General features: G+C 49.9%; 9 protein-coding genes and 1 long non-coding RNA gene across 19 annotated transcripts in view; 6 read left to right on the forward strand and 4 right to left on the reverse strand.

Moving 5' to 3' along the window:
- The first annotated feature begins 6,462 nt into the window (after window positions 1–6,462).
- On the forward strand, window positions 6,463–14,831 carry gpatch4 (G patch domain containing 4). The gene is made up of 8 exons (XM_069184852.1): window positions 6,463–6,574; window positions 7,110–7,209; window positions 8,333–8,406; window positions 8,660–8,752; window positions 10,400–10,507; window positions 11,330–11,442; window positions 11,781–11,831; window positions 13,431–14,831. The coding sequence occupies exons 2-8, from the start codon at window positions 7,131–7,133 to the stop codon at window positions 13,945–13,947; spliced, it is 1,035 nt and encodes a 344-aa protein (XP_069040953.1). The 5' UTR covers window positions 6,463–6,574; window positions 7,110–7,130; the 3' UTR covers window positions 13,948–14,831.
- A 139-nt stretch (window positions 14,832–14,970) lies between these two features.
- On the reverse strand, window positions 14,971–25,393 carry naxe (NAD(P)HX epimerase). 3 transcript variants are annotated; one of them, XM_069184854.1, is made up of 7 exons: window positions 25,310–25,393; window positions 23,140–23,354; window positions 20,843–20,951; window positions 19,116–19,226; window positions 17,208–17,321; window positions 16,351–16,498; window positions 14,971–15,742 (listed from the first exon to the last, which is right to left on the reverse strand). In XM_069184854.1, exons 2-7 carry the CDS (start codon window positions 23,325–23,327, stop codon window positions 15,540–15,542), a joined length of 873 nt encoding a protein of 290 aa, XP_069040955.1. In that variant the 5' UTR covers window positions 23,328–23,354; window positions 25,310–25,393; the 3' UTR covers window positions 14,971–15,539. The 3 variants fall into 3 exon arrangements, with proteins under 3 accessions (XP_069040955.1, XP_069040956.1, XP_069040954.1); XM_069184855.1 differs by having other exon boundaries at window positions 25,357–25,377; XM_069184853.1 differs by having other exon boundaries at window positions 25,231–25,349.
- A 2,080-nt stretch (window positions 25,394–27,473) lies between these two features.
- On the forward strand, window positions 27,474–82,242 carry dennd4b (DENN/MADD domain containing 4B). Its single transcript, XM_069185452.1, has 29 exons — window positions 27,474–27,829; window positions 43,878–44,195; window positions 45,263–45,515; window positions 47,060–47,129; window positions 48,406–48,575; window positions 50,170–50,411; window positions 53,710–53,776; window positions 54,787–54,845; window positions 57,380–57,524; window positions 58,430–58,605; window positions 59,732–59,832; window positions 60,165–60,380; window positions 61,346–61,491; window positions 62,339–62,472; window positions 63,302–63,416; window positions 64,266–64,472; window positions 65,356–65,484; window positions 66,503–66,650; window positions 67,059–67,214; window positions 68,092–68,320; window positions 69,012–69,303; window positions 70,509–70,613; window positions 71,821–71,996; window positions 72,655–72,823; window positions 73,362–73,601; window positions 74,755–74,854; window positions 75,795–75,960; window positions 77,165–77,223; window positions 78,364–82,242. The coding sequence occupies exons 2-29, from the start codon at window positions 43,900–43,902 to the stop codon at window positions 78,507–78,509; spliced, it is 4,512 nt and encodes a 1,503-aa protein (XP_069041553.1). The 5' UTR covers window positions 27,474–27,829; window positions 43,878–43,899; the 3' UTR covers window positions 78,510–82,242.
- A 755-nt stretch (window positions 82,243–82,997) lies between these two features.
- Window positions 82,998–89,572, forward strand: pmf1 (polyamine modulated factor 1). Its single transcript, XM_006641834.3, has 5 exons — window positions 82,998–83,355; window positions 85,591–85,696; window positions 86,718–86,818; window positions 87,927–88,122; window positions 89,094–89,572. Exons 1-5 carry the CDS (start codon window positions 83,075–83,077, stop codon window positions 89,133–89,135), a joined length of 726 nt encoding a protein of 241 aa, XP_006641897.2. The 5' UTR covers window positions 82,998–83,074; the 3' UTR covers window positions 89,136–89,572.
- Window positions 89,573–101,014: 11,442 nt separating this feature from the next.
- LOC102694388 (immunoglobulin superfamily DCC subclass member 3) lies at window positions 101,015–148,500 on the forward strand. 2 transcript variants are annotated; one of them, XM_069184680.1, is made up of 14 exons: window positions 101,015–101,455; window positions 117,619–117,924; window positions 121,445–121,589; window positions 121,867–121,997; window positions 122,955–123,092; window positions 123,841–123,999; window positions 130,175–130,340; window positions 133,008–133,258; window positions 133,837–134,001; window positions 135,219–135,407; window positions 136,761–136,877; window positions 137,813–137,942; window positions 139,620–139,758; window positions 140,839–148,500. In XM_069184680.1, the coding sequence occupies exons 1-14, from the start codon at window positions 101,410–101,412 to the stop codon at window positions 140,953–140,955; spliced, it is 2,199 nt and encodes a 732-aa protein (XP_069040781.1). In that variant the 5' UTR covers window positions 101,015–101,409; the 3' UTR covers window positions 140,956–148,500. The 2 variants fall into 2 exon arrangements, with proteins under 2 accessions (XP_069040781.1, XP_069040783.1); XM_069184682.1 differs by having other exon boundaries at window positions 140,842–148,500.
- A 29,054-nt stretch (window positions 148,501–177,554) lies between these two features.
- Window positions 177,555–199,797, reverse strand: LOC102694185 (gonadotropin-releasing hormone II receptor-like). 3 transcript variants are annotated; one of them, XM_015336724.2, is made up of 5 exons: window positions 199,401–199,797; window positions 198,638–198,847; window positions 184,549–185,071; window positions 181,355–181,556; window positions 177,555–180,131 (listed from the first exon to the last, which is right to left on the reverse strand). In XM_015336724.2, exons 3-5 carry the CDS (start codon window positions 185,068–185,070, stop codon window positions 179,722–179,724), a joined length of 1,134 nt encoding a protein of 377 aa, XP_015192210.1. In that variant the 5' UTR covers window position 185,071; window positions 198,638–198,847; window positions 199,401–199,797; the 3' UTR covers window positions 177,555–179,721. The 3 variants fall into 3 exon arrangements, with proteins under 3 accessions (XP_015192210.1, XP_015192209.1, XP_006641895.1); XM_015336723.2 differs by having other exon boundaries at window positions 198,951–199,797; XM_006641832.3 differs by having other exon boundaries at window positions 198,638–199,797.
- Window positions 199,798–202,091: 2,294 nt separating this feature from the next.
- Window positions 202,092–218,303, reverse strand: LOC102693981 (tetratricopeptide repeat protein 24-like). Its single transcript, XM_069184688.1, has 14 exons — window positions 217,935–218,303; window positions 216,311–216,603; window positions 215,102–215,398; window positions 213,911–214,112; window positions 212,606–212,812; window positions 211,981–212,109; window positions 210,472–210,593; window positions 209,538–209,657; window positions 209,272–209,354; window positions 208,235–208,377; window positions 206,760–206,931; window positions 204,410–204,489; window positions 203,946–203,994; window positions 202,092–203,572 (listed from the first exon to the last, which is right to left on the reverse strand). Exons 2-14 carry the CDS (start codon window positions 216,545–216,547, stop codon window positions 203,464–203,466), a joined length of 1,950 nt encoding a protein of 649 aa, XP_069040789.1. The 5' UTR covers window positions 216,548–216,603; window positions 217,935–218,303; the 3' UTR covers window positions 202,092–203,463.
- Window positions 218,304–218,335: 32 nt separating this feature from the next.
- iqgap3 (IQ motif containing GTPase activating protein 3) lies at window positions 218,336–256,961 on the forward strand. Of its 4 annotated transcripts, none has more exons than XM_069184683.1 (39): window positions 218,336–218,692; window positions 221,184–221,271; window positions 222,019–222,175; window positions 222,646–222,723; window positions 223,863–223,939; window positions 225,074–225,141; window positions 225,911–226,024; window positions 226,837–227,015; window positions 227,794–227,875; window positions 228,634–228,797; window positions 229,467–229,554; window positions 230,382–230,545; window positions 230,999–231,159; window positions 231,878–232,002; window positions 232,738–232,901; window positions 233,131–233,221; window positions 234,276–234,443; window positions 235,227–235,369; window positions 236,214–236,384; window positions 236,580–236,663; window positions 237,218–237,289; window positions 237,885–237,954; window positions 238,035–238,243; window positions 238,516–238,668; window positions 239,363–239,526; window positions 240,298–240,522; window positions 242,188–242,328; window positions 243,432–243,516; window positions 245,420–245,652; window positions 246,647–246,779; window positions 247,542–247,644; window positions 248,122–248,269; window positions 249,084–249,171; window positions 250,025–250,237; window positions 250,453–250,619; window positions 250,962–251,090; window positions 251,847–251,955; window positions 252,219–252,328; window positions 256,725–256,961. In XM_069184683.1, exons 1-39 carry the CDS (start codon window positions 218,659–218,661, stop codon window positions 256,924–256,926), a joined length of 5,154 nt encoding a protein of 1,717 aa, XP_069040784.1. In that variant the 5' UTR covers window positions 218,336–218,658; the 3' UTR covers window positions 256,927–256,961. The 4 variants fall into 4 exon arrangements, with proteins under 4 accessions (XP_069040784.1, XP_069040785.1, XP_069040786.1 ...); XM_069184684.1 differs by having other exon boundaries at window positions 250,965–251,090; XM_069184685.1 differs by lacking the exon at window positions 256,725–256,961 and having other exon boundaries at window positions 252,219–255,897.
- Window positions 255,878–261,059, reverse strand: LOC107075472 (uncharacterized). The gene is made up of 3 exons (XR_011183787.1): window positions 260,972–261,059; window positions 257,334–257,594; window positions 255,878–256,242 (listed from the first exon to the last, which is right to left on the reverse strand). It is a non-coding gene; the product is annotated as an uncharacterized lncRNA (long non-coding RNA).
- The window catches only part of gatad2b (GATA zinc finger domain containing 2B), a 48,673-nt gene continuing 27,940 nt past the window's right edge, over window positions 261,008–281,740 (forward strand). The window contains exon 1 of one of the 2 annotated variants that reach the window (XM_069184687.1): window positions 261,008–261,183. The gene's annotated coding sequence lies outside the window, so the exon portion shown is untranslated. The remainder of the gene's footprint in view (window positions 261,184–281,740) is intronic. The other variant, XM_015336695.2, reaches the window with a different exon arrangement.

A 281,740-nucleotide genomic window follows, 5' to 3' on the forward strand; every position in this document is an offset into this window, starting at 1 on the left:
ACCAACCAAAATTATGGTCTGGGTTTGGAATAGATGAGCCGTGACTTCAAAGAGCAAGACGCATTCATTTCTGGTGCTCGTTAGTTTGTAAACGATGCTATAAACGCTCTTCCATGACTTCTTTTTTTTACATTTTTAAGGAGATTTTTTAATGATTGTATGATTGTCTGTCCCACTTATCTCTTTCAAACAGCTGATGTAGTTACACGGTGTAACAATACGCCGTTTTTTAAGTAACGTCTATTTAATCACACCGTTAGGGAAGGCTTATACGGCGGGGAAAACGACTTTGTCGTGAAACAAACATGACATTTTCAAAATTCTTCTATGGGACCCAGTGTTAAACAACCCTGAGAAACATCTGGAAGACATCCGGACACACTCGGGTTTTAAAAGTTTACGGATATAAAGCCTGCACTCTGCTGTATCAATCAAGGTTTTTCGGTATTTTGTTAAACATTGAAAATACTGTATTGACTTATTTAAGAAGCGGAGCCAAACTAACGGATGACTGCTTTTCGTGAAAAAGGCAAACCGTTGAGTGGCGTCTCGCGGTCTCACAGCCCCGGAGGTCAGAGGTTTGAGCCCAACTTGGGGGTTTGTCTGTGCGGAGTCTGCATGTTCTCTTCTGCTTGGCTAGCTTGTTTTTTCCTGTCTGGGTGCTCCGGTTTCCTACCAGCAGGTCAGGATGATTTGACTACTCTAATCGTCTTCTTCAGTTCGTGTTCAAGGCGAATTCACATTACGGGCTCTGTTGTCCCAACTTCTTACACAAAATAATAATAATAATAATAATAATAATAATAATAATAATAATAATAATAATTTCTCACACTTCTGTAGCACTTTTCTGGACACTCCACTCGAAGCTGTTTACAGGTAATGGGGATCCCCTCCAGCACCACCAGTGTGCAGCCCCACCTGGATGATGCGCCAGTCCGCTCCCCACACACCAGCTCTCAGTGGGGAGGAGAGCAGAGTGATGAAGCCAGTTCAGAGACGGGGATTATTAGGAGGCCATGATTGGAAAATACAAATATTTCAATTTTCAAATATTGAAAATACAGTGCTGTTTTCGTAAAAGGAATGTGATATATTTGCTATTTATTCGGTTGGTTTTAGAGGTGCTGTGATTAATGCGTTTCTTACCGATTTGATGGGGGGAACAACTCAGACATCGAATTTGCGGTATTTAGGGTTTCAGCACAGAGCCCGTAGCAGAACCATACCTGATGTCACGGAAACGGAGGTTTCCATGCTTTTCACTGATTTAAGACACAGTTCTGCGATATGGGCTCACGGCTTTCCTCTGAACCGGTTTCCTCCCAGCTTTATAGTGTGTTTTGTTTATTTTCCAGCCTGTTTAGGATCCTTCCTTCCTACCGCGGCTGTGCTGTACAGTACCCTTCCGCCGGCCTGTGGCGCTGGTCTAGCAGAACCAGGCGGGGGAAGGTCACTCACCGTGGTGAGGGGAGGTGAAACACACAACGGACCTGATGCATATGGGCCATCTGATACTCGGGTTAAAGCCCCATTATCGCTGTTGATTTAGGGGTCTGCGCAAGACAATTAGATTCACACCCGTCGAGCCCAAGTACGGACAAACGAGATGGGTGTGCGCTAATTAGGCTCACACAGCTGGGAAGCTACTTTCAACGGCACAAGCCGGAACAAGCGGAGCACTAACGAATGGGACCGGTTCGGGTCTCCTCCGACGTTGTGGGAAGGGGCTGAGTGACGTCACACTCCCGAAAAAACAGGGCGGTACATCTCGGCAACGACAGCAGCACAAACGCTACTTTCAACGACACAAACGCAGCACTAACGAATGAGGTGGGTTTCATCGTTTGTGCTGTTTGTGTGTGTGTGGGGGGACTTCACGGAGCTGACTCGCACCCAGACCACACTAGAACACATCAACAAGATCAGCCTGCGCGCCTGGCGCTAGTAGATCGTGGATCAGCGATCTTGTTGCGAGATCTCTCAAGGCATTCCTGCCTTCAACAACAGGGCCCAGGCACCCACATCCCCTTCTGTAAAGCCAGCCTCCTGATGTCAGCCCTATATCACATGCCCCCCACCCATCACCCCTCCTAGGTACCCGTTTCTGTCCTCTAGGGTCGGCATGGTGGTGTGTACAGACCTGAGGATTGCCGCCTTACAGCGCTGGGGCCTGCAGTTAAATTCCAAGGGTTCTGTCTGTATGGAGTTTGCATGTTCTCCCCATCTTTGTATGGGGTACCTCCGATAGACATGCCAGTGGGTTACCTGGCTTCTATGACAGCTGTCCCTGAGTGTGTGTGTGTGTGTGTGTGTGTGTCTACTTGCCCTGTGATGGGCTGGTGTCCTGTCCAGGGTGTACCCCACCTTGCACCCATTGCTTACTGGGATAGACTCTGGCTCTCCCATGACCCTGAACTGGAAGAACCAGTTAGGACATGGATACATGGTTCTGAAGACAGACCTCTGGGATGATTCAATGAATTTTAGGATTTGAAGTACTTGTGTCAATCTCACAGGGCCTCTCGAATCCAGACTAAAGATATTCAGCACTGTAGCTGTAGCGGATCATGTCCTGGAGATGGAGCTTCATGTGACATGTCGTTTACAGTCAAAAAAATATCTCAATATCTTCATTTCTCTATCTGTCTACTCTAAGATAATCAAAATATGTTTCTTCCTCACCAGAACACACCCTGCCTTTAATTGTGAATTGTTAATTTGTGCCAGAAAAGTTGCCCTTTTTATTTTGAGGGATGCTTACCAAGTTAAAAGTAAAGTAAAAGCATTACTTTACCTGTACGCATTACCTGTATAGGTGTGTATAATATACAGAGTGCTGTCTAACAGTTAAAGACCTCACACTTACATAGTGCTTTTCAGTACTTTTCTGGACACTCCACTCAAAGTACTTTACAGGTAATGGGGATCCCCTCCCCCACCACCAGTCTATTAGTGAGGAGGAGAGCAAGTGATGAAGCCAGTTCAGACATGGGGATTATTAGGAGGCCATGACTGGTAAAGGCCAGGGGGAAATTTGGCCAGGACACCAAAGTAACACTCTTTTCGAGAAACACCCTGGGATTTTTAATGATCACACAGAGTCAGGGCTTCGGTTTTACGTCTCATCTGAAGGACGGCGCCTTTTTACAGTATAGTGTCCCCGTCACTATACTGGGGCATTAGGACCCACACAGCTCTCAGGGTGAGCGCCCCCTGGTGGCCCCACTAACACCTCTTCCAGCAGCAGCCTCAGCTTTCCCAGGAGTCTCCCCTCCAGGTACTGGCCAGGCTCACACCTGCTGAGCTCCAGTGGGGCTGCCAATCATGGGATGCACGGTTTGTAATAAACATTACTTGCTAGATGATATCTCTTTAAATTGAATGATCATTCCTAGCCTATGGAACAGTAAATTAATTAGGCCCACATTTGAAATAGAGGGAGCCAACAGACCATGTTCTGCATCTGTAAAATTAAGTTACAAAAATGTACAAAAACTATTTACTTCAAGCCTTTGGCAATAGATTTCAGTAGATGTTCATGTATCTGTTTGGATTCATGGGACAGTTACTGTTTTTAGAAAATAAGAACATCAGAAACATTGCAAACAGGAGGAGCCATTCTGCCCATCTAGCATGTGGAGTATTTAGGAGTTAATTGATTCCAGGATCTCACACAGACAAGCCAGGGTATCGGCTTCAACAGCACGGTTGGTTAGCTTGTTCCACACTCCCTCAGCCCTTTGTTTCCTGTGATCGATTTTAAACACACTTACTAACAGTTTCTGCCTGTATCTTCTCTGCGGCAAATCCTGAACAAGTCCACTGGAGTTACTTGAAGGATTTTGAATAACTGAACCAGGTTCTTTTGCAGTTTCCTCTAAACAAGACTCAGAAGTTTAGCTCTTTAGCCCGTCAGTGTAGGAGGACATTCCTTCTGGTTACTCTGGACTGATTCCAGGGCAGCTAAATCTTTCCTTTAACACGGCGACCAAAACTGTACACCCTACTGGTACACTGTACAATGTTAACGAAACATCTCTTCAATGAAAATCTCCGCTTTTAACCCTAAATCCTATTTTTTGGTCTTTTCCTTACTTCCCCACGTTATCTAGAAGATGTAAACGACGTGTCAACGTTACTTGTGTTGGGCGCTTTGAAAGTCACCTCAGTTATTTCCACCCCTCAGACTTTGACCAGTGCGGAGTTACAGTAATGTTTTGAGGGGAGTCGTGGAGACGTGGCTACTTGAATGGCCGCGGAGGTCAAGGGGGTCACTGAGCCTCTCCTGTTACAGGATGTGGAAGGTGTCCCGCCGAGGACCGGCGATTGCGGCCCGCAATACTAACTCCATGCTGGGATGATAATGGAGTGTTTTTTTCCGGCTGAGCAGCAGGCGGGCAGCGATTGCAGCTTTGAGCGCATTCCCCGTTTCCTGCCAGAAAGCTAGGGAGCGCAGATAAACAGCAGAGCTGTCGCTCCCGAGCTCCGCATCCTGACTCCCACTTGTAAATCAAAAGCGAGAGACAATTAAAAGCCGATGCCCATCTTTTACAGTTACAAGCTACGACTTTCCCAGGGCCCAGGATGAGTTACGGCCACCTAACCCAAGCTGTGGCATGTACTTACCCACAGTTTGTCTTTGGTTGAGATTTTGGAGAGCTGCACACCCTCACACCACAGCCCTGCACTTCAGCGTGTGCGCCTCTGTACGAGTCTCGTAATTTGAGTAACGCGCGACCCCTGCTGGCCGGATGTGGTCCCTCCACATCATCAGAAATGAGTGTTGTCTGTTCTTGGATAGTGCGTAAATACAGGATAAAAATAACAATTGTAATATTTAGTAACATAAGAGATCTGTGTAAATCCTGCTACCCCCCTTTATTTTCTTCTGGAATGCAATACTTGTAAATATTAACCGGTAATTAGTTTGGACACAGTGACTGACGTCCTTACAAACAAGGTCAAATAAATAACATTTAAATTGTTCATAGGTTTTATCCTTTAAATCATCACTTTCTAGATTCAAACATGAACAGGATGATTCATGTGTGTTCTGTGGGCTGAAAAATAACCTGACACATTTATTTATTACCTGTATACTGTATATACAAAGTTATTTTGGAAGACTTACAAAACTTTATCTTTAAACATTTAAATGTGAATGTTAGATTTAGGGAGTTTGATACAGTGTTATATTTCGCAAGATGTATTATGGAAAGAGAACATTTATTTATAATTAACCTGTTAGTAATACTGGGTTGATATCACATTCGTAAAACAAGACGGTCTAATGCTACTACCTGCTTTACTGCTTGTAAGTTGGAAATGCAATATTACGTGACCTCCTTTAAAAACGTCATAAAATAACAAGGTAAGAACATAATTGATGTGTGTTAAAACCTTAACCTACTATATTCTGATTTGCAATTACCTCTGGCAATGTATTGGTTTTTTTTTCACTTTGATTTATTTGGATACGTGTCTCCTTTGTATTATTGTATTATTCCACAAAAGTGTGGAAAACATGTGCGTTGTGTCCGCTTTCGTACCGTGGTATTCCGACAGGTCCCAGTCGCTGTTCCACTGGGACCAATAAATCATTGCATTGTTCTTTAGAATACGTCCAAATCCATTTCTTCAAACCCCATGTAAGAAATAGCAGCAATTAATATTGTAACGAATTCGGGTTCGGTGAGGACGGACACAGAGACTCAGATTTGCGGAGTTAAAAACGGCGCTTTATTTATTTTTTCGTCACCACCAGCCCGCAAGCACCCCCCCCGCCCAGTCGAGAGAGGGAGAGAAGGCAGCCCGCCAGAGCGAGCGAGCGAGAGAAAAGAGACAGAGTAACACACAGGGGTGCGGAACCAGGGAACTATTTACACGGAAAACGGGCGATCTCCCCAGACTGTACGCCCGTTTCACTGTGGGGCAGCTTCCTAAACCCCGCCCTGACCACTTCCACCCCTGTCCTGCCCCTCGCCGCGTACCCCAGCCGGGCGAATGCGCTTCAATATACAGTATATTCAAAACACTATGGTTCGTGTAACGGTTCTTGCATTGCATGAGTTTCCTCCAGGTGCCCCAGTTTCCTCCCACAGTCCAAAGACATGCTGGTAGGTTAATTGGCATCTGGGAAAACTGGCCCCTGGTGTGAGTGTGTGCATGTTTGTGTTTGCGCGTGCGATGAAACTGGCATATTCAAAACGTAGTTTTAACATATATTCTTCTTCAAAAGGAAGCATATTTCCGTATTTTATAATAATAATATCACCAACTTTGTAAGCCTTTAAACACGAAACTACATTCAAATTTGAATGTAATTCCAAAGAGCTACTGTACTTCCATGCCCTGAGAGATATTGTTGTTGTTGCTATTGGTGGTGGTGAAGGGAGCGGTTGCTAAGGACACAAACAAAGGAAGTAGTGTAATGGCTCTTAAAGGTCAAAGTTAATACTTCCGTTGTCATGGCTGCCTGTACTGCCGACGGCATGGTTATCGCAAGACCATAACTTTAATATCTTACTTATGGCTTAACTGCAATACTGAGTTCATCTGTATTCTACAACAGGTAAAAAGTATCAAGATAAATTTATAATGGTTTTACGGTACTAGTATATGTCTATGTATCATTTATTGCAGTTCTGAAAGCACAGTATCACATATTATTATAATAATAACAATTATAAGTGTTGGATTGTTTGTGTCCGTACTGAGTGTATTTCATGTCTTATACTGTTACAGCATGTAGACCTATACTGTGCTATGTTAACAACTCATAACCAGTGAGAGTGTACAGAGCTTTTTTAATTCTTATTGTGTATATAAATTATTAAGGACAAAAAGTACCCTTCAGCTTTAGCACAGATGTATAAAGGGTTTGCAATTGTTGCCGAGCTGAACGCAGTGCTCACCGTATAATATACATGTCGACATACGCGACTGGCTTTCTAATCATACTCGGGGGACTTGTTTAAGTGCAGATCTAATCATCACTCCTTTAAAAACGTACGGATGACGAATTCTGGGGGGGGGGGAGTTGATTGCAAAGCAAACGTCGTCCATAACGTCGGGGTGAGATGTTAACTCATTCGCCCGCTCTACAGCCGTGCAGGATTCTGGCCCCGATGGCGGACGCCGCGGAGGACAAGAGCCGAGGGCTGAAGTTCGCCGAGCGGCAGCTGCTCCGACACGGCTGGCAGCAGGGTGAGCGGCCGGGGAGGGGGGGAGTAGGGCGGCCCGCTTACTGGCGCCCCCACGGCGCCTTGCTACGATGCAGTGCAGCAAAACTGCGTGAGCACCAGCAGGAGACACAGCTGTTGGTCAGGATGGGAACGAAGGGGACAGGATTTATGTGGTGGACAAGATAAGATGAAGATCCACGGGCCTCTGAGTTATTGTACTCGTACATTGTCCCTATATGGGTGAGGGGGTCCTGATTACATTAATTGAATTAACTGGCTTCATCACTCTGCTCTCCTCCCCACTGAGAGCTGGTGTGTGTGGGGAGCAGACTGAAGCATCATCCAGGTGGGGGATACACACTGGGGGTGGTGGAGGGGATCCCCATTACCTGTGAAGCGCTTTGAGTGAAGTGTCCAGTAAAGCACTATAGAAGTGTAATGAATGATTATAATTATTATTAATGTGAATCACCTGGATTCAGAAGCCCCATTTATCGATCACTGACCTACAGCTTCCAATAGTCAGTGGATAACTAATCTATACCCCCTCCACCCATTGACTCACCATCCCACAGTGCACTGAGCAATGTTCCCTCTTAGCTGTGTGCATGATGAAAACAGCACACATAGGTAATTAAACTGCACACAATTTTTAAAAAATATATATAATGATAAAACAAACACAGTTGTCCATTGAAAAATGCTAAATTGACTACAGGAGACTGGCTGCAAGAGGCCCAACTTGGCTGTGTGCATTATTATCGCTACTCGATCATCGATATCTGTGCTCTCGTGGTCTCGTACCTCCCTGCTCCTGCTGACTCCACAGTCAGTCTCTCTGACTGGGCTCGTGGGATCGCTGTCCCAGTTTTTTGGATCTCTATGATTCTGTAAGAATGACTATATTAACAAAAAAAGAATAATTTCAGGTTTACAATTTTACATACACTTAGTTTAGTGCGCACAGGTTTTTGGCACTGGGGAAAAAATGTGCACAACTTGAAATTTCTGCGCACACTGGCCATTAAACATTAGAGGGAACATTGGCACTGGCACTGGGACACAATAAAGCAACAGTACGGACGGCACAACCAGATTTCCCTCAAATACTGTTCCTCACCTTTGTTTCCTTCCTGCTGTTTCAGGAAAAGGTCTGGGTAAGCGGGAGAACGGGATTTCGGAAGCCATCAAAGTGAAAGTGAAATGCGATAAGACTGGGGTAAGGTCCTTTTACCTCCTGTTGTTGAAACCATGTGGGTCTCTGACTCGTCTCGGGGTGTCGCCCAGGGGGGATCGGGTCTCTGACTCGTCTCGGGGTGTCGCCCAGGGGGGATCGGGTCTCTGTCTCGTCTCGGGGTGTCGCCCAGGGGGGATCGGGTCTCTGTCTCGTCTCGGGGTGTCGCCCAGGGTGGATCGGGTCTCTGACTCCTCTCGGGGTGTCGCTCAGGGGGGATCGTGTCTGTGTTTCTCAGGTGGGCCACAGTCCGGGAGAGGAGTTCACCTTCCACTGGTGGGACCACGTGTTCAACAAGGCTGCGGCCGGCCTGTCTGTGGAGTCCAGCAAGGTCAGTGCTCCTGCGCGTTCTGCCCTGTGGGCCGGACTCTGCCGTCACCCAGCTCGAGAGGGTTTCTCACAGCGCATCTCAAAATAATCATTTTAAAAATGACCATAGTGAAATATCCCCCCGTTTAATTTGGAATTGCAACTCCCAGACTACAGGAGGAGGAAGATTGTGGATGAAATGCAGGCCTGTGTGGAGGAGTCGGGGTTGTTGCAAGCCTGTTGGTACTGCGGGGGTCCCCACAGACCCTACCCCAGCAGCGCTCAGCCCCACGTTTTTTGTTCACCTGCCATGATAAGTAAAGCTCCTAATCTGCTGAGTTCAACACCTGTGAATTTGGAACAGGTGCTCAAAATGAAGTTTAAGGTTTTAGATTAGAGAGCCCTAGAGCCTGGCAGGTTTTATTGGTGCAGATGATTAAACCCTAAAAACACAGGTGGCCTGAGTTTTTCTCTATCGTTATGATCAGTGTTTAAGGTCTGAGCTGGACGGAGGCCCAGAGGCCTCTGTGCAGCCCCGGAGGACGACAGCTGCCCTTCCCTCGGGACAGGATGTATGGGCAAGCAAATATGTTAACTGAATACGAATCATATGGTAGCCAGTAGTAATACAGGGAGACATTTTAAGGGGTGTTTGAGGCCTGTAGCCTGTAGCCAGTTGCATAAACACCCTTGAACGGAACTTCCTTTTAAATGTGTGGTCAATACCCTCACTATGGGGAAAGGGATCTATATCGAATATTTAGTGTTTTATGCAAGCGAGCCTTGGGCTTACCGCCAGGGACTGTGGACTACAGTCATGGATGCAGACGCTGCCATTGTGTCTTCTGCTCACCCTGCAGCGTAATGAGTCACCATTCTGTCAAGGGGAAGTCTCGTGCTGACACTGGGGGCTGTGTAGAGAAGTAGGGCTCCAGGCTCCCTGCTGGAAGGATAGTTTGCACTGGAATGTCCTTTGACAAGGTTCCCTTCCCCTGTCACTCAGCACCGTAGGAGTGGGTGCAGGGATCATTTGGATAACCCCACGATGGGCTAGCGCCCATCTGCAGAAGCCAGGACTCGCTCCAATGTGGAGAGACTCGAGGCCTGAGCGGTACTGCTGCTGCATGAGCAAGGATGATTCGTCTTAGTTTGCACAGGGCTTTAATCACAGTGCAGCCCTCTGCAGTGTCCCCAGCCCTGTCCTCTGCAGTGTCCCCAGCCCTGCAGAACCACCAGCGCTCTTGTGGTGCTGACTGGGGAAACAGAAAGAGAAGCACTGTGCCAAATATTTTGGGATTAGACAAACATTCCTCCCCAGATTTACAAATCTAACCCCAGAATTCCCACACCTGCCAGAATCACAACAACTCCCACACTGGAGAGGCAGGAGGGAACTCAGTTGAACCGGCAGCCCAGTATGTGACCTCCTGTCGCAGCCTGAGGAACAGTGCGCCTGTCTTGTCAGTCATGCTCCATATGTTTATATGTAAATAGCTGATGATCTGTCTGTATTGTAAATGTCTGAAGATTGTTTTATGTTAATTGTGTTTGTTTTGCTTTGGCAACCCTGATTTCACTCAGTGGTCGTGCCAGTAAAGCATCTCGAATGGCATTGCATTGAACTGAGAGGCTGCCGGACACCCCTCTGGTGTGCTGGTCTGTGCTGCAGGACGGCGTGACGGTGCAGAAGCTGCTGGAGGAGGAGGGGCCCGTCTCGAACAAGAAGCCGCGGAAAGCGGAGCTCAGCAGGGCCAAGCTGTACGGCCGGTTCATCAAGGTCGGTCAGGCTGACAGACAGGGGGCGCCGGGGAGCAGGGGGGGCAGGCGGGAGAAGGGATCAGGCAGGAAGGATGGGGGGGGGGGCGAATGGGATTGATGTGGGGGAGAGATTCCAAGGGCAGCAGCGGAAAATACTTGGAAGCAGATTTAAACTGGAAAAGGGGGCACTTCTTCACAGAGCGGGCTGTGGGAGTAAGGGGTTTAAACCCAGTGCAGAACGAGCCACCCAGGAGATTGCAGAGATCCAAAGATTAATTAACTACCAAACGAGCCAGTTGGGCCAAACAGCCTCTGGGTTGTAACCTTCCTCGTGTGAGAGGCAGGGTGATGTAAAGTGGTCTCTCTGAGGTACAGAGGCCTGTACTGCCACGCCGGGAGTGGACTGTGTGTCACTCGCGCTGAGCCCCGCTGTGTCTGTGCGTGTCGTCCCATTGGGTCAGGTGGCCTCCTCTCATGTAGAGCCATTCTTGGGTTTCTTTCTCGTGTTGTTAGTGAGCGATGGGTTGAACCTTGATTACAACTGCGGTCAGTTCCAGGCCAGCGCCTGCAGTAATCGTGCCCTTGCGGTTGTGCAGGAAATTTGGGAGAATGTACATCATTCAATACTGACAGGAGAAGGACTTAAGCCAAAAAAGATCCAAACTGTGCAGGAGCACGGGACTGTTCCAATAGAATATTCAATACTGACCGGAGAGCAGGGTCATTCCAATGGAGTGTCCAGGCTGTGCATCGAGGCTGTGCAGGACAGTGGGATTATCCCAATGGAATGTCCAGTTTCAAGGAGGTGTGTGACCCGATTCCTCTTTCTCTCCCTCTGCAGTCGGCCACCCTGCTGTCGGGGGAAGAGCAGCCCGAGGAGAAGCCGGGGAGCTCGGCGGACAGCAGTGACTCCGAGGACGAAGACCGGAGATTGGACCTGTCCTCCACCACCAAGTGAGCACAAAACACAATTGTAACAGCCTGTGGAGTTAGGGGGAGTGTGAGCCCACCAAAGGCCAGCCAGTTCCAAATGAGCACAGAATTCACATCATATCAAATCTTTTTATTCGCAGTCCCTTACAGTAATAATGTTTGATCCAAGTCGTGGCCTGGGTGTCATGCGCTTGTCCTTGTAAATGCCTGTGGTTACGTTCTGAAGAAACTCTTAATTCCACGGCTTTGGCGGAGGACAGCAGTGTTGCCAGCCGTCAGTCTCTGTGTCATGTGAGAACAGGTGGAGCGCTGCTCGCGATCGCACTGACCCAGGGCCTCTCTTCTCTGTGTGTGGGCAGGTTGTCAGATGATGACCTCATCAAAGTCTGCGGGGGGCGCACGGCTCACAAGTAAGTTACACCCTACCCGCTGGGGACGGGGTGACGAATATCCTCATTGACCTGGGCTTTAGAATGTTTTCAGTCATGTAAGGAAGCCTTTCTGCATATTGGACGGTTTCAGAACATGTTCAACATGTCCCCCTCCATGCTTTCACACACCCTGCTTGAGGGACAGAGCTCAGTGCTCGGAGCCCGCTCCAGAAGAGTCCATCGCTGTGTGTGCTAGGAGCCTGCGGGTGGCCGTGCCTAAAATCCCAGCAGGAGCAGAGTAGAGACAGGCCTCACACCTGTGTGTTTGTATTACGCTGCACAATTAGAAGCGTAAGATATCGGCAAACCTCCTCAAAAGAGCCCCAGAATATGAATGAGCCTTTGCTGTTGGCCTCAGAATGGCAAACGTTTAACTAAAGTTTCTTTGCATGGTTGCAACAGAACTCCATCTTAATGCTCAATGTGTAGCGAACTTTTCCCCTCTCTGTGTGTCATTACCCTGGGTGAGGGCTGTTGAAGAGAGGATTTCCCATGTCCCCTTTTTTATCTTCGTGGAAGAAATTCCAGGCTGCAGAATTCATACGAAACAAAAGAATGGTCAGGTGAATTAAAAAAAAAAATCACCCCTGCATCAGATTATAAATTACAGGGGCACTTAAATTCCTGAAGCCTTCTACTGCTGCTGTTCCAGACGACGCATCATCTAGTGTTCAGTTAAGGTGTTTTTTTGGGTTGTTGGTTGCATTTTCTTGAAGGCGATGTTTTGCCAGTTATGTAAGATGACTTAAGCTAAATTTTCTCTCAAGGGGGTTGCACAAAGCAGTAGAATTGCATTCATGTCAAACTTAAGTGAGTATCCGTATTTAATACTTAGGATGTTTCATATGAACAGGTAAAGGTTTATTCCCTGCTGAAAAGAAAAGAGACAGCGTTTCGGCTGTGGAGTCTTCTTCAGGTGACAATAAGACAAAGAAGACTCCATAGCCGAAAAAGTTCTCTTTTCTTTTCCTTTCAGCGTGGAGTAAACTTGTTCCATTGCAGCCTGCAAGCTCCCTGTTTGAACTTCTGTTAGAGCGAGCTCTGTATGCACGAGAGAAAGCCTTTCTAAAAATGTCAATGCTCCACCTGCGTTTTTTTACTGTCAATGTCAAGAATCGCACACACAGAAAGTCTTGAGGAAACCTGGGTATGAAGCGTCCTTCATAGATTATATTGTGAAGGTTTTGTTAGTTATGGCTTCTTTCTCAAGTCAGGCTGGCATTGTCTGTCAGGGGAGTACGGGTACAAGTCCCGGAAACAACTCCAGCCCATGTGATCTTACTGCGGTGCGTGACGGACGACCTCATACTCGGGTTTTATCCCAGTAGAAGCTACTGGAAACGAGGAAAACCAGTTCCTTCCAGGCCTGACTCTTCCAAAAAAAAAAAAAGTCCAGAGAGAGTTAGTTTTGGAAAGAGGGAATTCGGTTCATTTTTTGAGCAGAGGGTGCCGTTTTTTAAATAAAATGCATAGTTAACAGTAATGCAAAATGAAATCCTTTACTGTTTCTGCATTGCCGCTACCTTTCCTTCCTCAATGAGAAGCGGTCTGCGACGGGCATGTGTGCTGTTGTTCCAGGGGAGCCCGGCACGGCTTCAAGATGAGCGCCAAGCTCGCCAGGCTGGAGCAGCAGGAGAGGGAGTTCCTGGAGAAATACGGCAAGAAATCCCAGCCAGGGGGCTCGGACGCCAGCCCCGCCAGCAGGGGGCAGCAGCACCAGCAGCAGCAGCAGCAGGAGGAGGAGGAGGAGGGCAGGACAGGCAAGAGGAAGAAGAAAAAGAAGAAGCAGCAGCAGCGCTTGGAGGAGAGGGAGGCCCTGATGGAAGAGGAAGGGCACTGCTCCGAGACGGGGGCAAGTGGGCAGCAGGATTTGCCCCGGAAGAAGAAGAAGAAAGGGAAGAGGGGTAGAAGCGAGGCCATCCTGGAGCAGGAGCAGGGAAATGGTGCCGGAGAGGAGGAGGAGGAGGAGGAGGAAGGCAGGAAGAAGAGGAAGAGCAATAAGAAGTGCAGACAAGAGCCCGAGGAGGAACAGGCAGAGGACTCGGAGAGGAGCAGGAAGAAAAAGAAAAAGAAGAAGAAAGCACAGGATGAGTGAGGGGAGTGAGCCAAACACTCCTCTGATTACGCTTCTATTGGTAGAACTGCTGTACTGGTCCTTGTGCCCAAACTGTGAACTGACACGTTGGAAAACACCAGGCCTTGCTCATGGGGAATGACTGCAGTCTGGGGGAGGTTTGCACACAGCCGATTGCACTGCCAGTATGGGCTCGGACTTGTCCCGTCTCTCTGGAGGGTGTGAGGGACTTGGAACAAAGAATTGCTTTTTTAACCAATAGAAATATGATCCCGTGACTCAAAGGACAGATTTGCTACAATTTTTTGCATCTGGCCTCTGTTTCAATAATCTCCCTGAAACACAATCTAAAGACCGCTGCTGTTGTCAGTACAGCTGTTCACAGAATTGGAAGCTTCGCCAGCACAGGTATAAGGCGTCTGCCAGACGCTGGTGCCTCAACTCTGAAAGACACTTTGTCAAAACCGCAGAGGATTGACAAAGCTGAAATCGCATGCCGAGGAATCGGAAAGCTGAGGGCCGTGCAGCTGAATCAGGACCTCCTCCCTTCCCCATCCGTGAAGGAGGTTTCTGGGTTTGCACCGGTGGCTGCTCTGTGTGAGACAGAATGTCTCGAGGCCGGGGCCTGGCTGTAGAGCTTTTCTCAGCTCTTCCCCTTGCCTCTGCAGAAACCAGTAAAACCTGCCTGCCCGCACTGGAGCTCCTCAAGCACTCTTTTTCCCTTAATGTGGCAGCTGGCCCCAGCGCTTCCAGCTGCAGTATGTGACAGCCTTGTACTGATGGAGCACTTAAGGGAAAAATTCAACTTTGTACAATTTTGTACAAGCGGCCAGGAGATTCTGATTTTTAACTGAAGTCTCAGTTGTCACGTGTCATATTTTAACAACAATAAAAATGTCCAGTTACCCCCGTTGTTAATCAATTTATACTATTAGGGAAATAAAATGTCTGTTGCAGTGAAAACTGGTGATCAGAAATTTTTCAGCCCTGGGGTTAAAAAAATAAACACTTTGTGGTCTTTCACAGATAAAGAAAAACATCAGGTGAGCTGGAGCCCCTTATTTTATTCAGGAAGAGTAACATTTCCAGGATGGAGAGAGGGTCTTGTTCTTGTGGGGTTCTCCATCTAGTGAGGAGATTTCCCCTTTGACTGCACTCTGTGTTACACGTGCCCTTGCTGAGTTTCAGCGAGGTCACCCATGAGCTTCTGTTGGTGTGGCGCTGTCCTCCCTCAGGCCTGAAGGTGCGTTAAGAAGATCCCCTTAAAAAAAACTGCAATAACATCCTGTAGTCAGGAAGGGACTGAGCTGCAATGGCTGTTGCATTTCACTGCATGATCTTGAACTATTGAAATTTCCTACAGCAGCCCATTGGCTGCCAAGGGATCAGAAAGATTAGTTCTATGTGGCTGAATAAGGACATCTTCCTTTTCTCATCCAAGAAGGTTTCTGGGTTTGCACTGGTGGCTGCTCTGTGTAAGACAGAATGGCCCTGTATTGTAGCCTGGTGCTTGAACTAAAGCACCAAGCTAACCCCCCTAGTCTACTGCATCACTGTACATGCTGTGGCACTGTGGTGTGCAGTACCCCCCCACACCCACACTGCCCTGGGCGCTACATCAGCCGGCGGACGCAGTCTGTGCTTGGGTACTCAGGCAGGTTGAGCTGGTATTTGCTCTCCAGCGCCTGGGGCACAAAGCGCCCCCCCAGGTAGTGGTATCGCCCTCGGAAGAGCTGGGCGGCCTTCTTGGGGGCGGTGAGAGAGATGAGCATGTCGGGCTGCAGGCCGTCGGGATTGCCCTTCTCCACATCCCAGCCTGGGGGGGAGGGAGAGAGAGGATGAGCTCGCTGCTCCTGTCTTCACACGGAGGAGGAGTTCCACAGCCCCGGAGTTCTTATCCCACCATGAGTGAAAAAAGGAGATGAAAACCGGTCACAGGTCCTGGACCCCTAAACATTCCTGTTTGCATTTCAACCCAGTTGTTGCAAAGCAGAACATACAACTCACTGAGGACTCCTATAAACCTCGCATGCCTGGGATAGAGTTCTGCGATGCTGCAATAACCAGGTTAAAAAGCTTCTATCAAACAATTAAGACCCTTAGTTTAAATTTCCCTTTAGTTCTTTAAGGTTTAAGGGTGTTGCATAAAGAATCTAAACACATGGTCAAGACAAATGATGTACTTGTGGAGACACTGATTGCATAGAAACATGAGCATTAGATATGTCTTCTTTTCCTTTCATGATTCGTAAATATCATCAGAGGTACTTTCAATGATCAGCTGATGGGGCTTTGTACAACATCCTTAAACCCAGTAAACACTTGAGAAGACAACTAAAGGAAAGGTTAACTTGAGGCGTTTTATATAGCTGGCAGACGGACTTTGAGCTGCTGTCTTGAGCTCAGGCCGTGCCCTGTACTGACCAGAGGGGATGTCGATGCTGGCGATGGGCACGGTGACTTTCTTCAGGGTGCTCAGGATGCCTCCGAACGGCTCCCTCACGGCTCCTTTGAAGCTGAAGCCGAAGATGGCATCGACCACCAGGTTATAGGCCTCGTCGATCAGGTCCGGCTGCCAGGCGGAGAGGGGAGACAGTCAGCCAGAACCACACAGATCAACATAGTCCTTCACTTTCAAGCCTGCAACAGACTCGGTAACAAAACGTGACACTACAGGGTTTGGTCTGTCTGCAGCAATTATGTCCATCAGCTGCTAAATCCATTAACTGAGTGTTAACGGGAAAAAATTACAGACACTAAAACTTTGTCAACTAGATTTGATCATTGGCATAAATAGATTAAGTCGATCAGTAATCAAGCAAAACTATTCAACTTTCATTCCAAAGCTGTCTTACCTGTTTTTTGTTTTCATTTCAAAGGCAAATTTAAAACCCCTTCCCTGGGCCGGACTGTTATTTCAAAAGCTGGTAACAAAAAAGTATCTTATCCAGGGAGCAAAATGCACCCCTTAGTGGTCAGTTTCAGTACAGCACTGATGGCTCATTACTGAACATACAGTAGTGCTCTAAGCTTCCTCCCACCTGTTCAACTCAGCAGAACATGTGCACTTACACCACACCACCTGCACAGCAGTTTATCAGAATTTTCACCGCCTGTGGTACATAAGTATTCCTTCTCCAAGACCATCTGCATCAGGCCCTGCGTCAGGCGTGAAGCCGAGCAGTACCCGTCACTGTGGTGTTTGAGTGCATCGTTTCTGTGCTCGGTGTTTTGCCTGCAGAGACGCCTGACGAAAGTGGTGGCGGGGGGGGTCTGCCCACCTCGGCTGGCACCTCGGGCAGGAAGCGGAGGCCCATCTTCTCACACTGGACGGTGAGGCTCTCGAACAGGGGCTTGCTGGGCCGCTTGGGGTACACGATGGCGGGCTCGTATCCCTGCAGCGACAAGCAGACAGCCCTTGGTATAGAACAGCATAGGCTGAATGTGCCGAGAAAAAGCGCGCCCGGCGCGTGCTGGAATTCAGGGCGCGGTGTTGTACAGTTCAACAGCTTGGGCTCTGGGAGCAAGACTGCTTCTCTAAAGGCATGAACCTTTATGTGTTCACACCTAGATGTGAGCAGTTAACTTGGTTAACAGGCTCGTTATTGATACCCCTGTACTTCAAAGGGCTAATCAAATCTGCCAGTAATTTCTTTATTAATTCTGCCTATGTGTTGCATGCTAACAAGGTGGTAAGCTCTGTGTGAATGAGGAATGAGTGTTCAGGTTTGTAACCAGAAACACTTTCATTAACTTGTGTTGTCTTGAACTGTGTCGATACTGAAAGAGTTTGCTATCGCCAGTTATGATCTGCATGATCTATGATCAAGTGTCTGAGTGATAAATGGACTAGATGGTTATGCAAACACCCACAGCACCACTGTGCTGCCCTCGCTTATTCTTCTACCAAATCACATATTTCACATACATTTCTATACGTCGGTATTTGTGTGCATCTTAATTGCTCAGTGGATCATTACACTGAATAAGCACATGGGGAATTATCAAACACATGCAGTAGCAATCTCTGTTGGAGTCAGTACTGCCTTTTATTACTAGTCTTTATGTCACTGTGGCTTATGTCCATAAAACCAGAATTTATCACCGTGCTAAATTCATACCACAAATCTCCAAACAATAAAGTACCCAAACCCTTCAAAGCTGTAAGTGCTGGCTCAAGGCTTGTGGTTTTTTAGATCTCAGCTCTGTCCTACAAGTATTTTATGATCTTCTTTATCTATCCTGGTTATTGTTAAAACTCGTTAAAGCATCATGCATTGGAGGCAGGAGAGGAAGCACTGCTTGTAGAAATCTCCGTCATCTAAGACGCACGGCAAGTGCAAACTGTGCTCTTGTTGTGCTGAGTGGTCCTCCCATCCGCCCCTCCCAGAGACCAGTGGTCCCGAGAGAGGCTGGGAGCGCCCTGGGGCGGCACAGGCTGGCACACAGCGTGCAGCTCGCACACGGGGCCCAGGACACAAAGGAAAGGACATCATTCGGCCCTTCCTGGCCATCCGGTTCAATTTCTCTACAGTTCCTGGTTGTACTGGGTGGAAACAACCCCGCCCCCCCAGTATTAAACTCACTGAACCCCCCCTGGAAAAGTGAGCTGCTGTTCAGCCCTAACCTGAATGGGATGGGGCACCCTGAGAAAAACCCACATGGACACAAGGGGAACATACAGACTCCATATAGACAGCCCCTCCAGGCTGGAATCAAACCCAGGGCCCTGGAGCTGGGAGGCAGTAGTACTAACCATAATGCCACTGTGCTTGAAACAACACAGCTCAGTGATGAAATTGGTTACATACATAAGTAGGGCTAAGGGGAACATGTTGACAGAGACTTCCAAAGGCCCTAAGAACAAGGTTGACCATCAGGGGACTCATGCCAATCATCATGGTGCAAGCTAGCGCCCTCCACTGCCCCCTGACATCTCTCCTGGTTCCTTACAGCTCCTTTTGAATGTGCACTCGGCAATCCTCTGAGCACTAAGGAGGAAAAGAACGCCCCTCTACACAAAGAGTGGTGGTTGCCTGGAACAAGTTACTCGGACATGCTGTTGAAGCCAACAACCTGGTTCCCTCGAGACATGACTGGACGAGACTGGACCAGCGATCAGACACGATGGCCTGGCCGAAGGGCCTCTTGTCTGTAAGCTGGCGCAGCGAGGAGCTGCGGACACTCACGAAGAGCTTGAGGTGGCGGGCACAGACCAGGCCGTCTCCCCCGTTGTTGCCTGGACCACAGATTACCAGCACTGCAGGGGGGCTCTTGGTCAGAGAGGACACAGGATACGCCTGGAACAGGACACAAGCGGCCTGTTAGTGCACAGAGCACCCTGATCCATGAAGGCTGGAGCATAACACTCTCTCTGAGAGACACACACCAACTCCTCACACACTCTCTCACTAAAAGCAACGTCATGTAAAGGGGGGTGGAGGTGGATATCCCTGATTCTGGAGAATCAGAAAGCAGCAGGACTCATGGACTGCCTTTAATTCAACATTTTGTGAAGACTAGGAACACGTGGGATTATGATCAGTTCATTAAAGGGGCGGAGCAGTGGCTCTGTGGCTAAGGATCTCATCTGACCGGTTTTGTTCTGAACTGTAATTTATGCAAAAGGCTTAGATTACAAATAACAGTTCCCATGGGCGGGGGGTTAGGGTTAGAGCAAGCTGGGGTCTGTGAAAAGACAAATTCCTAATGCAAGAAATTGTATAGTGCCAATAAAGTGATGTTATCTTAAACAGTTTGGTTAGGATTGGCCAGCTGTGGTCCGTACAGAATTAAGTGGCATTGGTATTTTCATTTAGAATGATTTCCACACCAGTCTTCTTAATCTTAAAGTGTCAAGATGAAACGGTTCAAAGTGGTTAGAAATGAGGCTGATCTGAGGGTGACACAGAAAACCTGCAGGGCTGAGACTCTTTAGGACCAGGGTTGGCCAGCACTATCAACACACCTTCAATTATCCTTTTCATTCTAATAATTGTATCATTACTATTCCTCCGATGTTCTTGCTGGCTGATGCAACGTACTCAATTTCATACACCACCATTACTTTTCTGTTTTCAGACTGGGATCCCATCCAGAGTGAAGTCCTGCCTTCACTGAGCCTTTTTTAATCATCCCAGTTTTATCCTGCAAAACCAGGACGTTGTCCAAAGCTTATTAGTCAGGTCTGCTGTTGCCTTCTGCAATGCATCAAGGACACGTGCCCCAATTATGATGCTTCTCATTAAGAGACTTAGAATTTGCCTTTGTTCCAGTGACACTACACACTGTGGAAAAGGCCAGGTGTGCAACTACTTTACAGTCCACAGGTCATACCACATCCTGGTCCATTCTTACCACTATGGAACACACCATTTTCGAATACTTTATTATGAGTATTAAAATGACTAATAAACACTTCCTGAGCATCACGTGAAACTATAAAAAAAATGTTTATTATAAAATATTTATTAGACTATTAAAAAACACGGCTACAACCAAGAAATAAAATCTAATGGTAACTAGCGCCGTTTCTTGAAAAACTTGCATTATCCGCTGAGAGTAAACAGTCAAGCAGATTAGAGGAGGAGTACAGCTGCAGGGGGCCGAGTCTTTACAGGTTTAGCTCCTTCACAGCAAGAAGTGCTTAAAACAAGGAGAAGCCCAATCCTATTAAAACGAGCTCATTAGCGCAAACTGCAGTCAGATCACTGCGGATGAGCTTTCAGCTAACCTCAGCTCCTCTGCACTGCAGGGCAGTGTGCCAGCTCCATTTACAAGCCACCTCCACAGGGCCTGCTGGCGGGCCTACGACCTGCCTTCACAGCTGCTCTTTCAGCACACGGCTCGGCGGACAGCCTGCGCGAGCCCTGCAAGAGCGCTGGACTCTTTCCACTTCTGGACCTCGTGTCCTGACCTTGGCGATAGCCGTGGCGCAGCTCAGTCCGGCGAGCTCCATCAGCTGGTCCACACTGAAGCGATACTCAGTGAAGAGCTCCTCGTCGATCCGCTGGGCCTCCTCCTGACTGGACACACACAGACACAGAGAGACGCGCACCCCCACAGAGACACAAGGACACACACAGAGACGCACACAGCGACACAAGGACAGACACAGAGAGAGACGCACACCCACAGAGACACGCACACCCACAGAGACACAAGGACAGACACAGAGAGACGCACACACACACAGAGACACAAGGACAGACACAGAGAGACGCGCACACCCACAGAGACACAAGGACAGACACAGAGAGACGCGCACACACACAGAGACACAAGGACAGACACAGAGAGACGCGCACACCCACAGAGACACAAGGACAGACACAGAGAGACGCACACACACACAGAGACACAAGGACAGACACAGAGAGACGCGCACCCCCACAGAGACACAAGGACAGACACAGAGAGACGCGCACCCCCACAGAGACACAAGGACAGACACAGAGAGACGCGCACCCCCACAGAGACACAAGGACAGACACAGAGAGACGCGCACCCCCACAGAGACACAAGGACAGACACAGAGAGACGCGCACCCCCACAGAGACACAAGGACAGACACAGAGAGACGCGCACCCCCACAGAGACACAAGGACAGACACAGAGAGACGCGCACCCCCACAGAGACACAAGGACAGACACAGAGAGACGCGCACCCCCACAGAGACACAAGGACAGACACAGAGAGACGCGCACCCCCACAGAGACACAAGGACAGACACAGAGAGACGCGCACCCCCACAGAGACACAAGGACAGACACAGAGAGACGCGCACACCCACAGAGACACAAGGACAGACACAGAGAGACGCGCACACCCACAGGGACACAAGGACAGACACAGAGAGACGCGCACATCCACAGGGACACAAGGACAGACACAGAGAGACGCACACATCCACAGAGACACAAGGACAGACACAGAGAGACGCGCACCCCCACAGAGACACAAGGACAGACACAGAGAGACGCGCACACCCACAGAGACACAAGGACAGACACAGAGAGACGCGCACACCCACAGAGACACAAGGACAGACACAGAGAGACGCGCACACCCACAGAGACACAAGGACAGACACAGAGAGACGCGCACATCCACAGAGACACAAGGACAGACACAGAGAGACGCGCACATCCACAGAGACACAAGGACAGACACAGAGAGACGCACACACACAGTGACGCAAGGACAGACACAGAGAGACGCACACACACAGTGACGCAAGGACAGACACAGAGAGACACATACACACAGTGATGCAAGGACAGACACAGAGACACATGGAGACGCACACACACAGCGACACAAGGACAGACACAGAGACACAGAGAGAAGCGCACACCCACAGAGACACAAGTACAGACACACAGATAGAGACACAGACACTATAGTCAGCATAAGTGACACTGAGTTCACTCCCGTATTCCAAAGGCCATTTTACATCTCAGCACTTGTTCACACAATACTGACGCTAACTCAGATATCACAGGCACATCAGGCAATAACCTGGAGCAAAGAAACTATTATAAAAATTAAAAATTATTATAAGAATACAAAATGGCATTTGTAAATACCCACACACCATTGAGGGGAAACTTTCTACTTACACCATTAAAGCAAGTACATCTACTGCCCACAACACAGGGTTACTACAGTTAGAAAACAGATCTGTACACTTGAGAGTCCCGTTTAGGTAATACTGATGGAAAGCACTGCACAGAATTTGACTTCTCTCCTCATCGGTCACACACAGTACACAATTAATACATAAAATACATTTAACACTTAAGAAGTGTTATTTACAAGTGTTATTACTAGAAATTCTTAGTGCTAAAAACAGTATTTCTTGGGACATCATTGGCACATAAATGTGACAACCCAGAATATCGGACAATCTCTTGTTCAAGTAAGTAGCTGCGTCAGCATGCACAGGCTGCAAATGAACAAGTAAAAGTTTATTCCATGCTGGAAAGAAAAGAGATGCTGTGTTTCGGCTGTTAAGCCTTCTTCAGGTGTCAATCTCTTGTCTGTTCATAAAAAGAAATTTTGTGGTAAGGGTGTACTCCAGGTGGATGCTGCACATTGGTGGTGGTGGAGGGGAGTCCCCATTACCTGTAAAGCACTTTGAGTGGAGTGTCCAGAAAAGCGCTATATAAGTGTAAGCTATTATTATTATTATTATTATTATTATTACTTACCTGAGGTATTTGATGGGGCGGGCTGGCTCCATGGAGGAGGAGGAGCTTAGTCTGGTACACACCCCGTTGAGTAGGCCACGCCCACCGATCACAGGACACTCCCCTTTGTGTGCAAGGACCCCGCCTCCCCGCACGCAGCGCGACGTCACCAGGACCCCGATCCCGAAAAGAGCTCGCAGCCCCAACATCCAGAGGAACCCAGGCCAGCAGCACACCTGGAGCACAAGCAGGGAAAGCCAGCGTGCTGATGCACAAACGCACAATTTGACAACTGATATTTCACCAAGGGCTGCATCTCCTTTAATCTCCTCCTCTTCCTTATCACAGCCTGCTCTTGCCATGCAGCTTAGTATGGGGTCCCCTAAACTCCTAGGGGGTGACTTTCTAATTTTACAGCACAGAGCATAGAGGCTAGAGCTGCCATCTCATAGCTCTTGGATCCCAGGTTTGAGTCACTTGAGGGGGGTCTTCTGTGTGGAGTCTGCATGTTCTGGCGTATCCATATGGGTTTTCCCTGCAGATAACGTTCACACGTGCGGGGTCTTTAAAGTAACTGAAACAGTAAATTCGCACTGAGAGAACCAGAAACCGAACAATTCAAACCCCATCACAGTTTAAAGACTAATCCGTCAATACCTTCAAAGTACAAGAGTTTCAATATGATATAAAAGGAATCGGAAAGGAACCTTATTAGCGCCACGGCTAAAAAAATATTTAAGTTTCTTGTTTAAACGCAATACTATCTCATTTATACGCAATACGTTTTTTGATTAAATGCAAAAAAAAATTTTTTTCTCCCTGTACGCTTCCGTACATATGATTTTTTTCATCACCACTTAAATATGTGATATTCCATGACAGGCGAGAAAAGAAACGAGAAAATAAATTACTTCTGCGTCTTTTTTTCCCCCAAAACAAAAGCGGGGTTAAATGATATCTCGAAGTCCTTTTCTCAATTCCAAATAAATGTCAGCCAGTCTTTTTAAATCAACAGGTGGGAAAGCATTCGGCTACTTTGATCGCTTTAGTCCGTTCAAGCTACAATTATTGTTCAGGACCCAAAAAGCTATAAATGACTTATTCTAATGAGGTTGATGAGATGGTCACATCCTTCGGCTCAAGAAGGGACGAGCCTCACGTTTCCTCCACGTTACAATGAACTCGTATCGAGAGGCTGGGCTGTGGACACAAGGCTCTGGGCCTGAAGATCTGCGCCTGGGGCTGGGAGGTTTCCGGTTCGTATCCCGCAGCCGGCAGAGGAATCCTACTGCGTTGGGCCCCTGAGCAAGGCACTTCACCCCAACTGCTCCAGGGGTGCTGTATAAATGTCTGACCCTGCGCTCTGACCTCCAGCTTTTCCCCCTGTCTGTGTGTCTCATGGGGAGCAAGTTGGGGTATGCGAAAAGACAAATTCCTAATGGCCAATAAAGTGATCTGGTCCGATGTTCTTAAGGTCATTACGACCCCCGGCGAGTCACGCTGAAGCCCGAGCGATCAGGACAGTCTTCACACACGCTTGCGCCAGACACGTCTCCATGATCTAGTGCCCTTTTTAGGTTTAGTTCAAACCTAAGCAGTCAAACATATCGACATCATATAAACATTTTAAACATGATGTCGATACTTTAACATTTTATTGTCCCTAGGGGACAATGAAGTTTGAATTGAATTAAACTCTTCTGTCTCAGATCCACACAGGACGTTTATTTTCTAGGTACAGCTCAAGTCAAGCTACGGTTCGGAGCTCGGTTAGAAACATTGGAATAATGCATTTCCAGTACTCAGTTAATTCAATAATCAGACCATCTTTGCAGCATCAAGTCCTGGGGACGCAAGAACCAGAAAATACTCGACTCGCTTCCACAGGAATTAAGTTGGAGACCCAGCGTTACGTTTTAGTAAACGGTGCAACCTCTGGGACATAGCGTGCATTTAAAAAGAGTTCAGCGATGTAGCTTGGTAAGAGCTTAGTAGACTTAGTAGCACTTTTTATATACGTAAACTCTAAATTGTGAAGTTGTTATATAATGAGTTGAAAGCAGCATTAGGCCCTGACATTAGCACTGCATGTTTCATCTCTTTGACACTCACCACTTTCGACCTTCCTTAGTTACGTTTTCTGTTATGTTAAACCCGGTTCAGGTCTTAGAAAAATATACTTAACCCTAACCTGCTTATGAGAAAAATGGTAGTATAAAATACCCTCCACCTACATACACGCAAAAACGCCCACAGCCTTCACACACACCAGCTTCCGCAAACATAAAAATAGAAAGTTTTTTAACCAATGAGAATACGGTGTTGAAAAGACCTCGGTTGAGGGACAAGTAGTTGAACCAATAAATAGCTGTAATGGGCGGGGCTAGTTGAGATAGATCAGCGAATCACGAAGAGGAATGGGGTGGTGCCTTTTTTTTAAGGGACCATGTCCTCTTGACAACACAAATGGTTAATTTGTTTTAAAATCGAGTTTTCTTGTAGCAAAAAAGAAAAAATGCACAGGTAACTGGTACCTCTCCAGACTGCAATTTGCAGTTCAAAATTCACCGAACTGTTCAAAAATCAGGTGATAAGACTTTTCATCCAAAATAATGCGTCCAGTTAAGTGTTTAAGATTAGAGACGGAGTGAAGCTCAGAGGTTCGCTGAAGCCCTCTAGGATGGAGCTGTCCGAGCAAGCGGTTCCCAGTCCTGCTGGGACACACCTGCGTTTTTTTCCAGCTGAGCTCTAAATCCTCGGTGCTAAGTGATGGCACTGCTCATCTGCTTCCTTACATTTTTATTCGGAAGTCTCTTCTCTCAGGCCTGAGCTGCAGAAATACCTGGAGGCCGGCAGACACACTGGACTTTGCGAGTGAACAAATTATTTGTTTAATCAATACACTTCACAAGTGATCGCACTCTTTGAGAACTGGGGACTGCAGTAACAGATTTAGAAATATATTTTCTCACCTCTTTTTCCAATTCAGGGTCATGGGGGAGCCGGAGTCTATCCCAGCAAGCAACAGGCGCCAGGCAGGGCACACCCTGGGGGGGACGCCAGTCCAACACAGGGCAGACAGACACACAGACACAGACACACACACACACATACACACACACACACTCACTCACACACTCACACCTGGGCCAATTTCCCCAGAAACCAATTGACCCACCAGCATGTCTTTGGACTGTGGGAGGAAACTGGAGCACCCTGAGGAAACCCACACGCATGTGGGAACATGCAAACTCCACACAGACAGAACACAGGGCCCAGGCAGTGCGAGGCTAACCACTGTGCCACCGTACTGCCCGGAGTCAGAAATGCCTGTTTGAAATCGGACACTTTCATGGGAAGGCACAGTTGGCAACCAGATATGACAACCAAACCGTCAGCACCAGTGTAGCCTCCTCAGAGTCTGCAACGGCACTGGACAGGAAGCAACGTACTAACCGTGAGACAGAGCGCTACCGGCTACTCCGCAACTCCTTCCTGAGCCAGCGAGTTCGTTACAGTTGACTCACAATGAATAATTTAAAGTAACATATCTCCTGCAAACGCCCACTTTTCACCGCATGAAGGAGTCGCTCTTTTCCTTTTGCATAATCACGTCTGAGCGTCTCTGGAAATAACCTTGAGGGGGTTTAGCGTGTGAGCTGTGGTTTAATATACGCTGCAACAGGTATCGCTGAAGTCACGAATAGTATTAATCTTACCCTGTAAGATCAGATCACTTTATTAGCCCTATACAATTTCTTGCATTAGGAATTCGTCTTTTCGCATACCCCAACTTGCTCTCCATGAGACACACAGACAGGGAGAGAAGCTGGGGGTCAGAGCGCAGGGTCTGCCATTTATACGGCGCCCCTGGAGCACCTGGGGTTAAGGGCCTCTGCCAGGGGGATTCCTCTGCCGGCAGCAGGATTTGAACCAGCAACCTTCCAGCCACAGGCACAGATCCTGAGCCACAGAGCCACCGATTAAAACTCTTTCATGAGGGATTCCTCACATGTACAGAATGCCCGAGGTTATCCGTACAATCCGCGACATGGCGTTTTTAAGACGGGAGAGGAGGGACCCTCCCCTGAAATCTGAGTATTAGGTGAATTAATACACAATCAACACACACACACACACGGGAACTGTTATTTGTAATCTAATCCTTTTACATAAATTACAGTTCAGAACAAAACCGGTCAGACGAGTTTATTTTCACTCCCCGGCAGCAAAAAAAAAAAAAACGAACAAGAAATGGAAAGAAAAGCTTAAAATCTGCGATCCTGTGAATCCCTCTAATTCAACGGCACCGCTGAACGCTGAGGTGAAACTTAATTTGCGGGCGCAAGATAAATAACTGTAGTTCATCCACGCCGCCAGTCGTCAGTGTTTGCTGTAAGGGCCACATGCTCATTGGCTCGGAGGGGTTTTTTCTGATAACGCGGCTGTATCAGCAAGAGGGCGACTGCAGAGACAGCTGCCTGCCTGCCTCCCTCCCCGTCGCTGTGGTCGCGGCAGAGACGTCTCTGTCGCCTCGGAAGCTACACCGGCTCTTGAGATCCCCCCCCCCAGCACAGAAAGCCCGGACTGCGGAGACACGGGTGGATAAGGGCGTCACAAACATGCAAGGAGCCCACGAAGAGCACGACCCAAGCCGCTGAGAGGATGTCCCCCGCAGAGAGCTATCGCAGCGGCCAGCACGGTTCAAACGGTAAGAGGAGATCGCTGCTCCCGGCTCGGTGCGCGGCGCCCGGCTGCGCTGAGGCTAAGCAGGTGTAGAAGGGCTACTGGGGCAGGTAAAGGGCTGACCCCTTCCCCCTCCCCCCATAAACCCAAACAAGCTGGGCTTTTTATTGATCTGCGCTGTGCAGTCGGTGAAAATGCCCCTGCTGTTGCGCCCCCTGCTTGCTCTGTAGCCGGGCAGCGCCGGGGGTCTGACCGTCTCCACACCGGGGGGGAGTGGGCGGCTGTGCGGCTCGTATTTTCGTCGGAGACGGAGTAGCCAAGGGAGAAAAAAAAAAAAACATCGCGAATAACGGTTTTCTCTAGGGAATCACGGTCCTGCGTTTTCCGCCGCCGACAGGTGATCGAGCACTGTGGAAAAGCAGGAGAAACGCGGAGTTGTGCTCGGCAAGGACAGGATATTGACTTCATTATGCGAACGGTGCTCTGTAACATTGTTTACAATCATCAAAACTGCCATTTTCACTTCCACGGCGATGTTGGACAACAATAATGTCTAGAAAGCTCGCAAGAAGGCAACACGACGCTGATAAGCGTGGAACAGCGAAAGATATATAGGTCATATTTTTATTTTACAGACGCAGAAGAACACGAGTGTTTCGTCAACGTCGCAATAACTGGCTTATTAAAAGTCCAGTTTAGGCGGGGGGGGAGTCCAGTTGTGGTCTCAAATCTGCAGGGCGGCGAAAGACGTACTGTCTAGCCTATTGGATGTGAGTGGAAATCTCACAGAATAAGATGTTGTTATAGGCATAGACGCGTTTCGCAGACCGGCGACAGCGCCGTCCATCACCGCTCCGCCCCTCACCTGCAGATGAGAGCGCACACGGCGTGAATTTCGGGCTTTCAGCGTTAGAAACAACAGCTGACAGGGCCCGGCCTCTCTCAGTCGTCTGCGTGAGATTTCTGGGGCTTTCTATGTAGTTGCCCCATTTACACTGCTGCCCTGCGTTAGCTTTCTAAAAAGGGGGGCGAGAGTCGAAATTCGGGGGGGTGGGGGGTCGCCCAGCGATTTCTTCAAACCGGTCGGCGGAGTCCCGCCGTCTCTCCGCCGCCCGCTTGGCCGCGTCTGTCTTTACCAGGGTAAACAACCGTTAAACCTTTGTAGCTGTTGGGTTGTTGTTGTTGTTTTTTTTTTTTTTGCCGCAGCGGCACCTGTTCTTGAATATTCGACCTCCAGAGCGGTTTACCGGCGCCGACATGCTGTGCGCTTGGCTTCCAGGTGTCCTTAGGAAAGGGGAAGCGTGAAAGACAGACGTCCCTCAGGGCGCCTTCAGGTGTCCGCACGTCCTAGCTAGACTGCAGCTGTACACAGGAACAAGTAATAGGTTTATTCCATAGCTAATAGCTGTACACAGTACCATTCCTCTTTTTCTGCAACTCAAGAAACCTGGATGTTCAGGGGTGTGGGGTAAAATAATAATAAAAAAGGCTCTGCCTTCCAGCAAAATCCTGGCTGTCCTTGGCTCCAGGTTCCTCAAAGATTTTTCCTTCCTCTGAGCTGGCCAGAGGCATTTTGAGGAACCAGTTTCGTTTTTCTTTCTGGGGTGGTTGTGGCTGTTGGGCAAGCGTGCCCCGACTGTGTGAAAGGGTTTGATAATAAGCTGACATTCAAAAAATAAAACTAGAAATAAAAGCAGGAAGTGGCACGCTCCACAGAAATGAGGGCAGGGCTGGAAGTCCCCAGTCCCTCACCTTTTCAGTGAGCTGAATGGAGCCTTTATGTCCATTCCAGGAACAGCGACAGACCGTCCAGCTTTCTCCATCGAGAGCTGGTCAGAAACTGGAAGTGTCGTTAGGGAGCAGACAGGGGAGGCCCTGTGTTGTGGGGCTGTGAGCGCCGTGTCCAGGGTAGAGTTGTACCCCCACAATATAGCGGGGATCCCCAGCCCTGGTCTTGGGGAGCCCCAGACCAGCAGATACCGGTGTTCTAGGCCACCAGTAAAATGCCAGTTACTAAAGATCTCGGACTGTTTCACTGGGATCAGTTAAGCAGGCGGTTTGCTAAGCTAAGCAGTTTGAAGGATTGTTAAGATGTCTTCAACCCTCAAATCTCTTAATTACGATGCTGCCGGTCATTAAAAACGGGCTCAGTGGATTAGGGCTCTCCAGGCCCAGGCTGGGAGACCCCCAGATCTGTATGTACCCAGCAGGAGCAGACTGGGATCTAGCGGCGTCTGGGGAGAGCGCGTGTTGTCCTGCTGTGTGTGGTAGGGTTGTTCCAGCAGGGGTCAGAGGTCAGAGTGCGAAGGGGATGGATCTCCGCAGCAGTGCAGGATGGAGACTTTGAACTGAAACCGAACAGAGTGGGCTTTGGAGAACCCAAAACAGGATTCAGACTCGGGAGAAGTGGAAGTGCATTTAACACTGGACTCGGGCGGGGGGGAGGACCTCTTTACAAAGAGAGTGGTGGGAGTGTGGAACGAGCTACCCAGCCATGCTGTTGAAGCCGATACCCTGGCTTCTCTCGAGACACAGCTGGATGAGGATCTTCTGTCACATTAGGAGCGGGTAACAGTTTATCCCAAGCTGAAAGGAAAAGAAAAGAGGCTCAACATTTCGGCCGTGGAGCCTTCTTCAGGTGTGAAAACAAGATGCCGGCACACGTAGAGAAGGCTTCATAGCCGAAATGTTGAGCCTCTTTTCTTTTCCTTTCAGCATTGAGCAAATCTTTGCCTGTTTCCTTGCAGCTCCCTGCTCAGACTTCGTCCGATAAATTAGCTATTAAACTACAGTTGGGCTGCATGGCCTCCTCTCTGAGTGAGGTAGAAGGGTCCTGAGACGGGTCAGGGACATGGTCCCACAAGTCCTGGTAGTAGAGTTGAAGAATTGAACAGGGAAGAGACAGCAATGGAGCTCAGCCTGCTGTAGGTGCCCCAATCCAGTATGGTTTACTGAAACACTGCGCTCACACACTCTGTGCTCCAGAGGAGCAGTGTGTGTCTCAGCCTCACTGAAACACTCCTGCGCTCAGACGGCCGTCCTGCAGGTGCGCTCTGTACTCCTGGTGTTTACAGCAGAGGTGTTGCAGGCGATGGGGTTATATTTATCCAGCAGATCCACGCGGGCTCCTGCTGGCTCAGCTGAACTTGGCTCGCGCTCAGAATAGCTGCATCCCTTTCTCTGTGCTGCTCCAGCCCCCCTCTCTCTCCTTCATCTCCAGTCTGTGGCACTCTCTTCCTGCCTCTCTCTTCCCTCTGCTCTCTCCAGTCCTCCCCCCCGGCCTCCTCTCCTCCGCTGTCCCCTGTCCTTTTCTGCCTCTTCTCTTCTCTCTTTCTTCGTACCCCTCTTTCCTCCCTCCTCCTCCTCTCTGCCTCAGATCCTGCCTGTGCGTTCTCTGCTCCTCTGCCTGTTTCTCCCTCTCTCCTCTGCCCTGCTCTTGTACTCAGAAACTAACCACAGGATCAGCCTGAATTCACCCCCCCCCCCGAATAGGAGAACCGATTTGTTCCAAACAAGCTCGGAATGGCTACAATATTGTGTTACACGATGACAAAGTGACAACTGACAAACCACATGGCAATAAATAGCTGGCGAATGATGTCCCAAGTGAATGATTGCTCAGAATGAGATTTTATTGACCTCTATTGAAGGTGGAATTATGGGCCGTCTAGCTAACGGTAAGCACTGAGGGTGAAGTTCTTCTTTGTGATTCAGAAGACAAAAGACAAAAAAAGAGGTGAAACGTGGGGTCCTGAGGTTCCTCGCTGAAGCTAAACGCCAGGGCAGGTGTTTCAGGAGGTGCTGAGTCACGATTTAGGTGGCAGTGTGAGAAAAGCCTCCTTTCTGAGAGAACACAGGAAGTGGGACAGGAAGTGGTTTGTAATGCGTCGCCACTGGTCTAAAATGGTCAATGATTGTAAATTCCGTCGAGCGCTCGAGCTCGCGTTCGCTTGCAGCGAAGTCGATGGTGTAGCTAAAGACGCTTGGCTGGTTTTTCACTGCGGCTGCACTGTTTGTGCTGTGTGGGGAAAAAAGAGAGAGAGAGAAAGGTCTTTTTACTCGTTTAGGCATGTTTTCTGCTCTGAATGTGTAGCGAGGTTGAAAAAGTATTGCTGGTTTCACGATAACGTACAGACGAATAAATCTCAGTGGTGCGCCTTTTCTTGAAGGAGATCTGCAGAAGATTAGAGAGGAGCAGCACGAGGTCACTGTTGATGTCGTTTGTTTTTTTTCCACAGCTTGGGGTATTTCTGGAAACCTTTAAATAGAGGCCTCACTCAAAATAGATGTTTCTTTGAGGCGCTGGCGGAGAGAGAAGGCAGGGCCACTCGCACTCTGAAAGCTAAAGGAATAGTCAGCATGTTTCATAGGAAAGGATATGAATGAGAGAAGGCTATTAAGCCTGTCTAGTTTATTAGGTTGCTACCAGCTAATTGATCTGGAGGTCTCATCCAGATGTTTCTGGAAAAAAGCCAGGTTATAGGCATTCTACAAGATGGTCAGGCAGCCTGTTCCACACTCCTGCTGCCCTTTGCGTAAATTGGTGCCTCCTGACCTGACTGGAGGACCTCATCCAGATGTTTCTTGAAAGAAGCTGGGGTATGAACTTCAGCATAGCTTGTTCCGCACTCCTGTTCCCAGGTAGTCATCTGTATTCAAGAGGAGAAAGATGTACTGTAGCTCATGTACCCTGTCAGAGTTAGTCAGAGTCCTGCTCACCCCAGGAATGTACCTGGCTGCTCTTTATTGGATCAATTCCAAAATGGCAACTTCCTCGTTATAAAGTTGCAGTTTCACCACAAGTTAGATAAAAGGAAACGCTACAAATGACAGGAGGGAATTCAGTCATCTTGCTTGCTAGCCAGTCCTTGAAGTATCACAGGAGATCGGCTACAGATGCACGGAGAGGGAAGTTGTTCCAGACACCTGCCACACTTTGCGTATAGAAGTGTATTGTTTTGAGTCCTGAATGTACTGGATCTTAATTTCCACAGTACTGATCTTTTGTGATGATCTCCAAACCACGTGGAGCTTGATATGCAGGTTGGAACCTTCATCTCCAACCAGTGTCCAAAAGCAAAGGAGATTGCTTGTGCATGCTGTTCAAATGGACTTTGATATTGCCAGCTACAGTGACTGACCCACCTCATCAGTGACGGTACAGGGGGCCACAGCAGAATAAGTTGGCTTTGCACGTGCGAGGGCTTCACAAACAGACCCCTGGTCCTGTGCTTGGCCTTGAAGCACAAGCGTGTGAATAATGCACGGGTTCAGGTCAGTAACTCACTGTTACAGTCTGAAACCAAGGTGCCTTTCACAGGCTGTTGACATCATAGAGTCTCTGTTTTTATAGGAGCGTCCCTTGTAACTCGCGTGTACACTATTGAAAGAAGCATGTATGGGAAATATTGTAAATTTAGTTAACAGCTGGATAGGAGCCTCACCAAGCTTCCAAACGTGTATAGAAACTGGTGGAGATCACAAAGATTGCTGATGGGTTTTAAGTTAGGCTGAATAGTGAAGTCATGTCACTGTGTCATCATGGGACAGTCCGATGCTGTGAGTCTGTCGGCCTCACAACGATAGTGACCGCAAATTAAATCAGAAAACATTCCCTGTGTGGCTGGTGTTCATCGTCAAGTTGAATCTCGGTCTCCAGACCTGGGTCGGGCAGGGAGTTCGTGGTAGGAGCTCAGAAACACCATTCACAAGTGCGCGCTGTGTTATCTGAAGGGGCTGGAGACGTCTCATCAGGAACAGTCAAAAGTCGGACTGCGAGCTGCCTGGATGTGTCATTACTGCTGCGTCCTCAAGCAGGAATCTCCAGCCCTGGAGAGCCTCACTCCAGCAGGTGTTGAATGTCACCATTAAAACACCACTTTCTAAAGCTGTGGAGAAAAACCATTGTGATCAGATCAAGCTGATTGATAAATGAAACTGTTCAGAGATCATCTGGGAGCCTTCAGCCATCTGATTGAACAGATTGCATGATTAACTCATCAATCAAAGCCTCACAGGATTGGTGCTCTCAAAGGTTACAGGAGGCTCCCTTTCATTTTGCAGAGATGTTTAAAACTTTAGTCCCAGTGTTTATTTTGGACCGATTGGTTTTTGAGATCGATTAGCCCTGCTGTTTTCCCTCAATTTCCACACCAAAAGTGGAATATCCCCTCAAGAGCCTGAATACCTCTGGAGGCTACTGTAGATACTGGATTGTATCCATCTTTAGATGGAGACCTTCAGACAAAATCCTTCCTTAAAAGACCCGAAATATTTAAAACCCAGCATTTTCCACCTTCAGCGTCTCTACCTTTGTCAGTCTTCTGTCTGTGGCTCTCTTGCCCAAGCTGCGCTGGTGTAATTTGCGGACGCGTTTTGTGAGCACACGCCCTGCCCATACGATATCTGATGGTCTTGTTCGCTGTTCCTTCAGGATGCCCCAGTTTTTGCTGGGCCTGTTCCTCATGCAGCTGCCCCATGATTCTCCCTGTGTTCTTCTCTGCACAACGTTGATGACACTGGTACCAGCTGGGCATTTCCCTGTGGTTCTGACTGTTTCCTGCGAGAGTGGCAGTTCTGTAGTGCTGAGCACCACTCGGTGCCAGGCCTGGGGGTTGGCATATATCCTTGGCAAGATGCCCCCCCACCCCCACTCTCCTGCCCATCTGTAATCAGTCTCAGTAGAATGCCCACATTCATAGCAGTGCCTATTAAAAAAATGCACACTGTTGCTTTTCATGCATTATAATAATGAACTATAAAGTGCCTTCTTCAAGGTTTTAAAGAGAACTTTTTCCAGAAATGACAAGGTGACTCAGAAACGTACAGTATATTAACAGGATTTATGAGCTGACACTCAACAACTTATTGCAAGATCACTCATACATTATTTCAAATGGAGTTTGTATACAAGCTCACATGAAATATTTTGGAGTTGTTTTGGTTTTTTATGAAGTTTTGTCCTTTCCCTGCAACAGATGTGGAAAATAAACAGATACATGTCCCAGGCATCATCCTGGAACTGCGTTTGTGACTCTAGGATAGAGCTGTCCAGTCCTGGTCTAGCAGGGCTGGGGTTTCTGCACGTTTTCTAGATATCCTCAAAGCACTGGCCCCTGAAGAAGCTGTCAAGGTGGACCAGTTAAACCAGTAAAGAGCTGGCTGAGCCTGTTCTGAGGTGCTGTGGGATGAAAACACTCTGTCCTGCCAGGAACAGGGTCAGGGCCAGGACTGGACAGCTGTGCTCTAGGGAGGAGCTCTGTTGTGAGATTCCTTCACTGCCACATGGAGTCTGATCGCTGCCCAGAGCCTGAATCTTCTCTCTGTTTTCAGCATGTATTACTCTGTGGTTGTGAAATGAGGGTGGCACAGTGGGACGGTGTTTAGCATTAGCGGTGCTGTCTGTGTGGAACAATGGATGTTCCCTCCGTGATGATATGAGTGTCCTCCAGTTGCCTCCCATAGTCTGAAGACATGCTGCTGGGTTAAGCAGCCATGTCACCCTGCAACTCCCAACTAACAACCCACTGGAGCTCAGCAGGTATGAGCCTGGCCAGTACCTGGATGGGAGACTCCTGGGAAAGCTAAGGCTGCTGCTGGAAGAGGTGTGAGTGGGGCCAGTAGGGGACGTTAAAAATCCAAGGATGTTTCTTGAAAAGAGTAGGGGTGTTACCCTGGCATCCTGGCCAAATTTCCTCCTGGCCTTTACCAATCATGGCCTCCTAATAATCTCTGAACTGGCTCCATCACTCTGCTCTCCTCCCCACTGAGAGCTGGTGTGTGGGGAGCGGACTGGTGCATCATCCAGGGGGGGCTGCACACTGGTGGTGGTGGAGGGGATCCCCATGACCTGTAAAGCGCTTTGAGTGGAGTGTCCAGAAAAGCGCTATATAAGTGTGAGGAATTATTATTCTTAATTGGCTTCTGTGAAGTTGGCCTTCGTGTGTGTGTCTGTCTGCCCCGTGATGGACTGGCGCCCTGTCCAGGGTGTACCCTGCCTTGAGCCATTGCTTGCTGGGATAGTCTTCTCCTGGCCTGCATGCCAGTATGGGGTGGAGCAGTTAGGGAATGGATAGAGGTTTGTAAAATGCAAAGCATTATTGAGGAACATCAGCAGTCCTCAAGCCTTGAAGCTTAGCTTTTTTGTAGTTTCCCATGTACCTAACGCAGCTGCAGCAGCGTGGATTCTGGTCAGCTCTTCCATATTTGCCTCAGTACCGTACAAACCGCTGCAGGGTTTTTTCACCGCTTAGAGCTTGAAATGAGTTACAGCTTTCCGGATCTTGTTGCTAGGCAACCACAGGCCTGCGCCATGACGGTCTGACAGCACTGCTGCTTGCAGAGCCCCGCTGCTCAGCTGCTTCCTCTCTCGAGAGCAGAGGAGAAGGTGAAACTCGCGGTGTGACCTTTCATAAGACAGTTACTTGTGTCCCTTTCCTGTTAAGTCACATCTTTGTTGCCGTGGTTTTGGCTATTGTGCTATGCTCAGTAGTTCTCCATCTGTGCATGTTAATATAGATAAGCAGTTGCCATGCCGACTGATTCCCTCCCCCCCCCCCCCGCCCAAAAAAAAAAACTTCTGATGAGGCATCACAGCAGATATTAAGATATTAAGAAGTTTCCCCAAACAGAACCGCTTTCTTGTGTAATTCAGCTCACTTACTCACTGCTGAATTCAAAATCCACCTGATGACTCCTTATTGTGCATTTTGCAGAACTGAGGGCTTCAGCCTCCTACTGAGTTTCTAACTAACGATAGGCAGGGACGTTGGTAATTTGATCGAATGTGGACAGCCCAGTGACTTGGACCTGTCTTGACCGTAACAGAAATTCAAGTCCAGCTCCAGCTACCACTTTTACATTTTGAAAAAACTCGTATTTCGGAAATTGGCCATGCTGATGAAGGCTTTAGGTGCGAGTTGGAAAATAATGTGTTAATTTGGTTTAGCAGTTACCCACCTTCTGCAGGTTTTGGGGTTTTAAGGTCCTACTGTGGCTTGAAAACGTTATGTTGAAGAAGCTTTAACTCTTAAGTGACCCAGTACTGTGATTAATTAATAACTGTCTAATTGTTTAAAAAGAGAGTTGTGCTTCATCGCCAGGACGGGGAAAACTAACAGGCAAGTGGCACAGCTTAGATTTGAACTAGCAGCCACCAAGCTGAAGGAGATGACCCTTAGGAGTGGAAGAGCTCCATGAAGGCTCCCTTTGTTTTGGTGTATCTGTGTGCTCGTCTTCAAACCGGTGTCTTTGACTCGCCTACCAGCTCTGACACCAGAAACTAGCATCAGTGCCAGTGCAGATTCAAGCCTTGGTCACTGGAGAATTGACAAAGGAGGAAAGCAGGTCATGATGTCATCGTTACAGGCTGATGACACGCTGTGAACCCTGTTCCGCTCTAAGGCAGAGCTTGTCAGGCCCCAACCTGCTTTGAGTCACACTACAGCACAATTCCTGGCATGTGAGGCTTACATCATGCTCTTCTGTAATTGTTGCCTGGCAATTACAGCAGCCTCAAATAGCAAACATGTTAAAAAAAAATGAATGGGGGAAGGGGAATGAAATTGCTGTTGCACAATGCCTGCAGAGCCCGATGTCAAAGGATTACACGGGCCAGAGTGTGCGCCACAGAAATACTTCCCCATTTCGTTTCCTTTCCCTCGGCTCATCTGTTGCAAAGCAGCAAGGCAGACGTGCTGCAGGGGAAGACGAAGTCCTCAACAGGATCTGAAACAAGTGCGATATTAATAACAAGAACTCGCAGCTGTTGGGAAAGTACCCTTTTCACGTTAACCAGCATGGAACTTTTCTTTGGCTCGATCTCAAGATGTATAAAAGGCTTGTGTGTGTGTTTAGGGAAGATCCAACCGAACAAAGCCCAGGCCTTGCAGTCCAGCACACTGCATCGTTGATGAGCTGATTATTCATCTGTTGCTCCTATTCAAAATGGGATCTAGTGTAGGCAGGGACACGCAACGCAAGAGGCAATCGGAAATTCAACCCGAATTAACAAAGCTCGTAACGTGCTCTCCCCGACTGGGAGATCCAACCGGAAAAGGTATTTTGCCACATTCTTCTGGTTTGGTCACTTACTACCTCATTGGTCTCCACAGTGTGGTTGGGTGGTTTGTTCCAAAAACCCATAGCTCCTTTTTTGAAAAGGGACGCCTGCTTCTCTTGCTGTTTTGGTAGAATTTTAAAAACAAAATCCATTTGAGAGCCCATGAGAAGTCAGAGGGGTTGCATGTAGGGAAATGGGTTTAATGTCGCAGTAGTAGTGGCTTAATGAATGTTAAAAACTCGACCTGGGGAAGGTAACAGGCTTTATTTCTGGGCGGGAGCTTGAATCTTGTTTTTTTTTCCCCACTCGTCTGTATGGTCAGAGCACCAGACTGTTCAGGTTAACATGCTGCCCTGGCTCAGGTGTGGCTCATAGTGTGGACTTGGGATCCTCCTGTGTGTAGGTTTGCGAATTTAGAGCTGATAATTCTGAAACGCTGCTGCCTCGGAGCGCTGGAGCCCTGGGTTCAATTCCGGACCTGGAGTGCTGTCTGTGTGGAGTTTGCATGTTCTTTCCTTGTTCTCGTGGGTTTTCTCCCTGCCCAGATACATGCTGGGAGGTTAACTGGCATCTGGGGAAACTGGCCCTGGTGGGAGTGTGCGTCTGTATTTGTGTATGGGCTGCGATGGACTGGCGTCCCATCCACGGTGTTCCCGCCCTGTGCCCGTTGCTTGCTGGGAAAGGCTCCGCTCCCCCATGACCCTATATGAAAAGAAGTGGTTAAAAATTGATAGATTTCTTCCACCAGTTTCTAGAGTGTACTGAGTCCATAATAAGGTTGCTGTAATCTTTTTGCTTTTACTTTAAAATGATCCCTAATTTCTGAGCCTGGTTAGAACCACGAGACAGATTATAAAAAAATAAGAAAAAAACTTTATTTTATATAGCGCCTTTAAAGGTGGCTTCTCAAAGCGCTTTACATAATGGCAACAGCAACAACAACAATTTAAAAAAACACAATACAAAATACACAATAAACAACACAAAATACACAAGATAAACTTGAGAATATGCAGTGGAGACAGTGGATGGTGGTACTGAATACAGTAGGAGCAGAGGGGTAAAGAACAGAACCAGTTCAGAAAAGGCTCTTCTAAGGAAGAAGCTTGTGAGTCTGGATTTGAAGGAGTTTAGAGAAGGTGAGTCTCTGATATCCTTGGGGAGAGAGTTCCAGAGCTTGGGGGCATAACGGGAGAAGGCCCATTACACCCACAGAGTGTAGACATGCTCGGGGGACAGTTAGGAGACCAGAATTAGAGGAGCAAAGGTTGCGAGTTGGGGAGTAGGGTGGAGTAGATTAGACAAATCAAATCTCAGACCTGTTGAAAACCTGTTTGTGCAAAATCTGGGTATCCGTGAGCTCCCATTAACCTGTTTCTTTCCTAGATCCCTCTGAAAATGGCATTCAGCACTGTCCTTCTGCTATTGGCAGTCTGGGATCATCATCCAGTTCCTCTCCTGTGACAGCTGTGCCAGTTTTTGCAACGAAACGTTGAGCATTGATGGTCCTCTGCTGTCCGAAATGTTGTGACAGGTATTTTTAGGATCTGAGTAACGCTTGGTTACTCTCGCGCTCTGTACTTTCTTTCACTGGAGGTCAGACCGCCTCGCAGGAAACAGGCAGGCAGAGAGAAAACAGGAAACTGAGCCCGTAGGCAGAGACGAGCAGAGAGCGAGCTCGGCTGTGCCGAACAGAAGAATGGAAATTCTCAGAGACGCTGAGACTCGCTCTCTGTGGTGAGCAGCAGTGTTGAGGTGGGGTCTTGTATTTTGCAAGAAAAACACTACAAAAGCGCCGTCCTTCGGATGAGACCTCAAACCGAGGTCCTGACTCTCTGCGGTCATGTAAAATCCCAGGGCGTTTCTCGAAAAGAGTAGGGGTGTGACCCCAGTCTCATCCTCTGCTTTCCGCACGAGCACGGAGCTGCTGTTCACGCAGCAACACGCGATCCTAACACCCTGGCTACGGACGCAGATCAGGACAGAATTCCCTAAGAGACTAACGCCCATGTCCTCAGATCCCTGTTTCTCCACGGATCCTCCAGTCTGGGTGCTCTGTTGGCTCTGAGTTACAGCACCACTGGGCTGTGTGACACAATGCTTTAAGACCCAGATCACTGGCTGCTGTTTTCTGGATGGACTCCTAGTAGAGATGTGAAGCAACACCTTAGTATCTCCCTGCACAACTGAATTCCTCCCCTGGCCTTTACCAGTCATGGCCTCCTAATAACCCCCCTCTCTGAACTGGCTCCATCACTCTGCTCTCCTCCCCACTGAGAGCTGGTGTGTGGGGAGTATACTGGCGCCTCATCCAGGTGGGGCTGCACACTGGTGGTGCTGGAGGGGATCCCCATGACCTGTAAGCGCTTTGAGTGAAGTGTCCAGAAAAGTGCTGTATAAGTGTAAGCAATTATTATTATTATAATTATTATTGCTTGTTCCGTCATTATTTTCTTAAGACAGAAGGGGAAAGACGAGAATGTAGGCATCCCATGACCCATCATAACCAGCTCCTGCGTGGCTCAGCCAATCATGGAGCTGGACGATATTGACGTTGGAGGTTCCAGCCCATGGCAGTAAATTTGGGACGGGCTTCACCCAGGAGGCCCCCCTTGACGGGGCCCGAGAGGGGCAGCTCCTAGTGGAAGCAGCAGCGCCTCCTTCTGCCTGTGCAGTGCAGAGGTCGCTGGGAGGCAACGCTGCCAAATAAGGTGGCTAATATGAAAAATCCTCAAATATCCGAAGTACAGCACCTTTCTACAGTACAGTGTCCCTGTCACTATACTGGGGCATGAGGACCCACACAGACTGCAGGGTGAGCGCCTCCTACTGGTCCACTAACACCTCTTCCAGCAGCAGCCTCATTTTTTCCCAGGAGTCTCCCCTCCAGGTACTGGCCAGGCTCACACCTGCTGAGCTGCAGGGGTGACGGAGCTGCTGACTGGTTTACTTCATGCATCAGATCTGGCATGATCAGGCCTTAAAATATTCATATAATATTAACTGCATTTCCCTGAAGAGTTTGAATAAGTTTAAGGTTGTCAGGGCCCCCAAATGGTTTAATCTGATTGACGTTCCAAAAAATCTGCCTTCTGCATTTTAAACAATTTATGTTTTGAATTGTGTGAGGATGCAACCACCCGTTCAGAAAGTAGACGATAGTCAAAGCAACCAAGTGCCAACTGCAGAGTGCTGGTCTGTACGCAGAACTAGTGGACGGTAATAGAGCTTTATTCTTGCGCGTATAACCTAGCTGGCTGAGGTAGCTTGCACTACCTCTGAGAACTACATCTCCCATAATCCCCCTGGGTGACTTCCTGTCGTGTTCCTACGCTGTGAGACGCTGAGCTGTCTATCAGTGGTGATGTCCTGCAGGTCTCGCCCAGCCCCTTTGGTTGCACACAGGACTAATGAGAAAAATCCAATGGGAGGATTCACAGACGGTTCCTTATGGTGGCACGGGACACGAGCACTGCAGCTTGTAGCCGGGAAGTATGAACCTGCCCCCACTGTGCCCCCTGGTCCTACCTGCGTGGGATACTCGAGATGCTGGACAGAGGGACGGACATGTGGTCACTCTAGGCGCATGCTGTGTGACGCAGTGGGTCCTCTCTGGAAGAGCTAGCATCTGTAGCTTTCCAAGTGGCAGTCTCAGCTTCCATTTATAAATCAGGGAAACAATCAAATCCTCTTAAATGTGACAAGAAAGTCCGGGTATTAATTATATCAAGAGGTGAATGTAAGCCCACCCCCCTTTCACTAGCAGACAGAATGTTTACATCATTGGCAGCTCTGTTCTGGAGATTTGTGGAAAAGACTACACAGTTTCCACTGTTTGACATGGCAGGGGTCTGTGTTCACTTCCTCCTCAGTCTATTGTTCGTTCCTGCAGGTTCTCCCCAGGGGAACCATTCTGCCTGCCCTATTGTTTCCTGGGAAGTTCTTGATGAGCACGCAGACAGGAAGCATGATGCTGGAGAGCGCTTCCTGCTTTGGCTTTAGCCCATGGTTATGGGCAGTAGAGTCAGTTCCTGTGCGCTCAATATATGAACGTTTTGTCAAAACAGAATGGCTGGGCTGTCTTCAGAGCTGTCTAGATTTTGTTTTCCTCTTGGAGTGGAGAGGTGAATATGTGGGAGGAGACAGTGGAGCTGTGAAAAAGTGGAACAGTCGTATGAAATGAGCTGGTTGAAACTGGGAGTTGGAGAAAGCAGAGTTGAATGTGAGGCTATGATAAATTATAAAGATGCTAGCTTACATCTAGTCTTGACAGTGACTCTTAACTGGGCTGGAACTTCAGTAGTGTTCCTCAGATCCTCTTGGAAATGAGTTTTCAGTCCTGCAGGGCTTGAGTGCCTGAAATGCTGTTAAATTGTTCTCGCTAAGCAAGTACTTAACGGATTTAGCTGAAGAATTGAGAGAAAACCTACCAACTTCCCAGTCTTCCAGAACTGGGACTGGAGATGTCACTGTGAAACAAAGAGGAGAAATGAACTCTTGAGGTTTTTGTGTGTGTGAGATAAATAGCCGAACCGAAGCTTAAGCACAGTTTCAGATCTGTGGTGCAGCATTCGAGGGATACGAGACGACTCCTGCCAGTGAGCGAGGCTTCACTGCCCTTTGCCCAAGTACACCCTCCCAGCGTCTGCATCTCAAACCGGGCTCGTTTCTGGACCCTGGCGCGCGTCTGGTTCTGTGATTTATCGCCCTTTTCGTTCCTGCGTGGCATGATAACCGCGGAGGCTGAGGAGAGATTCTTTCTGTAAATGTCAGCGGATTGCTGTCAGTTAGTGATGACTGCTGTTAGACCCTTTTCTCAGTAAACCACCCGGTGAATCAAGTCGGAGAGTTTTTGTATTGCAATGAAGAAACGAGGACAGATGAAGTTAAGAGGTTAACCTCGGCTCTCGCTCACTTTCCTGAGCTTCTATTCTTGAAGATGAGCGAAACGTTCATACAGAAACAAACAGTTAGGATTGGTCAGTAGCAGTTTCTTACCATATAAACAAGGTCAGAACGTTAGCTGTTAGGTCAGCCTTGGGCAATTAACCAAGACCCTAATCAGCTAAGACCTGTTCGTTTCATGTTGCTAATCACAGGTAGGACACAGGAGTTACACCTCCACTCGAGAGACCTTGAGGAATCCTGGCCTGCCAGGAGTGTACAGAACAGTGAGACAGCTCTGGAGGGCCTAACTGTTAACCCTTAACAGGGTTCACTGCTGTTTCCTTTAGTCAGTGTTATTTAAATGAACTTAAAGCCAGTGCATTAGTGATTTAATTATCACGTAAGGGACGGTTATTACATCTCATCCATGCAAGCTACTGTATATAACAGCACTTTATTAACCCTTTACAATTTCTTGCATTAGGAATTTGTCTTTTTGCATACCCCAGCTTGCTCTCCATGAGACACAGAGACAGGGAGAGAAGCTGGGGGTCAGAGCGCAGGGTCAGCCATTTTACAGCGCCCCTGGAGCAGTTGGGGTTCAGGGCCTTGCTCAGGGGCCCAACGGAGTAGGATTCCTCTGCCGGCTGCGGGATTTGAACCGGCAACCTTCCAGCCACAGGCGCAGATCCTGAGCCACAGAGCCACCACTCCGCCCTAAATTACAATACTGTAGTATATTCTACAGTATGTCAGTATAGGGATGGACTTGGTTGTGTGTGAATTTCGCATTTCACAGCCGTCCTCTGCACCGAACCCTCGTGCCAGTAATCTGGAGGGCTCAGGCCTGGCTTCCTCAGAGCGGTGTGGTTTTATGACCCAGGGAAGCTCCGTACTTGCTGTTTCCTCCTTCCAGAAAGGTGGGGGGTGGACCCGGGTTTTCTAGGTCCTGCGGAGGTGGAGGAAGTGGGAAGAGCTCTGGCTGATCCAGGAGGGAGCTGGAATACCAACCTGCTGGCAGCCAGGCCCTCCAGGACCAGGAGAGGGCAGAGATGCCGTTTGCCGGGAGCCCCACTGGCACGGTGCAGAGGGTGCCCGTTTTCAGTGCCCCTTTCCTGTGTTGCAGGAGCAGCGGGCACACAGGAGGCATGACAGAGGAGAAATGCCCGCAGTTGGTGGACTATTTCGTGGTGGCGGGGCTGACGGGCAGCTCGGCCCCCCTGGACGAGGAGGGGCAGCAGCGGGCGTCCCGCCCCGTGCTGCCCGTGACCGAGCTGGCGGTGATCGCCCGCGCGCTGGGCGAGGAAGTGCCCGAGGGCTTCACCTGCATCGAGAAGACCCAGGGCGGGCATCCGGCCGAGCTCAGCGCCGGCTTCATCAACAACCCCCACATGTTCCTCTGCTACAAGAGAGGGCACGACAAGGCGCCCATCCTGGAGCTGGGGTGAGTGGGGGGGCACAGCCGGGCACTGCAGGGGCAAAATCTGATCCAGACTCGCTTCGGAATTGCAGAGCGAACCAATCAGATGTTTGAGATTGATTCATTATACCGTTGCAGCAATAAGTCACAGGCCTGATGCATAGTCCTCTGCCCTGCTCTGCCTGTAAACTCCCAGAATCGATTTCCCTTCGGGATCAATAAAGTCTCATCTATCTATGCTGTGCCTTTTTTGTGCCAATCTGGTTAGCTGTCTTGAACACAGATGTGGAAAGTTCATTGTCGCACTTGACAGAGGCACTTTCTGCCATCTGTAGTCTCCAGTCTCTGAATGACTGGATGCCCAACACGTTTCTTAATTGAATGTGTTCTCAGCAGGCTCCTTAATGAAATGATTCAGTTACTCATTAATTGTAATTGGCGGTCAACTGGCTGCTGTGGGGCAGGAAAAGACGTCGTGCAACAGATGGCGATGTCTGGATTCAGGCTGCTCCTGCACTGCCCCCAGCGTGCTTTGTGTCAGTCGCTGGTTTTTAAAGTTCGGGGCTCAGTATTCCAGAAGCGGACACTATGGGAAAGACTTCTGGGAGTCTTCAGGCAGAGCGGGCCGGAGGACTGTGCTGTGATGGTGTAACCTCCTCGCTGTGGAGGCTGGGCACTGTGAAGCAGTGAAATTTGCTTCCCGGCAGCTCATAGAGATGGGGCCCTTGACCTCGCTGTGTCCGCAGTCCCTGCCCCCTATGGGGGGAGGCCATGCTACAGTGTCACCCAGCAGTACAAGGTCTTGGTGCCCTTTGGAATGTAAACTAGACTTCATTGCTCTAGGCTGCCTACTTTTCACAGGACAGTAGCTGACTAACATTATAAGCATTATGAGCAAAGTGTTGTTCTCCGTATTGTGGTGGTAAATGACCAGAGAGCTCTGTTGGCGCTGCAGAGCCGATGCCCTGTCTTTTAGGAAAGGGGTGCTTGCAGAGCCAGAGGGCAGCAGTGGGTCCTCTCTGCACTGTAGCGGGCACGGCTTGGCCTGCAGCGCCTGTGTCTCCTCACTGTCTGCCCGCTGGTTGGCGCAGGGTGCTGTACGAGGGGAAGGAGGCGGCGAAGACGGGGTGGCACGTCATCGAGACCACGCCCTACAGCCGCTCCGCCAACCTGAGCTCGGGGGGCCCGGGCACCCATCGCACCTTCCTCACCTACCGCCGGGCGCCTGACTCGCAGGCCCTCCACACGCTGGGCGTCACCGACATCTCCCTCATCATGCCCAGCAAGGGCGAGAGCGCGCCCCACACCTTCTGCAAGGTGGACAAGAACCTCAACACGGGCATGGTGAGACCAGCCAGCACGCCCTGGCACAGTACGAGCAGGAGCCAGCCCGTCACTATCTTGCACCCTGCACCCTCTACACTGCACACTGCATCTTGCACCCTGCATCCTCCACCCTCTACACTGCACCCTGCACCCTACACCCTGCACCCTCTACACTGCATCCTCCACCCTCTACACTGCACCCTGCACCCTACACCCTGCACCCTCTACACTGCATCCTCCACCCTCTACACTGCACACTGCACCCTACACCCTGCACCCTCTACACTGCATCCTACACCCTCTACACTGCACACTGCACCCTGCATCCTGCACCCCCTACACTGCACCCTGCACCCTGCACCCTCTACACTGCACACTGCATCTTGCACCCTGCACCCTGCACCCTCTACACTGCATCCTACACCCTCTACACTGCACACTGCACACTGCACCCTGCATCCTGCACCCTCTACACTGCACCCTGCACCCTCTACACTGCACACTGCATCTTGCACCCTGCACCCTGCACCCTCTACACTGCACCCTGCACCCTGCACCCTCTACACTGCATCCTACACCCTCTACACTGCACACTGCACACTGCACCCTGCATCCTGCACCCCCTACACTGCACCCTGCACCCTCTACACTGCACACTGCATCTTGCACCCTGCACCCTACACCCTCTACACTGCACACTGCACACTGCACACTGCACCCTGCATCCTGCACCCTGCACCCTGCACCCTGCACCCTGCACCCTGCACCCTGCACCCTGCACCCTCTACACTGTACACTGTACATTACACACTACACCTTGCACACTAAACACTATCCTCGGTACCCTATACACGGCACCCCACACCCCTGTGTTTCATTCATTTAATCTGTGCAGAGAAAACATTCTCATTTACAACCTGAAGACCCACCCGGTATAAATGAATAGAGCAGTTTGTGAGGCCACATGTCTTACTTATGACAGCAATATCAAACCTGAGATTCGAACCCTTAACCGAGTGGTCTTGTGTTCTGAGCTCCCCTCTGGGGTCCCACAGATGAGCTCACAGCACAGTTTAGAGTTCGTCTGGTGTACTGGTGCCTTAAGATATTACCCCAAGGGCAGCCAGGTAACTATAGTAACAAAGAACTATTTTTTTATATTGGTTAACTGAAGCATCTTTTAAATATATTCCATCGTATGAAAGATACGTATTAGGACTTCAGATTTTAAAAGCCCGTTTTAAATATCCGAGCGTAAAGTCATGCAAAACAAAGACACTGCTCTCAGATAAGCATGTGATATTTTCTGGAGAAGCTAATCGATGTGTAAGAGGGTGGGGGCAGCGGGGCATTCTGATAGCGAGTCCTATTACTGAGGATCATGTAAAGTTGTTAAAACAATGTGGCTTAGTTTGCCTATGGTTTCAGCATTCTGTTGGCTGATGGGGACAAGTCTAAGGCCCACTGTGTACAAATGCTCTGTTTTAACCTATGCCCTTGTCTGTGTGGGTTCGGTTGGCTTTCCTGCCACAGGCGCTGAAACGTCAGTGTTGTTTTTGCAGTTCGGCCCAGCGCTGCACCTGTGCTACAAGAGAGCCGTCGCTAAGGCCAACGCTCTGGTCTACGAAGCAGGTGAGTCGGCTGTGAACCGTGGGAGTCCAGTCCGCAGGTCGCGCCCCTGGACATGCAAGAGGACAGAAGATAGCGGGATTTTAATGTGACCAGCAAGCATCTGTCCATCTGTTTTCTAACTGCTTCATCCAATACAGGGTCACGGGGGAGCTGGAGTCTACCCCAGCAAGCAACAGGCGCAGGGCAGGGTACGCCCTGGATGGGACACCAGTCCATCACAGGGCACACTGATACATACACACTCACACCAGGGACAGTTTTCCCAGAAGCCAATGAATCCTCCAACGTGTGTTTGAACTGTGGGAGGAAACGAAAGCATCTGAACATGGGGGCAAACATACAAACTCCACACAGACAGCCCAGGGCCCCAGTGCTGTGAGCCAGCAGGGCTAACGCCTGCGCCACCAGACCGTAGCCGAGTTCTGATGCCCTGCCTGGAAACGCTACATCGTCTTGTTTTAAAATGCAAACTTCTGATTTTTTTAAGAAAGACCTGCCAATACCCGTTCTTTTCGTGTGGAATTTGGAATCAAGAGTTGTGTGTTTTTCATGGCTCCTCCCATGGCTACAAATCCTGCAGCCACACAAACAGGTGAAGAGGTGGTGTGTGAACATTAGAGAGGCGGGAGACAGGCGGTGATGCGATGGCCTGAGCAGGGGGAGGTCAGGGATGACGCCAGTAGAGGAGGAGGAGAAATCTTCTGCCCGCTGACTGACAAGGACAGCATCTGTCCACCCAGCTTTTCCTCCACGGCTTCGGATCACCAGGGCACGAGAAAAAGTTACAAACTAGAGGGCCCCACTAGGCACATCTTGCACGTTGCCATTTGACTCATCCGTCGTTCTCACCCAGGATCTCGGTGTATCAGCAACGATGGTGGGCAGCTTGTTCCAGCCTCCCGCCACCTTTTGTGTAAAGCCTTGTCTCTAGTTTTCTGCTCTGAATGCACTTCTCCTCGGCTCCTACTTCTGCCCTTTGCGGAAGTAATAATCCCGAGCTTCATTAGTAATGATGTAGTCCACTGGGTGAACGCTGCCCATATCTTTCGGGCTTTTACATGCGATCGGGTCTGTTCGGTCCTAATGCCCCTCCTTTGTCCAGCACTAAAGAGATTGAGTTCCTTTAACCTGCCCGTGTGTGCTGATCCTATTAGATCACTGCGCTCGGAGTGTGTTTCAGGCCGGGGGCGCCCTGTTCCTAGATGAGGATCAGAATGACTCTCCAGGATGCCCTTGAGTCCTCGCTCACCCGCTGCTGTGTCCCTCCCCCGCGCAGGCCTGATCAGCCGCTACCCCGAGGAGGACACAGAGGCCTTCCCGCTGCCCGACTCCGTGCCCGTCTTCTGCCTGCCCATGGGCGCCACCGTCGAGAGCTGGCCCCTCCACACCAAGTACCAGCTGCCCATCTTCTCCACCTTCGTCCTCACCAGCGCCACCGGAGACAAGGTGCGCCCTGGCGCGGCCGCCGTACGGCTCCCCCTGGTGGGGGGAGGGGGGCGGCGCGCCTCGTTTCTGTGAACAATGCGGTGAATGTGGTCCCACGCTTGTTCCACCATCGGTGTGACGAAACGCACATGGCAGCTGGGACGCAGGCAGCGATATTTACGTGTTTGGGTGGGGGGGGGCAGAAGTAGATCTATAAGACCACCCTACAGCTCCCAGCTGGCAGCTCAGCAGGTGTGAGCCTGGTCAGTACCTGGATGGGAGACTCCTGGGAAAGCTGAGGCTGCTGCTGGAAGAGGTGTTAGTGGGACCAGCAGGGGGCGCTCACCCTGCGGTCCATGTGGGTCCTAATGCCCCAGTATAGTGATGGGGACACTATACTGTAAACAGGCGCCGTCCTTTGGATGAGACGTCAAACCGAGGTCCTGACTCTCTGTGGGCATTAAAAATCCCAGGGCGTTTCTCGAAAAGAGTAGGGGTGTAACCCTGGTGTCCTGGCCAAATTTAAGTTAGGGTTAGGAGACCGTTTGCCACATCTTGCTTGTTTAAATGGTTGTGTTCATTCTAATATTCGGGGGGGGAAATCAAGAAAGAAAACACATTCTCCTCCGCTTGCTACGAAGACAGGGCCTTTGTGCTTTGTGATTGCACGTTTGTGCAGTCAGGGTTTTGTGTAGCTGGGTCAGGCGTGACTCTGTCGTGCAGATGCATGCGGTTATTATTGTGGTATGAGCTTGAGTGCGATGGCCTGGACGGGGCTGTCCGGTGACCGGGGCTGCTGGGACAGTGATCCAGCAGGACGCCACGTCCTCGTACTGCTCCTGCAGAGGCGGCAGGGGACAGATCTCGGAGGCCCTGTTAGAGAGCCCCACTGAGCCTGTGTGGGGTGATCTGGGACAGTGTTGGGCATCTAGGGGCTCGGAGACCAGCGAAGAGGCACCTGCTTGTGCAGGCTCTGTGTGGCTGAATGCGTCTGCAAGCTGGTGCCAGGCAGGAGGCCTGGATGTGCAGCTTGTGTTGCTCCAGACCCTGCCAACCTGCAGACAGACCCCTGTGGATCCACCCTGCTGAGCAGCATAAAGGATAACCGAGGTCATGTCAGTTCTGTGAAATGCCAGCTATGTGAATTTGTTGCAGTTTGCAGCAATAGTGTTTCTTTTGGTGCTCAAATTATTTCAAGTCCATGGTTTTTGCCCGCCCCCCCTGGGTTGCTGGGTTGCTGAGCTGAACCCCCCCGGAACGAGAGTGATGAAGGTGGTGTGGCGAGCGACCTCTGAAACACGCGCCCATGTTGTCAACTACTGGCAGCTCTTACTGGTAAAGTCAGGAGGCCGAGGCGTTGCCTCTGGCCTGCCAATCAGGAAGTGGGTGGGGCCTGCTGTTGCCCTGGGCAACATAACCCCTCCCCCTTTCTTGTGCAGCAGGAAGGTGTGCAGGGCCTTGTGGGAAATGTCAGTGCTAGTCAATAACACAGCTTGCAGTTCTACAGCCCAGCTGCCCCCAAGAGGCTGTTGTGGCAGAGCCCGCTGGGAGCTTGGCTAGCACTGAGCGTCACTTCAGCGGCTCGGCTCGTCACGCCCTCTTCCCCCTCCCCCAGGTGTACGGCGCCGCCATCCAGTTCTACGAGGCGTTCCCGCGGGAGCAGCTGTCCGAGAAGCAGCGCGCGCGCCTGGGCCTGGTCAGCGTGGTGGACCGGCGGCCCATCACCAACCGCGCGGTTCACGTCAAGAAGAGCATCTGCGTGCTCTCCCACTGGCCCTTCTTCGACGTCTTCCAGAAGTTTCTCACCTTCATCTACCGCTACTCCATCTCTGGCCCCCACATCCTGCCGCTGGAGAAGTGAGTAATAATAATAATAATAATAATAATAATAATAATTGCTTACACTTATATAGCGCTTTTCTGGACACTCCACTCAAAGCGCTTTACAGGTAATGGGGATCCCCTCCACCACCACCAGTGTGCAGCCCCACCTGGATGATGCGACGGCAGCCATAGTGCACCAGAACGCTCCCCACACACCAGCTATCAGTGGGGAGGAGAGCAGAGTAATGTAGCCAATTCATAGAGTACCCCTCCGGACCCCCACACCCCAGGAGACGGGGGCGTGTGAGTCCTTCGAAAGGTCTCGTCTCCGCGGAGACATTCTTTCAGTTGAATCTCCGAGACGGTTCTGGAGACTTCCTTTTGGAAAGCCGCAGTAATCTACTATAACTCTTCACTCGGGTCAGGTGTGGTCAAGTCCTTTAGTCGTGCGCATGGGGAGGATACAGTCCTGCGGATCTGTGAGTGACCTCTCCCAACGAGATGGTAAATTGCAATGGGTTTTATACAGCAGATTCACACATCTCATTCTAAATTTCCCTATTAGGGGTTGTCCTTCTCTCTGCAAACACTTCTTTGCGATTGACAACGTTCTTCTGAAGAAGCAATTTTACCTTGTATACAGGCAAAAGGAAATAAGTAAACAGAAGGTGTGAGATGAGCTGCGTTGTAGTATTAATATCAAAAAGTCAATTAATATGCTTGAATTATTCTTTTATACTGTTGCTAAGCAGAAAAGGCATGTGAGCAAAGCCAAATAGTCACTGTATTGTGTACTTATAGGTCAATGTTAAAATTCTTCCTCAGGCCCGATTCATTTTTGCAAAGAAAAATGACTTTAGTGGCCTTTTTCTCTCACAGTACTGTGAAATAAGATCGATTTGTCCATTCTCCACCAAAAAAGCAACCCGAACCCTCCGGAAATGTGGCAGTGGCCTACAATTTTTTTTATTTATCGGGACGACAAAGCCCACTTGGAAGCATCCGCAGGAAGTGGCGCGTGCTGGGAGGAGGTGTGACGGTCCGGGCGCTGTGGATTCCTGGGGTTTCCGCCCAGTCCTGGGAGCGATGAGGATGGGTCGCTGGCTGGGGATGTCGAGGGTTCACACCGGCCGCCGTGGAAAGCGAACTCTGTCGGTTCTGAGGGGCGCTGGGGAGCAGGGCGGGCGGCGTGTTGCTGGAAGCCTTGCGTGCCTGCGGTAGGGAAATCCTTGCGTCACGGCTCCTCCTGGAGCCTGACCTCGCCTACGTGGAGAGAAGGAAACTCCGGGACAGGGGAGGGGACCTCCGGCTCAGGACTTCTGCTTTCAGTTCCCATCTTTGTTTTGAAACGGTGACGTCAGACCACTTGTCTTGCACACAGACTAACCAGAAGGAAGGTTACTAGTGAGAGGAGAACAAGTTCAAGTTCAAGGTTATTGTTACGTATCCGAGTACGATGAAATGCCTACTTGTGTGTTGTCCTCACTTGACAAATGACATAACGCTGGTATGTCGCCAGCATATTGCCAGCAGCCATCTCACCCTGCAGCTCCCAGCTGGCAGCCCCACTGGAGCTCAGCAGGTGTGAGCCTGGCCAGTACCTGGATGGGAGACTCCTGGAAGAGGTGCTGCTGGAAGAGGTGTTAGTGGGGCCAGCAGGGGGCGCTCACCATGCGGTCCATGTGGGTCCTAATGCCCCAGTATAGTGATGGGGACACTATACTGTAAACAGGCGCCGTCCTTCGGATGAGACGTAAAACCGAGGTCCTGACTCTCTGTGGTCATTAAAAATCCCAGGGTGTTTCTCGAAAAGAGTAGGGGTGTAAGCCCGGTGTCCTGGACAAATTTCCTATTGGCCCTTACTAATCATGGCCTCCTTATAATCCCCATCTCTGAACTGGCTTCATCACTCTGCTCTCCTCCCCACTGATAGCTGGTGTGTGGGGAGCGTTCTGGCGCACTATGGCTGCCATCCCATCATCCAGTTGGGGCTGCACACTGGTGGTGGTGGAGGGGATCCCCATTACCTTTAAAGCGCTTTGAGTGGAGTGTCCAGAAAAGCACTATATAAGTGTAAGCAATTCTTCTTATTATTATAACATTGACATAGAAAATGCCTTGGCAAATGACATCTAAATTCTTGGAGACATGAACAGGGGAGCAGCTATCATTTTAACCAGCATTTAGATAGCAACTGTGTGTGAAATTCAAGTAATGGCAGTATTTTGAGTTCAGTGAAAAACAGGGGTGTCAGTGGGGGCAGGAGGATTTAAGAGGTGGAGTTTAGGAGTCGTAAGGCTGCGAGTTAGAAGCTTTCTTTGAACCTAGAGGACTGGGCTTCTGTACTTCTAAATATTATTCCAGTAGGAAGAAGAGAGAAAAGTGCATTCCCAGGAGGGTTTTGGTCTTCGATGATATTATTTGCTGTTCTGAGGCGGCGTGTGGTGAAAATGGTCTGCATGGAAGGGAGTTGTGTACCAGTGACGGCCTCAGCTGTCTCCACCACCTTCTGTACTTTTTTACATTCATGAGCTGAGCATTCGATATGTCTCGCACGTTTTGTTGCTCGTGATTTATTGAGCGGAGAATCCCGGAGTACTGTGCCACGAAATGGCTGCGTTGTGTGTTCCAGACTCCCGCCACTCTCTGTGTAAAGCGAAGTGCTTCCTTTGTCCTATGGCCTTCAGACCGTTACTCACTTTTGGTCCTGAGTTAAACTACCAGGAGAAGATATACTGCCTGTGCATCGTTGGCTCAGACAAAAGAATTAATGTTTTGTCCTTCTGCAGAAATTCCCACCATTTAAACTTCAGGCAGCACATTAGTGAGAGCAGTTCTGAAAGCAAGGGAGGGTTACACATCCAGGGCGCTCTGTGACCCCAGTGACCTCCCAGGCACCTGCAGTCAGGCAGTGACATCAGTGCAGGACGGGCCTCACCTCCAATGTGCTGACTCTCCTGTGTGACGCCGCGGAGCTCGACAGCCAGCTGTTCGTCCTCAGAGGGGTTCCACAGCCCAGACTCTTCCAGCAGCCTTCCTCGTTACACTTTCACTGTTCAACCTCAGCAGGCTAGAGTGGCAGGGTTTTGAAATGAAGAACCTGAGCCCATCTGTTTTTGTAACCCTGTTACTGGGTGTCTCCTTGAACAATACGGTATCGCGAGCCCGAGTCGTCCTCCGCACTGCTGAGGCTCGTCACGTTTGAAAGGCTCCCGAGTGATCACAGAGAAAGGTGCTGATCTAATTTACAAGATAAGAGAGACCCCCCCACCCTGCCTGTCACTGACTGGCTGTGTAATTGATCACGTTTCTCTACCTGTCTTCACTACAGACACATCTCCAGCTTCATGCACAACGTGCCCTTCCCCTCTCCACAGCGGCCTCGCATCCTGGTGCAGGTAAGAGTCTGGTGTGCCCACCTGCTGCGGGCGCCTCCCTGATCCCCCCATTGGTCACAAACCCAGTGGCCAGTTGCCTGAAATGCCTGTTTCATCCCAAGGCTCTGGGCTAAAGAGTTTTGCAGAGTGTTTTTTAATACCGAATGTCTGTGCGCTGTGTCAGTGATTGCCAGCCCCGGTCTTCGGACCAGCAGACACCTACACTGCCTTGCAAAAGTATTCACCCCCCTTGGTCACATTTTATTGCATTCCAGCATTGAACCATGATGTATTTAACTGAGACTTTTCGCACAACACAAAGTACTCTACAATGTCAAAATATCCTAAAATCATGTGAAACCCCTCAACTGCACACAGGTGGGCTCCAGTCAAGTAATTCTGAGACGTGGAGAAGAGAGTTGGTTATTTCAGAGCTAATTCAGGTGTGTCAAAGCAAGGGGGTGAATATTTATGCATTCAATTATTTTCTGTTTTTTATTTTTAATTAATTTTAGTAAAACGTCTGGGTTTTTTTTTTCAGTTCGACGTTATAGAGTACTTTGTGCTGATGATAAAATGTGAGGAAGTCCAAGGTGGGTGAATACTTCCGCAAGGCGCTGTAACTACATTAAACGGGCTCCGTTGTGTTAGAAGGTCAAAGGTCAGGTAAAATGAAAAAATGTACCTGCTAGAAAAATGAACGAGTCACAAGAGTTCAGAGAGTGGAATCGCGCAGGCTAAGGTGTTTTAGAACAGCAGTACTGTACTGAGCCTCTCAGCGAAGGTGATTAAAGAGGAGATGGATGCCCATGTGTTCTGACTGGCTCCACAGCAGCGCAGTGTCTCTGGGTTAAGAGAATTCCGGCAGCAGCAGAAGGGAGGTCAGGAAGCAGTGAGAGGTGGTTTAATTACCGCTGCCAGGCCTGCAGAATGGCTGCCAGTGTCCTGGTTTACTTCGGCCGCTCTGCACTGTGCCCCTGGGCATCCCTCCTGCCCTCCTGCCCCGCGGTGACGGTCTCTCTCCTTTGCAGCTCTCGCCCTACGACAACCTGTTGCTGTGCCAGCCGGTGTCCTCTCCGCTGCTCCTGAGGTAGGCCTTTGCTGTTGAGGTTCCTCGTCTTTCTTTCTCTCTCTGCTCCTGAGCACGGGCAACCGGCCGACTCCCCTGTTCGCAGGAGACGCTTTGAGTCAGGACAAGGTTACGCAGCTGGTCTTGCAAAGGCAGAAATGTCCCGGGCGGGTTTAAGCATCGTGTGGTGTGATGATTAGCGCTGTTGCCTTGTACGGTAGCTCTTGGGGCCCATAGTTTGAAACCTACTGGGGGTGGGACCATCTGCGTGGAATTTGCGTGTTCTCTTGTGTGGGTTTTCTCTGAGTGCTCCAGTTTCCTCCTCCATTCGAGTTTCTAAATTGCCCCCTTTAGGGGCAGGGAGAGCCGCTAGCCTCTCACATGGGTTGAGCTCACTGCTTTTGTGCACACCAAACTTTTGTCCGAGTTCAGTTTCAATGTTATTGTTCTCAGCTGAAATTAAATGGCTAGCAGAGGAAGCATTTTTTGCTGGAAAAAGAAATCCATTTGTCTGGAATTGTGAGCGATATACACCGACAGTGGTATACCAATCGAAGAACCTTGTGCAAGGTGCTGGATTCAAAATTAAATCAGTATAAAAGGAAACGTTCTTGCATGGCTGCTCATGTGCTTCATAGCTATTTAGTAAGTCAGAAAGTTTCATCCTCTCGAAGGATCTTGTTGGATGGAAACAGTGATCTGGCGTGAGGAATTTTTTGTATTGGTGATGGATACGTCAGTATTTTCCAGTGCTGCATTCTTATCACTTTTGGTTTCCCTGAATCCGATTAATTATCCGGTTTGGGTGCCAGAGTTTTAGATGTTGGAGCCCGTTCCCAGTGTGAGGCAGGAAGGGGGACACAGCCGAGCTGCTCCTATCCAAATTGAGCCAGATGATCCTTGCTGAGGGCTCTTGTGATGCCTCATGGTTAGAATTACCAGTGTATTTTGTAACTGGGACCTCTGGTTTCTGCATCTGTTCCAGCTGCCTCCTTGCCCTTAAACTTTAATTAACCCTCTTTGAAAGAGCTCGTCAGCTTCATTAAGATGGCAGCTACTACCTGCTGTCTGCTTGGGAACTGGATGCTTTCAGTGCAGCTTCAGACTTGCAACGGCCTCAAAAGTCATTCAGATACTCGGGGTCAGGCTGAGCCAGGTGCCAGATTTCCCATGAGGCACCGTGACTGAAACAACACGCTGGTGATCGGCTCGAGTTGCTCCAGATCAATAATCGGACGCTGCTCTAGACACCAGCAGTATGGAAGTGATGGTGGCTCGACTCGCTCCATCAATCAGGGGGGTTTAGCACTGGAATAGTTTCAAGTGCATCATAAGGAACAAGTAAAAGGTTTTGTTGAAAAGAGAAGAAAGGAAACGTTTCCGCTCTGGGGCCTTCTTTAGGTGTGTGGAGTTCACAACCCAAGCAGGCTGCACAGCCGAAACGTTGTTTCCTTTCTTCTCTTCTCAGCCTGGAATAAACCTTTACTTGTCCCTTCGCAGCCTCCACCTGCTAATGCAGCTCCCCTGCTTGAACGAAAGTGCATCAACGTCATTCAATTGGCATTCATCCCTCTTTTTGCACATTTCGGAGTGCAAGTGCCCAGGAACTACGAACCCCCAAATCCGGCCCTGGCTAGGCCCTGCTGCTGCAGTGCGATGGAGCAACAGCTGGTGAAAATGTGGCCATGAGGCTGTCGATGCCTTGTACCGATACGAGAGCAGGAGATCGAATCAGGTCTCGGAGTGAAGCCAATCAAGTAGTGGGCCAGTGACTGTAAACTTCACCTGGTAGCTTGACCTCGACAGCTTTTCCGTTTTAATTCTCAGCCTCCCTGGGCTGAAGTTTATTGGGGCGTCAGGCAATCAAAAAGCACTTAACACACAGATGGGGATCCACTTCACCCCCCCAGAGCAGCTGATCAGGGGGAGACAGGAGAGGTTGTTCCACCAGGTGAACTGGCAGACTGTTGCGGAGCAGAGACAGGCCACAGGATACAGAGAAAAGAGTCGCCCACAGTTGCGCCGTTTTTTAAGTGAAAGAAAGACCATGCAGACAGTGTTTTTTTTTTTTATTCTGCATAACATTATTAAACTGTTAAGATGGTCAAAGCGTCTTTGTTTAAAACCTCCAGTCTGATTTGGAAGGCCCTACCAAGCTCTTTGGCTTTGATATATATATATAAACTTCATATTTTACGAAGTTTACATTTTCAGCAATAAAACGCGAGTCTGTGAGGCCCAGAGGTGGCCGGGTCCCTGCCGGTTCGTTTGGGTGACTACGATGGGGCGGCAGGCGGGCGTCTGTATCGCACCCGTGCCGAGGACGGTGCGGCAGCTGCTGCCGGTTCTGTGCGCCTGGTTTCAGGCTCCTGCCCTGGTCGGGCTCGGACTCGGGCGCTGGAGGCGCGGCAGACGACGCAGCGGGCTGGAGAAGGTCGCCCCGTTGAATTAATTTACGCAGGAAAGACGCGGGCAGGACCGTGAATTTGGCAGAGCCTTTAACGGTCTCCTGCCCGGCGGTCAGCTTGCGTGCGTTTGTCCCTGTGCCCCCACAGCGGCGCCAGCTTCCTGAAGCTGCTCCAGAACCTGGGCCCGGAGAACGCGGCCACGCTCCTGCTGGCGGTGCTGACGGAGCACAAGCTGCTGCTGCACTCCCTGCGGCCCGACGTGCTCACCTCCGTGAGCGAGGCGCTGGTGTCCGTGAGTGCCGCGCCGTGCCCGCGCCCGCGCCGCCGCGACCCGCCCCCGGGGGGCGCGCAGAACGCTCGCTCGCTCCCACACACGCTCGCGCTGGCCCATGGGATGCCACATTTTTCTTAGATGGGGGTGACCCCTCTCTCTTATCGGGCACCCCCCCCCCCCCAGTTTAAAGGTGAAATCAAGTTTTTAAGCGATTTCATTATGATGTATAGATATCGATTGTAAAATTGGGCTCACTGCAGATCAGGAGCTCTCTCACACGGTCAGAGTTGAGCCAGAATGGATGAAAAAAACTCTGCAAGATCTGGGGTGGAGAGTTTACTGTTGATGCTTGAAACTGTAATAGAACAGGGATTAAGTGCCCCAGTCTTTTCAAGCGTATCTGAAGATGACAAGGACCGGTCTTTACCAAATCCATACGAGTGATCCCTCCCCACAGTAATCAATGATCCAGATTTTTTTTAATTTAAAAAAATCAAATTTTGTCTTAAATCTTTTTGCGATTTTAACCCAGTTGTCTGTGAGGAATGATTCTTTATCTACAAGGCAAACAGGTTGACAAAAAAAAATAACCTGTTTGGGGAGGGGTGGAAATTGTGACAGGCTCAACTATGGCCACTAACCCGAGATCAATTTGTTGTTGTTGCCAAGTTTAAAGACTTTTTGTTTTAACAACCCCACTGCAATCTCCTCTTCCGTAAAGGGGCACAGAGGACCAGCTTTCAAGGAGAGAGGTTTGGGAATAACACTTTGACAGGGCTGAGAAGGGGTGTGGACTGCGGGCCCTGGACGTATGCGTCTGGCCCTGCCCTGTCCACTCCCGGCGGGCAGTGGTGGCCGAGAGGGGGGCTGGGGCCTGCGGGCGCCTGCCCGCCTCTGACCCTCTCCTCTCCGTGCGCCTGCAGATGACCTTCCCCCTGCGCTGGCAGTGCCCCTACATCCCCCTGTGCCCGCTGCGGATGGCCGACGTGCTGTGCGCCCCCATGCCCTTCATCGTGGGCGTCCACTCCAGCTACTTTGATCTCTACGACCCCCCGGCCGACGTCATCTGTGTGGACCTGGACACCAACACCATCTTCCAGTGCGTGGGGGTGGGGGGTTTGAACGGTTTCCTGTTTCCTGTCGGTAGTTTCCCGGGCTCCTGGGAATCCGCTGGAATCACACCAGTAACACAGCGGGGGTACAGGGGCATCGGCCTGGTTTGAAGGGGAACTGCGACGGTGCTGTTATATTTTGGGGTTAGATGATGAGGGCGTTTCAGACCACACTAAGAGTAAAATGGACACAGTGACTTGTAAAAACCTCCAATGTACATCACAGAATAACTGGTATTTCCAGGTTTGCGCAGCACCACGTTCTGTCATTCAGAGTGAGGCAACAAGACATGACGTGTTGTGGCCTTCTTACACTGTAAACAAGCAGGCTTGTGAAAACACCTCTTTTAATCCAACAAAAATACTGCTCTCAATCTCCAGACTGTTTAGCTGACAAATACTCCTTACTTGTTAACTCTGGATGAAGATCCCGTTGGAACATTTCTGCGGTGAAATGTCTGCTGCACAACCTGCACGTATTCGCTAGTGACTAGTGACTAGTGAGCAGGAAGGGCTGCATCACGTCACGATTCTCAAACTCTCGACTCAACGGGAACTCTCGCTCTCTCCTGTGGAGAGACCGGGGGTTTGTGACACCAAGGCCACTTATAGTACCTTCACAGAGTGCATGATTTTGTGCTCAATCTGAAATATGTCCCAATTTTTCCATATCATCAATGAATTTATTTTGTTACTGGTTTGAGAAAGTGGGACTGCAGTTTCCCTCTGAAAGGACGTACATGTAAACTTGGTTACTTCCAACGGTAAAAAGTCATTTCTTCCAGAATCTCATCTAAGCCATTTCTGGATGGCTGGGTAGTTTGTTCCAACAACCTGCCTTTTTTCAAATAGGATTCAAATCCTTTTGTATTGGCTCTCCTGCTGGCTGGCCTCACCCAGGTGGCTCGTGATGTGACCAAGGTGAGACCGGTAAATTCCGATGTCTCCCTTCGGGAGGCTTTCCTTTACACTAAGAGTGGTGGGGGCATGGAACACACTGCCCAGCCACGTTGTCCTTGAAACGTCAGATAAAGAGTCCCAGCACGTTTAATGGGTTGAGTGCAGCTCCTCTCCTCCAGTTTCCCCAGTGTGATTGCTGTTCATCTGTTGTAGATCAGAGGATAAGAAGCCCCTGTCCTGGAGGTCTCTGCCCCGCAAGCACTGCAAGATCCTGCTGGCTTCTCTGAGCAGCCTGCATCAGCAGCTGGAGAAGAGTGAGTGCCTTCAGGACTCGGAGCTTTTCATGAGCACCTACATCAGGGCCTCTCCCTCTCTGGCTTAAGGGATAGCCCATCTCCTCTGCATGCTGTCCAATGTAAATGAAGGCTACAACCGAAAATCCTAGGAAAAGTCGTGCAGTGTGACACCAGCATTAGATTGTAAGGGTTTAATCTGTTAGAAAATGAATCGAGTAGCAGGTTGAAGAATGTAAACGAGGGGAAGTGATTTCTGCTGCCGGGCTCCAGGGTTCCTGAGTGTTTTTGGGAGGTGGGGAGGGCGTGACTTGTACGGCCAGCACTCATCGCAGACTCTCCCCCTCCCCCAGTCTGCAGCCCTGGCCAGGAGGAGGCCACGCTGGAGTTCCTGCTGACCGACTATGACGTGATCTACAGGCGGCAGAAGCAGCTGGAGCTGGAGATCCAGGAGGCCTTCCTGCGCTTCATGAGCTGCCTGCTGCGGGGCTACCGGGCCTTCCTGCTGCCCATCACCCAGGCCCCCTCCGAGAGGACCACGGACTGCAGCAGCCTCTTCAACCTGCACGGTGCGCCTGCCCACTGCCCACTGCTGCCCACTGCCCACTGCCCGCTGCCCTCTGCTGCCCCCTGCCCTCTGCTGCCCCCTGCTGCCCCCTGCCCTCTGCTGCCCCCTGCCCTCTGCTGCCCCCTGCCCCCTGCTGCCCCCTGCCCTCTGCTGCCCTCTGCTGCCCCCTCCCCGCTGCCCTCTGCTGCCCCCTGCCCTCTGCTGCCCTCTGCTGCCCCCTGCTGCCCCCTGCCCCCTGCTGCCCCCTGCCCTCTGCTACCCACTGCTGCCCCCTGCCCTCTGCTGCCCCCTGCCCTCTGCTACCCACTGCTGCCCCCTGCCTGCTGATACCCACTGCTGCCCACCGCTGCCCAATGCCTTCTGCCGCCCACCACTGCCCCCTGCCCGGCCTTGTCTGTGTCACTTACAGGAAGACCATTCCAACTGTCGCCATCAGTTAACCTAGCCTAATTATTATCTTTTTAATACCATGTCCATTTGCAGTTGCCACTCAAGTTTAGGCACCTTGTATCTGAAACAAATATGATCTAACCTACCATTTCCAGGACCTGGTCTAATAATGAGCTAGGTGACCAGAGACCAGTTCATTGTAAGGCAGACATGCACTCAAAGAGAATAGAGAGATCCCAGTTAACCTGGATAGAGTTTCTTTACACTGTGGGAGGAAACCGGAGCACCTGGAGTAGACCCACCCAGACCTGAGAACACGCAGACTCCACACAGAGCCTTCCAAGAGCTCTGAAGCAGCAACACTAACCACAGTGCTGCTGTACTGCAGGTGATTTATCTTTTGATCGTACTCCTGTTTCATCCAGGAGGGTGCGCTAAGTTATTCGTTCTAGATGCAGGGTGACTCTCCTCATACTCCCTTCCCCGTAAGTAAAGAGCTTGGCGGAGTGACGGAGATAATCTCCAGCTCTGATCCCGAGGCCTGGAGAAGAACGCTTACCCGGACTCTCCTTGCAGGGTTCCTGAAGTCCCGGGACCGGGCCCAGCAGAAGTTCTACATCCAGCTGACCCGCACTCAGATGTTCACCCAGTTCATCGAGGAGTGTTCCTTCGTCAGCGACCGCCACGCCTGCCTGGAGTTCTTCGACGAGTGTGTGCAGAAGGTGGCTGTTCCCCTCTCTCGCTCTCCCCCCTCCCCCTCTCACCCCGGCCCATTCTCTTCTTGTAAATCTCTGGAGTTCTGTTCCCGGTGGCTTTAGAGGGAAACTCTGAGCTCTTCCAGCCTCCTCTTTTCCTCCCTCTCTTTCCCGTCTTCAGCAGAAACGTTACAAAGGACAGGAGGTCATTCAGCCGGTCTGGCCCATGTGGTAGTTTGTAGGTAATCGATCTAGGGATCCATCCTTTCTTTTTAAAGGAGCCATGATTTGGGCTTTAACAGCATGACTGGGTAGCTCGTTCCACACTCCCACAACTCTCTGTGCAAAACAGCGCCCCCTGTTCTCAGATTCGTACACCAACACTTCCACCCTGTTTCCCCTTGTGACGTCTAGTTGCAAACCTGTTCAGAAGGCATGGGATTTATATCTCTAACTTATTAAATATTTGTTATTGCTTTGTTTCTCCTTTAGAGTCAGGTTTGTAAACATAAAGAACAAGAATTAATATGCTGAGCTCTTTTTTTAATAATATGCAAGGTGTATCAGCTTTGACAGTATAACTGGATATCTTGCTCCATGCTCCCACAGCTCTTTGGGTAAAAAAGTGCCTCTTTCCAGTGCACTTCCACATAGTTTGCACTTGAGCCCTGTGGTCTGTGTGGGAAAGGGGCCTGAGTGACGTACAGCAGTAAAGCCCTGGAGTAGCAGGAAGCTCTGTACAGGAAGGACTCTGGAGCCCATAACCCACTCCCAGTCTCTCTTCTCCCTCACTTTGATCGTGCTGCATTGGCGGGGGTGTACCAGTAGGGGGCGATGTTGGAGGGCATTAACACCCCACGTGTCCCTGACGCAGGTGGACGTGGAGCGGCCGGAGGAGGTCCGGCTGATCGACCTGGACGAGAGGCACAGCGGGGAGCACACGGTCTTCATCATGCCCCCCGAGGAGCCCCAGGGGCCTGAGGGCACCGAGTGTCCTGCCCCCTACAGGTAGGGTGGCATCCAGGCGGGGCCACGGCCATCTGACCCGGGCAACGCTCTCCTCTCCTTCTCTCTCATACGCCAGTGACCCGTGTATAAATAACAGCAAGATGACCGTTGCTGCAGTGTGGTCAACCCTCCTGAGCCCTGACTGGGGGCGAAGGGTTTTTATCCAGGTGCAGACACCGTACCCAGAATGCTCCAGCAAACGCACCTGTATAAATGCCCCCCCAACATGTGTGCATTTGTGTGTCACTAAATCGTAACCTATGGAAGTCACTTTGGAAGCATCAAGTCAGACGGATTGATATTGATGACACGTTTCTGCCTTTTCTCTTTGCATTTCACGTACGCCTCTGTCTTCATTCCAGACAGTGGGCAGTCCCTGTCCCCAGCGTAGGACAGGCTCAGTGTAGAATCAGGGGTTTTGGAAGAGGCTGCAGAGAATGTCGCTTGGCACTACCAGCAGATTCTGGGGAGCTTTGCAGTGGGATTAACTCAGAGGTCAATTGGGACCTGTGGATTTAATTTATTGGAATTGGATTTATGTCTTGAAGCAACTACAGTGCCTTCCAAAGGTGGTGTCCCATTTTGTTTAATTAGATTCTGGTCTCTACCCATTTTTAAAGGAATAAGGAAAGGTTAATTCCACACTGAAATGTAGAGCGGAGAAATGCAGGGGTTTGCTGTTCAGATGGGAGAGAGGGAGAAGAAGGTAGCAGGGATGCAACGCACAGGAGAACTGTAACAGGGTACAGACGAAGGGAATTCTGGGGCAGAGGTGTGAAATGCTGACATCTGTTTATTTTGCCCCTCCCATGTGGGCGTGTCTCTGCAGCTACGAGACGTTCCCCTCCCTGAAGGTGGAGCTCTTTGATAGGCCGCAGGATCTGCTGAGAGTCCAGGCTAAGGAGAGTGCCCCCAGCAGCCCCGCCCCTCGGCGCACTAAGCAGGTACCACTCGCTGCTGCTTGGACACGCCTCCCAGCTGACACCCCCCATGGAGGCACCTCCCAACTGACACACCCCCATGGAGGCACCCCAGAGACCTGAACTGGGAACCCCAGAAATATTAAAAGCCGGCAGTAGAAAATTACACTGGTTTACTAGGCCTGTACAACCCCTTCTAATTTCTTCACATTATGGTCAGCCAGGTGCAGCAGCAGCTGTGTGCTGATGACTTAATTGTTGTGGTCAGTGTGACAGGAGAGGTGTAGGGTTTATTCCAGTTATAACATCATCAGAACAGTGACACACACGAGGAGGCCATTTGGCCCATCAAAGCCTGTTTGAGCTAGATCTCACCCAGCTGCTTGAAAGAAACCAGCTTCATCGACTGGTTAGCTTGTTCCACACTCCCACTACCCTTTGTGTAAAGACGTGTTCTTGGTTTTAATTGCACTGGCCACTTGTGACCTCTGGCTCCTCATTCCCTGCTCTTCCTGAAGAGGGATGTTGAGTTTGTTGATGACTTTGAGGATTTTGAATACTTTTGATTCCTTTTGAATACCCTGTCGTCTCCCCTGTTCAGGACTGAGAACGTTCAGGTCCTTAAGTCTGTCTGTCCAGGAGGTTCCCTTAAGCCCTGGAATGTATCCGATTCATCCCTGAATTTCCTGGGAGCAGTAAGCACATTGCCTGGGGGTAGATATCGATATGGAATAGATACCCCATTTCCTGAGGGATCTGATCCCAGGCTGATCGGTAGACTGGTCAAGACGAGTTGCAGCCGCAGTCCCTATGGCTGTGAACTGTGACAGGAAGCAGCCTGAAGGGGGTTTCTCTCCACGCTCTGTTTTTCAGGAGATCAAGCTGGCACAGAAGCGGGCACAGAAGTACGCCTCTGTGCCCGAGATGTGGTCTAAGTGCCTGCTGGGCCACTGCTACGGCCTGTGGTTCATCTACCTGCCCACCTTCGTCCGGGCGGAGAGCGCCAAGGTGCGGGCGCTGCAGACGGCCTACGAGGTGCTGAAGCACATGGAGACCAGGAAGGTGGTGCTGCCAGACGAGGCGAGTTCTCCCTCTCAGTTGTGGAAGACTGCATTTCTGACCTTGACCAGCGGGCGGCGCCGGTGCACCAAGAATCGTACTTCTCCCTGACGCGAAAAAACAGTCCGTTTCCCGAGCTGTTTCGCCACTGAGGGATGGACAGACTGGATTAGGCCAGGAGAGGATGACGAGGCTGAGGAGCGAGATTGTGGGGTTTTCAACTTCAAAGCATGTCTGAGCTCTTCAGGTGCTAATGCTTTAAAGAGACCTGGAGACCCCGCAGACACACTGGATTAGGGTCAGGACCCCTGGCTTAGCGGGTCTGTGTCCTCATCTAATAATAGTAATAATAAGTCTCACGCTTCTGTAGCACTTTTCCAGACACTCCACTCAAAGCTCTTTACAGGTCATGGGGATCCCCTCCACCCCTACCAGTGTGTATCCCCCACCTGGATGATGCTCCAGTCCGCTCCCCACAGACCAGCTCTCAGTGGGGAGGAGAGCAGAGGGATGAAGCCAGTTCAGAGAGGGGGGTTATTAGGAGGCCATGACTGGTAAAGGCCAGGGGGGGAATTCAGTTGTGCAGGGAGATGCTAAGGTGTTGCCTCACATCTCCACTAGGAGTCCATCCAGAAAACAGCAGCCAGTGATCTGGGTCTTAAAGCATTGTGTCACACAGCCCAGTGGTGCTGTAACTCAGAGCCAACAGAGCACCCAGACTGGAGGATCCGTGGAGAAACAGGGATCTGAGGACATGGGCGTTAGTTAAGCACCTTTCTCTTTGGGAATTCTATCCTGATCTGCGTCCGTAGCCAGGGTGGTAGGATCGCGTGTTGCTGCGTGAACAGCAGCTCCGTGCTCGTGCGGAAAGCAGGGGTAACGGGACGCGCCTCTGTGTCGGCAGGTGTGCTACCGGATCCTGATGCAGCTGTGTGGGCAGTACGGCCAGCCCGTCCTGGCAGTGCGAGTGCTGCTGGAGATGAAGAAAGCGGGCATCACGCCCAACACCATCACTTACGGCTACTACAACAAGGTGGGTGGCACCCGGCGCGCCCTCTCGTCCCCGGACAGGGCCTCGGGCTGGGTGGCCCCGCGCTCTGGAAGAGACGTCCCCGCGGCTTGGAACAGACCCGCTGTGGGGCCTTGCTCAGAACCGGAACCAGCTGGCGGGGGGCGTGGGGTGTCCGGCGGTCTTCTTGTGAGCTGGCAGCACAGCCCCAGCAGCTGGACGTAAAATGGCGAGACAGAACTCCCGCTGTTCAAAAAAGATTGCAGTGATCTGCAGTGTTGCTAGATCGATGTTCGAGATCTGTTCGTGGGTGTCTCCTTCTGTTCCTTCGCTGTTGACTTTGTCCTGTGCGCCTTTGCAAAGCGTCTTGCGCAGAACAAGCCGTGACCAGTGCCTGCTGAATGAGAAAACGGACATCCCAGCAGCTTCACGATAAGGAAGTGCTGAGGCAGACATTGCAGAGATCAGTTGTCTTTACTGCAGAAGAAGGGAGGGTTATAGTGGGGTTGCTGGAGAGTCTTTTCAGTCTGGATTTTTACATTTCTCTCGTAAATCAGAGGACGGCATCATGCTCCACTTTTGTTTTCTGTCGGTACTGAGGTTTACTCTAGGAAGACGTTAGAGGAATAAGAAAAAAACAGTCCGTAATGTGGCCAGGCCTGGTCCTGGAGAGACCCATAGATCACACTGAAGTTGTCAATTTCTTAGATCGGTTTCATTTTGACTCCAGAAGCTGATGATTAATTCAGTTTAGTACTTCAGATCATCTGGCATTAAAATGCCAACATCCTGTGGCTCTTAAGGACCACTGGGGTGGAATGGAACCAATAGACATATTAAACTGATTAAAACTCTACTGCTTTGCACATTGATGATTTGGACCCAGGACTGGGGTTGGCCACTTCTGCCCTGTAGTATTGCCTCTGCTGTTAGTTAGCTTAAAATGGAGCCTGCTGGGAGTTTTTGAAGACCTCTTGCATCATGAGGTGACGCACTAACCCGGGTGGTTGCACTGACCTGCACTCCCGCCCCCGTCCTGCAGGCGGTGCTAGAGAGCAAGTGGCCCTCCACCAGCCACGGCGCCCGGCTGCGCTGGGCCAAGCTGCGCAACGTGGTGCTCGGCGTGGCGCAGTTCCGGCAGCCCATCAAACTGCGCCAGCAGGGGGAGTCGCCCTTGTGTTCCCGGGCAGGTAAGGGCTCTCGCGTCGGGTCTCGTCTCTGTCCTGTGGGGGTACAGAAAGAGTTACGGTTGCGGGGTGCACAGAGGCTGCTCGCTTTCGGGGTCACCTGATATCAGTGGGAACAAACTGATAATCTGGTAGAGAATCTCTGAAAGCCCCACTCCCACTCCACCCTGATCAGGACACTCGCTTTCACTCCTGCTCACATCCCCTGCACATGCATGTGGAGAGCCAGGAGCTGTGAGGTAGCAGCTCTAACTGCAGCATCACCCTGCTGCCCCCCCCACTAACTTCTGCAGAAACATGTTAAAGATTCGTTACAATTTACCTTTGATTGCAAAATCTGCTGCTTCCTGTACGGTGCACCAACCGGTGAGGTTACGTTCGTGTCCTGCGCTCTGATTGGCCTGCCTGCAGATAACCTGGTCGAGCGCCCCCCGAGGCCCCGCCCCCACTCCAGCCTGGTTCGACAGTCCAGCTGGAGCGGCCTGAGTGAAGGCTCCAGCCACGAATCGCTGAGCGGCCCTCTGGTGAAGAGCAACAGCCTGAGCAGCATGCGAGGCCCGGCAGACAGTGAGTAGCCCACGAGAAAGCCCCGAGATTTCAGCTTCTGCTGTCGCCTCTGGTTTACCGACTCATTTGGCCGACGGCTTTATCCAAAGCAACTTACATCTGCACTCAGTTATTCGAGTGACTTGCCCAGAGGTACAACAGCAGTGTCAAAGCTGGGACTGGAAACCACAATCTTCCAGTTACCAGTCAAGACTCCATGCAGCTGCCCATTCAATACACTGGAGGTTCAGTACAAACAGAGCTCTTTTTTCAATATTTATACAATGAAGTGATGTCCCTTTTTAAATCTGATACATGTGCAATATTTATATTTATATGTCCGTGTTTCTTTGGTTGACACTTTTATCCAAAGCGCCTTACATTTGCTCTGAGTTATACAAGTAAACATTGTACTGGAAAGAACTGCTGAAGCCTTTCTCAGGGGTACGGTACCATTGCTATTGCTATGCCTTGAGCTCCACAGTGCCAGGGATGTTCCTGATGTTGCTGCGAGCTTGCCCCAGTGGGCGCTGTTGTAAGGAAATGCTCCGTGCCCACTGTACCCCACGGCTGCTGGGGGATACCAGTCGGAGACCTGACGTGAGCCGGACTGGAACCACAGGATTGGCTGATCCGTTCTGGACCGCCAGAAATTGGTCACTTTTAGTCATAGTGAGGGAGGGGAGGTGATTTTGCGCTTCTGTCTCTTAATACACATTGGGCATTTTCCTGGAGGCCTCTGTGGGCTCTCCGTGTCTGTTTAACCATATAGTTGTTTTTGAGAAGCGGAACTTTGAGAAAATCAGAGGGAGTTTTCGGTAGAAGTTCAGCTTTGCGTGGATCGGCTCGCTTTTAATCCCCCATCAGGCTTTCTTTAACCTCTGGCCTCATCCGGCAGAGTCCAGGGCGCTCCGGAAGACTGCCCGGCACACCGTGGGCGCCGACGGCCTGGCAGCGGCTGGCAAGCCCCCCGCCCCGGGCCGGCAGCCCCGAGACCCCACGCCCCCGGCCACGCCCCGCGCCCGCTACACCGTGGAGCGCAGCCAGGTCTGCCTGTCCACCTTCTACGCGGAGTGCGCCGAGCCCGGCCAGGCCTGCAGCTGCCAGCCAGGAGAGAGGCCAGACAGGTAGGCCAGCCCACCGGACCCCACAGGCTGGGCCCACCGGTCGAGAGCAGGGCTGACCCTCCGGGCTTCTGCGATTCCGACACCACGGAGTGTAGCGTGCACTAGTGCATTCATTTCTTCTCTGTTGCAGTGTCCATTTTTCTTTAAAAAATCTGGAATGGCATGCCCTAGGCATGGTTAGCATAGCTCACCAACAGTATAGGGACCTCAGGGGTGCAGCAGTGCGCCCCCTTTAGGGCACGTGGGTGGTGCAGGGACACTCTCGCCCATCTTTAAGATAAGATCAGATCACTTTATTAGCCCTATACAATTTCTCATATTAGGAATTTGTCTTTTCGCAGACCCCAGCTTGCTCTCCATGAGACACACAGACAGGGAGAGAAGCTTGAGGTCAGAGCGCAGGGTCAGCCATTTATATGGCGCCCCTGGAGCAGCTGGGGTGAAGGGCCTTGCTCAGGGGCCCAACAGAGTAAAATTCCTCTGCCGGCTGCGGGATTTGAACCCGCAACCTTCCAGCCACAGGCGCAGATCCTGAGCCACAGAGCCACCGCTCCGCCCCGTAGGAACAGTCCTGAGCACCCAGAGGAGCAGGTTAGAACAGAATGAGATCCCGCACAGTGGGACGGCCTGGGGCTGAGCTGTGTGGCGCGCATGAGGACGATGTGGTGCCCCCCGATTCCTCCCCTTGCAGCCGGCCGGCCGGGCAGCGGGCCAGCCCGGGCAGGAAGGCGGTGGACGAGAACTGCAACAACGTGCGCAGCGCGCCCTCGCCCGGCCGCGGCCTGGCGGGCAAGCTGCAGCAGCTGCTGACCCCCACCAGGCACCGGGCGTCCATGCGGCGCACCGCCAGCGTGGACGAGCGCCCGGCGGCGGGCGGGGGCCTCCCCGGGCGCCGGGTCTCCGAGCAGCGGCAGTCGCGGAAGTCCCAGGTGGCGGAGAGCCTGCTGAAGGCCAAGGACCGGCTCCACCCCGCCGCCTCGGAGGTCAGTGCCCAGCTTGGTCACAGTAAACATCGTGCAATAAAAGAACAAGTAAAGGGTTATTCCCTGCGGAAAAGAAACGGCGTTTCGGCGGTGGAGCCTTCTTCAGGTGTTCGAACTCATCTTACGATAAGTGCACACTCGTGCAAAGTCGTGCAGTCTCTACTGTATACCAGCAGCCATCTCACTCTGCAGCTCCCAGCTGGCAGCCCCACTGGAGCTCAGCAGGTGTGAGCCTGGTCAGTACCTGGAGGGGAGAGTCCTGGGAAAGCTGAGGTTGCTGCTGGAAGAGGTGTTAGTGGGGCCAGCACGGGGCGCTCACCCTGCGGTCCATGTGGGTCCTAATGCCCCAGTATAGTGACGGGGACACTATACTGTAAACAGGCGCCGTCCTTCGGGTGAGACGTAAAACCGAGGTCCTGACTCTCTGTGGTCATTAAAAATCCCAGGGAGTTTCTCGAAAAGAGTAGGGGTGTACCCCAGTGTCCTGGCCAAATTACCCATTGGCCCTTACCAATCATGGCCTCCTAATAATCCCCCTCTATGAATTGGCTACATTACTCTGCTCTCCTCCCCACTGAGAGCTGGTGTGTGGGGAGCGTTCTGGCGCACTATGGCTGCTGTCGCATCATCCAGGTGAGGCTGCACACTGGTGGGGGTGGAGGGGATCCCCATTACCTGTAAAGCGCTTTGAGTGGAGTGTCCAGAAAAAGCACTATATACGTGTAAGCAATTATTATTATTATTACTATACCACACCAGTTTTTCCAGAGGGTGATGGTCCTTTATCAGCCAGAGCAAGTGGATGCTGGGGCTGGATTTGCACGATGACAGAGCCCTTCAAGGCCACTTGCTGTAGTGCATGTCTCTTTCCCCTGTCCCGGCTCTGAAACTGTCCAGTCCTCTGCAGGAGCGCGGGGATCAGGGATTTTCCTCTCCAGTCCCCGTACAGGGCCCACAGTCCCCTCCAGCGCTCGTCGGCCTCGGGCTTCATCCTCCCTCTTAAGGTCCGCAGAGGTCCCTCGCTCCCCACTCTGGGGTTGCGAAGACCCCAAGTTTAATACCCGGTCACCGGCACACCGCTCGCTCGCTCGCTCCTTGGCGCGGACGCTCGGCGGAGAAGCAGACCTCCTGCGACCCGCTGTCATGCTTTCCCGAACCGAAGGCTGGCCGAGGAGCACAAGCTGTCTCCCTCTCTCCCTCCGCAGAGCTCCCTGTCCGTCGGCAGCGACGCTGACCTCTCCGACGCCGCCTCCGTGACCCTTCACCTCCGGACCTCGTGGGACGCCGCCCAGGAGGCCAGCGGGCTGGAGGTGAGGCGATGTCCGTCGAGCAGGGAGGAGGCCCTGAAGTCAATCAGAAGGGCACGGCTTCTGTGCAGACTTTACCGAGCACCTTAAACCTGAACGTTAGCTAATCGTATGAATTCAGATTAAATTGGTTGGGTCAGGTCCCATTTAAAGTGTCCCCCCTAAAACCATAGACCCTGGCGTACCTCTGACCAGCAAGGAAAAAAAGACGGTACTTGAGTGAGACTAACACACACCATCGTTACTCTTTCATAAACAGGTCACGACAAACATGTATAGCAAGATAGAGCAGCGTAATACTTCGGTGATGTTCCAGCGTGCAGTTATTCAGAATGGGTTATAACGAGACATTGTTGCAGAGAATAGCTAAGAGCTGAGCCCTAGGGAGAGCGCACCCCAGTGGAAATGGTGGGTGACGTCGTTAGAGACTTGAGAGCTGACATTCTGTTTCTTATTCATATGCCAGCAGCCATCTCACCCTGCAGCTCCCAGCCGGCAGCCCCACTGGAGCTCAGCAGGTGTGAGCCAGGTCAGTACCTGGCTCCTGGGAAAGCTGAGGCTGCTGCTGGAAGAGGTGTTAGTGGGGCCAGTAGGGGGGCGCTCACCCTGCGGTCTGTGTGGGTCCTAATGCCCCAGTATAGTGACGGGGACACTATACTGTAAAAAGGCAACGCCCTTCAGATGAGATGTCAAACCGAGGTCCTGACTCTCTGTGGTCATTAAAAATCCCAGGGTGTTTCTCTAAAAGAGTAGGGGTGTAACCCCAGCGCCCTGGCCAAATTTCCCCCTGGTCTTTACCAGTCATGGCCTCCTAATAACCCCCATCTCTGAACTGGCTTCATCACTCTGCTCTCCTCCCCACTGAGAGCTGGTGTGTGGGGGGCGGACTGGAGCATTATCCAGGTGGGGCTGCACACTGGTGGTGGTGGAGGGGATCCCCATTACCTGTACAGTACTTTGAGTGGAGTGTCCAGGAAAGCGCTATATAAGTGCGAGGAATTATTATTATTATTATTATTATTATTATTATTATGATTATTATTCAGTGGATTTTTTCGAAAGTGTCTGCACTGTTGTTGAGCAAAGCGTCACTGACACAGTGCCTCGATGGGAAACGGTGGCGTTGTGCAGGAGCAGGGTCAGAGCGCCGGCGAGGGGGGCCGTGTCCGGCCGTGCCCGGCAGCCGCTGACCGTGTCGCTCCTGGCGCAGGTGCTGATGTCCAGCTGCAGCCTGTGCCGGAAGTGCAACTCCCTGGTGTACGACGAGGAGATCATGGCCGGCTGGACCTCCGACGACTCCAACCTCAACTCCACCTGCCCCTACTGCACCTGCACCTTCGTGCCCCTGCTCAACGTGGAGATCAGCGAGCCGGGCCCGCCCACCAGGTGGGCTGCCCTCGCCCCTGAGCCTCCGGAGGCTCAGGGGCGATCTGAAAGCCGGGGAACCTCTGGCCTCCTGTCCAGGCCTCTGGAGAACGAAGTGAAAGTACCAGACCTGATTTGGCCCCCCAATAGGATGTTCTGATACCCCATTTATACAGCTGGCTGACGAGACTAGAGCCCTTGTGGTAAAGCACCACACTCAGATGTGGGACTTGAACCCACAGCCCCCTTGCCATAGGACCTGAGACACAGTTCCTACTCCCCACTGCCCCCTGCTCACTTCTGCCCCCTGTAGGAGGGCAGATGGTTAGTTTTCTGAGCCCCTTATCATCTGGGCAGTAGCTCTTTTGCCTCCTTGCCTCCTGTAGCTGCTCTTACATGAACTTGGGCGTTTATTTGTGCGACACCTTGTCTTCAGTGTGCCGTCTTCTAGTGAGGTTGGAAACAAGTAAACTTCATCTGGGGTCAGTCTCATGCTAACATGCCCTAGCAGGGTCTCTCTGTGTTCTCTCTGGGCACCCAAGGGTGATATTTAGTAATGTTGCAGGCCTTCTAAGCAAAGAATGACGGCCTCGTCTTAGTGATGTTTGGACACCAGGGGAGGTGAATTCTGTCTGACTCATCCTGGGTCCCCTGTGGGCGTGTTTTTGTGTGTGTCCAGTTCGGAGCGAGACTCTGTCAGCGCGGAGGAAGGCTTTCCGCCCACAGATGGCGGCACGGCGCCCCCTGGTGCCCTGACCGCGTCTGTGCGCCACCTCTACAACGGGCTGGACAGCGAGGACTCGGGTTCTGAGACCAGCGGGCAGTCCGAGACTAGTTCTGCGGCACCGGTACGTAACCCGCTCGCTTCTGCCCTCTGTAGGAGGGCAGATGTCAGTTTTCTGAGCGCTGTTATTTAGGCTGTAGCTCTTTTGCCTCCTTGGGGAAATATGCAGAGTGTAATCCAGCAGATCACAGGGGAGCCGGAATCTATCCCAGCAAGCAGTGGGCACAGGGCAGGGCACACCCTGGTCGGGACGTCAGTCCATCATCAAAGGGCAGACAGACACAAAAACACTCAACCCAGGGCCAATTTTCTCAGAAGCCAATTACCAGCATGTCTTTGCCCTGTTGGAAGAAACCCACGCAAACATGGGGGAACATGCAAACTCCACACAGACAGCACTCCAGGAAATAAACCCAGCGTCCCAGGCTGCGAGGCAGCAATGCTAACCACTGCTCTCGGCTCATCTATTTTATGGCAAAGGAACAGGTAAAGGTGGAACAAAACCTTTAGCTGTTCCTTTGCAGTGTACGCCTGCTGACGCAGCTGTTGGGTGGTAAATCTCCTGGCTAACAGTGGTGTTTTGCCTCTGGGGCTGGCTGCAGGCCCCCGCAGCGGGCGGGCCCCCCCTGGTGACGGTGGCGTACCTCAGCCCCCTGGTCCTGCGGAAGGAGCTGGAGAGCCTGCTGGAGAACGAGGGCGAGGCCGTGCTGTCCCAGGGCCAGCTGGTCGACAGCCACTCCATCATCTTCTGGAACCTGGTGTGGTACTTCAGGCGCCTGGGCCTGCCCAGCAACCTGCTGCAGCTCATCCACTCCTCCCAGCTCGCCGCTCACCTGTCGCAGGTAGGCCACCCCCAGTCGCAATAATGGATCGGTCACTTGATTGATCAAGCAAGATGATGATCTCAAAGCGCTTGATGAAGTCAGTTTTTAGGAGGTCATAGTTCCAGCACAGGCTAGGAACTGCCCTCCCACATTTGTAGAGAATGACATTACATAAGAATTCCCCAACCTGGCCAAAGTGGTGGGAATGGCCTGTTCTGTGGTGCTTTCTATGGGCTGTAAAGTAATAGCAGACCAGGCCTTTGGTGTGTTACGGAGAGGAAGGCTGATGATGGCAGTGCCCTCACAAGGACATGACTGTCTCCAGTGCTGTCACTGAGGGCAGCAGCAGGCCTGGCTTCAGGTGTTTTTTTCAGATGGCTTGAAAGTTTTCAGGCAGTAAGTATCAGCTATAATAACACCCTGCAGCCTGAATTGGCCTTTTTTCAATCTCTGTTGAATCTGCCGAACCAAAGCTAGACGTGGCAGTGGGACTTGAAATGAATATTTCAGACTGTCCGACAGTTGGTGGTATTGTCTAAAATAATAGATAGATCAGACTTTATTGATCCTGTAGGGAAATTGATGTGTTACAGCAGTCCAGCCCAAGACCAGCAAAAACAGACATCAGAATAGACGAAAAGTTATACAAAATAAATAAATACATAGGTGTGTGCAAAATATGATGATCATAGTTACTGTAAAAACAATAAAATATGTGCAAAATGTGCATAGCTTTATACAGACTGATTGTCCAAAAAGTCCAGTGGAGCAGCATGCTGTCCATAGATGAGCAGATGAAGGGCTAACAGTCCCAGCCTAGGGCAGGGTTATACACCCTGACAGCCGCCGAGAGGAAAGACCTGCGGAAACGTTCCCTTGATCACCAAGCTGGAGCAGTCTGTTGCTAAAAGTGCTCCGCTGCCCAGTAACAGTCCCATGAAGCGGATGAGAGGCGTTGTTCATGATGGCTGATAATGAACAAATAATACACTCTGCACTTGCTAACCAAAGTGTGGTATCCGTGTTTGTGTAAATGTACACTGAACCCCTTGTCCAGAACTGTGTAGATGGCAACATTTCATTGTGCAGTTAAGTTTTTAATTTGACTGGGCTTTTCCTTTATTCTGTGGATGTGGCTGAAATTGGATTTTTTTTTCTTCCTGGGACACAGGCATCAGAAGGCTCCGCTTGGAGGGTGCGCTTGCTCTGGGACACCATCACCCCCGACACTGACCACTGGCCCCCCCTTTACGTCCTCTGGAGGATACACAGTAAGATCCGCAGTTTTTCCGAATGAACATGCTCCCCTTGAAAGTGTCGCCAAGGTGCATTCATCGTCACCCTGCACAAAACCAGTCAGGAATGATTTGCATACCTGTAATGGTATGTGAAATGGGTGGCATGGCGGCACAGGTGATAGGGCACCGTGACCCTGCTCTGGGACCCCGCTGGAGCACCTGCGACGCACTCAGAGAGGCAGACCGACAGACCTGAACTGCTCTCTCCTACAATCCTATCGGCTGAGATCGGGCACAGATCTTGCTCTTCGCACAGGGCTGGTTCCAGGCCGGGCAGCGCAGTGGTCAGCACTGCTGCCTCACAGCGCTGGGGCCCTGGGTTCAAATCTGGACCTGGCGTGCTGTCGGGGTGGAGTTTGCATGTTCTCTCTATGTTCACATAGGTTTTCCCGGGGGGGCTCCTTCCACAGTCCAAAAACATGCTCGTGGGGTAACTGGCCTCTGGGGAAACTGGCCCTGGTGTGCGTCTCTGTCTGCCCTGTGATGGACTGGTGTCCCTTCCAAGTGTAGCCACCCTCACGCCTGTTCCAGGCTGGGATAGCTCTGGCTTCCCCGCGACCTCGATTTGGAAGAAGCAGATAGAAAATAGATGGACAGATAGTGTGGGAAATCCCTGTAATTTGTATACCTGATGTTACTGGGCCTGGAAACAAGCTGGCCTGTGCGCATCTGGCTTCTACACTGAGAAAACGTTCCAGAGCCATTTTACTCTTGCCCAAGAGGATCTGACCGGAGACCGGAGGCCTGGCCGCGAGGGTGGCTAAGAGTTATAAGAAGCGAAATTCCATTTCTGTGCCAGGGAATAAGCCGTTCCTACACTGGCACCGGAAAGCATCTCTGCTTCCTGCTGGAATATCCCGTTTCCGGGGAAAGCAGTTCGGGCGTGCCTGATGCCCCTCTGTCTCCGCCCCAGGCGGTGTGCCAATGCGACACCACAGCTGGCGCCGACACAACCACCCCTTCACGCTGGGCTTCCTGGAGGAGGTGCTGCGCTGGGTGGGCATGAATGAGGTGCACAAGGCCGTGTCGCTCTTCCTGGAGACCGTGGGCAAGCAGCCGGGGACTCCCCTGATCCAGAGGTGAGACCCCACCGCGTCCTCGCGGACAGCCGCGCGACTCGGGTAAAAGCCAGCGGGACGTTTCTTGATTGTGATCCCCAAAAACAGCCCTCGCACTTCTATAGCACTTTCCTGGACACTCCCCTCAAAGCACTTTAGAGGTCATGGGGATCCCCTCCAGCACCACCAGTGTGTATCCCCCACCTGGATGATGCTCCAGTCCGCTCCCCACACACCAGCTCTCAGTGGGGAGGAGAGCAGAGTGAGGAAGCCAGTTCAGAGATGGATTAGGAGGTATTAGGATGGATTAGGTATTAGGGTTATTAGGAGGCAATGATGAGGGTAATTTGGCCAGGACACTGGGGTAACACCCCTACTCTTTACGAGAAACACCCTGGGATTTTAAATGAGAGAGTCAGGACCTCAGTTTTACGTCTCATCCGAAGGACAGCATCTTTTTACAGTCTAGTGTCCCCATCACTATACTGGGGCATTAGGACCCACACAGATCTCGGGGGTGAGCGCCCCCTTTTGGTCCCACTAACACCTCTTCGAGCAGCAGCCAGACTCACACCTGCTGAGCTCCAGTGGGCTGCCAGTCTTGAGGTGCAGGGTGATATGGCTGCTGGGAGTCATAATCAAGAAAGCAGTACAGATCTAGCTGGCAAAAGATTCATACAAAATATAAATGTATTATTGGTCAGTAGCAGTTTGTTACTATATAAAGTGTTATCAAGGTGAGAAAGTTATAAGAGATCACTTTATTACCCCCTTACAATTTCTTGCATTAGGAATTTGTCTTTTCACAGACCCCAACTTGCTCTCCATGAGACACAGACAGGGAGAGAAGCTGGGGGTCAGAGCGCAGGGTCAGCCATTTATACAGCACCCCTGGAGCAGTTGGGGTTCAGGGCCTTACTCAGGGGCCCAATGCAGTAGGATTCCTCTGCCGGCTGCGGGATACGAACCGGCAACCTTCCAGCCACAGGCGCAGATCCTTAGCACAGATCCCTAATTAACCAAGACCACTGTTCTCTTTCATGTGGCTAAATCAGGCAATAGGACACATGAGTCACACCTCTACTCGAGAGACCCTGGAGAAACCCAGGCCAGCTGGCAATTCACAAAACAGCAAAGCGGCTCTTGAAGGTTTAATTGTAAACTCCTAACAAGAAGCCGTGTTGGCACAGTGGTAACTGTGCAGGTGTGTCTGTTCTTCCCGCAGGGGTCTGTATCGGGAGTTCCTCTTCCTCACCCTGGCTGCTATGGGCAAGGATCATGTGGGTAAGATATCTGGACTCCTCTGCCTCACCCGCTGCTTTCCAGTTTATACATACACACCCAATTTAGAATGGCCAGTTAATTGAGAGCCCCTGTTACGATGGGGGGAGAATGGGGACCTGTCCTGTCAGAGCCATTTCTGTTTTTGAGGGCCGGGAGCTCCACAGCACCGTATGGGTGAGAGGACCCTGACATTGCTGCTGGCTTGCAGGCCCGTTTCAGGAACGGGGTCCCCTGCAGCAGCTTGGGTGCTAATGACAGCACCGAGCAAGCACCTCATGGGGTTAAGCACAGGCTCTGACATTGGTATCCTTGTATACAAACAGTAGCAGGGCTCCACAGGGGATTTGAACCCAGTGCCTCATAGTTTTGAGGCCAGAACCCTAAACACTGCCTCACTGCAGACACTCTTCATGGATTGATCACCTTAGTGGTGCAGTATAGAGCAGCTCTTGTCATGAAGGGGAGCCCTGATGCAGCTACAGGTAGTTCGTGGTCAGTGAGTCATCAAGGCCCGAAACAGGTGGTTTGACTTCAAGGATCTGACCAGCTGACCAAGTTTAATTAAGCAATTAAGACCAGCTCATGGGATAAGAACAAGAGGGGCCCTGCTGCTCTTCAGCCCGTCCCCAGATGTAGAGAAAGAGGTCAGTTAATAATAATAATTAATAATTCCTTACACTTATATAGCGCTTTTCTGGACACTCCACTCAAAGCGCTTTACAGGTAATGGGGACTCCCTTCCACCTCCACCTGGATGATGCGACGGCAGCCATAGTGCGCCAGAACGCTCACCACACATCAGCTATTAGTGGGGAGGAGAGCAGAGTAATGTAGCCAATTCATAGAGGGGGATTATTAGGAGGCCATGACTGGTAAGGGCCAATGGGAAATTTGGCCAGGACGCCAGGGTTACACCCCTTCTCTTTTCGAGAAACGCCCTGGGATTTTTAATGACCACAGAGAGTCAGGACCTCAGTTTTACGTCTCATCCGAAGGACGGCGCCTGTTTACAGTTTAGTGTCCCCGTCACTATACAGGGGCATTAGGACCCACATGGACCGCAGGGTGAGCGCCCCCTGCTGGCCCCATTAACAACTCTTCAGTTAATGAAGTGAATGTCTTCTCTCTCTCTCCCTCCAGCTGCTTTCGACAAGAAGTACAAGGCAGCCTACAGCCGGTTGAGCGGCTCGCTGGGCAGGGAGGAGCTGCGCAGGAAGAGGGCGCAGCCGCCCAGCCCCAAGGCCGTCGACTGCCGCAAGTCCTTCCTCATCCCCCTGGAGTGCTGATCCCTGCCAGGCCACCAGGGGGAGCCACAAAGGCACCGGGCAAGAAGGAGGCAGAATGTACTATCCTGGGCAGTCTTTACCCTGCTCCCTTACTTCTTAGACGCCAAAGCCCTGTTTCTTCCAAACTGTTTCAAGGGGGTGTTTTTCGATCTGTGGTGCACTTCCTTGCGAAGACCCAGTCTTTACACCCTACACACTAGACCCTGACCTGTCCGCTGTCCCCTAACCTCTAACAATCTAAACCTCTGTTCTGATGACAGGCCATCCTGCAGCAGTAGTCTCCGTGCCTGATCATGATGTGATTATAGGAGTCTTCAATTAGCAACTAATGACGCCCTTCACCATGACTAATTAAGACTAATTAGATCCATGAAAGCAGCTTCATTGGCATGAAAGACCAAGAATGAAAAAAAACAATACCTACCTAGTCCCTCCATCCTGTCCCTCTCCGCTGTACAGCCCAAATTCCCTACGGATTGCTTTCTCCGACTCCGATCCCAGTTGCCTGCTCAGCCCCTGCCCTCAGTCACGGCTTCCAGGAGATCGCCGCACGTGGGCCAGCGGACGCCCTTGTCCAGAGACTCCGACCAGGAGCCGCTGCCCGGTTTCCCCTCGCTCCGGCGAGGAGTAAGGTACCAGCTGAGGCGGCACAGCCTGCCGGGAGGCGGATGCCCTCTGAGAGGGAGGGAGGCCGTGTGCGTGTGGCGGTGGTTTGTGGGAAGGGGACTTGATCCCTGAAAGACGGTCAAACTGGACAGCTGTCCCTCCCTCCCCTGCCGCTCCTCCCATGTCCCCCGGCAGTCCCCGGAGAGAGACAGAATGACTTTGAGTTTGTTTTATTTTTCTTTCCTTGTGATGGATGAGGCTTACTTCACTGTTCTGGTTTTGTGGGGAGGGTGTTTGTAAACCAGATGGCAGCTCTGTACTATTCTGGAGGATTTCCAGGTGACTGACTATCCCGCGTGTCTTGCTGGTTGTTTGGAATCTGACTTGGGCCACAGGCAGTGCCCTGGTGCACACCTTCTCTTTTTTTTTTTTGCTACTCCCGTAAGGTAGAGATGAGCCATTTATCTCCATTTTCCCATTGATTCTGTGAGCGCTGGATTTGTTAAAACGTGTTAAGCCAAGCGGCTCATCAGCTCGGAGAGCAGGTTGAAGCCTGCGATTGAAAGGTCACGGCTTTGAGTCTGGATAGAGCTGCCAGCAGAACGTGACCAGGATTGCCCTGGCTGTGGCGCACAGTCGGCGAAAACACCAGCAGGGCCAGGGTTGAAGGTAGCTGGCTTGAGCCCCCCTGGCTTTCTGGCCGAGGATCACTCAGACTTCCAATGTGCACTAACTCCTCGCAGCTCCAGGAATCGCAGCTTGCTGGAGAACTGAGTCTTAAAACAGCTGCCAATTGCGGTGTTGCAGAAACTCATGTAAGATCTCCTGCCCTTCACCTGTTTGCCAGTCCCTGCAGGCCTGAAAAGTAGGCAGAGGGGGGAGAAAGGCGGGAAATTATTTTGCGAGCAAATTCTTTAATTGGATTTCTTCTGGTTTCCACCAACACCTCAGATCCCATTACGAGTTTGTGTGGACAAGATGAATAGACAGACTTGGCTTTCTGACTATGAGGGGCATCGTTATGTGCCTGTACTGCATCTAATGACTGTTAAATATTAAAGCCAGTACAGAGAACTCCATAGTCAGATTAACCCCTTTCACTCCTGAAAGACAGAGAACGTGAACTAATGGCATTAATGGTGAAGGAAATTCCTCCTGACCTTGTAGAATCCTCACCTTCCTTTAACCGCAAGAGTTCACATTGTATTCTGTTGCATTTTTAAATGAATGCTTTGTGTGCTGTAAAGAGTCAGCCACAATGCTGTGAGTATTACAGGCTCTTTACTCTCCATCATTAAAGATAATGGTGCACAACTGCTTTTGCAGCTGAGACAGAGGTGACCCGTTGATTCTGTGTACATTAGACATGTTAAAACTGGACACTGAACTGACCCTTCCAACAGCAAACAAAGGATGTTCTCCTTCCTCTAGCTGTCACGTCTGCCTATTCATCTCTCCTCCTAATAAACTCCTAATAGGATCTGAGCCCCGAGGAAGGGGGTGGCACTGATCTACGCCTTCCAACACGTTCAGGACTATGCAGTAGTCTACCAGTCTGCTCCATTACTCCATTTACTGTGCGACGAAGAGCTGCGTTATGTCTTTGGTCAGGGCGAGGACCAATACAGCAGTTAAACAGCCAGTTTCACGTTCCTGGCTCACTGGGTGGTGGAGAATTGAAGAGAGGGGTTGTACCAATACAAATGCAAAGGGATCAAGAGGAAGTGGGGATGGTATTTTGCTCCCTGCTGATCATCTCGAGAGCTGGGTGAGCCTTGCACGATTGACAGGTCTTGTGTAGCCCAGATTTAACATGTAGCCCTTCCAGTCCCCTCCTGTGCAAGGCCTCTGTATTGCCCACACCTGTATTGTTCCATTCATCCTCCAGATAAGCAGTTAAGACGCGAGGAGCTGATCAATGGACAGCTCTCTAATGGAAGGAGCCACAGGTCACGTCCTGCTGCCTTAACTTGCCTGACACCCTACGAAAGACGTGCATTTTGACCACATCATTTTGAAAATCAGTCTTTAAGATTGCCATGAAACCAATAAGTGCAGGCAGGCCTGGATCGGACAGCTGCGCTCCCTGTATCCCCAGTCAGCCAGCAACAGCAGTTGGAATGGGGTTGGGACCTGGACTGTGGTGGTGTTGGGGAGGGTGCTCACCTCACCTCACCTTGCCTGATCATAGGATTTGGGGTGAGCAGGAGACAGTGCTTTCTGAAACAGAGGGGTGTCTCCCTTCCCCCTTCATAGATCAGGGTGATCATCTAGGGCCGAGGCACCGGCTTTAAAGAACAAACAGGCTTTTCCAAACTGCAGTAGGAATCTGGCAAAACAGGGATTCTGATTGGATCACAGCGTCTGATATTTTTTGCATCCGATTTGCTGATTTGAGCTAGATCAATGCCAGCATCCATTTGCTCCCCACAGGCTCATAAGGATTCTGGTCCCCCTGGGGCTCAGAGTGCCTTGTGTGAATCGATTTCTGAAGCCGTTGAAGAGATCAGGTTCTTTAAAGCAGGCAGGGCTTCAGTCCCAAGCAATCAGTCCAGCTAAATATCTTCCTTTTTCGCCACTTTATTGCGGTCTGATGACCTGAATCTGGCAAAAGCCAGCTCTGAGGTCACGAGGACCTGCTTGGAACTCATTTTTAGAGTCTCGTGTTTCACTTCGTTCTGAAAAGGGACTGTAAAAGCAAAATACAGCCCTCGCCCAGCAGGGGGCGATCTTACCGCCCCGCCCCAGTGAGGTAGATGTAACAATGGTCACTCAGTTTGCCAATACTAATTTGCTCGTGCATTTTTAAAGGAAACAACGATACTTCCGCGCTTTCTTAGCTCTATTGTTTTAAATGTGAAACCACTTCGGACCCTGCTTTTAATGTGTATCGACTTTTTTTTTTTAGTTTTCGTTTTTTGGGGGGTCAGAAGATTTCAAAGCTAGCTTGAGAAACATAAGAAGGGGAAATTCTATACATTTTGTTTTTATTTTTGTATGGGAAAAAAGAGGAAAGCTTATTTAAATATTTTACTTTTCACGTTGTTTCGCTGTTGTAATTTATATGCCTTGTGGTTTCTGTTATAAATGTCTTGGTTTTTTAAAAAAGTGTTTTGGTATTTGCTCGTTTTTTAGCTCAAGTTTAGCTGTAGTTTTACACTTCACAGGGGATAGGCTCTGACAACATTTCTTTACGCTTTATTAACAAACGAATATCGGTTATTTTACAAGCATCCTACACAACGATAAAACTTTAATAGTTTTTTTTATTATTAAAGGATAAAACTTTAGTTCGTAGGGGGGCGTTCTTTTTTAAACATTCGTGGCAGGGGGGAGCTACAATATTATTTAGTTCAGGAGTTTAGTGTTTAACAGTCATTGACGATAGGTAACGCATGCGTTGATGAGCAGGTCTGCTTTCCATATGTGAGTATTTTATATCGAAATATTTTTTCTAGCTCTTAAGATGGCCGGGTCATTAACAAGAATGATAAACTGAAAAGACGAAAACAAAATATAGAACACCGTTTGCTCTCTACAAAACAGGATGCGCATTCTACGGTGAATCCGAGAACAACGACGTAACTGAGGACAGAGATCACAAATAAGAAAGGTTACAAATCGAGAGTTTAGGCAGTCTGCTTGTCAAACAGGAGTGAATTGATAAGATTCTGTAAGTTATCACAGCACCTGCATTAGAAACACAGGGGCGTGGTCAGTGAATGAGTGATGTCTGACAACATGGAACGAGCCAATCGCAGTGCTTTTAGTCATGAGGGTCACGCCCACCTTCGGCGGCATGCCAACGTGCGTGATTGGCTCTCTGTGGAAGGCGGGCCCCTCTTTATATTGACTGACTGCAATATCAGCCAATGGAGGGTCATTAAACCTACTTCCTTTTCGGTTAGGAGGCGGTGCTTGCGTGTTGGCGGGCTGCTGGAAAAACAACTGCAGAAGCGATGGAGGAAACTGCGCAGCACCTTTCGTCTGATCCGGAGCAAATGGACTGCGAAACCCAGGCGAGGGCGGAGGACGGTGTCGGAACCGGGGATTCGAGTAGCGGAGAGGCTCCGGGCTCGTCCCGCCCTGCAGCGGCCGGGCCTCAGGCGGGTCAGGGAGGAGATGTCTCGACCCAAATGACCGATTTAAGCAAAGACAGAACCGAGCCCAAGCCGGCCCGGTTAAAAACGTTCAACAGGGTGATGGAGAGAAGCTTGCAGAAGCTCATCAACGACATCAGGTGAAAAGTGAAAGCCGGAATTGCTGTCATTCGTGAACACCGAAAGCTCAAGACGGAAATTAAAAACAATTTTTGCGATCTCTTTCCACCCAGACCAAACCACCACCGATCGGTCGTAAAATCGGCTTTTGTTTTCTCAGTTTGGAAAGTAATATTAGTTTTCTTGATTGATTTGTCCAGCTGACGCTCTTATCCAAACCCGCTCATTCGTAAAAAGTGCCCCGTAAACCTGTTATCAGTGCAAAATTCACCCTGTCCGAGTGCTGTAGATTAAAAAGCCTTCCGATATCGCGATCAGTTATTTCATACAATGACCAAAGGGAGACGGGGCGTTATTAGGCTCTAAAACCGCTCTACAACAAGTGAAAGAAAAACGATGCGATACGAATGCAAAACGGTTTGTTCAGTGCGGTTTCACCTTGCCTATTCACGAGGAAAGCGATTTTTATTTTCTGTTTGTAAAGGAAAATCTTTGTCTGCTATAATGTCCTATAAAGTTTTCAAGCAATGTTTAATTACAGCTGAGCTGGGCGTCACTTGATTAGAGCCTTAATGGGGCGGGTTTGATTAGTCGCCCGTCCGTGAACAACCACATTTGGTACGAAATAGCGGGTTTTAGAGTTACTTGAAATCTGTGTATTAAAGAGATGAAAACTATCGTAGTTGCAAGTTAGATGTGTATATATTGCCATTAAGACAGTGGCAATTATGCTGACATTTGTAAACCTAGAACAGAAGGAACTGTTTTACACAAAGAGTTGTGGGAGCATGGAACAAGTGAGGGGGGTGTTGAATTCAGTGCCCTGGCTACTTTCAAGAAACATCCTGATTATGATCAGTGAGCTGCTCAGTACCAAACAGGTTGGTGGGGCTGAATGCCCTCTTTGTATCCTTTTAGCCTTTATGTTCTCATGAAAGTCCGCAGATCTGGGGGTCAGCAGGACCAGAGCTATAAAAACCTCTAGACTATTCCAAATTGTTTGGTCCTGCAGGTTTTGCATTCCAGCTTCCCTCTTAACGATCTAAACCGGCTCGTTATCTTCTTAATTGGACCAATTGCACAGCTTCTCCCAGCTGCTCCTTTTGGAGCTCCTGCAAGTCCCCTTTGTCCTGGCTCTGGGCCGACACGGCTGGGCAGCAGAATCGGTTCTGTAGGTCAGGATTCGTGAAGATCTGCGCAGGCGGTGTGTGTGAAGTCGCTGACAAGACGCTGTATTGAGCTCTGCCTGTCTGGTCTCCCTGAATTCACCTGGAGTGTCGGCTGCTGGCTGTCCAAGACCAGAGCGATTTATCACCCTTGGGTGCGACGTCACTGATCAGCTGTACGGTATTTGAGGTGGTGAAGTTTAACAAGGGGCACCTCGTTCTTGGTGGGGTGTCGCCCTGTTGCCTGACGAGGGGTTTGTCTACAGACTGAGCAGTTTTGAAAGCTCTGCTCAGCCAGGCTGATGTCCTCAGCTTGCAGGCCACAGTCCATGGTTTACTGCACGGTCTGTCTCGTTTGACTTGATTTTACGGCAGCTCACAGAGATGTAGGGGGATCCCCATTATAAGTCACCCTGCGATACAGTACCTTGTTTCGCATTTATGTCGTCGATGAGCTGGGGAAAACTTTTTCCTCGGTTCTTCTAGGCGCTGAGAGCGACATTGGTCTTACTGGATCATGTTGTCCAGGAAAATGGAAATAATATTGTTAAGAGCAAAATCTAACATGAAAAGTTCTTCTTGTAGACCCCGCTGTTGCATGTGACTGAGATATTGAATCATTATACCCCAGGATCAAGCTTGCGTAGCTACAATCGTAGTTATGGTCAGGAGCTCAACTCAACTGTTCCATTAATTCGTAAGGGAAAATCTTCCTGATCTGAGTTTCTGGGCAAAGTTCCTGCTCTACACTTCCTAACCTCCATATTTCTGCTGTCCATATGGGGAAAATAAGCCTTATACTGTATGTGCTGTTTTTCTATACATTACAACTTAATGGTCCCTAAACCCGACGTATGTTGGAGACCCCCTGTATAGCATCTCTGAGCCAGGAGGGGGTCCTGTTGAAGTCTTCCTGTTCTACAGCTGCTAGTCTGTGTGGTGTTGGGAGAATGGCTCTATGGTTGAAATGTTGTATGAGGGGACAAACACTCCGGACGTCTTGCAGTAGCTGGAGCTGCTGGTGGCTCGTTGTGGGAGGGGTCCGAGACAGGAGCACTGCCCCTCTGACCCTCGTCTGCTTGTGTGCAGCTTCCAGAGGTTTGCCCAGACCTTCCACCCCCTGTACAAGGAGAGCCCGCAGGTGACCGAGAGCATCCACAGGCAGTTCGTCTCCCAGCTGCAGGACTCCATCAGGGTGAGAGCTGGGGCTGAGGGGGGGCAGAGCAGCCAGCTTTCATAGAAAATGCAGGGAATAGAAGTCCGTGATTTATGTTCTGTGCAGTTGTTATTGAATTGGGATTATAATGGGCCCACAGTGAATAAGACCATTTGCTGTTGAGAGCAGAAGGCATGACTTTACACAGAGAGTGGTGGGAGGGTGGAACAGGCTGCCCAGTTATGTTACTGAAGCCTATAGCCTGACCTCCTTATAGAAAGAGCTGGAAGAGATCCCCAGAGATCAGTTGGTCACTAGCAAACAAATAAGCTAGAAGGATCAAATAACCTTTTATTTTAATCTGTTCTGATAAGGTGGCAGAGGTGCCTTTCCAGCAGCAGGCCCCGGAGCAGTTGTGTTCAAGACCACGGGGCGGCCAGCTCGTGGCTGAGGGAGCGGACAGTCGTGGACAGAACTAAATTGTGCAGGGCGAACGATACAATACCGACATGACGGTAGTGAGCAACTCTGACAGCACAGTACCTTATTCAGGAATAGTTTTAATTCAGCAGAAAACAGCACTGCTATACCAGAAGTAACAGCAGCTTAGTCTACTGGCCTTCAATACACTACACAGGGCCAAAGAACTAGAGTGTGCTTTGAGTTTGTGAATGGCAGCATAGCGCCATCTACTGTCACAGACCTCTCCTAGCAAGTGGAATACAGACCACAGGCTGGAGATAAGATCAGATGAGTTTATTGGCCCTATACAATTTCTTGCATTAGGAATTTGTCTTTTCGCATGCCCCAACTTGCTCTCCATGAGACACACAGACAGGGAGAGAAGCTGGGGGTCAGAGCGCAGGGTCAGCCATTTATACGGCGCCCCTGCAGCAGCTGGGGTTAAGGGCCTTGCTCAGGGGCCCAACGGAGTAGGATTCCTCTGCCGGCTGCGGGATTCAAGCTGTGCAGTAGCTTCTCCCCGGTATTTCTGGCCAGGCTGATGGCTCAGCCCTTGTTCTGAGCGAAGTGTGTTGGCCTTGCTCTCCTCTGTGTGCAGGAGGACATCGCGCAGATCGTAGAGGAGGGCGATCTGGAAGTGAAGTTCGAGGAGCTGGACAGGCTGGAAAAGGCGGCCGAGGACAGCATGGAGCTTGCCTGGTGAGGATAACCCACCACCGCTGGTACGGAGTCAAGCAGGGGACTCTCGACGAGCGTTCCTACAGTCGATCTGTCCCGGCGTCCACGAGCATCAGTCCACCGAGACAGCACACGGGTCCCAGAGCACTTCATTTTACAGGTCCCCTGTTTTTTAATCTGCAGGTCACCCTCCTGCATGGAGCAGGTAATCTGCTCTATTAAGAGCACTCTGGTCCCGGGGGCTGGAGAGTCCTGAATGATCTCTGATTGATTCCAGTTAACACATTGCCTGTTTCATTGAGCTCGGTAGAATCGTCTCATGCAGTGTTATGTCCCCAGTATGGCTCAGTCTAGGGGCGAATGGGGACTAACCCATGAGCCAGGGTTTAACGGCTGGAAATACACAAACAAACAAACAAAAAACCCGCTAATTACACTGTTCTACAACCCAGTACCCTCTAAACCTGTCTCCCGAGAAAGGGGCAGCAAGCTGTCTGTCTGCTCTATCTAAACTAGGCTATAATGGAAAACATGGACGCCACAACGATCTCAACCCTACACCACAGCCAAGAAAACAAATCTGATATGTCATACTGTTTCTACTTCCACACTGCTCTCCGGACGTCCCGTATGGGCGTTTAAAACCAGACCACTCTCTTCAGCCAATCCAGAGAGAGACCCAATTTAGGGACAGACCCACCTCCAAAAACTGACCTCCCCATGGGAGGGGAGTCGACAAAACCAAACCAACCAGGACGTAACATGCAGGTAGAAACTGGTGATGTCATGGTGCACGCGGGCTCTCCGGGACCAGGCCCCTGTGGTACAGGTGGAGCCCCTGCGGTCCAGATGTTGCAGGTTCGAGCCTGACACTCACACCGGGATCAGTTTTTCAATTAGCCACTTACCCTACCAGCATGTTTTTGGACTGTAAGAGTAAACTGGAGCCCGCAGAGGAATCCCATGTGACCACAGAGAACATGCAGACTCCTCCCATACAGCACCCCCGGGTCTGGAATCGATTCCAGCCCTGTGCCAAAAGCGAGACCTGCGCTGGATCTCGGCTGGCAGGATTGTGGGGCAGAGCGGTTCATGCCTGTCGCTGTGTGTGTGTGTTTGTGCGTCGTAGGCGGCCCAGCGGGGTCCCGGAGGAGGACCTGTGCGGCTTCGTGATGCCCTATTACCTGCAGCAGCAGGAGTACCTGCGCCGGGAGCTCAGGAAGCTGCAGAAGGAGAATGCCAGCCTGGCGCAGAAGGTGCTGGCCGGACGGGAGGCCATCGCCCGCGCAGAGCAGCAGCTCAGCCAGAGCGTGGAGGAGCTGCAGGTAGGAGCGAGGGCCTGCCCCGCTGTTGAACCTACAGTTTCGGCCGTTCATTAAGGAAGGCCTCCCATCAACCGGTCGCCCTTTGGGGATTTATCCAGCTCACTGGTATACACGTCAGTAATACTGACCTTCTGGGGTGAAGGTCCCTCCAGATCTGTAACCTCCTGAGACTGTGTCACCTGCTGGAAATCGCTGGGCAGGATCTGGCCGAACAGAGACCAGCTGCGGTTTGACAGTCCCGGTATTTTCCGTGAGGCTCGTGTAGGCCTGGCCTGTACGCGGAAGAGGTCAATTCAAAGCATCTCGTATGAGACGCAAACGCCCGGCGACTGGGTGTTACAAACGACATTAAAATAACCGTCACGTGCGTTCTGTAGTTACGGCTCCCTTAACGCCGGTTCTGAAATTCATCTTGTTACTGCTGGAGCTGCGTTTCAAAGCAGGGAGCTGTTGGTCTTAAGTTACAGGGCTTCAGTTAAGAGAGCACCGTCCTAAGAGCACACTGAGAGTCTCCTGTCCAACAGGCAAGAGTGCTTTCTTGTGTAGTTCAATTCCTTTATGTTAAGAAATCGGGCAAAGTGTGTTATTTGACTCTGGATGTGGACCCGTTCAGCCGTCGTTGATGGTCTGGGACAGCTGCACACTTGAATATGCATCCTGTCATTAGAATCTTTAGAGATCCCTCCTCTGTTTAAATACATGCTCTTCTCCTGAACGGGACATTTCTGGTCACAGAGTGATGTTCTGATGTGTACAAAATTACCCTTAATGCTCGTGTTCAGCAGCAGGGAAAGATAAAGATCTGGGTCATAGACTTGCTGTCAGACCTGAACAGCTGGCACTGTGTACATCTACACGCTGTTGTTGCCTAGAGAAATAAGAGGGGAGGATTACACGAATTTGGGACGGCGGTGGCCCAGTTCAAGCCCGTCCAGCTCAGGTGTCATTGTGTTGCCTTTTCTCTCTCCCAGGTGTCGGAGTCGGCCGTGCAGGAGTTTGTCTCCAGTTTGTAGATTGTGGGAGAGACGCTGGGGACGGATCTTGGACTTTGTGTGGGCAGCCTCTGTTCGTAAAGAAGACTTTCTCTCTCCTCCCCCCCCCTCCCCACAACACCATTACAGACTGTTGCTCAGTAAGAGCCATTTCTTTAACCAGAGAGGTTAGCTGGGAGGGCTTCACGCCTGGGGGGTGAGTCCTAAACTCGAGTGGACGTATCCAGAACACAGACATGGACACACATCCCAGCAGCCTGCAGTTCTCTTGCTGGATCGCACTGGGAATCAACCTCTGGAACTCGGAAAGGCAGTGCACTGTGTAGCCCAGCTGGTTTTCCAGGCCAGTGTCTCCTAACAACTGGTAGACTGGCTTCAAGACGGGTGCCTGGATTGGCATCGGTTGAAGGCATCTGTGCTTTTTCTTGCTGTTAACAATAAACGCTACCTTGTGTTGAGGTTTGTGGCGACCGAGTTTCTTGAAAGGAGGAGACCCTCAGGCCTGATCCTGGAGGGGGTGCTGTGTGCAGTCGCAGTTGAAGAGTGGGGTGCGATAAAGCCACTGGTACAATAAAGCCACTAATGAACTTAGGTTATTTGGAACCCAGCAGGGGTGAAAATCTGTGGATGCAGTGGCCACTTAAGACCAGGTTTGGGGACACTTGAAAAACCTGTAGACACACGATTGGGTCCCATATTGAAAGGTGTGTCATTGACAAACTGAAGCCCCAGTCCTTTGTTCCGAGCTCATGGTCTGAAGCTGTGTCTCTTTGTACTGGATAAGCATGTAACCCAGGGCTATGACACACACAGGGGTCCCGCAGTTAGTCTTAGGTTGTGTGATAAAGTATCAGCTTTAACACCATGGCTGGGCGGCTTGTTCCACACCCCCGCAGCCCTTTGTGTAAAGAGGTGCCTGTGGCTCTCAGTGTAAAGTGAACTTTCATATAGTTTTCCAGTGTGTCCTCTGATTAGTGTTTTGCTGTTTGTTCCCGCTGGGTTCACTCTGTCAGGGCCTTTGGGGATTTAAGATCAGATCACTTTATTGGCCCTATACAATTTCTTGCATTAGGAATTTGTCTTTTCACATACTCCAGCTTGCTCTCCATGAGACACACAGACAGGGAGAGAAGCTTGGGGTCAGAGCGCAGGGTCAGACATTTTTACAGCATCCCTGGAGCAGCTGTTGTTAAGGGCCTTGCTCAGGGGCCCAACGGAGTTGGATTCCTCAGCCGCCCGCGGGATTTGAACCAGCAACCTTCCAGCCACAGGAGCAGATCCTTAGCCACAGGGCCACCGCACTGCCTAATTTTGGCTACTGTACATGTATCAGGTCCCCATGTGGTGACATAAAAGCTTCAGTTCCTTCAGCTTGTCCGTGAAGAACATTCCCTTAAGCCCCAGAAGGCATCTCTGGTCTCACTCCCGAGCAGTAACATCCTTTCTACAAAGCATTGACCAGAATTGCACCCAGCACGCCACTCTCTCCAGAGCGAAGCCACATACCTCCCCTCTAAACAGGCCGAGCTGCTTCCTGTTGTCATTTGGGTCAGTCAGGTGGCAGGTATGGACAGTGAAAGCGAAATGAGTGAAGAGGAAAATTGAATATTTACCCCGATCACATAAGCTGTAGATCAGTGAGATATGAAAAGGCTAATGATATTTATAGCACTTACCCAGAAACATTCAGCTAAAAACGCTATTTAAGTGTAAATTGGGGACATTGAGTTCATCATTATTAAATCAGTGTAGTGAAATACCAGTAGTGTTTTCTAGCAGGTGTATTCATTGCACCCAGACTTCTGGCCCAGGTGTGGTCTTTCCAGTGATTCATTATGAGGAAGCTACTTATCCGGGTGAGGGTGGCAGCTAGCTGGAGCCTGTTCTGAGAGCACAGGGCACGAGCATTCCTGTGCTGCTAGTCCTGAAGGGACCACACGGCGTAGTGAACAGGTGAAGCCAGCGGAAAACCTATCCACACTTGACAAGAACATGCAAACTCCACACAGACGGCTGCCCGAGGCCGGGCTTGAATCCAGGACCCCGGCGGTGTGAAGCAGCTGTGTTATCTGCCAGGCCTTGTGTTGTTTCATTTTACGCACGAGGAGGTAGTCTCAGGATGGCGTGGAGGCCCAGTACTGGGCGCAGCTCCTGGTGTGCTGTCTGCATGGAATGTGTGTGCTCTCCCTGTGTTCACATGGGGCCCCTCTGGGAATCTGGACTCCTTACATAACAATTCGGCCCTGGTGTGCGTGTGCGTCTGTGTGCCCGGCGATAGACTGCCCCCCCCCCATCCAGGGTGTACCCCACCTTGCACCTACTGCTTGCTGGGATAGGCTCTGGCTCCTCCACAGCATCTCCAGAGATGTGATGTGAGGGAAAAAGATGCTTAAAAAGACTATTGTTTTTTGTTCTGACTTCTTTAGCAGGGAAAGCACAGTCTGAACACTTCTTAGGCAAAAAAAATGGGCAAATTCAGCAACGTTTTTTTTTTAAAAAAATCTTGCTTGTAAGGGAGCTGTTTTTTTTCTCTGAACCAGTCAGCTGAAGAATTGTGAGGCTGCGATGAAATTCACCTGACTGGTTCAGAGAGAGGAAGGCGGGTCTCCTGGGTGGGACAGACAAGATCCCCCCGTTTTTAAAAACCCGTGTTCAAACCGATGTCCATTATCGCCGAGGCTGTTCGTAAACACCGTCCCTCTTAATTAAAGGTCCTCTCCGTGCTCGTTAATTCCCTCCCCAGTCCCCAGAGCCCAGTGAAACAGCTCCTCCGTCGCCAAGCAAGCCCGACCCCCACCCCTCCTCTGCGTGTGGATGTGTAAGGATGAATAAATTAAACAGCCTGGGTTCCGCTGCGAGCGCGGAGGCACAATTAGCAGATCCGTGTTAAATAACGCCCAAGGCGGAGGGCGCTTTGGAGAGGGTCCCGGCTCACGTCTCCCGCGCAGTCGACTGCTGTGTGCGAGAGAGAGAGAGAGAGAGGAGGGGATTGAGTTTAAGAAAAGCGCTAATTAAAAACGCCGTTCACAGAGCTCGGAGGGGGCACAGGGTGGGGTTGTGCGCCGCCTCTCTCTCGCTCGGGGAGATAATAGAGTCAACAGCTTGTGAAAATGACACCATGAAAGGCGTGCGTGGGGGTGAATACGGGCCCGGATTAGGCCGCTCTGATCGTCGCTATGGGTTACCGCAAGGCCATTATCCGCCTAATAGGATAAGAGGCCGAGGCCTGCCTGGCAGTGGCCAGCCAAGGGCACTTAATATAGCTGTGAGATGGGCCAGGAAGAAAGACGGCCCGTTTGAGTTTAAAGGTATAATAAACAGCTCCATTACGCAGCCCACGGGCAAGCCCTCTCGAATATAAACTAGATGGAAATGTCCTTTTTTTCCCCTTTCTCCTCAAAGGGGCTGAAGCAAGTCCACACCACGAGACCCCTGAGAGGCCGGAGCTGGGTGTGTGCTAACAGTGCTGATCTCTCTCTGTTTCGCCTGACTGTGAGGAGGAGACCGCATTTTTTTTTTTAAACAGCCAGCACTCCCCCCCCTCATAACCCAGATTGTAACCCTTTTGCTTTTATTTTATCTTTGGGAATCACCCTGTACAACTACGAATTACCAATTGATCCACCCAATTACCAGTATCCAGGCTGGTTGCTTGTATTACAGTCAAGCTACAGAATAGAAACCCAGAAAATAAAAGAAATGGGCAGGCTCAGCATCATGAATTGCTCAGGTACAGAAGTTCACCTTCCTTCTTTTTTCACGTTGAAGTTTGGATTTGCCAATAATGGTATCCCCCCCCCCCCAGTCTGGTGTATCCAAAGCGATGATTCATTTTGCCACGGCTCCTGAACTGGCACCAGGGGGAAGGAGGACCACCATGCATTCCGGAGCTGTGGATCGTCTGGTGTAGGCATGCCAGCGGCGATATCATCCTGCAGCTCCCAGCTGGCAGCCCCACTGGAGCTCAGCAGGTGGGAGCCTGGTCAGTCCCTGGAGGGGAGAGTCCTGGGAAAGCTGAGGCTGCTGCTGGAAGAGGTGTTAGTGGGGCCAGCAGGGGGCGCTCACCCTGCGGTCTGTGTGGGTCCTAATGCCCCAGTATGATGACGGGGACACTGTACTGTAAAAAGGTGCCGTCCTTCAGATGAGATGTCTCTGTGGTAATTAAAAATCCCAGGGTGTTTCCCAGAAAGAGTAGGGGTGTTACCCCGGTGTCCTGGCCAAATTTCCCCCTGTCCTTTACCAGTTATGGCCTTGTAATAATCCCCATCTCTGAACTGGCTTCATCACTCTGCTCTCCTCCCCACTGAGCTGGTGTGTGGGGAGCAGACTGGAGCATCATCCAGGTGGGGCTGTACACTGGTGCTGGTGGAGGGGATCCCCATGACCTGTAAAGTACTTTGAGTGGAGTGTCCAGAAAAGCGCTATGTAAGTGTTATTATTAAAAGCCAAGACGCAGGTCTTTTGTCTTTTGAACAACACTAATCCTGTCTTCCAGACATTTTTTAATCACTTCTTCCAGTTCAGGATCATGGGGCAGCTGGAGCCTATCCACAGGCAGGGTACACCCTGGACGGGACGCCAGTCCATCACAGGGCACACAAACACACCACTCACACCAGGGCCAGTTTTCCCAGAAACCAATGAACCCACCAGCATGTCTCTGGACTGTGGGAGGAAACCAGAGCACCCAGAGGAAACTGGCCTAGATTTGAACCCGGGGCCCAGCACTGCAAGGCAGCAATGCCCACTGTGCCACCAGGAAAGGAAATGCTGAAAACTTTCTTGATTGAAAGTGGATGGGACATCCTTTTGTAGCTTCAGCACTAGAAAGGTTAGTCTCTGACCTGATTGTTCACAAGCACAATCCTGACCAAATAAGTGCTGCTTCTTAATAACATTTTTTTTTTAGGTTTTAGGTATGGTGTACAAAAATGACTTAACTGGATAAACTCATTTGTGATCTGAAGCTTTAGAACTGTGTCCTCTGGTGGACTTGTGTGTCCATTACATTTACAAACATTTCTAAATTGATTTCAAATTCTCTTTAGCTAATATGTGCCCACCAACCAACACCCATTCATGCACAATTAGAATAATAGCCGGAAGCCTTTTTCTTAGTTAATTTTAAACCAAAAACAGGAGGCAGTCCTTCATGCAAAGGGTTGTGGGTGTATAGAACAATCTGCCTGGCCATGTTATTTGTGACCAACATTGATATTTATTTTCAAACATAGATACATTAACAAAAAAACAATAAGAACAAACAGGAACACTACAACCAGCATTACAGTACCAGTGAAGTCTTACAAGGCCATGTAATACTAGTTTAACATAGAAATCTTGAACTGTCCTTATGACATTTGTCAGGTGCGCTATTGAGAGTGGCTCGCGTGTGGGATCACAGTGTGGTTTGGCAGTAGCTCGTCTGACCGGAAGGCGTTACAGGGGGTGATCAGGTCAGCCCAGTCCATCACTGGGGTACAGCTCCCCTCTGTTGTGGACATTTTTACAATTCGCTGTCTCAGGAAGGCTGGAAGTATCGTTAAGGACACCAGTCACCCTGGTTTCTAATTTTTCTCCCCCGTTCCCTCTGGTAAGCATCATAGGAGCATAAAGACACGAACTTCAAGATTCAGAGACAATTTCTTCCCACAAACTGTCAGATTACTGAGCTCAACCCCCACCACTGGCTCACACTGATGTCTTTTTTACGTTGTATGTTATTTAACTTGTTGTTGGTGTTCTGTGTTTATGTTTTTGGTGATTCCTTGGTCTTTGTATTTTGAGCACACATGCACGTAAGCATTTCATTGCACTTGTGCGTATGACAGATGTTATTCGTCAGCTGGCTGGGAAACATGCTGTCATTGAGGGGGGTGGTGGAGATGTGGGGTGTTGTTGTTGACACCATAGCAGCCTTCTTGCTTGGAAACTCTGTTATTTTAGGGTTTCAGGTAGAAACTTGGAGGGCGTGAGACAGGTTAGTGGTGTCTGTCTGGGGTTTGGATTGGAGATTGTATTTTCTTGTGCTCAGGAAAAAAAAAATACATGAATTTGTTCATATCAAGCAAACAGCAGCAAAATACTGATAGCTACAGCATGTAACCTTTTAAGCTACACAAACACCGAGCTTTGGCCATAATTCCAGTCCTGGATCGTGTAAACAACTGAATTCAGAGGCCTCTCCAGATCAGCCGACGACAGCACAGAATCTGTGTCGATCAAAAAAATGACTTCTGTCCCGAAATGTCAACTCAACACGTCCCCTTATCTCGATGATGGCCAGAGCAGTCATTCTGGTTGCGTGTGGTTTGACATTCTTTGCTGTCCAACCCAAGATCCACCCAGAACCTGCTGGGTGTTCTGTACTGTTGGCTACCATGGCAGCTCCAGCACGCTCAGTAACTGGTGATACAGGGGTCGCTACGCTAAGTCCAATCCAAACGCTTCCCTCTGCAGTGGAAGGAGGGTGTCTTTTGAGTATGATGACAGAATCAGAAGTGACACTTACAAGGAACCTCAATCCACCCTTAACAGAGAGCTGGTTATCCTGGTGAGGGTCTTGGCACGATGGAGCCAGCTGTGGTATCCTACAGCAACAGGGCTGGACACCAGTCCACCTCAATTCGTTTAAAAGAACCGGTCAAACTCAGCCGGCTTGTCTTTGGGCGGTTAGAGGAAACTGGACGAGCCAGTGAAAACCCACACAAACGCAGGCAGACCATGCAGACTCCATCCAGACTGATGCCCATGAGGCTGCAGTGCACACTGCTATCCTGAAGAGTCAACCCTCCCAGGAAATCCTTCCGATGTTTTCTAACCACTTAATCCAATACAGGGTCCCAGTGGAGCCGGAGTCTATCCTGGGAAGCAATGGCTGCAAGGAAGGGCACATGCCAGTGTGTGATAGATGCCAGTCGATCACAGGGAAAACAGACACAGACACAAACACACACACTCACACCAGGGCCATTTTACCCAGAAGACGGTTAACCCACCAACTTCTCTTTGGACTGCGGGAGGAAACCAGAGCACCTGGAGGAAACCCACACAAACATGTGGAGAACATGCAAACTCCACACAGACAGAACCCGAGGAATTGATCCCAGGGCCCCAGTGCTGTGAGGCAGCAATGCTCCCCACTGCGTCACCCTCACGGAAATCCAGCTAGAATAATTCCAAACAAAGTATAGTGGAGTGTTGATGCCCAGCTAGCTAAATGAGGCTTTCATCCAAGCTGACTAGCAAAGACTGCATAATGGTAACAGGAAGAAGAGCAGGGAGTGCACAACGATCCGCCACACCATCTCAAAGTGGGTCAGGAGCTCACAGCACAAGAGGAGCTGGAAGGGAGGAAAGACAGGGCGATGAGGGGATGGAGAGAGGTGGGGGTTGAGGGCTGAGGAGAACGGCAGGTAAGGACAGGGATTTTAATGGGGCAATAGGATACAATTAAACCCAGGGAGTAAGGAGTGTGTGTAAGAAGGGGTGTGGTGAACAAGAACAAGAGCTCCGGTGCTACCAGGACAGAACAAGAGTCCTGAGCCATCAGGACAGAACAAGAGACCTGAGCCATCAGGAGAGAACAAGAGCACCTGAACCATTGGGAGAGAACAAGAGAAATGAGCCATCGGGACAGAACAAGAGCACCTGAACCATTGGGAGAGAACAAGAGACATGAGCCATCGGGACAGAACAAGAGTCCTGAGACACAGGGACAGAACAAGTGCATGTGAGACATAGGGACAGAACAAGAGACCTGAGCCATCGGGACAGAACAAGAGCATCCGAACCATCGGGAGAGAACAAGAGACCTGAGCCATCAGGACAGAACACGAGACCTGAACCATCAGGACAGAACAAGATCATCTGAGCCATTGGGTGAGAACAAGAGCTCCTGAGCTGTCAGAATAGAACAAGAGGGGGTAGCATCTCTCTACAGGGTAGAAAAGACCTGGACAGGGACAGCCACATAAAGATGATTTAGGTGTGTGACACGTACAGTGCATTTTGAGAATATTCCAACATAGAAGACTGGGTTTCTTGACGTCTTGCTGAAATCTTGGAAGGCAAAGGGAATCCTTATAAATCACGCTACCACTAGATTTCTGCTTTTAACCACCTGCAGGTACTATCAGAAATCTGAGGAACTTCATCTCTGTCACAAGAAGGAGAACTCTTCAAACTCCTTATGAAAAAAGATGTTCATGTAGACATGTCATGTATATCTTTCAGACAATGTAAGGAAACAATAGAGCAGGAATATTTAAAAGCGTGGAGTTTAAATCAAGAATTTGATAGCAGAACTTAAGTGAGAATGTTGTGTAGAATTGTAATAGAATTGCTCTAGAATCCATCGAGAGAAGAGTAACCGGATATATTTCCGGGCTGAACAGAATGCCCTGCACTGACAGAAAGCAAAACCTGAACCTTTTCAGTCTTGAGCAGTGAGGGAGCCCTGTTTGAAAATTATTCAAAAGCCTCAAGGGGGGTTCTTCAGAATGGACTCTGAACACACAAACCAGAGGCCAGGGCACTTAAATAAAGAGAACCGGACGCACTTCTTTACTCAAAAGGTGGTGGGAGTGTGGAACAAGCCGCCCAGCCATGATGCGGTGGCCACTATCGTGGCTTACTTCAAGAAACGGCTGTTTCAGATCCTTGGACCAATGAACTGTTAACTAATAGGGAACAGGAAACGGGTTTATTCCCTGCTGAAAAGAAAAAAAGAAGCAGGCTCCACGGCCGAAACGTTGTGTTTCCTTTCTCCTCTTGTCAGCCTGGAATAAACCCGTTACCTGTTCCTTTGCAGTCTACGCATGCTAACGCAGCTCCCTACTTGAACTATTAACTAATTAATTAGGTAGGCGGCGTTGCTCCTCTGTAGTCAACGGGATTCTGAGATGTCGAGGATCCGCTCCGAAAACCTCCCGGGGCTGAAAGAATTCGCGCACCGGCGGCTCCAGCCCGGGCTGCTGACCCCGCGGATGCGGAGCAGTTTGAAAGTTAATAGGTTTTCGAACAAGATAGCAGACGGCGGATAAAGAGGCCGTGAGCGGGAGCTGCCGACGCTCTTCAGCCCACATACCATCAGTTCGGATTTTAAACCTCGGCTGTAACAAGTGCCCGTTTCCCAGTTTGGTGAGGTCGATACACAATGAAACGCCTGTACAGTCCTGCACGACAAGTGAACGCCTAATTAGGTTTATTTGCCCGGCTTTTGTGGTGAGCTTGAGAGCTTCCTAATAAAAAGCCGGCGGCCTGCGGTTCTCGAAGGCTTTCTCTATTGAGCCGGGATGAACCCCGACTGGGTATGTTAATGCTGTTAATTGGTAGCTGTCGCGCTGAGCTGCTCCACTGAGTCGCTGTGCGTCTTGGAAATGGCAGCCTGTGTACAAACACACACCCAGAGATCCAGCGGACAGCAGGAGTACTTTCAAGTACCAAAAAATATCATTCGAATAGAACTAATTATAATTAATAGAATACATTTGGAGCAACACTTGGATGTATACAGTACGCATGCAAGTCGAAAGCGTATTTCAAGCTGGTGTAAAACTCAAATTTGAATATACAGTGGTTTAAGCAGAATGCAAGACGTCTGCCTGTTAAATTATATCAGCTAAACTTTGGCACTTTGAAATGTGCTGGATTTATTTTGATTGAGTTTTCACCCGTGAATCTGGTGTTAATGAGCAATAAGAGTTGTAATCATTACCTAAAAACATTTAATCTCACGCCTTATTTAAGAGGAATATGGAGAGGAAACCACAAGGAGGAGATGATGGAACTACTAACAATCCTGGAAGTCCATCTAGTCCGACGTCCACCTGGGTCACTGCCTCACAATCAACAGTGAGACAAGGGTCCAGGAGACGCGGATCAAGAGGGAGGTTTGTGTCGGACTGAGAACAGGAGGCCCGACTGTACTCGTAGAGTGGTGGGTGTCTGGAGCGAGCTTCCCGACCATGTTATTGGAGCCAATTCCAGTGATTTTTTTCACAAAGCAATTAGCCGAAATCTTAAAATCAATTAAGTGATTTGATTGGATCAACGTGCTGCATAACATCTTACTTCTGTCCCTCCACTAGGCTGAGATAATGGAATTAGGGTAACTGGCTAGTACCCTAGGGAACAGGCAGCATTGTCTCACACTGTCTCACAGGGAGCTGGGCAGGTGTCATCAGCACATGCAGTTTGATCTGTTTTTTTGTACCACAGGCTCTTATACAAATATCACTGAAGATGAAGACAGGCAGTGATGGCACAGTGGTGTAGTACTGAGCTCCGGATTCAGTTCTGAACCTGGCGTGCTGTCTGTGTGGAGTTTGCATGTTCTACCTGTGTTCATGTGGGGCTCCTCTGGTTTGCTCCCACAGTTCAAAGACATACTGGGTTAATTGACTTAGGGGGTGAGGGGGGCAGGCCTGTTGTTCATCTCTGCCTTGAGTTGGAAGGGCTCTCATTTTGAAAATGTGTCTTGCAGGGAGAGCTAGCAAGCAGAACCAAAAAAAACTTTCATTACCTGCAGTGATTTCTGACAGTATAAACATTATCAACAGAAGTGTCACCGCCTTGTAGACTGAGACTACCGGGTCTCTGGGGCTAAGCAAGACCGGGTCTGATCAGAACTGGACTGGGACACCTATAAGGGAAACCCGGTTTCTGCTGTTAGGGGTGTCAGGTGACCAGTAGGTGGTGCTCTTCTCTCTAGACAAGTATTTTCACACAGCCCTGTCTTGGTGGCTGGGGACACCGAGCTGTAGGGGGCGCTGTTCTTGGGCGAGACTCTAAAACCCAAGAGAAGAGACTGTGAGAAGTGTTTTGTTTATTGCAAAAGTCAGCATTCTTTTGCTTGCATGTGTAACCCTCCAGCTGTCACAGCGTGAAGCAGCAACACCTGAGAGAGAGAGTTCCTGTTTCCGAGGCAGAACCAGTCTGCCGCGGAGTGCCCTCCTCCTCTTGGGCCTTCAAACCACAGGTCACAGAGAGAATACCGCTATGTAGCAGGTACATCGCATTAAAACATCGCCATTCATTAATCTTCTTTGTGAATCGAGGTTAAAAGTTCCAGCACAGCGAGGACACCGCGGGGACCCGCGCACTTCACTTAGCGCGCGTTATGACCTGGAACAGAGTTTATCCTTGCAAATGGCGACTTGTTGTCATCTCTGCTTAGAACAACCTGAGTTTTGGGGGGGGGGGGGGGGGGTTGTATTGCAGGTCCATAGGCCGCGGCTGGGTTGTTTTTAGAAAGGAACACGAATGTTTCAAGAAAGTCAGGAATTGGAAAGTAGCTTCTGTAAAGCAACTCTAAAAGCGCTTCATATGGGCAAAGCTGGTGAAGACACTATTGACTCCCAGCTCTCAGACCCATTAACAATACGACATAAAGTAAATGTGACCAGAATTATGACAGTCCGGAAAAAAAAGATCAACATGATAATTTACATGAAGGAGATGCGCTTTCTTAACCTGGGGGGTTAGATCGCCATTAATAACCACTATTGGACTCTTGGCGTCAAGTTCACTGAGACGTGTTTCACGATCGATTCGTGTGATCAGAACTTCCAATCTCATATAAAGTCAATTGATTGCGGCGGTATTTCCATACATTCGTGTGTGTGTGTGTGTACACGTGTAGAGATCTTCCCTTGCCGTCTCGTCCGCTCGGTGTTTTTTTTTATTTTTCGGCGATATTCCCCGACAGAAACGGGGTTGCGGACAGCAGCCGGCCGCTTGTATTCAAATGACTCTCAATCTGGTTTCGCAGGGGGGGGGGGGGGGTGATCTCGGCCGGCCCCTCCTGCCCCTCCGCCCTGCCATTGGCCCGCTAGTCACCAACCTGCCGGGGGAAGTCCGAAAAGCTGCTGTATCAATGTCCATTCATTGACCGGGAGTGTCGGCGGAGACAACAATACCCCGCATCACTCATCTCCGCTGTCCCCGGGAAAGAGCACAGAGGGAGGCCGGCGCAGTTCTGCGAGTAGACGGCCAGATCTCCGGACGAGGCCAGCAGTCCCTTCCCCGACAAGCCCTGCATGACGGATTTATCCGAAACCCGAAGAGGAAGATATGCTCGTTTTAAAATTTTCCGGGAGGTTTTTGAGCTAGGGGAAGATTTTTTTTAAAAAAAGTTGAGGATTTAATTTCCCAAGTATACTTTATTTTCTTTTAAAAAAAGGTTGTTTTTTTTGTAAAGAGTGAAAGGGTATTCAACCCAACGAGAAGTTTTGACACCTATTTTGTTTTTCTTCATCCTCCCGAGCTGGAAACGGCTTGGCTTTAAAACAAAATGACACGGATGTTGGCCGCTGTTTTGGTGGCAGTTGTCTTTTCAAGTAAGTGAGCTGGTTTTTCCCCCTTTTCGTCGTTGCGATCACCTGAATGACACGTTCTGCGGGCCCGGGACGAGCAGTGACCTATTGTTCCCATGGAACACCGTTGCCCATCTCCCGGACAGGGGGCTGTGTAATCAGTGACCGACGTCACTCAGTCGTTTGTCTCCCGTGATAATAATGATAATAAAGCTATTTAAACTTAAAACGGTGTGCGTATAAAACAATACTGGTTTCGTAACGATTTGAAAAGGCGTTGACAGATATGAGACGGATCATTGATGAACATGAACTCACAAGTCGCATTTGCAGTTGTAAAGCTGTCTAAAATAAAAAAAATGTTTTATCTTGCGTTCTAATAACTCCATGCGCCAGGCGGACTGACGCTGGCTAATTATACTTTAAGCCCAGTTATAATCAGACCAGCTGCAATATGAACTTTTTTTTTGCGTTGACTCTTGAGTTGCTGATGCGCGTATCTGTGAAGCTACCGGCTGTTCTGCTGTAAGGCCCAAGGTTCGGGCACACGGAACCCCACGGTCCTGCTACGAGCTCAGGCCCCATCTGTCCGGTCCTGCCGGGACCGAGAGCTGACGCGGTTAAGCAACGCTTTCACTACGCCTTAATAATCGTGTTTCCCTGACCCCCCTAGAAATACGCTGGATGGAAAAAAAATGCAGTCTCCTAACATGAGACATCAACTTTTACGGGATATTTACGAACGCAATTTTGGATACCCTATTATCTTTTACGAGGATCTTAAAAACAGCCCAATACCTGTTCGATTTTGTACGGAGAGAAAATTAGATTACTGTAGATGGATATTGATTTTCGTTAGCCTGCGGAATTAAAACGCGTGAAACGCGTAGATAAGTGTAGAAATTCGGAAATGTATGAACAGAGATCCCCTGCTTTTCAGTTTGGTTGATTTTAGCTTGGACACTGACGTGTAGTCTGAGAAAAGGTCTATTAGCCGAAATGTCTACCCCAAACCTGATGATTCATAAGGTGCTTATCTTTTGTAGTTCCTTTCTGTTCTTTGAGGAGAGCCTATCCGTAAACTGTCCCAATTTGAGCAGAAACCGTTTCGCTGTTTACGCACGCTGAGGAGTCGAATACCAGATCAGTATTCTTTACACAGGTTAACTGCATATTTTCGGTCAATTCTGACAAGTCGCTTAGTTTTTGTAATCGAATTTCTTTCTGTCGTAATTAACCACAGAACCCCCTCTCTTAAATTATAAGCGTGAAATGCTTCGATTTCAAAGCGCTTTGGAAGACCAGACCAGCTTCTTCTCCTCGTATGAACTTCATGTGATCGCTTGCTGAAGCTTAATGGTTAGCTGGTTTGGTGGTCTGTCACGTTAAAGTTGCTTCTTTTCCGATTGAAAGGGGAAATCGCTAAAAAAAAGCGAATTTGCGAAGGTGCTTTCTGTTAACAGGCGTTCTGTGACTTAAAACACTGAGCGAGCCGATTCACTTTGCGAACTAGACTTCGTCCTGTGAATCTCTAGATATTCTCGGTCTAAACAGCTTCTTCTCTTTATTACGAAGAGCAATGCGGTGTTAACCGCACGTTAAATGCCTCAGACCACGGCAAGGAAACTCGGCCTCTGTGTAACGAGTTTACTATGGTAAACCTCAGCAGCTCGCTGAAACAACCTGTCCCACGGTCCTTCCGTCGGGTTCCAGCTTCAGTGAGGGCTGCAAAATCCCGTTTGTACTCTGCAATGCAACGTGCGTAATATCGGTGTGAATGCACAGGACGCTTGTCGGCGTGAGCTATCACTACCCTAGCCAAAAGTTGTTTAAAAAACTTTTAAGGGCCGATTTGCGCCGGTTCGCCCGTCAGCTCTCCCCCTCATTGCTAATCTTCCCAGTTAAGCGATTTTCGTTGGTTATTTTCTTACTTCAACCTGCCTATCCGCTTCGTCAACTAATACTTTGAGCGAATGCAGCCGAATCTCTTTGCGTGTCCAAAAACGACACGAACTGAAGGTAAAGTAGTATGCGTAAAAGAAAAACCCAAAACACAGCAGTCTGAATGTGCCAGGCAGAACTTGAGATCCGCGGACTGTCTCAGACGCAATCTTGACCGAGCTGCGCGTATTTGAATCAATTTCAGTGCTTCTCCGTTGCTCTCCAGGAGCGCTCGCTATCGAAGCCGGGGTAATTAACGCAGACGAGAGTGCTGGTGCATATTTTGCCTCCCCTGCGGTGGGGAAAGAGGTGGTGAGGGAGGGTCGTTAATAGGGGCTAATTAATTAGGTGATTAGGCCAGGCAAGGCGACAAACGCGACATTGTGGGAGGTAATTATGTACGACCGTGTTGAGGTAAACTGAGCGTGGCGCGCTTTTCACAGAACTTGAACGCTCGCCAACACGTTTTAAGCAAAGTTTTACTTCGGAAACGTTTCGCAGCTGGTGTCTTCCTCCTGACAGACTCCGTGGGGGGTATTGCAAGAAAGTACACTCCACTTTCCGCCTTCCGAATAAACTAGTTTTCAGGAAGTTTACTTCAGTTTTAGAATCAATTGACTAATCCCGTCGAGGCTCTAATCTTGAAGCTTTGTAGACTTCAGGGGAACAATTTTGCGTTTAGTATTTAATGCTGCTTTTTTCCCTCTAATGACTAGAACGTATTTTACACAACTATAAAAGTAAGTTGATTACGAAACCTGTCTCATCAGGGCGGTTTCGGGTAGGCGTGTTGTGAGGGGGTATTGATCGCTTTTAAAGATCTTTTCCTTTTCGCTTTATTTTGGAATGTGGTCTAGAATTTAGTCATGATTTAACTATGTTTTGTGGCGCAGGGTCGGACGAGAGCTGTTTGTTTTTGTATTGTGCTAGTACTTCTGTTAGGCTGTGTGCACTGTAACGCGGTTACAAGCAGTATACCCTGATCATTAACTGATTTAGTATAATTGTGTGTTATGCTCTTGAACGTGAACATCTACTGCTCATTCTACCGGTGTTGGTGCTACTGTTGCTAGTCACAACGTTCAATTGGTCCGCAGGCATACTTATGTCTGAAATGGATGGTGATTTAGAGATCTGGCGAAAAGATGACGGAGATGGCGATGAAGATTTACGGTGAATAGTTGTGTGAACTCTCAGGGGCTAAAGGGAACCATGATCTCAGGTACGAGTGCAGGAAGGCGATCGCTGCGCGTTCCCGTCAGCCGCTCCGGCTCCCCAGAGCAGGGAGCGCGCAGGGGAAAGTGTGGCTCTGGGTGGAGGGTAGCTGTTGTGCGTTGAGTATCCTCACGCAAAGTTGCATGATTGAAGGGTCGTCTCAGCTTTAGCGAGACAGGTGGCGAGAGAGGAGGGAGGGGAAAAACGCGTCTTCAGGGAAAGGTAATTGTCCCCGGACTCTCACAGTGCGCGTCGCCAGCGAGAGCCGCAGAGCCCGGGGTCTCCAGCCGCCTCTCTCAGTCGATCAGTCGCAGGGTACCCGGTTTAAACCGCGCGGATAGCAACACCTAGGGGGGTCGAGCTGAAATGTTAACGGACCGAAGGGGGTTGAAGGTTCGGTTTTCACTCGTGATGCAGTGCTCTGGGTTTTCCCTCGAAACACCCTCACAGCGCGGTCCGGGGCGAGTTTGTAGACGGACGCGGCCCCAGCTGGGGTGTCTCTGGTAACGTGTAACCCCACCCCCACCGCAAGTGGGAGAAAACAGCAGCGCAGCGAGGTTTGTGCGACGTTCTGGAGTGTGGAGCTGGACACAGGGGCGATTAAAGCGTGTATCCCCACCGGGCCTGACGGGGGCGGGAGCTCCTCTGCTCCAGTGCTCACATCCTCCCCACCTTCATTTCCATGAGAGTGGGCTGCTTCTGTGGGGGCTCCCTGATTGAGGTCTTATTAAAGAGGGGGGGGAGACATTGATCCCCCTGCAGCTGCCCAAGGCCATACCTCACTCCCCCACCCACTATCACTGGGCCAGATCTGGGGCACTTTGATCCACACGGACATTCCTCAGAAACAGGGTGGTGGCAAGTGAGGAGGAGGAGGGAGCTTAATCCAAAGCAGGCATGAAATCAACCTGGTGCACTGTCTCTCAAGCAGCATCTCTATTCCCTGTGCGTGTGTATATATATGGTATGAGCAACGATTTCCAGGTTTAGGGTGTTTTCAGAGAAATCACAAGTCGCTATGCATGATGGGAATAAGAATATTGATGAGCTGTGACCACATCAGAACACTGGAGAAAGCTGTATGGTCTAATTACATCAAAGAAAGCAGCTAGAGACCACCGTTTGCCCCCTCGTTAGAGCTCATCAGCCCAGCCTAGCTATAATCTGACCAGTGAAATGAACTAAATGAACAGTACGTTCTAAGAGCCAGCAGGAGCTGCTATGAAAGATAGGAGTTATGTGCATGAATGTAGGAACAGCTCTCTTTTTGAAAAAGGCCTTCCCAGGCTTGTACCAGAGAGTGCTGACCCTGGTGGCTCTGTACACTAAACCGGTAAACGAGATTAACATTTGTGAGTCAGAATTACCCCAGCTGGATGGGCTCCTGGAAACCTGTCAGGCCCAGTGTCCTGTTGCAGCCTATCTCTTTTGTGATAATGAAGCTGTTTAGAAATACCCAAAGCAAACGCAGTTGTGTGCTGCAGCAGCAGGAGTGAGCAGGCTCCTGACAGGTTTAACTGGGGGCAGGTTCTGTTCCAAGTGGTCCCAGGGTCCGGATATAGGGCCAGGTTGGACTCTGGTCCATGTCATAAGGCACCTGAGATCAGGATTCTTCAGAACTGAGTCTTACCATTAGTCAAGCCCTGCCAGGATCTGGTTGAGCCTTTGCTGAGTGTCATCACAGTGAGCTGTTTGTGGGTTTATGCCAGCGTGTTGGGGTGGAGAACAGTGTTCAATATGAGCTGCATCAGTCCTCCATTTGATGCCTGTGTCAGCTGTTAGTGCTGTGGGTCTGAGGGGATACAGTGCACAATAACAAAAGTGAAACAAAAGTGTTTTGATTCAGCATGTATATTGTTGTCTGTCAAAATGTTCGAGCAAGGATTTTGTAGACATTGCAGGCGTCTATAAACCTGCAAGTTTGTTTCTCAGTCTGACCTGTTGGTTTGTAAGTCACCAAGCTTGTTGCCACAATAATATCCTTAATTTGACATGTGTTCTTGGACTTTTATAAAGCTGTTGTTGGGTGTGTGTGATGGAGAGCAGTGGCAGGAGGGTTGGGTACAGTATGTAAGCTATCGAAAAGCAATCAAAGCAGACAACATAAGAGAACACACAGCACACACTACAAAACACACTACACGTGCAGCAGAGACCGCAAGAGCACACACTACAATGGCACACTCTGCAACAGCACACACTACAATATCACACTCTGCAACAGCACACACTACACACACTGCACACACTACACACATTGCACACTGTGCAACAGCACACACTACACACACTACACACATTGCACACTGTGCAACAGCACACACTACAATATCACACTGTGCAACAGCACACACTACACACACTGCACACTGTGCAACAACACACACTACACACACTGCACACACTGCAACAGCACACACTACAGTAGCACACACTGCAGCAGCAGCACACTACACACACTGCACACACTACACACACTGCACACTGTGCAACAACACACACTACACACACTGCACACACTGCAACAGCACACACTACAGTAGCACACACTGCAGCAGCACACACTACACACACTGCACACACTACACACATTGCACACTGTGCAACAGCACACACTACACACACTGCACACACTACAACAGCACGCACGGCACACGCAAGGCACACTGGAAGAGCACAAGTCTGTACTGAATATTGCACACACTGTGAAGTGTGACGTTTCATGTAGTCTGTACTGAATATCGAGTGCAGTCGGTTTCTGCTGTAGTACTGTGACCCCAAGCAGAGAGACTTTTTACGTGAAATAAATGAGTCAAAAAAGCACGTGATCATGTACTTCTTGACAGTTCCTTTCCTCCCTGTCTTAAGACATACCTACGTTCTTTTAATGATAGCAATTCCCTTAGCCTTCACTAGAATCCAGTAATGAGCACAACCTGTTTTGATGATCCCTCGACTTGCATATGAGAATCTGTTGGGCTGGGCTTGATTTCTGGATAGGCAGAAACACAGGGGATACAGTATCTGAAAAACTATATCTTATCCCTTAATGACCTCCTAACAGAGTTTTTCTGGAGGCTGAGATCCTGCTGGTGGCAGTGGAGGTTTACTGATGGCCACCAGCTCTGTTAGACTGGGTTGTGTGATCATCTGCTGTGCGGTTCTTCTAAGCTGCTCTTTCTCACAGAGGTTGCGTGCGGCCAGATCCAGCACCACTCTTGTCAGAGTGAAGTTCTAGAGCCCAGCTGATATTGCCTGCCATCACCCAGTCACAGCTGGACAAAACACTGCTTTGCCATTCACTACCAATTCCCCGAAGAGTGAAGCCCGTTCAGTGTCGCCAAAAAGTGTGACGCCATACCTCGGACTTTTTTCGAGTGCCACGTTGTTGGTGAATAATTCCACCATTCCCACCGTCAGAAGATAATGACAATTCTGTCTGAGAGCTGATTCCACTATAACGGTGGCAGCAATTTAAAGACATATGTACCCCCCTCCCTATTCTGACAATTTCACAAAGCTTTCTGTAAAAATGTTACAGTTCCTGCGGAAACCTAGAGCCTGTTTTGATAAGGGCTTCTCCAGGTATCCGTATGTATTGCTGGCAAAAAATAACGATGAACGCCTCAGGACCATTACCTTACCATATGACAAAATTGCCGTTTTAATGATGGTTTGTTTTTAGTCATTGGCGGCTGGGAAGGGGGATGTGGCTCTAAGTGATTAAAACTTTTGCGGAGCTGACCCAGTGAGGAGTCCTTGACAGAGGAGTTGAAAAAAAGCAGGTTCGCACAGCGCGGGAGGAAGTCGAGTGATTGCATACGGTGCGGTTTAGTGTTTTTGGGGGGTTGCTTAATTACTTGAGGGGCGTTTTGCCCCACCTAACAAACAACGGCAATAAATCGCCCCGCTTAATCACCCCCACACCCCCGAAGACAGCCCCCTGTTAAGTGTTTACTTCCATATCGGAAGCGCTCCCTGTTTACCCGGCTTTGAACTTGGTCGACGCCAGATAATGACGATCAATCTTTAAACAATGCCCGGCGCGGTTATTAGGCGCTGTTTGCTCTCCAAGTCTTGAAGTAGTCGCCGTCGGCCGGGAAGGGAGGGAGTTTAACTCCCATTAGCGAGACAAAAGAGGCAGCCCCCCGACTCGGGGCTTCACGCTGTCCCGCGATCTGAGCCCGCTCCCCACTTCCCCGCCGACCGCCCCGCATGCGCTGCATTCAGCCTTTGTCGAAGCGCCGTATCCAACCGCTTTAATGGGAGATAATGGCGGGAGAGAGAGAAAAGGGAGGAATTCTCCAGGCGCGCATGCATTTGTAATCCCGCACAAAAGGGGGCTGGAATATATTTCAGGGGAAAGAAACAGAGAAACTTTCAAAGACATTTTTTTTTCCATTTCTCTCGCTCGCTCTCTCTCTCTCTCTGGTGGCTTCAATCTGCTTTTTCAGATTCGGGCAGCGGTAGGGAGCTGGTTGGCGATGCCTGTATCAGGGCTTCTTGGATCGGGGTTCAAGCTTCCAAAACTGTCTCCTTCCGTGCTGAACAGCTCTCCACCAGGGAGGAAGTCTTAAGGGGACAGGTTTATCCCTTCTCCACAACCTCAAGCACTTGGTGCTTGAAAGTAACAGGGAATCACAACTGTATCATCTTCCCATGATAAGCTTTTAAAAGCTTGAGGCGTTTTAAAAATCCCTCATTCGGGGGTATTCAGCGACTTCGCTTCTACCTCCATCGTGTACCCGTACGTATTTAGATAAATAAGCCACGTACGGCACTCGAAGTGAAATTGCTGAAGGGGCGCAAGACACAACGGAAATCTCACACCTCATGAGTCCAATCACGCACTTAAAAAGCTCCGCATTGCCACATTAATACTCTCACACGATTCCAAGCGCAATACATTAATTAGGCTGAAGAAGATTCGACCCCTCCCCCGTGTTTTTTAATGCCTCACTGATGAGCGAGGACTGAAATGAGACGGGACGTTTAAATTTAAAACTCTGGACGCACACAGGCACAGCGCAAAGCAATCAGTGAAGAATTTGCCGATGTTTGCCTGGTCGCGATACCCAGCGCCTGCTTTTCCAGCGGCTTAGAGCTGCGGCCACAATAGGCTCTGAAGTTCACGGGCACCGGGACAATAGACAAGGTGGAGGAGGGGGGTGGGGGTCTTTTAGTGGCCGAGCTCAAGCTGTCCACTGCCCCCACCAATTCTGGCAACTCTCCCATGACCCCGCAGTGGCTGAGGTCACGGAGGTGGGGGGGCTGGGGCGGATCCTGCCTGCTGTTCGGGACACCCCACAGATGGGGGGCTGAATTCAGCCTCTAAACTTGAGCACTCAATCACGGGGCTGCGGGTTCTGAAGTCTGTTTGGCCTTAATAAAACTTTATTACCATGTAGAGGCACAGAAAGAGGAGATGGATGGGTCTATATATCGGTGCTGAATTGAATTGGAAAGCTTAGCAGAAGCCACTGGCTGCATTAATAGGATTTCTGATTATGTCATGGCAATAGACAAGAGATGCTACTGCAGTTGATAACTCCATTGTTTCAGTCATTCATGATATAATTCAGCCAGAATGTTACCGACGTTGTGAAGGCTGCATGTCACAAAGCACAAAGTTCTGACATTTTTTAAGCCCAACTGCTTTTCTTAAACAAGTTTGCCGAAAAATGCAGATACCTACGAAAAGAAGCCCCGTTCTTAGTTTCTGGCTCAGAGTTCGCTCTGTGAAACTACCACCCTTGGGAGACTGTGTCTTAGAGCCTCTCAAGATGGATTTTTGTGGGCAGTTTGTGGGATAATCCAGGTGAGGACTTTGTGCCCCAGTGCTGTGTCAATGCTTTCTGCTGGAAGCAGTCTGTCCATATTTCAGATGTCCCCTGTCTGTGCCACAGAAACTAAAGCAAGAAAAACCCGTTGTGGATCTGTCTGACTTTGTCAGCGGTAGTTAGTCTATTCACAAAAAAAAATGCTTTTACATAAGAATATACGAAAACACGCATGGCCCTCTCCTTTCTAACCTTTCTCCCCATATGGTCCAGTAGTTCATAGTTAATTGAACCCAGGATCTCACCCAGCTGTTGTTATAAAAAAGCCAGGGTCTTTGACTTCAACAACATGGTATCTTGCTCCACACTCCCACAACTCTTTGTGCAAGGACGTGCCTCCTATGCTCAAATGGGTTGTGGGAGTTTGGAAGAAGCTACACAGCTGTGTTGTTGAAGCCAATATCCTGGTTGCTTTTAAGAAACATCTGGATGAGACCCTTACCGACCTAATAACTCATACCAACTACACGGCCCCTCTCCTCAGTGATCTGTCTTGTGTTCTTGTGGCTTAATGTGGGGAGCAGAGCTGCAGAGGATCAGGTGGAAGTTCATTCTGTGTGGAAAAGCAGACAGAAAGGAGACACAATGTTTTGGCGGTGGAGCCATGCTCAGGTGTGTGAAGAAAGTGCTATGTAGGTGAACTGGCTTCATCACTCTGCTCTCCTCCCCACTGAGAGCTGGTGTGTGGGGAGCAGACTGGCACATCATCCAGGTGGGGGATACACACTGGTGGTGGTGGTGGAGGGGATCCCCATGACCTGTAAAGCACTTTGAGGGGAGTGTCCAGAAAAGCGCTATAGAAGTGTAAGCAATTATTATGACTATTATCATATCCAGAATGTTGCCTCTTTTTTCTAATTATTATTGGCACGAATCACTGATCGTAGTGAGATGAGCAATCTGTGTGATGGGTCGTGATAGAGGATATCCCAGAAGAAGCAAACATCTGTTGGCTGAGAGCCAGCCCGTATCTGTTAGCTTTCCAATTGTTTCGGCTGGGGGGGGGTGTTAATGGAGGTTGGGCTTTGGGTTTAATGTGTTTAGGGGGCTGTAGGGAGGTTTGGGGAGTAGGGAGCAGACGTAGCAGCTGGAAGGTTGAAACATCTCAATTTCACATCTCATCATGCAAGTTCAAGACCAAGATTTCCCCCTCTCCGTGCTGGGGGGGCTCCGTCCTTTTTGTCCTTATGTATATTGCGGATTGCCGGGACTTTCGAAGGTCAAAAAGTGAACCTGACCTTCTTCTGAGTGCAGCCCGGGGTCTGCGGGCGACCAAGTGGCCCCCAAAGGGCTGATTGGAATAAGAAAAGAGAGGCGGGGGGGGGCGTGATGAAAGTGACTCTGGCGGTCGGAGGGGATGAGGTTTGAGTGATGGGGTGGCATGGGAAAGTCACCCCGCAGCTGAGAGCGAATGGGCCGTGAAGGGACGAAAGAGAGGAAGGGAGGGACAGGGATCTGAAAAATGGGGGGAGGTGGGGGCAGATGGCGCCTTGAGTGGAAGGTGTTGGGTGAAAGTGAGGGAGCGGGGGGTCGACTGCTGCCTATTGTAAAGGCAGGACTATTGTTCGAGTCTGGCCCAATCGCCACCCTGCTCTCGGAGTGAATAGAAGTCACCCAGACCCCGCCCCCCCGCCCCCCTGCTCCAATCCCAATCTCTCTGATTGAACAGAAGTCACCCAAGCCCCGCCCCCTTGCTCCCCCTGCTCCAATCCCAGTCTCTCTGATTCAACAGAAGTCACCAGACCCCGCCCCCCCCCCCCTGCACCCCTGCACCAATCCCAATCTCTCTCATTAAATAGAAGTCACCAGGGCTCCGCCCCCTGCTCCCCACCCACCAGCATTGTGCGACTCCTGTGTCCCTGTCGGGCTCAATGGCATGTGTCGCTCTGGTGGGGGAGAGGGGCTGCCATAGATCTCCTGCAGCGGGAGAGAGAGGGAGAAGCTGTAAAAGAGCCATCCATCAGTGTGTGTCAAGTGCACATTCTCCCCCAGCCCTCCTGCAGTGGGGTTGTCACCCTAGTTACCCCCTCCTTCTCCACACTCACACCCTCCTAAAAATGAAGATATCGGTGTCCAGTGTTTGATTTATTTCATCTCGTCACATGGGGGTCTTCAACAACCTCAAAAAGCAGGTCGAGCTCTTCCTGAGTTTAATGGCCTAAAGGCCTACTCTCTCAGAGAGCTGTTATCGTGATGCTGATCGAGACCTTATCATGTCCTGACTTTTAATTACAGCATCACTGTCTGGATTCTTCTGAAAGCCCCATTGCTTTGCATTTTCGATTTGTTATGTGATGTGATTTCATAGTTACATGTCGTGTCTCTGCCAGTCATGGAAAACGGCGAATTCGTGAAAAGATGTCTGCTCTTCATCACCTTCTCATGTCATGTCATCAGCTCTTTTTCTCATGCTGCTGATCGTCTTCCGGAAGTCACAGGGAAGCAGATTCGTGTACTTCGTACCATCTGGAGAGAAGTGGAACATTAGTTTCCCCAGTCAGTGAGCCCCGGTTTACTTTCTGAGGAATGTGAAACTGTGATTTCTTTACTTACGTCTTTTTATTGTCCCAGATGGAGAATATGTTTTGCAGGCAATTAACACAATATGAACCAACTCAACATTTGCAAATAAGAGACATCTGTGTATGATGAGGAAGAAGAAAATAAAAACACATAAATTGATATAGTAAAATACACAGTAAAAGAAGCAGGTTAATAACTGGAATAAAAGATGACTTATTTCTATTGTATTTGAATGTGAGAAATCTAAATCGATGCCCAGATGGAAGAAGGTCACTGTGCAAGTGGTGGTCAGTGATTATACTGGTCTTGTGCACTATTTGCTTGATGCAGATGTCTGAGAGCTGTTGTACACCAGTGTTACTGGCTACCTTCACAATCCTGCTCAGTCTGTTTTTATTAATGTATTCAGTTTATCAAACCCGGTTACCGCAATGAATGTTAGGATTCAATTAAAGTTCTTTAGAACAAAGTCAACGTTGTAGCACGCACATTAAAAGAGCAGAGTTTTCATAGGAAGACCAATCGCTGTGGGCTCTTCTTACATACGGCGTCCATGTTTTCCTTAAAAATGAGTTTGTCATCAAGAATAGTGCCAAGATATTTGTTGAGATTTTGCCGTTAGGAATCGGTTTCTTGTGAGATGAGCTTGCCCAGGAAAATAACATTTTCCCTGAAACGTTTTGGTCGATGATCAATATTGACTTCTGCACATCATGTGCGTTTCCTTAACAGCAAACATATCTAAACAGATGTAGTTAGAGAACATTCTAAAGAATATTAGGAAGAAAGAAAGAGCAAATCAGCCCCTCAGTTCTTAGCAGGAGAATCAGCTTTTTACTGACCAGAACCAATCTGATAAACATGGACACCCCCTTCCTAAGAGAAGAGTCAGAGGTAACTTGTGAGGCGCGATGTACAGCAGGCATTCTGGGTAACGGGTGTCAGACTTGTGGCACTGTGGTGTTTATAGGGGACTGGAATCTGAGTGGGGGTGGATGGAGGAGACAGGGAGCTGTGATCTGGGGTGATTTCAGAACATCAGAAAGATTCCAGAGGAGACAACGCCATTCAGCCCGTCAAGCCTGTGTGGCTGTTAGGAGCTAATTGATCCACGGATCTCGCTTCTGGAAGGAAGCCAAGGTTTTGGCAGGATAGCCTGTTCCACACTCCCACAACTCTCTGTGTAAAGAGGTTTACCTGTTTTCGGATGCATCTTTTTTCCCCTTGTGACCTCTAGTTCAGAACCCGTTAAGAAGATGTGGGATTTATAATCTATACCCTTAACGTATGAAATATTTATATGTCAATGTGTTGATTGCTTGTTTCTTATTTCCGTTCTGATGTGTAAAGAGAAAAAAAACAGAATGAATATGCTGAGCTCATTTTTTTTTTAAATCATGCAAGGAGTTCAGGTGTAGTTCATGCTGTATTTTGAACTTCAAGTCAGCACTCCTGAAAATGACTGGACAGTTGAAGGCTCATCACCTGCTGGGCATATAATTTCTGCTTCATACCGAGCCCAGTCTTGCTGAAGACAAATATATCTTGTATTTAAAATGTGAAAAATAATAAGCATTTATTGAATGACATCAATGCTAGTTACGAATTAAAGGTTTACATTCCTACTTGTTTTTATATTTAATACAGCTTTCTGGTGCTTACACTGTGCTTTGCATTAGAACAGTGCTGTTTGTCAGCTCTGCACTGCATCATTGCAGAAACAATGATTGTCCATATCCTAGACTAATACCGACCTCTGAAAAGGGAAAAAGGCCTGTGCCCTATTTGAACCCCATTTCTTAATCTAATTAGTGTCGCTCGTTAAGCCATTAATTACGTGGAAACCGTCCCAGTGGCCTTGCGGTGTGAAGGTCTAGGGTGCCTCGTTAGAGACGGCGTACAAAATGGAGTCTTTCCCTTGACTTAGCTCGTTAGTCTGGGGAATAATTAAAAACCCGGGGTGATCGATGAAATTGGTGGCCCATTCCATGATTGCATCATCAATTACCTTTATGCCCCCCCCCACAGCACAGCCCCCCACACACACTTTGCCTTCATCCCAGTTATAAGTGGGAATAAAAACCCTCACTGTGGACTTTATTACCCCATAAACTTTCATCACCTCTTCATCACCTTGTGGTGGAGGTCGTAAAGCGTTCTATAAAAAAAAGAACCAGACCAGCCCCCTGCTTGCCTACAGGCCTGGTGGGTCGGATCAGCTGGCCTGCTGAGGGCTGAGAACTGCTGACTGCCCCCGGCCCTGCCCTGAGGATCCGATGGACCTGTTTATCCTCCAGGCCCGGGTCCGACTGCTGTCAGAGAGCTGCATGATGTCAGAACCAGAGAAAGAAAGCCTGCTTGGGTCAATAGGATACTTTGGCCAAGGCATGAACCCTCCACAATCTCATACGTGTTTGCATTAGTATGCTGGACCATAGGAATACCATGCTAACATTTTACTACAGTACATCATAGTATTCCTACGGTCCAGTGTAGTGAAGCATCTGTCCAGATCTTTACTACAAAACCACTCGTATTCTGATTGTTTCATCTGTCATTGATCTCTTTAATCATACTGTCTCGGTCTACCCCAGTTTTCCTCAATATGTTCCAGTAGACTGGGGTGTCCCTGTGGCGTTGGGGTAAAGCTTATATTTGGAATGGATAGGTATTTGAAAGCCAGCACAGTAAGGCAGATCTTCGGACACAGAACGCAAGCATTCCTCAGGGGCCTGGTCGGCATCAATAACGATCAAGAAGGAAAAAAAGACGAATGAATTCCCGCAAAACTTTTGAAAGGCATCTTTAGAAATTCACAATTGAATGTGAACAATAACATAGCAAGGACACCTGAAAAACAAACCAGGGGTGCTTGGAGAGCGGAACATCTTGCCTGGCCTTGTTGTTAAAGCTGATGCTCTGCCTTGTTAAGAACCTCAAATGAATTCACAAATTACTAATGAGCACGTTCTGTGCAAACTGCACACAGGTGGACTCCAGTCAAGTAATTCTGTGACTTGGAGAAGAGAGTTGGTTACTTCAGAGGTAATTCAGGTGTGGCAAAGCAAGGGGGTGAATATTTATGCATTCAATTCTTTTCTGTTTTTTTATGAATTTAGTAAAATGTCTGGATATTTTGTTTTTCCACTTTGACACGCTAGAGTACTTTGCGCTGATGAGAGCAGAAACTCTCAGTTAAATAAATCATGGTTCCCTGCTGTAACACAATTTTTTCTAGGCACTGTACCTCCCCTCTGACCTTGAAGGTGTATCGAGTTCTTCTCTACTCTGCCTTTTGTATCCTTAGGTTCTTATAAGGCTGCAGCAGTTCGAAAGTAAGGCTGCAAATGTTTTCTCCTCCCTGCTTCTCGTAAAAGCCTGTGATCAGGCCTTGTTAAGCACCCCTGGGACTTGAGGCAGGGGGTGGTTTCTTGGTGGTGAGCACAAAAGCAAACAGCTCGCTGACAGGAAACATACCCTTCTGGTGCCATTTAACAAAACAATCAGAGGCAGAGAGATAATTACAAGTTTGCAAAGCAAGGGGCACCTTTGAAATTGCAAATGGTGGGAGACCCATTGATTAAGATCCCGGGGATGGAGGGTGGGTGACATTTTTCAGAAGGGAAAGAAAATAAAGAGTTGCTTGAAATCCGATTCGTGCGCATTGGTTTTGTTCTGAAAATGTGGATCGATCCTGGCACATACGGACACTGACAACGGGCCTCTCTCCACATGCTCTGCTGTTTCCTGTGTTCATTTCGGAAAGCGAGCAAACCATCACCTTCCTCACGTTCAGAAGAGTGCAGTTGTCCATCACACTGCTGTTTTCTGTTCTGTGCCCCCAACAGATCAAGTTCACTTACAGTGTGCAGTACAGCTACACGCTGCACCACGGACTGCAGGTTCTCAATGCAGCTAAACTCTGCATTTAAATGAGTCCTTAACTGAGCCCACAAGTTGCTTGATGGGACCTTTGCAAGCTTTTGGAGCTCTGCAGTTACCAATGAGGTGCAATAGCTGAAAGGCAAAACTGCAACAGGTTGAAGACAGACGGATTCAAAATAAACCTACTTTTGGTCTTATTAATGGTTCAATTCATGAAATTCAGTGCCCAAATGGCACAAAAGCAGCAGGATCCCCAGAACCAGGACTGGGAACACCCCTGGCCTAAACACCAGGTTTGTGACATCACGTCTCTGTGTTGGGGTGAAACTGAGCAGCTTGGTTGAGTAGTATTCTCCTGCTGAGCCCCTAGCTGTTGATGAACGACCAATGCATCATTAAGTACAGAGGAATGGAGTTAAGTGAACATTATTGGTATTGCTCTGCTGGTATTGACATTTCAATACAAGTCCAAATTAAAAAGGCATGAAAACTCACATAAAACCTGCCCTTGCCTACACAATTATCTGGCTCCATTGGCAATTATTAGAGTTGATTTCGGGTCAGTTTTCTGGTTCAACGGTCCTGCTGTTTATCATTTTTAAGTAATTGGGTAATTAGTGGACAGTGACAAAACAGCCAGGATCTCTGGATATTCACACTTTGTGTTCATGAAGAATCGTGAAAATACATTCTTACCAGTTGTGCAGGATGGAAAGTGAAATCCATCAGGCAGGATCATCTTGGGGCGGAACTAACTTACTTTGCCCCTCCTCTCTTCCCTAGATGTGGGTGGAGCCTCTGAGCTGGCCTTCCTATTGGAGCCCAGTGATGTCATAGCAGTCAGGGACCGCCCACTGCTGCTGAGCTGCCAGGTGGAGGGCGAGGGGCCGATCACGGTGACGTGGCGCAAAAATGGGATCCCGGTGGCGACGGGCCAGCGGGCCAGCGTTCTGGCCAACGGCTCACTGCTGATCCAGAACTTCCACAAGCGGCGGGAGAGCAACGAGACGGACGCCGGGGAATATGACTGCGCCGCACAGAGCCGATACGGCATAGTGGTCAGCCGTAAGGCCCGGGTCCAGCTGGCCTGTGAGTATGTGGGAGACCATGCTGGGTGGGGGCTGACACAGAGCCTGCACTGATCCCCCTGATTGATTGATTGCATTGATTGATTGACTTACTGATTGATTGACTATATGTTAGACCACGCAGGTAGAGGGCTGACACAGAGCCTGCACTGATCCACTTAATTAATTAATTGACTTATTGATTGACTTATTGATTGAGTGACTATATGTTAGACCATGCAGGGTGTGGGCAGACACAGAGCCTGCACTGATCCACTTGATGGATTAATTGATTAATTGGTTGACTTATTGATTGAGTGACTGTATGTTAGACCATGCAGGGTGTGGGCTGACACTTGATTGTGCGACTGATTGTTTGAACACACATGCACACAAGGTTCCTGTGGCCCTCTCTGACTCAACCACTGTAAAATTATTCTAATCCGTGGACACCACATCCTCACCAGTTAAAGTTCTTTAAATACTGTGGATCTTGTGGATTCATAAAACTCAGTAAATACATGCATAAGCCAAAATTAATATATATATATATCCAGACTGCATTTTACATGTGAAATGCCAGGGAACGTTTGTGCATCCCACATAAGAACAACATAAATACATGATTGAGCGCTGATGGGAACAAACAGAAAAGCAAGAGCTTTTCTCACCACAGCTGATGTGTGGGGAGTGTTCTGGCGCACTATGGCTGCCGTCGCATCATCCAGGTGGGGCTGCACATTGGTGGTGGTGGAAGGGATCCCCATTACCTGTAAAGCGCTTTGAGTGGAGTGTCCAGAAAAGCGCTATATAAGTGTAAGCAATTATTATTATTATTATTATTATTATTATTAAAAGCAAGAGTTCCACAGAACTGCTTTGGGATAAAACCGATCCCTTAGGATTAATCACCAACCTTTTTAAAAGCTCTTGTAAAATTTAGGCAGGGTTTGCAGCCATCATGCACAAAACCCTTGACTTCTAAGAAGACAGCGTGTTGCTCAATAGAGCGACTGTCCCTTAGGATCGAAGCCCCACATGCAAAACACTCAGGCCTGCTGAACCCCGATGCTGTCACGGGTGTTACAAGGCGACAAATGCGTTTTTCTGGCACTGCACCCCAGAAAGACCAGGGCGTGAACCAGCGTGGTACCAAGATCGTGTTGATTTTGATTCTCCAGCGCCTCACTCAGTCTCACTTGATATTGCCTCCTGGGAGCAGGTGGGGGGGGGATTATAACGACACATTTTATAGCCACCCCTGTCCCCGACCTCCCCTTCCCTTTTAAAGAGACAATGACGTCCTCCTTGCCCCCTCAGTCCCTCCCCACTGACCCCTCCCTCTGGCCTCATAAACCAGGGCAGCGTGGGTAATGGAGCACAGGGGGACACCTCTGGGCAGTGGGGTTACCATGGCGATGCACTTCATTTGAAGTTCCCCTTTATTGATTTGGAGCCTGGCTCCTATTTTTCCATGCGGCCTATTTTTAAGAGGGGCCTTTGCCTATCACTGGCCATAATTGAAGACCTAAATTCTGTCACCCTCCCATCCCCACCAGTGTTACTAACCAATTTCTGCTTTTAATCAGGACTAAGCGTTCGTACCAAGTAAGGTGACTCAGATTTACTCATTTCTTTGTCTGTTCATTGTACTGGAGCAATTCAGGTGAAGGACTTTGCTCAAGGGTAAAACAGCAGTGTTTCTCCTGGGATTTGAGCCCACAACCTTCCAGGTACATGGCCAGTGCTCCACACTGTGGTTCCAATTGTGGGGCTGATAGAGATGATGCTAAATAAATAAAGAGATGTCACAAGTTCAACAAACAATTATTGACAAGTGCACCTATAATAATAATAATAATAATAATAATAATAATAATTGCTTACGCTTATATAGTGCTTTTCTGGACACTCCACTCAAAGCGCTTTACAGGTAATGGGGATCCCCTCCACCACCACCAATGTGCAGCCCCACCTGGATGATGCGACGGCAGCCATAGTGCGCCAGAACGCTCACCACACATCAGCTCTCAGTGGGCAGGAGAGCAGAGTAATGAAGCCAATTCTTAGATGGGGATTATTAGGAGGCCATGATTGGTAAGGGCCAATGGGAAATGTGGCCAGGACACCGGGGTAACACCCCTACTCTTCTCGAGAAACGCCCTGGGATTTTTAATGACCACAGAGAGTCAGGACCTCGGTTTGACGTCTCATCCGAAGGACGGCGCCTGTTTACAGTATAGTGTCCCCATCACTATACTGGGGCATTAGGACCCACATGGACCGCAGGGTGAGCGCCCCCTGCTGGCCCCACTAACACCTCTTCCAGCAGCAACCTTAGTTTTTCCCAGGAGGTCTCCCATCCAGGTACTGACCAGGCTCACACCTGCTGAGCTTCAGTGGGCTGCCCATTGTGAGTTACAGGGTGATATGGCTGCTGTGTATATACCTTTGTGAAAGCAAAGAATAAACCCCAGTCATAGATAGATAGATAGATAGATAGATAGATAGATAGATCAAATGCAGATTCTACACAAAAACTGAGACCATTGTGGTGGGCATTAGGTGGTGACTCCATGTGGACCAGCAAACTCTCCACTACTTCAGTATCCTGCACACGAATAATAACACCAGAAATGAAAGTATACCGAGTGTTTCTAAATATTCATCTTTGAAATGTCACTTCTTGAGTTTGGCCATTATCGCACAAGAAAGTGACCAGCTTTCATCACAGATTGATCGCTGATAAACCTAATTGCAAGTGAGCAGTATTACTTGGCTGAGGTGTCCTCCCACAGTCCAAAGGCATGCTGGGAGGTAAATTGGCTTCTGGGAAAATCAGCCCTGGTGTGAGTGGGAGTTTTGTGCCTGTCTCTTCCGCGATGGGCTGGTGTCCTGTCTCAGGTGTACCCCGCTTTGCACCAGGATAGTCTCCAGCTTCCCCCCATGATCCGAGATTGGAAGAAACGGTTTGAAAATGGATGCACGGATGATTCGCTGGAGCTGGGGCTCCAATCCGGTCTGGTCAGAGAGAATGATCGGCTGGCCAGTGTTACACGTGGCCATCGTGCACTGGTGCTCTCTCAGCTGGGGCGTGATGCTTAATGGGAGCGATAATGTCATTCCGTGTGCAGGGCCAGTTTGATCCTGGGGCCACCCGGATCACGGTGGTTCTCCAGAAATAAGGAATTGTTCTTGCTCCTGCTCTGGTCCAGACCTGCCTCGTGTGCTGTGGTTCCCTTTCTGTGCTCGGACAATAGGAAAGGTTCCCTCAAGTTCCTTGTCGCACTGTGTCTCTTCACAAGGGGGCCCCATGTGTTCTGTAGAGATGACAAGCAGCGGGTTCACACTGACAGGCCAAAATCGTCTGGAACATCTCCCAAAGAAGAAGTGTAACAGGAGTACTGGGCCAGGAGACCTGCCTGATCTGTTGGGGAGAATCAGGAGTGAAACTCAGTTCTGCTGCAAACAGGGCTGAGGCCAGCGTCTCCTGGGGGCAGTGCTCATCTCCCTCAGCCTCACCCTCTCGATTTCGTCCCCAGCTCTCCCGAAGTTCCACACCCACCCGGAGTCGATGACGGTGGACGAGGGGGGCGTGGCTCGGTTCCAGTGTCAAGTGAACGGCATTCCCGAGGCCAACATCACCTGGGAGAAGAATCGGACCGCTCTGAGCACCAAGGACAACAGGTAATGGTCGCCGAGGCGACGCAGAGGCCGACAGTGCCTGGAAGCCTTCACTTCCTGGTTCTACCTGTCACCTAGCCAATGGTCTTCCTCCAATTGGTCATGTGACTGAGGATGGCAGGTCCTTCCTCTCTGGGGGTGTGTGGCCCAGACAGGAATCACCAGCACAAAAAAGCACAATTTCCTGGTAGTGTGTTGGATTTGTTAAGCATGAGTGTTCCGCATGTGCTTCGCTGATGTGCCAGGTCCGGCTGAAGGCCTCCCTCTGTCTGCCCTGCAGGTACACGCTCCTGCCCGCGGGCATCCTGCAGATCACTGGCGTGCGCCGTGCCGACACGGGGGTGTACCGCTGCGTGGCCACCAACATCGCCAATACCCGCTACAGCCAGGAGGCCCAGCTCAACGTCACCGGTGAGCGCGCCCCCCGCCGGGCACGGCTGAGGCCTTGTGCCCGAGCTACGCGCCAGTGCCGACCGGGGCGTCCAGGCGACATGGCTATCCCATCAGCCCTTCTGCATCAGCGGCGCCTGAAGCGTATCTCACTTGGTCTGTCAGAGCGTTTCTATTCCGAAGGGGTCTAGAAACTAATTGTCCCTCTGTGCCCCTTCTTCTGTCCACCCGCTCAGAAAAGAGCAAGATGACCGTCTTTTGGCCACTTTGGTGGGATCGTTTTGTGCGGCTGATTAAGACTTTTGCTCTAGGATGAGTAGCATGGCTCCCACATTAGAATTTCTCTTCTGATCACTTCTCTGAGGGATGGAGAAGACACTGTTGTTATGAGCTGTTGCACTAAAGCTTTTGCTTTGATGCAAACTCCTAGTCAACACAAACTCACTGTCTACAGATGCAGCCAGGTCTTCGTGTATGTAGTTGCACAGCAGGTCATGTTCGTAATTGAACGGACTTTCTTTGGCTTGAAAGCCGAGGTGTGCAGTTAAGCAATGCACATCGCGTAGAGACAACCTTGCGCTGTAGTTTAAACACTGTAAATGTGTTCCATGTGGATTATGAGATACCTGCATGTGCAGAACACTGAAATATGCTACATCATTAATTTTGTGGCAAGCTTAGGTACAGTAAGTGCACAGATATAATATGGATCACAAACAGGAGGAAGCCTTTTGGCCCAGTAGTCCTGGAAAATCCAAGTACTTTGGTTCCTTTGGTGTCTCCGGGTCCTTGCAATATTGTTGGTGACATTTTGAAGAAACCCCCTTGATTAACACCCCTCAGGATTTTGAATACCTGAACCATGTTTCCACCTAAACTTTGAATGTAAGAAACAAGCAGGGTTTGGTAACATTCGCCACACTGCTCTTCAGTTCTTCTTGTCTCATTCCAGCCTCTCCTTTCTTCCTCTCCTTTCAGTGGCGGCACCAAAAACCTACAAAGAACCGGTCATCCTCTCCGGCCCTCAGAACCTCACCATCACTGTACACCAGACGGCCATCTTGGAGTGCATCGCCACCGGCAACCCCCGGCCAATCGTGTCCTGGAGCAGGCTGGGTGAGTCCTCTGGCTCCTGCCCCACGATCACCACACAGAGGCCCACGGCTTCTGGAGAATGGTGGCCAAAGAACTGGGAATTTGCGCCTGAAAATGTGGAAAGGTGCAGGAGCAGGCTAAGGATGGGGAATTGAGTCCTCATAAGTGGACACTGCTATTGTACCCATAGGCAAGATACTGTACACCAGTGACTCTGGGTCACCCAGCTCAGACAACCCTATAGTAAGCTGGTGTTGTGTTCAGGGACATTTGTTCCTTTAGTTCACTCATTGCAGAAACCTGCATAAGCACTGGCCTGATGAGCCTGAAGACTGTCTGGCCGGGCGATCCTGCAGGCTGGGATCTGTGTGGCCGGGTGAGCCTGTGATCACCTGTCTTCAGCTCAGGCCCACAGAGCTGAATATACGGGCCAGCTCCACCAGACTCTGTAACAGGCTCCTCAACACCCTGGAATCTCCTTGCACCCACCCCAATTCCAGAAACAGGGTTTAAATCCCCCCAGTGTGTTGTGTAGATTGTATGATGTATTGCCTTGTCATTTGCACTATCTGCACTTTGCACTATGTGTATCCTGTCTACAATGTCTATGTCCGTGTCCTGTCTGTATTTGCACCGTGGACCAGGAGGAACGATATTTCGTTCCACTGTATACTTGAAAACGGCAGGAATGACAAATAAACGTCAACTATTCTGTGACCTGAGGGGTCCCCGCGCCCCTGACCTTGCCCTGCTCTCTGTGCCCCCGCAGACGGCCGCTCCATCGGCGTGGAGGGGATCCAGGTCCTGGGGACGGGGAACCTGATGATTTCCGACGTGTCCCTGCAGCACTCGGGGGTGTACGTGTGCGCCGCCAACCGCCCCGGCACCAGGGTGAGGCGCACGGCGCTGGGCCGGCTGGTCGTGCAAGGTGAGCGAGCGTCCCTCGGGCCCGGGCTTCCTGGTCGGCACGCCGCGCCCCGGCAGGCTCAATATCCCCACAGCAGTTGGGGTGAAGGGCCTTGCTCAGGGGCCCAAAGCAGTAGGATTCCTCTGCTGGCTGCAGGATTTGAACCGGCAACCTTCCAGCCACAGGAGCAGATCCTGAGCCCCAGAGCCACTGCTCCGCCAGAGTAAACCAGAGTATTTTCCACAGATGTGGACACCGCGATGCTCAAACACAGGGATTCTTAAAATAAAATAAAATAGGTTGGCGTTCATGTGGAGTTAAAACAATGTAGGTTAATATAGCTCCGCTCCGGCATTCGACTTCCCGTTGGACAGGTCACACAACCCAGTTTGGGGGGTCCAAACAGCACCCCACTTCGGCGTGAGCACACACAGCGCTCGCCGGCAGGGAAACGCCCCCGTAGAGACCCAGGGCGTTTCCGTCGGAGACCAGCTGGGCCCGAAATGGGAGAAGAGCTGTGCGTTGAAACAGCTTGAGGCTCAGCCATTCGGGCTGTATCTCTTCCCAGAGGCTCTTCCTGGCCTTTGGTCTCATCAAGCACGTCTCCCCCTGCTGCGTCCCGGGTCGGGGCGGGGGGCTGTACTGATTTGATTCGGCCCAGGCAGGACAGCCGGGCTCTCAAGCAGCAGGACGGAGCCTTGGAGGTGTGACTGGGGGGGGCGAATCCCAGCAACGGCCATTGTCCCACATTATCCCAGTCGCACCCTGAGAGGGGGTTGGGGGCAGAGGGTTAGGGGGCCGCAGAGGGAGGGGGGAGGGGAGCAGAAAATGGATGAGGCTGGGGGCAGAATTTAGGCAGGCCAGACTACATTAACCTGTATTGGATGTGGCCGTGACCTCTGGGGTCAGCTGACACCCCCAGCACACACGCACACTCGCAGGGCAGTGAAAGACAGACTGCGGCGATCATTAACGGCTGAGCTCTCGCCAAGACCAGGGTCTCCTTCTTCTGATTAACTAATTAGAAATGAGACGATGGAAATGAGATCCATTACGTGTGCATGTGTCTCTGCACTCCCCGCTAAAGATGGATACCGGGAAATAGTTTTCAACTAAAGTCCCTCGTTTTGTCTCTATTAATGTGGAAAGATTTATACTTCCGCTTTGTTGATAATCCGATTATCCCTTCCTCAGCGCTTCCGACAGCAAGTCAGTCGGCTATTTTAGAAAGAAGGTGTGTCCAGAACATCTTCCACGACTGGTTTTGTGATCGATCCAACCTTGCATGCGACACAAAAACGTCATCGTCTTTTTCAATCAGTTCGCTGCAGTTCAGCCAAAGCTAAAATCCTATCTATCCCCCTGCTTTTCTGAGTCGTTTCTCGTGTTCAAGCAGCAATGTCTCGCCCCAAAAATGATAGGGGGGGGGTGCGGGGCCCCCATGAATGAAATGAAAATGAAATAGAATCGCGCTCCTTTGCTTCGATAAAGGCGAAATATTAAAAGGCGCTGCGAATGTCATCTGCATACCTCCTGCCTGGCTCTTTGAGGTTAACTCTCGGTGATCTTTTGTGGACTGTATTGATAAGCCTGTACAGAGGAGTTTAAAGGAGCCCCACGTGTCTATTTGCAATAGGTGTGCAGTCTATATCCTTTCCGAGCCCAGGAGGCTTAGAAGAACTTACGGAGGAAAAGGCAAATTGAATGAAGAATCATTCTTGAGAACGAATGAACCTTGAGAAGCCTAGTGTTAGGGGAGCGGGGCTCGAAAACTCTGAAGCCAACAACAGCTGTCTACCTCTGTCTCTCTGACTGCCTGTCTGTCTATCTGTATGTCACACCCAGGATCCTCAGCATCTCACAGCCCTTGACTTGCTCAAACATTTAGCGTTCAGTCTCCAAACCCGTTTTGCAGCCGCCCAACACGATCATCTAGGGGTGTTCAGGTTTTAGGTCAATTACTCTTCTGCGTGTAGCGGATTTCTTTTCTGTATCCCGGATTCCGTGCCTCAGATGGGAGGCTGGGGAGATCCGAGGATGTCTGCCCTTTCACACAGCCCCGATCGGCCCCCGAACAGCTCGCTCTTGAACCCGGGGGGGCAGCGGTCAGATGGGGCGCCAAGAGCGTCTGTGGGGGCGCAGATGTAGGGCAGGGCGGTGGGGGAGGGCGTGGGACAATGGACAGCCATCTGAGGTACGGGGGCAGGAGGAAGGCGGGGGAGGTGGATGGGAGAGGGGAGGAGGCTTTGTGTGGGTGTGAGGAGCGACCCTTCACCTCTCACCTCTGACCCCCGACAATAGGCCCTAGGCCCGCAGCAGCGTTTTCCGATGGGGTTTTTGTTTCTGGGGTGGCGGCGATGACGGATGGCCCGTGGAGGAGGTGACTGCGGTCCCGGGACGGGGAGTGTGGGCATCGGAGCTGACGTTGTCCACAGCTGGCGGTCAGCCGCCCCCCTGACCCCAGCCAAGTTCACAAGGCAGGGCAGGAGGGGAGAAAGGAAGAAGATGGATGAGGAACGGCTATTGTGTTCACACCACAGCTATTGAGGGGTTCCGGCCATTTTCCCAGGACAGAATGGGATTTAAATTGGGATTTTTCATGCAAAATTCTGAAAGGGCCTTTAATATGCTGACAAAGACAGGGCCATATGGTAATGTGGGCTTTTGAAAACAGTGGTCTGCAGGAAGGAGGTTATTTACATGTTGGAAACATCTGGTTTAGCAGAAGATGAATCTGGGTGTTTTCGGCCTGCACTAGACACCCTGGATAACTGCTTTCTTATTTAACCCACAGCGTGCTTCCAAACAGCTCCATCCTGGGGCTCACCTGTCATTTCCCTCTCCTGGGTAGGGCTGCAGTACACAACGTCATGCTTTCACCAGCACGGCCCCTTCGAAGAACTCAGGCAGCCGGTACCTCAGACTAGGGCAGTTAGAGAACAGGAACAGACCTGTAATGTAACTCACAATCTTCTCACGAGACAGGGAAAACTTTCATTACAGTGCTAAGAAAAATGGGCCCAGCCTACATCTAACTTGCCTTATTTTAATTTGCTGCTATATTATTGTATATATATTTCTATTTGCTTGTAATGTACAGAGTACACGTGTAACCACAGTTAAACAAATCATATTTATTACACTTAATTAGTAGAGAGTGTCTTCAGTATCCACAAAGGGAAAATTAGCCGTGATTAGTCAGGGGAACCTTCGTAGAGTATATCTGACAGACAGAGAGATGAATAGCAATAAAGAGTGATACCTAATGTAGGCTTAGATATTAAAATCACATTTAATATTCAATTATACAAATGCATAATATGTTTCAATTTCACAAGTCACATTTTCATGATCACATTTGTACAAAACTGAAAAAAAACCCAGTCGTGATCCAATTGAAATCCATTGATTACAGTATGAGAATTTGAAAAGGTTAGTCCAATGCTCAGATAAACTCCATATAAGCTGGAGAGACAGCTAGACAGCAACTGGATGGATAGATAACGCCTCTACAGAGACCTAGAACCATATCGAGAAACTTGAAGATTCTGTGTGAATTCAGTGAAAAAGTTCTCCTGGCCTGTATGATATGTGACACAAGGGGAGCAGATATTGACCACAAAAGAACTAGAATGTTCTCACATCCAGGTATACAGTTGACTGTGTAGTGTCCCAGGCTAAGTAACCAGTTTTTCGTCTTTTAACAATCTTTTCAAAATCAAGGGCTTGCAGATATCATCAACTTGAGCCCCCCCGTCCTCGGTCATTAACTGGGGGGGAGGGGAGACCCCTGTCTGGAGCCACAGATAAACTGCTCCCCCGAAGTTCAAGTGTGAAGAGTGCTTGAGGAGGAGAAGTGGCGCTGGCTCATTAGATTAATGACAGGAGCCCCCCGGACCCTCAGACAGCCTCTCCGAAGTTGTGTGTGTGGAGTGGGGGGCTGGGAGGACGCCTGCTCCCCTCCCCCCCCGCCTCTCCATTCAGCTGGGCACAAACCATCAGCCTCTTCCCCAGCAAGGCAGTGCTGGGGTGCAGAACAGGGGCCTCATTTCCAACGTCCAGCGCAGACCCTGTGCCAAACCGCAGCACGGATTGGTCCTGCTGGTAACCAGACCAATACCCTGGGCCTGGTTCCAGACTGATAGAGGGCTTAATCCTTCAGGAATTCACCAGTGATAAAGGAGCTCACGGCTTGTTCTGACCCTGATCATTTCTGGGGTTCTGGGGTTCTCCATCAAGGGTGCCTCCAAGGGTGTGCTTTTAGGCTGAAGCAGGCAAATCTGTGCCTGATCCGAGTTTCTGCAGTGCTCCGGGAGGCAAAGTGCTGCAGATCAGGATGATCATGTGAGTTCGCTCCCTGTCTGCACTGAGAAGGCTCTCTCACTTTGACTTGTGGGGCTGTGGGGGGTGTGTGTGGGGGGGGTCGTTCTCTTGCTTTTAAAGGATCTCAGGATTCTGGCAGATCGGAGACACTGTCCTGAAGGCGTTGGGAAAGGTGTGAAACTGACAAGTCAAAAAAAAAAAGTGACTTGTCGGGCTCTTTATTTTCAGAGGTGACAAAAACTGGGAATCGTCTTTTCTCTTTCTGTTTTTTTTTTCCCCGGGAAGGAGAAACTGAATGCGAGATGAGGGCTCTGGGGTGGAAAAATGAATTCTCTAAATTGATTAATGGCTGCCTATTGAAAAGGCTTGGTCCTCCCTGGCCCTTCCCAGAGCCCCTTCAATAGCTGTGAGAGGGGGCTCCTTTCACAGGCAGGCGATAGATCAATGAGATGCAGGGGTGAGACACCCAGCCTGTGTAAGATGTGCATTGTCCTCCATTGAGATCAGTGTCAGGGACTGTGCTGTGCAGTGAGGCACATCTGGTCCCTTCTCAACACAAGCTGGGGGCTGAGGGGCGGGGCCGGGTGGAGGGGGCGTGGTTTTGTTCCAGAGTAGGGCGGGGTTAACGGCTTGGCTTTGTAAGGAGAGGGGGGGTCGGTTTTCAATGATAATGCTCTGGTTCATATCTATCTATTAATTATTAGATGATTGCGTAGGGGTTACAATCACCAGGACCTGAGAAGGATGATCACAAAAATTGACATGTAAAAAAATCAACTCCCCACCATCCACCTGAACTAGGTGACTGATCATTCAGCGCTCTTACCATGTCTTGGAAAGTTTCCCAGTGTCTTTCCCAGATCCTTGGAAGGTATATGTATCCAACTGTCTACCCTGCCCATGCCTCCAGTCCCCCTGCTATGCTAAAAGGTCTCTGTAGCTCATGCAAATTCAAAGCAGACTTAATAAAAGAAGTACTGGGGTGCAGTCCTGCCCTCTGCTGGAGGTATTGAGGTAGTGCAGGGTACGTTTACATCCCGTTGAGAAATGATCAGGAGTCTTATCGCCTGACCTTTGTGTACTTGAATTAAGGATGAACTGAACAAGTAAACTGTATATAACAGAGCCTGGTAGTTGTGGCAGCTTTTTTAATCTAGAATAGCTGCCATGTACTGGCCAGGCTCTATGGGGTTTTGTTTCGAAGTGGCAGGTTTTGAATGCAAGTCTTGAATTGTGTTCCCTGCATCTCTTGCACAAGCTCCGCACCCCTCTTTCTCCCCCCTTCCCCTGTTTTCCCTCCAGTTACCAATGTCTGCCTCTCTCCTTTTCCTGCCTTCCTTTCCCTCTTCTTCCGAGCTTCTGTTGCTTGTATCCTTTCCCAAACTCCTCCTCTCCTGCATCAATTCTCTCTCCTCCCTTTCTTTTCCACAGTACATTAGTATTGATGATGATAATGATAACAACAACGTTTATTTATAAAGTGACTTTCCAAACCAAAGGACGCCATACATGATGGATAAAGAAAAAGACAAAAAAAAGTACAATAAAAAGTAAAGGAAGAAAAAATACACAGGAGCACACAGGTTTTTACAGATGCAGGCAACCAGGCACAGAAATCTGCTTCCCTCCTTATTTCATTCCTCTGCTGCCCCTCTGGATGACTGAGAGGAAATGCATTACAGGCAGAATGAAACTGTATATAACAGTGGCAGCAGCACGTTTTACACCTTACACAAAGGGTGGTGGGTGACTGGAACAAGCTTTTCAAGACTACCCGGGGACCTTTCAAGAAATGGGGATATCCTTGGATCGGTTAGCTACTAGCACACGAACAAACTCAACGGGCCACACCTCTCCTGCGTCTCTCCCGCAGCTCCTCCGGAGTTCCTGCAGTGGCCGCAGTCCGTCTCCAAGCCTGCGGGGGGCAGTGCGGTGTTCACGTGCGTGGCGCAGGGGGTGCCGGAGCCCCACCTCATCTGGCTGAAGAACGGCAAGATCCTGACGCCGGGGGACAATGTCAAGCTGACCAACAACAACAGGTGAGCTCGGGAATCCCGTCCCATTGAGACCCTGCGGGGGAGACGGTCGCCTGTCCCACGCCCTCCAGCGAGACACTCCTGCTCTGCAAGGGATACAGGTATAACGCCCAGGGTGAAGTACTTCAAGTAGGGGCTGCAAAGGAACAAGGAAAGGTTTATTCCGTGCTGAAAAGAGAAGAAAAGAAACACGACGTTTCGGCTTCATGTATTGATGCACCATACTTATCAAGTCGATCTCCCCAGGTATCCATTTCACCTGATTTATTAACGGATATTAACTTAATTAACTGACCACACCCGAAGAAGGCCCCACAGCCGAAACCTTGTGGGTTTTTTCTTCTCTTTTCAGCAGGGAATACACCTTTACTTGTCCATTAACGTGCAGGGTTCTTACAACGTTAATGAAAGGAAACCTGGATGTACGGAAGAGTGATGTGAAAACTGGGCTCGGTGCAACAGTGACCTTTGGTTTACCTTCCAAACGGGCCCGGGCGTGGGGACATTCCCGTGGAAAGAGAGAAATCGTGTATTGACCAGCTCCATAAAGGCGTTTATCGTGTCCTGCAAACCATCGGCAGCAGAAACGCGGTTCTCGCTGAGGTGACGGAGCGCCCTCGGGTGTGTTCTGTATGCATTGCAACGTGAGCCCTGTTTTCATACCTCCGCACGCTGTTGTCTGGCACTTCAAAATTGCCCCCGATTCGCTATTCAATAGGACACCTCATGGGACTACGCTGGGAGATCAAAGTGAGGGCAGAAAAAAGAGACAGGCCGATCAGTAGGGATAAATTGTTCCCGTTATAATGGTATCAGAATAGGCTACTTTTCAGTTGAAAAACTTTAATAATTGCATTACAGTGGTGTCCGCTCGCTCCATAGCGCTCATTTTACTGTATAGCTGCTGCATCGCAGGTTCAGCTGAGCTTATTTTCCCCAAAATTGAGAAGCCAATTTCTGACATTCTGAAATTAAACACTAATAGAAAGGGAAGAGCCTATCTGAAGATCGCCTCTGGCCAGCCATCAACTGTACCAAATCCACAAGCAGTGTACAGATGGTGAGCTAGGCTTTTTATACTATATGCTTGTATGTATCGGTGCAAGAATGAATATGTATGTACGTGTGTGTATTTGTGAATGCACAATGTAGGTTTTTCGTGTGCATGTTTGTATGTACTGTATGGTTGTATAGGCATTTCTTCACGGACGTACTTGAAGAGCCGGATGTCATGTGTTACCTTTATCCTCCTTCTTTTAGCCAAATGATTCCCACTGTGAATATGACTTTTAAACCCCTCTGGCGCTTTGCCGGAGGTGAATGATATCGAAGACGAAAATTAAAAAGGAGTGGTAAACCTAGGACTTCGGCATTCCTGTGCTCAGCGTGGTAAATTAATTAAAAAGCAGGAATTCACTTGCTCAACAGCTAAAGATGAACTCGCCAACATATCTTCTGCCAAAATGTAGAGAGACTTCACTGTCAGTTTTATCTGAACACTGCAAGTTTTGGACATTAGCCTCTCTGAAGTCAATGAATTGGGCAAATGAGGGTCTCATGGCCCAGTATAGTGACGGGGACACTATACTGTAAACAGGCGCCGTCCTTCGGATGAGACGTAAAACTGAGAGACTGACTCTGTGGTCCTTAAAAATCCCAGGGCGTTTCTTAAAAGGAGTAGGGGTGTTACCCCGGTGTCCTGGCCAAATTTCCCCCTGGCCTTTACCAATCATGGCCTCCTAATAATCTCTGAACTGGCTTCATCACTCTGCTCTCCTCCCCACTGAGAGCTGGTGTGTGGGGAGCGGACTGGCGCATCATCCAGGTGGGGGATACACACTGGTGGTGGTGGAGGGGATCCCCAAGACCTGTAAAGTGTGTTGAGTGGAGTGTCCAGAAAACCGCTAAAGAAGTGTGAGGAGTTATTAGTGATAGTGTGCATCACTGCATCAAGCAGATATTGTTCGGCGCTGTTACCCTCCGTTGCCACGAGATGTCAGTGTTGTCTCTGGTCGGGAAATAACTCCACTCCGAGCTCTCCCGTGTAAAAACAGGTCCTTTTACAAATGATTCCAAAACAGCAAACATATATTCTGGTTCTGCAAGAAGGTGGAAATTCTTCTTCGTTTGTTTTCCGAGTAAGAACGTAAAACTGCCAAGAACCCCAGTAACAGCTTGTGCGCATAATAATAATAATAATAATAATTATAATAATAATAATAATAATAATAAGGTCATGTGGGTAGCTGCGTCAGCATGCGTAGGCTGCAAAGGAACAAGTAACAGGTTTATTCCCTGCTGAAATGAGAAGAAAGAAAACACAATGTTTTGGCTGTGGAGCCTTCTTCAGGTGTGATAATAATAATAACACCACAACGTTTATTCATAAAGCACCTTTCCAAAGCCCAGGATGCTTTTAAAATGAACATTAACATCAGATGTTCTGGGTTTGGATGCGTACAGTTGCTCTGTTAACTCTTAAAGAGCAATTTCCAATTTACCCCGACCTCTTCCTCTTTTAGAAGTCAACTCTTGCGCTGGGACTGTTGCTCCTGCTCTGCAGTAGGTGCTGACTTTCCCCCGCTGTGCCAGCTGTGCCCTCTGGGTTTGTGTATTTCCTGCCCGCCGCACTTGGCAGTAAAACCCCATGTGCTCCCTCCCGTCCGGCAGCACCCTGGCTGTGACCCGCATCACCACGGAGGACGAGGCCATCTACCAGTGCATCGCGGAGAACAGCGCCGGCACCAACCAGGCCAGCGCCCGCCTGGCCGTGTCCCTGGCCCGGGAGCTGCCCTCCTCCCCCGAGGGCCTGACCGCCACGCCGCTGTCCCCCACCTCCGTCCAGCTGTCCTGGGCTCAGCCGCCCCCAGAGGTGACGGACGGCATCATCGGATACGTGCTGCACATCCGCAGGATGGGAGGTGAGGTCTCTGCTCTGGGCCTGGTTTTTCGGTGCAGACGCAGATGATGTGATGTAATATCGAGAGCTGACAGCGGAGAGCAGCACGGTGGCGCAGAGCATTGCTGCCTTGCAGCAGTGTTGCCCTGGGATGCTGTCTGTGTGGAGTTTGCATGTTCTCCCCATGTTCGTGTGGGTTTTCTTTGGATGCTCTGGTTTCCTCCTACAGTCTGGTAGGTAGGAATGTCCATGGTGTGTGTGTGTGCGTGCTCTGCGATGGACTGGCATCCCATCACGGGTGTACCCTGGTTTGTGCCCGTTGCATGCTGGGATTGGCTGCAGCTCTCCCAAAACCCAGGATTGGACAAAGCTGTTGGAAGGTGGATAGATGGATCCCTGGAGGGCCTGTTTTTGGACAAGCATGTTGCCTCTTTTGCCTCATCCTCTAGCCCTAACCGCTTTCTTTTAAAATAAAGCCACTTTTTATATTAATTCTCCAAAATAAGGAAGGTTTTCTGGTGCCCGTGGGCAGACTCTTTGTGTTGGCACGATGCCGAGGGCCTGGCTGACCTCTGTCTTCTGCCCATCTTGCTGTCCCAGAGCCGGACAGCCGTGAGCTGCAGGAGGCCGTGAGCAAGACCACCTTTCAGCACGCCTTCAACAACCTGGAGCCCGCCACCACCTACTCCATCTACCTCAAGGCCTACTCCCCGCTCGGAGCTAGCAAGCAGTCCAACGTCGTCGTGGCGACCACCCTGGGGGGCGGTGAGTTACTCCAGCACACCTATTGGACGACGTTAGGGGGCGTGGCTGGGTGAGGTAGGTGGGAGGGGCCAGGTGCTGACTTCCTTTGAGCGGATGGGAACGTGTCATCGTAGTGGAGAGGGACATAGGTTCAGGGCGGCCATCAGGCTCAATAGGTGTGATGCTCTTGGGAAGATCATGTTGAGAATCAAAGGAGTTGCACCCTAAGATGAGTGCAGGTAAGTACCGTGACGAAGGAGATGTCATTAACCAGCTGTGGCAGGTATTTTCCCTGGGGATGGGTGGGTTTTGATCCATTTTCGGTGCAGAATCAAGTCCTGTGACATTCCAGGCACTTGCAAGCTTGCCGGTGCTGGTCAGGAGCCTCTCCAGTTGGTCAGCCTGTCTCCCATGAGGCAGTGTGTGATTTGTAGCATGTCAAATGGCGAGTGGCTCTGACAGGTGGCCATTCAGGCACAGCCTCACACTCCCGGTGTCATGAAGATGAGTCAGAAGCAAATGGCGATTCCAAATTGGGGGGGTATTTATTGAAGGAAAGTCATGTCATGTCATTTGCCAAACCGCTGTGTCCCGTACGGTGTTGCGTGAAGCCGGAGCCAACCCAGCAAGCAGTGAGCGCAAGGCAGGGTGCACCCTGGAGGGGGCGCCAGTCCATCACAGGGCAAGTGCAAGCCAGTCACACATTGGGACAGTTTGGAGGCCACGGTAAAGGCCGAGGGGGGATATTTGGCCCGGACACTGGGATAACTCCCTACTCTCATCGAGAAATGCCCGGGGATCTTTAATGACCACTGAGAGTCAGGACCTCGGTTTAACGTCTCATCTGAAAGACGGCGCCCACTACAGTTTAGTGTCCCAACCACTATTAGGACCCACACAGACCGCAGGGTGAGCGCCCCCTACTGGTCCCACTAACACCTCTTCCAGCAGCAACCATAGCTTCTCAGGAGTCCCCCATCCAGGTACTGACCAGGCTCACACCTGCTGAGCTCCAGTGGGTAGCCAGTTGAGAGCTGCAGGGTGACATGGCTGCCTCTAAGGAAAGGAAAGAAAACAAATTAGCAGTCATGACACAGGGGCAGCACAGCCATGCAGATGAGGCGAGTATCACAGGCACACAGGAGAGGACGGCAGAGAGCTGATCGGTAAGAGGAGAAGACGCCGAAGCCTGGATCCAGCTGATGTGACATCAATCTCTTTTTGTTTTTCCCTCTCAGCGCCTGCCACACCCAGCTTCTTCACCAAGATGGTCAACGCCACCGCGGTCCAGGCCTTCTGGGAGCTGCCCAGCAAGCCGGGCAAGGTGGAGGGCTTCAAGCTGTACCACCGCAGGGTGCCGCAGCCCGACTTCCAGGGACCCCACGTCCTGCCCGGCAACACCAACTCCTTCATCCTCAGCCAGCTGGGTCAGTGTCTGCCAAGCCACCCTCACTGGAGAGCTGTTCATTCACTCTTGTAGTGTCAGTGCAGAATCCAGTTATATCAATCACAGTAGTTACAGTAATCCTCCCTCCCAGTACCGCTCACCTGTATGAATCCACACTGTGGAATACAGAGATGATCAACTCAATGAATCCCTCAGAATCTCATTTTTCTGTAGTTTTCAAAATGCACTTTGAGTTTGTGACCTATACCTAGAAAATACCCATTCTTCCCCATTCAGAAGAAAAAAAAGTAATAAAATCACAAGTCATGTACGATAATTAACGTTGTTTTATATAGCGCCTTTAACAGTAGCATCTCAAAGCCCATCAAAACGAACAGTTATAAGGATAGAAAATTGCAGGATAGTCATATAGGAAACACAGGTGGAAAGAGGTGCAACAGAAGACACATGGTCATTATAAAAATGGAGCAGACACAGACACTGAATAAAAATTAAGTTGGGATTAAAATGCAGAACTAAGGCTGGCCAGGGATTAGTTTTTCATGATGAGAGAAGGCAGTCTCTTTCAGTCAGACCAAGATCTCAAGGGGGAGCTTTAGCAGAGACAATGTGAAGCGAACAGTTTTTAAGCAAAGCCCTGAAAAACAAAGATAAGACAGGCTTGTGAAGATCAAATCCCTCCACCCCAAGCTGACTGTACAGGTCTGTTGAAATATTAGCGTGTCTAAAAGAACAGGGAGTCGTGCAGTGGTGCCTCGCTGTACTGGGGCCCCGGGTTCAATTCCAGACCTGGGGTGCTGTCTGTGTGGAGTTTGCATGCTCTCCCAGTATTTGCATGGGTTTTATCTGGGTGACAGCACAGTCCAAAGACGTGCTGGTGGGTAAATTGGCTTCTGGGAAAACTGGCCCTGGTGTGAGTGTGTGTGTCTGTGTCTGTCTGCCCTGTGATGGACTGGTGTCCCACCCAGTGTCCAGAGTGTAGCCCGCCTCCAGCTCCCCCGCGACCCTGTACTGGATGAAGAGGATAGAAAATGGATGGATAGGTAAAAGTATAGGTTTGAATGGGGAGAGCACAACCTCCAATTAAACTCTGATGTTGGCCTCTCGGTGACCTCCCTCACCAGTTTCCTCCATGCCCAGCTGCTCAGTTTGGAGAGACAGCCTGATCTAGGCAGTGCCCGGGTTGTAAGCTACACCATGTCTTAACAATTGATGTCATTGTGCTGAAAGGGAATGCTTAGTGTCTTGGAAATGTTTCTCTTGGCCAGTGCCTTTCTACAACTTTATGCCCAAGTTGTTTCGCAAGCTCTTTGCTCGATGCTCAGCTCCTCCTCTGTGCTTGGCGCATCCTGACGGTGCTGTCTGTTCCCAGACTCCTCGGCGGTGTACGAGATCAAGCTGGTGGCGTTCAACGGCAACGGGGACAGCAACGGCACCATGCGCCTGGTGCCCCTGAGCGAGGACGGTGCCAGCGCCAGGACCAGCACGGGTGAGAGACGCCGGCAGTCAGGGGCGGGTGTGCTGGGGGCGAGACTGGCGGCTCTGGAACCTCTTGCAAAACTCACATGGGCCTAAAGAGCGTTTCTTATTTCTTGCTTCCAGTGGCCAATGATCTCTGATTTTCCCCAAACTGGGCAAAAACGTGTCGTTTCTTTCTCTTGCCCTGGCTGCGCTTCCTTGTTTGGGCTTCACACGTTTGAGGCGAGTTGCAGGACCGGGGCACCAAGAGGTGAACCAAGACTGGGCCGCTGCAGGGATAGCACGCACCAGAAGCACTGACGTTCCCCACACCAGAGGGCTGGCCCTTTGGCGTAGGGGACTTCTCTCCTGCTGGTGTGTGCAGAGAGGCTAGGGATCAGAAGACGTCGGGGAGAGGGCAACAAAATCTCAACCAGAGCTCCCGAGGGCTCTGAAATTACCCAGTGCATTTCACTGTGCACTTGGAAACATCAGCCCAATGAAATTGTCTTATGTATGTTATGGCAAAGCGACACTCACCAGGTTTTCCCCAGCGTAGACTAATGGACTGGAGACGTTTTGTTGCAATAAATAAGTCAGTCACTTAAGACCAAGACTGTTGGCAAACAGGTGGCCCTAGATCAGGGCTGGTCAACCCCAGCACGTTGGTTTGGTCAGCTGATGTCAATTACTTAATTGAACAATGTATGTGCTTGGCAAGTCAATTGTCGTTTTAGGTCCTGATTGGCTAATTGAAAAGTCCCATTATAATCCACAGGAATCTGCTCCTCAATGATGGTGGGTTCACCTTCCTTAGGGGGTCTGCAGGGGGAATTGTTTGCAAAGAGAAACATGGGGGCATGGGGTCTTTGTGAAGCGGGGGGGCATCAACCGGCCCTTGACTGGGGTCCGGATTAAGGACGGTGCTTGCGTGCGGGCCTGATGGGCGCGGTTCGCTCTCCGCAGGTGGCGAGACGGCGTGCAACTGCCGGCAGGAGAGCGAGGGCTCCATGGCGGGCATCGTGGTGGGCATCCACATCGCCATGGCCTGCATCATCTTCTGCGTGCTCTTCCTCATGTTCGGGTACCGCCGCAGGTGAGCACAGGGCACAAGGCTGCCCACGCAGGGCTCACCCTCATCTCCTTCACACGCCACCCGGTGGGCAGCTCTCCCACAGTGGGCAACGAAGCCCAGTTAGTGGCAGTGGCATGCCAGTCACTGTCGGCTATGCTCAGGAGCATGCCTATGCTAGATTTACACAGGATATTTTCTTTATAAGATAGAAAATGTATGCAGACAGGAAGCAGAAGGGAGATAAGAGTGGATTTAAAAAGTAAATATATAAATCCAGATTTAATTGGAACTGCACAGGGAAGAAACGGGTGATGTCTGATAATATCTGCGTGTTTTCATCCTTCAGTCCTGAGCAGAAATGATCACAGTGCTGAAATTTGTACACACGCAGGCCTGTGTGTTTCGGAGGTCAGGCAGAACCCTCAAAGATCCAAGATCATTTCGTGAATTGATATATTTGGGTCTGTAATCAATCTAAACACTGCTCTGTGGCACAAGCGGTCCGATCCAGGTAAGGGAAAAAGAGATTCGGGTTCCGTTTCATGTTTTCCAAGCTGCAGATCTGATGGTACTGATGTAAGTGAACAAAACCAAGGTAATAGACTATTGTACATGATCGTGCAACTCACGAAACCTGAAACGGAACACGTAGTTGTGGATCAGGAGTCCCACTTTTTATTTCCCAGTGATTCAGTATATAATTGTGAGCTCCTGGCCCTTTGCTTTTATATGCTGGGTTATAAACTCCCATAACTGACTGGGTGACATCACATCATTAACACGTTTCTGTAATGCCATCAAGAAAGAGGGTCACGGATACAACTTGCAACTGATACAAGGATTTTAATGGGTGGCGGGAGGTAAAAAATAATGGTAGTTTATTGAGTGCAGACTCAAAAATAATTGATTTTCACCATGTGATATAAAAATCCCATTAAAGTGATGAATGGCGCAGGTCAGCGCATTTTGTTGCTCAGTCCCTGAGGTCTCTGGTTCTCTTCTGGAAGAGACTGCTGCTGCACCTGCGTCAGAAAGGAACGAAACAGTCTCTGGCCCCTGAACAGAGCCCAGCTGGTTCCCCAGCTGACCATCAGCGCAGTGCAGATTGTGATCTGGCTTGGTTTCCTCAGGCCTGGGCTGTGTCGATGCTGCCTCTGACCTGGGAGCCCCAGGCAGTGGTGCAGAGCCCTCACGGCACCCTCTAGGGGTAGGGTGGGCTTGAGTTGGCCGGGATCATCTTGGTTGCCAGTGAGAGTCCCGAAGTTTCCTGATTTCCTGGGCACCCGCGGGCTCGCTCTGGCACCAGAGAGAGGGCACTGCTGTGCCTGCAGCTGGCTCAGAAAGGTGGGCATGATCCACACAGCAATCAGTGCCAGGCAGCTGAGTCTTAAACCTGTTGGCAGGTCCAGATTGGAGGGGTAGATAAGAAAAATTGGGGTCTTAAAACAACATGGACTTACACAGAGCAGGGATCCCCATTTCCAGGACAAGGATGGGGCTAGTTGTGTCCTGCTGTAGTACCCAACTACCCTGGCTACCAGCCCCACACAGGTTCTCCCCGGTGCCAGCTTCACAACCCCTCACCCCCAGGCAGCTCAGCTCTGTCGGGGATCAGAGGAGAGCAGGAGGGCAGAGTTCTCTCTTGAATCACACAGCTATGGATAAGGCGGGCACTGACTGGCGTCTGTTCTCCCACAGCCTGTTCTGCCGAAAGGGGACCCAGGACAGCTGGTCGGTCCCCCGGGGGGCAGACGGAGAGGGACCCCTGGCCCAGCAGAGCAGCATGCACAAGGAAGGGGTCACCTGCAACACTGAAGCCATCGAACTAGTGCCTCAGGTAGAGTGAAGCTCCACTGAGGGGCACGAAGTCTCCTGTCTCTTGCTGTGCCTGCTGTCGCCCTGCCTAGGGTCCTGCCCTTGTGGGAAATCCTTCACCAGAGGAGCAGGACACAGTCTTGTGCAGATTCTGTGCTTCCAGCCACTGCAAGGCTCTCCCATACAGCTCTTAGATACAGCACACAGGCTCAGAAAGACCTTTCTTTCACACTCTGAAACGGCCGTCCTGTTTGTGAGTTTTTGTCCTGTCCTTCAGCGCGTGACAAAAGTTGGTTTTACACTTTGAGAGTCAGTCATGTCCTTGGATGTGATTACTTTTACTCTTAACATCAAGTAGAAGGATTTAGTTGCTGCAGCTGTTAAAGCAAATCACCTTTATTCTGCCTTATTATACCTTTTGTCACAGGCTAAATTAAACCTTCCACAATGTGGTTCAGTTGGAATATTGCAGTGCTGAATAGGAGCAGTATATACAGTAGAGGAACAAGTAATGGGTTTATTCCCTGCTGAAAAGAGAAGAAAGAAAACACAACGTTTCGGCCTTCTTCAGGTATGAGAAAGACAGGGCAGAAAGCAAAGGTAATGTAGCGTGGGAGGGACACTATGGTTAGGAAAACCATCTTTGAGTGCAAAGATGGTTTTCCTAACTCATACATCAGAAAGACAACAGAAACTAAAATGATCCTGCAGCTGGGATCACACCTTCCCCCTTCTCTCAAATTAATAACTAAATTCTCTCTATTCATTGTAGGTTTCATTTCACACCTCTCTTCACATCACCTATCCTGACTTCACACCTCCTGATTGGCTTCCCTTTCTGTCCCCTGCTCCCGCCTCTCGCTCCTCCTCTCTCCCAGCCTTTGTTCTCCCCCTACATTACCGCCCTGTCTTTCTCACAGCTGAAGAAGCTCCACAGCCGAAACGTTGTTTTCTTTCTTCTCTTTTCAGCAGGGAATAAACCCATTACTTGTTCCTTTGCAGCCTACGCATGCTGATGCAGCTCCCCACCTGAACTATACAGTATATGTGTGTCCCCCTCCCCCACTTCACGGCTAACACCTGCCCTCTTTGTGCCCCCCAGCAGAACCGGGACTGTTCCCCGCAGGTGCCAGGGGGAGGGCCGTCTCAGTGCCAGGTCCTCATCGAGCAGCACCAGGCCGGCCAGACTGGCGCCAGCGCAGGAGTGGGCACTGGCTAGCACACGGTGCCAGCCTCCAACTCCCCACCCTCCTCTCCCACACAGCCTGCTGCGGTTCCCCCCCTCCCCCAGCCCTGGCCATGCTGCTGCTGCTGGGGATCGCCTTACTCTTCCGCCCCCGATGCAGAGGGGTCCCCGATGCCCCCTGCAGTAGCGCCTGCATGGGGGAGCAAAAGAACCGATGTCTTCCTTATGTCTGAGCCCCACTCCAAAACACAAAGCCTTATTATAGACTAGTGGCTATATATTTCTATACAGATCCTGAATGATCGCCTTAGGACCAGATTGGCGTCTGTTTATTTCCCAGGCGCGCACTGCGAAACGCTCGGAGTTCGCCCCAGTCCTTACTGCCATCTAAGGCGTCAACAGCGCAGGCCAGCGCTTCCTGCGACACAAGCGGAAGCGCTTTCACAGGAAAAATGCCGCCTGCAGCCTTAGCCATTTGTTATTCGGCCTAGTTTGGGAAATTCTGTCTCTCGCCACGCTAGCCTTGGGGCAGGTATTTTGGAGGAACCGCAGGACACGCCTATACCCCCCCCCCCACCTCCCCCAAAACAAACTTTTACCTCACCCAAAGAGAGCTACCTCACCTCGACGAGAATGTCCAAGCCAAAGCAGTTTCAGGGCTCCTTGCGGGCGATTTCGGGGAACGAAACCCCTGCAGGGAAAACTACCTCAACCACCCATAGTCCTTTTCCTGAGGCCATTACCACCCCACCCCCCACCGTGTGCCAACGCCAGTGTCCCGCGCCAGCCTGCCAGCGGCCTCGGAGTCCCGCCCGACTGCATCGCCCTGGACCAGAGCCCCTCTCTCCTTGCCTTGACCTCCGGAGTGACCAGGGGAACCGCCAGTCCGCTCCGTCCCTTCAGCACCTGGGGCTGATCAGAACCCGCATCGGTGCTCAACAGCGGATTTTCAAGCCCCGCGATTTCCATCCTGCTGACGATGCCCTTTGGCAACGCGAGGAGTGGATTCACTTCCGCTCACGGATGAGAAGCAGGAGGCAGGGTACTTGAGCCCCCAAACTGAAAAGGGTGCCCCATGAATTCAGATTGATTTCTCTGCTGCTAGATATGTTGCCCCACCCCCCTCACTGTCATTTATTATTCCGTGTGGTCAGTGACAGAGCTCAGTTTAGGCTAAAAACCCCAGGGATGGCTTTCCTGCCAGAGTCTTTCCCCTGCTGCCGTGACACCCTTACCCACCATCATCGCAGACACGGCGCCCCCCTTCTGACCAGAGAGAGGGAGAGAGAAAACGGATGCAGACGAAGCTATATATAGACATACACCTGTGCTCATCAAGAGCTGCATCCTGCGTCACCCGCAGTGTGTCCTTTTGTGAGCCGGCTTCGTGCGGGCCAGCCCACCCAGCCTGAGCCAGCTCAAACCTGCCGATTCGTCACGAAGGCTCGTTTTGAAATGTTGGACCTGAGGAAATTTAAGCTTTAATGTGTTCGGGCCCTTTCAGAACGGTCTTTACGCACCCCCCTCCCCCCGACAGGAAAAAAAAAAAGGAGAGGATGAAAATGTGAAAATGGGAGAACGATGATGTTCTTCCACCGTGAAGAAGGTTTGATTTTTCTCACCTTGGACGATGGAGTCGCGGGGCTTTTATACGAAAAGGGAAGGAGGCTCCGCCCCCGCCATGACCCCAAGCCGAGCCGATTGGTGGGCGCCTCCCCGTCGCCGTGGGAACCCCTTGTTGCCGTGAGTACGCGGCAATGGCGGGTGGCTGCGTCACTGCTCCCGTGGAAGGATCCCAGTCTGTGACCCTACCCAAATATTTTGTATGGAAACCAAGCTGAATTATATCCAAAGATGTAGAATTTAAATGGCTTTCCTTTTTCAACTATTTCTGCCATATTTTAAAAGATATTTTTTTCCTTTTTCTAGAAATCCATATTCCACTTCCTGTCTTGAAAGGTTGCCGTTATTACACAGCCGAATAAAAAGCACGGGGATATGTAACGTGCTGTTTATGTGCCAAAGCCAATATATATAAAAATATATTTTCCTGTCAAAAGTTATGAAAGAAAATTAAGAGTGATAATAACATATTTCCGACGGCATTTTGTTCACATTCTCGCTTTTAAGACATGGAATGACGGAGCGTTTTCTTTCTTAAACTACGTTTAACGTTTAAGAGAAGAGTAGAATTTGAAAATGGGATATATTTTCAAGGAGATTTTCTATGACGTTACAAAGTGTTCTTCTATGGATTACTTTCTCTTTCTAAAGGTAGAGCTGAAATTTGCCAAAAAAAAAAAAGCTGCCAGAAAATGACCAAATACTTCTCGCATATTTTAACATTCATAGTCTTTACTTTTCCTCGACACTTACTCATGACCAAAGCACAGCAATGCGTGTGTGCGTTGAGAGAGAGCACACACTGTATGAGTGTGTGTTCTGTGGTTGCTGACAGCTGTTTAAACCTTGAACACAGCAGGGAAATCGCAGCCACAAAAACACAGCCACAGACAGATTCATAATTCTTTGTGGCAGTATAAACTTCCCTCTTCCAAAATATCTCATCTGCTTTCAGGAAATGGATATGTCAGAATGCAAAAGTAGCTATAGGTTAAACCATGCAAAATTCAGATTAATTTACTAAAACAATGAATACCTTGGGGCCTGTGGAGAGTGCAGAATGGTTTTAGCAGAGCTCCGGGCTATTGTGATTGATCTTAAATTAGATTAGCTAAACATCGTCAACCCATTGAGCTTATAGGAGTACAGATGGGATTCAGAGAGAACACAGACTGGACAGTCCTGCCTCACTCTGACTGAATTTTGAAAATAACCAAAATAGGGAAGATGAAAAATTGGGAAGCTGCCTAAAAGAGGAAAGAAAAAAAAATCCAATTTGTCTCCAGAGGATTCCTGTCCCTGCTGTCTTCAGAGTTGAATTAAACCCTAATGAGTGTTAAAGGTTAACCCAGCACACTACAGCCTGACATTTACAGAACTCCTGTGGCTCTTTTACCGAAGTGAAGCGAAATGAAACCAAAAGAAAGAGTTGTGTTGTGTTTTTGTGACGGGAGAAGTTCTTTAGCTGAAACTTAGCGGCTAAACGGAGTACCCTTGTGTACTTTTGTTTCACTGTTCTTTTTTTCTAGAACTCCTTTTTTCCCCACCATTTGTTCTTCCCGTTGCAGGATGGGAAACGTTGCCAAAACTGAGATGTTCATTTTTTTGTTAAATGTTGTAATAATTATTATTATTGTTGTTATTCGTATTGCTTTTGAATTTCTCTTGATTTTTTTTTACCTCTATAAGGAATAGAGACTTTTTGTTTTGTAGCAGCTACAGAATAATGTGAAGATGTTGATTAGGGGTTTACAAAATGAACAGTGGGTTTTTTTGGTAAAAAAAAAATTAGGGGAGGGGTGAATTACTTCAATATATTGGAGCTGGAAACAAGACCAAAAACTTATACTCACTCAGTTGTGTGGCTGACACCTTTACAATGCTGTTGTTTTCAATGAATTCCATGTATATAGCGCCTTTCATCCCAAAGGATCTTTAAAGTGCTTTGCGTGTAGGAGGGGACCCACTTCAACCCCCCACTCCAGTGTAGCCCCACCTGGGTGACACCGGGCAGCTGTTCTGCACCGGGAACCTCACTGCTCAGCAGATCAGGGGCAGTTCGAAACTGTTGCCCCAGCCTAGTCTTGCCAAGAAACTTTGAGAGCCCATGAGATCGGTCTGGGCAAGATCATCCCCTCATCCTTTATTGTGCCACACGTTTCCAGAGGCCTTTGTCAAAGAAAGCCTTCTGGCCAAACTATTGCCACTTTGCTTAGTCCGCCCAATCCAAAGAGATGCACTGAACTTGAAGCCATAAGACTATAAGCCATAATTTCAGCCTGTATGTCAGATACCTCAACACTAAAGTCTCCTCCGCCTCTCTGACAGGAAGATCTTCTCAGGTTTCTCCCCCCCAGTGTGAGTGACACTTTCTGGCGCGTGTCTGTTGGAAACGACCCCGGTGCTGTATCTCCTCCCAGAGCCCTGCAAGGCCTGTGCGCTACCACAGCCTGCAGAGCCACTGAGAAAGGCCCTGCCGTTAAAGACAGCAAGCCAAGACAACACTTCTCCTCTCCCCACGCGCGAGATCTTGAAACAGTGAACCCACAGCCGCCAAACAAAATACACAGAGGGAAGGGAAACCAGCTGGATGAGTTTGACAGGCGGGTTCAGTGCTTTTCTGGATCCGAGCATGTGCAGTGCAAGCTCTGGAAGAAGACGGGTTAAAATAATAAGGAAAATCATTTGTTTCCCATTCCTTGGTTGATTAATTCTGAAAAGCATTCTGATGTCCTTATGTTAGTCAGCGGGACAAAGCAGATGACTGATGTATTTGGCTGGCTTTTCCTCAAAGCCTCTTACAGAGGTTATTTTCTTTTTATGGTGTAACCTTTTGGTAGCGGTTGGATGCAGGCTGGAGCACACAGAGTGAGGCACCGTGCTCAGTGATACAGCACCAGTGTCTCTCCAGCTGGGATATGAGCCTGCAATCCTTTGGGTCAAAGCCCAGAATCCTATCCGCTTCTCCACACAGAAAGCGGACAGGAACGATCTCATTTATAGGCAAGGGAAATAAAGAAAGGCGTCTATAGACACATTTTCTGTTCAAATACTACGGCACAGTTGTGCTTGGTTTTTTCATCCCCTCCGTTTGCCAATCAAACCCACTGGTTAGAAAAAAAGAAAAATGTAAGATGTAGTGAACTAGAGACTGAACGCTAGTACCAATGAGACATGAAAATGCTTTAACACATTTGTTTTTCCTTTTCCAAACCATCCATATTTTTTTTTGTCTGTGACACCAACTAAACGAAAGCTTTAATGTGTTCTTGAAACTGGCAGTGTGTCTCCCGGTGAGGAAGAGGGCTAACAGGCAGTGTCTGATGGAATAAGGCCGCAATCATAGGCAGAAACCTACATATGGGTGGTAGAGTATGGGATGTTGGTGTTAGAAGTGGGATCTTCCACTGTCGGTGCTCGGTCTTGCCATTAGACAAGCAATAGAGAACAGAAAACCAGAACAAAAAGAAACTGCATGCATTTTTCTTTTCCTAAAAAGAGCACATATTCTTTTTAGGAAAGTACTTCTGTATCTCTTTTAACAATGAGTACACCTCAGGGGGCAATTTGGTCATAGATGAGTCACGACTGATGATGATATACTGTAGCTACTCAGTAGGCTAAATCAAATTTCCAGGATCTGATACTTTTTCAAAGCATGGGGCAAAGGGGGAAGATTCACTCATTATTATACAGCTTTTGTTTGGCAGTTGTCTGCTTCATGATCATTCATCACAGTTAATTCGTTTTCAATTCCCGTTCCAGCAACTCATTATGTATTGAGCTCATGTAGGCCTGATCCTTCTCGTATACTTCTTGGTTACTTTCAGAAAAGCATATCCCAGAGCTCTCTTCAATAGGAAAGGGATCACTTCAAAGAATTACAAGAAACACAAAATATGCTTTTTTGTGAAGCCATGCTCTTCATAAAAGAGTTAATTGAAAAAGCAACCTATAGAGTGCTCCTCTAAAAAGTCCACAAAGCTGATTCATTTCCTCTTTTAAAATATAACAGGCAGTAAGAGAATACTTTCAACTCTTTATACCCCTGAACGAGTTGCATTATATAGTGAAGGTGATTGCAGAATAGCAGTGTAATGTTACAGTAGAGACAGTTGCATCGGTCAGTATCACAAACACAAAGGAAAATCGATTGCACTTCATGAACAGTGTCACACTGAGACGAGAACAGGCAATTGGCCTTCCTCTCTGCTTTCAGCTCGTCAGGAGTGTCGGCTCCCACAAGCTCTGTGCAACCAAGGCCCCGTTACAGTTTCAAAACAGAGAACAGCTCGTATTAACCGGACGGCACCTTCCTGCTGCCATGACCAAAATTCCTAAAAAAAGAAATGTCTCTGTTCTTATCCTCTTGTGTTCAGGGTCTGTCTGATATAATATCAGACTGGAAAAACTGCCGCCTCATCCCACTCCATACTCCAGACGTTTCTGTTTGGGAACTCCTCCTGTGTTCAACTATTCTTTCATGTGCTCTATAAATAGTCTTCATAGCCGCCCCCCCAGTACCCCACAAGTGCCAGAGTTTCTCCACCCCAGTCCACCCCACCCTTGGTGTTTCTGTTCCATCTGAACATTTTATACCGTGTTTGATCGCCAGATTAAGATGCTTTTTTACTTATCCTAAGAATCCCCTTTATTTTTCGCTCGGCCCTGGGTTAGCACAAAAGAGCTTGCCGTGGGTATGTGGTTTCCCAGTACATTTTAGTGAAGAGAGTTCAGACTCTCATCAGGTTGATCAGTACAATGCTTTTCCCCTGTCTAAACAGCTCTTAACAGATTATCAATTAATAAGAGGAGGACAAAGGTGGGACCTAAACTGTGCACTTCAATTACCTCTGACAGGCTCTGGCTGTATAAAATGCTATAAAAACTAAAAATCTTAAGTAAGCAGTATAGATACTGTTTCCTTCATCTGTACTTTGATTTCACCGAGTCCACTTTTTCAGTCAGACCCTTAAGGAACCCTTAAGCAGGGAACTAAGGGGATGTTTTGTCCTTGAGTTGCCTTATTCATCTGTACATGACAAAAATCGACCTAAACGGCTGGTGTTCTGAAACCCAGCGTCTTGCTACACAGTTAATGATACTGAATTTCTGTCACTCTGTCCATCTTACTTTTTAAAAGAGCTGTCTTTTTTTTTTTAAAAAAAAAGGACTAACAAACCAAATAATGTAGTTAACAGGGAGAAAGGTGTTAAGATGAACCAAATAACCAGTGACGATGAGATCTCATATGCCAGGCTCTTATTTTATTGCTCTTTTTTGTCATCAATAGGTGTAAACACCTTATGATTTTCAACTTAATCTACCATTCTGTGATTAGATCAAGTGACTTCAACCCTGGTCCTGGTGAGCCCCATTCCAGTAAGTCTTATAGGTCACACTAAATCACCTGTTTCTAAAGATTACAAACACTTGTAAGTTATTGGCCAATTAAGCAATAAGCAATGTCCAATTAAGCAATAATTAAGAAAGTAATGTGCTCAATTAAGGGAACTCGGCACCTTGAGGGCTGATCATTTCTGTGCCAAATGCTTTCTACGTTACTTAATTTTGCACATCGCCTCCCAATGAATTACAGTTAAACTACTCTGAGTCTTTAGAAACCTGCGATTTAATGCTTACATGTAAAACCTGCTGGTTTGGTTTAGGAGTAGGATTTGAGAACTGCTTTTTAGACTGAAACCAGAGCCACTGAATTCATTTTACTGAAACTCATTGTGCATACTACTGTCCACCACCAACACCATAACTCCTCTGCTTATGTCTTTAACCAAGAGCCCCAACTCACAGTCGCAAAATAAATGAGAACAGACGCCTCTTTTTCCATCCTCTGGAATTTTCTGGTATTAACTCCCCCAGGTTTGAGGAATGCCATTGTAGCAAAAGCAAATAAATCCCCCTTTAGAACATTTTCATTCAATTCAATTTATTTTTATATAGCGCCTTTCACAACAAGTATCCATGTCAGAGTTATCAGAATTAAGGAAATTATAGGACAAATAATATTTGGGGGGACATTGATAGGTCATCAAGAAAGGGGTTAGAAATCAATTACCATTCATCGCATTCGTTTATGGGGGAGCGGTCAGGAAGTTGGGGGTCTCTGAGTATGATTGCGGAAGGAAGGGAAACCAGAATTCTGCCTCTTGGCCTCTCTCACTGCCGGAAGTGTGCCTGTCTGTAACTTGTTCGCTGTTTTTCTCCTCTTCAGATTATGTGGAGCCTGAAAACCAAATAAAACAAATGAACGTTGATTAGAAAAAAAAAATCTTTGCTTGCTTGTGTTCATTTCTGAGAGTTATATCAATGCACAGCCTCTACAACAGACTCGTTATCTGTATCTAAACTTTCCAAATACATCTGACAAATTTGAATCTATTTCAAATCTTTTTGGATTCACTATTTATCAGTTTTAAAAATAAATTAATATAATTAATTGTAAGGTCCCCTGTTAATTCTGGGACATATTTGGTTATATGCTTATCCTTACAAGATACAGTATGATTCGACAGTATGGTTAGGGGCTAATGGACAAGTCGCTTCATTTCATTTCTAAAAATACCTTTTCAACGCTTAGAGCTCTGAACCTCATTAAAAACCTGACAACCTCAATTAAATGTTGCAAAGCCTGTACTTGTTGCCCTCATAGCGAACTCCTGAGATTCTGAAACCCGTTATATTTCTTCCTTTACCTAAGAATTAGGTTTGCATTGTAGCGTAGTGATTCGTACCTATAAACGTGTTATTATACAAATCTTCATAAACTAATATTGTTTTGCTAATACAAGACAAATAACGAACAAAAATGCACGTTTTACCTTCGAATATATTTTTCCTACCTTTAGGATGAGGGAAGAAAATAAAATAGTCTTTCCCGAACGCAGTGTTTTTCAGATCACAGGAAAACATGAGTCGCAGTTGGGCTACTTATAGAGATGGGAACCAGTAGGTACTTTGGGGGGGGGGGGGGGGGGGTTAACGGGACCGGGCTGAACGCCCGTCGGGAGCCCGTGTAGACGAATACCCGCCAACACCGCACTCGAGCAGCGCGGCTCAGGCTGTGCCTCGGCCCGGCCGATACGATGGACGATCCACAATGGACAGCAGGTTTAGCAAGTTCAAGAAGCACCCCGAGTCAGCACATGTTCACCCGAGAAGGTCTAGAGTGGCAAGGTAATAATGATGTATTTTCCAATTTGCAGGTAAAAATGTCTGACTGCAGGGAGGATGGGTGAATTTCGCTTTCAGCAACAACAGTGCTATTAAGTGTGGAGTGAAATGCATTATCATATAAAAGATCATTTCCAAGGAAAAAATCGATAGTATGCTGCTTGCGTTTTAAAGGCAGATGATTCCCGCCATTTAGGAAGCCAGTGTTTTAAATTGAATTTACAGATGATTCAGGGGTTAGTTCTCCTTAATTTAGAGCTAAAACCTTCCTTGGCTACGACTTATGCTCTGCTTGTTCTCCCAGTTCCCCACATTGTACCACGGCGGATAACAATTTAAATTATGACTCATAGTTTGAGGAATTTGAAAGCGTGTTAGATTATTATATTCCAGGTTTTTTTTCCTATGGATGAGTCAGAAAACGTCTTTTATACCGATCTGGGTCACGGCTCGAAAGTGTATTTTTACAGGTTAATTTCTTTACTCTTTCTGTACGTGTTATTTTTACTTCAGCATATGCTACGTTTACAGAAAATGCTGATTATTTTATAAAAAAAAATGTTTCTCTGGTTAAATACTCGCTACGCAGTTCCGATAGCATTAAACGACGTTAGTTTGTCGTTAAATGAACAGTGTTACTGATGCTGTTTTTAGGTCAAACATTTTTTGGCTTGGTTTTACAATTGTCATTTATGCTAGATTTCGGTGTATGCAACACGCAAAATAGTTTAACCTGTCGCGTAGCAGAGAAGAGGGGAAAACTCTTAAAACTCTCAACCAAACACAGTCAACCATTCGGCTATCTAGCCCTTCTGGTAGTTAGCAGCTGATTCAAGGAACTCATCCATTTATTGTAAGAATCCAGATTGAAGACTGCAACCTCATACTATACAATACTTGTTCCACAGCCCCACAGTTTTCACGGGGGTCATCCGGATTGTGTTTTTGCTGTTAATCGATTTCTCTGTGGGATTCAGTGAAAAGTACCCTTGAGGATCTCAGGTCCCTTGTTGTCTTCCTTCAAGACGAAAGAGACTCAGTTTAGCTTGTCAGTGTACGATCAGAACTATGTGGTTCAAAACCTCCACAACACTGCAAGCCAAGAGAGAAGATCTCCTGTCCCCAACAGGTTGCAGTTAAACCAGGTGAGTAATGCATGCGATTATGGGGCCAAGGAAAGGAAACTGGTGAGAGAAATGAAACAAATTATTGAAAAAACACAAGAAAGCTGACTAAAAACAAGGCAGCAGATAGCAGGCCTCAGCCACTGTAACACCAGTGTTGTCCGCGTGTTTTGGAAAATCTCATTTTCCAGTCCTTCCATTTTGGTGTGAAATTGTTGTCGGTCTTATTGTATTCTTCTCTGGAAGGGGACGATTGAAGTTCTGTATTAGCATCTCATATATTGCAATATATTGAGATGGAGCGACTCAAGTACACACAGGCTGATTGGGGATTTGTAAAGTGAGATGAAGAGTGTGGTTGTTGGTCTCCATCCATCTGTTTTCTAACCACTTCACCCAATTCAGGGCTGTGGGGGAGCTGGAGCCTATCCCAGCAAGCAACGGGTGCAAGGCAGAGTGCACCCAGGACATGTTCAGAAATCCCAAGAGTTTACTGGTTCAAGTCCAGACTGTGCCATACCCCACAAATATTTTTTTTGTTTTCTGATGCAGTGTAACTGATATCCAAGATGAATGAGCTGTAAAATGAAGATCCATGAAGGGGTAAAATCCTAATCGCACCCATTTACACTTGTCGAATTAATCAATATTGTGCGTCTTGCGGATTTATGTTTTTGTGTCCCTCCTTCCTTCCGAATTTGCGCGTACAGCTGTCACTCCCTGACTCGCGCCTCATTAACTGGAAGGGGGAAATTACCGACAGCCCCATTTTAGCATTTTTTGTTGCTCTCTGCGGCCAGTTGAGTTACCCCCAAAAACATCACTTGTCCGTCTTCATTGGCGTTTGATCAAATTCCTGCAAAATAAAGTATTGCTAACAAATAATGATAATAAGAAATTCTGTTTTATATATCACCTTTGAAAGCAATCATCTCAAAGCTCTTTTCAATACACAAAAAGCACATTTCGCAATAAAACGACATTCTCACACCACAGAAAGCAATGGTGAGGAATTATCGGGTAACACTATATGGGCTAGACACAATCATTCATTCTTTAAAGAAAGCAAATTGCATGAAATCTACAGCATAGGTCACTGCCTGGCAATATCCTCTGAGCATTTTTCTTGCATCTTTTTTTTGACAATCATTTCAATTAATTTTGCATTATCGTTTTTTGCATTCATTTTCTTAATACATGATACAGGTTTAAAAAGGATCCCATTGACATTTCAGAAATTGAGCATGTGCTGACCTTTAATATCCCTGGTTGAGCAGCACTGCTCTGACACGTTTTTTTTCCAGTGTCGCAGTGAATCTGTGATCCCCTGACACATCTCAGTGTTTCTCGCATTAACAGGCAACTGGCGAAAGCCCGTTTGTAGTGTGAGATTGACGTGAGAGGCTGCAGCCTGTGTGAAGACTGCCTGTGAGAGATGTATTCTCTGATAACTGTGCCCGCCATCTCCAAAGTCAGCACAGGCTTTGATACCAGGTTTAGTATTTAATTAATGGCGATAAGGTTTGTTTCCCCCAAAACCAGGGATGTTTCTTGGATCGATCAGATAGGAGCTTGGATAGTAATTACTGAACAGCTTCTATCCCCCTGCAATGCGCATCGTCAACAACAGCTAACTGCAGGGCCTCAGACTCAATACACATCTGCACTCCTAATTTACTAATTTTCCACAATCTAATTATTGTTCCTGTTGTCTAGATTGTGTAGTGTTGTGTGTTGTACTGTGTATGTCCCGAGAGATCAGCGCGATTAAGAATTCCAATGTATGTGTACATAAGACAATAAATACTCTACTCAACTGAATTTAGTTAATCTGTGTTAATAAGTCTTGCTTACTCATGAACCAAGTACCCTTGCTTCACTAGCACAGGTGTGCCATATGTACGTGTAAAGATAGGAACTTTAAAGAGCTGGTTCAGGGTGAACTCTGAACCCTCCTTTTCCAGTTTGCTGGATCAGAGCGCCGCAGCAGTATCACGGCTCTATGATTACACTCACTGTAATCCTTGCTCAGGGCAACAGGCATAAAGTAATACTAGAATAAAACTGAAATGGATTTAATGGATGCAATGAAGCGACTAGACATTTGTGAAATGCAAATGACAATAGGAAATTAAAACGGGGTGAAGCTCAGAACGTGCTAGGCGCTGTCCCATTTCTTTGTGCTATTTAAACGTGGCTTGGTGAGGCTCTCTCAGGCACAGATCTCCCTGTGCCCTTGCCTCTGGCTGGGAGGGTTACTCCTGTGCTGGAGCTGTGACAGTGGCTGCCTGTTTCCTGTAGGTGCCCTTTGTGGGGAAAAGCAGCTCGCTGTCCCTCTGAACGGTCTGTGAGCCTCGCGTGTGTGCACTGGGAAATCCACACGGCTGGTCAAGGCCAGTGCTCGTTAACCCCCCTGCCCACTCCAGTTCGGCTCCGGTCCGCAAAGCATTAGTCAGCACTGTGCCCCACGGCTCGCGCCCAGAGATCATAGTTCTGATCATAGATCAAGCAAACTAGGGGCTGAACGGCATCCTCTTCTTTATGTGTTCTTTATGTTCTTGAGCCTCCCAGGGCTGCAAAACAGTTTTTTTTTGCACAATGAAGGGCTCTTCTAATGACAGATAGGATGCATTGGATAAACTGGACATCAGATGGGAATCTGGGATTTTCGAGCTACAATTAAATCTGCCGATTTCTGAAAACCGAAGCCAAACTGAACCCTTTTCCATCCAGGGCCTTTTTTCAGAAACAGTGGGGGAGTCACTTGGGTTGCCTGCAGGAAGAGGGAGAGAGGATTGAGGTGCTGCAAACTCGAACTCGCCCATCTGGGAACAGAACAAGTTTTGGCCAAACAGGGGCTGTGACGTTTCCAAATGGCACATCTTTGGAAAGAAGGCGTCTCTGAATTAAAATGTCTCGGCAGGTTCCTCCCTTTGTCCCACGTTTCCGAATCCAAGACCTTCTCAAAAGGCCCCACAGATCATGCCGGATTAGCCCTGTTTGTGTTTAATTGACGAATCTGTCTCGGTGAGGCATAATTACATACTTAATGGGCTTTTTGCTAATGGCCCAGAGCCATGTAGAGACCTGGGTGGCGTTAATGGATTGTGCACCATGTGACTGGATCCAGTAGAGAATGTGACATGTCTGGAGCGCGATTCCCCCATTACAGTCCATCAAGATGTTCACCGGTGTGCTAAAGCGCTGTATGACAAGTGCGTGAGCTCCTGTGGAGCTTGGCTCAATCACTCTCTATCGCACAGCTGTTGGATTTTCTTGTATGTCTGCATTGTCTGAAAGACCAGCCCAGGGTGTTTCTGACATGTATTCCACTGGACTTAGTATTAACCAGAAATTGAAATCAATCATATCTTTCTGAAAACGAAATCCCAGGTATCTGACATATTTCAATGGCAATTGGGGCTTCACTCTTACTGTGAAAATGTAGTTTTCTGTGCATTTGGACAGATGCCACTCATTGAGCTAAAATACAGAATCAAGTCGGAAACGTATTGGATGATTCACTATGTGTTGACACCAGATTGCAATTGAATATTATTGAGAAATGATTCTGATGGTAATAAACTAATAAATCGGTGTCCCTGAGAGTCATTGGCAATTTAAGAGCTTTGGTGACAATAAATATAACAGTCAGCCTCATCCAAAGCTGTTGTCTGTTTGCAGTTTGCAGTCTACAGAAAATGGAAACACATTTAACACTGAGAAGCAGGTGGTGTTTCTTTGCGCTAAGAGTTGTAGGAGTCTGGGACACGCTGCACAGCCATGCTGATGAAGCCAAGACCCTGGATGAGATCCTGGAATCAGTTAGCTATTGGAAAATCAAACGAGCTGTGATCAATTAGCTACTAATAACGGTCTAACAAACTAATCCAGAATCGCTGTTTCTCCCGTTCTTATCGCGGCCCGGGTCGGCCCGGCGGCTGGACGGGTGTGGAAATCTCGCGGCGCCACGCTAAAAGGGTTAATCAGTATTCCTGCCACAGCCCCAGCGGGCCGTCAAAAACTCTTACACAGATGGCCTCCTGACTCTGTCAGCCAGCCCTGACGCATCTTTTATTCATGGGCGCCATAAATACCGCTGATAAAGAGGATTCTGGCGCAGGGAAGGCCATTATTTTCTGCACAACCATTTTAAAGCCATCCTTCACGACGGCTCCTGCTCACCTCTGATCACTCAGGAGGGAGAGCTCCTGTTCGGGGAGGTTTTAGGCTGGTCCTTGTCATCTCCAAACCATTTCTTCCCCTTTTCTTCCTGTTCCGTTTGTAGATTATTTTTTTTTTAAGGCAGAAGAAAGAAAACCGGCTTGTCACAGGGACTCCTTCTGAAGCAGAATCCAATATAAAAAAAAAAAAATCAAGCACACCAAATGTCCAAATTCTTAAAACATCTGCTTGTAGTTCAACAGTGCCGTTTGCTGGGTAGATGTAATGGACATCTACCCCAGTAGTTCATGCGGTCAGTAGTGATAGTAGCACAAAAGCTCTGGCAAGTCCGTAATGGAGGTTTTATTGGAGATACACATAGATAATCCAGTGTTTCAGGTTTCTTTTCTGTATGTTTCCATGTCCTGTCCTCACCCTATCCCTGGCTCACTGTCTCCCTGATATTGTCCTGTCGGTCCTGGGACTGGAGCAGTCGCACCGGAGTCCTGTGGGATGGCATTCGGAGGCGGCCGTGGGTGTGGTGCTTCCCACCTCTAGGGTTTGTGTCCCCGAGTGGCTCAGTCCTGTGATCCCGAGCCCCGTGTGTGGGGTTTCAGGGGGTGCGGGCGGGGGCCGGTGACAGTTCTGCAGTGGGACAGCCCCGCAGAGCAGACCGCGGGCCGTGGAACGTTTCTTTTAGCTTGCTGGACACGTGCCCCAAAGACAGATTGGCGGCCAAAAGGACGGACCATCTCTTTCTTCGTTCACGCTGATGTCTCCGCTTCATCAAGTACAAGCTCCTGTTTCCAACAGCTGAGACCATTCGTCCTGAGGAGCCTCAGCATTCTTGTGCTCTCCCCATTAAGACTCACTCACTCATTACACAGCTGGCAGGGTTTGAGAAATATCACTTTTGCTGCAGCCCTTCATGGTCGCTAGCCAGATGGCGCCATTTCCAGAAACGGAAGCCCCCGGAGCGCTGGAGGCTGGCGCTGTGTGGGCCAGGGCGTCCTTTGGTATCTGGGGAAACGGCACCTCCTGTGATGTGCCCGGTGCCCGCGGGCTGGCTGAGACATTGGCGAGAGGCGGCCCACTCCTCTGTCCTGCTCCGTCCTGTGCGCCAAAGGGTGAATGTCTGATGCCCATGCCCGTGCTACCTGGGAAGCCTTGGCGGAGGTCCCGTGGTTATCAAAATCAAGTTTCAGATCCACCGGAGCCTGACTCCTGGGCCAGAGTAATTGGGTGGAAGACAAATAGTTTCTGAGCGTATTTCTCCGAGCTGATTCCAAGAAGCTGAGTCAGAACAGCTCGTCAGAGTGTTACAAGCTCAGATGCACATGGTGCCACCTGTTGGGGTTCATGGCACCGTCTGACGTTAATTAAATTCCCTCTGTCAGGGCTCCTAGCAGACTCCTCATTACTTACTTCACTCTTCTGGCAAATCGGAGCTTAATTGGGGAGGATTCACGGTGAACCTACAACCGCAGGCACACATCCAAATATCGGGGCTCAGATGTGGGCTCCCCGGCTCTGCAGGGTGTGTGGGAGGATGCTGGGAAGGACGTCAACACAGAGAGGACGGGAGGAGACAGAAAATAATGAGCCCAGTGTTAGAGGCCAGCGTGCATCATAGTTGACTGTGGCAAAAGCTGAAATTCTGGCTAATCAGCATGGGTCCTCTAACGAGACAATGTCAGCGCTAATTCATCACAACCCCTCCCTCCCTCCCCCAACCAGGCCTGCCCTACTTCGCAATCCACTCTCGTACATCTGCTGTGCTCGTGGGCGGATGGCGAGGTTGGTTTCTTCGGCTCTTCCTTACAGATGTTGAGAGGAAAACAAGATGAAATGAAGGACACGAGCACTCCTGGCTCAGCAGAGCCCTGGGTCATGTGAAAGATGAGGCAGGTGGTATAGCCTCCTGTAAATGCACAGCGGATATTTTCCCTGTGTACTGCCATGGGCGAGCGTCCTGTCCAGGGTGTATCCTGCCTCCGGCTCCCCCTGCGACCCTGTATAAGGGGGTCAGGAAGTGGACTGGATGTTTGCCCTGCGAGCTGCTCTTTGTAAAAGTAATCCAAAACTGCGTCGCCTAGTTCTGAGGGGGCCGATCAAGAAACGCTTTGTTTCCTCAGGTCAGTAACGACCCAACCAGCACGATGAGCCGAATGGCTCCCCCCCCCCCCTTCCTGACGGACTTCAAAAGCGATCTGACGGATCAACCTGTCGATATTTTTTTTGCTGTTATCCAGGGTGGTTGCTGCCCATTGCGAACCAGCTCTGAGACCTGCGGCACGCCTCAGTCAGAGTCCGGTTTGGAATTTTGTTTTTTGCATGTGAAAGGTCATTTTGCTGCACCTGTGACGCCTGTCTCTATGGAGTTTGCAGGGCTTTATTTCCGTTTGTGTTTACTCCCGGCTTCCCAAGAAATGCTGGTTATATGTTGATGGATTGGGAAACAGGGGTGGCTGTTCCTGCTCTTGTCATCAGGGAGAAACAGGACCGAATTAGCTTGATGGATGAATTAAAGGGGGAAATGCAGTTCCAGGTTCTCAGACCGGTTATCAAGTCTCGGTAGCAAAATAAATTCATCGATGGTGTAGCAGGATTGTACACATTCTGAATGAAGCACACAAATTGTGAGCTTTGTGAATGTATTGGCTAGTCGCCATGTTGTTGAGGGTGTGAGAGAATTGTGACGCAGTGCTCACTAGTCACTGTGAGGTCTAATGTCAGGTGAGGTACAGTACGAGCGCATAAGAACAGGCTGTGCAGCAGGCATTTCTCCGCAGAAGCGTTCCATCGTGATCTGCCTGCAGAGGTAACAAGTAAGGAGTATTTGTTGGCAAAACCATCTCAAGGTGAGGAGCAGTATTTCTGTTGGATTGAAAGAGCAATCTTCATAACCGCTGTCTGTTGACAATGTCACAGGGCCGCTTCAGGTCCTCGACGTTTTCTTGCCTCGTTCTGTATCGCAGACAATATCAGCAATATCAGCCCAGCCCGTACCTTTACAATTGGTCAATTTGGAGATGCAAATGAGGGGTTTTACATGTTGCTGTGAACTTGAACTTGAACTTTATTGCCATGTGTAACCGGTCCATGTACTGGTACAATGGAATTCTTACTGACGGAAAGTCTCTCGATTGTTAAAACAAGTGTAAAAACACAAAGTGCAAACAGCGCATCGAGACAATATACAAACAAACAGTAGACACTGTACAAGTAAACAAGTAAACAGTTTGATTGGAAACAATACAGACGTGTAAACAATATGCAATAAATAAGATTGCACATGTGTAGATTTTACTTATGTTGTTGATTGAAATGCCCTCCTCAATGCTGATTCTTTCTTACCCTGGAATATAAAAATAGTGTTTCAGTTACTATTGAACCTTTATAGCCTCTAAGGGAATTGGTCTTGCACATCAAGAGCTCATAAACGTATATAGCATTCAACAATAATACTATACAACAACAGAATAATTCCACAATACAAAACAATATTCAACAGCATTGCTCGGTCAGAGCTCTTCCACTAACATAAGATTAGTAGTAACATAAGTAGTCGAGATGGTGTGCAGACCTTTTAAGATTAAAGACAAATTTAAGATCGTCCGTGAAAGTATGGACAACCATTAATTCTTATTCAAAACGTGGATCAAAATAATATGCCTAAGCATACTGACTGTAGGAGATTAATTTTAGGATTGTGCAGCTTTGCCACGCTATATTCTTTACTTTGACCAAACTGTGAGACTGTCTGGCCAGACTATCAGCATCTGTCTCTGGGCTAATGAAGACTCTCCCTCAGAGACGGGCTTGAGGAGCTCCAAATGGATTTCTGCCACCTTCCTGACCAGAGCAAAGCCTCTGATCTCAGTCTTTCATGCAGTTTCATGCATCTCAACCCCACACCCCCTAACAGCAGGAGGTCCTGTGACTTGCACTGTTGAGCGCCTTGGGGCAACCTTGTGAAAGGCGCTATATAAAAATACATTGAATTGAATGAGATAGGATTGGGCTGCAAGCGCTGGATAACGTTTGCAGCACACAGATCACATCCTCTCCAGGGTGGTCTTGATGTTATTAACAGGCCCAGCATGTTATTCGATGGGTGTCTCCTAGTATGTTGGCCAGCGGCTTTCAAAATGCCTTCCTGTGTTCAGTCATCTCCAGGCTCCAGGCTCTTCTAACTGCATCCTACTGGATCATGACTACAGGTACGTTTCATAAGGGTTTCGTAACCGGTTCTGGAATAGGAGAATTGCCTTTTCCTTGAGCTTTTTAAAAAAAAAAGTGTTTTATGTTTTAACCGCAGCCCAGAGCTTGTTTAATGGAACGGGTAAGAAAAAATGAACAAAGGAATTATCCAAAGAAATCAATTTGTTCAGTGCCATCGAATCAGGGTGCTCTCTCTATTAAGAAGGAGTCTCATTTGCAGTTTGCTGAAACAGCTATTTGTGCCCTGCTGGAGATATGTTAATTACCGTTGAAAAAATAAATTACCTGCACCGATTAATCTGACTGTAAGCCCATTTAGCCCCGCTGGTAGTTAGTAGCTAATTGATTAAAAGATCTTGCCCAGGGGCTTCTCAAAAGAAACTAGGGCACCAGCTTCACACCAACATGGCTGGGTACCTGCTTCCAGATTCCCACAAAGTCAAACCACCCAGTAATATTATGCTTGATTGATCATTTTGGGGCAGAAAATCCACGATTGGTATGAAACTGCAGCCTTCTGTCGTGTTTCAGACCTGTGTTTCAAACTTTTTATTATTCAGTTAAGTAGTAGTAAATTACTATACGTCATTAGTGGTTCTTATGAATTTCATGTTGTTTGCAGCTGATCGGGTGTATGGGGGGAAATGTTCTGAATGGATGGTCACCAGAAATGTATCCTTTTCTAAATCAATGCAAAGAGCTCTTTGCCGTCAGAGACGTTGCCCAGGGGGTCACTACGAGGAAGTAGCTCTTCTTGACCCCCAAGGAGCCATATCACTTTGCAACTCATAGCTGGCAGTCCCACTGGAGCTCAGCGGGTGTGAGCCTGGTCAGTACCTGGATGGGAGACCTCCTGGGAAAAACTAAGGTTGCTGCTGGAAGAGGTGTTAGTGGGGCCAGCAGGGGGCGCTCACCCTGCGGTCCATGTGGGTCCTTATGCCCCAGTATAGTGACGGGGACACTATACTGTAAACAGGTGCCATCCTTCGGATGAGACGTAAAACTGAGGTCCTGACTCTGTGCTCATTAAAAATCCCAGAATGTTTCTTGAAAAGAGTAGGGGTGTAACCCCGGTGTCCTGGTCAAATTTCCCATGGGCCCTTACCAATCATGGCCTCCTAATAATCCCCCTCTATGAAGTGGCTTCAACACTCTGCTCTCCTCCCCACTGAGAGCAGGTGTGTGGGGAGCGTTCTGGTGCACTATGGCTGCTGTCGCATCATCCAGGTGGGGCTGCACACTGGTGGTGGTGGAGGGGATCCCCATTACCTGTAAAGCGCTTTGAGTGGAGTGTCCAGAAAAGCGCTATATAAGCGTAAGCAATTATTATTATTATTATTATTATTTTATTAAGGAGCAAGGAGCAGACGGCCGACCACATCCTGTACTCCCGCCCTCGCTTCAGGCGCCCCAGCAGCTTGACCGATTCGGATGATGCCAGCCTCGACCGGCTGAGGCGCCTCACTGTGACGATAGAACTGTGTAACCTCTGCATGTGAAGCTCATACGAATAAATCAATAAAGAGAGGAGTGTTCGATTCAAACTGGCACCTACTGTATGCTGTCAGAGTAAGTGCGGTGTATGGGCGTGGTTACGGCGCTGGGATGTGAGGGGTGTGTCCGGCCTGGCCCTGCTCTTCCGCTGCAGCTCAGTGAATTGCCTGGGTGCCACGTTCCCTCTCATTTTTAATGGCCGGTGTTCGCAAAAAATTCAAGTTGTGCACATTTTTTTCCCCCCAGTGCCAAAAACCTGTGCGCACTAAACTGAGTGCATGTAAAATTGGGAACCTTCAATTGTTATTTTTTGTTAATATTGTAACGGTTACGGCCGACAAGCACTGTGTGTAAGAGCCGGCGTACCGGAGCGGGTGACGTCACCGCCCTTCCCTGTGATAGCAGGACCACAGCTACTGGGCTGTAGAGAGATTTCTCTTTAGCTCACGGGGCTAGGTCGCTGCAGAGAGACGCGGAAGTCCCGGGTTCGAGCCCCGGACGGTGCAGGGGCCGACCTAATGCGGCAAGGGCGCCCGCCTGAGCCCCCGTTGCGTTACAATATAGTCATTACCATAGAAGCATAGAGATCCAAAAGAGAGCGATTCCACGAGCCCGGTCAGAGAGACTGAGTGTGGAGCCAGCAGGAGCAGGGAGGTACGAGACCACGAGAGCACAGATATCGATGATCGAGTAGCGATAATAACGCACACAGCCAAGTTGGGCCCCTCGCAGCCACTCTCCTGTAGTCAATTTAGCATTTTTTAATTGACGACCGTGTTTGTTTTTTTATTATTATTATTATATTTTTTTGGAATTTCATTTTTTGTGCCCAGCTCAATTTACTGTGTGCGCTGATTTCATAACGTGTGGGCGTGCGCACCCGCACACAGCTGAGAGGGAACGTTGCCTGTGAGCCCTTGTCCTGCACTGCAGGGACCCGTTTTGCTGCAGACGTCTGATTAGCAGCCGACTATCTCCCCTTCCGTAAAGCGAGTGGATGTCCTTGAGATGCTTCTGCTCAGGAGTGTGCACTCGGTGATTGTGTACCGTCTCATTTTTGAGCAAATCAAGCCCCTCGGCGAAAATTGATTTTTTTTCCCCCCTCCACTGCAGCACATATTAATATTGACAGCTCAGCAGTTCGACTGCGGTGTGGTACGACAGAAGACCAGTCTGTGTGAATAACTTGGTGTTACGGTATAGAACTGCAGTGTGTTCAGTAGATCAGTGTCAGTGCTGGACTGCAGTGTGTTCAGTAGATCAGTGTCTGGGCTGGACTGCAGTGTGTTCAGTAGGTCAGTGTCGGGGCTGGACTGCAGTGTGTTCAGTAGGTCAGTGTCGGGGCTGGACTGCAGTGTGTTCAGTAGGTCAGTGTCTGGGCTGGACTGCAGTGTGTTCAGTAGGTCAGTGTCGGGGGTGGACTGCAGTGTGTTCAGTAGGTCAGTGTCTGGGCTGGACTGCAGTGTGTTCAGTAGGTCAGTGTCTGGGCTGGACTGCAGTGTGTTCAGTAGGTCAGTGTCGGTGCTGGACTGCAGTGTGTTCAGTAGGTCAGTGTATAAGAGGCAGTAAATTTAAATACAAACAGATTTTCAGGGTCCTGGTGGCTGGTTTAGGGACTATGTTTGCACCAGGTGCTTTCTCTCAGTTCTTCAGCATTAAACTGATTAGATACAAATAAAACAGCAGACCCTCCCCATTCAGGGTAAAGTAGATTATGCATAAAGTAGTCGAAAATAGATTATGCATTACTGATAATGAAATGGTGTATTCTGTATCAATGGATTTTATTCCCTTTTTATTTAATTTAGAAAACACCAATCAATCCAGACCACAAGTACAGAATAGCAGAACATGAAACATGAAACAGAACTTGAACTTGAACTTTATTGCCATATGTAACTGGTACAATGGAATTCTTACTTACAGAAAGTCTCTCGATTGTAAAACAAGTGTAAAAAAACAAAACAAAGTGCAAACAGTCCATCAAGACAACATACAAACAAACAGTAGACAATGTACAAGTAAACATGTAGACAGTTTGAATGTAGAATGACTGTATGTGAAGAAGAAATGGAAAGAAATACACTTCCCAGGAGGATGAGCTGGGGCTTAGCTGGTCTGCGCTGTGGATGGAAATAAAAGCCTTTTATACTGATCCGGCTGTCTCTCATTTCACTACCTGGCTGGTTATCTTCTGGCAGCATCTGTGCAATATGAGGATCTGTGTAATGTAATGTATACTAGCCAAGCTTCACTCAGTCCAATGAGCACTGTCTGAAAGAGTAAGAGTGAGACTCCTGCTGGGACAGAAATTGGAAGTCCCATTCTTTTAATTAAAAATGCCTCCCCAGTTTGGAATTGATTTAGACCTGGGCTCTCTGACAGTGACCCCAAAAATACTTTTAAAACAGCAGCCTGGTTTTCCCTTTGAGGTCCCCCATCCCTGTCCTGACCAGACCCAGCCTTGCGGGGCTTCTGGATTCTGACGGGATCAGGCTAGGACATGTTAATGGTGCTGTCGGCTCACCAGCTGTGAGCCTTCGGAGAATGTGTTGGTAAACTGGAGATGGCCGCTCTCTGGAAATCAAAAGCTAATTTCACTCGCGCTGTGAGCCAAATTAAAAGCAGGACTTCAGAAGTAGTTTTTTTTTTACTTTTTATTTAATGATGAATTTACTGAATCATTGAATGTATACAAGATAATCATTTCTACTTTCACCTTTCATTTTACCAATATGATTTTCTGTATAATTCCCAGCATTGATGGGAGGTTACATATGGAAATATAATTAAACACAAAGAACAGGTAATAATCCATGCACAAAAATTGCTTTATCCTCTTTCATAGAATAAAATCAGGTCTTACATTTATGGGGGCATAAATTTGCTCCCTTTGCCAGCCTTGGCAGCCTTTTCTAAACCTCTTTGTCTGTAACCCAAGTGAAAAAGCAATCTTTTCACAGCGTTGATCCATGTTGTGATCAAAATGTTGTTGGTTCTTTAGGCTGTGAGGCTTTGAAAGGATTCCTCTTTATCCCAACCCTTATTCAATCCTTAGTTTTTCATGAGGATACAGCTAGGCTGGAACAGGAACCAGTCCAGACTCTGATGAAGTGTAGTTCGGGACCCTCTGCAGACAGAGCAAGTGGAGAAGGACAACAGGGAAAAGTACAGCAGGATTATGATGGGTAGACAGACGGGGGAGGTGACGGCGGTGATCCGGTGCTGGGGGGGGGGAGGTGTGGCAATGGCAAACAAGTTCAGGCAGTCCAAAGTCCCAAACCGGGGGATCCATCCAAGACGAAACAAACACAGTTAAAATCCGGAAGGGGATCCGGAACAGGAACAGTGAATAAAACCAGGATAACGAGGCCAGCCGCTCCGAGCCCCAGACTCAGAGGGTCAGGACGCCAGGGGGAAGCCTGTGCCATCGGCTCTCTCCTGGACCCGCTGGTAGGCGGGCTTCTGGGCGTCCATCTCCCAGTGCTGAGCCAGGAATAGTGAGAGCACCAGGCTTGAATAATGAGGGACAAAACAGGGGGCAGGTGCACATAATGAACTAAAATCCGAAAGGGTCAGAGCGCCCTTAAGAGGAAGGATGAGGATCATGACATGGGCTTGGTCCTTATTAATGTTGGAGCGCAGTCTTATCCAGTAAGATGGTGAAAGCACCGTCTTTTCAAACAGCTGCGCTTTGCTTTTCTCATTTGAGCTTGTTAACTTCCCAACATCTCTTGGCACACCTGCTGTTTGATTTGCCAGCTTATGAAAGCTAATAGCACTGCCTTCCTCTTGGCTGAAAGGCCGGCAGATTAGTACCGCCGATATATACTGTATTTAGAAAAGGCGAGCGCTAGATTGGATAGCCATCTCCCTTTGGAGGCCTAGAAAGACCCCAGGGACATTGAGGATAAAACAAAGTTCAGATACAAGGGGTGGGGCTCCTTTGGTATCTTCATGATGCCAAGACCTCTGTTAGGGATTTTTTTAAAAGGGGTCACGGAGCCAGTTTTCAAACAGCCTGGCTTTGGCATTGCTTGGAATAAAGATTTGAGGGACTATGGGATCGTTTGTCCTGGGTTCTGCCTGCAGTGATCTCCTTCCACATTTACACTTGCGTCCCAGGGTCTTTGTCTTGTTCCAGATCCTAGACAAGCTGCTGATTTAACAACGACAAATCATTTTGGGATGTTGAACACCTGATCTCTTCTGTTCCAGGCTAGAAAGAGTCAGTATGCTTAGCTAAAAGAAATAAAGGTATAAATAATGTATAAATAAAGATATAAAATAAATTTATATCTAGAAATAAAGGTGAATAACTTGAAATGCCCACATTAAAACATTCTAAGCTTTCTGACATCACTGTTCTTGTTGTCAGTGGGTGATTGCTTGCAGTCATTGCAGTATATAATAATACTGTATATATAAGATACAGAGCCCTGCAGTACTGGAACTGTCTGTTTCCTGAACAAATGTATCCATGCACTGGGTGCAATTATTATCGGGCTGCATAACTCTCAGCATTGGATCTTGTTTGGTGCATAATTATAAGGTACCTTGTGTTTGTGCCCGCTCACTTTTGTGCTTGGTGTTTTATCCCAGATGTTTAATTATTTAAGGCTATAGGTGTTAATGTGACAGGCATAATACATGGACATAATATATAATAAGATGTGTAATAGCATTCTGGACCATTTTGTATTCAGAGCTGAAAAATCACAAGAGCCTTGTGTCTCCTGGACTCAAATATCCATTATTTGTGCCAGTGAAGCTTGAATGATCACTGCCTTTTCTATAAACTATCTCTAGTTTTTGAAATTGCTGATATCCTCACAATTGTGTTGTAGACACTATGGGAGAATAATTCATGAGTCCCCCGTGATTCCAGGGACGAAGTGTGTATCACATCTTCACATGGGAGGTGTTTGGTAAAACTGGCACATACACACTGCTTTGCACAGCTGCTTGTAATGCATTCCTTGCAGGAACTCAGAATTAAGGGAACCACAAAGCCCTGAAAATAAGAGAACTTAGGAAATTCAGTTAAGGGATCCCATGGGGTTCTGAATAAAGACCAAAAAAAAGATTTTGTTAAACAGCTGCAAACCTGTTGCTGGACTAGACAGACTGCAAGTGCCAGAGAGGTGCTCTTAATGCACACCTGAGCTGTTACTGCTGTATTCAAGGCACAGATGTTGTCACTGGCAAAATTTAGGGACCCCGGGTCCAACAAAGGGGGTATCACACCTCAACTTGAGGCCCTGATCTGGCTCAGAAAATGGGAATGGGATTGGACCGAGAGATATAGGCTGGATCCTGCTCAAACGTTCGGTGCTCCTCGCGGAGTCTCAGCACAGTTGACGAGGGTCCCTAATATTTTGGCCAGCCAGCTTTCTATGCTATGTATTCCGTGTCGGGAATCGCAGCTAAAGAAGATCTTCAATAGGCTTCACAGCGCAGCTAGGTTGGCACTGTTGAGCAAGCCCATCTCTGTGTTACTACTATTGTAGCGGTCTTCAGGGGCCGCCTGGCAGCTCTTCCTAATAACGTGACTCTTTGTCCTATAAATGTGATTGGATGTCAAAAGCTGGAACCCGAGGCCCATTGGCCAGGAGGTCCCGCTTATTTTTGCTCTTTTGTGAGCCCCTGTCCTGTAAGAGGGGTTGTGAAAAGCATTCGTGCCTTGTTTAAGGGCGAAGGTGCCAGGATTTCATCTTTAAGGAGCCTGCTGCAGCCGGCCCTGTGGCAGAAGTGCATCAATCAGTGCTGTGCAGCAGCTGAGAGCGGCCTGGATACGTCTGTTCACCCAGGCGGGGGGGTCGGACACCAGTGTGATTACAAGAGCGTCACCAAAGAGGGAGACGGGGGCCCTGCTACCTAAGCAACTGCATGTGGTGTGTGCGTTTGAAGGTTTAATAGATCGTGATTTTGTATGCACGGTCATCCTCGTGTTTTTCACTTCGCACTAGATAATAAGTACCGGTAATTATAAGACAAGAGCTGGATGTATCAGAAGTAGCCTCAGGGGGGATCCCATTAAAAATCGTTTGTGTCCTGTTGTACAAAAAGCCTTCAAATGAGTCTCCGTCTGAGCCTCTCCCCTTCAGTGTTCTTTGAGTTTAAGGAGCTTAGACAAAGACAGGCACTTTGAAGTCAATACTGTACCTCCCGTTATGGGAAAGTGCATTAGCGTTTGTCGGCGCAGTGCAGGCTCAGCAGGTTTTACGAATTGTACGGGTCTTTAAAGTGGTTAAGGACGGGCAGGACCAAGAGACGGGAACTCTGAGGCTCATGACTTTGTTGCCTACTGACCTGCGCAGGAGGGCTTACAAATCCTACTCTAGATCTTTGCAGGCAGGGAGGGGGGAATGGAGAAAATGAATCAGGGAATTTGCGGGAAGCAGATTTAACAGGTCAGACCTTAATGAATGCAACTGATTTTGTTGCTTTTGTTTTTGCTGATCATAAATAGCGTAATTCACAAAGGCGTGGGAGAGGCCTCTGTTAAATCCAGTGTGATAAAGCATCGTGAAACCAAAGTTAAACCACATGGAACGCATGGTAAAAGCTCATTTAATCATGTGGTAAAACTACCACGGTCAGCTGCCATAAGTGTGCTGTGCTGTCACGCTGTTGGTCGCAAATAGGTGACGCAAGACCGTCATTCCTGCAGCCCGCAGTACAATCGCAGTGAATTTCCGAGCACCTTCCCCGCCAGCAGATGCAAATCCCTGTGGAGCCCTGCCAGCAGTCCCAGGACACTCCGCAAGAGGCGAGACAGACACAAGAGGCGAACTCCTTCCCCTTCCTGTGAATCACTGCAGTCAGTTTTCCAGTGGTGGTGTTAATGTGAAAGGCCAGGTTACTGCCAACCCTGCAGAATAGCAAGGTGGCAAGCTGTCTGCTAACATGCAACCTCGACATTTTCCCTGGTAAATGATCCCTGGTAAATGATCCCTGGTACACAATGAGAAAAGGCAAAGAGCTTTTAGTGAGCAGGGCTATTTCTCCCTGCTGTCTGTTGAACCTGGCAAAGATGGACAAGAGAGGGCATCTGAGCGTGACAAGCTGTCCAGATCACAGCAATAAGATGTGTATAATATAGCAGCTCTTATCTTCACTGGCCAAAATATTAGGAACCCTCATCAGTTAACATATGGGACTGCAGCACACAATGCGAACAGCAGAACATGAGCACGTCACCCACAAAGTTCTGGAATCTTTACAGCCAAGTCCCCTCTCTTTCCATCAGCAGGATGATCTTCAGTTGGGGTGGTGAGGAAGAGGAGGAGGAGAGGGGTGTGTGCGATGAATCCACCAATCAACAGTACAGCTTCCATTTCATTGGGAGGGCTTGTAATATCTGAGCGATACGGGGTGCCAGTGCAAAAAAAAAAATTAGAAGTAGTGTTGAAAAATGAAATTCAGAAGCTGCTTCTGTGTGTCCTGCAGAGATTGGGAAAGCCTTCCTCAATCCCGTGGGTCTCACGATAGAGAGGCAAACCTGAATGGAGCAAGACCATCTGTTCAATGGATTTTCAGTGCCTGGAATCTGGGAGTGTGGCAGTTTCTCTAGGATATAAGTGGGATATTTGTATATTTAGGTGGGATACATATATATAAGTGGGATATATGTCTAGAAAAATGGACAAGGCTTTGGAGCCACTAAGCCCTGACGAATCTGTAGCTCTTCCCTCCAGTCCAGACAGATTCCTTTGGATCAAGGTCTACCCAGTGGAAAACCGACTTGGAATCTTTTGGGGAATTTGCCATTGGCAGGCGGGATGAGATTGTGATTAAATCTGAGCCCTGCCGTAGTTTCATCGGAGGGCGGCCGTGCGCTGTGCCCAGATGGAACAGGGTGTTAACTCTTCTCACATGTGCGCAGGATCTGCCATCAACCAGGAGGGCGCGGTTCGCGTCATCTGAGAAAGCGCAGGAAAGATCGGAGGAGCTCCGGGATGACAAATTTGCACCCTCCGGAAACAAAGGAAGCTGCTGTCTTTGTGAAACATCATGAAAAGCACAAGAGGTCTTAATCTGATCTCCCTTGACCTTTGACTGGGACATTCAATAACTGCAGTTCTAATAACAGATGAAATCAATGCAGCCCTAAAGGAGATTTGCACCTATCCCGTAGTTTATTAAGAACCCTATTAAAAAACAAACTGGGGGGGAGGTGGGCTATAATTCATAAAGACGAATTACCGAACCTTTCAGCACAGCTCTGCCGCTGCTGCGGTTTAACCCTCAGTGCGCCAGTCCCATCAGCTCAGCTCAATTGTAGTCCTCACAAAAACTGGAAGACTTGTCCAGATTTGCTGTCTGCATCCCAGAACGTGTGCATCCTGTGAACTTGAATCAATGAGTGAAATAATAGTTACAAGGGCAAACATCCCTAAGCCCGAGCAGAACTGACAGAAATGAATCACCCCACACTGACACAAAGAGAGGAATGGGTGTGTCATCTGCAAGGTTGTGTTATCGGGTTGATGTTCTCTGCACCAGTGAAGAGTTAATGTAACCAGACCTTGTGATTTTCCTAAGCTGAGCTAAACTGGTGCAGGACTTGGTGTTCCTCAGTTCTATAAATACACAAGAGCACGCACACACTCAAGCTGCTCACACAGTTTTCTGTTTGCTCAGTGGGATGGAAACGATTTTTGCATCGAAATGAGCTTTTTCAGGGCGCAGTGCGTGGGATCACAACGGCAACAGAGAGCACCCAGGTGCCAGGATTCAGGGATCTGGGTGGGAGTGTTTCTTGGGAGGAGGTAAGATCAGAACACAAGACCCAGTCTGTGACTCAGAAGACAGTGGCTTTCATGCTGTTTCTGTAGCCAGAATCTGGATTCAGGATGCTCCAAGATCGTCGTTATGATTCCAGACACCTGTGTGACAGAGTATTTTTTTACTTTTTTTTTCCCTTTACATCTATTATGCATGTCTTCCTGAGACACTGAAAGCCAGGAGCTACTCTTACGATTATGCAGTGGCGTCTGAATGGAAGATCAGTCTACTCCAGTCCGAACTGTTGTTTTAATATGCTGAACAGCCATGGTGTTAAAATAGTGTGTGTCTGGCACAAAGCCTAATAGAAAGCAGTATCTGAGACAGTATAAATGGATGCTTATGCAGGAGACTGCTTACACAGCAGGAGCACTCATGTGTTTGGAAAAACTGGGAGGGGGGGGCGCTCATTCTAATTGGATCTCTAATGCATCAAAAAAAATTGGTTTTAATTTTAATGAATCCGTATCCCGCTCCAGGGTTTCTCAACCCCTTTTATCTTTCCTTTTCTCCGGCAGTCGTCCCCGATCGGGATCCCCATTATGAAACAGTAATAAGGATAAATCATTCCATCTTGATTTGAAGTTATGAAAAGCAGTGCTCACGGGTCAGCAAAAGTGTGGAGAGCGCAGCTTCAGTAATGGAGCGGCTCTCTAGGCTCGTGGGTGTTTTGAAACTTGCGCTGCGAGAGTGGGGCAGCGCTGGGCCGTGGTGGTGAGCACTGTCCCCTCGCAGCTCCCGGGCTGAATTCTGGCTTCATGAAAGGGCTCGTGTCGGAGCTCTGCTGCCGCGGCCGGTTAATTGATATTTTCGCGGGCTGGCTGAACAGGATCAATAGGAGTTATCACCACGGCCCAGAACTTCGCCTTCGTCTCCTGTGTTCCAACTTGGCATGGTTCACTGGAGAGGATTCCAGCCGGGGAAAAGATGAGGCACCTATAACCAAAACTCAGAGGCTCTGTGCAGCCTGTCAGCTGCTGAGTCTGTCTGGGGGGAGTCTGCATGTTCCTCTTTGGTTTTTTTCTGGGTTCTGCTCTTTCCTTCTGCCCTCCAGAGCCTTGCTGCTGGGGTGGCTGGCTGTCCTGCATTGTGACGGCTTTCTGAGAGCACAGCCATGAGCACTGATCCCCGTCTTGCCCACTGCTCCTCTGGATGGGCTTTGCCATGACCCTCTCAGGACAAGCAGCTTCGTGAGAGATCATGGATGGGTGGATCTTGAGGTTCCATTCAGCCTCTAGACCGGTTTTAAGGACTCCCAAACTCGGAGTCTCTAGATACTACTCCAGCCTAGCCCTAACCCTAGGACTCGAGTTGGCTTTTGTCTGTGAATCCAGGAGAGAAAAGAATAAGAAGAAATGGAAAATCTTATTTAAAAAAACCAACTCAAATGAAGGTGGCAGGCTTTTAGGGGTTTTGGAGAATTCGCAGAACTTGACCGCATCCTGTCGCCTGTTACCTGCCCTTTAATGTTGGTTTCAAGGACAGATTCCACTGTTTTGCCTCCTCCTGTGACACCGCTAGCTTAAAATAGCCCCGTCAAGATGAGCCGGTCGATACAGAACCGTTCAGACAGGAAAGCTTCACCCCACTGGGGGGCTATCTTCTTACCCCATTAGAAGCTGTTGTTTCTGCTGGGAAAAACCCGTCGACATGCCACTCAATCCCAAATTTACTCGGCTGTCTGCCGCCGCCTCTCCATTAACGGTGATAAAGGCTGCTATATACACCAGTAGCCATATCACTCTGCAACTCACAACTGGCAACCCACTGAAGCTCAGCAGGTGGGAGCCTGGCCAGTACCTGGATGGGAGACCTCCTGGGAAAAACTAAGGCTGCTGCTGGAAGAGGTGTTAGTGGGGCCAGCAGGGGGCGCTCACCCTGCGGTCCATGTGGGTCCTAATGCCCCAGTATAGTGACGGGGACACTATACTGTAAACAGGTGCCGTCCTTCGGATGAGACGTAAAACCGAGGTCCTGACTCTCTGTGGTCATTAAAAATCCCAGGGCGCTTCTCGAAAAGAGTAGGGGTGTAACCCCGGCGTCCTGGCCAAATTTCCCATTGGCCCTTACCAATCATGGCCTCCCAATAATCCCCCTCTATGATTGGCTACATTACTCTGCTCTCCTCCCCACTGAGAGCTGGTGTGTGGGGAGCGTTCTGGCGCACTATGGCTGCCGTCGCATCATCCAGGTGGGGCTGCACACTGGTGGTGGTGGAGGGGATCCCCATTACCTGTAAAGTGCTTTGAGTGGAGTGTCCAGAAAAGCGCTATAGAAGTGTAAGCAATTATTATTATTATTAATATGGTGTTCTCGTGCATCCGACGTCATGGAGACACTGAGTGTGAGCAGAGCGCAGATATTTTAGGATGCATTCGGAGGCTTTTGGTTTTTTCGGATGTGATCCTTTCCAGTGGATCGTGTTAAGTGCTGCGGAGGCGGGGTTGTAGGCTTTGATGGTAACTCCTGTTGATCTCGTTAAGCTGACTTGCTAAAATCTCAATTAATCCGCCATTGTGGCAGAGCTCTTAAAAGTGTTATTTCATAAAGTTAACAGTCTCCTCCTTGGGTATTAACCTTGGTGATCACAGCATTGACTATTATTATAATTAAATAATATATTTACAGAGCGGTGGCTCTGTGGCTCAGGATCTGTGCCTGGGACTGGGAGGTTGCCGGTTCAAATCCTGCAGCCGGCAGAGGAATCCTACTCCGTTGGGCCCCTGAGCAAGGCCCTTAACCCCAGCTGCTCCAGGGGTGCTGTACAATGGCTGACCCTGCGCTCTGACCCCCAGCTTCTCTCCCTGTCTGTGTGTCTCATGGAGAGCAAGCTGGGGTATGTGAAAAGCAACATTATTTATTATTTTTTTATTTTTAAATAATCCATGAACTATTTGTGTCAGTCATTTATATACGTTTACCATTTTTCAATGTGATTTTCCTGTTTTTTTATCAATAATGAAGTGGTATGTACAGTATAGACATTGCTTGCAATACTTTGCCAGGAGGTCAGGCCTTCCCAGGGCTATCCTCTCTTGGCCCGTTTCAGATCTGGTTTGAAACATGCCTCTCGTTTGCAGATGTGAAATTTGTCAGATCTGACGTGTACTTTTTTTTTTGATTCCTCTCTTCGAGGTTTTGAAAACAGTCTCACAGATCGTTGGCATGGACGATTTCCCATGTTCGGTGGTGATTTTCAACTGTTACTTCAGAACAGAAGAAAGGTTTCTCGCTCTCAGTCGGTCTAGACCATTGGGTAGTTAGGAGCTGATTGATCCGAGGATGTTGTCCACCTGTTTCTTGAAGCTGATACTTTCAACAACATGGCGGGCAGCTTGTTCCACACTCCCCCCACCCTTTGTGTAAACAAACGCCTCCCGTTTTGATTGGATGATCTCATCCAGCCATTTATTGAAGGAAGCCATGGTATTGACATCAACAACTTGGTTGGGTAACTTGTTCCAGACTCCCACAACTCTTTGCGTACAGACAGGTCAAAGTGGAGGAAATTTGCTGGGTTGCCTGTCACTGACCTTGAGGTTTTTGAATCCCTTAATCAGCTCCACTCCATATCATATTGTTCAGGATTGAAAATATTCTGTGACTTCAGCCTGTCTGTGTATGACATTCCCCTTGAGCCTAGAAATACTTAAAATGCTTTTCTCTGAAGGGATTCTGGAGAGATGTTTTGGTAAAGTGGTGAGAAAAAGAAAAATTATATAATATTCCAGATGATGTTTTACTGGTGTATTGTAAATTCTAACATTACATCCCTTGCTTTAAATTCTGTAAATCCACACATATGTGCTATTTTTCATATCTATCTTCTTTTGTACTGTGGAGAAGAAATGAATCAACACAGGAACACCTACATCTTCACAGAAAAGCCTCCTGACACTCAGATTTCTGTCTTGAGTCTACATGAACACTTGTCCTTTTCATAGGCTACTGCTTCAGTTGTTAGAAGACTTTGCATAAGCACTTAGTTATTTAAGCGCTGAACTCTTTCCAGGGGGGATTTATCATTTATGATTTAGGAGAAGTCTTCGTTCTGTAATATCACTTTTTTGGTGTGTTGCCAAACACAGAAAGATATTATCTGCATCCCAGAATACAGCTGCTGTCTACTTACCAGAATTATTTCTGTTGGCCCTACATGTCGGTCAGATTGATTTATTGATTATGCCTTGATGAGTGGCGAACAGGTCTGTAAGTGTGCTGTCTTTTTCTGGCGTGAAGGAGGGTTCTCTTTCAGTTTGGCTGTTAATTGATGTGTTTTGTCAGAACAACAGACATACAGTAACTGGCAGGAGTCTTCCTGCAGAGAGAAGGCAGGGGCTGGGTATCCCTCCTCTGGGAGAGGGCAGTGAATGTCAGACCCGAGACAAGGCCGTAACCGTAACTTGCTTGTTAGCAGCTAATCAATCCCAGCATTGAAGCCGCCGTCGTTTCGTGAAGGATCCTGCGTGCTGGGCATGCTGACCGGCTGCCTTCTGCTGGACATCACGCAGCTGTTTTTCCCCCCCAGCCCAGGGGGGCCGAAAATGGCCTCACTCAGCAGAACCAAAGTTATTGCTTTTAGTTATTGTTATAGCTGGGGACACACCACATGTTGCAGCCCCTGTTGGCGCAGTATTCATTTGAAACTAAGCTGAAAAATGGACTGAATAAAAAAAATTGAAATAACCAGGCCACACTTTATCCTGTCAGTTCAAAACTGCACTGGGTTGTGCGGACCCTCACATGAATCTTTGCAGAACTGCTCAGATGCAGAACTGTGCTCCTCTTAGTCAGATCTGTGCAGTTCTGCAGCAGGCCCATGCCAATCCAGTGCAGGATGGTGCAGATTCCATGCAGACCCTTGGCAATGTTCTACAAAGCTATGCAGTTCTTAAGCAGACACTACACAGATCTGTGCGGGTCTTATTCAGAACTGTTCGAATGTGCACTGCCGTGTGTGACTCCAGAGAACTGGAATGGCTGGAATAAGGACTGTCAGCCACATGTCCCAGTCCAAGCCCTTGTCCCTCAGTGGGCCGGAGGCTAAACCCTGAGTGAATGAACACGCCACAAGCACAGTCTGCAGGGCAGCTCTTTACATTACAGCCTGTGTGCGGTGTGTGAGGAGTTGCAGGGTTGGTGACTGCTCTCTTTTGTGCTAGGCGTTTTGTTTTAGCGTTCACTAATGTAGCGCCTTGCTTCAATACCCGGTTCCTAAAAAAGACCTGTGCAAACCTCAGATCCCACCTCTGATATAATAACTGGCACAGAAAGCGCTCAGACGGAGGAGCACGTTACTCCAGCAAGCGGCAAGCTGTAAACACAGACAGTTGTTTAAGTACTGGAGCCTAGTACTATGAGGAGGATCCAAAGGGTTTAAAAACTCATTACATCAGGCACTTTGATCAGCTCTGCGCTTTCTGCACAGTAAACTGTATTTGCTGTGTGCTGTTCTCTCAGCTACTGCAATGCAAATCAGGCATTTTATTTTGTAAGTACTATTTCCTACTTATTTTCGCCAGTAGTATTTCTTCAAACAAGCAGGGTTTTTTTGCGTTTCTAATGGTGGTCAGAAGAGTACTTGGATACTTGGCTCCATGACGTGTGAACACTCATTCTTTGATTCTGCTTCGTAAGATGTGCTTCAAGTCCTGAGCTGCGTACAGTGTGATGCTGACCTGATTAGGTCTGATCAGTTCTGGACGCATTTAGAAAGGTTGTGTGGACCACAGTCCAGGCTTGTGTGCTGTTTCCACGATCATAATGACTATTTCTCAAAGGGTGGGCTGTCTTTAGACACCCCTGCTTCGTTGCTGATGGCACGCGGAGCTGAATTCTCAGGTGGATGGTGTTTTTCTTCCCCCACAGGTGAGCTAGTAACTTGAATTACTGTGGGGTTGTGTCACGTCGGCGCAGACTGGAGAGGGGGCGACAGCTGGCTTTTAACTGCGTGTTTAGCTGGGCCAGAGGAGGCTGCAGTAGATAAGGCTTTTTAAGGCTCGGTGGGACTCGAGTTGATTAAACATCGCGGTTGGCCTCAGTTACCAGGCATGTTTTACTGACCTGTCACCATGCCAGCTCCCTAAACAACAGCAGGGGGAGATGTATTGATTTTTGTATTTCCTGGCAGAGAGATGTGGAATGTGATTTGTTCGCTGCCAGAGTACAACAGGAACAAAGCAGCACCGGGCCAGCACAGAATAACTCTTTATCCATTGTCTCTTGTTGTCTTTCCCCTTTCACTTTGTGCCCCTTGTGGCTCTGCTGTCCAGGCATTGCTCCTCCTGGAGTAAGGGTCACCATATATCTGATTCTGTTCTAACAGTATAGAAGCTCTGCTCCCAAAGAGCTGGGAGAAGCTGTTAGCTCAGCTGATCCAGATCAGCCCCCTGGTAAAGCTTGGTAAAAGATAAGATAGATAAGAGAAGTTTGGGGTCAGAATGTGGGGTCAGACATTTATACGGCGCCCCTGGAGCAGCTGGGGTTAAGGGCCTTGCTCAGGTGCCCGACAGAGTAGGATTCCAGCCGTAGGATTTGAACTGGCAACCTTCCAGCCACAGACGCAGAGCCTTAGCCACAGTGCCACTGCTCCGCTCTGAATTGAAAGATGAATTGAAATGCAAACCCGCAGATGCACAGGTCCTGCGGCTTCCACGTTTGAAGGCTGACAATTCACCAACCTCATTTCATCAGTTTGGATTGAATCTGCCCTTCTGATTTTGCCCTGCTCACTGCTGGTGTGGGAACCTGCCTCTGAGCAGTAAGAACAGACGGGGGAGAGCTGTCAGACTGTGTCGGGATCTTTCAGCCCTGCTCCACGCCTCTCAGTCCCGAGTCCTGTGTGGAGCACAGTCCATCCTAGAGGACCCCTCCCACCCTCTGATTCAAGACTTGCAGTTCCTCCCCTCAGACCGCAGATACAGATTTCCCAACCTCAAAACAAACAGGCTCAAGTTCTCATTCGTACCTGTGGCCATAACCCTGCTCAACAGATGATTCTCCTGTGCGTGTGTATTGTTTATCTGTGAGTTTTTCTTTACATTGTCTCCTGCTGCAAAACTATCATCCCTGGGAGATAAAAGGACTCAATCCTACTCCACTCCAGGATTGTAGTCTAACCCCTTTCCCAGCCCCACAGGGAGGCCTGTATCCGGGAGATGCAGATTTAAGGAGTCTGTAAGGACCACTGGACTGTAGTCCTAGACTTGTACCGACTTGACTTCACACCCGAAGAAGGCTCCACAGCCGAAATGTGTCTCTTTTCTCCTCTTTTCAGCAGGAATAAACCTTTACTTGTTCCTTTGCAGCCTATTTATGACAGACGGTGCTTGAGGAAAGCTCTAAGCATAATCAAAGACCCTACACACCCCAGCTACAGACTTTATGATCTGCTACCATCTGGAAAACGGTACCGGAGCATTCGGGCCCGGACTACCAGACTCAGGGACAGTTTTTTGTTAAATTCCCAGCCTCTCTCACTCTCACTCTCACCTCACCTCTCACCTATGATCTGAACCTCACAGTGCCTTCTTCCTTTCTTTCTTACCAAAAACCCAAACACACATTGAAAATCTACCTCTACCTCACATGTCAAAAGCTCACTCCCCATCATTTCAATCCCTTTATTTTATTCTGTTGATGCATATTTTTGCACATAACCTGTTACCTTTTTGTTGTTTTTTGCACATTGCCTGTTGTTGTTTTTTTGCACACTGCCTGTTGTCTCTGTCTTTCTTTTGCTACACAATTGTATTGTTGTTGTTGTTGTTGTTGTTTTTTTCTCTTTGTACTACTTATGTCCGAGAGCTAGCTAAATAGCATTTTGTTACACCATATACCATGTATATGAGTGTATGACAATAAACTTGAACTTGAACTTGAACTATGCATGCTGACACAGCTCCCCTACTTGAACTACTTGTACCGACTTGGCTGGGCCACAGACAGGAGATAGCACTTAGACCAGTTAGACTAAATTAGAGCTTCTTTCACTAAGGAAATAAAGACTGATAACAAAAGAGGTCTGTTTCCCTGATTTTGCATTTTTATTTATACTCTTGAAGTATACAAGCACATGTTGTTTTGGGCTACATACTCTGTGAATCACCCTCAACTATACCTGATACCTTGAAACCTTGGAGTGGCTGGGCAGTGACTGTGCCCTCTTTCTCATGCAGGGGGCTCTGTGGTATCGAACTTGTCTCGCGTCTGGCAGGTGTCTGATCTGAGTGCTGTTGCGCTGGTCTCTCTCTCTATCAATGCTTTCCCTTCTGACCACGGTGGCCACATATGTCTTTGATTTGTTGTTGTCTATGTCAGGATTCTCACCTCCAGTCCTTAAGAGCCCAGGTGTCTTCTGCATCTTAAATTGACGCCTCAGTTACGTGCAGATTTTCTTTATTTGAAATTGACAACTGAATTTGTCAGTTCGCGACTTGGCTTTATTGCTGCAACGTCCAAGCTGCACAGAGGAAATAAGAACCTGTGGACGCCGTCTTCAGACACGCTGAACTATTTTGTAAATAATCTTTCTGTGCATCTCCCTTGCTTCCAGAAAGACCCTGCTGCAGGGCAATCATCACCAATAAATGTAGCCAGCTGAGCTATTTGGTATGCCATCAAATTTTTTTAATCAACTGTAGCTCCACAGAGAACTCTTAACAGTTCACTTAGTTACAAATACAGACACCTGGTCATGATAAATACCTGAACTGGCTGAGCTCAAGATCCAAGCAGAACAGTGTGGTTCAGCTCCAGCCCTGGAGGGGGCACTGTGTCTGCAGGTTTCTCTTTAAAGCACCACCTGCAGAACTGGGGGACAAATGAACTTGTCTAAGTGATTCGGTTGAGCTACTAACAAGCTGATAGTGAGCAGATAACTAGATGACGAGCTGATAACTGAGCTGGTAGTGAGCAGAAGAGATGGAGTGAAAATACTTCATCCCTACAGGACTGGAGGTGGACTATACTACCCTCCTTGTCCCTAGGCCACCTTGTTTGCTTATTGCTGTGGCAATGTCTAGGAGAGTTTCCTTCGCTGTGTGCTGACATATTGAGCAGTTGCCAGTGATGTGGCCATACTGCCACAAACTGCTGTAGTGACATTATACCTAACCCTTCTCTGGCAGTGCCTGCTACATTTCAACATTTGTTTCTGCTGCGGACAAAACACTTTAGCAAATCCCTCAGCTTTTGAAGACAAGTGCTCTGTCTGAGGTGAGAGAGTTCATAAATAAAGATAGGCTTCAGCAGCAAGTGTAAGAAGTGCATTGGAGACCGACAATTGTATGACAAAATTCAGACTGTCCATGTGGAACTCCTGTAGTTATGCGTTACAGTCCTTGTGTTACAGTTTAAATTAAACAGAGCACAACAGCAAATAGATATGCAAAACTAAAAATGTGTGAAAATCTCATTTGGCGATTGGATTATGGCTAACTCCAGGTACTGCAAGCATATCAGTAAATGAAATACAATTCGTGAAGCATTCGAGGCAGAATGAAGTCTACATTCTGCAGTAAACACTGAAGTTAAATATGACGCCGACCCCTAAGACAAAAGACCGAGAATGTATGAAAACAACTCGTTTGTCTTAAAGGATCTTAAAGGATCACATCGGCTTGACTGCTTAGTAAAAGTGCCCGTGTATCTGCATCTGAACATAAACAGACGCCCACCTCTCTACGGGGATACTTCCTGTTGTCTTACTGTACATTCCTGTCATCTGCGTGTAGCCAGGCTCCAAGAAAGGAACGGTCTCAAAGTCAGCTGGATGAAACTGAAGCCCCTTCCTGGGAGATCTCGGAAGGTAGCCTGGCCTGGACAGCACAGGAGACGTCCGAGTTAAAGTCCGGGATGAATGGGACAGGGGAGGTGCTCTGTCCCACAAACCCTATGCTGATTCCCTGGTCTCACAACGAGAGTGTGTCTGTGGGTGCTGGGGGAGGTACTGTGCTCCCACAGGAAGCCTTTGAGATGAAATGTTTAACTGAGGTTTGCTCCGAACGCATGATCCTCAGATCCATCTCCTCCCCACCCCAAAACAGACGAGCTAGAAATTCTCCGACTGGTCAGTCACCTCCTGCCGCCTCGGACCCGGCGGAGCAGCCCGTCTCTCCCACTTCAGGGGGTACCATCTGGTCCGTGTCAAGCGGAGAGGGGGAAGGTGACCGCTGCCGCCCGGGGAGCCTCAGCCCCGCGTGGCGCTCTGGTGCTCGGTCGCTGGGGACTCGGACTTGGACTCCAGGGCGGCGCTGTGGGGGGTCCGGCGAGAGGACAGGCGCTCCAGGGACCTGGGGGAGTCCTGGGGCCGGCGGCACCAGCAGGCCGCCAGGTCGGCGCGGAAGGAAGGGGTGTACAGGCCGTAGATGACCGGGTCGCAGCAGGTGTTGAGGTTTCCGAAGAGGAAGAGGATGTGGTTGACGTACTCGGGGGTGTCCCGCAGCATCTGGGGCTGGAACCAGTACCAGATGCCCAGCAGGTAGTAGGGGGTCCAGCAGATGATGAAGGAGGCCACGATGATGATGGTCATCTTGAGCGTCTTCATGCGCGCCTTGGGGATCTGGTCTGTCCCACTGCGCCTCAGGCTGGCTTCCCCTCCTGTGGGGAAACAACACAAGGGTTTGGACGGGTTCAAGTCGCCCAGCAGGTGTCTTAAACCTGATGTCGAGATACTAGTGGGAAAATCAAACTGTACTCTCTGCCAGTGGTCAAAACAAACCCATTATACCTTTTGCAAACGAATGTATCTTTTTCACACTGCCTGGCTCAGATTTATACCGAAATGAGAAGATGTATAACCACTGAAGCAGCTCATGTTCTCAACGAGTGAGGTTCATGCCCTGATCGTCAGGTACCTCTGTCTTAGAGCTGACATTTCTCCTGCCTGAACGAGCCCTGGATGAAGCTCATTATGTGCTCGATCAAACCTTTTTAATTGTCTCGCGGTTCTGTAAATGTTGGAGCTCTCAAGGTGACTGGGTGCTTTCGCGGCAACACAAAAGTGACTTCAAATTGCAGACTGTCTAGGAGCTGGGAACAAGTCTCGAGGTGTGCTCTCCTCCCCACTGAGAGCTGATGTGTGGGGAGCGTGCTGGAGCACTATGGCTGCCGTTGCATCATCCAGGTGGGGCTGCACACTGGTGGTGGTGGAGAGGAGTCCCCATTACCTGTAAAGCGCTTTGAGTGGAGTGTCCAGAAAAGCACTATAGAGGTATAAGGAATTATTATTATTATTATTATTATTATTATTATTATTATTATTATTATTATTATTATTATTATTAAGGTGATAAAGAAGCCAGAGGGCCTGTTTCAGAAGACTCGTCTTGAGGCGCTATATAAGTGTAAGCAATTATTAATTATTATTATTAATTATTACTGAGCACTGCACGGATATCACCATACATGATTTTAACTGGGCCAGCAAGCCTTCAGCGGAAGGCAGAAGTTATTCCTGTGATGTTGAAATTTGCTTTGCATTCTTGCTATGGATGCCTTACCAAAGAGTGATCCGCCCAGAGATCCTACAGAGATGCAGATGTTCTCGTCAGTAATTGATGAAGATGGGGGACGAGAAATTTCCAAGTTGCTCCGAAACATTGAATCCTCTCCACAGACCAGGGATGTCCACTCCTACTCTGACCCAAACCACTTCACTAAACAAACCTGATCAAACCGGTTACTAACGAGCTGTTAGCTGCAGTTAATCAAACTGTAGAACCTGCCTATCCCTCCTCCCTGCCGTGCAACACTTCTGTGCTCGGGAGTGGATCCGGGGAGTCTCTGCGGCCGCCTGCGGTCGATCGCTCATCACTCCTTACCTTTGCTCTTCTTCATCTGCCGGTTGATCTCGGCCAGGATGCGGGCGTAGCAGCAGCTCATGACCAGCAGGGGGACGACGTAGAGCGTGACGAAGTGGAACATGTTGTAGAGGGTCTCCTGCCAGCGCTGCCGGAAGCTGCCGTGGGTCACGCACTGCGTGAAGTCGGCCGTCTCCGCCTTGATCGCGCGGAAGATGAACAGCTGGGCCCGCCCAACGACACAAAACGCACAGAAAAATAAGTTGGGCTCATGAACGCCGATCTGCAGGCCGCTGGGTCAGAGCGGCGCGGAGGTGCTCGGCCCAGCTTCCTGTGGGGGCCCTCCGGGCTCACCTCTGAATCGGCAGCCAATCCCACTGCCCTCAGCCCTCAGGGCATTACGGATTTTCAGGCTGGTTATTACATTTCAGGAGCAAAGTATAGTATTTGGCTCGGTTTAATACTGAATGAAGTTGCCCCGACCCAAGCTTGAGGGAGATCCAAAGAGTGCAGCTCATTATACTTTTTAGAGCTTGTTTCTCTCCCTTTCAGTCCGGTCCTGAGCACAGCCACCCAGACTGCATGAATCTAAACAAGCGTCCAGTCAGTTCAGTGAACGACTCATCACGCTGTCTGACTGCTTCTTCCAATTCAGGGTCACAGGGGAGTCTATCCCAGCGAGCAACAGGAGCAAGGCAGGGTACACCATGGTCAGGACACCAGTCCATCACAGGACTCACGCTCACACCAGGGCCAGTTTTCCACCAGGCCGGTTAACCCACTAGTATGTCCCTGGACTGTGGGAGAAAACTGAAGCCACTGGAGGAAATCCATTAAACTCACATTGTTAGAAAGCACCCCCCCCTCTGATCACAAACAGTGATCATGGGCCAGGAGCACAGAGAGAAGTTGTGTACCTGTGTAATCTTGTTTGACTGCTAGTTCAGATCTGAGTTATTCCCCTGCTCTTTACAGCCCGTCATGCACATTTAAAGGTCAGACTGCGTTGTTATTTCTTTCAGCACTGCTGTTATCCATCAAGAGTTCGTCGCTGGGCTTGGCACAGCAGACCAGAAATGGGAGGGGAGGATATGCAAAATCAAACATCAGTACAGCTTCTTTAAAAGAACATTTGCTAAAAATACCAGAAGAACTGTGTTCCAATTTAAGAAGGACAGCAACAAAGATACAAGATCAATACCCTGCCAGTGGACAAATGTGTTTCTATGTATGGGCAAAATTAACCAAGGGGCTTTGTATAAGTATAATTGGCATTTATCAGGTCAGAAGAGTATTGTATTGAAACTGAACACAAGCATCTTATGAGCTTTAGTCTTTTACATGAAATCCACAAATCTAATATCAAAGCTCAAGATATTCACTAATAACAAAACTAAGATATCTACTGTATATGGTATCTGCAGAGATTCGGTTATTAAGGAAATCAGTTCGGCATTATTGACATTAGTAGACCAACAGAGTAAAATAATGGATCTGACATACATTTTGAAAGAGACACACTGATATCCGTTTACAATCCTGTTACATCCGTCTGTATATATTCCCCAGGAAGTAAAGGTTAGATAACGTCTGCATCGACAGTGCCGTTTATTTTTCTGCTAATACTTTCTGGTAATGGGAAGGCTAATTTAAATGATTAAAAACACAACTGGGTAATTGTTTAACGATCTGCCATGCGAGACTATATCGACGTCTGCAGGCCGGCAGACTGTTTAATTAACCTGTGATTCTGGGCGGGTAAAAAGGAAAGTCCGTCATACTGCAGACTTGATATCTCTGCATAATATATCTGAACAACTCCAGCATCTGTCCTGATATTACTCATCGATGTGTGTGGGAAACAGACGAGCATCTGCTTACTGAGCTGGCTGTGAATGAATTAGAGTAGACAAATGAATTAAAACGTGCGTAAGTCACTAGCAGTGATTCATCTTACAGGTCAGAAGACACATGTAAACTAATAAAACCAATCTACGCTAGAGTAATTCCCATAATCTGAATGCCTGTAATCAGCCTTTACACAAGCTCCACTGTGTCTATGTAAACGTATACCAGCATTTGTACAAGGTTTTTATTCATCTCGATCTCGGTTTTTGTTAGCTTGATTAACGTCTTGACTGGACAGCACTGCCCCCCTCTTCTCCCTTCTTGAATACTCAATAGCCCGTGTGCCCTCCAAAATGCCTTTCCTGCCTGCGTCATCGCATAGCGGAACAGAATCTGCCTCAAAGGTTCGAGGTTTCTTCATCCGCCCTTCATCTCCTTGTGCTTCGTAGTGAGAAATACAGCAATGCGTCTGTGCAAGTTAAATAAATCGAGTACTTCAGAAGGACTGCATTATGTAACCTGCAGGGCTGCAGTGGTCAAGGTGCGCCGATATGTGCTGAGTAGCGTTTGATTCCTAGAGCTTCCTCACCCTCAATTACCAGCGTTCGACCCTTTAAGATCTGCAGTCGTGCAACTGAGCTGTTATCTAATGCCTTCTGGCTGTGGCTGCTAATCCAATTGAAGGGCTAAAAAAGAAAATCACTTCACATCTCCATATTCCCTGGCTCCTGTGCCGCATTGAGGATCGTGGCGGGATGCTATGCGCTCTGTTCTGCACCCTTGCTGGAGGTTATCGAATTAGCGCGCGCAGGCCTCGGGGCTCGATCGCTATGCAGGCGCTCACACGCATCGTTAAGCAGCTGCCTGGTCTTGCAAAGCAAGCTGGGAATCCGGCCTGCTCAGAGGTGCTTCCCTTTGCAGAGGCTGCTGGGAAGGTTTCACCTCTGCACGTGGGTTCGTGTCGGGGGTGTGAATGCTCAACACGTTCTTTCACGAGAGCAGTTCCAAGCCAGGATCAGCCTTTTGGGCCGCCTAGTTTGCTTGGATGCTGGTAGCTAATTGATCGGAGAACGTGCTCCAGACTTTTTTCTTGAAACCAACCAGGGTTTCGGCTTCAACAAACAGGCTGGGCAGTTGGTTCCAGAGCTTCCAACACTCCTCTGTGCGGCATGTCTTTACACAAAGGGTGGTAGGGTTCTGGAACAGCCTGCCTAGTGTTGTTGCTGAAGCCGATTGTCTGAAAACCTTCTAGAAATATGCTGGACAATATCCTTGAGTCGAGAACTTACTAGCCGCCCAGGGATCTGGGATCTGTCTGCCGTTGGGCGTCTGCTTGCAGCAGATCCCAGGCACGCCCGCCCACCCACCTGAGGGGAGGCCACTAGGAAGCTGGCGCTCCAGGCCAGGACCAGCATCCTCTTGTTGCGGCGGTTGGCGTCGAAGGAGTCCAGCGGGCGCAGGATGGCGTGGTGCCGGTCCAGGCTGATGACCACCAGGATGAAGGCAGAGGCCTGCATGGCGAAGAGCTTGAGGAAGCAGAGTAGCCTGCAGAGGGCGTCTCCACCATACCACTGCACCGTCACGTTCCAGATGGCGTCCAGGGGCATCACGATGAAGGTCATCATGAGGTCGGCCGCCGCCAGGCTCAGGATGAGCGGGCGCAGATGGGAGGCCAGCCGGCGGCCCCGCCCCCCCGCCACGCTGGCCAGCACGGCCAGGTTGCTGACCGCCGCGAACAGGAAGAGCACCAGCGTGGCCCCCACCCGGAACTGGGCGGCCCGCGTGAAGGTGGGCTCCTGCCAGTCGCCTGCAGGGGGCGCCGTCGCGTTGGAGGAGTTGCCCGTGATGTCCGGAGCTGGCATCAGGAAGAGAGACAGGTTCCCAGACATCCTGCACAGAAGGTAAATGGACTGTTAATCTTTCATGAGGACAGCTGCGGCAGAGCGGAGCCATTCAGCCTATCTAGTCTTTTAATACTAAATTGATCTGAGGATCTTGTTCAGCCATTGATTAAAAGAAGCCAGATTTAACAAGATGGAGTTCCACACTCCCACAGCCCTTTGTGTAAAGAAGTGCCTCCTTTTCTCAGTTTTAAACACACCCACTCCCACATCCCTGCTTCCTTGTGTCTCTACAGTCTGTCACCAACCTGCAGGTATTTTTTCTGGACGGTTTGTGTCCTTTAACCCCCCTCCACACATGCAGACGTACACAGCGTCAGCTTGTCCAGGTGTTTTGATCTGGCTAGAATTTGCACCTGTGGCCTAGTGCCTGTTTTTGATTTTTGAAACTTCTTATTCAGTTATGCATTTTCCCCAGTGCAGATCTTTCGTTTTTGTTCGCAGTCTTATTTATGCCTGTTGAGGAACTGGACCAGCTGCATGATCACGGCTTCGAGCCTGGGTCGTGGCTGTAGCCAGCTGTGTCTGGGATCCCCCAAGCAGTAGCAAGTGGTCAGCTGCGTGAATTGGCTGAGGGCGAGGTGTGGCTAACTGGCCAGGGCTCTGTCAATCTCTCAGCGACACAGGGTGCTTGAGGACTGTCGGAGCACGATGGCCTCCTACCCTCTGTTCAGCACTGAACCCCCACTGGGCGGCCGTGCTGCCTGCCATGTGTTAAAAGCCACGTGTCACGGAAAGTGGGCGTGGCAAGGGTCCTTCCCCGTGTGCAGTTACAGTGCTCATAGATGTGAGCCGAGACATGAGCAATGATTGCCGCTTCGGTTTTTTTTTAGAAAAGCTCAGCTATGGCTAGCAATAGCTGCTGCAATAAGAATTGCGATTACAAATGACTCCAGCTTTTTATTTAAAACAAAACCGCTGGAGTGACCCATCAGTGGGGCGTCAGGTGCTTCCCACCAGCTGTGTCTGCAGTGGGTTTTTCCCCACTCCCCGCTGTGCAGAGCCTCCACGGGCGAGCACGGTGCAGTGCAGTCTGGTGCACCTTACTGTAGTAGAGAACAGCTCTGAGAGCACTCATTGTTTTAAAAATCTCTGTGTGGATCTTGAGATCCCTAGCAAGCCTGCCTACAAATGCACTAAAAAGAAGAGTGTCTGTTGTTCAAATTAGTTATAAATAATTCATCTGTGATGCTAGCACCCTTGATACCTATTAGAGAGTCGTATTGACATATCATAAAGTTCCTGCTCCAACAGGGATGTGATTTTCAAGATACTGGTGCCAACTGAAGGATGACTTTTAAGTGCTCTTAGTTAGCACCAGCAACTCCTACTCAAGTGTGCACGTCTCTAATCTGGGTTAGGGGTTACCTAATAATTGTTAAGATAGATAATTGTGTGCTTTGTGGCCCTAGAAACCATAATCGCCACATGGCCATGCCTTCTGCGTGGGCTGCCTGTGTACACTGTGTCACAGTCCGTACTGGTGATTTAATGACCTCCAGCAAAGGGACGCATAACCTGCAAAAAAATACAGACTTTATCAGCACGGGGCGGCACTGCTTGTGACTGAATGCAGGAGGATTCCAGCCCACGCGGTTTTAGACCTCAGAACACATCACTGAAGGTCAATGGGGTTTGTGCATGCAATCTGGCTGGGATAAATTGCCTTAGCTATTGCTTCTCGGTAAGGTGCCTTTGTCATTGGAATCTGACAACGACTACACTTCTGATTGTCAGTGTTCTTTGACCGTCCTGATGTATATCAATGACCTGGATGCTGGGATATTTACTAAAGTAGCTGGGTTTGCAGACAATACTGAAAGCAGGGGGGATAGCAAACAATGTAGGAGCAGCCCATGCTTTTCAAATAGATTCTAATCAGATTCAAGCTGGAGGAGCAAACACCTGGCCGTTGTTTCATGTAGACTACTGCAGAGTGTTACACGCAGGTAGCAGAAACCATCAATACAAAATGGGACGTGCTGTGTTTGCAGAATCTATGCTGAATAAGAGCTGGGTGTTCACGGCCTTTCTTGTGTGCTTAATGAAAGGCGACGTCTTTAGCAGTAGTATCTGGGTGAACGAACAAGTTTAAGAGCTCCTCAACCTGTGAGCGCTCAGGGAAAAAATCCAGATGTCATGTTTAAATAGTTGTAGAATTATATGGCAACGTACGATGCCATTTGTCTCACCTCTCTTTAAGGTTAAACTTGTCAAAAAAAAAATCCCATCCATTTCACTTGGAATTTTAGATCCCATTTGCAAAACGTGGTTTCAAGCTGCCGTTCGGAGGTTTTTACAAATACACAAACGTGTCAGGAACCACAGTGGAGAATGCTGCTGCTCGGAGACATCCGAGATGCAGGTGATCTCAAAATGGTGACATTTCTGCACGGCTCAGTGTTATTCCCTCTCTCCCTGCTATAGATTGTCTTAACGGCGTGTGTCTGGAATGGCGTGTGAATGTGTGTTAGGTGGACGCTGTCTGTTATTGGCTTCATGTTGTGTATTTGCTTTGCATGTCTTTTGATTGCATAGGAGCTCACTGAACCAAATGCCATGCACCTAGTTGTTACGGCAATACATGATCTGTCCAGGGAAAGACGGAAAAGATAAGCAGCAAGAGGAATGTCAGATCTGAAAGGAACGTCACCCCCCATACAGGAAGCGGACTCTCTTTAAGCGATCGACAACGATTGGCTCTCTGTTCGGCAGCAGGGCAGGACCATGAGGGCGCAAGTGGAAGTTACTTCTTGCATAAAGAACATGGCCTGCGAGATGCTGCTGTTGTGTTGTTGAAGTCGGATCCCTGGGGACCTGCAGAAAGCGGATGGATAGTTCAAGTTCAAGTTCAAGTTTATTGTCATTATACTCATATACAGGTATATGGTATAACGCAATGCTATTTAGCTAGCTCTCAGATGATAAGTAGTACAAAAAAACAACAATACAATTGTGTGATAAAAGAAAGACAGAGACAACAGACAATGTGCAAAACAACGAAAGGTAACCGGTAATGTGCAAAACAACATCAGATGTGCAAAAACATGCATCAACAGAATGAAATAAAGGGATAGAAATTATGGCGAGTGATTTTTGACCTGTGAGGTAGAGGTAGATTTCAGTGTGTTTGAGTCTTTGGTAAGAAAGAAGGCACTGTGAGGTTCAGATCGTAGGTGAGAGGTGAGAGGGGCTGGGAGTTTAACAGTTTGATAGTGCGGGGGTCAAAACTGTCTCTGAGTCTGGTAGTCCGGGCCCGAATGCTCCGGTACCGTTTTCCAGATGGCAGAGGGTCATACAGTCTGTAGCTGGGGTGTGTGGGGTCTTTGATGATGCTGAGAGCTTTCCTAAAGCACCGTCTGTCATAAAGGTCCTGGATGGATGGGATGGCAGCCCCAGTGATGGACTGGGCAGTTTTCACCACCCGCTGGAGGGCTTTGCGGTCAGCAGTGCTGCAGTTGCCAATAGGCTTAGTGGATCAATAAGTTACTCGCACCGGAACGAGCACAGTGTGTCAAACAGCAGCCTCCTATTCAACCTTCTTACATTGCGATGTGACCCCAGTGCAAGCGCCACTGCCTACTAAGGTGCAAATGGGAAATCGACGCGGACGAATTACTTTTTAAAACCTGCTTTTCCGTAAGGCTCCTGCATGACTCCGAGCCGTAGATTCTGACCCTTAACTGGAGCGATTCCGTTTGTTAGCTGCGGAGACCACTAACCACTTTATCCAATGGAGTGTGCGTAACCCTCTCAGCCCTCAGATATGGGACCCCTTAGATAAATATTTACTAACATGCATTAAAGCAGAGGCCGAGGGGAGCCATAACATAATTACCATTGTATTCCATTCCATTGCTTGTAGATGCTTGAGTACGCACTTGGCTCAATATTGGGAACCTCACACACACAAGAGGATGACATGACTTTCTGAGAGGTAGGCAAAAACTTGTGGGCCAGTGGAGGATTCAGATCAATCTCACACACTATTACTGCTTAACACAGCACAGTTTGGGTCATTTTAGCTTTAGCCTCAGGCCTGTTGTTCACTCACTGGCCACAAAACACCACAAACTACCCTCCCAGACAGATCGGCTGGGACAGGATAGACAGGTCATGTGCAGGTGGCCCTGGGGAGGAGGAGAGAGTCTCCTCTCATCCTCCCTGGCCAGAACAATCCTGCTAGATCCCCTTGGGCCTGTTGGATTCACAGTTCAATCCCACAGTTCTAACCCTCATCCCAACCACATGCAGTTCAAAAGCCTTGTGGAATACAGACTATGCTCTGCTTGCTGAGGTCTAATATTCTAATATTATGGTATTACGGTGATTAGTGGGGGTACCTAGTATTTTGTCTGGTGATTGTATGTTCCAGCCTAGCAATACAGTTCAAACGGTCTGGTTCTGGGGGAGAGGGCTGCGTTCACCCAACCTTTGCTAAGGAATCTCTGCTCATCTCTTCATCTCAGCTGTTTGCCGCAGATGTGATCTACAGGAGAATGATGGAGGTGACAGTCTCCCCCCTTGTTCCAGCCATCCTTTTTTTTTATTCACTTCCTCCAATCCAGGGTCTCGGGGCAGTTGGAGCCCATCCCAGCATGCAGCGGGCGCAAGGTGGGGTACAGCCTGGAGGGGGACACCAGTCCATCACAGGGCAGACAGACACACTCACCGCAGGGCCGATTTTCCCAGGAGCCACTTAACTTAACCAGCGTGTCTTTGGACTGTGGAAGGAAACCCACACAAACCCAAGGAGAACATGCAGACTCCACACAGACAGCACCCGGGGTTGAGATTTGAACCCAGGGCCCCAGCACTGCAAGGCAGCAATGCTGACAACTGCACCACTGTGCCACCCCACCCCTTCTTCCATCTAATTACAATACAACAGCTATACTGTATCACTCTGTTCATTTTTCCTTCTGTATATTTTAGCTATAGGGACATGTGGCAGGCCAACTCAGGGAACATTCTTCTGAACAGGGATGTTGCACAAATTTATGTTTCACATCTCTGTGCCACCTTGATCTGAATATTTCAGTATAATCTGATAAAATCTAGGTTTTGTCCCTCAGAGTGAAACAGAGTGGTATTTCCCAACACCACACCGCCTGGCACAGATACACAGATGTGCCTGATCCCTCCTGACACAGCGCTCCCCGGTTTTGTTGGGGGTGCTTTTAAATCTTTTGCCGATTCTGCAACTGATCCCACTTTGAGGCCTGAGTTCCGCGGTCTCGGAGTGGAGGGCTGAGTAATGAGTCTGTTGTCAGACCTCTGGCTCATCCAGCTGGGAGATGTCAGGGATGAATAAAGAGCTAGATGTCTGCCCCTGTCTCAGCAGCCTGTGGCTGTCTCAGGCTGGTCTTTCAGGCAGTGATGCTTCTACACTGGTGAGGTCCCCTATGAGATGACTCACCCTCTGCTCACCCGCGTGCAGAAGACCTATCTGTCTGGCAATTACTGCTCACACAGCCTCCACAAGGCTGTGCTGAAACCGTCTAGGGGGGTGTAATGAGCTCACACATCCTTACCAGTCAGGTCTAATGGAAGCTGAAAACTTCCCTTCTATCTGTCTGGGCCTAGGGCTGAAAACTGCGGCTGCTAGCTTTCACATCGTGTGTGAATTCGTAAGACATAGTACCCTTGTCCCTTGGTGCTGAGTTGTTGTTTTAGTCTTGAACAGACGAGACTACTGAGGGAGTCTTCTGCCTCAGGTCAACCTCAAAGTCAACCCACTGGCCACAAAACAGAGGACTTAGCCGGTCATTGCATGAAAGCTGAAATGGAAATCTAATGGGTAAATTGATTCTTAAAATGTAAAGAGCTTTAGAAAAATCTATAACAGGGATGTAAGTGCTGAGTTACGTGCAGATTGTCAGAAGACAGTTTGTCAGGACAGGACGGACTGTCTAGATTACCAAATTAGTTGAGTGCTAAGCTAAGCTTTGCAGAATATGTATTGGCGCTTCTTCTTTCATTTCTATGACGTAATCTTTCTTGTCCTAAGGAGAGGGGAAGTATTAGATGGGGTCCAAGTGCTGTATTTATCCACTGCATTACAACATCTTTATAAAAACCCTGTGCTGCCTGTAACAAGTTGAGTCTCTGACGCACTCAGCAGAGTGACAGCAGGGCTCCCAATATTGCAATATTGAAATAGAGACCTTACTCAGGTGAGAACTCTCTCTCGTGGCTTCCTTGACGTGCTACTTTATACAAAGAGTTGTGGAAGAATGTAGCAAGTTACCCAGCCATGTTGCTGAAGCTCATACCCTGGATTCTTTCAAGGTCCAGGTGAGATCTTGAATATTCACACTCATAGCAACTGTACGGTCTCGGTCACCTTGGAGGCTGATTCTTTTAAGGGATCTATCTTGTTTGTTAAATACCGCACAGCAAACAAATTGAGTCTTTGTCGCTGATATCGCTTTGGACAAGCTGTGCACTGCTCATGAGTTAGACAACCGCAGCGCTGTGTTAGATCAGTGTCTCCCCAGTGTACCGGCTGTTGGAAAATAAAATGGATACATAATATTGACTTAATTTATAAAGCGCCTTTCCAAACCTACAGCTGCTGTACATCGTGAATAAAGAAAAAAATGACACACCAAAAAATGTACAATAAAGAGTCAGAAAAATGAGCAGACAAGTTTTAACAGATTTAGGTCATCAGACATAGACCTTGGTAAAAGGTCAAGTTTTAGGTTTGAATTTGAAGAGAGTTAAAGATGTTGTCCCTCATAGAGTCTGAGGAGACTGGAGCAGCGAAGCTCTGCGGTTTAGTCCTGGGACAGTGAGCAGAGGACCAGCCTCACCTGACCGGAGTGTAAACATGGAGGAGTTCAGAGATGAATGATGGAGCCAGATGGTTTAGTCTTAAAGTCAGTAACAAGATCTTGTATTGAATATGTGTGACTTTACAGGCAAACAATGTAGAGATTTCAGTGTGGGACTGATATGCTGCCAGGGTCTGGTGTGAGTAAGTGGCATGCCTGCAGTGTTTCGAACATATTGCAACATGTTGAAAAGAGAGTTAGGGAGCCCATAGAGTAAAGAGTTGCAGAAATCAAGCCTCGATGTTATAAATGCGATAACCAGGCACTCGGCATTGGATATTGATAGACTGTGCCTCATGCGGGGGGCATTTCTAAGGCGAAAGAAATACGTCTGAATCCCATCCTTCACACGTGGCTCAAAAGACAGGAGAGGATCAGCTGTGACTCCCAGATTCCTGGCTGTGGCTGACACATGCATGGAGAAGCCATCAGCCATTACTGGGAGAGTTTATCCAGCTGGGATTTGCTGCCCACCAGTGATGTACTGTTTTGTCTCTAGCTTCAGGGAATTCGATGTGGACCAGAGTTTGATGTCACGCAAACAAGAGGCAAGTGACCGAAGGGGGAGATGCTCTTTACACATTGCAGCATCTTAGAGATGAGAAGCTGGTTATAAAGCTTTGAACGGGCATTTGTTTCAGTTCCATTTTTTTTGCAGCTTTTGCTATATTTAATTGTGTGTCCTCAAGAGCTGACTGGTTTGTGTTTTTACAGTAGCCACGGACTAAACGTACTTATTCTTGAACCAACGCATTCTGTGGTCAGGATCCAGTCTAAATCTTGGGTGTGTTTATGCACGCACAGGGGAGTTGAGTTGAGATGGATTTTGAGCCCTTGCTGTTATTCTAGAAGGTGCAGGATGGAGCTGAGGATCAGCTCGTGACGGAGATCCACTGCTTGCACGCACGCGCTCCTCGGCGGCGTCGGAAGAGAGGGGTGGTGCGGCGCGAGCCGCGTCGCTAGGCGACCGAAACACTCCGGTGTTTAATTAGCGGGACAATAGCAGCAGCGAAATTAATACACTTATCTCAGACGACCCCTTCGTCCCCGGGACGTGTCTCTGCGCTGTCTGCTTGGATTATTAGGACTAGTTCATTAAAACGGAGGGACAAGCGCAAACTTAATCCGTCAGGGCGAGTCCAGACCAGCACGTTTGAAAAAAGCTGCTTCAGAAATGCGCAGCACTGTTTGTGCTCCAGCCCTCCGCCTCCCTCCTTGCTAAATCACCCTGTTTCCGGAGTCAAACAGCTCATTTATCACACTGCAATGTGGATGATAGTAGCTGTAAAAACTGGTGGACTTTTGCCCTAGAAAAAACAACAGCGCTTTCGGTCCACAGAGCAGGAATCTCGCTCTCCTGCTGCAGACTAAACGTCCCAAGGCACTGTTAACGTTAACGATAATATGTTCTGTTTATAAGGTCATCTAATTAATAGTAAATTGTAAATAGCGATGTCCCAGAGGCTCTTAAAGCGCTTTAAATATATGGGACACTCTCCATAAAACACTTAATTATAGCGCCCACTGCAGGGTGTGGGCACAAACTGAGCCTAACTGTGTGACAGCTCGTTCATTGGAGCTCTTTTAGACCGGGGCGGCGTTGATTCAGACCGAATTAGAAACTCCGGCGCTGCTGACAGGAGGGAGATTTAACTGAAAAGGAGCGGCGACAGCGATGGTTCCTCAGCAAGTCCCCGGAGGCCCAGGCTGCCGTATTTACTGAGCCGCCGTGAGCTTGGCGCCGCCGGAGGCCGGAGGGAGCGGGCAACCGCGAGACTTACTTGGAATGGGAAAGAAAATTCCATTAATCCCCCCCCTCCCCTCATCCCTTCCCGAAAATACTTCAGCCCGAATGAACTCAGTAGCATCCACACAGCGCTTTCCACACAGTCTGCATACACGAGTGGCAGAAAGGCAGGCGCGTACAGTGATGGTGGATTCGGCACTGTAATGCGCGCCAAGGAATAGAAAACGTGACGTTTACTGTTCAACCCTTCTCCTGCGCGCCTTCCACTCAAGAAATGGAAGAGAAAAAATGATCAAAGTCCAACATTGGAATAAAATAATAAGCTATAATGCTAATAAAGTTGCAGGGTGGTGGACCTGGAGAGCAGGTAATAATGGCGATGATTTCTTGCATAGTAAAAGAAAATGCCCTTTTATTCGACTCTGTAGCGGCTTTCAGGATGCAGCTACAGAGAATTTCAGAGTGTACTAGAGCCCTAGCGATAGGATAGCCTGCTGAGACTCTCATGGGGTTTGATGGAGCACTTTACCACAAAAGTATAAGGTAGAGACAAACGCTATGATAACTACTATTGTGAAACACAGCCATTAGGCTTTACAGTGTCCATTGGCACTATTACACCTTTAACTGTTTTGCAGCTGTTTTGGTTATAAGTGGAAATTGGCTTTGTTATAAGGTAATACAACCCTGTAGTATATAACCCATCGAGCACGTTTCATAGTTTATAACTAATTGATCTGCAGATCTCAATCAGCAGTTTCTGGAAAGAAGGCGGGGTATCAACTTTGACAATGCGGCTCAGAAGCCTGTTCCACACTCCCACCACCCTTTGTGTAGAGAAGCGCCTCCTGTTCTCGGTTTTAACTGCATTTCCACGCAGCTTCTACTTGTTGTTTCACTGGTCCTTCTGGAGAGGCCCGCTGGGTCGACCTGGTCAGTGTCTTCGAAGAGTCTGAATACTGACATCGGGTCCTCCTGATTTCCTTCTCTTTGCAAGACCACAATGCTCCAGTTCCTTCAGCCTGTCAGTGAACGTGCTTCTCTCTGGACTGACTTCAGAGCAGTAGTGCCTTTTTTTGTAACATGGTGAGCAGAATTGCACACAGAATTCAACATGAAGTCTTACCGGTGCATCGTCCAACTGAAACATGATACCCTTGATTTAAATCCAACGCTTTCAACTTTCTATGCGAATGTTTGATCTTTTTTATAGCTTCCCCACCTTGTCTAGATGCAAGTGTTGTCCACAGAAAGCCTTTTTTGTAAGTAGCCTTTTCGAGCTGATTGTTTCCAATTTCGTATTCATGGTTTGTCTTTTTGCTCCAAAATGTCATACTCTCAGTCGGTTCTTTTGTTTAATGTCATCTGCCGGGTGTTTTGCCAAGTCTTGAATTTTATCTAAATCTTTTTGAATTCTCTACAGTGTTTGCTTATCCTCCTGCTGTGATATTGTCTGCAAACCTGACTAGTTCAGCTGCTATACAAGAATCTGGATAACTGATAGAATCAGGAAGAGCAGTGGTCCAAACACAGGTCCCTGCGGTACTCCACTAATTACACGACCCCAGTCTGAACCTTTTACCCTTTAGCAGTGCCCTCTGGTTTCTGTTAACTGCTTCTCAGTCCGGTTGTATCAGTTCTGGAGTCAGAACCCGGGCTACGGTCCATTTGGGTGTCACACCAGACAGGTTGTTATTGTTCATAAGCTGTCCCATGTGGTAGTTTATTTTGGTTATTCGTACGCGATTGTAGCAATTTGCCCAGTTTACCTTTATCAACATTTTGGCTCTGCACATATTTTAACTTTCCTCCTAGTGTATCTGTCCTCTTCCACTTCATCACCACATCCTGCCACGGCTTTACTGTAGTATCCCACCCACTTTGTTCTTGCTGCAGAGTAAGAGTACTGTGTTATTTTGTCACTACTGGTGAGAAGAAAAATCCCTTTTCGAGCTCGTTAACTGACACCCGCATGGTTTTTTACTGTTCAAGCAAGAAAGTTCTGGTTGTAGGTCATTCCATTTATGACAGGCCTGTCCTACCCTGGTCCTGCAGGGGGCGCTGTGTCTGCAGGGTCTCCAGGTCTCTTTAAAGTAGGGGCACCTGAAGAGTTGAGAGCAGCTGTTCAACTGGTCCGATTAAGCCAGTATCCAGTTGGTCCAGCTCGTTCAGAGCCAAGTTAGACCGCAAACCTACAGACACACCACACCTCCACGCCAAGGACTGGATATTTCTGCTTCATTCACCCCTGCAGGTGCAACGGGGCTTGAAAACACGCAGGTGTTTAAAAGGACCAAAAAAACACTCTATCCCACCGCGGCAGGTAGGAGAGCGACGTGCCTGTGTATCGGAGCGGAGCTGCAGGCTGCCGGCACAGTGAGCTCTCAGCAACAGATGTGAAGATTTCTGGCGGTTACTTCTTTCGTCCGCGAACACCGTTACTGAGACACAGTGCTCCAGCCCCGCGAGAGTCATCTCACTTGCACGATCGCGGTGACGCCGAAGGGTGTCAACTACGCTCAAGCCCTCGCTGTCTAATTAAAGACTCTCGGTGACGTCGACACCCCTGCGGATCAACTCGATCTCCCGTCTGCTGGTTTAGAGGAGAGCTCGGGCTTTTTATCCGCAGAGCGACCGGTTCGCGATGAGCGATTGAAGTATTTAAAGTTTCCTTCAGGAAACAATCCTGAGACAAGTGAGGGGGAATCGACGCACGGTGCCGTTCTCCTTGGGGGGGGGCCCGGCGAAATTAAACTATTAAAATGAAAAAAAAAAACACGGTCTTTGTGGAATTGAAATAACACATGATGTCATCGTGCAGGAAGTAGAAATATTTTGTCCATATTACAACAAAACAGAAATATACCGACGCACGCCTTGCCGAAGTGTATTCCTGTGTGTTACAATCAGTTGACTATGGGAGACAGCGGTGGCACGGTGGTGGTGGGGGGTTCGTGTGAGTCGTGTGCGGGCAAAGACATTTTAATCTCCAGACTGTGACGCCACTATCGCTGATTAGAACTGCCCAGGTTCCGGGCCGTGTGCTGATCGGGGCGTGACGTCACTCGGCGCTGTCAGGGCGACGCGCGGCGCAGTGCGGTGCGGCAGTGACGGAGTCCGAGTGTCCCTGTTGTCTTCTCGCAATTTCAGCAGGAGCAGTAAAGGGCTAGATCCACGCTGAGGGGACGAAAGAAGGAATCGTGCCGGCTGTGGACCCTTCTTCGGGTGTGCAGGAAGGAGAGGGCTGCGCAGCCGAGGCGTCGTTTCTCCTTGCGGCTCTTTAGCGTGGAATTGACCTTAAACGTACAGTATTCCTTCTCAGCCATCGCACGCTGACGCACGTCCGAGCTCGATCCGCTCTTTAATCGTACACCGTCCCTACCCAGCCTCTTCAAACGTCATGTGCTCTGTGTGCTGTTGTTAAACGGCCGTGCGCCTGTGTCGAGAGTTTAAAGCGCTTCTGCGGTCGCTAGTTAAACAAAACCTGTAGCATTCCTGTGGCGCTCACTGGGGGGGGTTGTCGGCAGCTTTCGATACGGAAAGCTTCACTTCCAGACCGGCTCCAGGCACCCTTGCTGAAGTTCATTAAATTAAATACAAATACTGAATATATAAATCCTAATATATAGGAAGTAGCTGCATACAAAGTAGTTGACATATTAAGATGGGAGGTTGTGTTGTGTGTGAGCTCCAGCACACCAGCCGACTCGGGGTTCGGTTGGGTCCCTGTGGGGGATGCGTGAGTTCTGCCCGGTACCAGAGACGATCACAGCAGATTGCGTGAAGTCGTCTGAGCTCTGGAGCGGCCCTCACCGTCTTGTCTTCTGAACGTGTGGCGTGTGTAAAAGGTGACACCGCCGATTGGCACTGATATTGCAAAGCGGAAAAATCCTGCCGTGTTTCCGTGTTTGCCGGCGTCGTGTGTGTTTTCTCCCCCGAGAAAGATCTTGCATGAGGAGGCTAAACTCGCCGTGTCGACGAACGTCAAGAGCGCAGATTTCTCTGCGCAGAAAAAAAAAGTGTAATCGGACAGCCAGCAAACGAGATTTCCGGAAACATAATCGACAGCGATGAACATTACAACCGGGGAAGGCTCAGAAGTCGGACTACTATTTTTTTATGTGTGGAGACAGACTTTCTTTCTCCAAAGCCGAGTAGAGGAGCGACCGCATTCCAAAAAACCCCCCCCGATCTTTCTCACCTCTTTGATCTCCCTCGGATCGCGGCGCACCGGCCTGACAACGGACACGAAATTAAACTTCCTTTAAAGTTCCCACCCGAGTCGGAAAACAGTGCTGTTTTCAGCATAATCGTAGATATTCAGCAATGCGAAAGTACTCATTGTTATCGTTAGCATAATGGATGGGCTATTTTAAAAACAATTTAGGGTACACAACAGAAATAAAACAATACAAGGGTTCTTTTTGACCTTTATATTGTCTTATTTTATTGTATTTTTTCCCTAAATAATTCAGAACCTTAATTCCGAATGCAACAGCAGCAGCCTAGTATAGACCACAGTATTTTTCTGTTTTAAAACGGCAAAAACAAGAGATTATGTAGGCATCGAATATTAAGCATGGTCAGATTTTAAAAGACCTTGAGATTGGCTGACACAGAGGAGCGCTGAAAATAAACCACAGCGTTTTTTTGGGAAATTCTCTCGGCGTCCTATCTCACTAATCGCAGACGGACGGTGCGGATTTCTGACAGGACGGGACTCGGATGACTTCTGCGCCCAGAGAGATCCCTCATTCTGCACCTCTGCGTCCCGCGAGGTCTGTCAAAGGGGCTCTTAATCGGCTCCAGCAATAGCTGGATGTCTATCTCACTTTCGCCCGTGTCCCGCCATTCACAACCCAATGTTAGCGGTCACTACGTTTCAACACCGAGCGTCTCGAAAACTGGACTTCGCTCCGTCCCCTCTCGCATCGCTCAGTCACGGTAAAGATATGAAATCTTCTCCTACCTGCCGTGGTATCGCTGTCCTCGTCGTTAGAGAGAGAGAGAGAGGGGGAAAAAGTGCAGGAATGTGTTGTTCTTTCTTCTAGAAACCGGATGCTTTCTTCTCCCCTCGTTCTGCTTCAATCGAGCGGGTAGACGGACCCTCGGTCTTCGGAAAGTGAGCTTGCCGGTGTCGGCTCGCTCCAGTGACTTCGCTGGAGCCGCAGGTCTTTGCCTGCCGGCAAAATGAAATCGCGGTTCACTTTAGCCCCCGGGATAAAGAGGAGGCGGGGAGGGAGAGAGCTTCACGTTTTGCTTTAAAAATTGAGATGGATTACGTTCTGACTGCGGAACCAATGGCCTCCTGCCCGCAATCCCTCTCGTGGAAACTGCGTGGAGTTGCCCGGTCTGCCGGCAGTGGCCCCGGTGGGCAAAGACGGCGCTTGACCGCAGACCTCTCCCCCGGCGCAGCCCCGCTTGTGCCGCGGTCAGTCCCGCCTCCCCCGCCGGCGCTCCGCAGAGCCGAGACAGGAGCTGTCCGCGCCCGACGGTGCTGAAGGCGCGACTGATCGTGCGCGCAGCCCCCCTTAGTGCGGAGCAGTGGACTGTGCGTGTTCTCACCCCCAGCCTCTCGCACTGAGCCACAAACCCCCCGACTTTTTTTTATTTTGGTCGCCGGCACACCTGGTATCCTTTAAAACAACCCCCAAACGCTTGAAAAACCGCAGACGGGTGGGGTGGGGGGGGGACCCGGGCTGGGTATTTAAGTGACTTTATAGGTGAGTTACCATTTTCCACCCGTCCGGAGAGGTTTTGATTGAAGAAGATCTGGAGCTGAGCTCGCTCTGGTTCCGTTAGGTCCTGGTGATTTGTAGAAATGTAGTTTCCGAAGAGACGCGATCCAACTGACGTGCAACCCGCTTTTTGCTGATGTCTGCGGGACGGGAACCCCGTTAATCCGGACTGGATGCCGGATTCAAAGTTTGCTGCATTCCGCGCCGCAGCGCCTTGCGCTGAGTGGATTCCTCTCAGGGGTGGGGCGGCGCTGACACTACCGCCAGCCTCATCTTTTTAAACTTGATTGATTTCTGTGGACAGGAACCTTTATCTACAGCATGTGTTCAAGCGGGAGCTTGCGGGAGGCTGGGCGGCGCGGTGCGCGTTGAGAACAGCCTGTTCCGGTCCCGGTCCCGGGCTCTGTGTCCGCCTGTGTTTCGTCCTTCGGCCGAGACTCCAAAACCGGCAGCGGTAACTGCTGTTCACCGTTTTTGCAAGTGGCTTTGAATAATATCATATACGCCCTGGCAGTATTATCGTTGTTACTGTTTTTTTTTTGCAAAAACGATGTTGGCCTGAGAATATACCCCCTGACAGGGGGCGTGCCTGTAGCTTGTGCCCCTCTATCAGTGTTAATGTACTGGAGTGTCCAGTCAGTGTGTCTGTATTAACCCCTCTCTCTCTCAGTGCAGTGTTAATGTACTGGAGTGTCCAGTCAGTGTGTCTGTATGAACCCCTCTCTCTCTCAGTGCAGTGTTAATGTACTGGAGTGTCCAGTCAGTGTGTCTGTATTAAACCCTCTCTCTCAATGCAGTGTTAATGTACTGGAGTGTCCAGTCAGTGTGTCTGTATTAAACCCTCTCTCTCAATGCAGTGTTAATGTACTGGAGTGTCCAGTCAGTGTGTCTGTATTAAACCCTCTCTCTCAATGCAGTGTTAATGTACTGGAGTGTCCAGTCAGTGTGTCTGTATTAACCCCTCTCTCTCTCAATGCAGTGTTAATGTACTGGAGTGTCCAGTCAGGGTGTCTATATTATCCCCTCTCACTCTCAGTGCAGTGTTAATGTACTGGAGTGTCCAGTCAGGGTGTCTATATTAACCCCTCTCTCTCAATGCAGTGTTAACGTACTGGAGTGTCCAGTCAGTGTGTCTGTATTAAACCCTCTCACTTTTCTCTTTGTACACTGTTAATATTTTATAAGGACCCAGCCACACTCTCTATTAACCCTCTGTCTCACTGTAAATATAAAGGAGACCAATAACAAGTGTTGGGGACAGTTATGTTTCTAGAACATAATTCACTACAGTTACAAGTTACCGTGTATGGGATTCATTTTTAATATTAACCTTTACAATAGTGTCTGTGCAAAGAACTTTGATATTTTACACACTATCCGGTTGCAATATAGTTATGAAATGAACACCACCAGCTTACTCAAAGCCTTCCCTAGCGTTTTCAATTGGTACCACTACAGCTTAGTCTAGGTGAGAAGAAAACGAGTTTGTAATTTAGCCATCTTCAATTGACATAGATCCGAGTCTTCAAAATCGTGCGCACTCAGGAAAACACTATACCACAGCAGCTGATATGAAATGTTGTGGTAGTTAATTCGTCACAGTTCTGAAACAAATATAATTGGCAAATTGTTCTTTGTCATTAATTTCTCGTTCCTTTATACATATATCCATAGAGCTAAAAGGCATCTTGTTGTTCTACAGCATATTGATTGTATCTGGATTGACTGTTCACTTACATTGAGAGAAGTACACTGAATGTTAACAGAGGCCATGGAGCTGTTACTGTGTAGAGAAATACAAAAACATGTAGCAGAAAGAGTAGAATGATGAAACGTGTCCAATACTTTTGCACGGTAGTGTATATTTCTTAGAAAAACTATTGTATTTTAACATGAAGCCATATCATTTGGAGAAAAGAGGTTACAGCTTTTTGTCGATGGGGGGTTACCATCACATCGATCAGAAAAAATTAAGTGCTGATATCAAACGTTTTTTATTCAAAAGCTTCTGCATATCAAATATTATTGGCATGTCACGGCTGTCCATAAGATGCTTAACAGTATGATTAAGGGGTAAACTAGACAATTGAACACTCCCAGCACTACAAGTCACACTAAATCCACACCCAGTGGCAGTGATAATGAGAGAGGGTGACCAACCCTACAGCTTCGTAGAGCAGGTCCTCGTTTCCAGAAAGTGTCCGTCAGTATGTCCCTCCGTATTGAGTACATGTGATCCGCTCCTTTTTCAGAACTGGTTCTGCTTTCCGCGTTAATAAAGCAGCATGCTTCTAACACACTTACTGCTTTGATAATGTGGCATCTGGTAGATCAGGGGTGTGCAGCCCAGGCCCTGGAGAGCCCCAGTGGAGTTATTATAGATCATTTGTTTAACGATCAGGAACACTTGTCTAAACAAATGATCAATTCTGCAAGGAATGTTTGAGTGAAGGAACACTGACCCGTGAAAGCTGAAGGATCTTGTTTTTGATCTAAATGATTGCTAAACTACTTAATGGATGTTGCCATCAATTATATTGATGAGAATTCAATTTCTAAATATATGGGATTTAGGATTTAAAAGCTGCCTACAAAATGTGCTGAAATGAGGCTCCACAGGATCAAAGTTTACAACCCCTGTATTATATAACAAATGTAAAAAAAACTCATACGTGACAAAACACACAAATTGAATGATTTTTTTATTGCAGCCTCATTAATATTAAGCAATTAAGGAATGCAAAAGTTTATAATTGCCATTGATTATTATCAATTCTGGATCTGAGTTGACTTCAAATATTCCAATCCGGAGTACAGTTTGCTCCTCGTTTTGGTCATGGAAGTGCAGAAATTCCAGGGACAGACAGCGTAGGCATTGCAATGAGAAATGAAATCCCAACTGTAGATTTAATTGTATAGGAAATTGACTTTCCTTTTTCGTTTTGAATCATCAGTTGCTGGTAACATCCGCTTAGCTCACTGCCACAGATCTGAAGCACACTGCAAACTCTACGGCACAACAAGGGTCTGATGGTGGAGCCCTGCTTCTCTGAATGAGATCAGTGGAAGCTCTCAGGTGACCAGACAAGCCAGACCTTCATGGCAAACTGTTCATAATCCAGGTCACACCGAGCTCAAGCAAAACCACCAACACAGTCATTTCTTCAGCTCTGTCTGGAGTATCCCAGTCACAGGCAACTAATAGCAAAGCTCAGACTTAGACCTAGAGTCTGGATCTACATCAGTGGTCAGGACCTAGAGTCTGGATCTACATCAGTGGTTGATACATAGAGTCGGGATCTACATCAGTGGTCGATACATAGAGTCTGGATCTACATCAGTGGTCAGGACCTAGAGTCTGGATCTACATCAGTGGTCGATACATAGAGTCGGGATCTACATCAGTGGTCAGGACCTAGAGTCTGGATCTACACCAGTGGTCAGGACCTAGAGTCTGGATCTACATCAGTGGTCAGTACCTAGAGTCTGGATCTAAATCACTGGTCAATACCTAGGGTCTCGATCTACGTCAGTGATCAATACATAGAGTCTGGATCTACATCAGTGGTCGATACCTAGAGGCTGGATCTAATTCACCTGACCTTTGACCTTTATCATTTGAACCATCTGGTGGAGAAGGACACACTTAGATGTGCTGCTCTGACTCGTGCTCCTGGACTCACCCGTCACACAAGGAGCTGTGCTGTGCCTGATGGGACAGTCAGCACTGATTGGAGGTGCGTCTCTCGCTGCAGTACGCAGGAGCCCAGCCTGAATCACACCCTTTCCCCCAGGGAGGCTCTGGGCGGTGTCTTGAGGGAATCTCAGTTGTGGCCAGTCACGCGACCCACAAACCATTATTGTAACTACACAGCCTGTCTCCTGTGTGTGATATAATCACTGCCCGTGAGTCAGTGTTTTAAGCCTCACAAATCTGACAGCGGTACAGATCCTTGTCAAAACCCTTCAGAGATGGGAAAGCAGCAGAGTGGTAAAAAGGAAACAATCCAGTGAGGGGTGGAGGAGGGCTTGTGGTTCTTTTTTTTGGGAGGGGGCGTCACATGACGGCACACACCCTCGAACGGGACTTCCTGTGAGCAGGCACTTCCTGGCTGTATCCCTCGTCTCCCAGCGACGCGTCCAACCTCCGAGCCGGGGGGCCCTCCCTGAAACACACACAGCACAGAGGTGTCTGTCCTTCTCCCCGGTGAGACCTCCACATTCTTCTTCTAACTGTGCAAGGAGCTGAGCAACAGCACTCCCTGCTGGGGGGGGGAGGGGATACGCTGTTGAAATGTCTTATTCTTTCTGAAGAGGATTTCAATGTTGGAGAGTTAGCTGGAAGTTCAGCTGTTGTTGAAAGTGACAGGTAAATAAAAATGACTTTGCTCTTTTGCCCCAAATGTAAATTGAAAAGCTATCTTTTAATAATAACTACTCAGTTTAGACCCTCCTCCTTCTGCACTAAGGGCTTAGGGTTTAGTGTGGCTTTTGGGACATGTCTAAGTTCCATTATCTCAAACATGGTGACATTCTTACCCGTTCACCTCTGCAGTTTTCAGCTTCAGGGTCTCGTACAAGTGTTCACCTGTAGGGGAGAACAGATTTAGTGAAACTGCCTGTCTTCTGATAAGGGTTCATTGTACTACTATAATATCAATGATTTCCTTTAAAAATGCAGTTGCTTTGCAGAGTTGTGTGGATTGTGTGAATTAATTGTGCCTCCTAATACAACTTGCAGACGTTTGCAGATCACAGAAATGACGGGACACTCCTGCCTGGAGCATCCCAGTCAGTGATAGAGGATGACGTGACCCAGGCTTGAACCAGTAACCCCTGGATCAATGAATGCCAATACTGGCTGATCCACCTGCAGTCCATGATTTTTAAAGCCTCTGTGAATACAGCTTTGAGTGTCTTTTGAAGCCTGGATTTGTGATTGATGCTGGGATGTTGTTTTGTTGTAGTCCAGCCTCTACAGCTACTGCAGTAACCACACTCACTGCTTTGCAGGGGGCCCAGGGTGTCTTTCAGCTGGTTCTGGTACCGATGGTCTGGCTGCAGGTAGGTGTTGTTCAGGTTCCTGTAACAGAGCAAGGGAAAAGGCAACTGATCATATTTAGGGGTACATGAACCTGCATTTACATAAAGCAGCATTGTCACAGCAAGGTGTGTGTGTCGGTAACAAAGACAATCAGAACTAGTGGATTTCCTTCACTGGACAGTAGAGAAAACTAATGACAAGCCCTGTCTTTCAGTATTCAGACTCTCACATTTCTAAAGTAATTCCAGATTACATGCAGGACAGAAGTCTGAAATGTCGATTAGAGCTCCGAACTCCTGACCTGCTGCTATTGTTATTTATGGCAGGCTTCTTGATTCAGCCCCATTCCTCTATATGCGCAAGAGCCCAGTTAAGCAAAAAGCAATCAGGCACTCCGGGCACCTGCGCTTCTTCGGTCCGGATTCTGTGACAATATTCCAGTCAGTTCCCTTGACAACAGTGAGCCGACAGGGAAGGGCCCTGGGCAGTGTCATTGGTACACAGCCTTTGATGGGAATACAACATGCAGGCTCTAAGGAAAGCTGTGCAGACGAAGCACAGTCACTGCCCTTCAAGGCCCTCATTAGAATACTTAATTGGCTTTCTCCTTTATTCATGCAGTGAAGATGGATTCCCAGTTCATTAGTGCTCTCTCAGCGCTTGATGGACTTGAAAGCCACTTTCTGTGTCTCCCCCTGCAGATGCAGAATCCGCAGGTCTGCAGTGACAGGGCTCATATAATTAGAAAATATCATCCTATCTAGTCCTCCTCTAGTTTAGGGAAAGAGTGGGATGGGTTAAACTATCATGATGCCCTGAAAATCCCAATAATGGCAGCTGAAGTTCCGTGTGACTTGTGTTGTTTTAGTTAATGTCAAACCGTGCGGTAAGACGAAGGGTTAACCACATTTCCAGAACAGCGTTTTTATCTCTGAGCGAGTGACACTGTCACAGCTCAGAAAGAGTTTAAACTATAGTTGCTGAAGGCTGCCAGCTCCAAGGATTGGAGGATTGAACTGCCCACGCTGCAATGTGGGGCCCGGGGTCGAGGTGCGTGCCCTCTGGGGTCCCCTTGGCATTCCAGGAGACAGCAGCCCTGGCCGCCCCGTGTCTGCAGGCGTTCGCAGTGATGCCAGCGGGAGAGGTGCCGCTCCTCCAGTTGGGGCCACCTCTCCTGAGCGTCTATCAATTAGTGGCTCGTTAGGGTGTGTTGGAGGAGCGCGTCTCAGGTGTGCGGTCCTGCAGGAGGGCCTGGTCTTAAAACTCACTGGGTGAGTATGTAATCAAAGACGTCCTGCTGATTAGAACACTTAGCTTCTTTTGGGCCAAAATGTCTGTACAGCGCTTGCGGCTGCACATGTGAAGCTACAGAAGCGAGGGTTTCCTACGCTGAGAGACTTCTCCTGTTTGCGTACTGCCAGTCCCACCTTGACTGCAGCACTGTGTACTATGTCAATGCAGTTTTTTTCTGTCTGTGATATTTCTCAAGTAATTAACTAACAATACAGATTGTTCCAAGCACTCAATGGCCAGAACTTCTTGTACTTATACATGGGCTTTATTAATGGGGGATGGAGGTTCGGGAGGGATAACACTGACAATCAGTGCGTCAATCACACACAGTCTCACTCCATCGCCATCATTATGAAATGAGCTCTAGACAGTATATGGCGCGCAAACCCCTCCCTTCGCATTCGTCTCTAGCATGCCTGCTCTGTCCCATCTCCACCTTCTCACTCAGTCTGAGTGGGCCAGGAGCTGCTCATCACCCAAGCCGGATTAGACACTTTAATGACCAAGTGCTCCAAACACTCTCAAAGCGCTCCATGCTGTCCCTAGAGGAATGTTCATGGCTATCAGTTTGCTGCGCGGGCTGAAGTCATTTTATTAGCCCCAGAAATTTCGCTTGAGGGAAAGCTCACCAGACTCCGGCTCACTTATTTTGGTCATGTGATGCGATCAGATTTGTTGGAGAAAGCAATGATGCTCGGAATGGTCAGTGGGACAAGAAGGAGAGGTCACCAAAGAACGTGGTGGCTCGACGCCCTCAAAACGGACACTGGCTTAGGCATAGAACAGCTGAAAGGGAAAGTCCAAGACCGACCGGAAAGCGTGGTGAGAGATGGCCTATAGAATCGCCGAGAGTCGGATCTGACATCAATGTGCAGGAATGTTCGTTGTTTGACCTCAGACTGACCTGGACTGTCGTGATTCTCTGCCCTGAGTGGGACTGATCTGAGAGCTGTAGCCGAGAGTGGGGGGGGCTCGGTGTGTGAGGGCGAGGGGTGTGTGCAGGGAAACGAACGTGCCTGTTGGTCTCGGTGGCCACCGTCTGGTAACAGGGTCCGCCTGCGGGCTGGTCACTCAGCTCGGTTTCGGACTCCGTGACGACGGTCAGAGTGTCGCTCTCCGCCTCCTCTCGCCCCAGCCTCTCCTCTCCATTCAGCTCCGGGGCCGAGTTAGGCACAGGGGCTGTGGAACCTCAAATCCAGGAGTAAACCAGCACTTTGGCTTTTAATATTAAAATTATTAAGATCACTTTATTGGCCCTATACAATTTCCTGTATTTGGAATTTCTTCTCTCATACCCCAGCTTGCTCTCCATGAGACACACAGACAGGGAGAGAAGCTGGGGGTCAGAGCGCAGGGTCAGCCATTTATATGTCGTCCCTGGAGCAGCTGGGGTTAAGGGCCTTGCTCAGGGCCCCAACGGAGTAGGATTCCTCTGCCGGCCGTGGGTTACGAACCGGCAACCTTCCAGCCACAGGCACAGATCCTGAGCCACAGAGCCACCGCAGGGTTCATGTAGCAGATCGGATGCTCATACAGTTCATGGAAAAAACAAGCTGGACCTTCTCTTCTTAACATTTTTGCTCAGCTTGTAATAATACATGAATGGTATCTGTGGGGCTCTAGGGATGACAGAAGGAAGTTTGGGGCCATAGAGGCTGAGAGTGACCTGTCCTTTGTACTCATATTGGAAAAGATCCGTTTGTTTAAAAAACACTTTCCTGCAGCCCACAGCTGGCAGCCCACAGCTGGAGCTTAGCAGGTGTGAGTCTGGTCAGTACCTGGATGGGAGACCTTCTGGGAAAGCTCAGGTTGCTGCTGGAAGAGATGTTAGTGGGGCCAGTAGGGGGCGCTCACCCTGCGGTCTGTGTGGGTCCTAATGCCCCAGTATAGTGATGGGGCATTTGTCGAAAAGAGTAGGGGTGTTATCCCGGTGTCCTGGCCAAATTTCCCCCTGACCTTTACCCATCATGGCCTCCTAATAATCTCCATCTCTGAACTGGCTTCATCACTCTGTTCTCCCCACTGAGAGCTGGTGTGTGGGGAGCGGACTGGCGCATCATCCAGGTGGGGCTGCACACTGGGGGTGGTGGTGGAGGGGATCCCCATTACCTGTGAAGCGCTTTGATTTGAGTATCCAGAAAAGCGCTATATAAGTGTAATGAATGATTATTTTTTAATATAACTTTTATAACATATAACTTTTGTAAACTCGCCTTTCTCTGGCTACTGTAATCTCATATGTTCTGCCCTGAGAAGCTCCTGGCCTGTCCACCCCTGTTGAATTATTATGAAACGAAAACCATCAGATGTCTCCGGAGAGAACATTCTGGTTTCTGACGATGCTCGGGAGGTTTTGACAAACTGCACAGCAGGACGAGCTAAATTGAGCAGCGCAGAACCTCAATGCCAACAGAGACGTGATGTTAGCAGGGACGGTTTTCTGACACATCGCTCGAGAGACCTCCGCACCAGATGGGACGGCCGTCCTTACCGGGGTGTGGGTCAGCTGCTCCGAGCTGCTCCGGAGGCTCCTCTCTGGGCTTGAGGCTGGACTCCAGCTCCTGGATGTCACGGCCTGCTCCTGCCTGGCGGTGATCCGGGGGGGAGGGCTGAGGGCCCTTGACATGAGCCATCCTGCAGGGGAGGATGGGATAGTAAAACGGAGTTCCGAACAGCTTAGTTCTGCGTGATGCACGTTTTCACCTTTATCAAGGCCTTCAGGGAACTGCCTTAGTTTACTACCTGACAGGACGTCAGGCTAGCCAAGCTACAGCCATGGTAAACTGCTTCTGTAGAGGTGAAAGGGAGGGGTCAAGTCAGGACACATTAACAGTGCTGCACCTGCTCCCTCCTCACACTTCCTATCAGTCATTTTTGCAGAGTCTTTTCATAGCTTTGCGGAGTGCAGAAAACTTTGCAGGATGCTGGCAAAAAATCTTGTATCTCATTCCCCTGTGTTATTAATTCTTTATTTTAAAGGCTAGGCAATTAATGTCAGAATTTTGGATTGTGGCTCATCACCAGCATGGTAAATAACCAGAACAGAAACTGAAGAAGAGAGTACAAACATGACGGAAACGTTTCCAGATTAGAAAGGAAATAGATTATTTATAATCTGTCATTCCTAGCCTGTGCTGTACATCCTGAAGGATATGAAAATGCTTCACACAAAGGAGGGGACCCTTGGAGGAACGTGGGGTGAACACCCCTCTTATAAACGGTGTCATGGGGATCTTTAATGACCAAGCAGTCGGGAGACTGCAGGGTCCCCCCTCCTACAGCACAGTGTTCCCCATCACTATGCTGGGGCTTTAGATAGATTGACCAATCTGGTCCCGGAGGAAGAGCGCCACCTACTGGTCCCCACCACCACTTACAGCAGTACCTTGGTTGTCCTCAGTGGAGTCTCTCCGGTTCTAGTTGCGACCCAGCCCAGTCTTGCTGAGAGCCTAAGATTAGTCTGGAGTAAAGTTGGAGTAAAGCTAGGGTAAAGCTAAAGTAAAGCTGGAGTAGTTACTCAGCCCTTACCGCAGAGCTGGCTTTCTCAGGATTAGCCCGTCATAGGTGTTCAGGCCTGTCCGAGACATCGGCTTGCCTCCCCGGACGAGCTGCTGCAAAGGCAAGAGACAGGGGGGTCACCCGAGAGCTACTGGGCTACTGGGCAAAGGTGACTTTCTCCTGAAATCAGGTGAGAAATTCCCTGCCGAGGCTCATCGGGGAATTTGGCTGGAGATCAGAAGCGCGTTGCCAGTCCCTGCCGGCTCGTGCTTGGGAAACGATCGGGCAGGACTCACGGGGGGCCCGGTCGGGACAATCCCCCCGCCGTGCGAGAAGCGGCTCCGCAGCGACAGCTTGTACTGGATGGCGTCGGCCAGCTTGTTCACGATGCGCTCCTGCGCGGAGGGCGGCGAGTCCTGTGAAACACACCGGGCTCCGCGTCAGTACCAGCGGACTGCACCAGGGGGCGCTGTCACCCTTACAGCGCCACCAAAACAAAAAGTAAGAGCTGTTGGCAGAGATCTGCACCTAAATTCTGCAAAAAATAACTTCACACACGGGTACGTAATACATTCTTTTCAGGCATGGATTTCTTTGGGATTGTGAACTTGAAATAACCATTTGGGAGGGATCTCATCCTTAATCCCAGAGAGCCCCAATACAGTTATTCTTATAGTAGGTAACCCCAAAACACTTGATTTTTAAAGATTATGAACACTTGGTCGATTAACCAAGTATTGGTTCAGAACACAGGTCCTGGAGGGCTTAAGAATATTCGGATTTTTATTCCAGGTGATCCGATGATAACATGACTTAATTGAACACCTCTTGTTTGACCAGAGCTGATGATCTCAGTGCTGCTGGACTCGAGCTCTCCAGGACCAAGGCTGTCTTTACCGGCGCTTCTGACCCGCCTATCTCTCCCCAGACAGACACGCTGAGCTAATGACATCTGGACTGGCTCTGGGATCAGGAGCTGGAGGAGGGACAGAGCGTGGCGTCGCCGTCAGAGTGGGCTGGACGCGCAGCGGGGAGAGCAGAGTGTCGCGGGTCTGGCTGGAGCAGGACGAACGCCCAGGGGGAGGAGGAGGAGGAGCCCCTTCAGGCCCGTGAGACAGGTCTGTGCCCGAGTCCTGCCCAGCCCCTCATCCGGCAGTGGTGGAGGAAGGCGGGAGTGAATAGTGGTGGGACTGGGCTCATCAGTGCTGGCTGAACGAGAGGGGTCCTTGCCTGGCACCTGGACAGCAGCGCCAGCGCTTGCTTGTAGTGGACAGTGGCCTTCTCTGGGTCCCCCTGGTGAAACCTGGCAGCGCCCAGCCCCTCGCTGGCCTGCCATTGACCCTGGCAGTCACCTGCGGACAGCAACAGAGAGGGAGTCAGGCTGTCTGCTGTGTAGAGCAATATCTCCTCTGAGCAATACAATGATAAGCCTCAGATGTGTTGTTCCTTGTATGCCTACAATAAAGCTTGTGTGCTCTGATCGTAGAGGGAAATGCTGAATCCTGTGACTTGAGAGAGAGGAGGAGATCACCTGGGAAACAACACTTCCTGCTATGGCTGAACTGAACTGGCACTGTACTTTCCAACCTGACCCCCAGAATGTAATACACCACAAAAATGACCAGGGCCATTCATAATGATGGAGTCTGCTAGCAGCATCTGTATGCTACTCTGTACCCACATAGTGGTAGGAGCTGGGAACTCCTGCTGAATTCACATGCTAAACTCTAACCTTCACTCCTGCTTGAGCACAGATGCTTCTCCCTCCCTGTACTGAACTCCCATCTTCTGTACTAAACTCCCTGATGGGGACAGAATGTTTTAAATGCTTACTGAGTCCTGGAGTTTCTTGAGAAGGCTACCTCAAAGGGCAAAGAGAAAAGTATATATAAGCTGTGTAGAGCCATATCCCCTCTGAGCAACACAATAATAAGCCTCAATGTGTTGCTCCTTGTATGCCTACAATAAAGCTTGGCTTGACGAACGGACACTTCAGGCTTGAATCTCTTGGTTTCTACAATAATAATAAGGAAAAGGAGTGTTTAGCATGAATTTTAGGTTTATGGCTTAGTGGTTAGTAATCTGCAGTCCCAATTTCTCAGTCCGGTTATTAAATCTCAGTAACAAATTCATTGCCTTTAGAGAATAAATTCACAAATTTCGAATTAAGCACGAAATCGTGAACTTCGTGAAAGTACTGTGAGTCGCCTTGTTGTCGCAAACTCACATTCGAGCCCCCTCGAATTGTGACGTGAAGCGGTCCTTCCTGCTCACTAGTCACTGTACTGACTAATATACTGTGATGTACGAGCGAATAAGTGCAGGTTGTGCAGCAGACACGTCACCGCAGAAATGTTCTGATGTGAGCCGCATGCAGAGTTGAATTTGTCTGCAAATCGTGTGCAATATTTATATCGGATTAAAAGAGCTGTATTTACAAGCCTGCTTGCTTGCAGTGCAATAGGGCCGCTTCACCTCACCAGAAGTTTTGTTGCCTCATTCTAAACTGCAGAACATGGTGCTGCACATACCTGAAATTTGTGTCTATTTTGTGATTGGGGGTTTTACAAATTACTGTGTACGCTGTACTTTTATGGTGGTTTGAAATGCACTTGTCAATGCTGATTCTTTCTAACCCCAAAATCTAAAAATAGCATCGCAGTTCCCCTCGAAGAGGTAGAAGAGCCGGAACAGCACGACTCGCTGGTGGGCTGTCCGGTCGTGAGCCGTCAGACACACCTGTGTCCTTGAAGGCCTGCAGGGCGTGCAGGTAGCACTCCCCAGCCTCTTCGTGCTCTCCCAGCTGGCTGAGGGCGAAGGCCAGGTTACTGAAACACTGGCCCTGGGCACTGCGATTGCCCAGCGAGCCTGGCAGAGAGAGAGAGAGAGAGAGCATCATCATCATGGTGCATCATCCAGGTGGGGCCTACCCCACTACCTGTAAAGCGCTTTGAGGGGAGTGTCCAGGAAGGTGCTGTAGAAGTGTAAGCAATTATTATTATTATTACGTCATGGTGAAAGGGGGCTTACCCACTGTTACACTGCCCCCACCAAATGGGAATTATTGAAATGCTCTCATGTAAATTTAACTTGCACACTTCACCATGCTTTATGAGAATCTTCCACCATTATGGGTTTCTCAAGGGCCTTAGATCAAGAAGCAACTACCATGCGAACAAGCCAGGGATCTGCTCTGCTCGTATGGAACCGCTGTCATGATCTGATGTGCAGGGGGCCCTGTCTCAGCGGTTTTTTCTAAAGCGCTCTTCCTGTGATGGCACTGCTGGCTGACGCTCACACGTGTATAAAGGGAGAGGGACGGAGGAGGAGCATGCTGGGAGTGTGCGGGCAGGAGGGTGCCCACCGTGCAGAGACGCCGCCTGCCGGTGGTACTCCAGCGCCTGCGGGTACTCGCCCAGCGCATTGTGGACGGCGCCCAGGTTCTGCAGCACCACCGCCCGCCTGCGCGGCTCGGCGCCGGCCAGGGGCAGCGCCCTCTCGAAGCCCGCCGCCGCCTCCGGGAACCGCTTCAGCTGGGAGAAGGCCAGCCCCACGTCGTTGTACAGGTCCCCTGGAGCGCCGGACAGCCCCGAGGGAGATTCCCGGGAAAAGAAACCCGAGGTTAGCGCTGCGGAATCCCCAGGAGATAAGATGCTCCTGTAGGCCGCACACCTACACAACACACAGTGGGTGTAGCTCCAGGCTCGTTATTTCACCCGCTATCAGAAAGCAAGGCCGCAGAAGCTGAGACTGTCCCAGAGTTAGGACCCAAGGCAGGACTGTCCTGCGCCGCAGTGTCGGGCTGACAGTCCCAGACAAACGAATCCCCGATGAGCGTCAACTGCACCCATAACGACCCGTGAATACCTTGCGTTTTGATGTAAAAATGACTCCCAATTACAGACGTAAAACCCGAATGTCAAAGAGAAGCAAACCCAGTGCTGTATGATTCAAGAGTGTGTTTGTAATCTTGTTTAAAAAAAGAAACGGGGTGTTTCTCAGAAAGAGTAGGGGTGTTACCCTGGTGTCCTGGCCAAATTTCCCCCCTGGCCTTTACCCATCATGGCCTCCTAATAACCCCCCTCTCTGAACTGGCTTCATCACTCTGCTTTCTTCCCCACTGAGAGCTGGTGTGTGGGGAGAGTACTGGAGCATCATTCAGGTGGGGCTGCACACTGGTGGTGGTGGTGGAGGGGATCCCCATGACCTGTAAAGCACTTTGAGGGGTGTGTCCAGAAAAGCGCTATAGAAGTGTGAGGAATTATTATTATTATTATTATCATCAAGGTGATAAAGAAGCCAGAGGGCCTGTTTCAGAAGACTCGTCTTGAGGGGGCACCACTATGAAACGCTTTGATCGGGCTGGGTTGGGCTCGGGACAGGTGAAACGGGGCGTGTCTCTACGCGTGGGCAGGTCAGAGGAGAGCGTCCCTCTCGCCCTCGACTGAGCGCGGGAGCCATTTTTGGAGAGCCCAGCCAGCTGCCCATTCCAAATGGCATGTGTGTATAACAGAAAACAGATTCCATTCCTGAACCGCAGTATCGGAAGAGCTGGCCCTTGGAAGAGAGTGCGAGGGTGAACGAGCTGCCGTGTTTTGGCGCGGCACTCCTGCGGAGCCCTGAGAAACCCGCAACCCCTCTTCCCCCGGGGGTCCCCAAGGACGCTCACCCCGTTCCCGCTGGTCCTGGACGCTCTCGCCCAGCTCCCAGCAGCCTCGCAGCGCGGTCAGGACGTCCTCCTCGCTGAAGGCCCGGCTCCGCAGCATGTAGCTCCCGGCCTCCCGCAGCGCCACGGCGGCCGACTCCGGCCGGCCCGCCGCCCTGTAGCTCCGGCCCGCTTCCTGGAAACCCCGAGCTGCCTCCGCCCAGTCCTGCGGAGCCGGGAGAGAGCAGACGGACACGCTGGGCGGGTCTCGGAGCGATGAGCCCTCCGCGCCCGAGCGGACGGATTGTGCGGAATGGGCTCTGTGGGGTTTCTCGCGTTCTGGGCCGGCTGTGCGCTCCGAGACCGGCAGGCTGCCTCCCCTGGTCTTCACTGCGCGGTTCAGTCGTCAACGCAAATGTCCAGGATAAACACAATTCCGACTCTTACAACCCACTTGAGTGCGATATGTTTAGTGATGTGTCAGAAATGATACGTGCTGTTATGTGTTATACTGTACGTGTGCAATAGAGTGCAATGTTTTTCTTGTTTTTTGTAATAGAATAATGTGCAATGTTTTTCTTTTCTTCTCTTTTTTTTTTAGTTTGCATTCTAATTCAATGTACAGGAGTGCTGGGTGTCCATAAAAAATCCCTCAGGGGACAATAAAATGTTATCTTATCTGTTATTAAACTTCCCTGCTGCTTCTAAATCCTGCAGCCCAGGAGGCCTATTTGGCGTGACGGAGCAGGAGAGACAAGCAGGTGGTACCGGTTCCGTGCAGCAGTCCCGCGTCTTGGACCGGGACTCTGATCCTCTGACCTAAGGCGGGAGCCAGAGGTGGCACCTCACTGGCGGTGGCAGTAACTCCTCATCTCTTTTTTAAGGGCAGAGGGAAGGCAGGGAGCGATGGGGCCATTAGACCTGCTCCCCTCCGGGCCACGAAAAAGAACTAACTACACATTCGGGGCTGAAAACCAGAGAAGTACTTCTGTACGCAAAGGGTTGTGGGTGGCTGCAGCAAACTACCCAATCATGCTGTTGGGATCACTAAACGTCCCCCCACCTATGAGATCAAATTTGAGAACTCCACTTTTGGAAACCCCAACAGCTCCCATTGTCCATCAATGTACTACAGGACACCCTGGACAACCCAACGAGAGGAACCCCTCCTTGCTTGCATCCCTTGTGGGGTGCTGGTGGGGTCCAAGCTCTGACCTCACTGTGCAGGCTGCAGCCGGCGAGCTTCATCCAGGCGTCGGCCTCGCTGAGCTCCTCGCCCTCCTGCTCCCGGTACAGCCGCGCGGCCTGACCGTAGTGCTCGGCGGCCTGGCCGGCCTCCCCCAGGGCCTCGTGGGCCGCCCCCAGGTTGAAGTGCAGGTCGGCCCGCCGGGACCCCCCCTCGGCGGGCGAGCCGCGCCGCAGGAACTCCAGCCCCTTCTGTGCTTTGCCGGCTTCCACGTAGGCGGCGCCCAGGTTGAAGGCGCAGGCCCTGTGCGCGCGGCTGTCCTTGCACTGTGGGCACAAGAGAGCGGCGTCAGCCGGGCTGACCCCCTCAGGTCCATTCCTGCTGGACCACCCTGCCGCCCTGGCAGCCCCCTGGAGCTCAGCAGGTGTGAGCCTGGCCAGTACCTGGAGGGGAGACTCCTGGGAAAGCTAAGGCTGCTGCTGGAAGAGGTGCTAGTGTGGCCAGTAGGGGGCGCTCACCCTGCGGTCTGTATGGGTCCCAATGCCCCAATATAGTGACGGGGACACTAAACTGTAAACAGGCGCTGTCCTTCGGATGAGACATAAAACCGAGGTCCTAACTCTTCATGGTCGTTAAAAATCCCAGGGTGTTTCTTGAAAAGAGTAGGGGTGTTACCCTGGTGTCCTGGTCAAATTTCCCCCTGGCCTTTACCAGTCATGGCCTCCTAATAACCCCCCTCTCTGAACTGGCTTCATCACTCTGCTCTCCTCCCCACTGAGAGCTGGTGTGTGGGGAGCGGACTGGCGCATCATCCAGGTGGGGGATACACACTGGTGTGGATGGAGAAGATCCTCATTACCTGCAATGCTTTGAGTGGAGTGTCCAGAAAAGCATCATATAGTTGTGATACAGTTCTCCTGATGTCTGCCTGTTGTGTTTACTGGTTGCCTAAAAGTACTGTTATCATAACCTGCAATATTAAAATAGGCACAGCGCCCGTCTGTGGTTCTGCCCGGTTCTCCCAAAGTACTTCCATATCTGCGGTCTAAATGTCTGTATCAGGCTCCTCATGATGCACAAGGCTATGTTCCCCAAAGAGGATGTGTTTGTTGCCTGAAAGTGTGTTTGTGCCTGCTCTATTTTGTGCCTGGTGTTTTGTCACAGATGTTATCAGATGGAGGCCAAGTCTGCCCAGGTGCTGGCGGTCGAACTGCGTGAGGCTGCTGCAACCCACCCACCTGCAAGGAGGCCAGGAAAGCCTTTTTGAAGCAGGCCAGCGCCTCAGGTCTGTCGCCCCGGAGCAAGGCCTGGTGTCCAGCGGCGGTCAGCTCCTCGATCTCTGCCCGGGCCTTTGAGAGCTCAGCTCCCCCGCTACCCCTCTCTGACTGGGCCCTGCCTTTTTTCCTGTGGCCCCTGGGATCATGATCAGCTGAGGATGAGGCCTGGGGGGCCACTGTCACCTCATCTGACGCCATTAGACCAGGGCCAGGCCACGCCGCGACATCAAGGCCCAGTTACGGTGGGTCACCATCTAGCGCCGGAAACACAGAGCGACATTTCACACAAGCAGACACAAGGCACACTAACACCGACAGGGTGCTTGTAAAACCCAAACAGAGACAGTATACTGCATCTTAACATGATGTAGCCCTCCTGAGACACAGGGTTCATCTGCTTTCTGAGTAATATGGGGCACGCAACAATAGTTGGCTGTATAGAGAAAAACAGGAGGACAAATACAAGGCACAAATATTTAGCCATGTATTTCTAGCCTAGAGTATATCAGGAAGGCAGCGAGGTAAATGTAGCTCATAAGAGTTTTCTCATCAGTGTATTTTCCGGAATCATACAAACGAAAAGGCAAATCTCAGCTGTAAATTGACATTTCAGATACAGGTGGTGTTACACTGCGGTATAGTGGCGAGTGCTCTGGATTACTGACACCCTACAGGACTGCTTCTTGACCTGAACAGCAGTCTGTAGTTCTTCAGTGCTCAATATAGGCTCTCGCACCCCTTCTCAAAAATCGTTGATGCAGGTCAGTTCTTTAAACCTCAGACACTGTATTTCCTAGCTGTGGAATAAAAGGTTTCAATTTCGCAGTAAGATTAAGAAACCGCCGGAAGAATACACCTCTTTTTTACTTTTACTTGCTCGGTGACTTTGCTGCTGTGTCTTTTGTTTTTTTGCAAACCAAGCTTCTCTGGTGTGTGGAAAAGGAATCCCGCACACCGTTCTCGCTGGGGCCGTGGCCCCGCTCAGCGGCCGCCGAGCCCCGCGTCACCCGGCCAGCGCCCCCGGTCTCCAGAGACAGGGCGGGGTGTCCGCCCTCGCTGTCGGCCTGCTCTCACACTGACCCCGCGGCGCTCCTGCAGACACCGCGCTTCACAGCTTACACTGTAACTCAAGACAGCTCGGCTCTTACAGCCCAAGACTGCATTATACCAGCCTTTGATATTGTAACGCATACAGCCTCCATTGCGGTGACGTCACCGCCCTTCCCTGTGAATGGCAGGGACCGGGAGATCTCTCTATGGGTCAACAGGCTGGGTCGCTGTTGAGTGTCACCGGAGGTCCGGGTTCGAGTCCCTAACGGTGGGTATGCGCCCCGACTGGAGGCGGCAGCGGCGAGGGCGCATACCCACGTGAACCCCGTAGCGTTGCAATGTGAATTATTAAAACTATCATGTAGGGATGTAAATTTCGCGGCCGCTCCTGTCCTGTTTAGTTGCCAGGCAGAGGTGTCTTTAAAGACACTACAAGAGCTGGTAGCCAAAGAGAACAAGCTGTATTTCCTTAGTTAGGAATCGCTCTCCTGCGACGAATTGCATTACAGAACTCAGCCCATTGTACTGTACTTACAGAAGTCCTCCCATCTCTTTTCAGGTTGATTAGTAGAGAGTTTTTTTGACGTCTTTATCGAGCTCGGTTTTGCATCATTTCGCGATGCTCTGACCGCAGCCTGGGCTCCGTGTTGTTGCGCGGGTGTATCGGTTTCCGCGTGCTCGGTTTACCTCGGTTGCCCCAGCAACCAGTTCGCTCGCAAGCCCGCTAGAGCCGCCGGGCCGGGAGCAAGACGGGCGGCCACCTTGGATTATAAAACACGGTCCAAAGGGGGCAGCTTCGCAGCTCGGGTCCTGATTTCGTAAGGAAAACACGCCCTTCCGAAAGCGGTGAAAATGCGAGCCGTGTGTTCTCCAAAGTCTGATCTAGCTTCCCAGCCCAACCACAAGAAGGGGTCCCAAAAAAAGACTACATCTCCCATAATTCAAAGGCGAGGCGGTGGGCCTCCGCCCACCTGGATCCCGACCAATGGGAGCGGCGCTGTCTTATCCCGGCAGACGGCGGGATATTCAAACAGGAGGCACACGGAAAATTAACAGAACTTTGTTGTGCCAGCGATATCGCGTTTCTCTCCCGGTTTTCTCTTAAGTTATTTCTTAGAATGACTGAAGCAAAGGAATTTTCTTCCTAAAAGAGGCATATTGCGAATTAGCCAGTGAGCACCGAGTTTGTTTGTGGGGAAAAAGAGGAAACCTGTTGTTTTTTTGGCGTTGAGTGGACGCGGTACAGGCTGACAAGGAATATGGACGATTGCGAGGGACAAACGCGTTCGGCATGTAAGTCACCACGCCTGTATAACTAATAACAAGAAACATTTTTAATGTCAAAATTAGGTCAGGATTTATTCCCGTTTTTTTTTAATTACTAGATTCCGAAATTAGTTGTAAAGACGATTTCGCCTGGGGGCCGTAGAGACGGATATAAAAGTTCAGTAGGGGTCTGTGGGAGATTGTGCTGTATTGGCATAAACAATGTCATTTAAGCTGCCCTGCGCGTCCCTGACAAGCTCGGCTGTTTGAGGGGATGTTTTCGCACTGCAACGAAATATCCTTGTGAAAGCAAAGCCGTCCCAGTGTTTCACCTGCACGGCTCTCAGAGCTGGGAGAGGAATGGCGGCTGAGTCTGGAACTGGACTTCAGTGTTCAGGTCGAGCAGCGGGACCGGGCGGCCCCGGCCGGACTGCAGTGGGCCCGTCGGTGTCGGATTCGGTTCGGAGTTCCTCTCCCTGAGGCTCTGCCGCCCGCGACACAGCCCGCGCCGTCCGTGACTGGAGGTTCGGGTGGGGGGGGGTGTCGAGCGCTCTTGAAGTTCGCACCCGAGGCCAAACACCTCCACGCGTGAAGCGCTTTTACCTTCTGACAGCACCGGGGCACGACTTTGATTTCTCCCGTTTCCGGCAGACGTCGCACCTTCCCTAAAAAACAAATATATAGTGTAACGCTTACGGCCGACAGGTTCTGTGTAAGAGCCGGCGTACCAGAGCAGGTGACGTCACCGCCCTTCCCTGTGATAGCAGGACTACAGCTACTGGGCTGTAGAGAGATCTCTCTTTGGTTCACCGGGCTGGGTCCCTGTTGAGTGACCTAATGCGGCAAGGGCGCCCGCCTGAGCCCCCGTTGCGTTACAATATATATAGGAGACGATTGCAAGCGGAAGTGGCGACGCCGGTCATCACCCCCCAGGTGAAACACGCCAGGAATCTCGGAATCACGCCGGGCAGACCGGTTCGTGGGGATGGCGGTGGGCGCCGGGCGTGAGGGCCGGCTCAATGGAGGCGCGCCTGGCGGACTGCCCGCTTCCCACACGCTGCTCTCCCTGGTTTGCTGTGACACGGACACCTTGACTGGACTTCCTACAGTTATTTCCTCACTGGATGGCCTTAGCCGGGCTCCTGTCCACAGGATACAAACAATACAGTTCGGGTAGCGGCAAACACACTCCTGTTCCGAGGGGTCTGTTTAAAAGCCCCCCGAGGAACGCTTAAGATGCGAGGACGGCGTGTGTGACTGTTTTAGCTGTGCATACAGGCCGGGGGAGGTCGGTTCTGGTCCCGGTTCTGGTCTCTTCCGGGGCCACTGCTGAGGAGCTCATCTGACCGGAGTTTTGGTCTGGATCCGGGTCCGACCAGCGCCAGAACCGGACCGAGCCTCCTGCCCCGATGTCTTGCCTTTCGCGTTGAATCTCGGAGCTGGCCGTTCCTCGTTCCCACTCCAGCACAAGCTCTGTGATTTATTGATTTCAAGAATCAATAAATTCTTGAATACCCTTCAGGTCTGGCTTAGCTCATTGACTGGCGTTCCAATTTGCCGGCCCTTTCCAGGCCTCGAGTGTTGTTCTGATTAATTAAGAGACTCGCGTCGCGACAGTGTTTCCCTTTAGGCAGCGCTACTGATACAGGACAGAACATTGGGAACCCCGGGCTGAACAGATCCAGACCCTCACAGAGCAGGAAACGCGTGGCAGGTCATGAGCCGCCGGAGTCAGGCTAGCCTGTAGATCATCAATCCCAGTGCAGACTGGTCGGACGTGCTGATCCGCTGGCCAGCGTTTCGATCCTGAAGGCCCACACACACCCCTCCTGTGTTCTGCTGCAGCCCAGCTCTGTGGTCCAGTCACTCTCTTAGCTACAGCAGTGGTTGGGCTGTATCCCAGCTCCCAGGCACGTTGGGGGTCCCCCAGTCCCTATGGCAATGCAAGTCGGGGTCGGTCGGTCTGGTTCGGGTGTCCAGTTGTCACCTGCCAGGCCTGGTGTCTCATACAGTGCTCTCCCAAGTGCAGTCAGGGGACAGGGAAGAGGGTGGGGTGTAAATATAGGGGCTTCGTGTCACGATGGTGGGGGAGAATGTTTATAGGGTTGTGGTGGAGCCGCGGTGAGCCGGTCAGTTCTGGACCCGGGGGTGCTGTTTGTGTGGAGTTCGCATGTTCTCCCTGTGTTCGTGTGGGTTTCCTCGCCGCTGGCAGGCTAGCTCCTGGGAAAACAGGCCCGTGTGTGTGTGTGTGTGTGTGTGTGTGTGTGTGTGTGCGGTGAGCTGGCGTCCCGTCCAGGGCGTACCCCGCCTTCCGCCTGCTGCGGTTGTGTGGGTGGGGTGACAGGGATATGGTATGTGGGGGGTAGATGTTTTGTTGATGTCGTGTTTTCAGTGTGTGCATGAAACACAGCTGCTTTGCTGCTGGACGAAGGATCGTCCTGTCCCCCGCCCGCTGCCAGTGTTCGGGCAGCGCCTGCCCTCTGCCGACTTTCACTCGGCGTGCGTTGGTGTCTTGCAGTCGAGCGCCTGACCGCAGAGGAGATGGACGAGCGGCGCGTCCAGAGCGTGGCCTACCAGTACCTGTGCCACCTGGAGGAGGCCAAGAGGTCAGTGCCCCCTGCGTATACAGTTACCCCCACCTGGGCACGCCCCCCAGATCCCCTGGGGCTGGGGCTTTCCCATCGAGCGAGCGAAGACCGGGAGAGTGAAGCCGAGACCGCTGACGTCAATCTCGGTAGCAAGGTGCATGATGGGGAAACTTGCTCTTAAACGCGTTTTGTCGTTTCCCTGTCATGGGCCCTTGAGAGCAAAGCGGCCCGTTCAGGCAGCGGGGAGCATCTCCCATCACCAGGACCCAGGAGACAATCCTGATGCCTAGCGCTTCGGTCCGGTCCTGGTTTACAAACGACGGGTTCTCACGCTACTGCCCACTGCTGACAGTGAGTGGCCAGCAGCCGTATCACCCTGCGACTCATGGGCTGGCACCACTGGAGCTCAGCAGGTGGGAGCCTGGCCAGTACCTGGAGGGGAGACTCCTGGGAAAGCTAAGGCTGCTGCTGGAAGAGGTGTGAGTGGGGCCAGCAGGGGGCGCTCACCCTGTGGTCTGTGTGGGTCCTAATGCCCCAGTATAGTGACTGGGACACTGTACTGTAAAAAAGGTGCCGTCCTTTGGATGAGACAAAACAGAGGTCCTGACTCTCTGTGGTCATTAAAAATCCCAGGGCGTTTCTCTAAAAGAGTAGGGGTGTCACCTGTAAAGCGCCTTGAGTGGAGTGTCCAGAGAAGCGCTATACAAGTGTAGGAGTGGGCGCGCCTGTGCAGTAAGGCTGTCCGTCTCTCTGCCGGCGGGCCAGGTGGATGGAGGCCGTCCTGCAGGAGGAGCTGCCCCCGCCCACGGAGCTGGAGGAGGGCCTGCGCAACGGGGTGCTGCTGGCCAAGCTGGGGCACCGCTTCGCCCCCCGGGCCGCCCCGCTCAAGAAGATCTACGACCTGGACCAGGCCCGCTACAGGGTGAGCCGGGGGGGTGGGGCCGTCGGATCTCTTCGGGGTGCTGTGGGTGCTGGCCAAACGGACACAAGACACTTCTAGTGTACAAGGGGCGCCGTGGAGTCTCAGTTGCCTACAGCTCCTTCTTAAAGGTTTTGTTTCCGAGCCTGAGGGTTCACTGGGGTGTAATGGCTGTCCTTGAACCAAGGCTCAGATGAGCTCAAAGAGGAACCTAACTTGCGTTAGGGCTCGTAACCCCTGAAGAAACCCACTGTGTGTTTCGAGCAGTCTCGCAAGGTTCCTGGAACGTGTTCATTTAGCTGGAGAGAGATCACAGCTGCGTTAACAAGGCAGTGGCAATGTGCAATGCTCTGAACCCCACTGAGCAAACCCAGCCTGTGCTCACCTCAGTTCTTCAGATCTTAGCCTCAGTTGTTTAACCTTGCTGTTCTGATTCTCTCTCTTTTTTTTTCTTTTTTCGCTGGCGACTACAGGCGACGGGGCTGCATTTTCGGCACACGGACAACATCAACCACTGGCGCGGCGCCTTGGCGGAAGTCGGGCTGCCGTCGGTACGGGATGTTTTCCTCTTTCTCTGGAGCGAGTCTGTCCGGCACCGCGCGCTGTCCGATCCCACCTGAGCCTTCCGGCTCCCAGCGTCCCTCTCTCTTGCTCATTTAGACCCAGCAAGAGGTGGTGGTGCCTGATGGTCCCAGCACAGCTTTTGAGAAAATCTTTTTTTTAATATTGAAGTCCTGAAACAAAATTTTAAAGGGTTGTGGGAGTCGGGCTACCCAGCCATGTTATTGAAGTTGATATCCTGGCTTTTATCAGGAATAGGCTGGACACGATTCTTGGATCATTATGCCTTTAAACCACCAGCAGGCTAGACAGCCCATCTTCTCCTGTCTCTTGTAACCTTTCTTCTATTACCTATTAAGAAAGTGAGATTAAAGGGGAACTGCAAAGCTGTTTATATATTTCGGGGTTAGAAAGAATCTGCATTGATGAGGGAATTTCAGACCCCAGTAAAAGTTAAACTCCAGTTTACATCACAGAATTGATTGAAGTTCCAGGCCTGTGCAGCACCATGTAGTGCAATTCTGGAAAAGACAATGAAACCTCTGGTGACGTGTTGTGGCCTTAATACACTGTAAACAAGCAGGCTTGTGAAAACACCTCTTTTAATCCAACAGAGTTACTGCTCTTGGTTTCGAGACGGCTTTGGCGATAAATGGAACTTGTTTACTTTGCAGATGCAGATCCCGTGGGAACGTTTCTGTGGTGAAGCGTCTGCAGCACAACCTGTACTCATTCGCTATTACGGCTCAGTGCGTTAGTCCTTACTGTGACTAGTGAGCAGGAAGGGCTGCGTCTCTTTCTACTGATTTGTACTGTCACGGTTTTGTGTTGAATCTGAAATTTGTCAACGTTTTCTATGATGTCAGTGTTACGGTTTTGTTACTGAGACTTAGTACCCGGTCTGAGCGTTTAGGACTGCAGTTCCCCTCTAAGATCTGGATGGGCACTGGATCTCCAATGATTGACAGCGGATTCCAACCAGCCAGACGCGAGAGCTTGAGAGAGCAGCCCGCACGAATGTGGGGGTGACCAAGCTGCTTACGTCTCGTAGAAGAGAGGGGGGCACCTCGCTCCCCTTTCGCCCTGTGGTACCCCCTGTGCTGTGCTAACCCCTGCTCCCTCCTCGCAGATCTTCTACCCCGAGACCACGGACATCTACGACAAGAAGAACATGCCCCGCACGGTGTACTGCATCCACGCGCTCAGGTCTGTACGCGGGCCGGGGGGTCTGAGCAGCGCCGTCCACAGTCTGAGGCTGCGGGGAGACGGGTGGTGTGTGCAGGGGTGGACTGGCTGCAGATGCTCCTGTCCTGGGTGGGCTTGTGGCTCTGGTGCTCTCCAGAAGGCAGTCTTGGGTCTCCTGCACCTCGAGGCCCTCGAGCCTCCCTCGCCCCTGGGTGACCCCCGTTAGATCATCGGCTGTTCCAGCCAAGGAGTGGGCGTGAAGGATAGCGCGCTGGTCCCATGAGCCTGAGCTGGCAGTGAGAGCTCCTGTTCTCATGGGCCGCAGGGCTCTGTAGCTTTAACTCCACCTCTGAACTTAATCAATCAAAGTGTCTCAAATGCACAACAATACAGCGTGCAGCAGTGGCTGCTGGCAATGAAGTGTCTTTTCTATGAGCTCACCGGGTGGGGGGGGGTAAAAATCACAAAATTCAAGTGACAAAATAAGGTTACATAATAGTGCAATAGAAATTGAATAGAATAAAATAAACTCAGGCAGAGCTCGGTATAAATAGGGCTGCTATGTGTCCAGGGTGTATTTAATATTTATGTCTAAGTAGTGCAGTGTGCTGAATATAATGAAAACTGTGTCCATGTAGCCATTACGGGTGATTTCCTGAAGGAGCTGCAGCTTGGTTATTTAGCAGTCTTATTGCCTGGAGGTAGAAGCTGTTCTGTAATCTGTTAGTCTTTGACCGAATGCTTCGATACCGTTTATCAGACGGTAAACAGAGCCTTAACAAGGCCCGGACCCTCACGAGAGAATGGGTGGGTGGACGTACGTGATCTAATCGTTCAGCTGCGAATCAGATGGCCTGAGGAGCCCCTGGTCCATTTAATTTAATTAGCAGCAGCTGTTTGGAGAGCACCTGTAAAACCTACAGGACTGGAGCTGCTGTTTCCTCATCTACTCTCAGCCACCTGTCTGAAGGGCTGCAAACACTCAAGCCCAATAAAGACCTGTTGAAGGAGAGACATGGGTCAATAGGGCTTTCGGTGAAAGCTCTTAGCTCTCCAAGAATCATATTAAAGACCTCGCTTTGATTGATGGATTTGTAGTGTGGTTTTTTTCTTCTGATAACTGGAAACTCTAAGCTGTTTTTCTCTGTCTTGTAGCCTCTACCTGTTCAGGCTGGGGCTGGCTCCACAGATACAGGATCTGTATGGCAAAGTCAACTTCACAGGTAGACTGCTTTTTTTTAATGGCGAAATCTGACTTCACCTGGTTGTCCAGCTCGTATAATTACATCAGGCAAGGGTCAGGACGCTACTTCCTGGCCTTAAAGGCGCATTGCACACTGGTGAAAGGCACAGAATCTCTCTAGTTATTAACAGAAGACTATGGGGGTGTGGAGTAAGTTTTGAGCCAATATAAGAAAATCCCACAAGCTACTTACAGAGTAAGCCCAGAGGGCCGCTTCAGGGCTAACATTCACACAGGGGATAGGAACTCTTGTGGCGGGTCTGGACATCTCCTCTCAGCCTTGTTTCTGAAGGGGATGTCTGGGATCCTTCAAGAGCCTCGTGGAAAGGATCCTATGTTATCAATAAGCAATTCAGTAACAGAATGATTGAGGTGAGACCAAATATTTTAGATTAACTTGGTCATTAATCTTTTCATATGTTATTAATCCAAGGTCTTATTTGAAGATTCATTCTTGAATTGAGTAACAGAATAGATGTGCATGCTCTTTTATGTTCAGGTCCAGATTTCCTCCCTTGAAGTACTACTTTGGGTTAATGCTGCCCCAAGGAGCATTTTGTGTTACAGGCCAGAGAGATTGTAACCTGGTACTGGAAAGCACAGTACAGGGTTGTGTGTTTCAGTCACTGGTTAGAGTGGGGCTCCACCTGCTGGCTGGCTCCAGTACTGCTCCAGTACGCGCCGGCGGTGAGCTCTTTCGGAGTTGAGCTGTTTCCTCAAGTGCCTCTCTGGTTTGCGTGTCCCATCAGAGGAGGAGATCAACAACATGAAGAGAGAGCTGGACAAGTACGGCATCCAGATGCCGGCGTTCAGCAAGATCGGGGGCATCCTCGCCAACGAGCTGTCGGTGGACGAAGCAGCAGGTGGGCGCTGCGCTCGTTGGAGTCCCGCTGCGCTCGGCGGCTTCTCTTTCCCTTTGTGTAGCTCGTGTCGCCCAGAAGGGAGGCGCTTGATGTGTGGGGGGGCACCCTGCCTGCCCCTCCCAGAGGGGAGAGAGGCAGGGAGGCGTGTCAGATTGTTAGCTGCAGAGGAAAGGTCTGAATTGGGGAAAAAGTAGAAGAACAGTCAGAAAAACAATTAATCTTCGGGTGGGAAGCCCAGCTCTATTGTTTTGTGTATAAAATGCATGGTTTCTGCCTCGGATTCTCACAGTGATGCAGCCAAAAGAGCCCAGCGGCCTGTGATTGGAGCAGCTGCTGTACGTGTTAAAATCCAGCCCCCCCCCAACACAAGGGCCTGATGAAGGAGCTCAGATCTGGGAGGGTCTGCAATTCTCTCTCTCTTCCCATTGGCTGGGTGTCAGCTGGTGCCCAGAGTTCAAACTGGAACCTTTCCAGCTGTGTGAATTTGGACGAGTCGGCAGTCTAATTAAAAAAAAATGCTGCTTCCCAGCCCATCACCCGGTATCGTCTGTGCACAGAACTGTTTGGTTTGCCAAACAAAACCCCCCAAAAAATAGAAGATTGTCAAGCTGCGGAGGTTTGAGTGTTTTCCTTTATCGGTGTGAGAGGAAAAGAGGTTTTGGTTTATCGGCCTTTTAGACTCCTGTCTCTGGCGATGCTAGGGGTGTCCCGCTCGGGTCCGGGCTCCTCGGGGCTGCCCGGTTGCCGTGCCCGCACAGAACTTGCTCTCGCCCGTTTCTGACCTGTCCCCCCCTCTGTCCCTGCCCCGGCAGTCCACGCAGCGGTGATCGCCATCAACGAGGCCGTGGCGCGTGGCTGCCTGGCCGAGACGGCGCTGGCCCTGCGCAACCCCAGCGCCATGCTGACCGCCCTGAGCGACGCCCTGGTGCCCGTCTACCAGGAGATGCTGCACCAGGCCAAGACGCAGAAGGCCGCCCGCGCCTGGGGCAGGGTGGGTACCACCAGCTTAACCCGCCTTCGCTGGACCAGACCGGTCAGCGTGGAGCGTATCGTGAACGCACAGCAGCACTGCGCTCGGCCGCCCCCTGCAGGACAGAAAAACCACGTTTTCAACTTTAAACCTTTTTTTTTATACAGTAATAATAATAATTCCAAACACTTCTATAGTACTTTTCTGGACACTCCACTCAAAGTGCTTTATTGGTAATGGGGATCCCCTCCACCACAGCCAGCTCTCAGTGGGGAGGAGGGCAGGGTGATGAAGCCAGCTCAGAGATTATTAGGAGGCCATGACTGGTAAAGGCCAGGGGGGAAATTTGGCCAGGACACCGGGGTAACACCTCTACTCTTTTCGAGAGGCTCCCTGGGTTTTTTTTTAATGACCACAGAGAGTCAGGACTCAGTTGAGTCTGGGACTGTTTTGGTTGCAGTCTGGGGTTTTGAATTCTGCCTGCCTGTAGATGAAGATTCGAACCTGAGCTGTCTCGCCAGCTGACTGTGACCAGGATTCCTCGAAGGGCCCTGTTCGTGGGGTTGGTGTGGCCTGCTAGCTTGTGGCTCTCCTGAAAGGCATTGTGGGAGTTTGTGTGATAATGGCAGGCGTGCCAGAGGAGCTTTCTAATGTCTTCATTCTCCCTGGTACAGGGGGTGTAGCTGTCAATCAAAAAATGACTGTGGTTCTGATGGGCACAACAGGCCTTTTGAACTGATGGCTATCGGTTATTGTTTTAGTACAAGTGACTGACTGTTTCTCTCCATCTCTGTCCCAGCTCAATGGCTCTGAAGAGAAAGATATATACGAGGAGTATTTGACCCAGGCAGAAATCCAAGGCAACATCAACAAAGTGAATGGTGAGTTTTATCTGCTCTGGGGGTGGGTGGAGGAGAATAATTAGATTGTTGTTTTTTTTTTTAAAGAAACAGAAACCAGGTTTTTGTTTCCAAACAGCTGCGGTGACCCCAAAAAAAATATTTTCACTGTATAATTCAAAATTGGAGAAAGGGAATCTTGTTGAGAATATATTCTTCTTAATATTATTATTAATATGTGCAACCCCACCTGGATGATGCGCCAGTCCGCTCCCCACACACCAGCTCTCAGTGGGGAGGAGAGCAGAGTGATGAAGCCAGTTCAGAGAGGGGGATTATTAGGAGGCCATGACTGGTAAAGGCCAGGGGGGAAATTTGGCCATGACACTGGGGTAACACCCTTACTCTTTCTGAGAAACACCCTAGGATTGTTAATGACCACAGAGAGTCAGGACCTTGGTTTTACATCTCATCTGAAGGACGGCGCCTCTTTTACAGTATAGTGTCCCCGTCACTACACTGGGGCCTCAGGACCCACACAGACTGCAGGGTGAGCGCCCCCTGCTGGCCCCACTAACACCTCTTCCAGCAGCAACCTTAGTTTTTCCCAGGAGTCTCCCCTCCAGGTACTGGCCAGGCTCACACCTGCTGAGCTCCAGTGGGGCCGCCAGCTGGGAGCTGCAGGGTGACAGTGCTGCTGGCTTGACCATGCTTGCTCCGTGATCCGTGAGACCAGGAGCTCGCGGACGCCCGTGGCGTGTTCCTGACGGGCGCCTGGCTGGCGCGGTGCCGTGTTTCAGTGCAGGCAGCGGTGGAGCGTGTGGACGAGGCCCTGGAGCGCGGAGACGCCCCGGCGCTGCACGCGGCCCTGAAGAGCCCCTGCCTGGCCCTGCGGGATCTTCACCGCGAGCACGCCGGCTGGTACCTGGAGCAGCTGTCCGCCGACCGCGAGCAGAAGGCGCTGGTGAGAGACTCGGGGGGCAGGGCTGTGCCTGGAGGTTGATCTACCTTCCCAGCTGCCAGATTTCCTTTTATTTCGTCTCTGTGCTCGGCTCTTTTGCATCTTCACTGCAATTCTAGCAGTAAAGCGAAGAGCAATCAGGGGAGCCCATTCGTTTTGTCCTTTATTTAACGCACTGTGTTCTGTATTGAATCGGCTTTCTCTCCTACCGTCCGGTAAACGGTACCGAAGCATTCGGTCAAAGTCCAACAGATCACTGAACAGCTTCTACCTCCAGGCAATAAGACAGCTAAATAGCCAACCTGCAGCTCCTTCAGCAAATCATCTTCCGGTAATGGCTACATGGACACAGTTTTCACTGTATTCAGCACACTGCACTTGGACATAATATATTGCATACACCCTGGACACAGAGCAGCTCTATTTATATTGAGTTTTGTCTGAGTTTTTTGTTCGATTTCCCAAAGCCCCCCTCCTGTGAGCTCGCAGAAAAGACATTTCATTTCCAGCAACTGCTGCTGCACGCTGTCTTGTTGTGCATTTGATAAATCAACTTTGATGGATTGATCAGCCTCCGCAGGAAGGCATCGTGCTGCGTCTCTTGCGTATGGCCTGGGCGGCTGTCCTGCGCACAGGCCCGTCCTTGATGACCTGCTGTAATGTGTCCTGCAGGACCTGGGCTGTGTGGACGTTCTGGACAGAGAGGAGCTGCAGGAGGGGATCTGCGTGGCCAACGAGGACGCACAGCGCTCCCAAGCCAGTAAGTGGGCTGCTGTTGGAGGTTCGGGCTGGCTTGTCTCGCGGGGATCCTGGAGAGCAGGACTTGGGGGTGGCGATGAAGTCAGTGGAGGCGCCCGCTTTGGAGGCTGAGCCCGAGCCGGGGGCCCGCCTGGACTGCCCACCCAGCGTGTGCCCTCCCGGTGTCGGGATCAGATTAGCCAGCTAGGTTGTTCTTGACTCTCAACAGCAGTAATTTCAGGCTTGCAGGCCTGTGGCGACCAGTGGGAGACATGCTGCTCCTCGAAAGATTTCTCCACCTCTGCAGCGGGTACAGGAGTCACTGCCAGGGGTGCAAGTCAAAACCCTTTGATGCCTCTTAATTGGTTGAGTGTATAATAACTAATTGGCAGCTCCAAATAAAAAAATGAATTGCTTTCATTTGTTATAAAATGCTAAATATAAGGTGAGCATTCTAATATTTTTAGTACTAACTGAATTGCACAGTGCTGCAGCCCTGTAAGGGGAGTGGCGATGAATTGACTTGGCCTGCTGCAGTGCGTCGGGGGTGATATTGTATGCTGGCAGTGCCGCGGGCAGTCGGGGCTCGTTTGATTGGTCTGTCTCTAGCCGGTAAGGGTGTGTCTCTATGTGCAGTGCAGTGGGCGGGCGGTGCTCGTTTGATTGGTCTGCGCCTCCAGCCGGTAAGGGTGTGTCTCTATGTGCAGTGCAGCGGGCGGTCGGTGCTCGTTTGATTGGTCTGTCTCTAGCCAGTAAGGGTGTGTCTCTATGTGCAGTGCAGCGGGCGGTCGGTGCTCGTTTGATTGGTCTGCGTCTCCAGCCGGTAAGGGTGTGTCTCTCTCTGTGCAGTGCAGCAGGCTGTGTGCGAGATCAACAGGGCCCTGCAGCACGGGGAGGCCAGGGGCACCCTGCAGGCGTTGATGAACCCCGACGCCCAGCTCCCGGATGTTCTTCCCTTCGCAGCAGAGCTGTACCAGCGGGAGCTGGCTCCCCTGCAGGCTCAGAGCGCCCAGGTAGGGCACCCACTGTGCGCCTCTCGGAGAGGACAGTCTGTACAGCATCACTGCAGATTGGGTTTTGACTGTTGAAATCTCCTGTTAATGACAGCCACATGTTGTGAGGGCTGCGTTAATTACAGGGGGTTAAGAGTACCAGCAGTTTGCACTGCTAGATCTTGCCAGCTCATCTAGGGGCTTCACAGTTGTTTTGACTCTGTCTTGCTGAATGTTAAAATGTAAAATTAATGAGATTTAAGCCTTTTCAGTTTTAAGCACTGCAATTTCAATTAGTTTGAGGCCATAATTTGTGATTGCTTTTTACAAACTGTTTTATTAGATTATTAGATTTTTAACTGAACTTCAATGCTATGAGTGCACTGTCATGTGGAGTGACTGTGTTGGCTGCACTCCAGATAACGAGAAGATTCATCTCGCACCGTGAACGGTGCTTCCTCTCTCTGCCACCAGGGGGAGCTGCAGCAGGAGGAGCTCTTTGTTGCCGTGGAGATGTTGTCGGCCGTGGCGCTGGTCAACCAGGCCCTGGAGGCGGGCGACGTCGGCGGGTTCTGGGAGGCTCTGGTCAACCCTGCGGCCGGGCTGGCCGACATCGACGACAGCCTGATCCAGAGGTGAGCGATGACCGTGTAGGGCAGAGAGCAGACAGACAGCGGCTGCGGTCTCACCGAGATTAAACAGCTCTATGAGGACCGCTGCCGTGGTAGAATTCTGGCCATCACAGAGGACAGTCACCACCCCGGGCATGAGCTCTTCACCCCACTGCCCTCAGGCAAGAGATATAAGAGCATACGGACACTTACCACTAGATTCTTCAATAGCTTCTATCCACAAGCAGTGAGACTGGCGAACACATTTAGCCATCCCCCTCGGACCACACCTACACCATCACCATCTACCTCATTGTAATTTATTTATTGTACGTCTCCAGTCATTGTTTACACGTCTGTATTGTTTACATTCAAACTGTCTGCATGTTTACTTGCACATTGTCTATTGTCTGTTTGTACATTGTCTTAATGCACTGTTTGCACTTTGTTTTGTTTTTTACACTTGTTTTACAATCGAGAGACTTTCTGTAAGTAAGAATTCCATTGTACCAGCACCGGTTACATATGGCAATAAAGTTCAAGTTCAAGTTCAGACACATTCCTGCAGCTCCGGCTGCTGCGGGCGAGTTTCTCCGTCCGCTGGGTCACCGCGCAGTCAGGTTGTCCCGAGAAGACTGCGGTTCCCAGCGGGATGGCGATTTCCGGGGTCCGGTCTCGCGAGAGAGCTCGTGTCCGAGCGTGTCGGGTTAGTCCCTTCAGCCCGTCTCTCCTCCCGGGCCAGGTACTCCGAGGAGCTGTCCGGGCTGAAGAGGCAGGCGGCGCCACAGGGGGGCGCTCTGCTCACCTGGAATGACCTGCAGGGGGGGATCCACGCCGTCAATGCCGCCGTTCAGGAGGAGCACGACCGTGAGTAGTGTCCTCTTCCCCCGCGGATTTGGGGGTTCTGGGGGTGGGGGGGTCTGGTCCTGCTTGTTTCTTTTCTGGCTTTCCTGTGTCATGATGTGTAATATGTGGAGTGGTGGCTCTGTGGCTCAGGATCTGCGCCTGTGGCTGGAAGGTTGACGGTTCGTATCCCGCGGCCGGCAGAGGAATTCTACTCCATTGGGCCCCTGAGCAAGGCCCTTAACCTCAACTGCTCCAGGGGTGCTGTATAAATGGCTGACCCTGCACTCTGACCCCCAGCGTCTCTCCCTGTCTGTGTGTCTCATGGGGAGCAAGCTGGCTGAAAAACAAGAGCCTTATGGATTTTGAGACGAAGGTTGCGGCAGAAACACCATTAAACACCACTGTCAAGAGCCGTTTGAAGGGTTGCTAATGACGGGGGCCGGGAGTAAAATGGCAAATGTGTCCGATGATATTAAGTTGTAATATACCTGTGCAGAGTGGGGACAAGATGTCTTGAATCTGTTGAGCATGTTGTTGTGATACAGCTTTCCATGACCTGTGATGACTACCCACATTTCCTACCTGTAAAGGTTGATTTCTATGGTCCGGATGCTGCCAGTCCAAGCCTCGTCACTTGGGAAGTCCGTGGGAGTGCACACAGCTTTTACAGGGGAACTATATTTCAGCCTTGTTTCCTTAAATGACTGTATAACCTGATTAGAGTTAAATATCATCCATTGGTATTTCCCCCTGCAGAGATTCTGGCCATTGGGATGATCAACCAAGCTCTGTGTCGCAGTGACCCCGAGCGCACCGTGGCTGCCCTGCTGCTGCCCTCCAGTGGCCTGGAGGAAGTACTGCTCGCGAATGCCGGGCGCTACCATGACGTGCTGACCCGTGCCAAGAGGCAGAAAGCGGAGGTACTGGGAAAGGCGGAGGTGGGAGAGAATAAATAATGTAGATTCTCGCAAAACCTTGAACCTTGACCTAGAAATCCCCTGATGCATCAGGCACAGTTGTTCTCTTGGAATTCAAGTTAGTGACCTGATATCGGGTGTATGGGTATTTAATGCTTATGGGTATTTATTGTACGTTTGTCCGGGGAGGCGAGTGGTGCCTTGATCTGGGTCTCTGCGGCTGTTCCTGCAGGAGACCAGAGACCCCAGTGCAGAGCTGTGGCTGGCGGAGATTCAGGAGGGGGTGATGAGAGCCAACCAGGACAGCCAGAGGGCGCTCAAGAGTGAGTCTCCACCACCCCAGCTTGGTTATTCCTGCGTCGTACTAGAGATGTGTCACAGTGCTGAAATATCGGTCACGTTTTAGCATGAACCTTATGTCCATTTCTAAATTACTGGTATCTAAATTGTTTCAAGCTTCCCATCCAGGACTGAATTCAGCTCCCTGCAACCATCTGTCCTTGTTTTAGGCCACTGTTCCCAGTCCTGATCCTGCTGTCCTACACACCTGCTGGGTTTTGTTCCAACTGAGCCCTCAGTCACACAAATCAAACCCTCCATTGGCTCAATAAAAACAAGATGCGTTAGAGCTGTTTGTTCCCAGCTCTTAAACATGTCAGAGCTTTAACCCTTTGTATTTTGTCAGTGAAATTAGATTCCCAAACTTGTGACTGGAAACAAAATATAAATATTTTCTGATGAAGCAGCTTCTCAGGTCGGTTAAAGCTTCAGTGACCTGATGAAGGTGGGCTGGAATGAAGACCAGCAGGAGTGTGGGGCACCAGGACTGGGAAGCACTGCTGTAGGCAGTCTTAAGGATGAGCAGGTAGGTAAATCCCTTTTCAGGCCATAAAGGCCCATGGGGGGAATGGGGGGCAAGGGCCACCATTTTTCTTGCCCATCCGACACTGGAGGTGGAGGTGATGTGGTCAGCATCACGCTCCGGCCAGCCTGTTACCCCCAGAAGGATTAACCCCCAGTACTCACTTGGAAAGCAGGCTGAGTGGACCTGTGAGCCATCTGGAAGGAATTGGAGCCTGGAAGAATTACTGGGGATTGAACCCGGGACCTTCCGCTCAGGAGCTAGACACATCCTTGCCGTCTGAGCTACCACAGCTCCTAAGGATGAATAGGAGCTTGACGTCTTTTGAGTCTTCTGAAAATTCGAGTGCATTTTCCCGTTTCTAGCGAGAAAGGATTTTTCTAGTATAGCATTAGAAGATATTTGCACGTCATCCGCATGCAGACCAGCTCTCGGCGTGGCGAGTTCTGCAGTGGTCGGCTCTGGTCCGCCGGGGGCACCTGAGCGCACTCACGCGCTCCTCGGCTCTGTTGCAGTGGCGCTGGGCCTGGCCGCCGTCAATCAGGCGGTGAAGGAAGGCCGAGCCTCGCAGACCCTGCGCGTCCTGTGCCTGCCAGAGGTGGCGCTGCGGAGCGTGGTGCCCGAGTGCAGCGCGGCCTACCAGGCGGAGCTGGCCGCCCTGCAGCGTGCCAAGGTTATGGAAGGTGAGGCCGGGATCTGTTCCCCCCCTCTGGGGCACTCGTCCGAGACTTGGGCAGAAGAGGGGGAAGCAATTGGGGTTTTTCCTGGAGTTACAGGGGGGTGGGAGGAGGTGCTGTCTGTTTGATTGATTTACGACGCCCCAATCAATCAATCAAAGTTTATCAAATGCACAAGAATAAAGCGTGCAGCAGTAATTGCTGGCAATGAAATGTCTTTTCTGCAAGCTCACCAGGGGGGAGATAAAAATAAAAATCACAAAATTAAAAGCTACAGAATGAAGTTGCATAATAACAGTGCAATAAAAATTGAATTAAAAAAACCAATATAAATAGAACTGCTACATATCCAGGGTGTATGCAATACATTATGTCCAAATACAGGTAGTGCAATATGCAGTGTGCCAAATATGATGAAAAACTATGTTCATGTAACCTGATCATTGAACAAAGACCATTAGGGTCTTTGACTTAAATCACCTCGAAGATAGATACTTTATTGATCCTGTGAGGGAAATTGCAGTGCAACAGCCGCTTAACACAGACAACACAGCCACAGTGTAACGAATGATACAATAATAATAATACAATACAATCAGTACAGTGAGGGTGCACTAAAAGAGTTACTCACAGTCCAGGACACACAAAGAACAAAAGTTCATTTGGATTAAATGAAATATGGATGACCCTGACTTTTTAGAGAAAGCAAAGCACGTTCATCTGCTTGATGGGGGGGTTGAGCAGTAGAGGTGTCAAGGGCGTGTTGTGTGTGTGTGTGCACACTGGCAGGTGACAACGGAAGCCCATGGCTCAGACACAGGCAGTCGGACGGGAGCTACTACTACTTCCACCTGCAGAGGCTGGAGGGCGGCTGGGATCGGCCGCAGGGCTTCGTCCAGAACAGCCTGCACCTGGGCCACGACGAGCTGCAGGTCAGCGGGGGGGGGTTCTTGAGAACCGTTCAGGACGGGCGGCCTGTCTTTTCTCTCCTTCTTTCAAGCTGAGCTGTCAGCCGTGCTTTGTTTGATGTCAGGAGAGATCATATCCACTGTCTCGTCTCATCTGTGATTGGTACAAGTAGCTTTTAAGGTTTGGCGTTGTGGGGCACACAAGTGGCCCGACTGGTGGGGTCGCTCGTGCTGACTGGGCACTGAGCCTCTGCGGTCACAGGTCTGAGCCTGAGCCGCGTCACTAGCCGACTGTGACTGGGATTACCCAAGAGGCAGTGGTAGAGGTAGGTTAGTTGTCTAAAGCCTTCCTAGTGGCCACAGCCCCCTCTGTGGGCTCCCTGGAGCCTGTACTGTAGTTTAGGGGTGACACCAGTGCAGGATACCCCTCTTCTCCAGCTGGAGCTGCGGCGCTTGAAGCCTGTAGCAGTCAACACGTACGTGGCTCAGCCAGCAGGCCTGCCTGCCCCTCCTCGTTCTGCCCATGTGGGCACAGGCGTCTTCCTGCAAGCGAGACGCTAGGGCACAATTAGCGATTCCAGATTGGAGGGTATGCCGTTAGAAACGTTGTCCATTTTAAAAACAAAATGGTTGGAAAGGACAAGGGGGGCAGCAGATGAGTTGCTCTAAATGTGAAGAGATCCAGGTTAATACAGCACTGATTTACAGCAGAGAGTGCAGATTGAATATCAGCAGCATCAGGGTGTTACTGTATCACTGTTTCTTGTGTCAAGAGGAGCCCAGGGTGCTGCGGCCTGCAGTCAGAGAGACGTGCCTTGTGTTTAACGCCGACTCCAGGCGGCTCAGGAGTCTGATTTGTCTTTCCCAGTCCGTCGTCTCGCGGGTCACGGAGGCCCACGGCCGCCAGGCGCAGTGGCGGTCCAGCCAGCCCCTGCTGGTCCTGCTGCAGGCCCGGGCCCGGGGCTTCCTCGTGCGCCGACAGCTGGACTCCCGCCAGCGTTTCCTCTGCAGGCAGCTCCCCGCCATCGTCGCCATCCAGGTACGCGCGCGCCCCGGGGCCCCGTCTCGTCCGGGCTTGACATCGGCCTTCCTGCAGAACCGGACCTAAGTCTGTTTCTCTTTGAGCTTCTCTGTCCGTCGTTCGTGAGCTTCGTTCCGCTCTCGGTGTCCGTTTGTCCCTCCTGTCTGTCCGTGGGCTGGAGTCGGGACCCTGACTCGCCTTGTTGTGTTTCAGTCTCACTGGAGGAGGTTCCTGCAGCAGAGAGCGTACAGGCAGAGGCTGCAGTACCTGTATCAGAACTGGCGCGCCGCTGTGAAGGTGCGCATCTTCATCCTTCGCCCTTTTCACTGCTCCTCCTCCTCACCTGGGCTTCTGTGGGCCTGGCCCTGGAGAGATTTTCTTTCTTTATTTTTTATCGCTACGCAGTTCACCGTGACCTTTCCAGCCGGTTAGCCTATACAGCCTTCAAGAAATGGGGCGATCGGTTTGCTTTCTGTGCTCGCAGAGCAGCTACAAACGCAACATTTTACGACTTTTGGCGGCTGCCGAGCTGAGGAGGGAATTATGGGAAGCACCGTAGGTGGTAACAGCAAAGTTCATAACAAACTTGGCAGAACTGGTCAAAGCTGGCGGTGAGAGACTGAGACTGTTCTTGCACAGGGGGTTAAAAACTGTCCCTTTTCAAATGAGTATTTCCAGTTGTTACTTCCAGTATTTCCAGTTGTGCCAAGAGCCAGTAAAAGCGCAGTGGCTCCGTACTGGAACCAACCGCAGTACCCTTCAGGCTCAGTGCCAGGGTCTGGTGGTGGGGGACAGTGCTGGTGCCTGCAGTTCCCGATGAGTTTTTTTGTCTGGTTTTTCCTGCCCCGCAGCTCCAGGCGTTTGTGCGGATGTGGCTGGCTCGCAGGAGATACCTCGCTCGTCTCCGCCACTTCAGGAGAAACGTAGGTGGAATGCGGCGCTGAGGGGTAGGGGTGCGAGACCGTGTTCAGTATGGCACAGCGGGGGTATTCACCTTACCCCCTCCCCTCCTGTGGTGATGACAAACACCTGGTGGCGGTTCTGCAGGAAAACCGGTGCTCCCGTTGTCTCCCGCCGTCCAAAGGATGGGCAGACGGGGTTGTGTGCATGTGGCCTGCCCTCCCACCCAGGGCCTGGTCCCGCCTTGCTCTCGGTGCCTCCAGCACAGGCTCCGACAGAGCTTCCACTGACCCCATTCACTCACCCCTAGAGAGGAGAGGAGAGGAGGTTCTGGTCATGAGTACAGGGACATCAAGATCCTTGTTCACACCGGCATGACAGACAATACATCAGGGATGGTGATTGTACAGGCAAACAACCAGAACAAAGAAATCCGTAGCAGAAATGTAGCAGACAAAAATACATGGTAGTCCAGGTGAAAAGTACACTGTGTAGAGGGGCATTGAGTTCTGAGGCCTTGCACGGTTCCTGTAGCTGTTCATGATGTGCACCGCTGTAGGGTAGCAGCTGTCCTTAAGCCTCGCGCTTCTTATAATCCCCTATTATTTCTCCATGCAGGTTGGTGCCATTATAAAGATTCAGGCCTTCTTCCGGGCTAACAAGGTGCGGGAAGACTACAGGAAGCTGGGTGAGCCCCCCGTCGGCGCGACTCCTGCTGCCTGTATTTTCACGGGATTCGCCCTCAACCTCCCCTCCCTGTCCCTGCAGTGGGCTCCCCGACCCCTCCTCTGTCGGTGGTGCGGCAGTTCGCCCACCTGCTGGAGCAGGGCGACTCCGACATCCGCCAGGAGGGGGAGCTTCTGCGCCTGCGGGAGGAGGTGGTGAGGACCATTCGCGCCAACCGGCAGCTGGAGAGCGACCTGGACCTCATGGACCTGAAGATCGGCCTGCTGGTCCGCAACCGCGTCACCCTGCAGGTGAGAGACGCCGCCCCGGCCCCTGGGGGCAGGGGGCTGGCCCTGGAGAGTCGGGAAAGACTGCGTGGTTAAGCAGGAAAACCGCCCTTCTTTTTCCTGGTTTAAATATCCTGTTTTACTCTATCAGATAATGGGTTAATCTGTGGCTGGGATCCTAACGCAGAAGCAGGTGAATGCGATCTAGTTTTGCTTAAACTGCCTTTAAAACGCAGCCCCTGTTCCGAGCCTCGGATGACCACGTCGCGTGCATCTTTGTCTTCCCTTGGCTGCAGGAGGTCGTGTCCCACTGCAAGAAGCTGACCCGGAAGAACAAGGAGCAGCTGTCGGACATGATGGCGCTGGACAAGAGCAAGGGCCTGAAGTCGCTGAGCAAGGAGAAGAGGGAGAAGCTGGAGGCGTATCAACACCTCTTCTACCTGCTGCAGGTGAGCTGGGGGGGGTCTTTGTCATGGGATAAGAAGCCCTTTGCATTCAGCAGCAGTCAGTGCATGATGTGATCCATGTCCTGGAATTGTTGCATGAACTGGCACACCCGTGCGGTGAGAACTGGGGTCCTAGTCTGGGGTCTTGTTTCTTCCAGATTCAGATATTTTTATTACTACATTTAGAATCACTAGTCTCTTATGCACACGTGCTTTGGAATGGCCAGCTGTCTTCCCCATCTACAAACCCTGGGATTGCGCACAGGGGGTGAAGAGGAATTGCAGGCAACTCCTGCAACCTCATTGCAAGCCTTTGAGTGACCACAGGGGGTCGCTATGTTCCTGAGAGCCAGGAGGCTGACTAATCTTACACCTGTGCTGTACAGCCAACTTGTGCGCCACTCGAACCCGTGATCGTAGAGCTCCACCTGTGCTCTCAGGTGAGCGCCTTTATTGGAGGAGCCACTCAGGAGGCCCCAGTCCATTTTTAAAACAATCTTGCGTCTCGTCATAGCAGCTCTGTGTCCAGCTGACTTTCCGTAGTGCCTGGGTGTGATAAGTTGGTTGGTGGTCTATGATCTCCGTGAGCAGCTTGGCATTGTAAGCAGTGAGGAGCTCCTGCGGGCAGGCCCTGATCCTTGAGGGATTGTTGAAGTCAGTCTGAAAGTTCACAGATGCGGTGCATTGTTTCATCCAGACCCAGCCTCTGTATCTGGCACAGCTGATCTTCCTGATGCCCCAGAACAAGTCCACACGATTCCTGGAGACAGTGATTTTTACCCTGTTCAACTATGGCTCTGACTGCAGGGAGGCCTACCTGCTGCTGCAGCTCTTTACTACGGCCCTGCGCCAGGAGATCAGGTACACAATCGCAGACACACACTCACACCTGCAGCTGCTCTTCACCATGGCCCTGCGCCAGGACATCAGGTACACAATTACACACACACTCACACAACTGCTGCTGCAGTAATTCACAAACTGTCTATACACACAAGCATGACTGATTTCTTAAGAGGCATGAGTTGCAGGACTTCTTCTTTCTGCTGCTGCTGCTTCAAGAGGAGCTGCTCCTGTTGCACCTTGTTCACTCCCAAAGAGACACATGGATTGCCGTGTTCGGCATTCATGCCGAGCAGAGTTTCAGGATGTGCCAAAAGGGTGCAGCAGCTTGCTGTCATCAAGATGGCGAGGTGTCTGTGACAATCGGGGATTCCCCAAGCAGCAGAGCAGACACTGCTGGTTCACTCGAGCGTAAGGTAGAGCCACACGCTCGGTCAGCCAGCGGTGACTTCAGCTGGACAGGGTTTGGAGCTGATGCAGCAGTGACCCCTGGGCAGGAGCCTGCAGTGCCAACGGCAAGAGACGTACCTCCCCTCTAGGAGGCTACCGCTCCTGTAGGCCAAATGGGAGGAATGGCATGACAGAAGGGCTGTGATGGGGGGGGTGGCCTCTGTAGGACCTCACTCTCTCCGTGTGGTGGGGGGCAGCTGTGAAGCCTGGTTGATTAGCATTTGGTGAAACAGGTGGGTAAAATATCAGAAATCTCTGGCTGTGCCCAATAAGTGTGTTATAGATACCTGTAAAGTAAGGAACTTTGAAAGGACCTGCCTTCTGATTCTCCTCGGGCAGGCTGAAGGTGGATCAGCCGCAGGAGGCCGTGACTGGGAACCCCACTGTCATCCGGCTGCTGGTCAGCTTCTACCGCAACGCCAGGGGCCACAACGCCCTGCGGGACATCCTGGGGCCCGCCATCAGGGAGGTGCTGCAGGACAAGGCCCTGTGCATCAGGACCGACCCGGTGGAGATCTACAAGAGCTGGGTCAACCAGACTGAGTCCCAGACCGGGCAGAAGAGGTCAGCGCCCCGCAGGGGGACCACGTCTCTCCCCTTGCGCGGTGTCACATGAACGTAAAGGGGAACTGCAGACCCAATCTCTCAGACCGGCCGTTAAATCTCAGTAACTGAAAAAATTCATTGATATGATAATGACAAATTTCAAATGAAGTATAAAATAATGAGTTCTGTGAAAGTACTGCAAGTCGCCATGCTGTCGCAAACTCAGATTTGAGCTCCCGTGAATTGAGACATGATGCTGCCGTTCCTGCTCACTAGTTAGTGTAGTAATAATAATAATAATAATAATAATAATAATAATAACATTACTTTATTAACCCTTTACAATTTCTTGCATTAGGAATTATCTTTTCGCATACCCCAGCTTGCTCTCCATGAGACACACAGACAGGGAGAGAAGCTGGGGGTCAGAGCGCAGGGTCAGCCATTGTACAGCGCCCCTGGAGCAGTTGGGGTGAAGGGCCTCGCTCAGGGGCCCAAAGGAGTAGGATTCCTCTGCCGGCTGTGGGATCCTGAGTAGTAATGAGTAGCTTACTGTGATGTACAGGTTGTGCAGCAGATATCCCACCGCAGAAATGTTCCCACGTGATCTGCATGCGGAGTTAACAAGTTAGTAGTTTTGGTCGGCACATCTGTCTCGAGATGAGGAGCAGTATTTCTGTTGGATTAAAAGAGATTCATTCACAGGCCTGCTAGTTTGCAGTGTAATAAGGCAGCAGCATGTCAGCAGAAGTCTTGTTGCCCCATTCAGAATCTCAGAACATGGCCCTGAGCAGACCTGGAAATTTAGTCTATTCTGTGATGTACATTGGAGGTTTTACAAGTTACTGTATATGTTTTACTTTTATTGGGGTCTGAAATGCCCTCATCAATGCTGATTCTTTCTAACCCCGGAATATAAAAATAGCTTTGCAGTTCCCCTTTAAAACAATCCAATTTAGCTGGCAGGATAGATCGTGTAAGTGACCCCTGCCAGCTGTTCACTCTTCAGATGGAGTGGGCAGCTGATAGGAGTGGCGGATTTCATCTGGAGGAGTCAAAGTAGAGCCACACATCCTTAGAGAGTATTACAAAGAATGTCGAAGCCTTCAAGCATTTTAATAGTGAACCCACTGGGTTTCTTCAGAATCTACGTTGGAAACAAGTGGGGAAGTGCTTTTAAAACCGAGAACCAAGGTGTTGTTTTACACAAAGGCTGGTGGAAGTGTGGAACGAGCTGTCCAGGCATGTTGAGGATGAAACCCTGGATTCCTTTAAGAGACAGCAAGTTGAGATGCTTGCGTCCATTATCTGCTTACTACCAAATGCGTTTAGACCACCTCTCAGATATAACCTTGTGCTCTAATTGGTGAATCTCAATTACAGTTTAACTCATTCAGGCTCCACATATGCAAATGCACTGACAGTATGAGGTTGTCTTCTTTTGGCGTTCCTTTTGTACCATGAATCATTAAACATACAATCTGAAGAGAAACCAGACTGTAGTGTAATTACACATTAGGAGTGTAATAACTATAATACTATTCATATATGTTAAATATTAATTGAAATAAGGCGCCTTATTAAGCACTATTCTTTGATATAGCCAAGGAGCACCAGTGCAGTTGGAATGTGAATATTTCCTGCTTCAGGGGCGATTTTAAAAATGTTGTCCTGTCTGCGCAGCTCCCTGCCCTACGAGGTGAGCGCCGAGCAGGCTCTCAGCCATCCCGAAGTCCAGCGGCGCCTCGACATCTCCATCCGCAACCTCAAGACGCTGACCGACAGGGTGCTGGGCGCCATCACCTCCGGCGTGCACAAGCTCCCGTGAGTCCGCCCTCCTGGCTGGGTTTCTTCTGACCACCTGCCCACGCGGACCTCTGTCTCTCTGTAGACTATACACAGTCTTTTGTAACTAGTTGTCCATCTGTCTTGACTGTCTTACTGTCTCCAGCCTTGCTAAGCTTCCTTCCATCTCTGGCCTTCTTAGTTTTGACCCAGAGGTCCATGTCTCTGATTCTCCCAGTCTCCAGCCTCCCCGAGCTGCTGTCAGTCTGTTTCTCTCTTCGGCGGTCTTGCCTACAGAAGCTGACCTGAATCAGTTTCTGTTTGTCAATGTCTGAGACACTTTCGTGTCTGTCTACACCTGCACAGACTGTCAGGACTCTGTTTCTGCATCTCTTCCTTTCTCAAAGAAGAACAAGAAAATGCACCTTGGACTGCCTGTCCTATGTCAGCACAGCGATCTGCCTTTTGCTGCTTTTAAGCCAGAGGCCCTCAGTCGGTGCGGTCCAGCAGGTTTGATAGGTTGTTTTGTATTGTCAAGCAGCAGGTTCCCAGGTGTAAAATCATTGCATTTCAGATAATCATCAAGTCAAGTACTTAGTGCAGGAGAATGATGGGAGTAATCTGATCGTGTGCAGTACCCCGGGAGCTCTGTGCCATTTGGGCAACAGTTGTGAGCTGCCCAGCTGAGAGAGGCTGGGCCGGGTCAGTACTGGAGCCCTGCAATAAAACACCATCCTGCTGCTGTAAAAGTCAGTGGCGCAGGTGGTCCAGCAGGAGGCGCTCATCCCTGCCGACCAGCAATGTCCCAAAAGCAGCGCTGCAGCAGGACGAGAGGAGACGCAGGCGATTTCTGCATGCCAGACGTAGCCCCGAGCTCCTGACCGCTTGGTCAAGATTGGGGCGCTGCTGACGAGCGCGGGCGTGTTCGCCCCATCGCTGCTCTGGGCCTGAGCACTCCGGCCTTCCTCCAGGTCCTCTTAATTCACTGAGTAAATTGATTTCCCGCCTCAACTTTTTGACCCGCTTGGAGGTGAAAAGCTCGGTAGGGCTGCGTGGAACCCTCCGAAGCCGAACGGTAGCGCTCAACTCTCCCGACTTGAGATGCGCGAAAGGATTTTGACGGCCTGCGCTCGTCTTCGCAGGTACGGGATGCGCTACGTCGCCAAAGTGCTGAAAGAGGCGCTGCAGGAGAAGTTCCCCCAGGCCAGCGAGGATGAGCTCTACAAGGTAGGTCCGGCTTCTGCGCTCTGAAGACAGCAGCTTGTTGTGTTCGCCTGCTGGGAGCCACTGTGCCCAGTGGAAGAACATTACAAGAGGGTCCTGGTGAAAATAAATGAATCGCCTTCTCTGATTTATCTCATCAGACATCTCTCCCAAGTAAAGGCTTCTGTAACTATGCAAAACTTAATAGCTTACTGAGAAAAACTCTCTTAGTGACCTGCATCAGCACTTAGATTATCAGCAGCAGTTAAATGACATTGACCAATACAGAAGTGAAGGCTCGCTCTTTTTACAACCTTAATGTGTTTAATGTGAAGTCAGACAGGTGTTTTGATAGTAGTACGTCTCAGTGGATAACCGATCTCTCCTTGGGGTCAGATGAGGTAGACGGGGATACAGTCTGGCTGAATGCCAGTTATGCAATTAGTCATACACAATTAGCTGCTTCAATATAGACTTTAAATAGACGGCAGTATATTCCCAAAAAATCTGGAAAAGGTGAAGTTGTATCGCACAGGAATGTGTGCAAAATGTAATACTCTTAAAGGATCGCTACTGCATTCACTGTGAGACTGTCACTCTGGACCGCCAAACTTAAATATTTCAGTTTCACCATCTCCTGTTTTTTGCATATTGGGTGTTTTTTATCAGAAGTTAGATCACCAATTCATTATAAAAATGCATTTCTGCCCTTAGTATTGCATTTAAGCATTGCTTAAAATATATATTCTTGCAAAAATGAGTGAGTTACATCAGACCTCCTCAAAAAGAATGGATTAATGAAGTAGTATTGCATATTTAATTTAAAAATGTAGTCTACAGAGAAATAAAATATTGCATACTGTATTAGCCTGTATGGGTCCCTTTAAAAGAATATTTGAAAGGCACTGGGTCTCAATAATAATGTAGGAGATTGTTCTTTTTTTTTGCCTACTCCTATCATAATTTTGTTCCTCACCTCTTATCCTGACAGTTCATCAGGGAATTTCAAACAAATCACCATCTCTTTAAAAGATAAACACTTGATTAGCCAGAAAAAAACATCTACTTTGTTACCATCCTTGGATGTGATTCAATACGGATGAAGCGCATCACTTATTTTAAGACGATACAATGATGGCTTTGGTGTTGACATCAGGAGCCTGTGAAAAGCACAAGAACAGAAGCACATGAGAAATTCATATCAGTTTCAAGCATGCAAAAATACAGACTTGTCACAGTTAACAAGGTATCAGGGTTGGGGCTGATTTAAAAAATGCTAATTAAATGGTTGTAATTATATTAATAGGAGAGTAGGACTTTGCATTCCAGGTGCTTGAGTCTGTTGGTTGTTGTTTTGAGTAACTTGCACCACAGTTTTAAACTACTTACAGCTCTGGAACTGTAAAAGATTTCATAAGCGACTTGAGAGCTGATCCTTTTTAGAAGCAGGAAACCGTCCTAATGGGATTAATCTATCGGGTTATTCCATGGAAGAAGGAAGCAGACACTACAGTCACCAGGCCCAGGAAATCCTGACAGTCACACTACTGTACTTCTGGTGCTTCACACTCTCCTGACCCATAGAGCCAGGGTTTTCTAGTGTACAATTACCTCCATTCTCGTCTCCCTGTGTTTTTTTTTCCCCCGTTTTTGGAGGGTTTTGGGGATATCACAGGTTTGAACGCCCCAGTCTGGTTTCTTGCATTTTCCTGCTGCCACCTCCAGGAGAAAGATATGAGATCTGAGTACGTGCATGTTAAGATCATTTTAAGATGTGTGTGTGTGTGTATTGGAGAAGCCAGGATGTTTTCAGTCCAGTATAAAAACATGAAAGTGCAGTGAGATATGAGAACAGGAGGCATTTGGGCTTTATAAGCCCAGTACTGGTGTGCACCATGATAAGTGTGTGTCTCTGTGCCTGGGGCAGATCGTGGGCACCCTGCTGTACTACCGCTACATGAACCCGGCGGTGGTGGCTCCCGACGGCTTCGACGTGGTGGACTTCTCGGCCGGCTCCTCTCTGCTCCCGGACCAGAGGCGCACCCTGGGCTCCATCGCCCGCATCCTCCAGCACGGCGCCGCCCACAAGCTCTTCCAGGGGGACAGCGCCCCCCTGCGCGCGCTCGACGACTACACCACCCACACGCACGCCAAGTTCAGGTATGTGGGGGGAGACGGAGGAGGAGGAGGAGGAGGGGGGGGGGTTCCTATCCCTTGCTGTGTGAAAGAGGCTGAGCAGGTCATGACCCACCCCTGCCTCAGATTGGCTCGTACATCCAGCTACTAGCGGGCTGTTCCCAGTAGCCGCAGTGTGGAGACGGCGTGGGGGCGCAAGTCAGACACGAGCCCCCGCGGCCAGAGGGACTCCACACTCACCTCTGGGTTGACCACTCCTGGGATTGCGGTGGACCAAGGGCAGCCCCTGGACGTGGGCAGCAGTGGGTAGTGCCCTCCCCAGCCATTCCCCAAAACAAAGCTAAGAAGTCGGCTATTTTCCTGACGTCAACGAGGCTCGGCAAGGGGAGGGGCTGCCCGTGAGGTTGACACTGCCCTGACCGTGAACCGCTGTGCTGGTGCAGTGCCTCCAGGCTCATGGTCTGGAGGGCATTCTGTGGGCAAGGGGCTGTCCTGTGCTCCCATGCAGAACTCATTGCTGCACAGGACTCGGTTTTCAGAGCCCAGCCGCCCGACTTTCTCAGCAGCCTGCGACCTGCGCGACTCCAGGTGCATGCTGGGAACGCGTTTATAGACTGCGCTTTTCACCGACGTCGGGTCTGAGATCTCCGACGGGGATACAGAGCCGGTGTGAAGTGGCTCCTGTTGTCTGAAGCTCTAGGGTGAGGGTTATGGCTCTGTGGAAGACTTCTTTTCTCTGTGCACGCTGAGGACTCGCTGTGCTGAGAGACTCGCGCCACTGTCGGGGAAGAGCGACAGGGCTGGTTCTCGCGTCTCTGGGGCCCTCTGCTGGCGACTGGTGGACTCGGGGGGGTGAGCTCAGTGTCCCGGCTGCTTTCCATCCTGTGCAGGAGGAAAGGGCTGAGTGGCTTGTCCTGCAGAGAGTGGTAACTGGGGTCCCTCCTCCCTCACTTTGGGGTGTCACGGCAATGCTTGTAAAACCCCCCGCCCGAACCCACCCCTCTCTGTGTGCCCCCAGGAGGTTCCTGCGTGCCGCCTGCGAGGTGCCCGAGCCGGAGGAGCGCTTCAATGTGGACGAGTACTCGGAGACGGTCACCCTCAACAAGCCCGTCATCTACATCTCCGTCGGGGAGCTCGTCAACACGCACCAGGTCAGCGGCACGGGGTCCCCCCACCCAGAGCCAGTGTGCACAAGCCGTGTCCTCTTCAGCAGCTGGCAGCCGACTCGGGCACAGCCTCTGTATCTGCCCGCAGTGCGTCACCCTGCTGCTGCCCACAGAGGCCCAACAGCCAGCAGGCCAGGAAGCAAAGGGTTGGGGGAAGGCTGGAGCCTGATTGCAGCTCACAGGGTTCATGTCTCCTACTCCACTAGCTCTCCGTGGGGTTACGGTTATGAAAGGAGAGGAGAGCATTTGTCCCATCCGTCTGCCTTGGCAATCAGTAGTTAATTGATACGTTGAACTTTATTGCCATGTGTAACCGGTCCATGTACTGGTACAATGGAATTCTTACTTACAGAAAGTCTCTCGATTGTTAAAACAAGTGTAAAAACACAAAGTGCAGACAGCGCATCGAGACAATATACAAACGGATAGTAGACAATGTACAAGTAAACAGTTTGAATGTGGATATTATCCAGCCGTTTCTTGGAAGAAGCCAGGGTGTCAGCTCCAAGAACCTGACGTGGCCGCTTGTTCCACACCCCCACCACCCTCTGTGTAAAGAGGGTTGGGGGAGTGTGGAAGCTCCTGTTCTCGGTTTTGAGTCCACTATAGTGATGGAAGTCCGGCCCGTGCTTCTCAAAGGAACCACGCCGTCTGGGTGTCTTGGCGAGGGTCCAAACTCAAAACGCCCATCCTGGCCTGACGCCTGAAATCCTGGGTAACAGCCGTTCTCTTCTCTGTGCTGCTCAGCTGCTGCTGGAGCACCAGGACGCCCTCTGCCCCGACCCCGACGACCCCCTGCGGGAGCTCTTGCGTGACCTGGGAGAAGTGCCTTCCATCTCGGCGCTCGTCGGTGAGCAGCCCCGCCCTGCGGCCGTTCCTCCCCTCGGGAAACGCCTCGGAACGCCAGAGCAGGGTTTCTGAGCGGGTGTAGCGGTTCATTTGTTCGGTCCTGCCAGGATGCAGTGTTCAAGAGCTGCTCACGGCTTGCCTGAGCCACGTTCGTGCCTAACTTAAGCAAAACTAGATTGGTCCAGGTCTTCGGAAGCCACTCAGATTATGACTGTAGATTCAAGATTGTGGGAGACTGAGACTCTACCTAATCCAGGCCACTGCCCTGTGTCCAAAACCCATATTTTTTCCCATTCGTGTACATAATATTGTTACTGAAATAAAGCCCCAGTTAGATTTTTAGGGTTAAGCTTAGTGGAAGCTATGACTTAAAGATCTACACACACTCCTTCACTTCCAGCAGGGGCAGCTGGTTTCTGGTTTGGGGGAATTGGTGGTGGTGTTGATTGTGGCTCTTGGTTTCTGTGGCTTGGCACAGGAGAGGGTGCAGCAAGCTCTGGAGATCCTGGCGCGGAGCAGAGCCTGGCTCAGTACAGCAAGATGGAAGTATCTCTCACTCTCACCAGCAAATTTGACATCTTCAAGAGCACCGATGACCAGCCAGATGTTCGAGGCCTCCTGCTGAGGTGAGGAGAAAGGGCTGTAAGCTGAGACACAGGTGGAGGCAGTGTGGGGTTAGCGGTGAGAGCCGAGGCACTGGGAGAGACAGAGGGAGGCAGTGTGGGGTTAGTGGTGAGAGCCGGGGCACTGAGAGAGACAGAGGGAGGCAGTGTGGGGTCAGTGGTGAGAGCCGAGGCACTGGGAGAGACAGAGGGAGGCAGTGTGGGGTTAGTGGTGAGAGCCGAGGCACTGGGAGAGACAGAGGGAGGCAGTGTGGGGTTAGTGGTGAGAGCCGAGGCACTGGGAGAGACAGAGGGAGGCAGTGTGGGGTTAGTGGTGAGAGCCGAGGCACTGAGAGAGACAGAGGGAGGCAGTGTGGGGTCAGTGGTGAGAGCCGAGGCACTGGGAGAGACAGAGGGAGGCAGTGTGGGGTTAGTGGTGAGAGCTGAGGCACTGGGAGAGACGGAGGCAGGCAGTGTGGGGTTAGTGGTGAGAGCCGAGGCGCTGGGAGAGACAGAGGGAGGCAGTGTGGGGTCAGTGGAGAGAGCCGAGGCACTGGGAGAGACGGAGGCAGGCAGTGTGGGGTTAGTGGTGAGAGCCGAGGCGCTGGGAGAGACAGAGGGAGGCAGTGTGGGGTCAGTGGAGAGAGCCGAGGCACTGGGAGAGACAGAGGGAGGCGGTGTGGGGTCAGTGGAGAGAGCCGAGGCACTTGAGAGAAGAGAGACTATTCCTATGGACTATGAGAGGCAGTGTTGGTTCGAGATCTGTTTTTGAAGTGCTGGCCTCTGCACTGAAAGTATGAGCAAGTGTTCAAAAGTGCTGCCTTTTTCTCGGTCTCAGCACCAAGCAGCTGATCATCGATGTGATCAGGACGCAGCCTGGGGACACCCTGACTGAGGTGCTCCGAGCCTCTGCTTCCAGAGACCAGGTGAGGACTGTGCCCCCTCTCCATTCTCCATCCCCTTAGCCTTCTGACAAACTTCCCAGCACGGGGGCTATCAGCTGTCTCTTCCACGCCTCTTCTCGGCTTTAAACTAGAGAAGAGGGATTGAGGCTCTCAGTCCCGACTGAATTATTGCGGGTTCACTTTGCAGCTGACTCTGGTCCGGCCGTGAGCCAGATTGATGTCTTAAAAAAGCTTCATAGAGCTGTCTGCAGTTCCCAAAGAGCTTTGCAATTAGGAGGCACCACTGAAAGACAGGTTCAGCTGAGCCAGTACACAGCAGGTCAGGTGGGGACGTGAGACAATGCTTTACCAGGTGAATTTAGGGGAAGTTTTAGGTTGATCAGCTTGTTCAAGCCCAAAGTGGACTCAGATCAGATCACTTTATTAGCCCTATACAATTTCTTGCATTAGGAATTCATCTTTTCGCATACCCCAACTTGCTCTCCATGAGGCACACAAACAGGGAGAGAAGCTTCAGGGTCAGAGCGCAGTGTCAGCCATTGTACAGCGCCCCTGGAGCAGCTGGGGTTAAGGGCCTTGCTCGGGGGCCCAATGGAGTAGGATTCCTCTGCCGGCTGTGGGATTTGAACCAGCAACCTTCCAGCCACAGAGCCACCGCTCCGCCTCAGGGCACTGGGATTAACCCCCTCTCCTGGGGTCAGTGCCATGAGATGACCAGCTAGTGAGGTCCTCCGCTTCTCTGGTCTAAAGAGGGGCCCAGCATTGCAGCCCTCTATTGTCTTTAACTCTGGCCTTGGAGAACTACGGTCCTGCAGGGTTTGTAAGTGATCTTAAAGGGTCAGTAAGCAGACTTGCCCCTCTTCCTCTCTCCCAGGAGGTGCAGCACTGCCGGATGATGCAGAAGCGCGCCCAGCGCGACGCCCACACCCCCGAAAAGATGAAGCGCAACCAGTCCCTCATCGCCGACGGCAACCTGTCGCTGGAGGAGAAGAAGAGGAAGATCCTGCGCAGCCTGAGGAGGCTTGAGACTCTAGGAGTGCTGACGCCTCCCAACACCGAGACTCAGATACTGGCGCTGATCGCCAAGGTAACGCGCAGTGGCTCGGGTACTGGCGCCGATCGCCACGGTAACGTTCCAGTTGCCAAGTCTTCAGGTCCCATTATTGATAACTGGTGACTCATTCCAAGACACAGAAACTACACCCAGAACCACCCACACAGTCCCACAGGAAGAGAGCCATTTCTTTTTGCCACGACGAGTAAAATCCTGCGATTCTGGCTGTCGTGTCCCCGACCCCTTAGGACATCCGGAACCAGCGGCGGTACCGCCAGCGCAGGCAGGCCGAACTGCTGAAGCTGAGGCAGACCCTGCACAGCCTGGACTGCAAGAGCCGCTTCCACCACGAGCAGATCGACTACTACAGCCAGTACATCCGGACCAGCCTGGCCAACCTGACGGCCGGGGACAGGTGCGGCGCGGGGCGGGGGGCCCGCACAGAGCGGAGCAGAGAGGGAGGGAAGAGGGAAAGGACGGGAGAACGAGAGTAAAACCATTGGATCCGTCTTGAAATTGTGCAGCTGGCAAAACTGGGCCTAAAAACCACACACTCTGTTGGGTTGTTTTTAAAGAAACAGTCCGGTTCCACGATGTTGTCGTGGTGATTATTATAAACCACCCCTCCTCGCCTTGGCTGCCTCAGCCGAGACGGGCTTCGTGTGATGCGGGGCTCGTATGTGTGTGTGGTTGTGTGTGTGTGCGCGCGTGTGTGTGTGCTCTCTGCGGGCCTGACTCCCGGCCGCCTGTGTCCCAGCAGAGGGAAGGGAAAGAAGCCCGCGGACCGCAGGGGGAAGAGGGCCAAGCCCACAGCTCTGATCTACACCGCGGCCCAGCTGCACGAGAAGGGCGTCCTGCTGGAGATCGAGGACCTGCCCCTCGCCCAGTGAGCTCCCGCCTCTTTAAGCGCTTTGAGAAGCCGCCTTGAAAGGCGCTATATAAAATACGTTTATTATATTATTGTCTCTTTGAACCTGTGAGGGCAAACGAAAACCTGCACTGAACACCTTTTCCTGTTTAACGATTTATTAATTGATGTTTAAGAATATGAGGACGTAAGACTTTATTATCCCCGGGGGGGGCAGATGTTTTACAGCAGCAGTGTTGGTGGACAGACGGAAGAAAAAAATCCGACAAGAACAACAATATACATACATATACATATTTACATAGAAGGTCAAGAGTTCAGTGAGGATATGGCTCCAGGTATGAATGAGAACTGGAATCTGTTGGTTTTGGAGTTGGGGGGTCGGTATCTGCGTTCTGATGGGAGCAAACAAGGGGGGTGAAGGATCATCAAAGACGGATTTTGCTTTTCGCAAAAAACGTGTTTGATAGACAGAGGAGAGGACTGGGAGATCAGCACCAGTGACCTTCTGACAGATTTTCACCAGGCTGCCCAGTTTGTTCTGATCTGTACCTCAGATTCAGGTGCCCAAACCAGCAGGTCAGGGTAAAAGTGAGAGCAGCTTCAAGGAAGCCCCGCGGAGGCCACAGGGCCCATCCACCTTGACTCATCCCAGCATGCCATCCCGCCGTTTCTCAGTAGAAACCAGGGTGTCGCGGCAGCTTGTTCCCCACTCCCACGCGCGGCCTCCTCTGCCGGGCTGGTGACGTGAGGGCTGTGGTGTCTCTCGTGCAGGTTCAAGAACGTGATCTTCGACATCGTGCCCTGCGAGGAGGTGGGCACCTTCCTGGTGAAAGCCCGCTTCATGGGCGTGGACATGGAGCGGTTCCCCCTGAAGTACCAGGTGCGTCCCGTGTGTCCGCGGGGGGCACTGTGCCCGCCTGTGTCTCGATGTGGTGAGGGCACCTGATAACAGCCAGCATGGCACACCTGCCAGGTTGACTTTGGCCCGATTTGTCCACGTGGCCATTTGACCCAACACCTCCAGTTATGGAGTCACCTGGCCGGCACAGCGCCAGCTCCAGGCTTCCCGAGTTCACGCCCAGCCCTTCCGGTGTGTGAGCGCCGCTGTGCCCTCTAACTCCCACCTGTCGTCTGTTGGCACAGGACCTCCTGCAGCTGCAGTACGAGGGCGTGGCGGTGATGAAGATGTTCGACAAGGCCAAGGTCAACGTGAACCTCCTCATCTTCCTCCTGAACAAGAAGTTCTTCAAGAAGTGAGTGGCGATGAGGGGGAGAGACGGCGCCCCCCTCAGGTGCCAGTGCTGCTGAGCCCATGAACTCTGGGGTGGAGTCAAGCAAAGTACCCTTGACCTTTTTTATTTTTGCACTTGTTCTGTTGTCTGATTTTAGATTTCCAGTATCCCTGTTCATGGCGAGGGGATACCAGGGCAGTACTCAGTTTTCGATACATTATATCTGTTTTATAGCTGCAAGCAGAGCCATAATCATGTTTTTTTTTTCAGTTTCATAATCAATGCAAACAAAATCGTCCTCTTACAATATGAAAGTTAACACACCTAAGGGAGCTTGTAAGAATCCTGAAGGATTTGTGACGCTGTGCAACACAGTGTTGACCCCTCATGAGGAACTATGTTCCAGCAGACAGATGTGTTAGATCCAGGCTCTGTGCATATTATAGTAACTATAATAATTATAGAGGAGCTATAATGCGTTGTTGCGTCACAAATCCAGAACTAAGTCCGCAAAATGAGCTGGGTCTCGTTGCGGCGCTGCGGTCCCCTGCAGTGACCCGGCCAGGCCACTGGGCGGCAGCAGTGGACCAGTCGAGAGCCCGCCGCAGTCAACAGCCCGTCGTGCCGTAGTTGCCGATCTTGATGCGCCTGGAGACGATGGTGCTACTCTGTAACTGCACTTAAAAACCCATATTCACAGATAACCGAAACAATGTATTAAAATACCGACTCTGGTCGAATCTGCATGAACAAGTCGTCGCCTTTACGGTTTAAGAGTTCAGTATTCCGGTGTTCCTTTAAATGCAATAATTATAAGCAATTGCATTGCCCAGCGATTAGTGGGGTCACGACCATCCGTCGCCTCTCTTTCCCTTTGCGCAGCAGTCTGGTCTGCTACTGCTTTACAGTCCTGGGGAGGGGGAGCGGCGAGATGGGTTCGTTACACACAAGCGCAAAGGTCCAAAACTCAGAAGGCGGGGTGGAACCGCGTGTGTCCGGTATTCTGGCCGGCGGGACGGTTTACTCCCAGGCGCACGGAGTCGGACCGGTACCGGTATCCCGGCGCTCTCCTCCGGCCACAGTCTGCGCGAGTGAACGGTTTTCTGGATGCTTCGTGTGAATTAAAATGTGAAGCTTTCCGTTCCCGTGTCACCGCGACCGCTTCGCGTGTTTTGGAGTGAATTTGTCCCGGAGCGCGAGGGGCGAATTGTTCCCTGGGGGGGGCGCTCATGGACCACAGTGGCACGGATGAAGTGGTTAAAAATCAAATGATTTTGCTTATTTTACTCCTTTTTTTTTGGAGGAGGGGGGGCGACAGCTGGAAGGACTCAATCGTCTTCCCCCGATTTGCTGTCCGGGTGAAGAGTTTTACAGAACAGACGGCGCCTCCGTAAAGCAGGCCGCGAGCCCTTCTGCGGTCTCCTTTACTTCCGGGTGACCGACCCGGGCGGAAGCCGCAGGTACCTCGCTCGAGCCACCTGCCTCGCGGAGACCCCGAGTGCGCGTGATCACCCCCCCTCGCTTCCGGAGCCTAGACGGCCCGAAAACATGAATGAACTGTAACCGTACCGCACCGCATACTGCTCGCTACGCCTTATATAAACACGCGGACTACTTTACTGCGTGTTGCGTGAATATATATATAAGCTGCTACATACGCACTGAAGCTAATTTGGCAGCATTTCAGATTGAAAGAGGTGTAATCTAACCTGGTAATCTAAACATTACCGGGAACTGACGTGATGTCATCTGGGTTTTTACTTTGTTTCCTGTAAGATGCGCTAACGGGTGTCTAATTCCTGTAATGAAGGACTATTTTTGTGAGTTAACCTCGGTCAATGAGCACCACTGTGCTCTTTTATGACATGAAAGCAGTTTGCCTTGTGTGCAAAGTTTACAACAATCTTTTCACTCCTGTCGGAGGCACGTAGTGCTGTCTTTATGAAGTAAGATCTCACAGTCGGCATCGAGTAGTTAACACCTCGTTAAAGGCGTTTTCTTCTGTCCCAGAAGAAGCATCAAACTTATTTTCAACCTGAGATTTTAATGTGCAAAATGGATATAGGCTACAGTTAAGCGTTTTGCACCCCTTTTTACATTATAAAAGGAAATATCAAACACTTTTCTGCACCTGTTGCCACCTGAATATTACTACACAATTTATACCCTGCTGAAAGACTCTTGTTTTAAACATAGTAACCTCACGCCAGTTATACAGCTACACTATCTATGCAGTAGTGAGAGATGCATTTAAATACAACACTCCAGAATGTTATTGAAGTGAATCCTGAGTTAAAACAGCAGTGTGAAACACTAAAAACTTTCTTGTCCGTAATAATCATGGGTAACATTTTATGCACAATGGAAGATTTCGGCACTTCAGCCCTGTGCATGCTAGAAACTAAACAAAACATGCAGTTTGGCTTTTTTCTGTTATTGTTCATTTTTTTTTGTACCAAAAAGGAAACTGTTCTTTGCGAGAACAGGTTTCCTGTGACTGTGGCTTCCTTGGCTCCTGTCGGTCATCTCCGAGAGCTCTGCAGATGGGGTTTGTCTGAGCGGTTCTACACCATCGTGTCGTTGCCTGGCTTGGGGGGGAGACCACGGTTTGAAAACCAAGAAGGGAACGGGCCGCCCCGGCACACGGACCACCTTGTGCGCCCGGGGAAGCACAGGTTTCACAGGTGGTGCAGGGTAGCTGGCTTTCGGAGAGTGTAGATGCCGGGATGTGGTGCCTGCCAGGGTCTGTGATCGTCTGTGATCACACGTCACTACGAAGTGAGAGGCGGTACGGTTTATTGACAGAGACGTGGGTTGGGAACGAACCTAAACACAACTGCGTTTGTCCTTCGTCGGTACAATGACTCGGAAGAGGAATTAGCAGAACATCAAACTGCTCTTGCAACACTGGAGTCCTGGGAGGCTGGTGCTTTCTCTCCTGGCTCTCATTCTGCCTTAAATCAGCAAGCAGATCGGTATCTTTTCCGTCCGACAGACTGAAGGTTTCTGTGTCTTTTCTGCCACAGATGTGTGTAAAATAAGAGGGGCCTTGATTCACGCTACCTTCACCCCCAAAATATTGTGGGGTGACTGGAGAGGAAGTGAAATTGGACAAACCAATGGAGTGAGCTCAAGGGGACGTAAAGTGAAAGCAGGAATGATTCTGGCCCCGAGTCTATCCTCCTGACCGGTGCTCAGTTGTGGATTTTAAACTGTTGCTGTACAAACGTTGTAAATATTTTCTGTCTTGTCTTGATTTGCCGTCTTTTCATTCTGTTTTCTGTATTGTTTTCTTTAAATTCCAACAATATTAGAGACAAAGCACATCCACTAAAGTGAATTACAGAGAACGCTATATTTGCAACAAAATACACTTGTTTAAGCCAAGTTTTTAAGAAGGCCATATAAATGAATCTGTCTCCACTTTTTATATTCATATTAACCAGTTTTAAGCTTCATTGACACAATACCAAATCCAACTGTTTGTACTAGAAATCATTTTGTATGGAAATGTACTTTAAGATTGGTTTTGGTATAGGCAAAGCTACAGTGCTGTTTGCTGCAATCAATAAATCTGATTAAAAATGGAATGTGTGTGTTCTGTGATGCAAAACACCCAGCTGCAGCTTAATAGTTTGTATACTTTTTTTAAAATGTTTTTTTGGTTTTATCTGGGCTCCATCTGTGTTGCCTCCTGTTTCATCTGAGCAAGAGATAGCTTAGTCAGAGCACAGCTGCGGGAGATGAGAGTCTGTCTCTTTCATATTGTGAAAAACTGAAAAGGCACCTGTATCATGCAGATAAGAGAGGCACCATCAAAGGTCTGAAGTATTGTGCTCCTGTGCGCCTTTTGTTAATATTTGCCCTGACGTCAGCATTTGATGGTAATGCGTCAGAATCATTCGATAAACGATGGGTTGGTTCCAGTCAACCATCTGAGGAAAAAATAGGGAAAATGATTAAGGGTTTTAAACCTAAAACAATTGAAGATTTTCAACTATAACCACTTTATAACAACTTCCTGTCTTCAAGATTGCTTCACCGACATCAGGATGCAAGTACTAAAGCAACTGCCTGTGTTACTCCTGTAAGTCAGCAGTCGAATACCTATTTAGAAACTTTAGTGTTCCTCGGTTTAGCTGTGGACCCCTATGTGAAGGTACTATCAAATCTGGTAATATGAATAAGTGCTGTGCATAGAATACAGTGTATGTATCGAATACAGTCAGTATACGAGGTAACACTGACCAGAGGTTAAAATATATGGAACTAGAAAGTGCTTCATAAAAGTTTAGGGTAGGGGTGACCAGTTTTAGGGCCGGAGGGTGGGTATGTCAGCAGGATAATGGCCTAAAATGGCTTGTAATTGGTTAATTTTCCCCAATTTAACCCACTACTCCTTGCTCTTCGGGTGCAGCTGTATTCAGGAGGGTTGGAAAAGCTGGACACAGCAGCCCATCGGGACCAGAGCCGGATACGCTTTCACCGCAAGGCAAACTCGCACCGCTCCGTTTCGGCTGTCTACCGCTAGAGGGAGCCCGACGCTCTTTTTCCACTGCTACCCAATCCAAGCAAAACCCTACGAGCTCCAGCAGCACCGAAGACTGAAAGTGGAATAGTGTTTTGAGTTATTGTATTGAGGCTTTGCTATAGTAATAAAACACACTGAACTCTACTTCAACGCAAAAGAAAAACTGTAGTAAGATAATCGGGGAAATGGGATCAGCATGGTTAATTATCATACTTCATAATGCCCGGATCCGTTAATGACATTTCGTTTAAAATCGGTTTTGAAGTGGATTTTAGTCTGCCTGTGGACTAAAGGAGCTACATTCCAGGCAAGGTATCGGCAGGTATGGAACTCCCCGCAAGGGAAAAATGAGACCAGCTCGTTTTTCAGTTTTGGAGAAAACAGTTCTGTCAGCAGAAATCCTCACCATGTCTAAGCTATTAGCAGAAGACATTTGGAGGGAAAGTCTTGCCAGTGTGCATTAGCTATATAGTCAGAACAGTGACCATTCTTTACCTGACTCGGGTCCGATGACACTGCAGTGACTGTAGCACGAGTGCAAGGGGCTGGACTGCACATCAGCAGCTGCTCCTGTGGCTCGAGGGTGGGTCTGAACCACATCTCGCGCTGGGCGACTGAACGCGTTAGTGGCTGAGCTGGGGTTTGAACCAGGACTCCCCTGGTTTTAAAAGGCTTCTCACCTCACCAGCACGTCCCCTGGGTGCTGTTGCGTTCTTGACCGTTACCTTGACTCCTCCTTGATTCATCCTCCGGGTCCTGTAAGTGTTGCAGTGGTTACAAACGCAATGGGGGAAGTATAGTTGCAATCAAGATTCCTGCACATCAATTCCCAGGACAAGAGGACAAAAAGCAGAGCTGAGCAACAGCCTGTGGCTGGAAGGTTGCCGGTTCAAATCCCGCAGCCGGCAGAGGAATCCTACTCTGTTGGGCCCCTGAGCAAGGCCCTGAACCCCAGCTGCTCCAGGGGTGCTGTATAAATGGCTGACACTGCACTCTGACCCCCAGCTTCTCTCCCTGTCTGTGTGTCTCATGGAGAGCAAGCTGGGGTATGTGAAAAGACAAATTCCTAATGCAAGAAATTGTATATTGTATACGGCATCTTATCTTGATCAGAAATTCTACGTCAAGCTTGATTCTACGAGATTCTCCGTCACCTTGCAGGTGACTGGTTTCACACTCAACACTATTGTCACAGAACGCTGGTGCGCGTTTGTTCTTGGGAATAGCTGAGCACAATGCCTGAGTCCATTCATCCTTTTTCTTACCACTTTATCCAAGGGTTGCCGGGGAGCTAAAGTCTATCCCAGCGAGCACCACACACAAGGCAGGGTCCACCAGTCCATCAGACACAAAGACTCACGCTCGCACCAGGACCAGCGTTCCCAGAAGCTGATTAACATCCCATGTCTTCGGATTATGGGAGGAAACCGTGCCCCTCAGAGGAAACCTACGCAAGCTCCACACACGTAACACCCCGGGTCTGGAGTTGAACCCAGGGCCCCAGCGCTGTACCACCAGTTAAGGTGTCCAACCAGAAAAACTCACATCTCTAGACCAGAGATCTGCATCCCTGTTCCTGCACAGACATAAGAACTTGTGGTATTCGGTCCAGCTGAGATATGAATGACATCGTTAGATTAATCAGTTGCTTACTTGGGAGAAATTAATATACTTTACAGATGTCTGTTCATTGAATATTTTAATCTACTTACAAACCCCGCAGGACTATGGCTCTCTGGGACCAGGCTTGCAGATACCTGATCTCTAAAGCTGGGGTCACCATCTGTGATCCTGGAGAGCCCCAGTCCAGTTAATCTTACAGGTCACCCCGAATCAATGGATCATGTCACGTTTCAATGAAGGGAACACTGGTCCTGGAGGGTCGAAGGATGTTCCATTTTGTCCCAGACGATCTCTACTGGACTTGATTGTGCTCGCTGCCTGTTAAATTGATCGTAGTGAAATTGTCCCAAGCCTTTAAAACGTGGCGATTCATATGGTTTGCAGGACCGGCACAAAGACTGGAGACTCCTGGGCTGGAAGGATTGTGGCCTGAGGATTGATTCACCTCCTCCCCCCCTGAAGTGAGGCAGCTGACAGGGTGAGAGGTCAAAGGTTAAAGAAGCATGTTTCCAGGTGCTGCGCCAGACTCCTGGGGGCTGGAGCTTTCTCCCCCTGGTCCAGGTCCCCAGTGGGCAACTACTGTAGCAGACTGCTGGAGACCTGCGGGTCTCAGTACTTTTCAATTAGCAGTCGATAGTGACTGGATCTAACAGGTCTTTTACCTTTTCATCCAAATAGTGATTCAATCAGGCTGGATCACAGATGTCATAAAACTAAAGACCTTGCAGGCACTTGACCAGAGCAGCCTGCCTGCGATCTAAACTTCAGGATCAACAGAAACAGGGACACAGTGACCAACAAGTGGAACCGCATTTAAAAAAACGAGAATGGGAGGCCCTCGTTCATACTAAGGAGTGTTGGAGTGTGGACCAAGCCCATGGGGACGTGGGGGGGACATGCAAACTCCACACAGACAGCACCCCCCCAGGTCTGAAATTGAACCCAGGACCCCAGTGCTGTGACACAGCAATGCTAATGACCCAGTCAGCCTGCTGCCCTTCTGTCTTAAAGATCAGCTGAATAAATCAGGACAGCCACTGGGCTCTTTGTCTAAACCTGAACAGTGTCTCTCCTCCTGCCCAAAGCCATTATAGGTGGAAATACCCAGATCAATAAATATGGACACACCCACATTGTCCTACCCCTTGCTGAGGGCTGGCTCACTGCATTTCGCATACGGGATGCTCTTGACCGTGGGTATATGCTCTATTGTCCCACCCTGGTCTGATTCCAGCTTGCAAGCTGTGGCAGAGCTCTTAAAGGACCATCAGGCCAGAGGAAGACGGCAGAGTGACTTCGTGGTGGGGGAACCCACTTGCCCAGCAGAGTAACTGGGGCTATCGCCGTGTGAGGGTACAGGGCCCCCACCTCTCAGACTGGCACGTCCTGCTCTCCTCGCTCGAAATCGCACACATCCTGCCTGCCTGCCTGCCTGCCTGCCCTCCAGTCATGTGACAGCCTGCCTGTCGTGTCGTTTCCATCCGCTCACGGATCCCCCCTTGAAAACGGTATGAAATCGGCGTCTCGTCCAGAAGTGGCGCAGGAATCGCTGGTTAACGCGATAGCACGACTCGACTGAACCGGGGTTTTTTTTTTCCTTCCTCTCCGAGGAGATGACACACACACACACCACCACCACCACCACCACCCTCGCTTTGACACCAGGGAGTAACCCCCCCACCCACCCACCCACGTCACGGCGTCGCGTCGCCAGCTGCCGTGGACTTGACCTCCACGCCGCCATTCAGAAAAAAAAGAAACCTCAGACTGGGTCATGATATTGTACAGATTCTCGACCCTTACTACCAGGAGTTAAATTTAACCTCCCCGGCGACTACATGGGAATGAACGTCTCTCCCCAGTGCCTTGAAATCCCTCATTAGGAACTGCTGTAGGGGAGGAGGGTCTGAGCATCGCCTTCAAGACAATGCCTGAGCGTTTAAGACCCCATCGTTATTTAAAAAAAAAACCCTCAAAGATATTCGTTGCGAGGACAAGACATCCCGAATTAGTATCACTTCGGACAAGACCCCTTCCACTTTTAACTGTGTGCATTATTTTAAAGTATAAAGCAAAATCATTTCTTTTTTCCCCCTCCTTCTCGAAAATGTGTTTTCTTCAAGCAATTTACTGAACTCGTGTGTGTGTGTGTGTTTTTTTTTTTCCTGACAGCTCGTTCGGAAACAAAGATATCCTCTTTCAAAAGAAAAAAAAAAGTACAATTTTCTTGAGGCTTGTCGGGGGGGTGATCCGAAATTCAGGAGTGCTTTAGGAATTTGAGGGCGCAGAACGGGGTGCGCTTTCAGGAATGCCGATCAAAAGGCATTGTTCTGCCCGCAAACCAATCAGTTGCCCGGGCGGAGAGAGAAGGGGAGTTATTACGGCCGGTCACAATTTATCTGTCATGGTGAGCCTGCGCTGCCGACACGACGGCCATAACAACCCATTTAGTTCCCATCATTTCGCTGCGTCTTGTCCCCTCCCCTCCAGACAGAGACAACAACACACACCTTAATAAGGGGCGCGTCTCCGACACAGCCGCCGACCAATAACCCGGCTGTCTGGGCAGCGACCGAGGGGGATGAGCGCTCGTCGGGGCCCAATCAGCGCTTTTGTGTTGCCTGCCGGTGCCGGGGTCTGGTCGTGAAGAGCTGCTGCAGCGCTTCAGGATCGGAGGAACGAGCCCGGAGCACAGTGGAACCTGCGGGGAAAGGCGAGTCAGGTGAGTCCGGGGATGGAGCTGCGGCCTAGGCTGGGAAAAAACGCGTTTTAAAAAAAGGAAAAACCGGGGGTTTCCTGGTGGTTTTGTCTGCTTTTCAAAAAAAAAAATCGTGCCTGGGGGTGATAGCCTTTTGTGTGAGTGTGTGGGCTTTGCCAAAGAGTAGGATTTGCTGCGGTGGGGAGAAAATTATGGTGCAAAACCAGACAGTTGTTGTTCGTACAGTACCGTTGCATCAACACTTCCCCGACTGGAAAAAAGATTAAATCGATTTTCTTTCAATTCAAATCGTTGAACGTTGTGAAACGGCGGCGATGTATCGGAGAGATGCGTTTTATCCGTCGAAGCGCCGTTACAAAAAAAAAAATCCCGGATTTTAACAGGCAGTTCGTTTCATTGTTTCATGTGGCGTCTCTAGGGGTTAACAGATCGAGAAGCCCGTCGTCCTGCCTGCGAGTACAGTAATCGGGTATAAACAATGCAGAGCGGGCTGCGGTGCAGACGGGCTGATTTCGCCAAGGCGGCTGTCCGTAGCCTGTACAATAAACGCCAAGCGTGCCTCAACGTTTATTCGCTTAAAAGTCGCCCCGGCCGGTTGTGCGTGGACGCTACATGCATGAAGTGTGATGATTTACAGTATAGAGGGCGCCAAGTCTTGTAGTGTGCAATGGAGTTCGTGGTACAATTAAAAAAAAAAAACCCCGAAAATGCATCAGCCATTTACGTAAGTGAAGACGTGTTCTCTCAACTTCTTTCACATTGCACGCAAATGGCGTTTGCTATCGGGGCTGGTTGCTGCTGCCACGCATAGGTAACAATTAGCAAACTGTACGCGGAGGTGGGGGTTTTGGACTGGTGGTGGGGGGGGCTAACGGGGAGGCTTTTTAATGGGAAACGGGGACGATGACGCCGATTCCGAAGGCAGATCGATAATATATGCCGTCTGGTATCTTGGTGCGGCAGACACGCATCAGTGATGAGACGGAAGTTAATTTAGATTCTCCCCCCCCCAGCAGGACTGTACTGTAGTTGTTTGTGTTGTAGTATGGTACTTTTTTTTTTGAGCAAGGTCAGTGTGTGTTGTGTTAAAGGGATTATTCAACAGCCTTACCCTAAATTACCCTGAAACGTTTAACAAATAAGAGATTTGTGCTGTTTAACTTTGGAGTATTTTTTTTTCCGAGTTCCCAAAACGCTTTCTTGAAACTAAAAAGTTGCAAGGAGACATCTGCCCTCCTTTGACGCCCCCCAGACACTCTGAGCCCAGCTGTGTTCTGATCATCCAGCCCAGTGGGTCTCGGTTCTGATGATATTGACTGGTTTTTGCTCCACCTTTTGCTCTTAATCAAAGCCTGAATTGTTTCACTTTTGTGTTGAGGATTATTTTTAGGGGTGGTGCAGTGCGTAGTTTTTTCTGTTTTCCAGCTCTGGGGCCCTGGGTTCAATTCTGGACCTGGGGGTGATGTCTGTGTGGAGTTTGCATGTTCTCCCCTTGTTCGTGTAAGTTTCCTCCCTCACTCCCAAGACATGCTAGCAGGTTTCTTGGCTTCTGGGAAATGTGACCCTGGTGTGAGTGCCTGTGTGTGTCTGTCTGCCCTGTGATGGACTGGTGTCCTGCCCAGGGTGTGCCCTGCCTTGTGCCCGTTGTTTGCTGGGATAGACTCTGGCTGCCCTGCAGCCCTGAATGGGATTCGGCAATTAGAAAATGGATGGACTTTATTTTTATGAGCTGAAAGCAGACCTGGAAAGCTGGCTTCGTAATCTAGTTTCAGAAGGACCCTTCTTCACTTGTTCAGGTGTGTTTCACTGCAGTGTGACCCGAAGGAAGAACTGTGGGAGTCTGATAGCACCCCTCCCAGCTGGTCCCTGCTCACCATGAGCTCTTAACACCCCTGTAGCTGGACTTTCAAAACTGACAAGGTGTGGAGAAACTGCATCGAGGGCTGTGTGCTGATTGTTGTTGAAAATGAGCTTCAGCTAAGCTACTGTATGTTGGAAACTGAGGTCTGAGTGCAGAAGAAAGAGGCAGTTAAGTTCTAGACACCAAATCGCACAGCTGGACTGAAGACCAGCGAACTCGGGGGGGGGGTCACTCCGGGCCAGGGCGGGCTGCAAGGACCCTTGTGCTAGAGCCTGCTGGACAGAGCTCAGGCCGTCTGAAAGCCCATCAGACTGTGTGCCCTAGGCTGGTCTGTAGGCCTCCTGCAGTGTTGTGTTAACACTGGGCTGTGCATGCCTGGCTTTAATGACGTGTGACTCTCCTGCTCAATGTGGCGTTGAGTGCCTTAGAGCAGTGACCACCAGGACCACTGCGGGGCTTCTCCTGGGGCCTGCCCGCCAGGGTGCTGCATTATGGGAAGGCTGAGAGACACGCCCTCTGTGGACCCCCGTGTTGAAAATAGTTTGGGAAAGTTTCTGTTGGAGAAATGAAGACCGTGTCGCGTGGCGCGACCCTTCTGCAGGGGAATAGTGTGGAGAAGGTGTCATTCGTCCATTTTCCACTCCACACCCTTTTACACACACCTGGCCTCTTCTGTACATTAGCTCATGGCTTTTGACTCCTGATGCGTCACCTGTACTGCAGGGAAGCTCTCAAGTCTTTTTATTTTGTGTTTACTGAACGGGACAGCATAGGGTAATATGCCATTTAAATTCACTGAAAGGCAACTCTCTCCAATACTTCCTGTTTATTTTAAAACTCTTTGACTGACAAGGTGTGGAGAAACTGCTCCACTTGGACTTTAATCAGAGTAATTATGGGGTTTTCAATGTGCTTTTGTTTAACTAGATACATTTCTGAAGATCATGGATGGTCATCCTCTATATGGGTTCCTACAAAGGTTAGGAAAGTGGTCTTTCTGTTAAACGGTGTAAAACTTGAGGTCCCTGACTTTCGTGAGTGTGCGCAGCGTGTTTTGGGGGCACATGCTCAAGATGGTGACGGGAAGGCAGCGCTGGGCCGCGCGGTGGCTGAGGTCAAGTTCTTGTGACCCGGTGGGTGGGGTGGAAGCAGTCCTGGTTCGGGCCGACCTGTGCTTCTGCTGGTTCCTGATGGGGCCCGGTTCGGAGTCGTCGGAGCTCTCTGCCAGTATGGCACTCGGACGGCATGATCAAGAAGCTCTGTCGGCCGGTGGGTGCCAAGGTGAGAACGGTGCCAGATGAGCCAGATTCAGCCCCTCTAACCCGTTTGGGTACCAGCAGATAATGCCCGACGGCAGAGCCCCTTGTCTGTGCCACGCTAATCGGCGCCTTCCGCCTGCTCCCACTGTGCAGTCCAGCTCCTGTTCCCCGTGCTGTCCTTCACTTTGAAGTGTTAATTGCTTGGTGTGCCACTCTAATCCCAGTCCTTTCTCCTAACGAGGAGAGCAGGAAGCCTGTATGCGATGCTCTTGCTCGGCTAGCTGGCCTGGTGAGAGCAGTGCACTGTGGGACTGCGAGTGTTTCCCCAAGGCTGCTCGTGATTGGTTGTCCCACGTCTGCCAGCCAGCCCCCCCCCCCCCCCCCCCCCACTATCAAGAAAAGAGGTTCCGTTTTTCAGGCGCAGGACTTAGTTTTTAATTTGAAGTTTTAATTAGCTGATCCTTGTCTCAATGGTAGCCAGACTAGGGGCACTGGGCACAGCTGTCTTTAAATCCCTGGCTTCTCAGGAGCAAAGAAAGTCTTCCACTCGGTCAATCAGGTGATGCGTTTAGGTAACGAAGGACTTCGGGTGGGAAGACTTGGAAACGTTCTGGGCTAGGAGAAGACCGGGCATCGGCGCTGGTGCTGAGACCCTGGCAGACGGGTCTCGGGTCGAGATTCCGTCCAGTAGGCAGTTCTGGGGCAGGGCGGGCGTGTAGCAGGTCAGAGGTCAGCGGCTGGCGCCGGGGTTCTCCGGGTGCACAAGCCCTGAGCCGTGTGCAGCCGGGTGTCGCCCGACAGGAGCGAGTCACAGGAGCGTGCCAGTCAGGCCCTGTTTGGGATTGGGGGCCTGTGCGTCTCGTGCCCAGGCTGTGTTCAGTGTGTCTGATGCTGCTGGATCTTCAAGTACTGATTCCCCCACAAGGGAAAGCGAAAATAGACACAAATTAATCTCGTCCTGAGAAGTTAAAGCAGTCTGGGGCAGTGCCAATTTCCCTAGGAAATTTTTAGGGCCTGCGAAGGAGGGGAACAGTAGTGACCAACGAAAAACAAGCTGAAACAACACGCTGGCGATCAGCTCGAGGTGCTCCGGATCAATAATCAGACGCAGCTCTAGACACTAGCAGTGTGGAAGTGATGGTGGCTCGACTCGCTCCCTCAATCAGGGGGTTTAGCATTAGAACAGTTTACAGGGCGTCACGTCAGTTGGCGTTCACCCCTCTTCACCCCTCGGAGTGAAAGTGCCCAGGGCCTACGAACCCCAAATCCGGCCCTGGTTTGGGGGTGGGGGCTGGTGTTGTGTGTGTTTTTTTTAAATTGTCCTGTAGCTCAGTTCAGTGTATTTGTCATATGCACAAGTGCAATGAAATGCACATTTGCGTGTATGCTCCAATACAAACACCCTGCCGGCCCTATTCCGGACTCTTTGCCGAGCGAACGCCAGGGCTTGGAATGTGGGTGAAGGAAGGAGTCGGGAAGCTGCTCTCACTGGTGGGGTGGTTTCTGAGTGGGGAGGAAGGCAGGTGGGCATGGCAGGGGTGGTGGGGGCGTTCTGCAGAGGCCCTGCCTGCTGTGAGGTACCTCTGCTCTTGCAGGATTCTCTGCTGTGTGTCAGGTACTTCTCATGGGTGCTAAAAATACAGCCGACTTGTTATTTTAAGGAAGCCCGGCTCATAGAAAAAAACCCCCGAGGCAGGAAGAGGCTGTGGTGTTTGCCTGTGTAGGGGGGGTTCTCTTAATTGCACCCAACCACCATTTACAGATGTGAGAAGGTGTCTAATTCTGCCAGACCTGCAGCCAGAGTCCTGCTGATGAGCTCGGTGAGCTTGCTTCCCTCGTAACAATAGCTTTGGCTTAATGGGATCTGAAGCTCATGAATCGCATAAACCCCCCCGAATTGGGCATCTTCACCTCCCCCACCCATCGGAAGAAGAGAGCGTCTCTAATAATAATAATAATAATTCCTTACACTTATATAGCGCTTTTCTGGACACTCCATTCAAAGGGCTGTACAGGTAATGGGGATCCCCTCCAGCACCACTAGTGTGCAGCCCCACCTGGATGATGCGCCAGTCCGCTCCCCACACAACAGCTCTCAGTGGGGAGGAGAGCAGAGTGATGAAGCCAGTTCAGAGAGGGGGGTTATTAGGAGGCCATGATGGGTAAAGGCCAGGGGGAAATTTGGCCAGGATGCTGGGGTAACACCCCGACTCTTTTTGAGAAAAACCTTGGTTTTACGTCTCATCCGAAGGACTGCATCTGTTTACAGTATAGTGTCCCCGTCACTATACTGGGGCATTAGGACCTGCATGGACTGCAGGGTGAGCGCCCCCTGCTGGCCCCACTAACACCTCTTCCAGCAGCAACCTTAGTTTTTCCCAGGAGTCTCCCATCCAGGTACTGACCAGGCTCACACCTGCTGAGCTCCAGTGGGGCTGCCAGCTGGGAGCTGCAGGGTGATATGGCTGCTGGCTTATGGATTTACAGAATTAGTTTTAGGGTCACAGTTTGGGCGAAGGCTATGCCCGGACACTAAAAAACCCCACAATGCTGTTCACTCAGAAGGAGTTCCCAAATTGGAAACGCCCAGGAAGGGCATTGAAATTTGAGCAGGAGCCCCTCTCATACACAAAGAGTGGCGGGAGTATGCAACAGGCTGTTCATATGGTGGGGGCTGTGGTTTTCCTTTGCGAAACGGCTGATATATTTGCATCAATAGGCTGTGAAGTGTCAAGCGAGTTCGAGGGCGAGTGTCTCTGTTGAAGCTCTTGCCCACATGCTGGGAGTGGGGTCCTGTACCTCACTGAGGGACGTCTCTACCAGGGAGAGGTGTAGCTGAGATCCTGTGTCAGCAGCTCACTAAGTTGGGCTAGGAAATGCCTCTCCAAACGAGGGGGGCAGTTTTGGTAGGGAAGTGGTGAAGGGGGTTTAGCTAGAACACTGGGGTTCACATCTCGGACAGTCATGGGATCTTGATCACAAGCATTCTAGTCCTTAATTTAATATGTCTTCCCCTCAGCTCATTTGGGCATCTGGAAGAAATGAAGCTTTAGATATTGCTGAACTGTGGATGTACAGTAAAACTAGTGCATTCTCAAAACCAAGTTGGCACTGGTCTGTTTTTATTTTTTGATCAGCTTTAGAGGAAATTGATTTTTTTCATTTCTTAACTTATTACTCGGTTTATCATGCTCACCACTTCTGCCCCCACATCACCATTACAGCTTCACAGTGCTGGGGCCCTGGGTGGAGTTCTTCGGGTGCTGTCTGTGTGGAGTTTGCATGCCCTCCCTGTTTTTGTGTGAATTTTCTCCAGGTCCTCTGGTTTCCCCTTCCACAGTCCAAGCACATGCTGGCAGGTTAATTGGCTTCTGGGAAAAACTGGCTCTGATGTGAGTGTGTGTGTGTCTGAGTACCCTGTGATGGACTGGTGTCCCATCCAGGGTGTACCCTGCCTTGAACCTGTTGCTTGCTGGGATAGACTCCCTGTCTAGATTGCTACGTCTCCTGCACCTTGTCATGGTGCAGGCTGGAACCAGACGATCAGATGAACTGAGGGAGGGGCACCATGTCCAGATCCAGCCGGAATGGAGTTTGGCGTGTTGGCATCGAAGCTGTGCGAAAGGATATTGAATACTGAGGAGCAGCAGCTGGACCAAAAAAAAAACTACTCTTATCTATACAGCTCGTGCTGGCTGATTTCCGAATGTGTGGTGCTGGAAAGTAGCAGAATCTGCTGAATCCTGAAACGCTACCAGCTGAATTCACCACTTTATCCAGTTCAGGGTCGCGGGGAAGCCGGACCCTATCCCAGCATGCAAGTGCAAGGCGGGGTATGCCCTGGATGGGACGCCAGTCCATCGCGGGGCTCACGCAGACACAAACGCAGGCACGCGGGCACTCCCGGAAACGGATTACCTGGAGGGCACCCACACAGAACAGGGCGCACGCAGAGACGCTGTCTCCCGCAATCAGGTTGGCATGCCTGCTCTGTGTGCGCCCCCCTCTGCGCCGTGCCGTTCCTTAAAGGTGCTGCTCGCCGGTTAAGACCCGCCTGTAGGGTGTGTGTGTGTGTGGGGGGTGCTATCGAGTGGTTCGGCCCAAGCGGGCCTCATGTCGCTGGGCTAAGTCTGGCCGAGGCTGGGCGTGCGAGCAGGTGGTGCCCTCAGTTAGAGAGAAGAGCACGTCTCTCCAGGATGGTGCTGCATCTGCTGGGAAGAGGCGTTCTTGGCCTGTGGGAGGCGCCACTGTGCCTGGGGCATCCTGGTTACGGCCCAGGATCCTTTGGGGTTGCTCGGGGCCCTGGGGGCATTATTTGAGCCCCTCGCTGGTTTGATGTCTTAATCCTCTCTCCGCCCTGGAGGTCTGCTGCAGGCTTTGAATGCCACTTGGTTAGGAGCTGCAATGATCTGATTAAGATGGCGGTTGGCTCGTCTGAGACTTTTAACAAACCGGATTAAGGGCTCCTGCCCAGGCGTGAAGCTGCTGTCTTGAGGAGGCCAACAGCAGCTGCCTGACTGTCCTGTTGGAGCCCGGCCTTCACTCAGAACTCTCTATAGGCCTGGGAGTGTTTAATCAAGGAAGCTTAAAAATCTCCCCATGTTTTGCGTTAGATAAAGAACCTGCACAATGATTTTGCCCCCGTTATAGTAAAACCTAGTACCAGTTATTTCTGTGTATAGGATGAGTAAATAATGCCATCATGGGTCCTTATTACACAGAGGTGGAGAGGTGCAGTAGGGGTTTGATGCTGTCCTGGTGCAGCATGGGAAGTTTAGCAGAGGGGGCAGCCAGCTCTGGTCATGCAGCGTGGCCTGCTGGGAGATGGGGGGGCCTAGAGGAACTTCCTGCTGCAGTTTTGCTGTGCTCTTCTCACAAACACGAGGAGCACCAGTCAAGCAGGTTGGACTGCAGCTCTGTTGCACTGTGAAATGCAGAAAGGTTACAAACGAGAGGATTTGGGTGGGAACTGACCCATCTCACCCCCCCTTTGGTAATTAGTAGTTAATAGATGTCATCCAGCTGCTTCTTGAAAGAAGCCAGGGTGTCTGCTTCAACAGTATGGCTGGGCAGCTTGTTCCACACTCCCACCACCCTCTGTGTAAAGACGTGGAAATTCCTGTGTAACTTCCTCTGGAAATGCACTTCCATAACGTTTCCACTTGCATTCTTCACCTTATTTCAGAAGCCCACTGGGCAGGCTTTGTAAAGACCTGCCCTTAAGCCTACTTGTTCAACATCAACACTTGCTAGTTGACGCCGAGTTCGCTCTGCTCTTTCAGCCTGTGATGTCAACTGGATGTGCAGCCCACTGAAGTCATGGGTTGCTCTGACGGGTTCATAAGGTTTTTTTGGGCTGGAGGCTTGATTTCGTTACCCTGAAGCCCCAGAGGCAGTGGGGAGCCCTATACAACGTAGGTGGCTGTGTTTCTACAAAAGGAGCTCGTAGGAACTTCAGATTTCATACTGTGAAGGTCCGACTCTCAGTGTGCACCTGGGCTCTGCCGAGCCTGGTTTCCTGGGCTCGGGCAGGTAGTGGATTTGGGTTTGTGCCCGCTTCTGACCCGGTATCAGACATGCCAGGTTTGAACCCAGATCCGTCTCCTGACAGGCCCGCCCTGGTTCGGAATTGTCACAAGACCCGATAAGGTGACTAAACCACAGAGCTGCTGGGCTCCTCCAGTTCATCAGTTCTTCTTCTTTCAGGAGGTTCCAGCCTGAGAACAGCAGCTCCTCTTGAGCTGGGGGTCCCGTCTGTGGAACTGAACTCCCTTGGTCTTGGGAAGTTATTGGAGGTCAAGTCTGACTGGAGGCAGCAAAGGGGCTAGTGCATTTGTGTCTTATTGTAATTCTTTGACAGATGAGTTTCTGCTCCCTCCACTGGCCTGATCCTGTTGCCTGGAACCACCTGCAGTCGGATCAGGACAATCACGGTCCTCACGACCTCAGTTCTTGGTTTACTTTATTAACTTGAACCCTACGTTTAAGAATTAGACTGATATTTTCAGCACTGCACCTTAATATACATTTCCACTGAGAATAAATAGTAGCTTCAGGAGCAGAACACTGGATGAGTTCAATGAAGCAGCTGAGAGTCTGTCTCAATGAGGGCTGTGGCAGTGAAAGCCTGCAGACATTAGGAGTCACTGGGACAAGGCCTGTGTTACAGCAGTGGTCTTCAGGGCTGGAGCTGGGTGTCCCCTGTGTCTTTATGACAAGTGAAATCTTTCAGTTTTCCATCAGAGACCTTAGTTTTTTTTTCAGCTCTTAATTGGTATGCACACTGTGCTAGTAAGTGAGTTTCAGGATAGGCCTCACCCAGGTATATGACTGGAAAAGTTACCAACTGGACTGAAACAGAAGGGAAGACATGTTGTGGGCAGGTCCTGGCACTGTGTGTGTGTCCTGCCTGCCTGTCTCTTCATTGTCAATTAATGACCTGTTAAATGTTTAGTCAAATACAAGGGAATAATTATTCAAATGATTCAAATTCTGGACAGGATACTGCAAAGTGCAAAGATATCAGAAATAATGCACTTTAGGTGGTTTAAGTGTGGACAGAAGTCTACACCAGCAAGCAAATCAATTATAGATGACAATTAGCACTGGTTGGGATAAAAACTGACAGACTGCAGCACTCCAGGACCTGGACTGAAAACTATTGCCTTCGAGGGCATGTTCAGGTATTTTTTCCCGTTCAGAATTCGGAAGTTGCGGGTCTTGTTCACTCCGTGCTAAGGAAGAAGAATTAACCCAGCGTGTTGGAGAAGGTTTGAACTTCTCCCTTGGTTTGCACAAGCGAATCCTGCCGTCTGGCTGCTGGCTGAGACTGCGACTAATAAAAACAAACTGAAGCGTGGAGTCTTCTCGTTCCAGACTGCTTTTATCTTCCTACCACGGTGCACAAGCCTTGATATTTACATATTAACCACTATTTTTAGATCTGTTTGACTTCTTGCAGTTGAGTTTATTACATTTTGCTGCTGCCTGTTTAGGCTTATAATGTCCCTTCTGAGGATTGAAGGTATGTGTGATCGGTCATCTATCATGTCGGCTACAGAGAGCCTTCAAGACTAAAACTTTCCTGCACAGTAAAAAAACATGTAATGACGACAATTCCTGAATGTGCATTGTCACCAGGTAAAGGGAACAAGCTCTGCCATCAGATATTTAGCCAACTGCAAATTCAAATGTCTGGGATGGATCAGTCTGCTATGGAATGGGAGTCCTGTGTAATCACTGGCTGTACCAGTTGTTGCCTCCCTCTCCGAGTTCACCAGACATGCATGGCCTTATATTGTTGGTTGCCTTTCAGCCTGTCTGTTTGGTCGGTAGTAGTTAATTGATCCCTCAATTGGCTGTTTTTAGAAAGAATCCAGGCTACCTCCCTCCCCCAAAACATGGCGGAGTGGCTTGTTCCACACTCCCACCACCCTTTGTGTAAAGTGGTGCCCGGTTTCCCAGTTGGAGGATCCAGGTGGAAGGTGCAAGAGCCCATCCCTGTTGCTGACCGCTGAGGGTTTACGCTCTGGGGTCGTTGTAAGCAGGAGGGGTTCCCGTGGGTGGAAGAGAGTCTGAGGAGGCGCGGTCGTTTTCAAACTTGTATTTTCAGCTCTTTCGGCCCAGCGTCAATGTCACCGGTGGATTCACGTTATCAAGGCCTCACAAGTGTGCCCCGGTTAAGGGTGCTACGCAAAGCTTGAACACATTCTCTTAAGTAGGGCATTGATCTGGATATTGACATTTTATACTTCCAGTGTTAAGTGTGTGCCGCAGTGGTCAGCATCGCTGCCTCTCGGCACTGGGGCCCTGGGTTCAATTCCGGACCTGGAGTGGAGTTTGTACGTGCCCCCTGTGTTTGCATGGGTCTCCTCCCACAGTCCAGAGACGTATTGGAAGATTAATTGGCCCCGGTGCGTGTGTGTGCGCCCTGCGATGGGCTGGTGTCCGATCCAGGGGGTGTGTGTGTCCTGCGATGGGCTGGTGTCCGATCCAGGGGGTGTGTGTGTGCGCGCACGCCCTGCGATGGGCTGGTGTGTGCGCCCTGCGATGGGCTGGTGTCCGATCCAGGGGGTGTGTGTGTCCTGCGATGGGCTGGTGTCCGATCCAGGGGGTGTGTGTGTCCTGCGATGGGCTGGTGTCTGATCCAGGGGGTGTGTGTGTGCGCGCACGCCCTGCGATGGGCTGGTGTCCGATCCAGGGGGTGTGTGTGCCCTGCGATGGGCTGGTGTGTGTGCCCTGCGATGGGCTGGTGTGTGTGCCCTGCGATGGGCTGGTGTGTGTGCCCTGCGGTGGGCTGGTGTGTGCGCCCTGCGGTGGGCTGGTGTCCGATCCAGGGGGTGTGTGTGTGTGTGCCCTGCGATGGGCTGGTGTCCGATCCAGGGGGTGTGTGTGTCCTGCGATGGGCTGGTGTGTGCGCCCTGCGGTGGGCTGGTGTCCGATCCAGGGGGTGTGTGTGCCCTGCGATGGGCTGGTGTCCGATCCAGGGGGTGTGTGTGTGTGTGCCCTGCGATGGGCTGGTGTCTGATCCAGGGGGCGTGTGTGTGCGCCCTGCGGTCCATCCCCCTCCTGATGTAGCGGAGAGTGGCAGCGAGCTTAAAATGCTTTGGGTCCAGTGGATTTTATTCTTCTCTTTAAAACCGGCGACAATCTGCGACACATTATCTTACAGCGGGTAGTATTGTAACATGCTGGCTTCTCTGGGAAGCTTAATTACAATATAAGAGGCGTTACAAACGAAGGAAGGCCTTTTGGTTTATCTAGCTGGTGTGTAATCCAATTTAGCTTCCGGTACTTAATTGATCACGTCAACAACATGGCTAGGTAGCTTGTTCCACACACTCCCCCCACCCTTTGTGTAAAAAATGGTGTTACGGTGCTTCTGCGTAGTTTCGCCATTTTAACGAGAGTGGCTTCTTGAGCTGTCCCGTTTTCCCAGTTCCTGGTAATCTGATCCCACGGCCGCACGTGTGAAGATGAGGTTATTATTTAGTAGCTCAATTGGCTCCCATGGCAACAGTTTTATTTTTTGCCAATAACTGGGAGGCGTCGCTAATTTTACCAAATCCTCTACTGCTTTGATATGATCAACTAAACATTTAGACACTTAGATCCTTGAGTTTTTTTTGTTGTCTGTAACCCGTTTTTTCACTGCGTTTCAAGGTTTGGCTGTAAAGTCTGCTTCATTAACTTGCTGGTGTCCTTTTTTTAAAAAGGATCACGCAGTTCAGGGTTGTTTTTGCAAGAGATACCGGCTCTTTTAAATGATGCTCGTTTCCAGTAGAGGCTGAATACAGTGTAAAAGATTGTTTCCAGTGCAGTTTCAGAGTGCCGTTTCAAGGAGCTGACCCTGTTACCAAGGTAGATGTTCAAATGGAGACGACCGGAACATGCCGGGCTCTCTGGCACACACCGCGAATGTAACATGAGCGCCATAGAACGTAAATAGAAAACGTGAAGTATTATTGTAGATGGTGGTTCCACAACCTTCCCTGAAATGTTTCTTTGAATCTAGATGACCTTTTAAAGGCAGCCTAAAAATGTAAACAAAAGTTCAAGGCGCTTGTCTGAATGTTTAATTTGATCTAAAAAAAACCCCCGATTATTTAATGATGTCTCTTCCTGGCACGAAAAACCCTCCCTTGGGCTCTGGAGATGGTCCGACCAGAAAAAGACGAGGTGCTGATTTCTACCATCGTGGTCTTTAAAAAGCCCCTTCATAACCCTCTACTGCTTCCATCGCCCCCTGCTGGCCTGAGCACTTCCCTGTGGATCTGCGTCTCTCGCCGCTGGGTGATTTGTCGTGCTGCGCGCGGCGCACGTCGGTGTTACAGAGCAGGTAAACTTCTGGGACAGTGGTTGAGCCGAGAATAGTTTGTGAAAGGGGGGAACCCTTCCCACCTCTCTCCCAAAGCGTCCCTCACGAAAAGGAGTGAAACTAACGGGGAGAGAGAGGCAGCAGGGCCACGGAGAGCCAGCTCAGGAGAAGACCCATGGATGAGAGGGGCAGGAGCCAGTGGGAGTTTTCCTTTCCGATCTGCGCGGCCCCAGACCCTCGGGGGGTGTGTGTTTGGGGGGCGGGCGGGGTCCGTTGCAGCCTGCTCTAGTCCAGACCCCTTCCGTGTGAAAATGTGGGGGCGTTCTGCTTCGTTAACTGCTCCAGCGTTGACTTGGACGTGGCCAGCAGCGATCGCTGATGAGTCCTTGGATTATGTGGGGCTTTGCCTGTGTTTGAGGTGTAGATGGGGGGACGGGGGACAGTCATCAGTGCCAGAGCCGATCGGGCTGGTTTGACAGGGAGCTTCGGGGAGGTCCGGCTGTTGAGGGCCGGAGCGGAATCGGGTCAGGACAGCGGGACCCCCACTCTCCGGGACGGTGCCCAGAGATGACTTGAGCAGGGTCCCGGTTTTAACATCTCATCCGCCGAACGGCGCCTCCTACTGCACGGCGCCGCTCATTGCAGCAGCAGTCTGGTTTCCCATGAAGGCCTCCCGTCTTGCTACAGACCAGACGGGGGTCCCAGGGGCCTGCTGCTGGTGTGACACCCTTAACCTCCAGCTGCCCTTCAGGGCAGGACTAAGGAGAACCTGCAGCTGACCGGGGGGGTGGAGAACTGTGTTCCTGATCAAGATCTCCTCTCTGAACCTTAAACCATCCTTCTGTTTCTAGCTGGGACATACCCTTTGGTATGATCTGTGATCTGGTTCTTTCCTATGCTGCGTCTGGGCGGCACTGGGGGGGGGAGTCATTTAAGCCAAAGTGGAGTAGCAGTTGTATTGTTCGACCAGTAGGGGGTGCTACTGTTTTGAGGCCCATGGAGCGCCGGTTTGGACTAAGTTGGTGGGGGGGAGTTGAACCACACTGCCCGCAGGGGGTCTAATCTTCAATGGGCAGTGTTGCCCACCTCCACTACCTGAAACAGAGTAAGGTCTTAAACCAGGCCTCCCTCTGCTTCACTGGCTTAATGAAACTCTTACGGGTCTGTCCTGAATCAAATCGAGATTCTTTCAGTGCTCCTTGTGTAAATATAATAAGTGACAACAACACCTATGACATTCATGGTGTAAAGTGAGATTTATTTCTTTTCTCTCTGCGTTTGCCATGTGGAGAATATAGTTGTTCCTGGGCGTTATCCCCCCCTCCCCCCCACCATCTCTCCAGATGGCTAAACTTTCATTTATTTTTTTTCTAAACAAAGTCCGCCCCACCCTCTCGTCTGAGCTGTGTCATTTTGACAAGGTGCCAGGAGCAGATTTCTTTTTCTCGTAAAAAGGAGCTTTTTTTTTTTCTTTCTTCGATTCGGGGAGGATTGTCGCTCCCTCCCTCCCTCTCTCTCGCTCCCTCCCTCTCTCCCTGTGATGTTCTGACCACTAACGGCTCCACATTAAGAGATAATTCCATATGTGTCCTGAGGTTACAAACCGGCTCAGACTGGCTGCTTGTCTGACTGCGCTGGGCATTCTGGGTAAAGACTCTGGGGCCGTCTTCCTCTTCTTAAAGGGGCAGCGGCCCCTGTCTGCCGGGCGCAGAACCCCACGGGCACGTCTCTCGGCTTTGAGAAACGGCGGGGAGAGCAGACAGATGCTTTCCTTCAGTCGCTGAAGCCTCATTTTGTAAAAAAAACAAATAAAACAAATCCTGAAATTGCTCCTGAGCCAGATGAGACATGCAGGCTGGGGAAGAGATGAAATGGCGCAGATCCGGCTGTGCTCCTGCAAACCCACGTGCAGCCCGGCGAGGTCTTGCATCAAATTAAACGCCTGCGGCGGCACTCAGTAAGTGCCCACCTGGCACCGGTTTTATTCTCTTGCACTCTTCCAATCCCACCAGAGAGATCTGCTCCCCACTCCTGCCACCCATGGTGTAAAGACGTGCAGCTGGTTTATCATCCGTATGGACAGCACCATGCCCTGTTGTATAAAGACCTTCGGTTTGACTTCTCCCTCAAGCATTCCTTAAGTTGGGATGTATTTGTGCAGAGCAGGTGAGCACCTGGGGGTCCCTCTCTGTACTCGGGACAAAGAGCCTCTTTCACGACGGAGGATGTGATGCTTCAGGTGTCTGGTGCAGGCCCTGCTCCCTTGAGCTCTCTTCATTTGAGCTCAGCCGGATCATTCCAAAGCTGTGTTTTACGGGCTTCCAAGGCTGTAGTTTTCCAAGATCCAGCTTTATTTCTCCTGACCTCCCTGGGTCCGAACTGAGCTGTTCATTTTACTCTATATATAGACACGAGGACTTGTTTTTTCTGTTGCTGCTCGCACTTGGCTTGTCGGGGTCATTTTTTTTATAACAAAAATGTATTTTGTGCCAAAGGGAAACACTTTTAAGAAGCCATTCGTTCTGAGTGCCGTTCCTCCTTTAAACTCTGATGTATGAGCCCTTCAGAGCACTGCATTGAGGGCATAATATATGTGTGTGTTTTTTTGTATTATTTGTCGCATTGATTTGTATACATCTTGTAAAGTCTTCTGGATGTTTTATGCGTTCTGCATTTGTTGTCTGTGAGGGAAATGTTTACTTGGTGTGTGTGGACAATAAAGTAGATTCTGTTTCTGATTAAGACCCTTAAATGTTGCGTTTCTGAGACGGCTGTGTGTCTCTTACTGCTTATCCCTGCTCCCTTGTAGTGGATGGGTGGAAGTGTGTTAAAACCGATTTCTCTCTCTCTCTCTCAGCTGTGTTCTCAGGGCACGAGTAGACTCTTATTTCACTGTTGTTGCTCTACAACTTGAACCTCCTCCTCCCCCCCCACGACAGGAGAAATGGAATTGATTAGCAGAGTTTAAAAATAGAGGGGGCCGGTTGCCATGCCGACGCTCTCAATGAGCCGTTGTCCCTTGTAGTGAAGGCCCAGGCCTGGGGACTCGGGGCGAGAGCTGTCTGTGTGCGGTGGGGGAACGGCGCAGCCTGGGTCCGAGTCTCGGATCTCCCCTGGGCTTCTGGGTGTACAGGACTTCCCTCAAATCCAGGAAGGCCAACACTAACCATCAGTTTAATGGGGGGGAGAGAGGCTTTGTAGCCATTTATTTCTCTGTGTTGCTTTTGCGCATTAGAGACCTTTTCCGAAGAGGCCCAGTCATTCCTAGAATCCAAATTCCACTTTTGGAATGAAATGTGGGAACAGTTCTAAACAAGAGACGGGTATTGGGCACGTCTGGACCATATGTTGGTTAGTAGCTTGTTGATCTGATGATCCTGTCCAGCTGTTTCTTAGAATATACCAGGGTATCGGTATCCCACCATGACTGGTAGCTTTGTTCCTCAGTCCCACCACCCACTGTGCAAAGGAGTGCCTCCTGGTTTTTTGGGGGGTTTCAATTCTGTTTTAAATATCAGGTATTAAATAACCTTTAACTTCCTAGGAATCGATATAGTGTTGCACGTGCTGTAAGTGTCTCAGGCTCTAGAAACGGGGGATTGAAGACTGAGGTGTGGCGATCTGTCGATTCTAGAGCAAACCCAGTCTCCAGAGCCGGAGGTGACCCGAGAGACCGGGGGGGCCACATACATTTCGCTCAGCTCCTTGGTCAGTCATTAAGAATCTTTAACGGCGAGAACTCCGGAGTGAAAGATAGGTAGTCCAGTCTCGGAAACGGCCTTCTCCCAAGCTGGAGAAGAGGGGCAAGACGAAGAGAGAGTCGCGCCAGGAGCGAGGGACGTGAGAGATCCGGTTCTGGTGAGGTTCTGCACCCTCGTCGGACCGAGCGATTGAAAGGAGCTCCGTCCAGATTTAGCCGAAGAGAGATTCTAGTTCAGGGTTGGATTGCGTTTCGTTCAGGACTCTCGTGGGCCCGTTAGGAATTCTGTAGGATTTGTTGGCAGTCTGGTCGGAGAGGCACAGGTCTCGGAGAAGACTTGTTTTTAAATAAGGTGACGCCTGTGTTGTGTTGTGTTTAGTTTGTGTTGCAGTTAATCGGTGTTTGCCTCTCATTGATCACTCTTCTAACAGTGAAGAAAGTGCCTCTAACTACACCAACCTCTTGGGTATATTCTTTACATGTTTTACAGTTGGGATTATTTGAATCGATTTCTATTTTCTTAACCCCCTCTGATTTGTAACAGACGGTGTCCGAGCAGGATTCTCTGGGTTAAATGTCTTTTTTGCAGGCCGAGTCATTTAACTCCCCCCCCCCCCGAAATGCTTCATAAATGCTGTTTTATAACAAAGGCTGGTCCTGTTTTTGTGATTAATTGGCTTTCACGTCTCCATGGCGATGGCACAGTGAGCGCTGCAGTCCTGACAGATCCAGGGCCCTGGGCTCCATTCGGGCTCCAGGCCTCTGTGTGTGTGGAGTTTGCATGTTCCCCCTGGTTTTGGGGGTGTTTTTTGCTCCTGTAGGCTCCCTGTGCCAACTGCCCTGTGGTGCACGGGCGTCTTGTCCGGGCTTGCGCGTTCCTGATGACAGATAGATGGTTTTGCATGTCGGAAATTTTCATCGGCCATTCCCGCCGGATAGTTCCCATTTCAACGGTCTTCCAAGCCTAAATGCCTGCTGCTTGCAGAAGCCTGCCACCCCAACCCAGAAGTCTATTGGACAGTTACAGAGCGACAGGCTGGGGGGGAGAGAGTTAAGTGCTCTGATTTCTTGGTGTATTGACACAATATTTCAATTGCACAATCAAGGTAGCCCTGATCCCAAACACCTTTTGCATGTGATCAGGCCATGCTGCTGAAGCTCGGAACCTGAATTCCTTCAAGAGACGGCTGAACGGAGTCCCTGGCTCACTTCCTAGCTCGCGAACGAGCTGGATGGGGGGCCACGTTGGTCTGTGCTTGTTGAAAGTCGCTCTTCAGTAGTTGTAACAGGGGGTCATCTCTATGTACATATTAGGTTTGCGCATTTCTGGGGAGACCCCGAGTCTTTCGGGGGCGTAGAGAGGAGAGCCCCAGACCTTTCCCCAGCTATTCCTCTGCGATCCCAGAGTCCTGTTAATCCCACTGATGGGCCAGCATGGCCCTCCCGCCTCTAATTGGCCTCGTTAACAGTGCCCAGGAGCCTTTGTCCTTGTAGTGTGTCAGAGCTTGAGTTGGGCTGGGGGCCCGGAGTCTGGCTTGAGTAATTAACGGCCCCATTAGCTACTTTGCGTCTCCTTTCATTTAGATGTGTTTTCTTGCACGGTGATCAATGAAATGCCGGGATGTGAAGGAGATGGTGTAGTAACACCCCCCTCCAATACAGCTGCCTCGTTTTCTGGGCTCTTTATCCCAGCATGCCTCCCAGGTGCTGGTGTCCCCACTCCAGGCCGATCCGAGAGGTCCCCAGCCGGATATTTCAGCGGAGGCGTCTTATGGTTCTTCTTGCACCACAGCCCTGTGGCGGACGGGCGTCTTGTCCGGGCTTGAGTTTTTCTGATGACGGATAGATGGTGTTGCAAGTCGGGATTTCCATCAGTCATTCCCGATGGACAGTTCCCACTTTAACGGTCCTCCAGGTTCTCTGCCTTTGCGCCTTTTTTCCCCCTTTGGATCCTGCTCCTGCACGCAGCCATGCCATTACGATTTTCTCCTGCCTGACCGTTAACAGGTAACACTTTTTTTTTTCTCCCTTTTGTCCATGTCTAAGGCATCGTGTCAGCCTGTCTGCAGTCTTTGGCAAGGAGATCAGCTACCTGACATTCAGACCGCATGTGCTAGGTGTCCAGATTTGCAAAAGGGTGATTGTCTGTGTAGGTCTGCCTGTCAAATCCACAGCTCTCTGCTTTTAACCCCTTCGTGAGATCTCCAGCACCCACAAGGAGGAAGAGTTCTCTGGTCTAAACCCTGACTCAAGCTTTGAAACTACAGGATTAAGACTCTGCTGTGTTCATGCTCTTCACCTGATGGTGTTGAAGAGCACAGGGCTGGGAGCTCCTGTTCCATGCAGTGAGAATCTTGCTGTGTGAAGGATTTTGTCCCCAACACGTTTACATCCTCCCCTGGTGTCAAGATGTGTCTTGGATGATTTTGGCCTCATGCACATGGCCACCCAGTCCTGGGTGCTGTGGTGTTGGAGCCAGCTCGCTTTCGTGCTTGGCCTTTTGCCGTCATTGCCTTCTCTCGGTCGGGGTTGCTTGGCCTCTCCCCGTCAATCGGTTGACCTCACCGGTTCTTAACCGGGCCGTGCGATGAGGTTTCTTCTCCTTATCCAGGTGCATGCCTCTGGAGCAAGGTGGGAGAGGGGGCTTAATTAGCCAGGTCGGCTACTGCTTGCTTGGCACCTGCAGGATTCTGCTGGCATCTGTGAGCCGGGTGCTGCGCTGCTGGCCGGTGCCAGCCCTCCTGTCTAGCGCGGAGGAGCTCAGCCTGGTGCCTGAGCAAGTGGGTGTTGGGAGTCTTGAGTTGCAGCCATGAAGACTAGTGGAGCAGAGCTCGTCAGTTCTGTATGTGGTCAGGGTATACAACGCCAACAGCCGGTGGTTTCCGAAGGGGGGGGCTCTGCAGGTCTTACCTGTGCCTAACGGGTAATGTCGGCTGGCTCCAGTGGGTATGGGGTGGGGGGGGGGAACCTCATCGCTTCACCAAAAAGGGTCTTTTTAGTGAGGGAGCTGAACCGAGATACCTGTTGCTGTGCACTTCCTGCCTTCCCAGAATTCCCCGGGTCCGAGAGCGTTGGTCTTGGGGGGTCCGACCGACTTGTCGGACTTGGGGTTTCTCCAGATCCGCGCGTGCCGTTCAGGAATAGGAAAGACAAAAACGTGGCCGGGAAGGGGGATGGGAGAGAAGGAATTCTGCGCCCAGCTGTGGTTTTGAGGTTTTTTTGGGGGGGGGAGGGGGTGAGGGGGAGGAGGAGGGGGGGGAGCGTGGTGCGCTGCCCTTTGACCTATTCCAGCAGAACAATTAAAAAAACAACAACAACTTGCCCACATCTTCCGCACCGCAGTGACGCACGTGGTCAGCAGGCACTCGGGGCCTGAGCGGCCTTGTTTATTTTCTTTTGTTCCTCAGGAAGAGGTCAGGGGGTACCTCTGGGGGGGGGGTGGGGGTGGTATCACGCCTACTGTGCCACAAGCTCGCTGTGGGCGGAGGCAGGCGGCTCGGTTTTCAGGCAGAAAACTTGGATACTGTCGGTCTCCTTTACTGTAAAACCCCCCCAAAAAAGAAAAGGATGACCGGTCAGGAATTCAGCTGCTGCCAAAAAAATAGACGTGTGTGTATATAAAGGAGTTCACAAGCAGCGGTGTATTTTTAGAGATGGGGGGGACACTGCTGCCTCTTGATTTCTTTAGTGGACGTCTGGAAGTCAACAAGTGAAACCCCCATAGCGGAGCGAGTGAAGATCGAACCCGGGACCTTGTGTCTGACCTCAAGCGCCCCCAAGGGCCCGGCTCTCTGCGGCGGCGGGGGGGCTGTTGTCTTTACAGGGTGCGGAGCGCAGGAGCTGGGGCGTGAGGCGCACAGTCTGAGAGCGAGCGTGTGTGTGTGTGTGAAGGCCGACTCCCTCAGGGGGAGGGGGAGGAGGGG

Source organism: Lepisosteus oculatus, chromosome 27, assembly GCF_040954835.1.
Source record: "Lepisosteus oculatus isolate fLepOcu1 chromosome 27, fLepOcu1.hap2, whole genome shotgun sequence".
Classification (NCBI taxonomy): Eukaryota; Metazoa; Chordata; class Actinopteri; order Semionotiformes; family Lepisosteidae; genus Lepisosteus; species Lepisosteus oculatus.

Excerpts from the sequence above, each read along its gene's own strand:
- dennd4b (XM_069185452.1), top strand. The coding sequence starts at position 43,900 with ATGACAGAGGAGAAATGCCCGCAGTTGGTGGACTATTTCGTGGTGGCG. Across the intron at positions 63,417-64,265 it reads CCCCTCGGCGCACTAAGCAG|GAGATCAAGCTGGCACAGAA; the intron begins GTACCACTCGCT and ends TCTGTTTTTCAG. Across the intron at positions 75,961-77,164 it reads GGGACTCCCCTGATCCAGAG|GGGTCTGTATCGGGAGTTCC; the intron begins GTGAGACCCCAC and ends TTCTTCCCGCAG.
- gpatch4 (XM_069184852.1), top strand. The coding sequence starts at position 7,131 with ATGGCGGACGCCGCGGAGGACAAGAGCCGAGGGCTGAAGTTCGCCGAG. Across the intron at positions 7,210-8,332 it reads CCGACACGGCTGGCAGCAGG|GAAAAGGTCTGGGTAAGCGG; the intron begins GTGAGCGGCCGG and ends CTGCTGTTTCAG. Across the intron at positions 11,832-13,430 it reads GGGGGGCGCACGGCTCACAA|GGGAGCCCGGCACGGCTTCA; the intron begins GTAAGTTACACC and ends CTGTTGTTCCAG.
- LOC102694388 (XM_069184680.1), top strand. The coding sequence starts at position 101,410 with ATGACACGGATGTTGGCCGCTGTTTTGGTGGCAGTTGTCTTTTCAA. Across the intron at positions 134,002-135,218 it reads GGCGACCACCCTGGGGGGCG|CGCCTGCCACACCCAGCTTC; the intron begins GTGAGTTACTCC and ends TTTCCCTCTCAG. Across the intron at positions 136,878-137,812 it reads CAGCGCCAGGACCAGCACGG|GTGGCGAGACGGCGTGCAAC; the intron begins GTGAGAGACGCC and ends CGCTCTCCGCAG.
- naxe (XM_069184854.1), bottom strand. The coding sequence starts at position 23,327 with ATGTTGGGGCTGCGAGCTCTTTTCGGGATCGGGGTCCTGGTGACGTCG. Across the intron at positions 19,227-20,842 it reads GCGCCACGGCTATCGCCAAG|GCGTATCCTGTGTCCTCTCT; the intron begins GTCAGGACACGA and ends GTCCTGTTCCAG. Across the intron at positions 15,743-16,350 it reads CAGCATCGACATCCCCTCTG|GCTGGGATGTGGAGAAGGGC; the intron begins GTCAGTACAGGG and ends CCTCCCCCCCAG.
- pmf1 (XM_006641834.3), top strand. The coding sequence starts at position 83,075 with ATGGAGGAAACTGCGCAGCACCTTTCGTCTGATCCGGAGCAAATGGAC. Across the intron at positions 85,697-86,717 it reads AGCTGCAGGACTCCATCAGG|GAGGACATCGCGCAGATCGT; the intron begins GTGAGAGCTGGG and ends CTCTGTGTGCAG. Across the intron at positions 86,819-87,926 it reads GACAGCATGGAGCTTGCCTG|GCGGCCCAGCGGGGTCCCGG; the intron begins GTGAGGATAACC and ends TGTGCGTCGTAG.
- LOC102694185 (XM_015336724.2), bottom strand. The coding sequence starts at position 185,070 with ATGTCTGGGAACCTGTCTCTCTTCCTGATGCCAGCTCCGGACATCACG. Across the intron at positions 181,557-184,548 it reads TCCTAGTGGCCTCCCCTCAG|CTGTTCATCTTCCGCGCGAT; the intron begins GTGGGTGGGCGG and ends GGGCGGGCCCAG. Across the intron at positions 180,132-181,354 it reads GCAGATGAAGAAGAGCAAAG|GAGGGGAAGCCAGCCTGAGG; the intron begins GTAAGGAGTGAT and ends GTTTCCCCACAG.
- LOC102693981 (XM_069184688.1), bottom strand. The coding sequence starts at position 216,547 with ATGGCGTCAGATGAGGTGACAGTGGCCCCCCAGGCCTCATCCTCAGCT. Across the intron at positions 212,813-213,910 it reads CCAGGACCAGCGGGAACGGG|GGGACCTGTACAACGACGTG; the intron begins GTGAGCGTCCTT and ends CCGGCGCTCCAG. Across the intron at positions 209,355-209,537 it reads TTGTCCCGACCGGGCCCCCC|CAGCTCGTCCGGGGAGGCAA; the intron begins GTGAGTCCTGCC and ends TTGCCTTTGCAG.
- iqgap3 (XM_069184683.1), top strand. The coding sequence starts at position 218,659 with ATGGACGATTGCGAGGGACAAACGCGTTCGGCAT. Across the intron at positions 227,876-228,633 it reads CAACATCAACAAAGTGAATG|TGCAGGCAGCGGTGGAGCGT; the intron begins GTGAGTTTTATC and ends GCCGTGTTTCAG. Across the intron at positions 242,329-243,431 it reads TCCGGCGTGCACAAGCTCCC|GTACGGGATGCGCTACGTCG; the intron begins GTGAGTCCGCCC and ends TCGTCTTCGCAG.